This window comes from Astatotilapia calliptera, chromosome 3 (genome assembly GCF_900246225.1).
Source record: "Astatotilapia calliptera chromosome 3, fAstCal1.2, whole genome shotgun sequence".
NCBI lineage: Eukaryota > Metazoa > Chordata > Actinopteri > Cichliformes > Cichlidae > Astatotilapia > Astatotilapia calliptera.
In genome coordinates, this window is record NC_039304.1 from 17,228,145 (window position 1) to 17,487,836 (window position 259,692).

The 259,692-nt window shown below is 42.1% G+C and overlaps 4 protein-coding genes and 1 long non-coding RNA gene across 15 annotated transcripts; 1 reads left to right on the forward strand and 4 right to left on the reverse strand.

The window, feature by feature from the left end:
- Nucleotides 1–11,748: 11,748 nt before the first annotated feature.
- LOC113018754 (uncharacterized) lies at nt 11,749–15,820 on the reverse strand. 2 transcript variants are annotated; one of them, XM_026162102.1, is made up of 5 exons: nt 14,648–15,820; nt 14,410–14,545; nt 14,073–14,264; nt 13,705–13,977; nt 11,749–13,080 (listed from the first exon to the last, which is right to left on the reverse strand). In XM_026162102.1, the coding sequence occupies exons 1-5, from the start codon at nt 14,648–14,650 to the stop codon at nt 12,038–12,040; spliced, it is 1,647 nt and encodes a 548-aa protein (XP_026017887.1). In that variant the 5' UTR covers nt 14,651–15,820; the 3' UTR covers nt 11,749–12,037. The 2 variants fall into 2 exon arrangements, with proteins under 2 accessions (XP_026017887.1, XP_026017886.1); XM_026162101.1 differs by having other exon boundaries at nt 14,410–15,820.
- Nucleotides 15,821–19,979: 4,159 nt separating this feature from the next.
- On the forward strand, nt 19,980–52,957 carry rell1 (RELT like 1). The gene is made up of 8 exons (XM_026162136.1): nt 19,980–20,254; nt 30,692–30,889; nt 34,433–34,504; nt 39,680–39,734; nt 44,504–44,752; nt 46,835–46,967; nt 49,252–49,295; nt 49,374–52,957. Exons 1-7 carry the CDS (start codon nt 20,230–20,232, stop codon nt 49,285–49,287), a joined length of 768 nt encoding a protein of 255 aa, XP_026017921.1. The 5' UTR covers nt 19,980–20,229; the 3' UTR covers nt 49,288–49,295; nt 49,374–52,957.
- A 10,363-nt stretch (nt 52,958–63,320) lies between these two features.
- LOC113018778 (uncharacterized) lies at nt 63,321–93,067 on the reverse strand. Of its 3 annotated transcripts, XM_026162153.1 has the most exons (5): nt 92,765–93,067; nt 92,555–92,632; nt 92,360–92,438; nt 72,747–72,799; nt 63,321–65,242 (listed from the first exon to the last, which is right to left on the reverse strand). In XM_026162153.1, the coding sequence occupies exons 4-5, from the start codon at nt 72,776–72,778 to the stop codon at nt 64,525–64,527; spliced, it is 750 nt and encodes a 249-aa protein (XP_026017938.1). In that variant the 5' UTR covers nt 72,779–72,799; nt 92,360–92,438; nt 92,555–92,632; nt 92,765–93,067; the 3' UTR covers nt 63,321–64,524. The 3 variants fall into 3 exon arrangements, with proteins under 3 accessions (XP_026017938.1, XP_026017937.1, XP_026017936.1); XM_026162152.1 differs by lacking the exon at nt 92,360–92,438; XM_026162151.1 differs by lacking the exons at nt 92,360–92,438; nt 92,555–92,632.
- Nucleotides 93,068–98,371: 5,304 nt separating this feature from the next.
- nwd2 (NACHT and WD repeat domain containing 2) lies at nt 98,372–158,693 on the reverse strand. 8 transcript variants are annotated; one of them, XM_026162142.1, is made up of 9 exons: nt 158,528–158,693; nt 157,589–157,766; nt 156,075–156,246; nt 144,607–144,695; nt 132,764–132,880; nt 115,080–115,283; nt 113,114–113,264; nt 110,653–111,242; nt 98,372–105,997 (listed from the first exon to the last, which is right to left on the reverse strand). In XM_026162142.1, the coding sequence occupies exons 3-9, from the start codon at nt 156,223–156,225 to the stop codon at nt 102,101–102,103; spliced, it is 5,199 nt and encodes a 1,732-aa protein (XP_026017927.1). In that variant the 5' UTR covers nt 156,226–156,246; nt 157,589–157,766; nt 158,528–158,693; the 3' UTR covers nt 98,372–102,100. The 8 variants fall into 8 exon arrangements, with proteins under 8 accessions (XP_026017927.1, XP_026017928.1, XP_026017926.1 ...); XM_026162143.1 differs by lacking the exon at nt 157,589–157,766 and having other exon boundaries at nt 158,528–158,538; XM_026162141.1 differs by lacking the exon at nt 158,528–158,693 and having other exon boundaries at nt 157,589–158,063.
- An 8,268-nt stretch (nt 158,694–166,961) lies between these two features.
- LOC113018780 (uncharacterized) lies at nt 166,962–169,551 on the reverse strand. Its single transcript, XR_003271856.1, has 4 exons — nt 169,209–169,551; nt 167,459–167,549; nt 167,261–167,356; nt 166,962–167,141 (listed from the first exon to the last, which is right to left on the reverse strand). It is a non-coding gene; the product is annotated as an uncharacterized LOC113018780 (long non-coding RNA).
- Between the last annotated feature and the right edge of the window lie 90,141 nt (nt 169,552–259,692).

A 259,692-nucleotide genomic window follows, 5' to 3' on the forward strand; every position in this document is an offset into this window, starting at 1 on the left:
TCTTGGTGTATAGCTTCAATGTCTTGAAGCTTGCAGTGCATCTGTTGTTGTATTGCCTCCCGGTCTTCCTTCTCTTGGAACAATTGTGTATTTTTTTGTTCTGATTCCACAGTGTCATCTCTCTCTCTCCCTTTTTCCTTCCAACTGCTGTCAGATTCTACAACATGGTCTCTGCAGATGACCACACATGTGCAACACACACAAACATCCAATACACCATGATAGCCTTCGCCCAGTCTCCCTTGTATGCAATATTAGGTCCAATACCAAGCGCGTTTATTTTTCCTGCTATAACAGTTACTGTTTAATTTTATTTTATACAGTATTTTATTAATGTTGTAAAGTCTGTTATTCTATTTTATCTTATTCTATTATGTTTTTCTTAACTTTTACTGCTCTTTAACTTGTACTTTCTGCCATGAACAAGAAATTTTCCACGCGTGGAAGTAATAAAGATTTGTCTTTTCTTATCCACAGTATTCCTAAGTTCGCACCATTACCCCTGATTCATAGCAGAAGATGGCTTTTCACTTCCACTTGCGCTATTGTTGACAATTGCGGGGTTACACCTTCACTGTCGATAAAGGTTTCTCTCACTGCAGTTTCTTTTACTCAGCATCAATGGCAACACATGGTTGGTGGATACACAGAGATGTTTTAAAAGCAGTAAGGACAGTTCAGTAGTGTGGCGTTATTTTTGTGCCTCTATTCTGATTCCACAGTATTTCCGCAGTATTTACTATTCTAATTTGCCTCTTGGCCTTTTTGGACCCTCGGATAAGCAATTGCTCATGGACACATAGCAGGGGAACCTCTGAAAATGATTTTTATCTACAAGAGAATTTTGAAAAAGGAACACGCTCTATAATGTTGCAAAAATCAGAGCAGTTATCAACTCAGTTGGATCATGACATTAGTTTCATGCATGTTTTGCCCAGAGACTTACCTAAACTTCAGTCTATTCTGGCCTTGCATACTTATTTCATTTGCCCATTTAATGGAGGTTTCAGCTCGGGTTCAACATATCAAAGCATTGAACCCAAATCAAAGGCGAAACAGAGGTTGTTGATTGTCTTGCTTCTACTTTTGTCAGGAAATGTGCAACCAAATCCTGGCCCTGAACTGCAATATTCCCAGACTCCTTCTGATTTTAAAATAATGTCTGGTGTCAAATATATTCATCTTAATGTGCGCAGCCTACTACCGAAGATGGACATGGTCAAAATTTGGGTTAAATCTACAGATGCAGATGTTGTTATAATTTCTGAAACTTGGTTAACTAAATCTATTACTAATGAAGACATTAACATATATGGGTACAATGTATATCGCACTGATAGGCCAAAAAAAGGAGGCGGTGTAGCTATTTATGTCAAATCAAGATTTAATGCTTCGATTGTTCTGTCCCAATCGATATGCAAACAAATAGAGTTTTTGGCCTTGAATGTAGATATTGCTAATACTTTTTCGATAACCATTGCTGGGTGTTACAGGCCCCCATCTGCTTCAAAAGAGGCATTATCTTCATTAAAGCACCTTTTGGCTAAACTAAATTATACTGAACTACTAATGGCTGGAGACTTGAACTGGGACTGGCTAAATGCAACTTCTGGTGAATTTAAAGAATTCTGCGATTCAATTAATCTTACCCAGCTAGTCTATCTTCCTACCAGGCCAAATCTTAAATGCCCTGAAAAGTCTACATTAATTGATTTGGTTTTAACAAATGTACCTCATAAATTCTCTTCACTTGGTGTTTTCTGTAATGACCTAAGTGATCACTGTGTTGTTGCTATTTGCAGAAATGCTAAAATTCCAAAATGTAAGCCACGCATAGTGTGCAAAAGGAATCTTAAACAATTTAATGAACAGGCTTTTCATCATGATTTGTCATTAGTTAATTGGGAAAAAATCGGACTATTACCAGATGTAGAGCTAGCTTGGACATATTTTAAGGAAAGTTTTATGGGAATTGTTAATAAACATGCCCCCTTACGGAAAGTTAGAATTAAAGGTCGAGAAAATCCTTGGTTTTCGCAGACACTCGCAGATAGCATACACAAGCGTAATAGAGCATGGGACAAGGCGAGACAAACAGATACTTCCACTGATTGGTCTGTTTTCAAACAGCTTAGAAATAAATGTACTTCTCTTATTAAAAAGGCCAAATCTGAATACTTTTTGTCTGTCACCACTGAGAACCTCAATGATCCACAGAAATTTTGGAAAGTAATCAAGTCTTTTTCCGCCAATAAAATGACTCAAACCTTTCCTAAATCTGTTGTAAAAGATTCAGTCTCAATTAATGATAAAACTGAAATTTTGAATTGTTTTAATGAACACTTTCTATCAGTGGGTTCCTTGTTTGCTTCTGCAGAAACTTTTTTAACAAATACTTGCCCAGAACTCTCTATGTTTTCTGGAGACTGTTTTAACTTTGTACCTTTTAGTGTTTATGAAGTGCATAAAGCTTTAAAGGCTTTGGATCACAGAAAACCTCCTGGTCCAGACTTGATGGAACCTTATTTTTTGAAGTTGGCAGCTGATTTTATTGCAGAACCACTCTCAATTCTATTTAATTTTTCAATTAAAACCAAAGAAATTCCATCGGTTTGGAAATCAGCTTTCGTTTTGCCTTTATTGAAAGGAGGTGATCCATCGGTGTTGACTAATTATAGGCCAATATCAAATTTGTGTGTTTTATCCAAAATCCTGGAATCTCTAGTTTGTGACCAGTTGAAAGAGTTTTTGTACTCTAATGATATTGTCTCCAAATTTCAGTCAGGCTTCAGGAAAAAACACAGTACTAACACTGCCACTATGAAAGTGATAAATGATATTATTGTGGCACTTGATAAGAAATTGTACTGTGCGTCACTCTTTATTGACCTCTCAAAAGCTTTTGACACTGTTGATCATGCAGTCCTAAAAAACAGACTGCTCAGCCTTGGATTGTCAGAACATGCATTAGCGTGGTTCTCAAATTATCTGAAAAGTAGAACCCAGTGCATTAAACTTGAAGGTCTTTGTTCTAAATTTGTTGCTGTCCACAAGGGGGTGCCACAGGGCTCAGTTTTGGGTCCCCTTCTGTTCCTTTTATATATCAATGACTTGGGTCAAAATGTCTCAGACACAAATTTGCATTTTTATGCTGACGACACAGTTATTTACTGTTATGGATCATCTCTTGCTCAGGCCATTGAAACTTTACAGAAAGCCTTTGTTGCTTTCCAGCATTCACTTATTCAGCTAAAATTAGTTCTCAATGCTGACAAGACTAAGCTAATGTTGTTTTCCAAGTCAAAGAAGGTCCCGGAGCCTATTCCAGTGGTGTCCACCCTTGAAGGAAATGTCATAGAGATAGTTCATGAATATAAATACCTTGGTGTCTGGATAGATGACTCCTTCACCTTTAAACCACATATAGAGAGACTAGTAAAGAAACTGAGACTTAAACTTCGTTTTTTCTTCCGTAATAAACAGTGCTTTTCTTTTGCAGTAAAAAAACGTCTTGTCACTGCAACCTTTTTATCTGTGTTAGATTATGGTGACATTCTGTATATGAACGCTTCTTCTTCATGTCTTCTAATGTTGGACACGATGTATCATGCTTCCTTGAGGTTTATTACCAATTGTAAATACCTGACCCATCACTGTGATTTGTACTTAAGAGTAAAATGGCCTTCTTTGGCCATTAGAAGACAGGGGCATTGGTACACTTTTATTTACAAAGCTATGCTTGGATTGCTGCCTCCTTATATTTGTACTTTGGTCACAAGGACAAATAGTGGTTCTTACTCCTTGCGCTCAAATGATCAGCTGCTGTTGTCTGTTCCACTTGTCCGCACAGAGCTGGGTAAGAAAGCCTTTGTCCACTCTGCGCCTTTTTCGTGGAACATGTTACAGAAAGACTGGAAACTAACTGAATTGTTGTCTTTAAATGTTTTTAAAACTAAACTCAAAGGCCTACAGGCTGCCTCAATAATGTGTAATTGTTTTGTGTAATTTTAACTTTGTTTGTTCGTATGTATTTGTCTTGAAATGTGCTGCCTCTTGGCCAGGACTCGCTTGAAAAAGAGGTCTTTGATCTCAACGGGACATTCCTGGTTAAATAAAGGTTAAATAAAAATAAAAAAATTCTGAACGCACGTGAAAAAAAATGTGAGCCCACGTAAAAAAAAATTTCAGGTGTAAGTGTTGCATTTTAAGGAGAAATTTATTTTGAGCAAAGAAAAGCTAAATTTGAGTGAACAAAATTCATTGCTGCGTGCAAAAAATGTATTTCAGTGTTTGCTATTATCCATATACACCAAGCCTCTTCAAATGGTGGCCTGCGGCCCACATGCGGCCCAGAAGCAACCTCCGAGTGGCCCTGCCCATGGTCCTAGCAGAAACACAGAGAAAACAAAAATATATATGTAGAAAATACAGCATAGTGTGGACTATGAATGCAACACTCCTAGTAGCCTAGCAATATTCCACCCACAATGCACTGTGTTGTAAACATATCAAGCTATCATCGTAATGTATGATGCGACAACAGCATGTCGTTTTCAATCCACAAGCGTTAAATTGACAATGAAAACCGTCGGTTTAACCCTGCCTGGACTGACAAGTACTTATTCATTTTACCGCAAAATCCAAATGCCAAACCAATGTGTTTAATTTGCAGTGAGTGTGTTGTGGTACTTAAAGATTACAATTTACGAAGACACCACAATGACAAACACCAGACTTTCTGCAAAAACTTTCCAGAGGGATCTCAGAAGAGAGCTGCAAAAGTACGGAGTTTAATTGCATCTTACAACCAGAGCTGTACTACCATGGTGAGGTCATGTACAGCCCAAGAGAGAGCTGCAGCAGCTTCCCTTCGTGTTTGCTGGATCCTGGCAAAGAAGAAAAGACGTTACACAGATTCTGAAAGAGTGCATACTGGCCGTGGTGGATGAGGTGATAAACGACGAAAAAATTAAAGTGAGTGTGACATCTGCTATTGAAAACGTGCCCCTGTCAGACAGTTCAAATATTCGTAGGATTGAAGTTCTGGCTTCATATGTGTTTGAAATGCTGTTAGGCTACGTTCACACAGCAGGCGAAAGCGCATCAAATCCGATTTTTTTGACCCTATGCGACCCATATCCGATCATGGTATGACAGTGTGAACGGCACAAATCCGATATTTTCAAATCCCATCTGGGTCACTTTCGTATGTGGTACTGAATCCGACACATATCTGATGTTTTAGAAGGCGACTGCTGTTTGAACGGTCATGTCGCATTAAACCCATCTTTTACGTCACTGACACAAGACAGACGCCAATTATCAGCTCCAGGAGAAGCGCCGGAGAAGACATCGCGAACGCTTCCTGGCCATCCAGTGTAGATGTCAGTGAAACTGTTGGGAAGACAACGTTGGAGAAACGTGAACATTTTATTTGTACTGTATAATCTGCAGATTCTGACAGAAATCTGCAGCTATCCTTTGAAGCAACGCTCCTCTCTAAAACAGCAATAAGGATAATTATTAGGTTAATTACATTGTTATGTAAATAACAAAATAACTTAAAGCAAAAATTGGGAAACATGAAGTCCGAAGTCTTTATATTAAGGCCATCAGTCAAACAATACTGTTTGTTCTTGGTCTAAACAGAGCGCGTTGTGTGTGACGTCTTCTTTTGCGCATGTGGGCCGCTTTGAGGGTTCACACTAGAGCACGTTTGCTGTCGCATTTTATTTGTAGTGTGAACAAGCAGACAAAAAAAATCGGATTTGATCAAAAAATCGGAATTGAGCTTTAAGACCTGCAGTGTGAACGTAGCCTTAGATGACCTGGAGAAAACTGATGTAATGTCTATAGCAGTAGATGAGTCCACAGACAGAACTGATAATGCACAGTTGTGCATATATGTCCGTTTTTTTGATGGCAAATGCTTCCAAGAGGAACTGCTCGGCTTACTGCCACTAGAGGGACACACAACTGGCGAAATAATGTTTGAGAAGATTTCAGCTTTGGTCTGGATATTTGAAGCGTGTCTGTATGCTTGTGACGGATGGGGCTCCATCCATGGCAGGAAAAGTGAGTGGTTTGGCAGCGCGGTGGTTGGCTGTTGCACCTCAGATGAGAACCTTACACTGCATTGTTCATCAGACTGTGTTGTGCACGAAACTAAGTGCAGAGCTCAAAACGACAATGGACACCGTGATGGCTACAATTAATTTTATTCGCTCAGCATCAAGCCTCCAGCACCGCTTATTCCGCATGCTGCTCTCAGAAATGTCTGGTGAGCACCATGAGCTGCTACTGCACAATGATGTCAGGTGGCTGTCCAAAGGCAGGGCACTCGAGTGTTTCTGTGATCTCAAAGAGGCGATCACAGCTTTCCTCTGCAACAGCAGGCAAAAAAAAAGCAGAAACATACTTGAATCGCATAATGGACAACAGCTTCATGGCCAATGTCTGCTTTCTGACTGACATATTCAAACACATGAATGACCTCAGTGTGGGACTACGAAACAGAGGCAAAACTGTCACTGAACTTGTGGAACAGATGCGTGCATTCCAAGTCAAGTTGAACCTTTTCTAAACTGACTTGAGCGCAGGCCGGTTGCTGCATTTTCCAACACTCCGCAAATGCATCTCATCACCGACACAAATCACGGATGTGATGACTGATTTCATTGCGAGGTTGAAAGTAGGGCTGCCACGATTAGTCGACTAGTCACGATTACGTCGACGCCTAATTTAGTAGTCGACGCGTCGTTTAAATGCCGTAAAATCCTGAAAGGTGCAGGAATAACAGTACGATTCAAGAGTGTAATAACAGACTGAAACAGAAGATGGCCGAAATGCATCTACAAGGATACCGTTAAACGCCAAAGACGAAGAAGAAGCAGTCTCCGTTATCATGGCTACTCAGCAACAGAACTCGAAAGTCTGGGAGCATTTTGACAAAACAAAAGAAAAGAAGGTCCAGTGCAAAATCTGCAAAATGGAACTTGCCTTCCATGGCAGTACGACGGCGATGCACGAGCATCTAAAAAAGAAGCACGTCGTGGCATCCGACGACGAAGTGGTACAGTCATCTTGGTAAGCTAATTGGCTAGTTAGCTGCTAACATTATCGTAAACGACAAGCTAATTATTTGTGCTGTCAGCGTTAATCTCGTTAATATGATGTTAACGCCATAACCGCATTAACGCGACAAATCCGCGTTAGCGAGTCCCGTGCAGCCCTCGCACCGCGTTGTTGAGCTAACGGGGATTTGCCGCGTTAACATCGTATTGACGAGATTAACGCTGAGACGTTACAGGACTGCTAAAAAAATACGTTTGTCTTCAGTGGACGACTTTGTCACTAAGCCAACAACATGTACACCTCGACAAGCAGATGTCCTGACTGAATCAATCTTGAACATGTTGGTGACGGACATGAGACCCCTGTCTATGGTTGATGATCAAGGTTTCAAAGAGATGATCGAGCAGTTCAACCCAGATTAACATGCTAACTACCTACCAGGCCGATCCCACTTCACCAAATTGATGGAAAAGAAATATGATGCTACCTTTGAGAAGGTTGGTCTCTCTTTCTCTCCACTCTCTCACACCACAAACACAAAATAGCAATTTGTATTAGAATTTAATACATTTCATGATGAAATAATATTAAGAGCTTGCTGACTGAGCAACCAATAAATTAATCTTGGTTAAAGCATGTAATGGAAAGTTGTTGTTTTTTGTTTTTTACTGATATGTTGAATTTTTATTGTTTAACATACGTAACTGTATTTGATGTAAATGAATTATTCAATTGGTAAATTTAAATCTTGATGCATAAACTGACAAGCATTATTAATAATAAAAAAATATACTGTAATATATTTCACTAATGCTTACTATTGTTCCAAATCATCTCATATCTTTAGGTAAAGCAGACCCTTGGTGGTGTCAAAGGTTTCTTCACCCTGACTGCTGATATCTGGACCAGTCTTGCAACAGATTGGAAGATGAAGAGCTTCATCCTTGATACCATGCCTCTTGAGGAGAGGCATACTGGTGCCAATATAGTGACATGGATGGAAGAGGTGCTAACAAAGCTTGACATCTTGCCTGCCAAAATAAAAGCAGTAGTACATGACAGTGGTTCCAATATGGTGGCAGCAATGCGACTGGTTGAAGAAAAACATGGATGGGCCTCTATCCGCTGTGCTGGACACACACTCCAGCTCATAGTCGATACTGCTCTCAAAGAAACCACCATCAGCAGAGCACTAGGTGCTGCTAGGCAGCTAGTGGAGCACTTTAAGAGAAGCGAGCTGGCTAGTACAAGACTAAAAATGAAACGGGAGCAAATGAATGTGAAGAAAATACACTGATCCAAGATGTCAGTACAAGATGGAATAGTACATTCCACATGATAGAGAGACTCCTCGAACAGCGCTGGCCTCTCACTGCCACTCTTTCAGATCCCGAGGTAACACCAAGGGGGAAACACTACTTCGACTTGAAGCCAGAGCAGTGGGTGCTGCTTGAAGAACTGAAACAAGGTTTGGCACCTTTTGAGACTGCTACTGTTTACCTTAGTGGACAGCAGTACACAACTGTTTCAGGTCTTCCACAGGTGGTCAAAGGGCTGACACGGGCTGTACACCAAAGCCACCTGGAGACGAGCTCAGGAAAATCTTTCATTGCCAGTGCAGAAAAAGGCATAACACAGAGATGTGGGAATATATGCACTTTCTCAGCAGACAAAGAAAACCCTGTTATTCTCGCAGCTGGCTTGGACCCCAGATACAGAAAGTTGAAGTTTTTGGCTCCTGAAGATGTCATCAGAGTGCAGGGGACTGTTGAAGTGCTTGCTGTCAAAAAAGCAAACACATGAGCATCCAAAAATGCAGACAGTCAATGGTTCAGGTAGAATTGAAAAGACTGCTCTGGACAACCTCCTTGAGTCTGACACAGACAGTCAGGGTGACAATGAGGAAGAAGCATCTAAGGAGGACCAAGATGTCCAAGTTGTTAGAAGTGAAGTTCAGCTGTACTTTAAAGAAGCCACACTTTATAAAAAGGATGATCCTCTTAAATGGTGGAGCGAAAATGAGGGACGTTTCCCCACACTATCAAAGCTAGCTAAATCTTTTCTGTGCATTCCTGCAACCTCCACCCCATCGGAGCGGATCTTCTCCACAGCAGGGAACATCTACACTCAAAAGAGAGCAAGCCTTTCTGCAGAACATGTAGAAAAGCTAACTTTCCTGGCTATGAACAATAATCTCGTGTAGATTGCTATACTGACTATATAGTCCCAAAGTTCAATATAGTTGTGAGGACTGAGCACAAAATGCTATTTTGTTATATTTGTTTTCGGTTTGCTTCAAACTAGAAATTTCATTAAAAGTCTAATAAACTATTATCTTGTCTTTATTTTTAGTTTCACATACCTTAAACACTTATAGCTGTAAGCTAATGATAGGTCTAAAAGAGCAGACGCATGCTGGTGCAATAAGCTGTACGTTTTACATCCAATGGATGCACGATCTGATTAGTCGACTAATCGCAAAAATAATCGGTGACTAGTCGACTATCAAAATAATCGTTTGTGGCAGCCCTAGTTGAAAGAGAACTTTTCTGGTCGACTAGATGGACTTGCTTTACCCACAGAGGTGATGAGTTTTGCCAGAGACCCATTTAGTGTTTCAACAGAAGGCGACTCCATCAGAGCAAAGGAAGTGGTCCCTTCCACTGACGAGGGGAAGTTCATACTTGAAGTTGTTGACATGCAGTCATCCTTAGCCATGGCACAGGATCTTCGCACTAACGGGCCTGCAAAGTTTTGGACTGATGTCAATACACAGCAGTTCCCTAACGTTAAGAAAGTAGCAGTCGTCATTCTCAGTATGTTTGGGTCAACGTACACGCGTGAATCAAGCTTTTCACACATGAACTCAGCAGCTCTCGCTCACTGACTGACAACACGCTTCACCACTCCATTCAGATTGCACTGACACCTTATGAGCCAAAAATTACAGAATGTGGATGTTTTTTTCTGCATCAATGAAATTTGAAAAGTATGAGTGACTTTGCCAGTGTTTTTATTTCAGTGGTTTAGCTATGATTCAGGTGTGTTGACCCAAGGTCATATCTAAATCATGCAGGACACTGGCCCTTTGTCCAACACTGATATAAACAGACACTGTAGTACTTCTGTTAGTGTACATTTCCTCATTATGTTAAATCTCGAGGATTGACAGTGAGAAAGGTGGAATGCAGGGACAGCAAAGAACCTTGAACCCAAACGTCTAAGCCAGATAAACTTCAGACTTCACAGGGTAGAGCAACAGTACAACGTGAACTCCCAGACTGCAGTGACACAAACTCTCCCTAGCACATAATATCACCTTACACACACAAGACAGTGTGGGCAAAACACCAATGAAACCACTGCAGCAGTAAAGTTGATAAGCATTAAGCATTTTTTTCAGCCTCACCAAGCACACAGTTATGAACTAATCTGTAATCCATTCAGGGCGTTCTATCTTTCAAATTTCTGAAGAGCAACCATGGTAAAGAAAATGAAGTTAGAAATTGTCATCAGCTGAAAGAACAGGGCATGAACATTCCTCACATGGGTAGTGTTATCAGCATCCAGGAGCCATTGCGCTCTGCTAGTCCTGACGGGGTCATTGACTCAGATGAGCTGATAGAAATAAAATGTCCAGTGCCGACCCATCCTTCGCTCACTGAGCAGCTTAGCCAGAAGTGCAGCGATATCAAACTGGTAGATGGAGATCTGCAGCTGCAGAAAACTGGCAGCAGAGGCTATTACATGGAAGTGCAACGTACAGTGCTTTGTGTGCTAGTGAGCATGTTTCATTTACAGTGCAACATAATGAGGCATCTTTAAAGGAACAAGTAAAGCCCTTAAGAGGGTTTTACTTCTCATGTTTCTTATCGCAACTTGTAGAGGATTACGCAGCAGGTTTCAGTTAAATGAGAGATATTTCAAAATACTAGGCAAGCTTTAATGCACATTTGCTCATGTGACAACTATAAACGGGTTAAACACTAACATGATGGCAGAGTTTGGTCTGTCTTGTGAATGAAAGGAGACATTGGAAAGAAAAGCATCTGGATACCTTTAGGTGGCTTGAAGACGTTTCACCTCATCTGAGAAGCTTCTTCGGTTCTAGGGTCAAATGGTGAAGAGCCCCAGATTACAGCCTGTGGGACTGTCCACCTGAGAGGGACAACGGACCCCTTAATGATCCTCAACCTAATCACATGAGCCAAGGTATGAAAACGAGCGTGGGTCACAATCAGCCATGGTTTCGGGTGAACCCATTGTGAAACCGAGCCCCACCCTATCATTTGACTTATCGGGTCAAATGGCCCAGGATGTGAGTGGGCGCTAAGGCATCTGGGAAGGGATCTCAAAACTGGATTCTAGATGGCAGACAACCGTTGTCGTAAACCACCGCCTCTGTTCCACTGGTCGCTCCCCGTCAGTTTTAACTGCTCTTAAATTAACATAAGAAACATTTTTCACCACCAAATTCAGTTCAGTGATTGGGTCAATGGGTCGTTCAGTAGGTCGTAAAACTGGGTCTTTCATTTTGTCATTCAGTGGCAACAACAACTACATTTTAACACATGGTGGAATATAAATACCAAACTGACAACATTTACTGTTGAAAATAGTTCTGTATTTCTGTAATTTTCCAAGACAATAACAAAATGTCAAGAATGCACAACTAATTATTGTAGCTTTGAGAAAAACATTTGTTTCCACTTGAAGAGCACATTGTGGTTGAATAAAAAAAAAAAGCACTAATTGTTCAGTTGATTGCACTATATGTGCACTTTTTAAACACGTAACCTTTCTTCTACAAAAATATTTACATCGTGTAGAACAGAAGATAAAAACAGACCTGGAATCATTTACTCCCTCCAAATATGTACATCAAATTTCTACCTTAAAATAAAATTACATTGGGTAACGATCTTGATATCCCTGAGTTTACGCTCGTTTACAACATGCACAGTTATTCTGTATCACGGATGATATCCTCTCGTAAGTTGACTAGAGCAGCACATATCCTTAGAATCTTTCCTATTTTAGGAGCCATGCTTATGGGAACGATTTGTGAGAGTATTTTGTAGACTTTCAAACGTCTGATTGCTCGTTCAACGTGGATTCTTACATTTGCAATCCGACGCGTGTCTGTTACCTGTTCCTTAGTTAGTTGTCCACGTTTTTTTGTGAAAGAGGGTATTACTAATCCAACTTCTCTCTCAAAGAGCAAGTCTTTTAATGTTAAATCTCCACCTGTCATGACTTCATCACCAGGTTTAAGGTATGTTAACATTCCAGAGTCCATTGTGATAAATTTCTCACTACATTGACTGCCATATGCTGCAGACACAAACATGATTAGACCAGATGGTGCAACAGCAACCAAATATTTGACCGTGTTGCTTGAGTAGTAATGGCTGTACGATCGCCTTCTTGAGTCCAGATTTCTGGGTTTCTGCAAAAAGGTCTCACTGCAGTCTACAATGCACGTAGTATTTGGAAAGGTCTTCTTGAAGGCTGCAGGCATAGTTGCTTTAATAGTTTCTTTTGGCAGCCATGGAATTAATGGCCGGAAAACCTCCTCCAGTTTGTCCAACCAGTGTAAGATGATCTTGCTGGCCATGCTCTGTGATATACGAAACTGGCGGCTTAGGTCACCTATTACACGGTTACTCTTTAATTTCATCAGAGTCATGAGGACTTGATCTCGCACAGGCATTGTAAATTCATTGTCGTCACATCCTTCCAGTGTCGACACAAGAATGTTAAATGTTTCCAAGGCTATCCCAGTGTACAGCAAAGCGTCTGCATCATTTTGAAGAATGAAATATGCAACTTCATCACACTGAGTCATCTTATCCTGCACTTCTTTTCTGGTAGACCTGTTGCAGTATTGGTGATCTTGTTGTGAAGGATCCTCCCACTGTGTGTGGACTGAGTGCACATGTAGCTCAGGGGGTTGTTTGGAGATGCTGGCCTGGTCTAAGATGACTGAAGGTGCCACTGCGCAGTCTGAATAACACAAAAATACAATCAGATGTGCACTCAATAAAAAACCTGTAAGCAATAAGAGAAACTGTCGAGTCGCACGTATTATATTTTTGAGGGGAATTTCTCATTCTATAATCTCTCACACACGGAAAATCAGAAACATTTTGTTTACATTTATAAGTCCCTGAAAATGTGTCAGAATTTTAGTTTTCATTTTTAAATGAAAATAAAAAAAATCACAAACTTTGGTTTGCAAAGGTTGCATTTAAATTATTTTACTTGGTTTTCATACAGTTGCAGTTGCTTTAAATACATGATAAAATAACTGCCTCTAATAACTCATTAGCATGTTCTTTATAAACCCAAACCTGAGACTTTCACAGCCATTGGGGCTAATGTCTATGGGACAAATAAATGAAGACATAGTTCTGTCAGCATGCGGCTGGTCTTAATTACTAACCATGGGCCTAAACTTTCTTTAAAATTAAGAATTAGCTGCTAATAACCTGCTAACATCCAGCCTAACACACTTGTTACTATAACCAGCTAGTGCCGACTAACGCCATTCACCATAGCCTACTATTTAGGAGAATTAGAATTGCATGATTAAAATGTGAAACGTGGACACACCACATTTACACTCACCAGGTAAAGATTCTGTGTCTTTGTTTGTGTTGCTGGAAGCTGTCTGACTCTCAGTGGTCTGAGTGAGCTTTCTTCTTTTCTTAGGTGGGGGCCGATCATAGCCCAGACAATGCTGAGTTGCTGCTACTACCTCTGCCTCCACTTGTCCAACACAACTCTTGCCCACAGCCTCCATCACGTGGTGATTATGGTGTTGGTCTTCTATCGTGTCCATCTCTGGCAGCTCTTGTGCGCAGGCCTTACCCTCAGACTCTGCTGCTTCATTACCAAAGCCTGTGAGACACAATGAGTGCAAACATATGAGGTAAATGTTCACCAGAAGTCCAATGAAAAGTGCATGAATCGTCAAAAAGCTATATGCTGATTACCGGACAGTGAGAGAATTTTCTCTATCTTTGAAGTGGGGGGTTTGTATTTTCCTCCGACTGCTGCTCTTTGTTGTTTTCGTTGCATTCGCCGACGGTGCCGGTCCAAGCTTGAAGCAGGGATTTCAGAGTGCCCCATGCGTAGCGTTGGAACCCAGTCAGGATTAGTTTCATCCATTTCATAGGCTGGTTTGCCTGCAATAATGCCAAATAATTAGCAACTCTATAAATAGAACATCGTTCTGCGAAAATAGTCATTCGTTGTTCTAATTTGCTATGACCTCGGAGCGCATCGAAAATAAAACCATTAGGCTATAAAGAGTACTTATTTAGAACTTACCCGAATGAAAATGTCTGGAACACACCAGCAGATATCTGGGGATGGCAGAGAATTGGATATCCGCTCGTCCCACAGCTGCTATCCATGCTAGACGCCTTCTTTTGGTAACATCCGATACATGAGCTCCCTCATTTTGCTTCCAGGCGGGGAAAGAATGAAAAGAAAGCCCATTTTCAAGCTTATTTCCTTGTCGGTCATGCGATCGAACATTACAGAAGACCACACAGCAAGTACGAACCATGGCTGATGTTATTCGTGTGCTTTAGCTTCTCTCAATTGTTAGCACTTTGTTTGGCCTACACAAATGGCGCCTCAACCAAAACTCCTATCCACGCCCCCTCCCGCGACGTCACGCTCAAAGCCCTATAAAATGAAGGGAGCAAACATAGGGGCTGTCTCGTACGTACTTGGCGTACTTGCGTTCACGTGTACTCGTGATACGTCATCAGTCGGAGACCAAGTACTGTTCCAAGAACGCGAAAAATTCCCGGATGTGTTCTCGATTCTCTTCGGAGGGTGTTTGAGTCTAAGGCTTCCAGCCACGCTAGTTTCCGATCCTCCTTCCGAGGCATAGCGTGCAGTGGGTATGGCGCTGGGCACGGACAGGCCTTTCGAAGTTGTTGATGCTCTAAGCAAAATATTTCTAACGCGTTTTTCAGTTTTCTTGAATTACTAGGGCAGCCGATAACAGCACACCTTGAACACGATATCATCCTCGAATAGGTAAAGCCGCTAATTACAGCACAAAATAACCGAATGTGTTGTTAGCAACAAGTGAATGCTAGCTCTCGCTTTGAGTAACCGGAAGTATTAAAGTGAACGGCGGAAGTACTGAAATCTGTGGATTTAAGAAAGCCATTGCCAAAGTGAATAATGCGGAGGCCAATTAAAAATCTGACGGAGCCCACCAAAACTAAAGCTTTATTTATTCAAAACAAATGTAAATGTTCCCAAAGATACTTATTTCAAGCCACAGATTTGACTCACATGTCCTGAATGTGCAGAAAGTTTTGAACATAAGCAGAGACATCCCAGACATAACCCCAACTAGAAGTATCTCGCCTCCCTTACAGCTGGAAATGGAAAGGATGTCATAAAAAGCTCCTGGAGGTGTAACGTGTTGGTGGTCTAATACTTCTGTTTCAAATTGTGCACGTGTACGTATATCTAACATCTTCAGAGTTCATCTTACGCCATAATGTACCAGAAATGGAAGTCAGGTTACTAAAAATGACTTTTCTGCTGCTTTCACAAACCTACTGTATACCCAGACCCAGCCCCTTGGGAGGCACTGCAGTTCATTACTAATTAATTAAACGTGAATTGTAATTGGTTGTTTAAATTCAAGATACGGTCAAATAGTCAGTTTTCCAAGTGCTGCAACCAGCTGCTCTCTTACTGCATCACGTATTTGGAGTCAGTGCTTTAAATTTGCATGTAAATATGTGTCAGATATGTGCAACTGACAAAACACCATGTTATCACACAGAGCAAATCTGCATTGTGTTTTATTTCTTGTTAAGAAATGCTGATTGTATTTTTTTTAAATAAAAGAATCTGTAAATGAAGTAATAACCGCATCGGTTCTGTTTATTCTGCTGTTTAGTTTAAGTACCCTTTTCAGTGTTCATTCATTATGGGTAAAGTGCGCCATCTTGTGTACAGTCATGTGCAGTTCTATTTGAAAATGAACATTAAAAGGGATCGTTTATGCTCACTGGATCGGGGTTGGGCTTTTTTAGTGATCGGTTAAACAAAACTGAAGTGTCTGTGTGGACCAAAATTTTTAGGTAGATCATTGACTGATGTGTACAGTTGCGAGGTACCAAATTATGTTTATTGGAAAGGGGAACTTTCAACCCATTTGCATTTGTGCTCAGGGGAAGGGGGGGGGGGACTGTCTTTGGTGCTGTTTGTGTGTTTACATTTTTGGCACTGTACAATAGAACCTCCAAGAAAAAGGACATTTTCATCAATCTGTAAACATTTTGATCTCATAATGCCAAATTAGGTCAGTGTTTTCCCTTTCCTGTTTCCATTTTTGCTCACTTGTCTTTGGAGTGAATTATGTTCCAATTCCTCCCTGAAGGAATCTTCAGGAAGGAATATTGTTATTTAGTTTATTATTAATTGATTATTCATTTTACTATATCACACAAATAAACTTAATTTTAACTCATTCAAACCGCTCATCCTTAATATACATAAACCCTGCTCTCACATACATGTACACAAGCACTCCCACTGTCACGAGAACTTATATTTCACGTTTTTCACTTTAACTTCCTTGCAAAGATGGGGGTTTTTTGTAAATTGCTATGTTAGTCAATTATATATTTTTTGTTAAGATCAAATTCACTGGAATATAGACACAATATAGCACTTCATCACAACCTGGTAATGTGAAGCATTCATCACTCATTTGGTGTCCAGACATCAGAATGAATGAACTTACCGGTAGTTCAGTCTCTCCCCATGCTCTTTATCCAGGTTGCCTGCAGTGGTTTTTGAAATCCTGCAGATGTCGCTCTTGAGCGGCACACCAACACAGTGTCGACACAGCATGGGGAATGTGCCACAAACTCCACGAGGCGTCATCTACCCGTCACTAGCTGTTACTGTCATGTGGGGAACAACACAGAGATGAACAGAGTGCATTGACTCATTGTCACCGATACCCAATTTACATTCTGGACCAGTGTGTCCCAATCTTGTACAATAAGGCTAATTTGAGTTTTTGAACACAAAACAGGCTCTTGACCTGCAACTCAGAGGAACACATTCAAAGCACATGAGTTCATGTATGTGCTTGATGGATTTCTATACTCTTTCCACCACTGAAAGCCAGAAATGAACAGCAGAATTATGCACATTCGGTCAGATTTTCTGTACATTTATGATTTATTTTCAGGTGGTTTTCTACATGCATGTGCCTATAGAGACACTGTGGATGTATACGAGGATGAGTAATAAGCACTTAACTGCAGTTAATAAAAGTATAAGGAGTTTCTAACAAAAACAAAATGCCTGAAAAACTAAATCAAAAACTGATTAAACAGGTTGTGTTTGATAGTAGTAAAGAAAATTGGCTCTATCTGGATGAAATGACCTGGAGGAGGGTGACGGACCTAATGGTACAGTGGGATGTTGCGGAGCACCCTGGAGTCATGCACTGACCCAGGAGGCAAAACCAGGCCAGCCCACATATGTATCCACGAAGCAGCCCTGATGGTCACAAACTGCCCGCAGGATTATGGAGGGGAACAATTTCCTGTTCCTGTAGCACTGACCATCAGGGCCACTGGGAGGCTTGATGCAGACATGGCAGCCGTCAATTGCACCAGCAGCTTTCAAAAAGACTCTGTGTCTTGCCAGCCCTGCTAACCCATGAGACACGACATCTAGTTCTTCAGGTTTCCGAGGGAGGCGGATGACCCGATGACGAACAGCATACCACCCCCGTCTATGACCCTGTGGATGATGCAGTGAACTGTGTAATGAGCTATTGCTGGAGCTATGGAGCTATGGAAACAACTCTGTAGGACGCTCCACGTGTCAGTCAGAAAAGAAAAACAAGACCTCAATTGTGGCACCCCAACCATGTGTCCCATCCTGGTTAATCAGATTCAGCAACACTTTTAGAGACTCCCTGCTCAGGCGAAAATCAGGTCTAGTGTCCTCATTATTAAAAAATCTGTCCAGGACTGGGACACTCAGTTTAATCCTGCAGTACAGTGGTCCGGCCTGTTGAAGGAAAAAGTGGAAAATAACAGAAATTGTTTTATTCTTGTCATCATTATGAATGTTGCTGTTCTGGTTCTTTAAAAAAAGATTTTATGTGTAAATCATTATTTTGATTATTACAGTTGGGAACAGCAGGTGATGCAAATCTGAAGGCTAGACCGTCTCATGTACCTCTCACTTTTGGCATTCGTGTTATTGGCAGTCTTAGAAGGCCTATGAATTGGGACTCAGCTAATGTATGTCTGCAAATACTAACTAATCCTTCCTATCTGTTTCAATATGTACGCAATTATAAATGGTAAATGGCCTGTATTTGTATAGCACTTTTCTAGTCCCTAAGGACCCCAAAGCGCTTTACACAACCTGTCATCCACCCATTCACACACACACATTCACACACTGGTGATGGCAAGCTACATTGTAGCCACAGCCACCCTGGGGCGCACTGACAGAGGCGAGGCTGCCGGACACTGGCGCCACCGGGCCCTCTGACCACCACCAGTAGGCAACGGGTGAAGTGTCTCGCCCAAGGAGACTGAAGAGACGGAGACTGTCCAAGCCGGGGCTCGAACCGGCAACCTTCCGATTACAAGGCGAACTCCCAACTCTTGAGCCACGATCGCCCCAAATGTGCTTTACTTTTCCAACTGTTTTCAGAGGCTAACGTTAGCGTTTGTACTCAACAGTAAAAATAAGTCTACAACTTGGGCTCTTCCTCCACTGAAATCTAAAGGTGGAAGTAAAACATAAATTAAGAGATCGGGACTTTTATTAGAGTCTTAAACTATTCCTTTCTACCTGTACAGTTGTTGAAAGATTCTGTCAGTTTATGTAACAGCCTTCAGCTGTTTTAGCTAACTGGCACTCACAGCTAACTTCAAAAAATAAATCATGTTGAACCTAAAATTACCATCATAAAAATAAGTCATCAGAATATTCCACATTTATCTAGTAACCACAGGAGTTAGAAAAAGATAGCAACTTTTTCTACATGCATACATTTATTGGTGGAGTGTGTGTAAATGTTAATTAAAAGTGCTCTGGTATAGGTAGTTGATGGAGACTTATTATAGTAAGTGATAGTAAGTGTATGACTGATAATTGAACAGATAATAAGTATGTTTAAATAAAAATAAAAAGTAGTCACTTAGTAGTCACTCTCCAAAAAAATAAAACACACACACACACACAGTGTACTGAGCATTTTGCTTTATTGCAATCCTTTTTGGGTTGGAACACACTTCTGACTTTAGCTTTCTTCCGGCGTTCTGAAGGAAAAACCTCCCATCCTCTCCACTCCAGCTTCACTAAAAGCAGTAGAGAGCTTCTCAGTGCCATCACCACCACCTGTTCTCTCACCTGCCTGGCACCGCCTCTTAAACTCACGGACACCCCTCCTCTGCAGCTGAGCCAGGGGCCACACATCTGTCACATTTTGTGAAATGAAATTTTTTTTTTTTTTTACCTCAAACATGCATTGTGAACATTTTTTTTAACCTTTTTGTATTGTTTTTGTGACCCATCTTTTTTTTATTTGCAGCCAACAACACATTTAAACAGCATAAGTTGACCCAAAGTGCTTCAGCGACAGGCACATTTACATTTCAGGTTTTACAACAAACAAAAAAAACAACAACAAACCCAGTTTCAAAATACACGAAAAGCTGAAAGGTGCGTTTTGTTGTGTTAACTAATAATTGTGGGGAAAAATAAACTAGTGATTTTGTGGTCACTAAGTGTGTTTAAAGCTTGCAAACTGATGATGATTCATCTCATAAATCATGACACATCAGTAGTTATTGGTATCGGCATTTTAAAAAATGTGCAATCAGGCACGGCATCACTTAAGGCGGCAACGAACGCGGAAGTGTCGGTGAGTGAGTGCTCTCGCTCCAGCTCGACTCTCTGTCGGGGACACTACAGGGCGTATCCGCTCTCTGAGAATCAGGAAACACGTTGATATTCGCTGCAACTCTCCGCTTTATTTTGATCAGTGTAATCGCTCCGTAGTGCTGACCGTCAGCGGCTGCCTAGAACATCGACACCGACACCAGCCTGCTGGATATCAGCCCAGCGATGAGCAACACGACCGCTTCTGACGGTTGGTTTCTGAGCTTTCTATAACTTGTGTGGGGATGAAACCGTGTTTCACCGCTGCAGTTCATGGTATATGGTACAAATATTGCGAAAAGACCTCTGTAGTTTTCCATGTCGTGACATTGATGTCAGCCTTCCTGGAAAACGAACTTGTTAAGCCCGCGTGTAAAGTTTCAGGAGGATATTGCGCACCTACATCAGATGCGCTGCAGGGCAGAGGAAAAGTAAAAGTTAGTAGAGTCTCGTTAGAGGCTTTGGGAAAACTATTGCTTTTGAATAATCAGACACACCTTATTAAGCTTTATTTAGTTATAATGACTTACATGCTGTCCCATTGTCACAGAAAGACTGTTAAACTTTGGGTTTGAGCGATTGAAATATGTTTTTGCAGGTTTGTGGTATTTCGGCATCATTACGGCGCTTGCAAAGTTAACGTGTTATGTTAAGTTAACTCTTTGTACTACTTGACCTATTCTGCTTTTTAATATAATAGCTCTTTCAAGATGTAAGGGGGCGATCGTGGCTCAAGAGTTCGTCTTGTAATTGGAAGGTTGCCGGTTCGAGCCCCGGCTCCGACAGTCTCGGTCCTTGGGCAAGACACTTCACCCGCTGCCTACTGGTGGTGGTCAGAGGGCCCGGTGGCGCCAGTATCCGGCAGCCTCTGTCAGTGCGCCCCAGGGCGGCTGTGGCTACAATGTAGCTTGCCATCACCAGTGTGTGAATGGGTGGATGACTGTGTATAGTGTAAAGCTTTGGGGTCCTTAGGACCAAGTAAAGCGCTATACATTTACCATTTAAATGTACTCACTGTTTGTCCTGCTGCAGATTTTCCATCACAAAACTCAAAGCCGACTGAATAACCTGTAAGATTAAACTGAGTACTGATAAACTGAGTGTGCAGTTGAATATTTGCTCATCAGATAAGGACTCTTCGAGCTATGTTAATAACGGTTTCACAATGTCAGATCACGCTTTACTGCTTCCCGTGAGAAAATGTTTATTTATTTCTTCTTCTGGTATAAAACAGAAAAGCACGAGTTTTGTGGTTTACTGTAATAATCAGCAGATTAAGAAATATTAACCATAAATGTCAGCTGCTTCTCCAAAAGTGCATCAAGTTTAATTTTATGTCAGAATGTCTGTGCCTAAATGTGTGAAGGTTGCTTTAAAAGCTCAAAAGCAGAGCCAGGCTCACCCTGGATGTTTGAGGGCTGAGATCAACACTGAACTGCCATCAGTGCGACGCCGTCACATCTAAATAAACCGAAGCAATTATTGTTGGATTATTTTCTGTAAAAACAAAAGAGTATTCGGGGCAAATATAAATCATTGCTGCAAAAGGGATGGGTGCTTTCAGAGTTTCTAAGCAGCATATAAAGACATTACATTCGCTTAAATAATTTGCACGTAGTAAAATGTTTGTGCATGTTGGCAATATTTCCCCTCTGTGTTGTGATCAGTGTTGGAGTCATTACTACACAAAATGCTTTTTCTTTTTAAAAAAATAGCGCAGTACCTTACTTAATTTCTCCCAGGACAAAGTCTATAAATGTATTACTCCTTAGATTACTCTCATGTTTCGCCATAAAATAACCTGAAAAGCATTATGCACAATTACCACTAACATAAATCCCTATGCTAACGAGGACACACTCTTTCTCTTAGTACTTAGGTATGAGCACAAAGCCGACAACAAAAAGGAAAAATGAAAACGAGCACAGAGACTTCAAAGTGATCTCCATGGTGATTCTACCTTAGAAACATAGACGGGTAGAAATAGATGCCTGACTGCTCATCAGTTTGTTACCTGTTGAAGTTCATTTGTCTGGCTGCTGGGCAGCGGTCGGCTTTTACTCGACTTTTGCTCTGGGTTTTTGGCTAGCTTAGCATTAGCATGCTATCTGTGCAAGGTGCTTGCAAAGAGCTGATTTTGTATTAACAGCATAATGCAGCTGTTTCTGTCTTGGATGTTTGCACTATAAAATTACTCTGTCCTCCTTTTATGCAACAAAATATAAATGTCCATATGCACGCTGCAGACTGTGCCCCGATTTTCCTCGAATCAATAGGCAGGCAAACTTACAATTCCAAGGAACTGAGCTACTGGAATCAGAATCAGAAAGGGTTTTATTGCCAAATGTTGAGCAGGTTTACAACATTAGGAAATTGCTGTGGTGCTTAGTGTAAACATACTGTCATAAACGCTTAAATAGATATAAAAATAAGAATAAGAATTAAAAGTGCTAAGTAGATAGAAATTGGCTCTCTGTAAGAACTGGTTCTCAGTTCCCATCTCTACCCGTAATATTGGGCAACATAGGAAGACATCTCATTTGGTTAACCAAAGCTGTTTAGAAAAATTGGTAATAGTTCATTAAACAAAATAAAAAATAGATTGATAAATACCTTTCTACCTGTGGGAAATTTCAGTGAATATCAGTGCTTGGGTTTGTGCCCATGACTGAGATGAAAGTCCAGGTGGGAGCTTTGCAGCAAGCAGGAGTGCTTAGTTAGTAGGTTGCCCCTAGATCAATGTGCAGCTGCTTCTCTGAACTTTATCCGAATTTGTTAGCATATACCAATAATCTGTGCTTTTAAAATGGATCTCTGTTGTTATATGCTTGCTGACTTCACCCCTCTGAAGTTGCCTTACATAAGTGTGGCGCTGACCGCCTGATTGAAGCTTTGTTCGGGCTTGCAGTCACAGCCACAAGGAGGGTTCAGTTACAGTAGACAGTTTTTATTCTTTTTGTTCCACATTATTTATAGTTTTTGACGTTAGATGAAAACACACAAAACGGCACAAAACCCTGATACAAATCAGATGTGCAGTTCACTATCCTCCAACACTGTGTACAACCATGAAGCTCCTTATTTACAGTGTCAGAGACTAGATGTGAGTAGGAAGAAAACAGCTGATCTGTCTTACATAAACCTTTATGTATAATCTTTAAAATATTGACTGTTTGACTGCAACAGCTTCTGAGGCATTTCCTTAGACAGATAATGAGCTTGGGTTTTTGTTTTTGTCACTTTATGTCTTCACAATCTGATCTGTGCATTTCATTATGCTAACTCTGATAGTATTCTGTTTTTATATGAGGATCGATGGAGATGAATAACTTATAAGCCGTGATTATTGCGATGCCTGTTGAACGACAGAGTACTGTAGTGTCAGTCTCGCTCATTTAGTTCCAGCCGATGTCTTCATAACCTTTAAAAAGTGGGGACTATTTCCATCTTTCCATGAGAGGTCTGTGGCTTGAAGAAGGCCAAAGCTCATTCAATTAGACCCACTCATCCAGTCCCTTAATTTGGAGACAGGAAAACACTCGTATCACATGTGTTTGTTTATGTGTGAGTGTGCAGTAATCCTTTCCTAATTACCAGGCAGAATGTAAACTCACTCCAGTTTCAGCTGGACACTCAGGCAGTCACTGGTGTGTGAGTCTGAGAGTGGTTCCCAGTTTAGTCGAGCAAACTCCCCCAAAGCGATTCAAAGAAAAGAAAAGTTTGTCTCAAAAGCTAGAAGGAAAAAACGAAACTGGACTTTTTTTTTTTAGGTTTTTGAAGATGTTTCACCTCTCACCCAAGAGGTTTCTTTATTTCTTTTTTTTTTCTTCTTTAACTGAACTTGATTTAATTAATCATTTGTGTCCTCACATGAGCCAGGGGTTTGCAAACAAAAGCGTGGGTAATCACCACCAGAGGTTTGGAGTGAAACCATTGTGACACCTTGCTCCACATAGATTGCCTTCTTTACTCCTCTTTCACACCGTTGGTCTTCTCGGGCTAAAATGTGAACACTGGCAAACTCAAACGTGTGACCTTTACCCTTTAGGTGCAGGTGTACAGTGTTGAGTACACCTGAGAGTTGAGTGTTGTCCTGTCAAGGTGGCTCTTCTCGCTGTCAGCCACAGAGTTTAAACGACCTCTTAGTGATCTTTCAAATTAAAAGTGACTTATAAGTTGTACTACATACATAGCTGGTCTCTAGCCACGTACATCAGAGAAGATTACCCCCCCCCCCACACACACACACACACACAAATGTCACCACCTGGATTTAACTAAGCAAATACTTAAACCCTTCCACTGGTTTGGAGGTCTAAGTTTGGGTAATGTTATGTTGTTGTGTGCTTGAAAAATGTGGTCAGCTGACTGCCTGAATATACTGAATGACCAAGTTTTTCCGTCAGCCATATTATTGTGGTGTAATAGCCGGGATTCATCGGGCTTAAATTGTGAAAGAGTGGCTCAGGGACAATGAGGCAACCCTCCAGTGTATTTATCGTCTCTTCACATGTCAACGAAGAGCATCCTTCAATCCAGCTGGGTAAGCTTGAGCCAAGATGTTGGAAAGAGTGACTTTTGGTCAGCTAGAAGCTTCTTTTTTTTTTTTTTTTAAACACTTTGGTGTCAAGGAGTTAGGTGAGGAACAACAAATGCATTTTTTGTGTGTTAAACATTGGGAACTGGTTAAACTTTTTAAAAGTTCAGACTGAGCGGCTCAAATTGTTAACCGCGTCAGCAGCTCACCTTAAAGCTTGACTCTACCTGGCTGCTTTACATTGTTGAAGTTCATCAATACAAGTTGCTAAATTTCATTATCATCTGTCGCTGTCTGGTTGCCACATCGCAGCTCGTCACTTCCTGTGTGGACAGTCATGCATTTTCCTGAGTATGTGGAAATGAGAAGCCACAGTGAACAGAACTGCATCGCATTCAGTTGAAAACCTATTTCCCGTAACTTATCCGAGGGATACATAAAGTTCTGTCTCTTTAATTTCCTGAACAGTAGCAGTACTGTGCTCTTTCTTTATTTTGCTGGGAAAATGGGAAATAGTTTCCACATTTGTTAAAACTTGTACAAACATACATGGTAGGGCTGTGCGATATGACCAAAATCTCATATCCCGGTATAAGACATTTATCGTCCTGACAACGATATAAATCACAAAAATGTAATATTTTTCTGTAAATTCTGTGAATCTCGGGCAAAACAATATATATCAGATGACGATATAAAAATGTCTATCATTTCATTTTATGCTATCGTTTGTTTCGTGGTGTCGTAAAATACACCGTTTACAGCAATATTTTTTTTTCATCGTTTTGATGGTCACTGCAGTGGCTATATTAATTTCTTAAAGTTCTCTCTTTCTCTTATATTTAATATAACCACACTATGGACGAACAAGAGCCTGTTTTCACGTGTTGTCGTTAGCCACAACGACGGTAACACCATCGCATGGCTCCGCTGTCCACTTGTTTGTGACAGTCCCAAAACGTCGGCTGCATCCTCCGGAGGCCGCATTTGAAGGCCGATTACGTCACAGCCAGGCGATGAAGGCTGTCGATAAATGATAAATGTCTTATACCGGGATATGAGATTTTGGTGAAATTGTGTGTGTGTGTGTGTGTGTGTGTGTGTGTGTGCTATGTTGTCTCTTATGTGTAGACACAACACTGAGTCATCTGTTGAGTTAAGGTGACCTTTTAATACTTGAATGATTTACAGGTCAGTGTTAAGTGGTTTAATAAACAAGCGTTCCTCTTAAAATGATGGATGATGGACTGAAAATGCAGCCAATGTCCAAAGAAAAAGAGTAAGTAACCATGTTTATGGTCTCAGGCGATTATGTCCATGCATGTCAGTAACTCAGGACCGAAACCTAGTGAGGAATCATTACATATGGTGCATTTTTATTTACTCCAATAAACGTATGAGACTATTTAGGAAAACCAAATGAATCAATTTGAGTGCAATCTGTGGAATTTCCCCCATTGAAAGAGAGGATATTTAAAAGTTAATGTACAACGTTGTGCTCCTTACTCATTGTGTTTTCACGAAATCCTGTGGACTTCTGAATACAATGAATCATCAAACATAGACAAAGTGCAAAGAGGAAGCGATGTGGAGTAAACGTCATTGGACTGAAAGGGCACCGAATCCACAGGAATAAATAGCAACAGAAGGCTGATTATTGCATGTGGTCGCCTGCTGTAAATATTTCCCTGTAGCTGGCATCCAATAGTGTGAATATCCATAAATGGCATGAAAAGTGCTTTAATAATGTGCTTTTTCGCAATCTGATATTTATTGAGGTGTTTGAATTCTTGGTTGAGTCAATATATAAAGTAAATACTTGTTAAAAACCCAATCATGACATCAGAAATGGGAGATTTGGATAGAGTTTGATTGGTGCATGCTGATTGCATTGTGTTTGCAATCAGTACAGGAGAGTGAACAGGTGGAAGGAGCAGGGAAAATTAAGAGTGCAGCACACTGATGAGACACGAAAACAGCTGGAAAATTGAGGAAGAGGTGAGCATCAATAAAAGGCAAGACAAAAGTGACTCGGCAGGAGCTGCGATAGCAGGGTTGGTAAAGTTTAAAAATTAAACTAACACGTCAGCATAAAGTCTGGGATACTCTGAGTGCTTCATAGACACGGTTTTAATGTTTTTCTCAAGGTTTAGTCCCTGCTGCTTAACAACAAAGCTGAAGAACTCAAAAAGACATCATTAAATGTCTCTTTAGACTCTTTCTCTCCTAGGGAGCTTTCTTAACTAACTTCAATCATTTCTTCCTGTAATGATCCACGTGTCTCTTAGGCTGTTCAACAAAGTCTTGCTATTAATTAATGCTACAATATTACATACAATAGAGTTATCTCTATCAGCAGAGTGTGCTCCATAGACTTCCAAGGTGGCTGCAATTACAGCACTACTTTAAAGTCTGTCATGGATCCACCTGTTTTAGTGGATGTTCACAAGCCGAACAAGGGTCAGCGATCAGATGACATGCACGTTTCCACCCGTGTGATGGTGTTGCACACAAAGGGTCAGATTACTAACTGAATGTAGCTGAGTGCTTTAAATCTTGCAGCCGTCTCCGATTCCCTAGCTTACACTTTTTAATGCCCAGTTGCCAAGAAGTGACTCACAGAGTTTGACGTTAAAACGAAAAACTAAAATGAAACTAAAAATCAGCCCATGTGATTAGCAGGGCTCAAAGAATGCAGCGACAGCCAGCGTGCTGCTCTTTTGTACAAATGACCCCAATTTAATGGCCTGTTCTTGGTCTCTCGTTGCCCTCCACATCTGCACCATTAATCATGAAAATTGAATATGTTTTGGTCTGCACAGCCGGTTGGATAAAAGGAGAAACTTTTAGATATCAGCTTGGGTTCTTGGAAATGGTTATCACTGCTGATATTTTATCAGTAAATTATTAAAAAAAAAAAAAAAAGCTCACAAAACTGCAACTTGAGTCAAGAATGAAAACGACCTCTTCGTTCAACAGAAAATCCAAAAAGTCCAAATGTTTCTTAGAAGTTGTAGCTGGAAACTAATGTAACCGCCGCCCCGCTGTTGTTGCCGTTTAAATTCATTTTGTTAATCCCCTTCTGTGAAGTGCTCATGTCTCTAGCTTTAGTTTGTAGTTCTCTCTCTTTTATAGGAGCTCCACCACAGCACCAGCTGTGGTTACAGAAAAGATGTCTGGCTCCAATTCAGAAACTCCTCAGTGACCCCGTTCAAGCCATTTGCTAGTCTCCAGTCTTATTTTATTTTAAAACAGTCATCTAATTGGCCCGTGATTACTTCTGAGTCATTTTAGAGGCGCACAGGACCGTGCTGTTCCAACAGTGTGGTTGTCACTGTTATTGCAAGCTCATAGACATGCAACTTTTGGTAACAGGCTGGTCAGTCAGCAGACAATGATCAGTGTGTTCAGGTTTGGGCACCAGGGAACTGGGACAATGGAGGAGCACTAATGTGTTTATGCATCGGGTGCACATAAGCTAGTATTTAGATACATGTCTCCGCGCGTGGTGCTGTTCTATAGTTCGTGCAGATTAGCTGTCGTGCTGCCCTCTCTGTCTGCGTCTCTCTATCAGACCCACCCCGAGTCTCTTTGTGCTGTGCACACACAGACCTGAGCAGACAAAAGCTCTCTTGTTTGTAGAGCTGGAATGCGTCATGTGGTACCTCACCTTTGAACTTTGACCTGATCGAGATGTTTGGTTCAAAATGTAATATTTCATAGTATCATCTGATTTATTCACACTTACGCTTTTTTTGTTTGTGTTTTTACATTCAAACATTTACAGTTTTAGTCATTTTACAGTTTTACAAAAGTTGTGTTCTGAAAATATTGGCATCAGTAGCATTATTGACACTTCATATTTCCTCCATGGCTTAAAATGGGGAGTGGAGTAGTTAAGGTGGTGATATTACTTTACTGTAATAGGCCTAGGTTGCTGAGGTTGCCCGATGATGCAGTGAGCATTTCTTTTTCACTCTCTGTTGTATTATACACCAGTATTGCAGTTATTCATTACTCAACTGTGGCTCTGTCACGCATAGTGTGTCTTTTGTCCTGTTCTTCTCTGTGCTCGCTTCCCCCTCCCATCAACCCCAACCGGTTGTGGCAGATGGCTGTCCCTTCCTGAGCCTAGTTTTGCCGGAGGTTTCTTACTGCTTGCTCATAGGGGGTGATGTGACCGCCGGTGTTTCTATCTATTATTGTAGCGTCTTTACCTTTACGATATAATAAAAACCTTGAAGTGACTGCTGTTGTAAACTGGTGCTATATAAGCTGAGTTGAGTTGAATTGAAGGGACTTGTTTTGTACTTGCAACAGCAAATCTAATGGAAGTCAGGTTAAAAGTTAATTTGCTCATGGTGTGTTTTATTTATCATAATTAGCGGTGACACCATGGGTGCAGTGGGTGGCTGGTTTGATGAGCATCCCTGCTGTCACAGATTAGTGCAAGCAGTCCTCTGTTGACCGTGCAGCGTAAATACAATGAATTATGATTTTTAAGCAATTTTTTTCCCCATGAGCTTTCCCATATGGAAAAGATATATATAAATCTTATAAAGTTTGTATCTGTCTTGTGTGAAACTTGTATGAAAAGCATATAAGAGTGAAAACAGATATAAGATCCCTTGAAAAATTATATAATGAAACTCATTAAAACTCATGAAAGTGGCCACTTTCATGAGTAAATCATATAAGTTTTTACTATTTCTTTTCCATATGGGTTGGGTGAGCTTATAAGTTCATTCGGTGGAAGAGTCATCACTTGCTATCATGTGAATACTACAGTAAAAACTTACTTAGATCAGGTAAACATTAACACTGTTTACCTGCTTTAAGTACAGGCCTACCACCACTAAGGTAAATGTTACTGTTTGAGGAAATGTGGTATCTTTGTGTCTTTTAACAAAGTAATTAAGTAATGGATACACAACTAAATGACAGATAGGTGCCTGTTTTTCACAATCTACTTTAGAAATGTTTGTTTTTTACAATAAGTCCACAGTTTTGGGGAAAAAGGACTTTTTTTTTTTTTTTTGTGAAGAACAAAAACTTTCTGTTTTATAATTACTTGAAAATCTGGGCATCGAGCTACCAGCGCATCTTCTTAAATTTTGCACATGTATTTCTTACAATTTAAATGTAAGAAATACATGTGCAAGGCCTGCTGACAGGTTTCCTTGATTTACTGCAGCAATATTTCTTTGTCATGTAGAAAAACGGAGACATTCTGTTGAAAGTGCACTTCTTTTTTTTCTGATATGGAGACGTCTCAGGGTTTGAATGTGTAGTAAACTGGTTTGGCCCAGTTGAGATCAAAGTAGGCTGTGTGTTGCCCATGATGTAAAGTGAGTTTGACACCCCTGGATGACAGTGGCAAGACCTCCTGAATTTTTTTTTTATCTTCAAAATATATTTTTGTTGTTTTAATTGAAAGTACAGGATTTGGAGCCCAGGAGATGTTTATTGTACCCAATCCAATAATCTGGACTTTAGACCCCCGGGTAGGCAGGTAGGAGTGGGAGCAGAGGCAGATTGAGCTAAAATGGTGAGATGTTTGTGGTCCTTGCGTCTGCTTTCTGCTGTCGTCTGTCTGATGATGTAACCGCCCGCTACGCCCAGGTTGGGTTACATCTGTTATGTTTAACATGCATTAAAGTCACCTTAAATAAAACATGTGACTGACTGCTATCACAGTTTATGGGACCCTTGTAAAGCTGGTTTACAGGAGTGCCTGCTCTCCTCCCTCACTCAGAAATAAATCAATAAAAGGGGAAAAAAACCAGTCGAAGACAGAAACTAAAAACCTTGGAAAACATTCCCAGTGTTCTTCACAGCTTTTTTGTTTTTGAAGTTTGTGCCTGCTTCCTAAATGCGTGCTCAAAGTTGTAAATGCGTCAAGTTCATGTTGCAGCTGATAACATTTGAATCCCATCAGCTGCTCGGCTCACCCTTCATGTGTTCTCCTCACACCCTTTGTAGAGATCAGGTTGCAGTGAAAGGTGCTGTGAGGACAAGGGTTTTGTTTTTCTGCGCCGCCTTACAAAAATGTATTGAATTACTGCTTTTTTTTTTTTTCTTTTTTAATTTAAATTGTTTCTCATCCTCTAGCTGGTGACAGTGCTGGAACGAGCGGCGGGACCAATCCGTACTACATCGCCTTTGTGCTGGTGCCTATTCTCTTCCTTCTGGGCCTGCTCGGTGTGGTGATCTGTCATGTGCTGAAAAGGAAGGGCTACCGGTGCACCACAGACCATGATGACGAGGAGGAGTGTAAGGAAGAGGTCAAAGATCCCGAGCTGGGCGGAGGTAAGGTTTCAGAGATTCTGGGAGGTCATTGGAGGTTCTGAGAAATTTGACAGTATCGTTGGATTTATGTTTTTATTGAGTCTAAGGCTTAAATCATCCATCGCCTATATACAATACAAGCCAAAGATTATCCCACAGCCAGGCTCATATTAATCCAAGTGGACGTGTCGTTGTGTTGCTGATGTGTCTTCTCAGAAAAAAAGGGCCTTTTTTTCTTCTTTAAATAAGGCAAGCCAAGGTAACCCCAGTTCATTGTCAAAGATAGGACCGGTTAAATTAAAACAAGCCTTACAGATTCAATTTAGTTTTGACCCAGTTTTAACAGGAAGAAACCTCCAGCAAAACCAGTCTCAGCGAGGGCCTCGATCATTTGGCGGATGCGGGGAAAACGAGGGGGAAAAAGAGAAGACAAAAGAGAGCGCAGGGAGACGGGACAAAACCCAGACTGAGGGAGACAGAGGGCAAAAATGTAATGATATGTTGCAGCGATGCATAAACACGCGGGCAGTTTGAAGAGGTTGATGGAGGAGTACCGCTCGGTGTGTCACGTGAAGTCCCGCAGCGGACCGAGCCTGTCGCAGCATAACAAAGGGAGGCTTCTGATTCAGCCCTGACTGTCAGTTTTATCAAAGAAGAAAGTTTCAAGCCTAATCTTAAATGTAGAGATTGTGTCTGTCTCCCAAATTCAAAACTGGGACCTGGCTTCACAGTTTCAGTAGCAGAACATGACTATGATGCAGATCCAGGCGTACCCGGCCTCCTGCAGGCAGTGTCAGTGTTGTCGGTCCTTTAGCTTAGCCTCTGCACAACCGAGAAAACAATGAAATCAGTTCTCTTCACCCACTGTCTCTGTTTCCCCTTTCTTTTGTTTTAAACATTTGTCATCTTTTTGGACCCCGCTGACGCTCCATTTCCAGCGTGAGACTGTGATTCAGGTCTCATGACATGTTGAGCTGGCAGCGCGATTAGAGCTGAGAGGCTCAATTGTGTGCATTGTTTACCTCAAATCCCTTACTCATCCAACGTCCACATGATTCGAGGCACTGCGTAAATACGCATTGCTCGTCATAAATACTATCGTTAACTGTTTCATAATCTAAAGGATTTAAAGTATTTATGATCACGCCTGTCCACGTCTCAGTAAATCCACTGCGATGCTGTCGCACAGCAGATGGTTTTTTTTTTTTTTTTTTTTTTTTTTTTTTTGCACGAGTTTCCAAATTAGTCATCGGCCCATGTGATCTTTTAGATTTGCCTGTCATGTGGTAATAAGACGTCTAGAAGGCAGAAATCACCTTCGTTCTGGTGCTTTCAACCCTAGACTACATTCCTGAATCTAATTACCTTGTGTGTGTTACTTAACGTAGACGCAGGCGGTGGCGTGTGACGTGAATGGCATCTCAAAGCAATAGCATTTCAAGCTCTTCCTGTATAACAGACAAACAGACTGAACTTTACGTTATTCGGTGTTTATGCGTTCAGAAGATGAAATAGACAAACGTGAGCTTAGGAATGCTCTTTTGGAGGTTGGGGTGCATTTTTATTTGGAAGCAGGAAAGCAGAAACCAGGAAGACTTTTAGCATTCCCTTCATCCATTCATGTGGAGTTCAGTGAGGTGAAACGTAATTACTGTGGGATTTGTGTGCGCACTTCACTCAGTTTCCCTCCTTCTACATCTGCCGTGCCTGCTCGTCTGTCGTTCTAGTAATTCTTGAGCGCATATGTGAAATCTCTGCAATCACCCTGGCTCTGTCGCAGGCATGAGAAATGTTATGGAAAGAATAAGCTGTTTACGCTGCGCTGTCCAACTTCCTGCCATCACGCAATGCACCGCACGCCAGTGTTTTCCCTTACATATGATGTCCCCACCATTCCCATTAATCTTTCCAGTTAACTGTGTGAATTACAACTCAGTTTCTTATGTCAAGAGCTGGTATTGGAAAGTACAGGCGTGAAGCGGGTTTCGCTCATTGAGTAAGTGCAAGCTCCTGCTGCTGGCAGCACAATAGTCATGAGTCCATTAGGGTTTTTCCCGGCCATCTATTTGTTTGTGTGTGTTTGTTTCTTCAAAAAGCCCTACCCTATCGTACGTTAGAACAAAAACACAACACTGCTTTGTGTTGCGGCCTCGCTTGGTCAGTCAGTCAAGCGTTCCCTTTTTTTCCTCCTCAGTGTCAGGTTTCCTGCTCGCAGTCAGCCTCTGCATACCAGAGGATTCCAATTTACGTTTATCAGTAGCGAGGAAAAACTGAGGAAGCAATCAAAAGGAAACTCCAGGAAGTGCCTCACAGGGGTGTGTGCTGACCAGTGGATTTGTTCTGCATAGTTGAATGATTACTGCGACGAATTTGCAATATTATAGAAATCCGACAATTTCCTTTTGAGAAATGGCAGGAAGTAACGTCCGGGGACGGCGTGAGCGAGGGACAGTCATTGATTCTTCCTGGCAATAATCACTCAAAAGGAACATTTTAGCTCTGTGTGTGATCGATAAACATCTGCCACAGAAGCGTTATAGTTGTGCTAAAACATATTTCTGATGTCAACAATGGATCAAAGTGCGATACGGTATAAGGGCCACAAAAAATCCACTGTGAATTTTCCCCGTCCCTTTAGCTGTACGGAGGCTTTTAGCATCAGCTCGGCTTTACTTTGCTGTTTTGAATGCTCCTTTTCCTTTAAGGCCACCTTCCCCTTTAAGCAGACTTTCTTCTTCTTTTTTCTTCTTCTTCTTCTTCTTACAAACGTAAAGCTTTATTCCTGAGAAGTTATAGAAATCCACTAACTTCTCTCTGTGCCATCCTGTAAAGCCAAGAATAGAAGAACATGCATGAAGAGAGTATTTTTACTAAAGTCTGCGCTTCTAATTCTCTCTATGCATACTCTACACACAACATTGTAGTGTGTAATGTGTATAGTACAGTAAAGTAAAGGAGAAAGTGACTGGAATTAGTTCAGTGCAGCATGAGCAGGAGACTGCACTGACTGAACTGGTGCTGTGCTTTTACCAGCCTTGATTTGTATATTGCTGACCACTACTTACCCACGATTTAAATACCAGCTTTTATATGAAAATTTACTGAAGCGCCATCTATTTTTTTTATCCTCTGATCCAACTCAAGGATGCCGCCTGCCCCAGCTGTCACTACTCACTTACATGGACCAGTTTCTCTTTTCTGCTCGTCTCCATAATTTTCCTTAAAACTGCTTTGATCGTTTGCTCATACCGAGGCTGCTTGTGGCTAGCTCTGAGCTCTGGATAGCTTTAGCTTCAGCCACGTTGCCTTTGTTAAAATTCTGGGTGAGGGTGATTTAAGTGTCCGATTAAGATTAGGATTTTCACTTTGGAGATTTTTTCCGTTTTCACTGATGTAGAAAACTAAACAGTGGAAATCTGCAGGAGTTGTTTGCTCCTCAGTGCCTGGCATAGTTGTGTGAGGCTGACTTTCTTTCAACATGTATCATGTTTCTGTAGCGGGCGACCCTTCAGCTCAGTGCTTAATAATACTGATGTTTCTATTCGTGTGTGTTTGTTTTTCCAGAGCTCAATGACACCTTCAGTGACTACAATGACACGGTTGGACAGATTGTCCACTACATCATGAAAAATGAAGGTATGTATTCAAGGCGTTGTGTTTGTTTTTTACATAAGAGCACCTGTCATTTCTGGTTGAAGGTGTGAACCTGTGACTTCAGGGAAATGGCCCCTGTTTGTCCTCCTTCCCTGAAGCGATTACAGCTGGCATTATTGTTTGGTACATTGTCACACGCTACTCGGGAAGGAAGTCAGTTGTGGACTCTGAGCCGTGCGTGTTTTCTCAGACGAGTCTGGCTCAGAAATGAAGCTTTTAGTGGAAGTTCACATTCAGGACAACGGCAGAAGAATCTGAGACCATTTGTTATGACGTAGGGGTTTTCACGCTTTTGAGTACAAGTCACACGAGTGTTTCATCTGCGATTTCATCCCATTCCTTCCCTTTGCAGGAAGCTAAATTCATGATAAATCACTGCAAACGCTTTGTAGCGTGTTATCCTCTGTAATCCTTTGTTGAGCCGCGTTCAAACGCGGCAGCAGCAGAGACGAGGATCGATGGCAGCATTGTGCGAAACACAAACCAGCTTGATTTGTGGCATCGTAGGTCTTTACTGACAGTGTGGATTGTTTTCCACAGCACCAATAAACTTCCCATAACTGTGAAGCGATGTTGAATTTAAAGAAGGGTAACAGCTGTCTGTGACTTGACTCCTTAAGAGAGGATGCTTTCGTGTAATAGAAGACGCCCTGTTCCACTTGTTCACCCCCACCAAAGTCAAATATGCACATTTTTTTTTCCACTGGCCTGCAGAGCAGTTTATCCATCTTGATTATTTAGTTTTGAGTTGCTCCGGTTTTGTAAATACTGGCTGTAGATGTTTGCCTGCTTGTGAATAAAATGAAACTAAATTGCAGGAGCACTTTGCGTTGTTGTGCTCAAGAAAACAGCATCTCTTCAAGAAGTCACGACCCCATTACTCAGGAAAAAAGAAATGCACAAGGTAGCGATAGCATTATTTTCCTTTTTTTGGACTGAGCAGTGTTTCCATCCTGTCACAGCTTGAGCCTCGTTTCACAGGTAGATGGACGCTTTCTTGTGCACAGTGACATGACTGGTGAAAGACAGCAGTTCCTATATATTTAGTAACCAGGTCATGGCTTCTGCAAGGAGACATTGCTGCAAGAAAGGTGTCATTTAGTTCCATTATGTTAAAGAGAAGACAGCTGATGGCTCCAAAACTTGGCATCTCACACCGATCTATGGATGGCAACTAGCACCACAGGGCAAAGGAACAAAAATGTTTTGGGGTTGTTTGGGGTTTTTTTTCACGATATGGTCTTTTTAAAAAGTTGAAAAAATGCAGATGACTCAGTCTAAAGTTCAGTTTTAGGTCATTTTTAATCTGGAACTTTTCAAACGAAATATTTACTTCATAGGTTTTCTATTTTTTTTTCTCTCCTGCTACAAACAGACCGACTGAGACATTTATTTGCCGTTAGCTCTGATCAGCATTTTAAGAATTAGGTGTTTAACACAGAAGTGGCACTACCTCTTGCAGCGGAGGAGGACAAAAGGATTTATTCAAGTCTTTTTGCGGAGCCCAGTCTGAGTTCAGGATATATGTCTGTACAAACTAAGAGTCAAAACAGGCTTTTAAATGCTAAGGCAGAGAATTATACTGAGGCAGGAGAGGAAAGAGAAGAAAGAGACGGTTATACTTTGAAGATTATACAGTAAAAGTTAGCAGCGTTCTGCACCAGCTGTTAGGACGCCGTGTGTAGTCTAAGAGGCTGGAAAAGTAGCTGTTCACCCCGGTGTTTGGAGGGTTGAGGGCAGACAGAGGACTCGGTCTTTGACAGCGCTGCTCAAACTTTCCACCAACACTGTTACCTCACACCACTGTCCAAACGTACTGGTAGCAGGACACAGCGCTTAACACATTTATCAGAGCGCCACCATAACTGAGACAATTATTTACTTGAATTCTCGAACGCGAAAAATTAGTCTTACTGGTTTAATGTTGTGCTTAATTAATTACTGACAAGAATTTATTTTTTTTTTGTTTTTATTGTTAACTCGGTTTCCCTGGGTCTTTTCCCGAATTGTAGCTGTGCGTCTTATTTTAAAGAAATATTTACACGTTACCATAGCGACCAGAGAGCATTAAGGGGCAGAGAGGAGGATGTTACTCTCAATGTTGTTGGAGGACACTGTTAATAAAGTTACACAGTTACACAGTGAAATGACGTTTATTATTATATTTACAAAATACCACAGTTTTTGTCTTGGTCGTATCATTTTAATTTGCTGTATTTATCCGCGACACCTTAAAGGCCTGTGAAAATATTGTCTGACATTAAACCGGTCCATGGTGCAGAAAAGGTTGGGAACCGCTGCCGTATAGCACCCATCTATAAGAAGTTATATCATATAAGAGTTGAAAATGTGCCATGTCACTATTGATTCTTTAAGTGTAATTCAATATTGCACTTTGACCCAATCCTGTGATACACAAAGGCTGTATCGTCCCATGTTGGTGACTGGCCATCATTGTCCTGAGCTGTACGTTTGCTCTGAGCTGATTCACGGCTGTTTTATGAAGCAGTCATGCTCGTAGGATTCTGATTATCGTGACTCGCCTGTGTCAGTCTGCTGTGGAGTCAGCACGTCATTGTGCTCTCTATTTATAAATATCTGTTTTACTACACCTTCTCTCACCCTTCAACATTGCTCAACTGATGGAAACTTGGCCGATGGTTAAGATTTAAAAAAGAAATCTCTGTAGCTGTTTTTTTTCCCCCTCTCTCTCTAATGAAAACAGGAAGTTGTTGTGTCCACTCAACATTTTTGCAGCAACAGCCGTTTCAGTCTAAATAAAGAGAGGAGGAATTGAATGCTATAGCGTGCACCGCTCTGATGGCTGATCAGACAAAGGAAAACACTGCCCTCTACTGATCAAACAAAGGAAAAGTCACTACCATGTTTGCAACCAGTGGGAAGTACTTGAACATGTACAGTGTGGAAAAACTTTACTCATTTTTATTGGTATTGTTGGTCAGATATCATTTAAAAGTAAAGTTCTTCATTATTTGAAGTTAATTTTACTTTATATTTTCCACCTGGTTTTCCACGCCCAGTAGTGGGTCCCACTCCACAGTTTAAGAACCACTCAGCTATACTATTAAGACAAGTAAAGAAGAGAAGAAGATGTTTGAGAGTTTGAAAGCTAAAGAGTTGCTGAAATGTTTACTGCAGTTTGCTTCGGCAGTGTCACATACCTTACCTCACATTTAGGCACATAACTGCATGTTTTTAACCTCAAGATTATGTTCTAGGAATATTTCAGAAAGTCTTTCAGGGAAAGTTGCCTTTGAAGTTGAAATCTTCACAATGATCTTCAGGGAATGTTTTGTAAAGGGTTACAAAAAAAATAATTTCCTCAAAATTATCCTTTTTCATCCAAAAGTTTACTTTGTAAAAGACATAAAGGAACATTATCCGTTTCTAAAGTGATGACATAGTGACCCCTTTTTCCAGGTTAGTTTCACTTGGTTTCCAGAGTGGGTGTCATTATTTAGTTAGCAAAAATTAAGCTAAAATTCAGGAGCAGTACACAGTTCACTACTTCCACGAGTTTAGAGGTTAGCCAACTGCTGCTAGTCAAATACACATGATTAATTTACCATCAGCAAGTGTGAGCGCCTCTATAAAAGCAGAGGTATGGATAGTTTGCTGCTCTGGAGCACATCAGGTGTGTTTAACTATTTGTTAGCACAGTAGCAAGGAGGAAGGATGACGATTTTAAAGAAGCAACTGTTCCTGTCCATCCGTCTGAGAAGGGTTATGAGGGCATTTCCAAACAATTTGATATCCATCAAAGATTATTAACAAATGGAAAACATTCAGCTGTCAGTCATTCAGTCTGAGGTCAGACCCTCAGAGAAACAAAAACCCAGAAGCTGTATCTGTGACTCTACAGGCCTCAGTTGGCATGTTAAATGTTAAAGTTCATGACAACACAATTACAATTAGTTACAATAGAAAAACAGAACAGGTTGCCAGGGGAAACCCTCTTCTTTCTAAAAAGCACATGACAACAATGTTTAACTTTGTAAAGTTGCATCTTAAAAAACCACAAGACCTAGCTAGCGCTATGTTTGGAGGAAACCAAATCGACCATATCACCACAAACACCTCATACCAGCTGTGAAGCACGGTGGAGCAGGGGTGATGATTTGGGCTTGTTTTGCAGCCACAGGACCCGGACACCTGGCAGCCACTGAGTCGACCAAGAACTCCTCTGAATACCAAATTATTCTAATGCGAGGCCGTCTGTCTGACAGCTAAAGCTTGGCTCAAACTGGTCATGCACTATGATCGCACAGTAGCAAATCTACAACACAATGACTGAAAAAGAAAAGGAAGGACTGAAATTAAGAGAGCTGTGCATGAACCAACAATATGCCAACATTTTATTTTCTTTCTTCTGACCACTACTCATGTTAGGGCCTTCTTCTGGCAAAAACAAGTAGATAATGTTTTTGCACTAAAATTAACATCCGTTCACCGAGGCTTCCTTCATGACACGAGGAGGAAGTTTGAGGCAGACGTTTGTGAACGCTGATGTGAAATCTTAACATGAAACTCCTACGTCCACCTACATGAGTCATCTGTGTTTGTTTGTGTGTGTGCAGCTCATTTGTCACAAACTCTGCACAGATTTCTTTATCTGTGTACACAGCGGTGTGTTAGTGAAGTCAGTGAATGCATCGAGGCCTGGCCTTGGGGAAATGTGTCTCTGGGAGCAAATTATGTAAATCTACGCCTGAGCTACTTTGTCTGCAAGCAGAGGTCGGGCGCTGTTGATCGTGCGCACTGTGAGAATTTTTCAAACTTTACCTCCGAAGGCTGCATTCTCGACGGTTATGTGGAAGTTTGAAACTTTTCCGAGTAACACTCTGAAGCAACTTTGCTCCAGACAAAAGTTTTCACGGTCTGGCAGATTCCTCCCACCCAGCCGAGGTCTTCTGTGTACAGTTGTTATGTGTTCAGTGATTGCATGTGATGTGCCGTTTCGCTGTGTTAAAGAGTTAATCTGCTCGAGCCATCTTTCAATAAGCGCTCTGCTTTTGAAGTCACTGGAGCGTACTCCTCACTAATTCCCAACACGACTTTTATCTCCCTCCGTCTCTCTCCCTTTTTTTCCCCCGTCTTTATAAGCGTATAACTTTCTCTCTCTCTCTCCCTCTTTAGCAAACTCTGATGCCCTAAATGCCATGATTCATGAAAACAGCATTGATTCGGATGGGTAAGTGTGATCTCACGCTGTGAAGAACAAGTCCATCTGTTATTAAAAAGGCTTTCTGTCTTTGTTGGGCTCATCTTAAATTAATTGGGCAAAGACTCTGTGTACTAACTGGTTTGACCACCAGGTGGCACCATAAGCCTCCTTGAGACTCTGTGTCTGAGTGTGTCTGAACTGAGAGCATGCAGAGCAGGACAAGAAGAGTCAAGGCAATGAGGCCACAGTTTCCTCCTGATCCTATCCACATTGGCAGGGTCCGATTGGGGACACGTAGCTGGAGACCATTCCCAAAAAGCCACTGTGCGCCACTTCACTGTATTGTGGGATTATTAAAACATAGTAACTGGAGCTGCTGACATATTTCCTCATAAGATTCTTGGCTGTAAAATCAAGTAATTAAACAGAGTGAAAATATAAGAAATGCTGGAGGCTTAAGAACAGCAGAAGCTTTGGATGGTTAGTCAGTCGAGCCACTTATCACTTGTTAGAAGAATAATGTTCACTATAGACTTTGAACTTCTGGTCAAATATCGAACTATAGACATTTATAGATCAAATCCACAGTTAATTGTTGGTTAACAAAAACTTGGCCTTAGCAGATGGCTGCCTCGCTCTTAGCCTGGGTCTGCTGGAAGTTTCTTCCTCTTAAAGGTAAGTTCTTCTTCCCCACTGTCACCAAGTGCTTGGCCAAAAGGGATTGTTGGGATTTTCTCTCTGGTATCGAAGGGACTTGACTAAGCAATACAAAGCATCTTGATGTGTTTATTGATGTGAATTGACTTTATATAAATAAAATGGTATTGAACTAAATTAAATTAACTGACAAAATAAGTGAGAGTAACTTTTGAAGTTAGTGAACCTTAGAAGGTATTTAATATATATAGTGTCTAATCTGTTAAACTGAGTTATTAGCATATTGGCTGTATAACCTTTGTAATTTATACAGTTAAAAAAAAAAAGTGTAATATGTAGCATTATTAAAACAGTTTTATGACAACTAAACTGATCATCATAAATGTCTTTTCTATAAAAAGTAGTTTGAAAATAGAATAGAATAAATATTAGATTTTGTTGCACATGTACAATGATAGTAAAGGGCCATTCTAATCTGAAATGTGATGTTACCTTTGTTTGTGGTTCCCCTTGTGTGTAAATCAGGCTGCCAAGCAAACTCCAATCTGATTTAAACTTTTGTTTGGTATTAGCTTTAGCTTGATGTCGCAAACAAAGAAATCTAGTTCCCGTTTTAAAAACCTTTAAGTTGTTTTAGGGTCAGTTGAAAATGCAAAGAAACTTATATAACATAATGCTAACTAGCTTAAGTTAGCTTAAGTTGGCTAGCTAAAGTCCTTTGAGTCTTGCCACTTAGCAGTGCTATGAAATACCTGAAGTTCCTTATTTGGTGGTCATTTTGGACTATTTGAATTAACTTTACTTTTGAAGGTCACCACAGCATAAAAGCTATATCTAAAGAATCGGCAGTCAAAACTTGTTTAGCCATTTGATCTGAGCTGCCTCAAATAACATTCAAAATGTTTTTCCTAAGATGTTTTGACCAGTAAATGTGGAAAGAATACTGTTGTGTATTCATCAGTCACTTTTACAATGTAGATGGTGGTAAAAGATATATTTCTGCTACATACTTTTTTTTATTTTATCATAAGATTATCATTATTCATTGAATAGCAGGTCTCCATGTTAAACGTGTGTTGCGGCTAACAAAACACGAAGCTGTTGGTCTGCTAGAAATCACACTATATACAGTATGTGACAAGAATTATTACATTAAATCACTTCTAATAGCTGCTCTTGAGATTAAATGACATGTCTAGCATACCATGTGAAAACTGGGCAGCTATGAGCTAAAGCAGCTTTAGCTTGCTGCCTGTGGCCAGGATCACCCAGTAGTATAAAACCCGATGGCCTGAATGCATATGGAGTGTCTCCCACCACCCGTAAAAGAGCTATGACACGGTGGAGCGTGGAGGTGATGTAAAGACATTACTGGGGGTTCATAAGAGCTTATTGTGTAGCTTTAAGTGCAATAAAAGCTGCTGATAGCAGGGAAACAAGCCACGGCTAGAGCACCAGTAGCTCTCCTGCTGATAGCGTTGCAACTGGACTCCCCCAACCAGCAAACACAGGATGATGGGCTTTGGCCTAATACTCCTCTATAATCTAGCAGACGTATTTTGGTGAGGTCGCATGCAAGCCTGTAAATTAATGTCTTTACTCCTTGGAGCAATCATACCTCAAACAGAGAAAATCGGTGCAGGGGAAACACCGCTCACCGTCCCACCTCCGTCCATACAGAGCCATGAGCAGAGGAGTGCACATTAACAAGTGTAGTGGTGCTTTGCCTCTAATACAGGGGGAGAAGGAGTTGGGCAGATAGATGGATTAGAGGAGGAGATGCTTGTGACAGTAGGAGTCTAAGTAAATCGAGTTAGTGGAGTATGTTTCCCCCCTCTCTGTATCTCTCTCTCTCCTGCTGTCATCTTTCTCTCTCCGCTTCATATTGTGCTGGGCGGAAAGGAGATAAGAGAGGAAAGGTGTTTTCTTTTGTTGGGAGAAAACAGTGTGGATAAATGGTAGCCGTGTTGCATCTGCCAAGGATTAGGTACTGAGGTATTCTGCTGTGTCACACCGAGTGTCCTGTAACAAACATATAAATACATAAAAGGGGAAAAAAACTAGAAAACTGTGAATTCACACACAATCCCCAGCGTCACTTTCATGTGTCTCACTTCTTCAGTTCTCTCTCCAAATGTTTTCCTTCACATATTTCCACCCCTAGTTTGCCTTTCGCTTTTTCATTTTGTTCAGATGGCTCTCTGTGGTAGTTTCTCCTGCTGTTATGTCCCACATCTGTCTTTCTCTCTCGCGCGCTCTCAGCCAGGATGGGCAGCCTGCCAGTGGATCACTTAGAGATGGCAGAATAGGAGGGGAAGAAAGGATATCGGTGGGGGTAATTTATTGGATACTTGGGGAAGGAGAGAGGGAGGAAGCAGGAGAGAGGGATGGAGAAAAGGCTTCAAGGAGGAGAGTGACTGACTGTAGTGTCGCCAGAGCTCACTATCTGCCTCTCCAGCTTCAGTGCTTAACTTCCGTTCTCCTGCCATCAGTCCTCCACCACCTCTCTACCGTCCTTTAGTCCCTCTCATCATCTTTCCACAGCAGTTCCTGTTCTCGTCACTTTATCTCCAACATCACGTCTTTTGTTCTTCCGGTGGACCAAAATCACATTTTGTACCCTATTATTGGCCAATGACTCAATCTGCAGTGGCTGCATATGTTTATGAGCTGTCACATTTCTTGGAATAATTTTTAAAAGGCATTAAAGGCTTTCAATGTCCCAATAACCAGATTTGTTGAGGCTTAAAAGTACATAGTGCTCATTAAATTAAATTAAATTAAATTTTATTTATATAGTGCAGTATCAACATCAACAATAACAACTCTCGTCTAAAGACCCTTTTTTATCCATCTATTCTCTTCCGCTGTCCTTATCAGTGTCCTGGGGAGGGGCTGAAGCCTATCCCAGCTATCATAGCTACCAGAGCCATGAGCGCAGGTATCAGCACAAAGCAAAGACGACGATTGATTCTACTATAGAAACATGAAGAGGTAGAAGCTGAGGCTTTAAGCTTCATCACTGCCTTTGTTACCTGTTGAAGTTCAGGCTCTGGCTGCTGGGCTGGGGTCTGCATGTGCTCGGCTTTACCATCACTCTGGGTTCTTGGCTAGCTTAGTGTTAGCGTGCTGTCTGTGCAGAGGCTTGCAAAGAGCTGAAGCAGTGGAATGCAGCTGTTCCTGTCCTGGACACACACGAACTGAAATCAGCTGATTGTAGCAAGTACACATGTTTTTTTTCTTTTCTATTTGCCAGGCACGGATAATCTTTGTAATACAGGTCACAACGTAATTTTAACTGTAGCATGATTACTGAATTTAGTAAGATAACGCATTACAATACTGCATTACTCAAATATGTAACTTTGTTCCAGCACTGGTAAAGACTCCACAGTATTAGAAAAAAACCCTCAACAAAGATGGCCTCCTTTGAGCAGCACTTGGTGACAGTTGAAAGGAAAAACTACTTTTAAAAGCTCTAGCAGAACCAGGCTCAGGGAGGAGCAGCTATCTGAGGCGACGGGCTGGGTGTGAGGGGAGGGAGGACAAAAGTCACACTGTGGAAGAGAGCCAGAGATTAATAATAACTAATGATTAAATGCAAAGTGGTGTGTGAACACACGGGGAGTGAATGAAGAAGAAACTCTCAGAGGAGGAAGCTGGAGACAAACATCATGTGACGCGACACCCTTCGCGTCTGCGTTGCTTCTATTTGTGGGCTTATCTAATTGTTTACTTATGGTGTGTCTGAAACTTCACCTGCAGCCGCAGTAAACTGCTTCCATTTTTACTTTAAAGATAATCACTGAGGGTGATTGTTCTCAAAGAGCTTGTCAGTAATTGTTTTGAAGTATGAAATATTGATGTGTCATTTCTGCAGCGGCGGGCTGCGATAAGGGAAGCACTGCAGAATCCAGCGAGCTTAAATGCTCTGGGTAAAATGGGCCGAAGTCTTTAGCTCGTGTTGGGGTTTGTTCCTCTTACCTCACATTTTGGATGTTTACAGTTGTTGACCTATAAAAGATTTCTTAGTTCATTTCACAATAATATTGTGTAATTAATTCATGAAGGCTTTTAAAAAGTGGCAATCTGAAGAAAGAGCTGCGAGGATCACACATTTCTCCTCCTTTATCTTCAAGTCCTCCGCTCACCCCCACCTCCCCCGGCACTCCCACTCCTCCAATGACACCTGTATCGCCGGGGGCGCCCCCGGGAGCAGCCAAGCACACCTGTAACCACCTGCACACCATCGGGGGCCTGGGAGGCAACAAGAACATCTGTACCCGCTGCAACCAGAAGAAATGGCCGCTAATGAGGAAGCCGTCAGCCCGCAAAGCAGAGCTGCGGCACAGTAACTGTGTGGAGGTCACAGTCCTGGCTGTAGGCAGGTGGGCGTGTGTGTGTGTGTGTGTGTGTGTGTGTGTGTGTGTGTGTGTGTGTGTGTGTTTGAATCATAACTGAAGGACAAGCCTGGGTGTATTACTGCCTTTTGATGATTTTCCTGCCTTTAAAATGTTCTCAGAATCGCATCACGAGGTGGTTTAATTAGCAGAAGTAAATGAAAAATGACACACTGTTTGCCCCAGAGGGACACTAGGCTTGAGTGCACACAGACACACACGCGGCGCTAACAATCAAACATTAACTCTCGAAAATATTCACACTTCATTTAAAAGGCACAAGCATCTCATGCACTTTGATACCACACTGGGAGGTCAGAAACTTGTGGTCAGACTGCTCCACGTGCCACTGTTAACAGCACAGGTCCTCACAAAACCGAGACACGAACATTAATAAGCAGACTTCTGATATCTTATTCAGGATATCACCAGGACTGTCATGTTGACTAGTGAGTGTTCACTCAACTCTAAAGCATTAATCGATGACAGGAGCTATTCTTACAATTTAATAGACATCAAGCTGCTTGCAGAAAGCATGTGTATTTGGTCCCCTTGTAGAAAATCAGTATAAAACATGACCTAGCTTCAGGTTGGAAAAGCCAATCCCGAAGTACCTGCATTCTCTCTTAAAGCCACCAGATGGCGATAGCTGTGGTTCCAAAAAGAGTTCTGGTCCTGTAGAAGTGTGTAAGAAAATTAGTTTCTGATATCACATGCTTATTGGCTGATGAGTTGTGGCTGACAAGTCATTTTTAAGCGAGCGACCCGCCCCTCTCCATCACATTTGTTTTTTGCAAATAAAATGGTGTTAGCAAAAATGCTTTCTTAAACCAGCGGACAATGTTGCAACAAATGTGAGGGTACCATAGACAGATAAAACGGTGTAATCACAGTGATGTCACTGGTTAGTGTCTTATTTAAAAAAAAAAAAAAAAAGTAAAAGTATCAAGCATTTTCGCTGTTGCCTGCTTGTTGTTTAGAAACTGGACATGGCAAGGAGCTGCTCTGACTGAGCTGTGAGAAACCATAGACACTGCATGTTCATTGGCGAACAACTTTTGATTGAAAAATTGTTCGTCAATGAACATAATCCTATTTTCTGGCTCTGGTATTGACCTGAAACTGGCAACTGAGCGCATAATGTAATCAGAAAGAGAGCCGAGGGCTGTTGAGGCGGACAAGTCGCCCCCTACTGGTCACGAGGGCAAAGCATGCAGCTTTAAGGCACTTCTCCACCGGGTTCACCTATGTCCATCTTTTACAATGTCTGTGCAGGGAATTTGGACACCCTCATCATCAACCCAATGATCCTGCAGTGTGCAGGAATTTTTCTGGTTCTTCTTGTGTTTGTGTTCAATGTCCAGACTTTTAGTTTCAGTAATTATAAGAAGAATTCACCACAGTGAGAATTAAATCCTGGTAGTGTACTCCCATCATAAATCTAGTGCCGCTGTGTCCTAGATCCAGTTTAAAGTAAAGAGACCATTTCTCAATCCACCAGTGAGGCCGGGAAAGTGTGCAGCCTCTTCGCCGTCACGCAGCCTTCCTCAATGTCCCGCTGAGAGCTGATTGGGATGCGAAGAGGTTTCTTTTCATTTGCGCACTTAGATGAATGGCGCCGTATGCACAGGGGTCAGCATGACCTGGATACAAATATTCATTTGCTGATTTAATTAAAGCTTTAGAGTGGGCGGATGAGAGAGATGTCATGTTTAGGTGAGTAAGAAACCAAGAAAGAGAGTGTGTGTGTGTGTGTGTGTGTGTGTGTGTGTGTGGCTCTAAGAATGGCTTATGACCTGAGTTTCTGTCCTAGATCACTCAATAACAGACCATTTTCTGTTTTTAACTTGGTCATTTTTCCATGTAAATATAATATTTATGAAGTGCCACCTAAATTCTCTTTTATTTTTAGGTAAAAATATGATTCTTCATACACTCTACTGTATATATGTAGTCATTGTCATGTCAGCTGCTTAAGAACAGGGGTTTGAGCCAGCCCTGCGACCTGGACCAGCTCTCTCATTTGGATCGCAGGCTGCACAAACATTCAAACCCTTCTATCGTTCTCAGGTTCCGCGTGACAAAGTGTGAAAAACCAGCCAGGGAGCGGCGAACTCTGCTGATATTAGACTCTAATGGGAGCGTCCCCGCATCGCCCACAGCGGTGGAGCCGAACAGTCGACCAACATCCAAGTCCCCTCAGGTGTTTGTGTGTGTGATGAAAATGTTACCTGTTTCTGCTTTTGTCTTGCCTGCAGAAGAGCTCCGTTTCATATGTATCCATAAATATTTATGCGTGCACATATCTCACATTCCTCTTTATAATATGCACTATATTACTCAACCATCCACATCATTGCATTTAGTTGTTTCAGTCACTTCAATAACCAAAGGTTTATAAAATCACTGCTATGGTGTGGGGCTGATTTTCAGCAGTTGGTCTCAGCCCTTTAATGTTTCAGCATAGCGAGATATCTTGGACAATTTCACGCTCCCAACTTTGCGGGAACGGTTTGGGGATGACCCTTTCCTGTTCCAACATCACTGCACACCAGTGCACCAAAGAAAGGTTCATAAAGACATAAGAGAATTTGGTGTGGAAGACCTTGTCTGGCCTGCACAGAGTCCTGACCTCATCCTGATCCAACACCTTTGGGGTGAATTAGAGTAGAGACAGTGAGACAGGCCTTCTTATCCAACATCAGTGTCTGACCTCACAAATGTGCTTCTGGAAGAACAGTAAAAAATTCCCATAAACACTCCTAACCCTTGTGGGAAAGCTTTAGAAAATGCCTGAAGGTACTGAACTACACGCGACCTGTCATTTCGGCTCTAAACTTTGTGCTTTTAGGTAACAAGTCAGTAAAATGCCTGCAACACTTACAGTAGAAGTCTGCAAACACTCAGGTCCAGATGGAGACTTCTAGTGAATAAATATAAACACATGGCACTAGAGAAATATTACTTCTAGTATTTTCAATAAGAATAAATGAGATGGAGTAAAAGCTGCATTCATGGACAGTAGTTTTTAGTTTCTGTTCACTGATGCTGTTTATTGCAGTGGCTGTAAGAAAAAACGAATAAACGAGTCTTTAAAAAATTCATCATGCAGAGCTGGAGAAAAAAAGAAGACCAGCCTCCGGCCTGCTGTCTTCTGTTTACATCACAGGAAGTCTGGTTTATGAAATGCTGTGCTCCAGGTGATCGTGAGCAGCATCCACTCGTCTCTTTTCGATGTCTAATTTAGTGTTTACAGGAACAGGAAGCTGCGTCGTCCTGTTGCTGCCGTTAAACAACAGAAATTTCCTCGCAGATAACGTGTTTTCATATTCTTCAAACAAAAACAAACAGTGAACAACAAAAAAAGGTGCTTTCAGGCGCTTTGCAGCAAACTGCAAAGGTCTTTAGAGAAATCGGGTGGGTGGTGCTCCTGCTGTGAAATTAGCCATCAAGGTGAATCCTTGATCATCACATTTAATGTTCATTCACACATGTGAGCATTTCTTCTTGATGGATGCTAGCCGTAAACAGCTAATCGTCACACGACTCTGTTTTACATGGCTGTGTTTTTGTTTTTTTGCTCGTTTGCAAAACCAGTGAGAGTGAAAGATACCGCCGAGTGACATATGACATGGGTGGTAAATACTTTACAGAGTTACCTAGGCAACCAGAGACTGGAATGTCTGCTAGTGACCGAGGATCGGCTTCAAAGCGATGTGCCTAAACATGAACAGCAACCTGACGAGTTGTTCTCTACTCCAGTAGCATTGAGGTTGGCAGCAGACCATGAGAACTGGACGGGTAACAAAACAAATTTCCCACGTGTGGGACTAATAAAGGTTATCTTATCTTATCTTAACCAGCTCTGACGGGGGGCAGTTGGCTCAAGTTGCTGTTTAAAAAAGAAAGCTACGTATATGTTCTGTATATTTACAGCCATATACAGACAATGCACTCTCTGAGAAATGTTGCCAGAGACACAAAAGTGCAGAAATATCAATATCAGCTGCAGAGGCAACGCCAGAGATGAAAAGGAGAGAGGTTTTCTCCTTCTGCATTAGTGGATCGGTGAACTCGCCACACACTGAGTGCACAGTCCTCAACACTTTTTTGTTTTGAAGTCTTTGAGTACGATCATTCTTTAAAACTGGCTGCACATGCTGATGAACGAGACATGAGGGCTACTTCACAAAGCACTAAACTAGAAGGTGTCAAACATAAGGGCCCGGGGCCAGGATTGGCCCAGGAAAGACTCCATTCTGTCCCAGCGGACAGCTTTGGAAATGTGAAAGAGGGTATAAATTTGTAACATTTAACTGTATTTTCATAAATTCTACAGTTTTTCCTGCTGATAAAGGTCTTTGTGTTTGTTTCATTTTCTGTCAGCTTTCATGTTGACTTTTACCTTTCTTGGATGGATTTTATAATTTTTTATTATTTTATTTGTTCAATGTGTAAATTAGTCTGTGTATTTTTCTCTCTACCAGGAGCAGACAGACAGCGTGGACCAGGGGAAACGATAGAAAACCAGGTAAAGTGTGTTTGCATCGGCTGCACGCGTGTCTTAATTTTTCAGAGCTGTTTACATATTCTTTTATATTTCTTACAGCTATTAAAAAAGGAGAAGAGGAGCAACATCTGGACACTTTTTAAACCCAAATAAGAACTTTCAACATCAGTGCAGGAGGGACAGATGGATCCGGGAATCGTCCCCCTGTCCTGTCGCTCCACAGGGAGTGATGCGCTGCTGCTGCTGATGGTGGTGGTGATTTTACAAGTAGAGATGGCTCAGGTGTGTCTACTTGAAATGGTAGCTGGACAGCAGTGCCTCGCCCAGGAGTGTCAAAAAGTAAATGGAAAAAAAAAGCCGGGCAACTGCTTGATGTAACGATGGAGGCTCGACCAGCGCTGTCCCTCCCAAAAACTACAGCCGTACTCCTCAAAAAGCAACTGGTCCGTGATGCTTGTGCATTACAGTTTCACAAGGAGGTTTTAAACACGTATTACTTGGTTTATTTGTAGAACTAAATCCCAGGAACAGGTCTGTGAACCAGTTCAGGTCATCATTAACCAAACAGGAAGGAGTATATCGTGGCCAGACGCTAAACGGGAACATTAGCAGGCGTGACCAAAGCAAGGTTCTCACATCCTGTAATCATATGAACAGGATGACAAACTGTCCTCACAGTGCATGTCAACCTGATCGTCCCTTTTAATAAGAACTCCGGGTCAAAGAGCAAATCGGTTCAAATATTCAGACACGAGCCGCTCGCTGGATGTTTTCTGTTAGTCTGTTATTTCTGTTCTTTTTTTGTCCTGTGCAGCATCCTGCTAATACATTCAACTTGGAAGATATTAGCATACATTTGGAGTCTAGCCTGGTAATCACTCCTTTTAGCTCCGTTTTTGGTCTCCACCACCGTGACAGAGAATTAAAATGAAAAGGCAAAACCTAAAAGACAAACTGAAAGCAGCTGATACACATACTGCACTGGTCCCACTCTAGATTTGTTTTTTTGTGCTATAGTGTATCCTTAATAACAAAAATACAGTTTATATCAGTGTTGTGTTATATTAGCGTAGAGAACACGTATGAAACACATTCTGAGTTAAAACCTTTTGTAAACACATTAAAGTAAAAAGGGCGACGCTGTGATGTAGTGAGCCTCAGTATGAACTGTTGGTTTTTATGAGGCTGTTTGTTTTCTTATCGACTTCGTTCTGCCTTGACTTAATTTATCAAAGCCTTTTTTTTTTTTTTTTAATTTAGCCTGGATTTATTGTATTGTAGCGTGAGCTGCCTTTATTATATTCCATCCTGAGAGCAGATACTGCACAAATGGTTTAATCCATTGTGGATTATGTTATCAGCAGGCCCACCAGGATGTAAGCCTTATTTTCTCTTTCTAATGAGATGTGCCTTTCGTTTCTAAACGTGCTTGTGCTCGCACAGGTGTGTCGAGGCAAAGGTCAGATGGTAGGTGCTGTGATTCATTCTGTTTACTGTATCAAGAATCGTTTACTGTGTAGAGCAGAGTACTGAGTGAGTTACATCTTTAAGGAAATAGTCTTATTGTGAATGTAACCTCTTAAAGTGAGTACGTGAGGATGGCCTAGTGCCATGGGCTGATGCAAGATGAGGTGTGTACTCATTTTCACTCTTTATCCTATCACTTTTGTGGCCATGCTAACTTTGCTCTTAACCTCTAAGGAAGTGGGCAAAAAGCCTATAAACACAGTGGATCATGTTGCTTGTGGCCATAATTTCGGCAGGTTTGCTCTGTGGTCACCAAACCAAAGACGTCTCTGGAACATTGCACTAACGTAGATCAGCGTAAATATGATGTTATATCAGAGTTTCATGTGATGCTGTTATGTCATCAAATACAATATTTGAAAAATGTAAATGTAACGCTTTTCCATCGTGATTCTGTAATGGTGATCCTGGTCATGTACCAATCAGATGGTTGGCGGTTCTATCCTCGGCTCTACTGGTCTGGAGGTAAAAGTATCCTTGGACAGGATGCTGAACCCCGAGTTCCCCTTAAATAAGGTTAAAAGCACTTAAGCATAGAAAAAAGTGCTTACATGAAGGTTAAGCAGTGTCACAGGAAGTGCTCGCCACAACAGTTGGTCATGAGCAGCCGTTCCAGGCTCCTGTTGCTTAGGTAACCCTGTTGTATGTTTTTACTAACTTATCTAATGTAAGTCAGCCGTTTCCTGTGCTCTCATTGGTAGTCGCTTCTCTCGCTAATGTCCAGGCAGAGAAAAGTTTAACTCAGGACCCGCCAACTTTTCAATGTGTCTTTGACTTTCAGTCGTCTCTCATCTCCACGTCACTTTTAGTCACTTCCTGTGTGGACGCCCCTTAAAGAAAGATGTTATTAAGACGTTTTCCCCTGTGGTTAAAACTGTTGTATTGATTGGCTGATGTTTAGCACCTGATGTAGTCCTATAGCAACAATGTTCATATCAGAGATGTTTCAGTTAAAGTCTAGATTTTTTTCGTCTTTTCTAAATCGTATTGAAGATGATGCAGGTGTCAGTGACTTAGTATTTACAACAGTCTCAGCAGCATCTGCAGCTCATGTTGCAGGACAGCGTGACAGTAGAGGCTCAGAGACGAGCGATCGCTCCAGTTGAGTTGTGTGCAGACTGGAAGCAATTAGCAGCGACGTGACGACCAAAAACTGTAGAAAGTGAATGCTACTTGGGAACTTCAGGAGATTACACGCAAAAGATGCAGGTGAGCAACTGAAACAACTACCAATGAGAATAAAGAATACCTATGACTGACATACTTCCTGGTAGCAAAGACATTAGGGGGTTACCCGGGTAACCATATCCTGAAATTACTGCTTGTGACCAATGATCAGCTTCAAAGAGATGAGCCGGTTGCGTCCTTTGTGGACACAGTTTAAGCTTTTTGCTAGTTTCAGAATTTACTGCTGGATTGGCCCCTGAACTAACACCAACTTATTTTTTACTTCAAAAATATGCAGCTGCCCCAAAACTCCAGTATTGGTCTCACCCAAGTCAAAGGTTTCCCATCTAGTCAGCATCACTGACTGCACCCAAAGTTTAATCATACAACCCGGGGAGAAGCTGAACTACTGAAGGATGTGTTAAGTTATTCTTTTTACCCCATAAAGACATTTTATAAGCTCCCCTGTACCTTTAATGACAACGTCTGACACCTCAGTGTGCAACAATAAAGCTGTAGTTTGATGACATTTAGAATAGTTTCCAAGGGTCGCTGCAGAGGCAGAGAACACTCTCGCTATCTTCTGATGAAGATGAACTTCAAAGGTTATTCCTAGAAGATCTTAAACAGAAATACACAGTAAAGGTTGTAATTTTTTTACTTTTTCTACGATTACCACGTAACAGCTGATTCATGTGGTGGTTTAAGCACATTTTAAAGGGTAATTCCACCAGTTGTAGACATAAAAGTTTGTTTGCCTACTTGTTGTCAGTGTGACGTCATCATTCAGTTTTTAGACCGTGACTAAAACCAGAAAGCAAAAGTCCCTCCCCTGAGTGGAGAGCCATGCAGATGTGTCACCCATTTCATTTTTTATTTATTTATTTCTTTTAAACATGCATGCACTTTTTGTTCTTGATATTATGGGTCTGTCTTTTTTCCTCATTGTACAAAGACAAAAATAAAATCGACTAACACATTTTAAACCATGAAGTCGCCTCTTTTTGTGTTGTCCTGCACTGCATCGCCGCCGCATTGCAATGATTAAAGCCAGTGTCCGCTGACCTGCAGGCTGACGTCTCCCTCCCCTTCCCTCGTGCGACTGAACCATCCGTCTTCATATCCTATTCTGTCTCATTTCCTTCTTTGCTCACTGCCCCTCTCTCTCTCTTTTTCGGCGCCGTAATGAAAAGATGATTTGTCTTATTCATCTCAAGGAGGTAGTCTGTCGACCTCCGGCTCTCTATCATATTATTTCCACATAATGGAGATGAGATGGAGATGGAGGGGTGTCTTGAGCGCTAGACGGAGGATTAACAATGCTCGACTCCTTTTTTTTTTTTTTTTTTTTGTCTCCTCTTGACCTTCTGAGTCTTATCGGGTTAGGTCGTGCAAAAAAGACACAAAAGATGCCCGAGCTGGTGACCTTAAAAGAAAGGGCACAGGAGAGCTGAGGAAAAAGATACAAATCTGTTAATTCAGGTTATAACTTCACTCCGAACAACAGCCAGGATGTGATTAAACGAGGCTTCTGGGTGACACGTTGTTGCCGCTCGACAGCGCTGGATTGATGACTGACTTTCTGGCTGTTGACAGCGACCGGAGATGTTTACAGTGTGGTGGTGGGAAGGAACGAAACGGAACTACACTGGAGTCATGGCTCAAAGCTAACCCGCCCTTGATAAACGCAAAGCACAAAGATGCCTTCAGAGTGTTAAACCTGTCAGGAAGGTTGTGCATGACGGTGCAAAATGCGAGTAAGCTGCACAAGAGCACAAATATGGACTCCTGTTGCATGTGTGTTTACTTTTGCTATTAGAGTCGAGGTTCGGTCTCTGCGAGGTTTTCACACCAACAAAACAAACAAAAAAAGGAAATCTCCTAATTAGGTATTCAAATAAAGAGAGTAAAGGTAATAACGCTGCTCTGATATGTCTTTTCTGCATGACTTCATGAGCAGTAAATTTATCTCAGGCGCTGAATTATTCAGGCCTCCGGGCGACAGGGCTCCCATGCTGATGCCAGGCTAAGTGCCCTACATCTTATCTTTGTCTCTGGCTATCAGCCAAGAGGACGGAGCTCAGGGGGAGAAACTTCTTTTATTTCCTTTCCTTTTTAAAATTTTTTTGGGGGGAAACAGATGGGACTAAAGGGAGGAAGTCACGTCGATGTTTCACAGCGTTTGAACTGCGTCAGGGCTTTAACTTTAAAAAGGTGATTCGACTGTCTTCATAAGTGTGCAGATGGCAGAAATGACCCTTTGAAACTTCAGAGCTATTTAAATGCACAGAAAGTGGAAATAAACATGAATGCTCCAATATATCATTCCAGTATCTGTATCATCAAATATATCAGCGAGATGACAGCTGCTGATGTGAAGATCAAGTCTTCAAAATATAGTTGATTTATGTTGTTCATTGTTCACAGACAGGCTGGTCTGCTGGGTTTTCCCCACACAACCATCTCAAAGGTTTTTAAGAGAATACGAGAAAAAGAGAAAATATCCAGTGAGCAGCAGGTGTGTGTGGGTGAAAATGTCTTGATGTTAGAGTTTAGAGGAGAAAGGCTGATGGGAATGCAACAGTAACTCAAATAACCACTCATTACATCCATAGTATGCAGAAGAGCATCTTTGAATGGACTACAGCAGCAGAAGACCACACTTAGTGGCACTCCTGTCAGCTAAGAACAGGAAACCAAAGCTAGGGCGACCGTGGCTCAGGGGGTGGGAATCGCATCTGTAACCGGAAGGTCGCCGGTTCGATCCCTGGGCTCTCTGTCCTGGTCATTGTGTCCTTGGGCAAGACACTTCACCTACCGCCTACTGGTGTTGGCCAGAGGGGCCGATGGCGCGATATGGCAGCCTCGCTTCTGTTAGTCTGCCCCAGGGCAGCTGTGGCTACAACTGTAGCTGCCTCCACCAGTGTATGAATGTGAGAGTGAATGAATAGTGGCATTGTAAAGTGCTTTGGGTGCCTAGAAAAGCGCTATATAAATCCAATCCATTAGTATTACATTTAACACAGAATAACCAGAATTCGACAACAGAAGATTAGAAAAATGTTGTCTTAATTTCTGTTGTGACATTCAGATGGGAGGGTCAGAATCTGAAAGCATGGATCCATCCTGCTGTTTATGAACAGTTCGGGCTGCTGCTGGCGTGATGGTGTGGGGGATGTTTTCTTGGCACGCTTTGTGCCTCTTAGGACTAACTGAGCATCATTCAAACACCACAGCCTACCTGAGTATTGTTGATGACCACGCCCATCCCTTTATGACCACAGTGTACACATCGTCTGATGTCTCCTTCTAGCAGAAGACTAGTAGAGCCAATCCAGTAGAGCACCGTGGGGAACAAGTGGTGGAGCAGGAGGTTCATATCATGGATGTGAAGCAGGCAAATCTGCAGCTACTGTGTGATGCTGTCATGCCATCATGTCAACATGGTCCGAATTCTCAGAGGATTGTTTCCAGCACCTTGTTGAATCTGTATATCTGAATAACTAAGGAGGCCAAAGAGGGTCAAACATGGTAGTAGCAAGGTGTCGGTAAGAAAGTGTGCGGTGAGTGTAGAACAGCGGTCCCCAACCTTTTTTGCGCCACGGACCGGTTTATGCCCAACAATATTTTCACGGACCGGCCTTTAAGGTGTCGCGGATAAATACAACAAAATAAAACTAGTACCGGTACCATAAAAAAGAAGATTTATTCATAACACACATGAAACGACCCAGAAAAACTGAGTAAACCATAAAAATGATAACAAAATAACGCTAAAAACTGATAAAAACCCTGAAATCCATACATTTCACACTCAAACCTCAACTCTCGTGGCCCGGTACCAAACGACTCACTGGTCCGTGGCCCGGGGGTTGGGGACCGCTGGTGTAGAGGACAAAACAAAAAGCCAGATTGTTTTTAATTTCCAACAGTTTCTACAAGTAAAGCAGCTGCTTTTTTAAGAAATAAAAACCTAAAGCTGGAAAACCTTACATGGGATCTCTTTATGAAAACCTCCAGGTTGGTTTTCTAATGAAAGAGTTCATATTTAACTTTGGTGAAACATTAGTAGGTTTCCCAGGATGGGGGGGAGGTGGAGTATTTTTGGGCTGTTTTCTCAGACGTTTAAAAGGTTAAAGATTACATTCAGTGTTGACACTAATTTAGCAGGTTTATAGTTTGTTCACTGGGTTTCCAAGAGCGTGGGAGGATAAATCAACAGACTCACAGCTGGATGACCGACGAAATCCTACCTTAACAAAAGCGAGACCAAAAAAGAGAAAATCCCTCATTGTGCTGTTTAGTGCGGCTCCAGAAACACTCATTGTGCTTGTAGCTGCTGATAAGTAAAGCACATCTAACTTTTGTTTAAACTCTTATCTCAACTCATGTTCATACAAGCCTAAAGACGGAAAGAATAAAACCTTCAAACCGTGAAACAAACACGAACGATGCTTTTATTTTGTCCTGTGCATTTTCCTTTAAGCTAATACTAAAGACAATAGCAACAGTTTTTTCTCTTTACTGCGAGGTGGATATTTTCTCTTTAAGCATAAATTTTCCTCTGAGATGAGGAAGTGTGTTTGTGTGCTGCAATAAAGGCTGACATCATTAACGCCAACAGAGCCTTGAGAAAAACAAACACGCTAACTGAGCGCGCACACCTCAGGGACTCTACAGCCGACTGCCTAATGGACCTGATAAAAACAACGCAGAGGAATCCGACACGCCGGTGCTTTTTATTTGTCCGCACTCGCTGTGTGGATGTACAGCACAAATTAACTCGTTGCGAAGCTACTTTTGAGCCATTATCTTGAGTCGCTCTGATGACGGGGAAGAGACGGTGAACACTACAGAGATGCGAGCTTGGCTTACAGCGTGTAGAAGACTAGGTGGTAGAAAAGTGACGTTCATTCATAGAAATTAACAACAATTATTTATGGTTCTGGAGGAGAAGTTCAATAACAGGCTCCGCGAAAAAGACCTTTTTCTTTCTGCTCCTGCTAAATGGGAGAAAAGACCTTCATTGGGATGAATGTTTGACTAAAGGAAAACCATTAAATGCACCTACCTCTGCTTTACCGGCAGATGGGAAATGTTGTTCACAAAGTGTAAATGCACATGTGAGAAACAGGAGATATACCTGTAATAAAAAAATGTATGTCTTGGCCCTGAGAGGTCAAACACACCAGCAACTAGAAAAAACGCTGCAGAAGCACACAAATCACGACTGAAGGAATTAAGAAAAGACAACAGCAGGAAGCTAATAGTAAACTTGTTTTACTGTTATATACAGCAAGAACCATGTGACATGTTGTGTTTTCTAAGGTTTTTGTCCAACTTGGGTTATGTCTTTCTCGCTTTTGTGGCTTTTTTCTATTTGCTGACATTTAATTAAGTTGCAGTGCGTTTGACCTCCCAGGGTCGCTGTGCTGTTTTCTTGAAAATAATCTTTTTAACTGCTAATAACAAACCAGACAGTATTGGAAAGGATCCTGTGTAGTAACTATGTGGTTGACTTTGTGGACGTGGACGACTGGAGAGACATGAAGTCACTCCTGTTGTACTTCTCTGAAGTCCAATACGTGGGCTGCATGCATAGTTTGTGTTGTTGGTGTAATTTACCCACCTTGACCTTTTGAAGCTAAACACAAAGAGCAAAAGGTGGATCTGACTGAAACTGAGGACACTGCACAGTCGCTGGCTAACAACTTGAAAATGAACCTTCGTTAACAATGAGTGCATCCCAAAACGTTGATTCGGTTTCTCTGGACGTAGCATTTTCAGTCGGAGAAACGTTTTGTCAGTCAAACAAGTGATGAGCAGAATCAACCTTTTGGGATTTACTTACCTGGATGACTGAGCATGCATCAAGACAAATGAGTGTGCACACATTCAGCCTCCTTTTTTGACTCAAACAGGGCGCTTTGACAGCATTTTATTCAGTTTTGAAACTGCTGATTGAGTCAATGAGCAAGAGATCATTCACTGGCCATCCTTTGCATACAGTCTGTAGCCCAGATATCCAGACAACCGGCCGCAGCTGTCTCGATTAGGACTTCCTGTTCTTATGGGGCGCCGTTTGTAAAGTGAAACATGCTGAAATTAACGGCAACATTTTTCCACATTTAGCTCAAAACAAGTCATTTTTTACAACATTTAGTAAAATATTTGTAACTTTTCATATTTAAAACAGAATTTTAAATGTTAAATCTAAATGTTAAATATTCAATCTAAATGTTAAATGTTAAATCTAAATATTATATTTAAATCTAAATGTTAAATGTTAAATCTAAATGTTATATTTAAATCTAAATCTAAATGTTAAATCTAAATGTTAAATGTTAAATCTAAATGTTAAATCTAAATGTTAAATGTTAAATCTAAATGTTAAATATTCAATCTAAATGTTAAATGTTAAATCTAAATATTATATTTAAATCTAAATCTAAATGTTAAATCTAAATGTTAAATGTTAAATCTAAATGTTAAATCTAAATGTTAAATGTTAAATCTAAATGTTAAATATTCAATCTAAATGTTAAATGTTAAATCTAAATGTTAAATATTCAATCTAAATGTTAAATGTTAAATCTAAATATTATATTTAAATCTAAATCTAAATGTTAAATCTAAATATTATATTTAAATCTAAATCTAAATGTTAAATCTAAATGTTTAGGCTAACATGCAAATTTATTGCACGGATCAGCGGAAATACCAAAATAAAAGCTTTCCGAAAACCTCCGGTGCAAAAGTGTGCCGGTAGTGGTCAGACACGTTCGTTCTCACTCCCAAAGCGTAATAATTTTCGCTAGGTGACAAATTGTCAACATTTCATGCTTTCGGGTACCCAACACGTTCCTAAATTACGGCATCGGAAAAAGGAGAGCACATGAGAACCGTTTGGACTCAATCTACACATGTTCGTTCATTTTCTAAAAATCGATTTGGAAAACACTATTTTACGTCATTTAACTGCTAGTAAAGGTTAGGAATAAGGTTATAGTTAGGGATAAGGTTCGGTTTAGGGCTGGAACACATGGCTGAAACGTCTATTATGGCGGGACCGTCATTCCACTGGAATTCAGCCATAACCCGACCATGAGAAAGCACGTCCGGCGATTTAGCTGAAAACATCGGAAGATCCGTTTTGTCGGCCATCCAAAGGTTCAGCAGTAGTGCACTCTTAGTAGCTGCAGTCTTCACTTCACAATCGCTGCAGCACATGTCCAGCAAAATCGCTGGACATGCTCGTAGGCAAGAAGTGAAGCAGCACATGGCGGGGAGAAATGAGGAGGAGAACAGACACAATTTTGCACTGGAGGTTTTCGGGAAGCTTTTATTTTGGTATTTCCGTTGATCCGTACAATACATTTGCATATTAGCCTAAATATTTAGGTTTAACATTTAGATTTAACATTTAGATTTAGATTTAACATTTAGATTTAACATTTAACATTTAGATTTAAATATAATATTTAGATTTAATATTTAACATTTAGATTTAATATTTAACATTTGATGAAAAGTTACAAATATTTTACTAAATGTTGTAAAAAATTACTCGAAAAAATATGTTTTTGTAAGGTTTTGAGCTAAATGTGGAAAAATGTTGCCGTTAATTTCAGCATGTTTCACTTTACAAACGGCGCCCCATATGTTCTGCCCTCTGCTCGTAGCTGTGGATTCGCTTATTTAAAGCCTGTTAAAATGTGATAGGTCAGTAGCACTCGGACACAAACCGAAACTAGAAAGCTTCCTGAACCAAAGCTCAACAGATTGTACAGGAAATACATGCATACGCATACAAATGTTGCTTTATTTTTAGTTTTTAATTTCTGCAAGAGCAAAAAAATAAAGATTTAGAAATCTAGTAATTGCTAAAGACTGGAGAATTTTTTTTTTTTTTAAAGATGATTTTAGTAGTTTTGAGGTGGTCACTACATTTAAAAAAGTAAAAGCATGGATGTGGAATAAAACAAGCAGTGCGTTAGAAGTTAATTTGGTCCATCGCTGATCCAAAGGATGATATAAGTACATAATCCTGTTATTAAGGAGATGAGTCAGTCTTAGTGAGAAAACTCAGAATTATGCCCCTCATAAAGTGCTGTTTATGTTTGCTTGTTTTTATCCTGATTATCTTTTTTTACTTTTTGCTTATGTGTTAAAAGATTCGGATTTTCAACTGTAGGTGAACTTGGAAATTTTGGGATATTATGAAATTGAAAAAGGCTTCTACCCTCCTCTGCTCGTCGATGCCTCTTCTCAGCTGACAGCAGCTCACATGTTCCCTTTCTGCACAAACAATAACACGTAGCTTGTGCTGATGTTACGCTCGCCGATAAAAGTTGCTCACACCGACACGTCTCTTTTCAAACTTCGTGCTCTGCTGTTTGTGTGCAGGTAAAGCCTCAGCTGTTATTTATCTGCCTGTGCAGAGTGTATAATCTACCTTTCTGTGTATCCTTGAACCGAGTGAAAGGATCAAAGTGAGGCGGTGACGCACTAGGCGAGCTCGGCTCTGATGGAAAGATGAGTCACTGGTTTGATTAAGCAGATCCTGTTGTCATCACGCTGCACGGGAACATTTTTTGTCTTTAATGTCTTTGTCCGTAACGTTGAGAAGCAGGGTGTACGTTCAGAAGTTCATAAAGAAAACTGCTCTTTTTGATTTCTTAAAAACAACAACAACACAAAAAACAGCCCGCCAACGAGCTTTTGTGCTCATTTGTGCTTCGCTTGTGATTTCACCTGGTAGCTGAACAGCCGCCCACTGCAATGCACAAATGATGTTGTCCGTGGGGGGAAAAGTAAAAATAAAAACATAACAGGCTGTACTGTTCGCTCCCTCAGAGGCATTTTTGGATCAAAGCTTTGGCTAAACTGTGAATGCATTCGCACACAGGCCTCAGTGTGGATTGGAGTCTGGTAGTCTATCCCGCTGTGGTGCAGCACGCCGTATGTGACATGAAACCGCCTCTGGTCTTCTGTGGTTTTCCTGCAACGTCTCAAACTCAGCGGTGAGTGGGACGTGCTAAGGGATTTTAGTGAAAAGTCAGAGAGGGAGAGATACAGTCTGACAGACCCACGGGATCGTGGTGAGCGGGTAAAAAACTAGCAACATCACCTGCTCGAAACAGGCGTATCTTAATAAACCAATGAATTTAAAAGTTGAACATTTCATGTAAAACCAATGAACTAGCCAAAAATCCAAAGGTTTAAATAAAGAGCGCACTATAACACGAAGAGGAGCGCAGAGGGATGAAGATGGAAAGGCGGCGGCTGAGAGGAGGAGATAAATCACCAAAGAAAGAGCTATTTTGGGGGGCTCTGTTCCACCTCTTGTGCTCACAAAGACACCGAGAGCCTCTCAGTGTCGATCAGGATTATTGGCTGCTGTGGAAGTTCCTGAGGTGTGTACGTGAGCTAGTGTGGGGTTCAAGCAAACACCCACAGGTGTTCATTAGCCGAGGCCCCGAGGCCCTGGACGCTGCCCGCTGAGGCTCTAACTGCTGCGATGGCGAGGTTTAAACACCCGAGTCCCACGGTGATCACACTTATTATGAAGACGGGAGCGAAGCGGCATTCATAAACAAACGCTTAGATGTTGTGGTGAATGGCAACGCCGAAAAGCGGCTTTAAAAATGTGTTCGGTATGTCATCTGTTCGTCACTGGTATAGTTTATTGGATGTTTTAATTGTGTAACAGAATTGGTGCGGAGGAAAATCACGAGTAGTGACTGGAGCAGTATTTTTCCATGCCCTTAGGTTGGCAAAAATCTGCCTCCTTAGGGAAACGACCACTTTCCCTTTGGCAACCAAGCTGTTATCTGACACGTCTGCTGACATAAGAAGAGCTTCTGTGAGGATGATTTTATGTCTTATTTTGTGAGCGTTAGGTGATGGAGAATATTTTGAAAGATCTGAGCTGTTTGAACTGTCGGTCCCCAGCAGAGCAGTTTTTAACATCATAGTTAGAAACCTGCTGGGTTACTTACAGGAGCTGTGCTACTTGTGTTACTCCTGTACAATTACAGCCACTGGACTATTCATTTACAACTTTTGAATACTAGACCCTAAAAGTGAAATTACAGTTCCTTCCACTACAGTCAGGATCTGGAATTAAATAAAAATAATTTGTTTTTAGTGCTCCGAATCATCACGGGGACAAAAAGCTAGTGCTCATCACACATTTGCATATGTAAAAGTTAGATCACGCCTCAGTCACACTAGACTAAATATAGGACGGCAACTTCCTTGTGACTAGGACAGAAATGGTGGTGTGTTTAATTTCTTTTGCATACGACAACAACAACAAAAAGTTTCACAGGTCCAGTATGCATCAGTCCTCTTTGCAACTGCTTTTGACTGCTAGACCAGAACACCCATCGAGAGGTGGGAGGCAACCTGTGGGGTCCTGCCTGCAATCACATTGAAGATCTACAAATAACTGCAGAATAATTTATAAACAGCCAGATTACCAACATGCTGCAATCAATCTGAGGCAGTCGACACTGATGAGCACAACTTATATTCCTATATAAATGCACGGTTGACAAGTGCCTATGTCAGACTGACTCCGTTTTATTCCTGTTTTACTCATGGCCATTGATCAGTAGTTGTTGATCATCAATGGTTACGTTCCCCTGGCCGTAACATCAATGGTCATGAGATTTTGTTCCTTCAGTGGGCTGGTTTCAGTCATTATGCAAATGTACTGTTTATAAGATTGGGGGAAACCTGCAGTCAGCTGAGACTGAAGAAGTCACTTGGATGAGTGACGAAACGTTTCTCCCACTGAAAACGCTACGTCCAGATGAACAGAATCAACTTTTGGAGAACACAGCAGTCATTTTCAGACATTCATTCACTCAGTCCAAAAGTCTGCTTGCTGCTAATCTCAGTAGCGTTGGGCTCTTTCTCTGTCCAGAGATCTGCAGATGCAGGTCAAGGAGGGGCAGCCAACAGATGAGGCCTCCACAGGAAAGCAGAGGCTTACTTTGACATGTAGGAATCTACTGCACGCTGAGTGCAAGCGGGGCTTTAATTCAGGCACATTAAAGTAGCAGTTATTCGTTTGTATTCTTTAAAATTTAATGTCTGCAACAGGAAGTTGTGAAACTTTAAATACTGTGAATATCCATTTTACATTGTTGTTAACGTAGCGATTACAAGAAGTTCGAGTACTGAACTCGTTTAGTTTATAATTCTATAAACGTTCAATCAACACGCAGATCTCTCCAGGTCCAAAAACTCAGTGAGAGAAAGATAAAATCTTATGACTGTGTCCTCTTTCAGCTAGCTGTCAAGTGTAGCGTTAAATCCACAAGATACACAAATTAGACACAATTTTTCAAGTACTTTTATTTTAATTTACAATACAAACAAATCGAAATCATTTGGCAGCCAAACCATGACTGAAATGGGGGCAAATAGGGAAAATAAAATTAAAAGGCAAATGATCAGAACAGCTTATTTATTATTTGTGATTAATCAACATTACTTGAGTGCGGTTCCAAAACCAAAGTACTGATAAAGATAGCTATAAGACCTTCGAGAGCTGGATTTGGCTTACATTTGTATGAGATTCAGTGAATAGAGACAGAAGCGTGTACTTGGTTATGGAGCTATGGTGAACACTGAGCAGCCACGGGGGAGGCTGGCGTTAAAAAAAGCACTCTGTACTGCTGCCCAGCCTCAGTTAGGTCATCACCGAGCTGAGCTAACGTCACAGGCTGGACGAGAAGCCTTAAAGTGGAATAAAAATTAAAAGTAAAAAGCTAAGAGGGTGAAGCTATGACCCCTCTGAGGTTCACTCAGCAGCAGTTTGACCTTAGCTGATCTTACATTCACATTGACTAGAATAAATGGTCTTGTTTATGAAATGTTTTCACACAGTCATAACGTGCATAATAGCGACGATCAGCGAGTGAATAAGCCTCGATTAAAAGACAGCTCCTCATCCTTCATTTACGGAATATTCAGTAGATCAATTTTAGAAAGCAGTACGATTTTATAAATAACAGCAGAACAAAATATAAGGAACAAAACCATGATGATCTCTCCTTATCCACGTGCTCGGTTCCTGTACAGCCTATGGCAGGGACTGTGTTTGCAGAAGAAACACTAAGATCCAAACATGATAAAAGCAACATGTGGTGTATCGCTAACTGTGTGTGTGTGTGTGTGTGTGTGTGTGTGGACGAGCACATCCAGGCTTATTGGGACTGTGCGGAGTGTTGGGTGCACTGCAGGTCAAACTCAGCGTGCACTCTGACGTCTCTTTGGTTGTGGCTTCATGCAAAACTTGCAGCTTTGGAAATGTAGCCTCCTTCAAAAGGCACACATTATCTTCTGTCAGTATAACCACAGCTTAAAAAAAATTATCCAAGGGTTCAAAAATATATCTTTGTTGTAAACAGAGTTTCCATTCATTCCCGCGTTCTTAGATGTGAGCGTTATTCTCCAGAAGCGTGGCAACGTCTCATCGTGGTTTTGATGCTCTTTTGAGTCCTCAGAGTTTTTTTATGTGGTGGGTGAGCGCATTCGCCCTTCACTCATAGTCCTCTCCTGCCGTGGCGGCCTCCAGAGCAGCGAGAGCCTCTGCCACCATCGAGTCCGTGATGCTCTGCACCTCCTGCTCCTCGTCCTCGCTCTTCGACACCGAGATCCCGCTCTCCATCGTGGAGACGTCGGGAGTCTTTGTCAGCGTGAGCTCGTCCCTCGTGCCCCCTGAGGACAAGCTGGTGTTGCTGGTTTGGATGTCCACTGACAAGACGCTGCCCTCATCCCCCGTGTCACACGGGTACTCCGGGGTCCCTCCCACACCCTCGTCTATCTCGTCTGCTGAAAGCTCTGGGCTGCTGAGCCGGTGCTCGGAGCTGGTCCATCCGTTACTCGTCGCTTGGCTCCTCTGGATCTCGTAATTCTCTACGCTGGGGTACACGGGCACCTGGCTCAGACCTTTTTCCTGCGTCATCCATTGCTGCCCCACCCCTTGTGGCTGGATGATGTAGAGCCCTCCCTCTGTCGGTGGTATACTCCCCTGACGGTGCAGTCTTTGGTTGACATGGTTGTTGTCAACTTCTAGTTTTAGTGTGCTCTCATTGGACTTGCTGTAAGCCATGTTATGAAAGCCATGCTTCTGCTTGGCCTCACCATATAGGTCTCTGTTTGGGGCCCCGCCCGGGCGGCGATGGGGCTGGTAGAGCGAGCTGCCTGTGGAGTCGCTCTTCCTCATGTCCACTGGAGCTGAGGGGTCGTAGACGTAGCTGTGAGAGAGCAAGACCAGAAAAGTCACTGCTAGAGTTACAATGGTCATAGACTGCTCAAAAAAATATAACTACAACTTGATCACGAGGGTAAAGAACATGCTCAGGTAAAGTTCAGGGGTATCAGTCTTTATTGTTAGGAAGGAGAAACCACTTCACCTGTAAATCGCTTTTCAGAGGAAACAAGACAACCCCCAAAAGCGATCAGCACATCAATATGTATGACTGCAGGGAGGTTCGCTTTGTCTTAATGCTATGGAGGCTATACAGTCAGGCGCGGAGAGCTGGACATGACCGCAGAAGGGCATCAAACCCATCAGCAGGACCAGTGTCTGCTCCTTTGTGTAAACAGGAGCAGGAGGAGCACTGACAGAGCCTTTCTGACCAAACAGACTCCACGAGGGAGGCGTGAAGTCCCCTTTAATAGGATGTATGCTCAGATTAGCACGATACAGCTCAACTGCTTCCCCCAACCCAGTCATGCTGGGTTATGCTGCAGGCGGCATCACGTTCGCCACGGCATCTCCAGACTCTTTCACTTCTGTGCTTGGTGTGAACCTGCTGTCGTCTGTGGAGAGCGCAGCAACCACACCTACCTGTTCAAAGCCAATCAGTCAGTTGGAAGAAAGTTGGCTTAACAGGAGTGTTGAGGGAAGCAACATGGCCTGTTTTGGACATGTCAGGGAATTAATAACACAAAGCTAATAAATATGCTAATAATAATTTCACATTAAAAATCAATAATAATGTCTAATATTTTTTTATTTAATTATTAAGGTTAGGAGCACAGGTGAAAGGATGGAAGTACTGCCTAGTCAATCAACCATTTTGAAGCCTGACAGATGAAGGCTGATGGTAAACTTGAACCAGTGTAAACAGTACAGTATCTCGCTCTGACACGAAGTGCTGTAGAAGTATTAAATATAACTTTGTACTTAGGAACAGTACTTGCGTGTACTTTAGTGAGCTACACTTTGCCGCTGGGTTTTAAATTGCTAATGTGACAAAGTAAGTGTTTTAAAGAGGTCACTGTGGGCTACAGACACATGTGAGAGACATCTTTTGTAAACCTTCAACGACTAGATGTAGTGAAAACACACCCCACAGTATTTAAAATGCAAGCTCACATTCAGTGTCATTTTAACTTCTTATTTAAGCACAGATGACTTCTGACTGCTACAAACTGAAGATGAATTTCAAACTGCTAGAAGAGCGACTCCTCGGTTTTAGCCTGCGGATCACCATGGTGACAGACGAAAGGGCTTTCAGTCAGTCTGACGGGGCTCCTCGGGTCAGATGCGCCGACGGCCACATACTGTACACTGACAACGACAAGGGTACTTTATTGTGCGGCCGCTGCACATTTTCAAATGCAACGTGATGTCCGGGGCGTGCATGCTCTCGATGTTTACAGAGGCTGCCTAGAGCCTCAGCGGCGGTAAGTTCTGCACTGCTCATGTAAATGTCAGATATATTATGCAGAGCGTTGTAGGAAGGAAATGTGCACAGGCCTGACTGCACTCCTCTTTTGGGTTTAAAATGTTTAGTACTCCCTTTTACTTCCAGATGTTGGTTTATGAGAGGCGAACAGTGGAAGACACACAGATGTTTAGTCTTTCTGTTTGACTGTAAGCTTAAAAGCTAACCTTAGCATAAAAGAAGTGTTTCTTATACAATTAGCTTCCATTCAAATAACACATCAGGCTGAAAAGTAAAATAAAGAAATTGTTTTAGGAGAAATAATGTTGGCTTTCTAACGGTTAGCTCAGCCGGAGGATGCTACTTTAAGGTCTGTTTGTTCAGTACGAAGGTGAAGTCACAAGGCAATTATCCTAGCTTAGCTTAAAAAGCAAAACCTAAGTTAAATAGTCAATCCGGTTGTTCAGTCTGACGTCACTAGCCGTGTCTGGGCCTAAACTCCGCTGCAGGTCCATATATCAAACGATCACTATGGCATTACTGAGAGTTGAAAAACAGTCTAAAGTCTTTCATCTTTAATAAAATGATCAGCGTTCTGCTCTACCAGGTGTAACAATTGAGTTTAACATCCAGGCATCCATGAAAAACGGAATTTATGACATTTAACGGAGTTAGAAGTTAGCAGGAAGTTAGCTCGCTAGCTTCTATCTAAATACAATATAGCATGTCCTGACTGCGGGGTTTTGGAAACAAATTAAAACGTACAGCTCTGTTATCACTTCCAGCATAAATGAAGACAGCAAACTAAACAGCAGTGATGTTTGTAGGGTTACTGAAGTTGGGCTAGCTGGTATATAATGATGTGCTACGTGACCGCTAGCGACACAGCTATGTTAGCATAATATAAACAAGCTAACTTTTTTACCACTCGTTAAAAGTTAACGTGAGTGTTCTCGGTGGTCAGGAACAAATGTAATCGCATGGCAGGATGCTGTAAAAGGACCAAACTTCAGCCAGGAGAACAACTGAGATAATCCATCCACAATACCAGGTTAGTCATTCATATACTGCTGCATGGGCTGGGCTGTAGTTACATCCTAAGGTTTTAAAAACTGAGCTTAAATAAATGATTAGCGGTAATCCAAGGGAGGTCAACAGTGATCACTGACTGTTTTAGGAGCTTTTTGAGATTAAATAGAAGAAAATACAAAACATTAAACATGTTAACAACACAAAAGCCATATTAAACGCAGAAGTAGGATTCGTCACGTCATCAATTAACGACCCGATTACGCCAACTTCAGAGAGAAGAGTAAACAAATTCCTCACAAATCAACGCTGTCGCTTTAAATTAAGTATAAAGTAAATTAAATTTAACTATAATCAAATGGGGTTTTTTTTGCTAATGCTAGATTTTACAAGATGCTAACTGTTAGCTAACTTCTTATATGCAAGGAAATGTATTATTGTGAATTTTATTCCAAGTACATACAAATAAAGTCAAGTGTTTTAGAAAAAGGTGCTCAATTGGCTCTTTGGGGCGAGTGATACAGAGTTAAACAGTGGCATTGTGACAAATCAATTTAACAAACGTCTGTTTTCAATCAGAATAATAAAATGCCATGAAAAGTAACACCGACACATTACATCGCCCTCATGTGTCGCTGCCTCATTTGATGTTTTTGTTGAACATTTGCTCTCACCTACTTTGCTATCCCTGCTGTGAAATGACTTTCCCTGTGTATATCGCAGTGACACGTGTGGCCAGAGATTCGTTGATGTCGTCCCAATTCCTCAAAAGATGCTAGAGGTCAGCAAAGGTCTGAGACTAATTAAAGCTCATTTATGGCACAGTAAGTATCCCCTCGCGGACATAACGACAACCTGATACCTCCACTTTGAAGGATGTTCTTACAAGGACACGAGGCAAAGTAGTAAAAGCAGTACAAGTAAAAGACAGTACAAGTAAAAGACGGCTTGCTCTCACGCTCACGCCTCGACAGGTATTACAAGTGTTGGCGAGGGTGGGGGGTTTGCGGTGGGGATGGCATAACAGTCTGTCAGACATCGCCTGCTGCGAGCAGCTTGTGTTTTTCACGCCCATATTTTCTTCATTTCATGTGTTTTTTCCTCCACCCTGCCAGCCTCCATCTTTCACCTCTCCAGGAGCTCCTGTTCCAAAACAACCTCCTCCTCCTCGCGTCTCCTTCAGCGTCACCGTTGTGTAGCTGCAGCTCACTAATCTTCTACAGCTTCGCACTTGACTTCTCCTTCATTTCAGCATCTTCCCTCAAGCTTTTCTCACCTCCCGCCTGCTTCGTCTTAAGTTGTCATGTTCACTTGTCTCCGTTTTTTTTTTTTTTTTTAATCTAACCCTCCTTTGGCTTCACTCTTCACTGTTCAGTATTCAACATGAGCTCAAGAAGTCCTTAGAATTAAGAAGATAACTTTCAAACGTGCAGATCGATTAAATTGCAGCATTCTGTCTTCCCTCCCAGTACGCAGACACACAAACACAAAGCCACCTGCCTACGCGGTTACAGTCACACACACGTGCGCTCACCCACTGACTTAAGCACCTCTCTCTCACCCTGCATCATTTCCTTCTCCCCTCTCAGTGGAAAGCTGAGAAAATGAATGTTTTCCATTTCTTTTGCTCCTGGGCAGCACCGCTGCCAAGGTGAAATTTGAGGTGTACTTTCAGAAAAGTGAGAGATGCACAGGGCGTTTTACTACAGAAAAAAAATATAATTCATAAAGCTGGATAAAAAGACTTGCGGGGGACGACGACAGGACGCCTATCACCAGAGAGCAAAACTAAATAAATGACACACTGCTCAAACTTTCTGGTTTTGGTCTTTTGCTGGAGTGGACGGCCAAAAAAAAAGAAAAAAGAAAAAAAAGAGGCAACATATTCTTTGCATACATGTTGCTCAAGTTGATTCTTCAGAGCGCTCGCTTTAGAGCCGATGACGATCATTCACAGGCAGTTCAGTGATTAGACACGTGCACAAGCACAATACTACTTTCCCTCATGTGCTACAGAAATTAAAGCTGATTGCATCTGTTCTGAAATACAATGGTGCAGAGGTGCCTATAGATTTTATGCCAGTGAAACCATTAGAGCTGTGATGAACATCCTAATCTTTTCAATGTGAGGCACTTTGTCCTCTTAAGTCAGGGGTGTCAACCTCAAATACACAGTGGGCCAAAATTCAAAACTGGAACAAAGTCGCGGGCTAACATTAATATTTATTGAAATATATTTATTCCTCCAGATATGAGAATGAATCTTTTCTTATGGACTCAAACAAGTTTTGCTGAAAAACTGAATATGGAACAAGCAAAGCTTAATACTAAACAATATATATATTAGCTGTATAATACCAGTAGGCCAGCTCTAATAGTAATTTGTTATGGCTTTGCGGGCCAAATGTAATTAGGCTGCGGGCCAAATTTGGCCCGCGGGCCAGAGTTTGACACCTATGTCTTAAGTGGATGAGAACTTCCACCTTGCACTGTGAAGTTCAAAGGAAATACTCCAGCGAAGGGTTCGCAAAGCGTGCATGCCCAAGATACCCCGATCAAAGATTTCTCCATTCATGCCGACTCCATCCACCACAATAAGTCAGACTTGTTTGTGATTGTTCCTCTTAGATTTGATGAACCACTCCTACTGCTGATCCAGTAATCTAAAGGCCCAGCCATGCCAGCCCCCCTCCCCAATCCTGTTAATCCCAGAAATGTGACACTCCAGACAATTACAGAGGAATGCGTGCTTGTCACAAGCATTCACATATGTATCTTTTGACATGGGAAAGAAAAAAAAACCAAAAAAAAAAAACCAGCTGTGTAGTGGGATTATGACTCTGGTATGTGAATAGCTGTGTGCACATTCATTAATCTGCAATCAAGGCCTTGTTTCTCTGCCCTATTCTGTCTCCTCGATCGCCTCACAAAGCACAGTGATGTCGAGCCCTGACAACGATGTCGTGTAGGCTTTAATGACTAGGCAGCCCGGCAAAAAATAAATTAAAAAAAATACAGTAACATGGAGGTGAAGGCTATCGGCATATCGACTCACAGTTTGTACTAAGTATCCACATGGGGCTCGCAAAGCAAACGTATTATAAATAGGCCTCTCACTATCGGCATGAAACAGACAAGAAATCATTAAGTGGCCAAGAAGACATTAGAAGTGGCACTGACGAGTGACATTGGGAAATCAACAGTTAGAGGTTGTTATTGAGGAGCTGTTTAGAGGTATATGGAGACCCATTAGAGTGAGTAAAAAATTAATACTGTATTTTTGGACCATAAGGTGCAATAAGTGAAACAAAACAGTCAGATAAGTCAAACTTTACTCAACTCATTCTTCTTGCTTCCTCCACTTCCCTACCATTGATTCATTAATGTTGAATTCACTCACAGCTGCTCTATTCCCATGTTGTTGCAGTATATTAATGACTAACCTCGTATTGTGGATGGATTATCTCAGTTGTTCTCCTGACTGAAGTTTGGTCCATTTACAGCATCTTGCCATGCAATTGCATTTGTCTCCAACCATCAGGAAACCTCACATTAACTTTTGTCGAGTGGAAAGAAGTTAGCGTTCATCCTCCAGCTTCACTGTGTTTATGTTATGCTAACATAGCTGTGTCGCTAGCGATCACGTAGGACATCATTATATACCAGCTAGGCCAACTTCAGTAACCCTACAAACGTCACTGCTTAGTTTTCTGTCTTCATTTATGTTGGAAATGATAGCAGAGCTGTACATTTAAATTTTTTCAGAAATCTCTCAGTCAGAACATGCTATATCATGTTTAGGTGGAAGCTAGCGAGCTAACTTCCTGCTAACTTCTAACTCCGTTGAATTGAATAAATTCTGTTTTCATAGATGCCTGGATGTTAAACTTAATTGTTACACCTGGTAAAGCAGCAACACTGATCATTTTATTACAGATGAAATAATTTAGACCGTTTTAACTCTTTAACAGTGTTCGTTTGACTTTGGGACCTGAAGAGGATGGAGTTTTGGACCCAGATTACTCAGTGAGGCTCCTGACTACGGTAGCCGTAATGCTCTGACAATTTATCAAGCGGTGCAGCTTCGTAGCTTAGCAAGCTTACTAAAACAGTTTTTGACAGATTTTTGATTGCCGTGTATCAAGTAAAATTGGTTAAAGGTCAGTAAACACAACCAGAATTCATACATAAGGCACACCGGATTATTAGGCGCACTGTCGATTTTTGAGAAAATTAAAGGATTTTAAGTGTGCCTTATAGTGCGGAAAATACGGTATATCATATATGTGGGGGTTATTTTCTTAGCTGTTCTGCAAGAAAAGATCAGGCAATCCCCGTTCAGCTAGTGGTTACACCAAGACAGAGTGAGAAAAAAAGTGGGAGACAATTATCTGAGTGAGCATTTTATATAGCTATAAATACAGCTAAAAGTCACAGTGTGATTAACTTGTAAATAGTGATTTTTTTTTAAGTGATACTGCAGTTGTGAAACCTGACTTTATAACCCCTGATGAAAACCTTGAACATTTCCAAGAATCAACCCTTTTAATAAATGGAAACAATCAGCTTTAAGATAAAATGCACCCACTGGAAAACCCTGTGCCAACACCAAACTGTCTAAAATAACATTTTGGCCTATTCCAAAATCAAAACTCCTCTTTTTACTTTAGTCAAATCATCTTTTTGGGAAGAAAAACAAATTCCTACTTGTATGAAAGTCTTTTAGTTTTGTAGCGCATGACACTACTTATAAACCCTTAGCAAACTCAAAGTGACCCAACAGGTAAATATGGAAGTGGTGTGACATCTTTATATGGTTTTCTTGTAATTCTTTACACACACACCCTTCCTGGTAGAGCAACCCTTCCTCTTTCTCTTCCCTCCTCCCTCCTCCTTTTCTCCGTAACAAGAGTTCTTGAGGGAGTTCTTGATTACTGTGGGGTTTTACTGAGCATCAGTGTTGTGACAATATACAAAAAGGACGATGACTGCGTAAGACGGAGAAGTGGCGCACAAAGAAAAGAACAGAAACACAACAAGAGGAAACACTTCTCACCTTTTAATCATCCGGCAGCATTGGCACCCCATTTGGCTAGCTGTGTCGTGGAGCTGCAGAGAGACATGAACAAAGTTATCAAAGTTTAATCACACAGACACCCTTCAACTAAACTGAGCACGCAAACTCTCAGGTGTCAAAACATGCACATATTGTTTTCACCGCAAGGAAAGGTTGCAGTTTACTATACTGGACACACACACACACACACACACACTGCTGTGGATCGGACCGTTTACCACCTCTGACATACCGATGGGTTTAGGAACCAGAGCTTTTTCAGGGCTCTCCTGAAGATTTCACCCCGTGTTTTTGCTCTGCCCTTGCTTTTGGATGCTATTAGAACATCGGCATGAAAACTCTGTCTGCCTGAAGTGCCGATAGAGATGTTATTGCCATTCATCACTGTTGTGTGAGTGTGTTGTACCCATGTGCAGGATGAGAGTGACCTTTTCTCTCCTGGTGGTATGTTTCTTCAGGCTTTGGCATTTCATTGCCTGGATAAATAATTAATCACCGAGTCTTGAACGGGCTTGTCTGAACGCGAAGGAGAGAGGCAGAGATCGAGGGAGGTAGAGGACACTCTGTCTCTTTGGCGAGAAAAAGGAAAGGCTGCGTGGCCACCTGAGAAAACAACTTCTCTTCCTAACCTTACCTCTCTGACCTTGCTGCGCTTTATTTTTGGTTCTAGCTGACTCCTTCGATCAGAATAAGCTCCACGAGTGTAATGTGGTGACAGAAATTATAGGGTGACACTGGCGCAGAGACACATTGTCAACAAGGAATTAATTATAGGGGATAATGTCTTTGTCATTGCTGAAGAGAAAATTGTACACCATATCATGATGTTAGGGAGTAGCATAAAAACACTGCTGGACTTCATTTAAACGATCTGTCTGGTGTTATAAATAGCAGGCGACAGGCTGGAGACCTGTCCGGGGTCTCCCCCGCCTCCCTATGATAGCTGGGATAGACTCTAGCGCCATCCCGGGACCCTGAATTGGATAAGTGGAAGAGAATGGATGTATGTTCCTGTTCAGCTTGGAAAACAGTAATTTTTGTAAACACAGAAAAAAAAGATAAATAATTTAACATGTACAGTAGATGCAGTTCATATAATTGGACTTGGATGGAGGTAAACTTAAATGAGTTGGTGGGATTCAGCTAAATAAGTTGGAAGTAGGCCTCATTGAAGCAACCACTTGATCCACTTTTACTGCTGTGATGGCAGCAATTCAAGGTTCCTGTTCTCAGCATTACTATGCGATAACATAGTATAACATAACATGATTACTCATCAACTCCAGGGATATCATTATTCATTATGTATTCAACGCCAAAACATTCTGCTATTCTTAGAGGAAACATCCCTGAACGGGAAACCATAAAAAGATGTGGCATGAGGTCACCTGGCTAGGAGTTAGGCCCAGACTGGCAATTGTTTCTGACCTCAAAGTCTATCGTTCAACGGTTTGCAAAATAACTGCAATCTTAATAATGAACGCAGAGACACCGCCAACACTTTGCAATCAATCTGAGTCGGTCTGTGCCGATGAGCACAACTCATCTGCAACGTGCCTCTTTACAACAGGAGACTCGACTTAGCCGGTTGCCAACTGGTTGTGGTTTCAGATGCTGACGTCATTATGCTGTTCATTATAGATTCACAGATACCTTCGTGTAACTTTTACTTTCTCTATAAAGATTTTGCATCTTTGCTCAGGTAAATCTAAAGAGCGCGTGGGTTTTTGGGCTTTTAGTGATGGAGAAAAATGGGTGGTGCTGGATTTATAACCCAAGACAAAACCAGAGCATCGCTGTGAAATGAAATGCAGCACAGTAGTTTTAGTTTTACCTCAGTTATCTTGTTTTTATACATTAAAAGAAAGCTGAAAATAAAATCTGACTAATCACTCAGCACTAGTAGACGACCAACCTGGATACCTGGATAGGGGCGATCGTGGCTCAAGAGTTGGGAGTTCGCCTTGTAATCGGAAGGTTGCCGGTTCGAGCCCCGGCTTGGACAGTCTCGGTCGTTGTGTCCTTGGGCAAGACACTTCACCCGTTGCCTACTGGTGGTGGTCAGAGGGCCCGGTGGCGCCAGTGTCCGGCAGCCTCGCCTCTGTCAGTGCGCCCCAGGGTGGCTGTGGCTACAATGTAGCTTGCCATCACCAGTGTGTGAATGTGTGTGTGAATGGGTGGATGAATGGATATGTAAAGCGCTCTGGGGTCCTTAGGGACTAGTAAAGCGCTATATAAATACAGGCCATTTACCATTTACCATTCAACCTACAACAAGCATCACACTGGGATCAATTTATTGTTGTGCTGCGGTCATTTTATGATTTGTTCACCATTAGAAACCAGCATGGAACACATGAACGTGCCACCGCTCGGGCAATCTGTACCCATTACTCCTGAGTATTTTTAAGCTGCAGTAAGACCAGGCTTGTATGATGTAAAAGGTCTCAGGTGCTGTGGGACTCGATACATCTTTGTTCATAGTCCTGAAAGAAATGAGCCAAGACCTCAGGTGGACTCTGTTTGGAGTATTGCTTTGAAAAATGCTTGTGGGACCGGCAAATTTGCTTCTCGTGTTGGATCGATTGAAGAAAAGCAAACAAGGGTGTGTTGATTTATATAATGGTACAAGCCGCCAGACAAGCAAGGCTATCACTCCATCACGGCTGGGTCACTCCTTTTTTTCATTCCCCCACCCCGTTTTTTAAGCATGCAAGCCGGCATTTTTTGTGGAAAAGCAACAAAGCATGACTTAGCTCTCCCAAGACGTCTAATTATCCTCCTACAGGTCTGCTGCTGTGTGCAAAGACATATAAGGAATCCAGAGCCAGAGGTGGGTGTACGCACTGAGCACGCAGGAAAAAAAAACAACAAAAATCTCAGCATGCACACAGAATCAATCTCGGTAGCACGCTCTCGTCTCAGAGTGGCCTCTGTCCTCTTCTCTCACGATTTGAGGTGGGCTTGACTTTAACATGGCTGAAGCCATCTCCTCAGCAGCAATTCATCTACATTTTCATGGGGACCTCTGACACATTCGCAGCTACTTATGAGAAAGCCAAGGGGGTGCAAAACGCTGAGTGCAATTCATAGTGGCAGAGAGGCCCAGCGGTTTGACAGACTGCGCTTTAAATAGAGGACTCTGTTTCACACACTGTTGCTCTGGCGAGCACCCGCCCTGCCGAAGTGTCCCTTATCTTCTGGAAGGGAGTGAGAGAAGAGGTAATTTCCCAGCGGGTTTCAGGAACTATCGCATTAATGGAGAGCCAAAGTCACTAGGAGCCGACTTTTAGAATTACAAGTCACATTCAGGCAGGTCAATAATCATCTGACAAGCTCCTGCTCTCAACCCTCCGATCGCTCAGGCTGCTGGATGTGCAGCCTTCTCCCTCCTCCTGTTTTCTTGTTGTGCCGTGGCATTTCTTTCCTTGTGCATTATGTATATTCCACATCTCAGAGACTTGTGTCTGCTGATTTCTGCTCTGTATGCCCTCGAGGATGTTTTAATGTGCTGCAGTCTTGCAGGCTGCTGGGACTCTTTGGGGAGCATCCTCAAACTCGGGGCCTCCTCTGCCAAATACTGTATCTGTGCAATAAGTGGTCCTAAATCCTTTTGCATAATTGCATCTGTCTGAATTGTTAGAAATTCATTATGTCTATGAATAACTTTAGCACATTCTTGGCACCTCGTTTTAACTCCAGAGTAAAAACAACAAAAAAAAACACAACAATGTGGGAGCACATGGATTATAAAGTGCTGTGACAGTGGACTAATTAAGGTAATTACTAACTTCAATTTGACTCACTCCTCTGTGTTTTTCCTGTATTAAAAAAAAATAAAAGCCACATGTGGTAAAATGAAGATTTCAAACATATTTCAGTCAAAAGATTTTTTTTTTTTAACTGAACAAACAACAAGTGTTACCGTCCCATGGCTTTGCGCCGTTTCGCATTCTTGTTTGACATTACCGAGTCTCTGATTACTGTTTTACTTCACGGTTACTCTAATGATGAAGGTGTGGTTTAAACATTCACCTAGTACGTAAAAAAGAAAAAGAAAATGCCAGATCACATGTCTCGGGTTGTGTCAGGAGGGACCTGCTGTGGTGACCCCACAGTGACTAAAATGTAAAGTGTTTTATATTTTATATACATGTGGTATATATTTTTCTATTAGCTGTAAACAAGTTTGCAGTGATTTTGTTGTTCTATTGACACATGGCGATAAACAAGAACACTTACTTCTGTACAATATAACACATTTACACACAGGCTAAGTTTTTATATTTACTCTTTGCTTTTTCTCAGACAGTCAAACAACACTGAGCCAAATGCTCTGTTTGGAGACTGCTGATACTTGCTGAATGCTAAGATTTTTGTACAATTGCATAACTTAATTCTGCTTTTTTGATCTGCTGCTCAAAAGATAATAATTTCCATTAAGTGCAATATTAAATTCACCACAAAGACAAGACAGCACAAGATCTCAAAAATATTTAGCCCTGCAGTCGATCTCATGACTTTCCCTCTCATGTGTCAAATCATGGGAATTGGAAATGGTTAGGAAAACCTGAGAGCGTGATGCATGCCACACTATTTTTATGAGTATTATTTTCAGTCCAAATATTTTTAATACTCCTATAGTTTGGTTGGTAACCTAGAATCAAATATCCCACAATTACTCTGGTTTTGAGATGAGTTTTTATGAGAAGCCACACAAAACAAAAACATCCGAATCATTTAAAAAAAGCCCTCAAATTAAGGTTTACAGTAGGTTATGTAAACTACTGAGGAAAGATGTTGAAATAAAGATTCAAACAAACAGTAGAAATTCTGACTATTTCTGTTTATTCTCTCCAGAGGAAACTTACACCTGAGGGCCAGGTGCCTGTATATTTTGCTGTGTTTTGGTTTACATCCAGGGAGGACACACCGTCAGGCGGAATGACTAATGGCTGGCTGCCTGGGTCGGAAAAAGCTGTTTTGCATCAGAATGGAGTTGGGTTGCAAATTTGCAAGGCAAAAACTGGTTCTAGGTTGTGTCAGTGCTGACAATGTGATTGTAGTGTTACCTGCCTCGGGCTACTCCTTCTGCTGCTAGTCAGCACAAACGGCTCGCAGTCAGAGGGGAACTAGTCCTGCCGGCCAGAGATGACACAAATGCTTCTTAAAGTGGCAAAGGGCCGATGAGTAACTCAACGGTTACGTCACAGCTCCGATAACTAAGAGACATCAGCATTAAAGCCCAAGACAACTCCCAAAACCCCGGCTTACAGAAAACGACCAGACAAACACGATTAACAGGGCAGGCTCTTGTATGTTCAGGCTCCTCGGTGTCTAGTTGCCATGCTGTGTTTGCAGAGTAAATAGGCACTGATACGCAGGGAGAAGGGAACAAGTGCAGTGCACATCCGCGAGTTCCCATCACTATTATGTGTTATAAGATCAACCTTTGGTAAAGCAAATCGATTGTTTTTAACGTGGTGCACGTGACGGGCAGTCAGAGAGTCGTTTCGACTGTTTTTCTTTTTTATGCAAAGATTTTGTGTATGTGAAAGTTGTCACTCGAAAAAGGATCGCCCGTCTCTTCTTCTCAACGTTTAAGAAACTTTACGGCATCACTGAGGCCACGCTTTGGCTTCAGGGTCAGCCGGGGGCACTGGATTCATCTGGGAGGTGTGGGAACGACCAGCAACAAACACCAAGTCACTAAAGACAGGAACAGAGGTCAGACTGATGACCCAGCAACTCAAAGATACGCCCACACAAGCAACCGCTACCACAGTCACCTGTTCACACGCCGTGCAACATGTCTTGAAAAATGTTGAGCTAGAAATGAAAAGTAGTGTTTCATGTTAGATAATGATTCCCTCCCATAAACAACACAAAGGACTGATTTTACGATATAGTTCAGGAGAAGCTATAATTATGACCTGAGTCTTTTTGGTGTTTAAAAAAGGTTAAAGAGCCAATCACTAACCTGAGTTAAATTTAGCCGCTATCGAGCTCAACAGTTGCTGTTTTAGACTATTTAATGTTAGAATAAGCTGGCAAATGGCTGTGTGTGATGGTGTATATAAATATATCTGTGTGGTTATTTTCAGAAGAGATTCCTGAAGTGTCAATCTACTACATTTATTTTCCAACTGTAGTTTCTAGAAAATTCTTCAAATATTTTATTTTTGTCTTCAAATGAAATAAAACTGTGGTTAGCACTGTGACACCATAGCAAGAAGGTTCCTGGTTTGAATACCAGCATTGGCTGGGGCCTTCCTGTGTGTAATTTGCATGTTCTTTATGCCTTTGTGCCTCTGGGCTTAGTCTTGTAGTCCAAAGACATGCATGTTAGGCTAAAATGTTAAAATGTGACTGTGGTCAGCTGGCTCCAAAACCAAGTCAATCCCCAGACTCGCAGGTTAAAATGCAGCAGAAAACGTGTTTATAGCCTAGTAGAAAAGTTAGTTTTCCTCTGTATAGCTTATTACACCCTTTATTAATATTCATACAACTCATTTGTTTAAATTTAAATATTAAGGCTCATAACTGATTAGGGGGGTGGATGCTTTGGCTCAAAAATATGTGCAGCCACTGGTTGTTGTAGCTTTGAGTCATACAAGTATCTGAGATGGACCTCGAAATCTTGCTTTTTTGTTGTTTTGCACCAATTTCCATTAATTTATTTGAAGAATAATCTGACTTGGTGTGCACTAAGAGTCCTTATACTTTTTTTTTTTCTTTTTACAGTGAATGTTAGGTAATACTACTAAGCACGTGTCTTTGACTGTTGGCTTCAAATGAACCCCCGATACTCAAAATGCAAGAGCCGAAGTTTCCAAGCAAGAGTTCAAAAAGTAATAGGGAGGCTCTGTTCGTCTTTTCTATACATGTCCAAAACACACGCGCAGCATGAGAAGTACAAGTGATGGAGCTGAGGTACAAGCCCATCTGTAACGAGCCTTTAAACCCTCCACCAGGCTTTACTCATTTCAGAACATCCAAATGACCAATCACGTTCCCCTGGAGACTTTCCAAACTCATAATGAGACTGACGATTCAATCTGTGCATCAAATGACTATCATTCATTCAGATATTTGCCATTGTTGGCTGGCAATAATAGTCCTTTATCTGCTCTCTGTGCCACTCAACAGATTATATATTGCTCCTGTTTTTTATGATAGGGAAGATCGTCGAACAATTACTGAAGGGGAGAGATATTTCAGCTCAGGCAGCTTGGCTGGGCTCCAGGGCTGAACGATATATCGCATTTGCGATAATATCGCGACATGATCAAGTGCAATTTTCTAACCGCAAAGGCTGCGATTATACTGCGATTATAAGGCTGTCCAAATTACTACCATATCCCAGAATTCATAGCGCGGCCCAGCCAAACTCCAGTTTCCAGCAATGGCGGCCGCTACTAAGTTTTAAAATTACTCATACTAATCTTTCTGGGTCACAAAATAAACTTTTAACATATTTTCAGGCGAGAAAGTAGCTGTGTAAACATCAAATATCTGCTCGGTTTATCAAGATATCCCATATTTGCAAAAGTGCTTCGACGTTTTCAGAGGCGTCTGCTACCCACCAGCTCGACAGCTAGCCAGGAGCTCGAGGGTTACTGATGCGGCCGAGAACGGCACAACTCCCGGCACATCATTTTCAGATCACCGCGGAGTTTCGCTGCTCGGGTTAAACGTAATATATAAGTCACTTAGACAACCTAAAAATGTTATTGTTGGGCTTTTTTCAGTGTTTTGTTTGTTCGTGAGTAAATCGGTTTGGCTGAGATTAAAGGTATTAGATTAGATAAAATAAAACTTTATTAATCCCCCGGGTGGGTTCCTCCTTGGTTTTCACACAGCTGACTAAACATCAAACAGAAAACTTATTAAACAGAAGTATGAGACAGTCGAGAATTTACGCCAGTGTCTGGTTATATTTTAGATAGCAAGAAGCAGACGGCCGAGTTTATTAAACTCCACCGAGACAGCGGTGACGCTAATCAGAACTAGACCGTCCAATTTCACGCCTTTAAACTTTAAAGGCGTGTTTGTGTGTGTGTGTTTATACAATTGCTATTATGTTTGCACTTTATGTGTAATGTTACTGACTGCAGAGATCAGTAAGATGTGTGTATTTTTTATTTATTAGTTTTATTTATTTAATATTATTTTTTAATTGAATGACTGTCTAGTAGTTCACAGATGTCGAAAAACTGAGTGTGGTAAAGCCACTGATTTTTTTTATGTATATTTCTGCAATCTGCACATTGTACTGACTTTCATTTTAATGTTTACACCAGGGTTCCTTGTCAGCACTTTATGCTCAGATGTTTGTAAGCTAAAAATAAACTATTGTGTATGTTCAAATATACTGTTGTGATTGAAGAAGTTAAATGAAAATGTCAGTCATCAGTTCATGCATCACCTCATGTCATCATAACAGAGGTCTGTCTTCCAGGAAAGAACAGTTTAAAATTAATGTAATATAGTATTGGCCATACTATATGATGTATTGCTTGTCTTTGTTTAATAATACAGAAGACAAAGACCTTAAAAAATAATCGCATATCGCATCGCAATCGCAATATTGGGGCAAAAAATCGCAATTAGATTATTTTCCATAATCGTTCAGCCCTACTGGGCTCCCATTTTTCTCGCTTTCTGGGTTTTCTTCAGGGGAAATTGAAACATTTCATCTTGGAGAAACAGGTGCAATAAAGGTGAGATTGCTGTAGAGTGTCCTCTAAATGTGGAATGGATTGAAATCCAGGGGATACCTGAAGAACTGGCAGGCAGAGCCATTTGTGAAGGGTTGCTGGAGGTGGAAAAATCTAATCTGGAAAGATGAGGCTTGAAATAATTCTTCCTACAGAAAGAGTCGGGTTAAAGGTGATTTGACCTGTTCAGAGTTTTGTTTGGAAACGGAAGGTATCGTCTGTGGGTGGAGGAGTTATTTTTATAATAACACGAGATGAGTGGTTGATACAACAACTGAAAAGGTGACTTGTACTCTCTGTATATAGGGCAGCAATACAGCAGGTACCTTGATTCAGGGAAAAACAGCTAATACAATTTTAAACCAGTCAAGTCAGGAGTTAGAGATGAACTCTAAATGTCTGTTTTCATTTCAGCATTTATAAAAGAAGTAAATAATTACAACTCAAAAGTTTCAAGGGGCAGAAACACTAATATTACAAAGTTTACAAGCAGATGTTGATTTAACCTATCTGATAACTCATTGCTCACGAGTCGCACAGGCCTAGAGACCGGCTGGCGACCGTTAGGCAGCCATTGACACTGCTTTCCATCCAGTTGGTGAGCAGTTGCTGGTAGTCCTTAGCTGAAACTGGTTGCACAGACGTTCAGAGTGCTGCACTGAAAAACGCCTTGTGATCGCTTTGACAGCAGATTGCCTGCAGTTTGCATGGAAGATACCAACTTGTCTGCAAACCTTCACCAGCTGCTCATCGAGCAGTAGTGAAACCTGTAAGTGCAACACAAGCCAAAAACAGAGACAGTTTGCCTTCACGAAAAAAAACATTTGAAACATGTTTGTTTCAAGTGCGTTCATCATTTCCAGTTTGCATAACGGGGAAAACACATTGTAGTGACCAGAGTTTGCCAGCTGGTAGCCGATCCACCGCCAGTCGATCGCTAAGCCTACGTGATGGAGGCATAATAAGTATAACCAAATTCACAACATATCCTATAATGTTTTAATGAATACTGTAGAATTGGTATGTTGCTAAGATATACAGGAAGCTTACAGCAACTCAGTTACATTTCACCAGAACCTTTTTCTTTAACAAATGAGGAACATTTTTTAGAAACAGCTACCAGATCAAATCATTGTTTTCACGTCTTAGTTTTTATTTGAATTGCACCATGCTATACGAGAGGCTTAATAAAATTTTAATTGAATGCTATTTCCACGTTAAAATCATCAGATGTGTTTAATACTATAAGACACAAACTTTAAAAGACAGACAAAGGTGTCACTGTTGCTGAAACCCTACCTCAAAACACAAAAACCTCTTTGAGATATCCTTCCCCGAGTGTCATATATCTGATACCATCAGTTTATAACGTAGGGCTGAAATCCATCCACAAATCGTTTCTGTTTCAATGAGAGTTTAGTTGCTGCTCCAAATATTACACATACCAACACTATAGCCAAAAATACTGGTAGACAAGGGTTGGATACCAGAACAGGGAGCTGGAATAACAATAGGGGTTTGCTAATAGGCAAAGTAAACACCCTGTTTGCTTCTCTGCTGACAGTCTTTGAACAAAAATTCACAAAGGTACTGCCTGAGGTGCAGATATGAATATTTCTAAGGAAGGTTTCTAATGAACGCTCCAACAAAGAGGCCGAGTCTTTTACAGACAACATGCTTCTGTTGCTGTGTGAGTCCAGTCATCTGATAGATCTCTGAAAAGTCTGCCTTATGTAACCTGTTTGTCACATTATAAAGTCATAATATAATATAATAATAATAATCTTGACACTTGCTCCGGGCTAGTTGAGTGTTTCTGTGCATTTAGGCTCAGTGAGAAGGGCGATCGTGTTCATGCTGGTGACACTGGTAAGGTGTGGTGATGGGAAAAGTGGGCCAACTGGTCTGACATTCATCTCTCTGACTGTTATTTCAGTTTGTTTATTTTCTCTGTCTGCAGTGGATGTTGTCATTGTGCACATTTCCATCACTACGATCCACGTCATGTATGTTAAAATGTAGACGAGGGCTGCGTGTTTTTCACCTTTACTTTCACATGTGTAATAAAATGAAACGATTATTTTATTATCTAGCGTATATATCATTATCTCTCTATTTGTACTTCAAAAATGTTGGAAACATTCATCTAAACTCAGAAGTCAACTGTGATGCTTTAATTCAGGGATGTCATACATGGCAGCTTTTCCTATTGATTAGACCTCCTTCATGGCCAATTATACTACAAAGTAATTAAGTATAGATGAACAATAAAATGATAGAAAAAGTTCCAGTTTCTTCCCTAGAGAAATGTTGGTTCTTTTTACATTTTTCACCAAACTTTTACCAAATCTGTTTTTAGGTTCTCTGATAGCTCTCTTGGTTGAGCAGGTGACCCACGTGCTGAAAAGCTGCAGGGCAGCTGCATGTCATTCCCCTGTGCCCTGTCCTTGGTTTCCTGCCTAATAAAGGCTAGAAAAGCAATTTTATTGGATTTGACTGATGAGTTTTTATTTCTTGGATCACGAGGACCTTAAACACGGCTTGTACAGTTACAGCTCACACCCTGTTCATTGAGGCAGGCGTTTTAAAATAAAATGCTGATATGAAACAAGACAGCCGCCCAGGTGTGAGTTGGCCTAAGGGCCCGGGGCATGGGACAGATATTCTTAGGTTTTACTTTCAAATATCAACAAAGACATTTGAAAAGAAATCTTTTCACTTCTAAACAAATACAGGGCGACATTTGTTAGGTTTTCATCAGACAAATCGCAACGGCTCGTTTCACATCAGCCAATTAAACCTGAGTATACGCGTCTTGGTTCAGAGGTTGTTCAGCAGAGGAAGTAAACATTTTTCTCATATTTACACCAGAAGTCTACGTGTAAAATCCTCATTTATCATGGAAAAGTTAACCGACAGGTCACCTGGAACTCATGGGTGCTCTTTTTTGCTTCACTACAGAAGTGTTCAAGTTTCTCAGTCAGCTTATCGCTGGCAGATCGTGAGTAAGCAGTTAGACTGAGTTCACTGAATGCAGCAAATACAATTTCTGTTCAAAGTAGAAAAAGCCAGAGCTGAGAATTTCTGCTTGTTTTATATCTCCTTGAAAGCACAGTTGATTTCTATCAAGATTTCTTGATTAACCTATACAAGGATGCTGCATTCAAGAGCGTCTGTGGCCTTCGGCCTTGAGCTGATGTCATCAGATGGTGCCCAACTTTCCCTGGGTGTTTTGACCCTTTACTGTGACACCCTCCAGTTGGTGACTCAGCAGTGGTGGCCAAATCACTGCCAACCACCCCCGGGCTTCCAGCACTCCTCCTTCCATTTATACCAAACCAACAAGGGCTCTTTCTGCTGCTTCCCCAATCATGCACATAGTTGTATTTTGCTTATTCCATGAAACTCCGAGTGCAGTGAGCACCGCACTGTGGATGCAGACTGGGAAACCTGTACGGAAACAGCCACGGTTGCCACCTTTTGTCTGTACAAACCTGGAGGTCGTCTTGATATTTTAGGCTCTGCCTTTCATACGCTTCACAACCTTCAAAACCACAAGCTGCTTAGACAGCTCTGTCCAGACGACTACGTCAGGCTTGTCTGGATGATCATGTTCCATCTTACCAAGTTAATGATAAGCCAATAAAATTACAGCTCTCTCTGTTGATAGAAGTCAATGTAGCATCTTTCTCTCTCACCTATATGACAGTAATTATTCAAATAAGATGTTCTTTGTTTAATTACACTTTGGATCTCGTGTTTACGTGAAAACAACAATGATATATCGGTCACTGTTCCCTCAACTTACAGACAAGCCCTGAAACCCACCAAAAATGATACTGCCTGTGGACACTGAATGAATATCAGGGTATTCATATATTTGTGTATAGCTCTAAAGGAAATGTGTGACAGTTTTAATCACTACACACAGGCACAGATAAAGCAGCTCTGTGGACATGCTGATTCAGTGTGGACAGTGTGTCAAAACCAAAACACCAGCAGCCATTTGCTGCAACTGCTCTTCCCGAACACAAAAAGCAAGAGATCTCAGAGGGATCGAGACAGGAGGAGTGCGGTGCTGTCATAAGACTGGACTGCTCATGACAACTGTGACTGCAGTGTCACCCTCGCTTTGGCAGTTTGAGCAGGTGTGGGGCAGTGAGATAAAAATGGCCCTTTTATCACCTGAACTTTCAAGCTTCAGTCTGTGACACGAGATCATTTCCTTGCTGTAAAGCAGAATAATTCGTTAACTCAAATAGATGAATTTAAAATGTATACACAATATGGGTGCACCTGCTCGTTAACATAATCATCTTATCAGCAAATCACATGGCAGCAACTCAGTGCATTTAGACAGGCAGACATGGTTGAGACGACCTCATGAAATTCAACCTGAGCATCAAAAAGATGAAGAAAGGTTTGAGCTGATCCGAAGGCAACAATAACAAATAACCACTCGTTACATATTAAGACATGCAGAAGAGCATCTCTGAAGGAGGGGCAGCAGAAGACCACACCTGGTGCCACTCCTGTCAGCTAAGAATAGGAAACTTAGACTACAATTGACGTTCAAAGCATGAATCAAACCTGTCCTGTATCAGCAGTTCAGGCTGCTGCTGGTGTAATGATGTGGGGGATAGTTCGTTGGCACACTTTGGACCCCTTATCGCCAACTGAGCATAGCAGCTTTTACGACCACAGTGTACCCATCTTCTGATGGCTGCTTCCAGCAGGATAACGCTTCATGTCACAAAACTCAGATCATCTCAAACTGGTTTCTTCAACATGACGATGAGATCACGGTGCTCAAAAGGCTGTGACGGCTTAGAAATGATCTTTAAATAAAAAAAACAGTATCTACGATAAATAATGAACTAGTCATAATGGCACTAAAGCCGAAATAAGAACCACCTTGTAGATTTGGAGACGTAACCATCCTGTCAGATACCTGTATCACACACATTAGAGTTAAACTAAACTAAACTAAACTAAACCGGATCAACAACCGATTCCATTTTGCTGAGCTGCGAAGCTGCTGACTTTTATCACACACATATGCGTGCACGCCTTAAAACAAACATACTCCCAAAGCAATACTGAAAACAAAGCAATTATTGACTGGATTTCCTCGTAATCACCAGCGACTGTTGTCACCCTCTGCATTTCCCCGCTGAAAGGAAACTGTAGCCTTCGATAAGGTGGTCAATTTAGGCCTCTTATCTGCCCGGAGGCTTTTAAAATCAAGCTGAAATGTCAATACGCTATTTTAAAGTCGGTGTAGTGTCCCATGGCTTTATCCTGCTTTTCATAACTTGCTATACAACGAAGATGAGATAACCTTGCACACCTGATAATGCTTCCCACAGAACTTTTGAGCATTTCATCAGTATTTTCTGCAGCTCGCACAAAGACGGGACGAACTCTTCAATGTGTGGCACGAGACAGACAGAGTCTCTCCTTCAAAGTGACACTCTGGATTTTGTGTGTTTGACAAGTGAGCTCGGCTAGCTGACGCTGAGGTGGCTGATTTGAATGAGCCAGGTGTGATTAGGCGAGTGTATCCATGGTGAGTTGTCAGGGCAACCCATTTACGTGAAGTCATTCCTCATTAGCGGACAATCTCGGGCATTCTTTTCACGTTAAACTCCACGTACGGCCTGCTGTGTAAACAAGTGCGTGCACGATCACACAACGTGTTAGCGGCGTGTCATTGCAAAATATGAAAATATCTCCTCTAATTTTAGCTGCGAGTGCATGCGTGTGTGTTTGCGCATGTGTAATATGATGTGCTGTGTACAAACATCCTTTTTGTGATGGCCTTGGGCGGCAGTCTGATGAAAACAAGTCCTGTCTCCTCTCTAATACCCAGCAGCCCACACTGATCAATAGCTCTCCCTTCGCCTCGCTCTCTCACACTGCGCACAGACCTGCTGCTGTTTTTCCTCCCGTGGATCCTCCTGACCCAGGAGCCCTCCACAGCGCTTTAGCAAGTAAACAAGCCCACGAAGAGCCTGAGAAGAGTTCAGTTTTAAATAACGCACAGCCAGCCAGGCAGAACTGAATTTAAAGAAGTTCAGCTAATAAAAAAGTGGACCAAGGCCTGCAGCTAATATGAAGTGTTTTCATTTTCCCCACGGTGATGTCTTCAGATGTTATTCTTTTATCTCTAAACCACTACAAAACTCAGAGATTCAATTTACCATAAACTCAAGTTTTCACACTTTTTATTTGCTTGGTTAAATCACAATAATCATTTCCTGCTACCAAGACTGCTGCAGATTAATTTTTTTAATCTGTTTTCATTAACCGTCTCCCTGTCTCCTGATCTCTTTCTATGAATTTACAACAGAAATAAACCTCTCAACTTCAAGAGGGTTTTTACACCTATAGGCCATTTGCTTGAGTCCAAATCAGTTGATGAGTTTCAAGTGAACTAAAAGGCGTCACTGCAAACCACGTGAGAACATTCTGTCTGCTTACTGGCCAGATGTGTACGAGGTCAGAGCAGGAAGAGCTTATACTGGAAGAAGGTGCTGTGTTCTGGACTATTGAACAATATGGAAGATGTACTGCAGACATTCTCTGCTACATCCCAGAATGCAAAGCATACCTGGCTGCAGGAAGGTGTTAAGCCCAAACATGTGTACACCTAGTAGTTGGTTTCCGTCACATTCACCCATAAAGTAACCCTTCTGGGGTTCGTCTGGACCCAGACTGCAAAAACCTCCTCTCAGCTGTCACTCTCTACACCCGAGTGCGACTACAGTGTTTACATCTGCATAAACCAACTGCACCATGGTGCACAACAGGAACACTTGAAGTGCTCTTTTTCCTTTTGACTGATTTTTAAGTTGTTTTGTGTAGAAAAGTGAGAATTTCCTGGTGCCCAAGGTGACCCACTGTGGGTCAAACAAAACAAGTTAATGATTAAAAAGCAGGGACTGGCACATGTGGGATTTGTGGAGCTCCTGCTGCTGCTCCGTTCTGGACCTGTGCCGGTGTTTTTGCCCTCTCCGTTCCTCGCAATCCTTCCATTTGTGTTATCATCATTTGCTTTTCGCGTGCACGATATCTCATATACTTGTGAGCTCGTGCAGGCACCCCTTTTAACCACTGATACGGACTTGGACATATTTAAAGTGACCAAACTGTTGATTAATTATTCAGTATAATGAATCGTGGTCTTTGCAGCAGCCCGAAGTATCATCTTGAAATTAATAAATCAAAGCAAAACAGATGAAATGAATGTAAAATGCACACTGGTTCATGTTTTCTTGATGATTGTTGCCCTTGAACAGAAGTCAAACATTTGAATAAAAATAACCCTCTTCTATAAAGAAAATAAAGGCCAGATGCACATCCAGTGACAGGGCGTTCAAAGGAAAGTCAGATTTACACAATAAATGTTAATGATAAACCAAAAACAAACAGACCACAAAGTACACAAACACTGCACTGCCTGCTATGGAACAAAGTTTTGCTGTATAGCTACTCTGACAATAAAGTCTTATCTCCCAAAGGCCAGATTTACATCAATGGTTTATTCATCAGAGGGTCACTATCATTAAAGTAAAGGCTTCAGATCATCAGCTAGCAGGTAATAATAGATCAGCACGCTTTTATTCTGACTGTATGGTGGCAGAGCATGACAAACTGGTCTTACATAGTCCTGATACTCCCAAAATGTTCTTTCACTCAACCTCAATCTTTCCATCAGGCTGCAGATTAATAAATGCTATCTACCTGCTATCTTGCTAGCAAATACAGAGGCTAGCATCATGTGAACTTTAAGTGCTGCCAATGATCCTGATGACCCTTTTGATGGATTCTCTAAGGGCGTTTTCACACCTACAGTTAATTTACTGTGGTCCGAATCAGAAAAGAAAAAACTCCAAGTGAGCAAAAACACATCACTACAAACCTCGTGATTTCGGACAGTTAGTTAGCTCATTGGTCGGAAGTACAACAAAAGCAAAAACAGGAAGAAAGCAGTGTGGCCTGGTGGATAACGCAGAGAATTCTCATTAATTTTACAGCCAGTTGCAAACCCATAGTGACCGTGCATGTACATTTATGTACTCAGGACTTTTTTATTACCTCAGAAGTTAGCATGCTAGCTTCTATGCAAAGACGATATACCAAGTTCTCAGTGAGAGATTTCTAAAATCTGCTAATACTTTAGACTTGAATAAAAGACAGAAAACTGAACAGCAGCAACTTTGGAGGGTTTTTGAGGTTGGGCTAGGTGCCATTTAATTGTGTGGTACTTGGTGGCTAGCTACAGAGCTAGTTAGGATAATATAAACACATTAGCACAGGGGTAGGGAATGTTAGTCCTCGAGAGCTGGTGTCCTGCAGGTTTTAGATCTCACCCTGGGTCACCACACCTGACTCAAATGATTAGGTCATAACCAGGCTTCTGGAGAACTTCAAGAGATGTTGAGGAGCTAATTTAGCCATTTAAATCAGCTGTGTTGGATCAAGGACACATCTAAAAGCTGCAGGACACCGGCTCTCGAGGCCTGTAGTTCCTTACCCCTGCATTTAGCAGAATGAAGATGGAGGATGAACATTAAATTTGTTCCCCTCAGTAAAAGTCAATTTGAAGGTCCCTGACAGCCAGCCACAAATTAAATCACATGGCAGGAAAAAGACGCCAAAAACTGAGCCAACTTCAATCAAAAGAACGGTCGAGATGATCCATCCACAACATGAGGTTAGTCATCAATATGCTACTGCGTGGTCTGGATGACTCACTATGAAAAATTCCAGATCCTAAGCTTCGTATATCCACTCAAAATCTTGATTCACATCGCGAGCCGGGCTGTAGTTACATGGTGGGGTTTAAAACCATGACCTTAAAGATGTGCTGCGCATGAACAGGTAAAGTTGAAAAACAGAAAGGCAGAGGAAAAACCACAGATTATTTTTAGAGTCTTGTTTATATTAAATAAAACACGATAAAAGCCTCAAGTAACGCAGTAGGAGCCTGGACACAGAAGCACGGTTGACACCTCATCACTTAACAAGTAGGCGGTACCCTGCCACGTCCCAGAATGCAAAGGTGTTTAAATTATACTTGTACGCCTCAGTCCACAGCTTAGTGCAACTCCCGTGTTCACACCTGCACATATAAACCACACAGAGGGGGAAGAAAGAACCTGAATTCGATTTAAACGGACTGAACTTCAAAGGTGTGAAAACACCCAAAGAAAGTGAAAATTTTCACTGAACCTACACAGACTAAATTCCACTGTTGACTATAACATGACTAACACAATTCTAAGAAACCTAAATCAATGTTTTTTTAAAATGTACTGATTTCACAATCGGTGGATGTCGGATATGCAGGTCGTCTATGACTCAGCAGCCCTACATTCACTGCCTCGTACAGTACGCTGAAGGCTTCTCATGTTGGTTTAAGCCTTTTCCCCTTCTTATTCTGGTCATTTTAGTGCTGCACCTCTTTGTTCTGTTATCTTATTGGCCTTTTAGTGATTTCTCTGCTCGTACACTTCAACACGTCCACGTAAAAGAGACACATTACCTGTGCCAGCTATTTTCTACACTGTAATGTAAACACCAGCACTGAGTTGTTCTCATGTTTGTGTCCTGATCCTGCAGCACAAAGCAAACTAGACCTGGGGCGAATGGTATTTGCATGCACTTTAAATGTCTGGGTTTGTGTAATAAGCTGCCAGTGGGTGGAGTCAGCCACTAAAGGCAAGCAAATGGGCTAATACAAACCACTGAGTGTAAATCACCAGCCAAGGCGTGGTGACTCGATCCTGCCTTACTCCACTAGTCTCCACGCTAATTTTTAGGGACATAATTTTACTCAACAAAGAAAATACTTTGAAAAGTTAAATGAGCTTTTAGGGGTGGAGCTCACACACCTGAACATTTTGCACCTTGCTGCAATCAATGGCTTTCTTTATCAACAAATCTGTGGAATAATTTGGACAAAACTGCAAGTTGAAGGAATCTTGAAAGTGACTTAAGAGTCAACAACAACAAATCACCAAATGGTTCTGAGAAACATTTTTGGTTGTCTAGGGGGAAGAAAAATCCCTTGCTTTCCTTTATTTGTGACTTTCATGATGGTTTTATGGTCTCAGTTGTGAGGTTTGGTCATATTGAATCATTTATAGTCACTTTTAAAGTAAGAAAATGCTCATCGGAAAGCTACTTGTCAGTCACACGCCATTAACCAATGAGCGTGCAGTGCTGATGAGTTTCACATTCAGACCCGTCCAGTTGTCGCCAAGATGGCGACAAGATGGCGACAACTGGAGGCTTTCCAAGGAAACTTCCATAACCACTGGATGATGTCACAGCGGGCCCCATCCATCTTTTATACTCTCTATAATAATCTAAACGCCATCACTGACATATAACAGCTGTACACGAGGTCACAGACCCAGAAACAAAGTCTCCATTGACCCTGGGTTCACTGAGCCAGCGTGTTAGATGTGCAAACACAGCCCAAGGCCATGTACATGAGTGAGTGTGTGTGTGTGTGGGCACCACATCGACACCACTCCTCTTGCAACCTCCTCCTGCTCCTCTACCTGTCTGCTCCAACTCAACAAAGATCAACAACAACAGTTTTCAACACTTTCATTCAGTTCACCTGAACATGACCAAAGGGCTCAGGGTGTTATGGAAATTTTTAGCCTGTCTTACATCCACCGAAGCATGCTTTAAATTTGAATTACAAACACTGTAGTTAAACTTCTTACACCCACATGCCAGGAAAAGACAGAGAAGAATAATAACTATTTTTATTATTATAATTATTATAAAGGTTTTTCATAAATGGTAAGGGCTACATTGGGAAAATAGCTTATAAAAAAAATTATGACATACCTATATTTCCATTAGTTGTTTTAGCGCAGTAGGTTAAAGAGTCCTACGTGCAGCAGGTGCACTCACACCTCCACTGTCACTGTAAAAAATGCCTCAAATTGTAGCTATGCTAATCAAAATACTCTAAAACCATGTGTGTGTTTTAAACATTAAAGTTTGTTTTGCTGTGGCACAGCACGACTGTAACACACTTACATTTTATTTTATCTGTGCCTGTGTTCTGTCTGCTGTGGACACTTGCGCCATATGGCTGACATCACAGCACCGGTCCACCTGTTGACGGTGAACAACCGTCAAACAGCACTTTAATAACATCTCAGCAACACTTTTCAAATTCAGCTTTTTCAAACTCACTGTAAGCAGCAAACGAAGATTAGCAATAAAACTAACACTGTTTCAACCTACCTGTCTTGGTGAGCGAAGGTGTGGCACTTTGCCCCAGGTAATCAAAAATGCACGGATGTCATTTATCTAGCTTCTCTTCCGGTCCTTTTTTTTTTTTTAAAGTCACTGAGTTAAAGTTAAAAACTCAGGTAAGAAAATTAAGAGTCCGGACGACATGGTGAGCCACAGCTGCTTTCCTTAGTTTGGTTTGTTGTGTTGAGTCGCTGAAGAGTTTCCCCCTCGGTGACTCCTCAGTCCCATGTCTCCGGTGCGGGCAGGAGCGCGCTGATGGGGAGTTACTCCGGGAAACTAGTGGACCAAAGCGGAGCTACTTCCTGTTACACCCTTCACAGTAAAAGCTACAAAGCACCCTTCTTCTTTGCTAACTTGATTTTAATTTTATTTAACTTATTATAATAAAAAGACATAAAAGAGCTGCAACTATCTGCATATATAATGTTGAGTGATTGTATCCCACCTCATTAATTTACGTCCAGCTTCTTATAGCGTCTTTTTTTTAAAAAAAAAAAACCTTTTTATCAGCTTTATTTTTATAGTTAATTCGGCTTCTTATATTTTGAAGTTTTTACCTTAGAGAGGTGTATATTGTATTTTATTTTATTGAGGTGTTAAATCTTGTAAAACCTATTTTCTTATTGGTAATTTTAGAATATTTGTCATAATTGATGGATTACAAGAAAATGACATGAGATTTCCTAACATTTCGATTTAAAAAAAAGTATTGTTATATTTTTTTTAATATATCTATAAATTGGCATAGTGATTTCTTTCAGTGTCTTTTTTTAGCATTAATTTCCCTCCCTTGTTTTTGATTTAAATATCTATTTGCATGCCTGCCTTTGCATTTTTTACACACTCTGACGTCAGTTTTTAAACATGCCCATAAAAGCAGTATTTGACCCCTGAAACAGTGTATCAAGATCAAAACTTTTAAAATTAGAACACATAAATAAATTTTAGTAATGATATATACACTATATACATGTATAATGTTTTGTGGATTGCGAATCTGTTGCCAAATAACATATTTTCAAAATTGGAAATACATTTTCTTCTATTTTCCTTCTTCTTAATCCTCTCTTTCTTATCATTACAAGAATTATTTGCTTTAAGAGATCACAATCATGAACATATTGTAGTGATGAAGGCTATGCACTTCTGTTAAAAAGCACAGCATCACTGTAATTCAGATTAGTACCAGATAAAAGTCACCTCTAACAGGCATATTGATATCTGGCACAGTGGCTTAAGTTTGTATGAAGCTTTAATGAAGTGGGTCTAATCCGTGGGTGAAGGAATTAAAACTGAGTGGAATGAACGTCATTTACGTTTAATGTGACTTCCTGTCTTGACCACCTAACCCACGTCCAGCTTGACAAGCCACCACCTGACCACAGTTGATCATCTGACTTGGAAGTGATTAGAGTTGAGACTCCCTCTCCCCTTAAAGCAGCCTGGCATCCATCCAGAAAAGAAAGAAAAAGGAAGAAGTGCACTTCCTGGATGAGTTTGGCTTAAAAGTAACTCTCACATTACTTATTATTGTGCAAATGAATGAAATCTTAACTTTTTTTAGAGGAAATCTCAGGAAAATAACAACAAGAATGTATATGTGTGTTGGTCTGGATCCTTAAGCGACACTCTTATTAAATATTGATTTATTAGCAGGATGGACGAGCAACTTTTTACGGGACAAATTACTTTCCTAATAATGACATGCAACTAAAAAAAAAAGTTTGAGTGTATACAGATGCACAGAGTAAGTTCATCCTTGAAGGGATCAAAAAAAATTTTTTTTAAACTTCATTGGAGCTGTGTTACAAAAGACAGTAATGTAATAACAGGAAGAAAGTGTCTTTTGGGTGTTCTCCTTTAATTGTGGAACAAGGCTTAAGTGGCATCAGTCTAGTGTGTGTGTGTGTGTGTGTGTGTGTGTGTGTGTGTGTGTGTGTGTGTGTGTGTGTGTGTGTGTGTGTGTGTGTGCTTTTGGAAAAGAAAAACTTAAACTACAGTGGAGGCATTTTTCCACTCTGGCAGCTTTTGACAGGATGACATCTAACATTCCGGTAAAGAGACAAAACATGACAACAATGTTACGCATTGGATGCAAAGTAGTCCCCTCCTAGACATGTTCAAAGATACAGCCTGTGGTGCCGCATAAATACTTTCAGTCTGTTTTCACTCCACTGCTTCCTTCTTGTTTTCTATGTTTAACTTTCATTCTTGAGCAGAATGAAGGTTTCATGCAGACGAAGGATGGACGGACACTTTAAGTCGCTGAAAAAATACAAGTTTAAAGAATTTGGGGACATGAGTTCATTCATTATGTTGTATGGATCAGATGTATCTGCTAAATATGAAGCTGAACCGTAAAGAACTTCTTGTCATGTTTACACCTTTTTATTTCTTTACAAATTGATGCAGGCCGATTAATATCATTGCTGTGCTTATTCCGTGTTGTTTTTTTGTCACAGGGTTCTGGGAGATTCTCTTTGAGAAGGATCTACTCAATGGACACTTTGATTGATACCCTTGTTCAACTGCTTGTTAATGCAAATGTCTAATCAGGCAAACACGTAGCAATAAGTCAGTGCTTTTAGGCATCTACACATGGTCAAGATGACGTGCTGAAGTTTAAACCGAGCATCACAATGGGTGATTTAAGTTGCTTTATTAGTGCAAGTGTTCCAAAAACTGGTGATCTTCTGGCATTTTCCCACCCAACCATCTCTGTTTATAGAGAATGAGGGGCGGTTCTCTGGGAGAAAATACCTTGTTGATGTCAGAGGTCAGAGCAGAACGGCCAGACTGCTTTGAGCTGATAGGAATGAGACGGTCGAATAACCACTCCTATGCAGAAGAGCATCTGTGAATGCACAATATGTTGAACTCTGAAGCTGATTGGTTACAAAAAGCAGAAGACCACATGCTGCTTCTGTTAGCTAGGGAGAGAAAACTTGAAGCTACAGTTTGCACAGATTCAGCAAAATTGGACAACAGAAGTTTAGAAAAATGTCGCCTGGTCTGTTGAGTCTCAATTTCTGCTGCAACATCCGGGTAGAGTAAAGATTTGGCAACATGAAAGCATGAATCCATTCTGACTTGTATCAATGTTTCAGGCTGCTCGTGGTGTAAGGGTGTAGCCATGTTGTGATGGCTGCTGCTAAGTCAAAAAAGTCAAACTGGTTTCTTAAACAGGACAAAGAGTTCTCTGTACTTAAGTAACCTCCACAGTCACCAGATCCAACAGAGCATGTTTGTGCTGGGCTCGCTGTTTGCAGACGGGAAGACTGGCATTACAGATGATGCTATCATGTCAACGTGGACCAAAATCCCTGAACGTTTCCAGCATCTTGTTGAATCTATGCCACAAAGAATGAAGGTAGTCCAGAAGGAAAAAGGTTCTAACCGACTACTACCAAGGTGCACCTAAGACATGTATTTCTCTCAACTTTCAAATACTTTACGTAACATTTAAATGCCTATATTCTTACAGCAAGATTTTGTTTTAACCAAAAAAAATACTTATATTTCATTGCGTTTTGTTTCAACTCTATAGCAGCTAAGAAAATAGCTCATGCCACGCTTTTGAAACTGTTCCACCACCTTTAGTATCTGTGTAAAAAGCTACTAAATGTGGTCCGATGTTTTTCTCCCCTGCTGTTTCCAAGGTCAAGGATTCAGCTTTGGGCTTTCTAAAGGCAAACATTCATGGTTTCAGAAACCCCGACTTTGTGGTCTTGACCTTTTCTCCTGCCAAAACAACAACACTTATTAAAGCTTAGTCACTTCTGCAGTTTCAGAAAGCTTTGATCCCATGTCACACTGTTGAATATCCTCATTGTCGGGCGTGACGTGTCAGTCTGCAGAAACGTACATGGACTTTGACATGAACTGAGTCACGGCTAGACCAGTGTTTGCCTCCTAAATTTTGTCACTGATCCGATCGATATAAAGCAAGAAAACAGAAGAAAAATAAGAACAATTAGTAAATGAAGGTCGCTGTCCACCCCATATAATGTCTGACTTTCTCTTCTGTGATCACATCAACTCTCCCCTAAATGCTGCAGCGCACGGCAGACACTGTAATCTCTTTAACCTGTCACGAGCAAACAGCTCCTCGAACATCTCCCATTTCCAGCTGTTCACCTGGAATGGAAACAGAGGTGCAGACTCGGACAGGAGCGCCTTCCTCACACGTCTCTGCTCCCGGCGTGCTTCAGAGGAACTAGGTCAGGGCTTGTTGGTAGTTGTAACTGAGGTTTGGCGCTTCTGCAACGGGCTGATGAGAGGAGAGAATACGAGATAATGAGAGATGAGCGGTCGCGCTCCATTTATGGGATTCATCGTAACTCTCCTCGCAGATACAATATTTGCCCGCAACTGGCACAAGATTGATGTGATCTCCCTGTGCAAACACCCCGTATTTGGCGAAAAGCTTTTAGTTAGGCAAATACAAAGCGTCTTACAACCATATGATTCAGGGTTTTTTTTTCTCTTTTCTTTTTAAGAAGAGTTTGTTTAAATTTCAGGTGCCCGTGGGGTTAAAGTGTTTAGTTGTGGCTGGTTTATCTGGTGTGCCACAGTGTACTTGTAGGGAGGGGGAGAGAGGAAGATATGGGTGAGTCACAGGCTTTCCCATCACAGGAAATACAGGTCACACTTGAAAAAATACAAGGATGACAAAAAGGACGGCTCAATGCTGCTGACAGTGAAGTGGCTATTTATAGGGCTGGGTAAATAAAAGGTAATGACAAACTGTACCTATTGTAGGACAAACATGCATGCACGCGCACACATCGGTGCACCATGTGACCTGCAGAGACCTCCCATTGAACAAACAAAGTGGTGTAATTACAGGCCTGTGTGGCTCTGCAGGTGGAATGTGCTAGCGATAGTCAAGCCCTTGTTGTCCTAATGACTGGAAGCAGCCCCAACAGCCAACAGACATGAGCTCACCGTCATTACAATAGGAGGCGTGGCCAAGCCTGTGACTGCTGTGGACCTGATGTTGCTGTGGAGACAGGACACACACACACACACGGTCACACACACGGATCTGCTTAGAGTTAGACCACTGGGAAATTAAAATGGTAGCCCAAAGCAACAGGATTTTATTGGCTAATCACGGGTTGATCCTGGATGTGTTTACGGTGCAGGTTTGTGTGTCTCGGCGAGCGTGTGCAAGTGCAGGGCAGCGTACAGGTGCACCGCACACGCATCGCCTAATTACAATGACAACGTCAGCCGGCGTTGGAGAGATATTCGCCACGCTTGTCTGGCATTGGGCATCTTGTGCAGAAGAGCAATTACTGACCAATCAAATGATTTTACAGCTCGGTTCAGTGTGTGTGTGTGTTTAAGGCTGTCAGCTCTGTCAATGTTTTCTGGCTCTCCGGGGGGAAAAAAACAAACCTTCACGAATTTTCTGTTTCACAGCATGCTCTGCAACTTCATTTACACCTACCGGCACTTGAGCTGAGCAGAGAATCTCTCGACACACAAGAAGAACGCTTTCATTTCTAAAAGAAGACACTCGATGACAATGTGGTCCAGCAACCTCTAGTTGCAGAAAGCAAAAACGAAAGAAAAGGCCAGAGGCGGTGGCAGCGTGGAGGCAAAAAGTGAACCATTTTATTACATTAAAATTTTCATACAAACAATGCATACACACTAGGTTCATATTGCTTCAGACATAAGTTTCTTTTTCTCTTTGAATTTCCAGTTAAACAACTCTGTAACAAAATGTAAGTACAACATTTATGAAAATATAAATCTCTAAACAGGTAAGTCAGTCCTGACGATAAGAATACATAGAAACATTCATTACCAGTATGTCAACTATGAGTTGCAAACATGTAAGTTATTAAAAGTCATTCAAGTTACTTAACATACAATAATTTTTACTGGCTTCCATATGGACACATTCAAATATACTCTTAAACTGGCATTCCGATATATTTTATAAGAGGACTCTTTTTTTTTTTTTAAACTTCTTTAGCAAAGATAGCAAGTTTTTCTCTATCATAAACATAATCACAGTCGAACACTGAAACGATTTGGTAACAATATAATTACAGTACAAGCCTCAGAAACAACTGTCGACAAAAGTAAATCACAAACTATAATCGGGACTTTGGCAAATTACTTGAAAGAATATCTGTTTTTAAAGTCTTGAGTCGGAGGGAAATAAAGTGTTTTAAAGCTCGGTGCTGCTACTTAGTTTGAAATTATCCAAGGGCCTTTATCTTAACTCTTCAAAACTGGTAAACATAGAATAAGATGGAATAGCCCTTTAAAAAGTATATGTCAAAGTGAAAGTGTGTGTTTTTTGTTTCTGTCATGCCTCGGTAAAGTTTGGACTCGCCACAGCTCAACACTGCTTGAGACAAATTCAATTACAGTCATGCTTTGAAAAGAGAAAAAAGAAAAGCCACCCATGGCACCTGCAAGGTACGAGCTCAAAGATGTTCCAATATTCCTTCAGACTGTCAGCTGATCTCAACATGTCATAATGTTATCAGGGTCCGATTTATCGGGCAAGGGTCAAAAAGATCAGAGAGAGACACGAATGTTTAAAGATGGCCGTGCTTCCCACCTCTCCAAAGAGCTGCAGCAGAAGCTGGAAATACGCTACGTGGACGAAAGTACTGAGCCAGCAACACGCTACAGCTGCGGGAGCTGCTCAGCCATGCAAACCCATGCGACGAAGCTCCCAGCACACAGTTTTTGTGCCGACGTTAATGCCAGAGGAGGTTTGGAGCTCAATCAACAACCGTGCTTTTTATTGTTAGGTAGTCTGCCACTTCGTGCCTGTGCTGCTGGGGTTCCCAAACTCCTCATTCCCACCCACACTTACAACTGATGGTGGAATATCTAGGAAGTTTTACAGATTTTTTGAAACAGTGGAATCCTACTACAGCACCACGCTCAAATTCAGTGAGCTCTTCAAGACTCAATCTTTCATAAATGTTTGTAAAGACAGACTGCTGAAAATTAAGAGCTGCTGTCCAATACTTGCGTGTGCTCTCTTAGGATGATCCAGAGCTGTTGCTCAAATTGGCACTCAAGACTGAGCCATAAAGTTGTGCAAACTTAGTAAAAGCAAAGTCACTAAACTTTGTAACTGCTGTTGCAGGTGATCACTGAAAATGGGCATAATTTGATGGATCAGCTGATTCTCTTCTGTCCATCCTATGTGCAAAATTCAATAAGTGGCTCCATAGTGTGGTACTTTACCCTTTTTTTAACAAGCGAAAGACCCCTAGTTTGATCCTGGGAGGAGACAGAAATGCCTCAGCGGTTGCCAGTATAAAAATCTGCCAAATCAAATATGTGGAACTACACGCTGGGACCCCGTTTGAATAAAGGAGTGGCTGAAAGTAGCCTTCAGTTAGGGTGTGCAATTGCATCTGCAAGATTCTTTGCAACCCACTATTGGCCAACTCTGTCTAATGCCACTGGTGCTCAGTCTGCTTTGTTAAGGTGTTGCTGCTCCCCTCCCAGCTTTCAACATATGGACAGGTTGGAAGGTCCGAGGCACCTTGGACCACATAAAAGTTACTGCAGACAGGATACAAATCCCATTTTGGCTGAAGTGGCCTCGACAGGATTAAAGTAATGGGTCTCACCCCACTGACTTAGATAAGGAGTTGGTCTTGTTAGCACTTGTTTTAAGGGCCCGGAGGTGTTAGCAAGATGGCTGCTGAGTGGTGAGATTTTCTTCTAGAATGACTTTAATAGAGCTCAGAAACAATTTAGAAATCACCTTCTGAAAAGTTGTGAAAAAAAACACAGCATGAAAACTAAAGTTGGTGAATGTGTAAGAAAAATGTAACGGTGTCAACGTGGCACGCAATTTGAAATAAAAGCAGGAAGTCCAACTTAAAAATGTACATTTAAAATGTAACTTCTGCTTTACATCTGTGCTGAAATATCCACCACATGATACATTTTCCCTCCACATTCAGAATCTTCAGTGTCTTGTCCAAAGTTTTTACACAGGGTGACAAACAATGTCAAGTACCGACCCATATTTAATACCACTGATTACCAAAGCTGTTCCACTATGACGTCAGCTGCTAAAACGACAGCATCGACATTTGTAATGATACCAGGCACATATGAAGAGACTAGCATTTCAAGTGAGCCCGCTGTAGCCTGCAAGTGTCCGAATAGCTTGTGTCTTTCTGTAGATAAATCTTAAGACAAACCTAGATCACTTTCAACAATTTATACGTCTCATATGAATAAATCTAATAATTTCTCACAAAAACCACTTATAAAGTGCTTCCACCTACAGCCTACACTTCTAAATATATTCACACGGCCGAGCTGTTTCAGAGAAACATTGGGCTAATCACTCTTTTCTTTAATACTGAAACACTTGAACAAACGCCACTAAGCCTAAAGCAAATACACTGGTTAAGGCGTGAATGTGCATGGTGCTATGCTACTTTTATGCTCAATAGTGGTGTTTCCCTTAAAAAAACGAACAGCAGACAAACTGATGGAACTGCAGGCAAATTCACATCCAATTTACGTAAACTGTTCCAAGAAATTTCTACAACTATCGTTACAGAGAGCAATGCCTTCCATCTCCCGCGTTGTTGACCAGTACACTGATCGCTCACATCTGGCGTCAATGCAAGTATTATGCAACGGTGCGTAGACTGTGTGTACAAATTCCCTGCATTTTCATAAATCTTGTAATCTGCACATAAAGAACATTTTAAATTCCAGGCACTCACTTTGATTGCATTAAGCACAACATAACTTTTTTGTTTAGTTTTTTTAAGGACAAATTGCAGCAGCCAAAAAGAGACATGTACATATGTTCATAGTTCTTCCATTTTGTACAGTACAGCCTGATATTAATACAAACATGAATATACTCTTTTACGAACAACAGTATGGCTTAATGTGCACAATATAAATAAAGATATGGTAGGATGATAGTGGCTGAGATCACTGGAATGGCTTTGTAAATGTTTGAACGAGACTTCTGAATCATAACTTTGTTCTTCAAATGCAAAAGGACACATAATGGCAAACTAATACTTCACACGATTTACATGTGTTTTCTTTTGAAAAAACAGTATTTTCTAACAGTCTTAATGCGTAAAACAAAGTATGTCGTAAGTTGGAAGTAATTCATACATAACTTGAGTGCAGCGATAAAAACCGGTCGGCCCATTAACTACCCATAGGGCTGACATCTGCAGCTGAATCACGTGGCTGTAAACAAGAATCAACTGCGACCCCAGAGATTCTAAGCTTTGTCGCCTGTCTCCGCCCTCCCACCTTAGCTCCTCCCACTCCTCTGTTCTCCACCTGTCACTGCAGCAGTTCAGTCTTTTTCGTAGGTGTTGTCGACTCACCTTCTCCAGAGTCGGACACGTTGATGGGGCTGTCCCTGGAAAAGACCTCTGTTGACTCTCTCCAAATGCAGTCGGCAACAGTCTTAAAGGAATGATTGCTGCATTTGGGACGGACCTTCTGGGAGGCATTGTTGACAATCTGGCGGCTGTTGGAGGTGGCTATCTTTATCTTGAGGGCAGCATCCACACGATCCACTACTGTGTACGTGCCAATGCTGCCGTCCTCAAAGCCGATGATGATGTTTAGTGCTCGCTGGGAGAGAGACAGGAAGGTGGGGGTCTTGTAAAGCGAGCATGTGCCAATGCTCTTGCCATCGGCAAGGCGCATCACGATCAGGTTGGACACAACGCCCGCGTCGTCGTCTTCGTCACAGTTCCGGAAACATATGTATACAAGGTAACGCCCATCTCTTGATAACTTCTGACGCCAAATTATACCGGCGGCATGAACAAGCCTGAGCTTCCCACTGTGAAGGTCCAAGACATTAATATTCTCGTCACCTTTGGAGACAATCCCTAATTTTCCGTTGGGTGAGATTTGGAAGTCCTCTAGATTTTTGAGGAAATTGGCTGGCAACTGGACTCTCCTGCAAACGGACTCATCTGCAACGCTCCAGATGAAGACTGTCTCGGTGGACGTGATGAAGACTACACAGTCAGGGCAGTCGGGAATGAGTTTGAAGTTGACAATGGTAATGCCATCATCGCAGACAAACTTCTTTGATACGCTGCCTGACCACAGGCTGACAGCGAGAAGCTTGTTTTTTGACGTTCCCACAAGGAAAGTGTTCGCTGTGGTGATCAGTGCATTCTGGAGGGTAACTAAGATGTTGCAGACTTTGTGCCCCGTAGCAAGCCTCCACACTCTGGAGGCATTCTGCTCACAAAGGGACACCACAAACTGGTCATTGTGCGTAATTAACAATTGTGATATTCTCTGTCCATTGATACGGAAGATGTTTTCTCCTGTGTTGGTTTGCCAGACATACTGACTGGACTTGTCATCCGAGGTCACCATGAGATCCCCTGAGGAGGTTAGGACACAGTTCTCTACTATGCCCTCGTGCTTAAAGACTGTCTCAATGAAGCCAGTGCTAAAGTTCCACTTGTGGACAGCTTCTGAGCCGTCCATGGTAAACACATAGTCCTCTCTGCCAGACAGCTGCAAGGTCTGGATCTTCTTCCCTGTTTTGTCAATGTTGGACATGGCGGTGATGATATCAATGTCCCAAACAGACAGAACTCCACTGCTGGCAACCGAAAGGAGCAAGTTGTGGTGGATTGATTTGATGAGTTTCACGATAGCCCCTGAGATCTCAATCAGGCTAGCCATGCACTGTCCACTGTCTCTCCTCCAGACAAAGATAGAGGAGGTATTTTCCATGGAGGCCACAATGCTTTGGCCATTCTTGGAGAGTACAGCGGCAACAAAGCGTTCACTACGTTTGGCTTTAAACTTTTCTACCATCTTCCATACTTTTGTGTCCAGCACCTCTATACTTCGAGCCTTGCAAATGAGAATGGAACGTTGGTCTTCTGCTAACTCAATGCCCACTACTTCGGTCTCATCCCCTCTACAATCATAATCCTCCATCAGCTTCGGGTTAGTGACCTCTTTGGTGTTCCACACGGACAAACTGCCTTCATTGTCAATCATCACCATTTGGCTGAGAGTGTCGAGTACAAGAATGGACTTGACAAACCCTCCAGAAAACTCAGACGTCACAGTGGCCAACTTGTCACCATTTCCAAGATGAAAGATGGAGACCGTGTTGAGGTACTGGCCACAGAAGGCATACATTCCATCTGGCGAGCACTGGACACAAGTCACCTCATACCAGCAGTGGAACTGGTACAAAGGCCAACCATAGAGGAGGTCAATGACGTTCACATCTTTACTAGCCTCAAGCCATGCCAAAGCATGATGGGTAGATAAAGTAAAACCGTTAATGAAAGCAACGCCACCAGTGATGCCAGCATGCTTGGAGCCCTTGATTTCAACCTCAGATAAAAGGCAGGACTTGTGATTATCATAGATGAGCAGTGTGTTTTTAGTTGTGGCCACAACCAGATACTTCTCATCAGAGGTTAACCTGATTCCCAGCACAACAGATCTGGCTGTGTCGATCTGCCGTAGAAGTTGCCTGCTCTCTACATCCCAGGTGCTGACAGATCCATCTTCCAGTGCTACGAGGACTATGTTTGGGGCTAGAGTGGGCAGGATCTCCACAATCTGCATGTAGCTGGAGCAAAGAGGAAGCCTCTCTGGACTGTAAGTAACATCCATAGAGGAGTGGAGAGGCACAATAGAGCAGTACTTTGGGCCATCTTTGTCACACTCCAGAAGGAGGTGTCTGAGTTTAGGCAGGGAGGTGACAACTGGCAGAAGTCTTTGCTGCAGCTCTGCAGACAGCGACGCCGGATTCTTCAGCACTTTTACTTTGATGCTACGGAGAGTTGTGGCTAAAAACTTCAGCTCTTTCTCTTGGGTGTAACTGTAAGCTAGGTCAATGTCTGTTAGAGCCTTTTCAAACTGGCCAATCTTGATCATTGTGTAGAGCCAGCTGAAGTTCATTATGACACCAAACATGAGGTCATCTGTACGCCCACTCCTGGTAAGGTGGTACACCAGCTCTGTCATTTTTCTGTGGTTGACAAAGAAAATGTCAGGCTCCAAAAGGTTGCACTGGAACACCCAAGGTTGTTCAGGAGTCTGTCTGTCATAGGAGTACTTATCAGAAGATGTCTTTTCATGGGACTGCTGATGGTGAGGGTTTTTGTGATGAGAAATGTTCAAGGAAGTGAAATGGTTGTTATCATAGGTAAAGATCTTCTTTCTGCCCCCTGACCATGCCCCTAGAAAATACTCAGCTAAGAGGCTATGCATCTGATGCACGTCCTCCTCATTGCTAAGGTACAGCTTCTGGGCAATAAGGTGCAGGTGCCTGTTGGCCCAGACCATCAAAGTGACGTTCCGTACCTGACGTTCCACCAGATACCCCTCAAGCTCCTCTCTGAGCTTCGCAATCAAGTCATAGGCGATTCTCAATGGGTTTTTGAGGTAAGTTGCCACAATGACATCACCAAGAACTATGTTATCAAGGGACAGGATATCTTCCAGCTCAACTTCAGTTAGCCCAGCCTTTGCCATGGTGATATACCCTAGTGCTCTGAAGACAAATCGTTGGCCTAACTTGTTTTCCACAGAGTAGAACAACTGCTCTATGCTTTCGTGCACCGTCGAACAGAGCGACTTATCGTCCACATCTTTATGTGACCTCCAGTGAACTACTTCCCTGTAGATGAGGTTAACAAACATTGGCAAAGTACACTTGGCAAGTGCCTCATTGACATAGATCTGCTGGCCTGAGGTGACCTTTCTCTTCACCCCCAGCAGTTGCTGCTTTAATGTCTGACTGCAGACTTTGCGGTCTCTCTGGATTAATTCAACGTAATACCCCTCATCATGGATGAGGTGGCGAAGCTTCTGCAGGATGCCGTGTTTATTGGGCAATGTTGACACCACAATGCGGACCGTCCGAGGGAGGTGTATGGGGAGCCACCACAGCTTGCGAGCTTCATCAGCTTCAGAGAGCTGCTCCAGGGCGTCTAGGACAATGACCAAGGGCCTGTGGAATGACGGTTCCCCTAAGAGGTTGATCAGGAGTTCCTTCATCTCCTGAATCTTGTTAGGCAAAAAGTGAATCAGGCAGCGGTAGTTTAATGCAATCTGTTCACAGATGCTCTGGAGGAGGGTTCGTAGGTCTGTGGAGAGCTGGCTGGAGCCGATATAACGAACAATGACCACTGGGTCGCTTTCAGGGCCCATCTCGTTCTGCAGCCACGTGTAGGCCTGAAAAACAGCATTGAGAGATTATTACTATGGATAAATCCAACATGGAAACCATTTTTAATCATTTTCTAGTTACTGGACATGTGTAATGTGTAACACTCTGTTAAAATATTCTGTAAATGAGAACTACTCTAGTTTTGAAGCTATAGTGATCTTATAATTTCAGTCATGAATTCATTAAATGGCCCAGAAGAGATTTCATTTGACATTAAAAATGTTAACTGACATATTCAGGGCAACACGAAGACACTCCACATTTGACTTTCAGTGAGTTTGAGAGAGAGGGAGAGAAAAAGACAGACACACACAGACAGATTCGGTCTACTGCGTATTTAAAATGTTATGTTTTACATGTGTTTGCATCTCCATTCCTCATTCTGCGGGTAAGGAATGTGAGCAGACGCTGAATTTATAAAACTGTAAATATCAAAGACCAAACATATGTGTAGAAAAATCATTTAACATTTTTCCTCAAACAGTGTCTGGCACCTTTATTTAACTCAGCAGGCAGAAGATAACAGCCTTTATTCTCAGGCAGGTTTACATTAGAGCACGGCTTTTGTTTCTAAGACCTTCTGTTTGAATAGTATACTGTCAAATACAAAGTCTCAGTTTCCTGTGCTCAAAGATAAATATTTTTTAAAGTTACTGCATGACGCTAACTGTACTTCAGCACATTATAATGATAGACATCCTCACAACAGGCTGTCTTTGTGCACAATCGGTTTATTTTAGCAACGCTGCGTTCAAGGTGTCCAGGCTTTTATTACCAACATAGAAGTAAAAAAAAAAAAATGAATTTGAAGGACTTGAAATGCAATAAAACAGCAAACTCATAACACTGTAGAAAATGTTTAAAAGCTTTGCTTCTGCAAACCTGGAACACCAGGCTGGTGCTGGGTGTTTATATGGTAATGTAAAGAGCCTACAATAATACAGAGAAATTATAAATAATCACATAACTCCCTACGAGCAAGCACTTGTTGACAGGGAGAAGAAAAAACTCCCTTTTAACAGGAAGAAACTTCCAGCAGAACCAGGATCAAGGGGAGGTGACATTCTGCTGCAAATGGTATTAACTGTGCACGCTTCTCACTCACAGCTGTAATCACATGACTGACTTACATCAATGAAAGACGACAGTTAACAGTAACACAGAAGTTGTTCAGCAGAGCAAACAGTATGGCACACAAAATAAAGGATTTCTAACACTAGGAACTGCACATTTACAAACGTCAGTGAGCCAGGCAACACAGCAGTGTGTTAGCAGCTGTGAGGAGCTATGTTCACACAGATGCAGGATGAACAAAAGAGAGCAGCAGCACACACACACGCACATAGAGCACCTGGGCACCAGGTGAGACAATGACAATGTGTTTCTCAAGGCTAACAGGCGTTTTTCGTGATAGCAAAATAATCCGTTCTGTGAACTTATAAAAAAAAGAGTCCGTTTCTTATTGTTTTGGCTGTGTAGATTTTTCCAACTGCAAACCTATATAAAGGGCGACGTCATTGTTATAGTCTTCGTTGGTGTTTGTTTCACATGTTACGTTTCAGTAAGAGAATAACAACCCTGTCCCAAATGAAAACGTGTCAGCAAATTCCTGAAGGGAGCATTTCTGAAACTATCAAAAAAAAGAAAAAGAGGGAGTATCCAGGAGAGAAAATGAATCTATGTCATAACTTAATGTAACCAGAAACCTCTTTTAACCCATAACCTTCGACACTGCTCAGTCGTCCTGGCGTGCACTGACCCTGCGTGTAGTTACATGTCCCGGGAAGTGCATGTCAGGTTACGTGGAAGGTTACGGCGTAGGGTTAAAAGGGGTTTCCAGTTCCATGTCCAACTGGAATGAGTCTAAATCGGCTGTTACAGGTTTGAAACGTGACACTGATGACGAGGTGCCTTAAGCCTGCATTCTTCTTAATGGTCACCAGGGGGCGAGAGCTGAAGAAGAAAGACTGTAAAGAAGTCTATGGGAAAGCGGCTAATCCAATCTTTGATTATCCAGGATATGCTCATTGACTAACAAGGTGATTGATAAGTGATTAGCCAATGAGCACGCTGTTACACTGTCATATCCACGCCTGGCTTTTAAAATACCAATCAGACAGCGGGGAAAATGTTGATCTCGAGGCTTCAAAACAGGACTTCTGAAACCACTGAGCGTAGCTACATCCATCTTAATTACAACCAACTAATATAGCACATACATAAAATGCAACATAACCGCAACAGAAACACCACAGAACTATAAAACGCACATTTGTTTTGAAAGTGACTTGATTATAAATGTGCATAACTTTAATTAACCCGATCCTTAAGTACACTAAATGCCGACGATTATCACGAGCCGCAAACTCAGCAGCCTCTAAAGACTAATTTCTGCATAGCCAGTAATCTCTAACTGTGCCAAAGCAGCCATTCCACTCTTAGGAACCCATTACCTATTGCTGTGTATTACGCTATTAAAGTCTCCTTAACGGCTAGTTTAATTTATCATCCGATATATTTATCTTAATTCTGCATTTCTGTGTGGTTTGGGTGATGATATGAAAATCTGTTTTATTTCCTCGCACATCTGTTATCATCATAAAACACGACCGAGGCCTAAAGCTACTCTGAGAACTGAGGTATTTAAGCTCCAAATAAAAAATCCAGTCTTTGTCCTTTCATTCTTTTCAGCTACTTCCTTAAAGTGTGCAAAGAAAATCAGTATTACTAGAATAAAACAGTCCAAACTCTAACACCAGTGTAGGACATTTTGACTGGGACTGGCTAAATACTACATTACACATCAAAGACATAGTTAAATAGATATGCAGTGCACCTCATCTTCAGATGGAAATGAAGATTGTGTGCTGGCTGTCCGGGTCTTCTCCATCACAGATGCTTCACAGAGAAGCAGGGTAATAAAATATGCTATTTAGAGGAAATAGCTGACGGTTATTAAATAATCATTTGTAGCGTTTACATTTCCGTTAAATTGTTTCGTAATAAAAATGCTCTTCTCTCCACAAACACACCACAGTGTGGAGGAACACAGATCTATATTTTCCAGCAGACCCAGCTTTGCCTAAGCTTGGATTCAAATGAAACAAACCCAACAGGCCCAGTGTGAGTCGTGCACACCGGCCTCGAGTGGCTGCAAGCTTCTACACCTTATTAAGCTCCTTGAATCTAACAGCGTCCCTTTCTCATCAACCCCAGGCCCGCCGAACAGTTCAAATACATTTATTTTCTTACTAATTTGCTGAAAGTGCCTGGAGACTAATACACGGGTTAATGCTGAAGTTCAAACTGAGCATTGTTGTTGGTACCAGAGATGCTGGTGTGAGTATTCCATAAACTGCCGATCTGCTGGGATTTTTCCACTAACCGTCTCTAGAGTTTAGAGAGAAAGATCTCTGTGCGAAAACGCCTTGTTGACATCAAAGATCATCAGGGAAAGATCAGACTGCTTTAAGGTGATAGGAAGGCAACAATAAGTCAAATAACCACTTGTTGCAGCTAAGATATGCAGAAAAACACCTGCGAATCCCTGAAGCAGATGAGCTGTGGCAGCAGAAAACCACACTGAGTGCCTCTCCTATCAGCTAAGAACAGGAAACTGAGGATAACGTTTGAAAAAAGATTCACCAAAACAAAATAGAAGATTGTAAAAATGTTGCCTGATCTCATGAGTCTCGATTTCTGCCGCAGCTTTCAGATGTTGGGTCAGAATTTGGTGTAAACAACGTGAAAGCAGTTCAGGCTTGCTGTGGTGTGATTGTGTATGACCACAGTGAACCATCTTCTGATGGCAACACAATCATCTCAAACTGGTGTCCTGAACACGACAACGAGTTCACTGTACTCGGACGGCGTCCACAGTCACCAGATCGTAGAAAACAGATAAGCAGCCCATACCATAGATCGTTTTAATGTTGCTGTTTAAACTGCAGCGTCTTCTTACACCCTCCCACTCATCCTTTTACTTTGAAGTTTAAAACTTTTCCTGTCGTCTCCCGGAAATCTTTACCGCTGAACTTTAGGCTTTCATCATCATTTTGTTGCACCTTGTAACATTTTTATACCACCTCTATAGCTCCGCTTTTGGGCAAATACTTGAATGGTGCTTAAAATAAATGTGAGATTTATTACAAAGGTTGGACAGGAGGGGTGGATGTGTGGGTGTCTGCTGTGTGATCTTGGCTACAGTGTGATCTTAATGTAGCCGGGCGGCCAGATGGCACACAAAAGCCGGAGAGTGAACAGAGAGTGAGGTGCGTGTGCACAAAGAGAAGTCCACACACACACACATTGGCTTCCACTGAACAATAAATGTACCCATTGCAACTGTTTCAATAAGCAAACTTTCCAGAAGTTCCACACAGATGTAGGCAAACGTGTACACACGCAGTTGCATGGCTTCGTGGGAAATTAGAAGCATGTGCATGGTGATGGACTGCCTCTTGGCAGACACACAGATGGTCAAGCAAGCGTTTGATGAGAAGAGATGAACAGTCGCACGCTCCCTCATGCTCTGTTGTACAAAGATGGACACATGCTTGGATCAGACAGACGAGCGCGAACGCACAGCGAGAGCCAAAATGAGAGGAAAACTGAGACGTGGGTGGCACAAAAAGACGAAGTTACCGCCTGCATGCCTCACCTGTTTTGCCACCTCGGACAGCAGCAGCGTCTTTCCGGTGCAGGGTCCCCCGTACACCACTAGAGGGCTTGTCCTGCTCCCCTTAGATGGCATCAGATACTCCTGCACGTAATCCAGAGACTCGGTCTTGTACTCGTAGAGGGCCGCGTAGGACTTACACAGGGACAGGTGCTGCAGGATCTCGTCGTACAGCGGGTCAGACTCCGTGTCAAAGTTCTGCTGGACCGTGGCCTGGATGATGTCCACCATGTCCTCGTAGAACTGCTTGCACAGACCTTCTACATAGTGGCTTTCCACTTCTTGGGAGTAGCCTAACTTCATGTCGCAGTGGGTGACAGAAGAATAGACGCGGAGATTGGAGGCGGCCACGACCGTGGGGATGAACTCATCCCGCACCTTCAGGAGGCGTTCGTAGGCCTCCTGGTTGCGCATGACCCGATCGCTGCTGACCACGATGTCCATGTAGCGAGCCATCTCAGGGAGTTTGGCGAAGCGGTCAAAGTTGGAGATCTTGCGAATGTAGCAGACACATTTCCTGAGAAAGGCAGGCGTTTGTTTCCCAAGGGCAAAGTCTAATTCATCCTCCAAGGCTGAAAGAAGAAAAAAGACATTTTTTAATTGATCATATTCGAGTAGCACACAAAACCCACGAGCAACCTGCAAAGGTAAAAATTCATGACATGACACGAGCAGAACGGAACAGGTTTAAGGAGCTTTTAGCCTCCCATTATATTTCTCTTGAATCTTATTCACAAGAAGGTTTGTAAAAGTCTTACAATGCAGCTTTACTGAACTGTATCACAGGCTCGCCCACAAAGAGCCCACTGACTGAAACTCTGCTTTCAGCTGAGCTCACAGGGCAGTCTGCTAATGACGGAGGGGAAGAGACAAAGAGTGAAAGGAATGCTGGGAGTTCTGGGAGACGGCACAACTTCCTCCACAGACTCTTCAATTAATGTGCATAAAAACTAGAAGCGTCCTTGTTATCTAAAATGATAAAACTCTAAGCGACACTCCTTAATTAGCTCGTATTATTCCCGATTTCCACAATTTAAACGACTAAACTGTGCCTGGTTGATAAGACTGTCATTAAAGTGTCATTAGTAGTGTGTTGCTTGCACTGTGACAGCATCAGAAAAGAAAAGCAGATGGACCGCCTTTTATAGAGGTGACTTTTAATGCAGAGAGAGTCAGAAAATTAGATGCAACTTCAGCAAGTTGTAATGATTTTAATTTCTTATTTTATTCATTTTAAACATGCATCGGAAATATGGCTGCCCTGAGAGTTCATTTAGATTCATATTCTATTACTCTCATTGTATACTTGCAATGACACATTGTTCTGCAGTCACACTAGAAAAACACCATGGTTGGAGACTGCAGCTGCAACTTTGTGCACTTAACTCGCAATCCTTGCCTTTGAAATAACTGCTTCTGAGACGGGGACCAGGTCTGCACCAATTGCAGTCAGTTGCTGTCTTCGAAGCAACTTTGATGCATCAAAGTGGCAATAAATAAGAAACAATCAGAAGCCAGTCTCTAGTATTCAGTCGGTTTGTGATTGAACGCAGTCGCGTTATCAACTGTGTGAAATCTGCTTGTGATGAATGAAATGCAAAAATCTGTTGCCATCTACTTACAACCAGGGCAAGTGCCACCACATACATCTCCATTTAGACACACCCCTGCTGCTATGGGGCACAGACAACACAGAAAACAGACTCGCAACAATAATAATAATAATAAATAATAATAAAAAGTTGTGAAAGGCAACCATCAGCTTCTTTCTGATTAAAAAAAGAAGGGTTGTCTGACACTGCGACACGCTGCTTGGATAAATAACTCGGAAGAGAGGCGAATATGTGATCGATCAATCACTGTCGTCCGCTGAGGTGACTCTGATAGATCCTGATTGCATCTCATCTCTTGTTATCAATTTAGTTACAAGGTGACAGGCTCACTTATTAAATATACGGCCTTTGCCGTGTGATTTTCTGTTCCCCACAAAGGTTAATCTTGTTTTTATTCCAGCCAGTTGCAACCTTGGCATATAAGTGTTCTTTAATTGGGTATTTTATGTTGTGTGCATAAAACAACTTTTTAATTTATTTATTAGGAATAAACTCACCGTGTGTTTTATTTACTGTAGCAATCGAGGCTGCGACCAACAAACTTTTTTCATTATTGAACAATTGTAAGGAGAAATTAGCTGGCTTTTATTGTAACATCATTGTAACAACCCCAAGCCGACTTTTTAAAACTTGAAAACATCCAGCGAGGTATCACAGAAGAAACAAATCAATTTTTTAAAATCTAAAATTCCAATAATTTTCAAAAACCAAATGAAAAGCCAGAAACATAAAAGTGAGCAGCAGTCCAGCAGACAAAGACGTGTTCCTATTTGAAAAGAAGGTATCGAGAAAAGTATGACATGAAAAGAAAAAGCAGACGTGAAATTTACCAGAGCAAAGGAATTTCTTGGCCTGAGCGCTCTTCATGGTCCCTTTCTCTTGCAGCTGCAGCACCGCCGTTCGGAAGATCCTCTTGATCTCCTCTGACACGTTCCTCCAGGCCTTGTCGTTCTTGGTCTTGACTACGCTGCTTGACTCCATCTAAGCAGAAGAGGGGGCAGAGAGAGGACAGTCTGACTGCACAGCATGGACTCTTACCATGTACGGAGCGAGTGCTGTCACTCGCTTCTGTGCAAGAAGACGTGTGCGGCGACACAGGAAACATTCAAGTGTTTCATATGAAACAAGCTCATCATAAAGCTGACTTTAGCTCCTCTCCCTTTAGGTTCATTTTATTCTGATTGGTTGCCACATGCAAACAGAAGGTTTGAAGAAAAGGGGGTGGGGCTTCTTTGCTCATAAAGATGAACATATTAGAGCTATTCCTCTAACTGAGAGTCACTCAAAAACTGTCTACAAAGAAGCATGGATGTTCTGAAGAGATTACTTGGACTTATTATATATGCCTCACTAGTACATGATTAGACCCTGTTTTGCCTTCAGAACTGCTTTAATTCTTCATGGCACAGATTCAACGAGGTCCTGGAAACATTCCTCAGAGATTTCTGTCCATACTGACATGACAGGATCACGCAGCTCCCATTCCACAACATCCCAAAGATGCTCTACTGGACTGAGATCTGATCACTGTGGAGATCATCTGAGTACAGTGAACTCATTGTCATGCTCAAACAACCAGTGTGAGACATTCTGAGCTTTGTGACATGGTGTTATCAGAAGATGGGTTCACTTTGGTCATAAAGGGTTGGACATGGTCAGAAGTCAAAGGAGCTTGCAAAGAAAAGCGTCTGGACTTCTTTAAGTTGCTTGAAGACGTTTCACCTCTCATCCGAGAAGCTTCTTCAGTTCTAAGGTCAAATGGTGGGGAGTCCCCGATTTAAACCTAGTGGGAGTAACCCCCCACAGAGGGACAAAAGGACCCCCTGATGATCCTCTAATCGCCTGGGCCAAGGTGTGAAACTGGGTGTGGGTCCCAATCAGCCAGGGTTTCGGGTGAGCTCATTGTGAAACCTGGCCCCACCTTATCATGCGAATTCCTGAGATCAGATGGCCCAGGATGTGAGTGGGCGTTAAGGCGTCTGGGGAGGGAACTCAAAGGTTTATATCTGGGACTCTCCACCATTTGACCTTAGAACTGAAGAAGCTTCTCGGATGAGAGGTGAAACGTCTTCAAGCAACTTAAAGAAGTCCAGACGCTTTTCTTTGCAAGCTCCTTTGACTACGATGACCTGGATGACTGAGAACCTTCACAGACAGACATGGTCAGAAACAATACCTGGCTGTAGGCTGTGCTGTTTAAACGTTGCTCAGACTTTCAGATTTTTCCATCGCCATGTTCAAAGTACCTAAAATGATCTTTCTTCCTCATTCTGATGCTCAGGTTGAAGTTTTTGACCCTACAAATATCTGTGTTAAAAAATGTGCGACGAAGTGTACCTAAAAAAAATGGCCGGTGTGTTTATGTATGACATCGAGTAAGGAAACGCAAAACGACTGGTTCTCTTTAATGCTTAAATCTTGAATTTTCTCTGTGATTATTTTTATCATCAAAGTCTTTCACAGCACTTTTTTTTTTTACTTCAGCGAAGCTCAAGAGAACATCAAGATGGTGTACTTAAGAAAACTGAGGCGTACTACTTCTTGAAAGTTAAAGGCAGACCTTGGACGTTTTATTTAAAATAAATGTTGCTAACAGATTCTTTAAGTGGCTTTTCAGGCTGATTTGCAAGGATGTGAAACATTTAAAAAGACAAAGTTCACTCATCGACCTCAAAGAACAGCTGCTCTTCTTTTTCCTGCACGCTGAATTTAATTCATTCCACACAAAAATCAAGGACACGAACAGCGGGAGCCTCCTGTTAGTGTGACTGAGTGCGATTGAAGCTCTGGACTCACAGAGTTCTGGTAGTTCTTGAGCATTTGGGCTTTGGGTTTGAGGTAGTATGCGGGTGGCACCGAGTTTTCATCCCTGCAGTACCACTCTTCCAGGATGTGTGTGTCCAGCCCCGCCTCCACCGCTGCATCCAAGATCATCTCAAACTCCGCCGATTCCACCTCCCCCGGCACTCGGATGCTGCCGTACTTTTCTCCCACCAGACCCTGATGGAAAGAAAAAGGAGAAGGAGAGAAAGGAAGAGGGCGAGGTGAGAAGGAGAGGCGGGAAATGCGTCTCGTCGCGACAGTTTCGGGGGCTCTATTTTTTGGATCAGTGGCGCGGGGTGAATGGCGAAGTCAATGATGCGCACAGTGCGACTTATTTAAAGCAATTTCAGAGCCACGGGCGCACACGCGGTGCGGTGGGCACATCAAGCAGCCACTTTGTGACGGCAGGGATGTAACTGCCACCGCAATCCCCACTCCCGTGCGCACCGTGCTGAGCGATGACAGCTTTATGGAGGATGGAAATTGCTTTACGCGACAGTTACAGTAAGGAAATGATGCGCCTCTTTTCCCCACACAGAAATATTTATTCGGTGAGGGTTCAGAAATAATGCTCACCAAAAGTTAATCACTATCACACAAATATCACAACATACAGCGCTGTGAAAGAGAAACCTTTAGTTTACAGAAGGAGACACAAGCTTTCCACCAGTTATTTATTTTATTAGTTACTGTTTGTTTAACCCTTCATACATGAGCCAGAAACACTCAAGACATTAAAAAAAGCAGGTAAAGAACCATGAAAATGTCCTAATACTGTTTCACCTGTTCTGCTGACTTCTATACACTTATGTTCCCTAACTCAGGTCCGTGAGTCGTTTGGTACCGGGCCGCGAGAGTTGAGGTTCAGGTGTGAAATGTATAGTTTTCAGGTTTTTTTATCGTTTTTCAGCGTTATTTTGTTATCGTTTTTATCGTTTACTCGGTTTTCCTGGGTCTTCTCACGTGTGTTATGAATAAATTTTCTTTTTTTCGGTACCGGTACTGGTTTTATTTTGTTGTATTTATCTGAGACACCTTAAAGGCCGGTCCATGAAAATATTGTCGGGCATAAACCGGTCCGTGGCGCAAAAAGGTTGGAGACCGCTGCCCTAACAAGTCTGTCTCTTGTCCGGTCTTCCTCGCCTCACCCCCAACCAGTCGCAGCAGATGGGCCTGGTTCAGTCAGAGGTTTCTTCTGGTTAAAGGGGAGGTTTTCCTTCCCACTGTTGCCAAGCGTTTGCTCACAGGTGGCTGCCTGATTTTTGGGCTTTCTCTGTGTTATTGTAGGATCTTTAACTTATGTTTTGAGACCTCTGCTGTTGCAATTTGGCACTATTTTAATAAAACTTTTTTGAATTTATGAATGGATCCAAACGAGGTTAAAAAGGTAAATGGACTACTTCTTATTTAGTGCCTTCTTACTATACATGAGCACCCAAAGCGATTAATACATCATGCCTTATTAACAAGCATTTTTTTTTGCACAAGGAGCGATTTGGGCTTCGGTTTCTTGCCTATGGGTACTTTAGTATACAGACTAGAGCAAATCGTCAACCTTCTGATGAGTAGATGAGTTGCTTTACCTCCTGAGCATCGGTCAAGGCAGTGACTTTGAGTTGGCTACTCAACAATCAGAAGCCTTGTGTGTGTGTGTGTTCAGATGCTTGTTAATGCGCATATGAGCTAATTACATGGCAGCAACTTGATGTTTTCAGCTGCTATATTGATGCTATATGCTAACCTGTCAGGTTGACTGATGATTACACCATGAGGTGGATAAGCAGTATACGCTTTTACCCACAGAGCTCAGAAACTTTTTTTCGTGACAACTCAATCAAATTTTTGTCTTTTTACTCAAACAAAAAGACTTTTTTTTACTTGTTATGCCAACCAAGCACTAGCAACATGTTACTAATGAAGTGGCCGGCAGGTATGCATTATTTTCTCTTCATGCTGTATGCAGAGGTGCAGACAGGCAACCAGTGGGATTGATCTGTATTGCAGTGGGTGGGCAGTACACAATGAATACCGTTGCAGTATTTTTAATATTTCCTAAACCTATGCTAACACGATGACATGAGAAAAATACACTTCATATTATTTTGGTGCCTGGTAGCCAGTATTGTACGTGTCCACAGGCAGGTTTCTGCACGCAAGCATGAAAACGAAAGTGCTCCGACTCTCCTGCAGGCACAAACACAGACCTGTCTGCATCCTGCTTTCAAACTGAAACCAACCCGGTGGCTAACATGCAAACATTCTTATATATTATGGAAATATATACACCTGAATGTATGTCATTTGAAGAGGGAAATAAGGCATGAAGCTGCCATATTACACAGGACTATTTTTCAGGAGTTTGCAGAGGCATCTGATTTAGGCTTCAGCTTCATGCAAAAAAGCAGCTGCCAACTCGGCCCTTGTTGCTCGAAACTCAGTGTATAAGGCATGTTGAGGTAGATGTTTTTATTATAATACCTGTTCTGATTTTTCCTGAATCTTGCTTCTGACATGTGCTTTCAATACAGTAACAATTAAAATGACTTAAAAAGGGAACATTTTCAGAGGTTAGCGCTGTTGCCTTACAGCAGGGAATGGTCTGGGTTTAAATCCACCATCTGGCTGGACTGCGTTTGTGTGGTTTTACCACCTTAAGTATTCAGGTTTCCTTTCAGAATCCAAAGAGATGCAGTTAATGAGAACAAGTTATTCTAAATTCCCCGTATATCTGAATGGTTGTCTGTCTCTTTGTCTCTATCTTCTAGTCCTGTCACAGGCTGTACCCCATCTCCTGCTGTCTCCATGCAGCTGGAATAGGCTCCAACCCACCTGTAACCATGAGGGTGATCAAAGTCAAGCATATATACATATATAGATATTAGGGGTGCAACGATACACAAAATTCACGGTTCGGTTCGGTTCGATACTTTGGTGTCACGGTTCGATATTTTTTCGATACAAAAAAATGTTCATGCCTTTTTAATTTGTCATTTATTAAAATTATAAATATATATTTTAACTCAAAAGTACAGTTTTTAAATTTAACCCTAACCCTTGTGCGCGTTTTTTATTTTGACAGCGAATGCGCACCTGCGGACCACTTATGTGCAGCCCTGGTTATTTAGCTCATCATATTGCAGCCACAGAAATTCTTTTGTCCATGAAACCATAAAGCTGCACTTTCTTTTTGCCTTATAGTCTCATTTGTCATAACTTCTCCGTTTTGTGGTAAGCTTTTCTTTGGCTGTCACTTCTTCACCCTGACCTGTCTTATTTGGCTCAGCAGAACTAAAATATATATACTGCTACTTTTACACACGGACTCACATAAGCTCAGCGATTCTCTGCGCGATCAACCTCTCACATGTTTAAGCTTGCTGCGGGAGATTTCACTTGTCATGTTTGCATAGTAAGCTAACGATTAATAAGACGATGTCAGAGGAATTGGTGCACAAATTATCATCACTCACAGATCAGTGCTGTCATTGCAAAGTGAAAGCAAAAAAACAAGCGCAAATTCAAACGCGATTTCAATATGTCACATATTGACAGTGGCTCACCGATGCCAATGACATAATTACCCAGCTACATTTCTGAAAGAATGCAAAAGCATTGACATATATTTTTCCTACAATAGCCCGACGGGCAGGGAAGAGATAGATTTTGGTAGCCCGACTGGAAAGATCGCTAGCTCCGGGACGTCGGGCTAGCGATATTGCAAGCCCTGTATCTGATTGAGGAATCACTCATCTTTGGAAAAGAGAGTTTATTACAGAGAAATGTCTCTTTCCAAAATAAAAGCTATACTATCCGCTTCTTCTGGGCTATATTCTCAGCAGCATAAGGAGAATCACGTGCTAACAGCTGTCTAAATGACTCGGCTAAAGTTAGTAGCATGCTTGTTGTTTTTGTCTTTGCACTAGGATGATGTCGGCGTAAATGTGCAGTCATATTCGTTGTGTTCCCACTAGTGCTTTCAGGTTAATCTCGTTGAAATGACCTTAACGCCACAACACGGCAAATCTCCGTTAACGAGCTACCGCCGATCGCCCCGTGCATGGGGCTAGACGGCCAACACGTTAACGAGCTAACTGCGCTAACACACTAGTTCACACCAATGTAATTGAGCATTGCATGGCACATCCAACATACTGTTTTACTTTAGTCCATGACTCGCTTACCTTCAGGGTCATACGTCACATGAAAACCAAAATAATTCCAAACGCCAGATCTGAATGAGGGTGGGGGAGGTCCATCTTGCAAGGAGAGCTTAACTTCTGTCTCGCTAGCTTGCCCTGCGCTCTTCCTCCTGACTATGCTGTCTGTGTTGAGCGCTCAGTGGATCTGCGCTGGACAGTGCAGCCTAGGCGGAGTAGTCGAACACAGATTCACTGAGCGCTCAACACAGACAGCATCGTCAGAAGGAAAGTTGATAAAATAAATTACAAATGTTGTATTGTTCGATACATATGCGTACCGAACCGAAAGCACTGTATCAAACGGTTCAATATCAATACGAATATCGTTGCACCCCTAATAGATATATATATATTCAAATAAAGCAGAGTGCACCCTTAAACATAAGCGACAATCTCAAAAAACAGATTTGTTCTGCTGGTGCACAAAAACATTTGAATGACAAGTGGCTGTAAAATGCACAGACATGGTCCAAATTTTCTAATTCCCAGTAATAAGCAGTATTAGGGAAAATAAGCAGATTTGCTTTTCATATAGAGCAGACGGGGCTGTTTTGAAGGAAAGGAACTGAATGCACTAATTAAAGGGAAGTGGAAGTTAGGATTGTGAAATTGAATTTGTGTGCTATAAGTAAAGGTTATTATCATCACCATCATATGCCAAGCCAATACCCACAATCTCATCCACAATCTTCTAAGTCAGATGCAAGAACACTGCAAAGAGTGGACGAATAATTAGGCAGCATCGAATCAAATCACAGCCTCTTCATCCCGCTATTATCTCGAACTCCGCGTGGCATATCTGCCAAGAGTTCCAGTGAGCCGTCGAGCTTCCCGTCAGCTTTGGAGTGACAGCACATTCAATACCACTAGAAATCATCTGGGCCATTTTCTGGCGCCTTTCTCGCTGCTCTCTATCAGCCTCATCTGAGGACAATGAGAGCAAAAATAAATAAGATACTAGAAGACCTCCTTTGTAAAACCAGCTGATCTTTACTCCACGTGTCATGACACAAACCGTGCGAGCTACAAGCCAAATGACGGCGAGCTCCGATGAGCGGGAAAGCCACGGCGACAGTACGCCCCCCTCTTCAATGACGATTCAAAGCCGTTCCACGCTGGACTTCTTGTTCTCTTGGCAGTCGCAGTGGGAGAAGATGCAGAGAACGATCAGATGACGGCATGTGTCCGTAGGACGGCCTACCGTCGCCTGAGTGAGATTCATTTACATTCAACCAGTTTTGTGTCCATGTAGCGAGCGTTCGTTTGAACGTACAAGATGGTTGTGTCAGTTACTTCGGAGGAGGAGGTGTGCCGTGTTTGAGTGCAACAGCATATTAAAGATGGTGCTCTGGCAACAAAAAGCAAAGCTAAGGGCTTTTATGAAACAACAGGCTTAGCGCTACTGTGACTTTATTTCCAATAAAGCAAGAAGCCCATTAAAACAAGAATGCCAATGTGAGAGCAAAATAAGTGCCAGGCAAATTTAAAAGACAGACACAATACAAGCAAGAAATGTCAGGAGAAGGCTGGGATTCCCCCTGTGCGCGACTCCCCGCCTGCTCTTCCTGCCAAAATAAAGAGTTTCACAGAAAAGTAGGGCAGGCTGCTCGCTATCTTCAGTTGTGTCATGAGCTGGATCCAAGCCCAAAATGTTTCAAGTAACGAATGAACTGTTTGGCTCAGAGTGCTCCAAATAAGAGAGAATGAAGAAAACCATGTGGTTTCTTGTCTTTTTTAACATTTGCACTCCAAAAACAAAGACAAAAATATCGCATTTCCTTTTGTTACTTAAACCAACAAACAACCTGAAACCTCACTGAGATCAATGTGATAACACAGGTTTTGTGTTCTGTACAAGCAGCAACATCTGAGACTGAGCTACTGGGACAGCATGAAGATACATGTGAAGGAAGTAAGTGTGCAAACCTTCAGCCACCAAACTGGATCTGTGCTCTGGTGTTGGTGCCTTTTGGAAAGATTTTCACTGCACTTTGACCTCTTCGTTAGGAACACTGGGTTGGACCCAAGTTTGCGCCTTCAGAGCTGTTTTGATTCTTTATGGTTCAACGAGGTGTTCCAAACGTCCCAGATTCCAGGTTCATGTTGACATGTGTTTCTTATCCTGATCGAAGCAGCGATCGGAAAGGATGGACATGGTTAGCAACGGTATTTAGGTGTTTAAATGATGCTCTGCTGATACTAAGGGGCCCAAAGGGTGCCAATAAATCCCCCCAACACACACACCATTACACCACAACACCTGTTGTTTACACCAAATTCTGATCCTAAAATTTGAATGTCGCAACACAAATCAAGACTCATCAGATCAAACAATGTCCTGTGAGCCCACCAAAGCTGAGGCCTTAGCGTCCTGTTTTTTAGCTGACAGCAGTCGCACTCGGAGCGGTCTTCTGCTTTAAGGTTCAATGTTTGTCCAGAGACGCGCTTCTGCATTTAGGTTACTCTTTCTTTCCTGTCAGTATGAAGCATTCTGGTCACTTTCAGACCTTTTTCTTTAAACCATAGAGATGGTCGTGAGGGACAATTTCAGCAGATCAGGAGTTTATGAAATACTCAGACTAACAACCATGCCACATTCTGATGCTCAGTTTGAACTGCAGCAGGTCGTCTTGACCATGTCTACATGTCGAAATGCACTGAGATGTTATGTGATTGGTTCATTAGGTATTTATTCCAATGAGCAGTTGAACAGGTGTACCTAATAAGGTGCCTAAAGTTTTTCCTTTTTCTCAGGAGAAAGTGTCCAGTGGGCTTGTACAGAACTAAAACAACACTCAAACCAACTGATGATCACGTTTTCCTTTTTAAAGTGATCTTGTTGGGGTCCCTTGAAGATTTTATAAATGTAACTCTATGTGTCTGACTGACATAAGCTGTGAGAATCTGTGAGAATTTGTTTTTCTCGTGCAGTGAGTCTATTTGCTTTAATAACTGGACAATCTAATTAAATCTGGAGGTTAAATTTGTATTTCAGCATTTGTATTTTCAAACATATTTTAAAAACTGGATAGCACTGCCTATTCTTGTATATCAGATTGAGTTTAAAGTAGCCTGGCTCTATTGTAGCAGCAAGTACAACAGAGTAGAATACAGTGGATGTGCTCTAATGAACTATAATAATAATAATAATAATAATAATAATAATAATTGATCTTAGAATGAATGGCCATTGGTCTTTGTAGTTAAGCTAGCTGATGGCTTTCTTCAGAGCCAAAAGAAACACAGATGTTCTTCCACTCCTCCAAACTCTATATTGAACTCACCTCTTGCTACAGCACCATACACGCTGCTCAGGCACATGGAGAAAGCCACAGAGTTCAGCAGTTATCCACATTGGGGACACTCAGGTGGGCAGTGACCATTTTGATCCAGCCATTTTTTTACGTTATGTAAGATCAACCTATTTCAGAATCAATGTTTAGGTGCAGCTTAGATCTTCCAGGAACCTGTGAACACTGAAATGCCCTGCAGGTCAACTCATCTGCCTACCTCAGATGACCTTCTGTGACTCACGGCACTGCAGTGATGTGTCGGAGAGGATGGAGGCACTGGGCTGAGCTATAGTAATACTGAGTGTGTGTGTGCGTGCATGTGTGTGTGAGAGAGAGAGGTAGAGAGAGGAGAGAACAGTCACTCTCCAAGTTGCTGACAAAGTCTCTGTCAGCTTGCATCCCAGTGATGTAGGGCGAATGGAGTAGCTGTGTGCATGCACGTGTGTGTGTGTGTGTGTGTGTAGAGATGGGGATTAAGATAAAACCATCTGATGCTTCCTATCAAAATTACAAAATCAGGTGTTCAGATGCCTACACAGACACAGACACTCACACCAATCCACCCGTCTGTCACTTCTGTCACCTACTTAGCTTACTGAAGTCAAACTGTAAATGAAGAAACAAATAAATTGCAAATATTGTCCGGGTGGCTTTAACACCCGTGTCTTAGCCGGAGAGCAGATACGCAATGGTGGATTACTGCCTGGAAGCTGACAACTTCCTTCTTGTGTGTGTGAGTGTGTCACTCCATATGCTAGTCTTTTGAGAGAAGTTACTTCTTAATACACTTTAGGTTGTGCAGAAAACACATGAAGCCAAAGTGGCAATAGCAAAGCACACAGTGGCCAAATGGCAGTGCCAACTCTGCCTCCCTCCCGCTTTCTCTACTCTGTTTTTTTTATCCTTGAAGGGGGGGGGGGGGGGGGGGGGGGTGATGGTAAGGGGCTATATACTCTGACTAAGTGCACTTTATCTGATGAGCCAGCTGAGAGAGGCAGCAAAGATTTTGTGCACAGCTACAGTATGAATTAGCAAATCAATCACTCACACGGTCAATTAATCAATGAAACACACAGTCAACTGTTCGGGTATTTGCTGCATAAGCTTTTGCACAGCAGAGGGAAATATGGCTCTGAACAGAAGCAGATGATGAGAGAAAAAAACGTTTTTTTCTGACACTGAGAGCTGTGTTACATCTCACTATGTGCAAACTGGAGCCTATCAGCATGTAGTATGTGCCAATCGTCATGGTAATTTTGCAAGAAATTAGTTTTTCACCATCATTTTGACTTCACTAGAATAGAATGGTTAAAAAACTGTTCAAATCTGAACTGATTTGTGTATTCTTTATCCATGTCATACTGTTTCTTGGTGCAGTCACGTTCTCCTCTGATTCATCTACTGTCCATTTACTTCTTCTGACTGGCTGTCCTAAATAGATAGAATAAACCAGCCTTTAGAGCTTATACATGACGCCAATGCAGAAGTGCAAAAACAGCATATTTTCTAGGATCTACTTGAGACTGGCTCCAAAAGGACTCCTGTGTTACAGCATGAAAAAGCATGTTTGGGGCCTAAAATTAGTTTTGGCTTCCTGGAGTGGGGTGAAAAATTTTTTTTATAGCCCATCGATCCATTACTGAGTGACTGATAGGTCTTCTAACACAGGCAGCTGAGACTCATCCACGACTTGGATTGGACTTCTTCAATGTGATTATGCTGTTTGTTATATTTGGAGCACAATTAACGTATTATCTAACGAATGTTATGATGTTGCATCCACCCAACATGTTTGTGCTTTATATGGGGGAGTGAAATTCTTGGATTTTTATTAGTTGCTTAGCACTAATCTGATATGTATCTCTGTGCATTGCACATATGCAGTTTATAAATCCAGTTTGATAACCCAGCTAAACAGCACCAGCTGATTAGGGCACTCAACTCTCTCATCCATGTACGGTAACTTGTGGCTTTAAAAAAAGCATTACTGCTAAAAGCGAAACTTTTAAATGCAGATTTCAAAGTACATGTATGATACGCTAGTATATAATATGAAATATGGTAAGTGAATCCAAATGCATAAGTGCCTTGAACCTGCCTTTTTTTAAATTCACTTAATTCACACCCCTGCAGTACCTTTGCAGCCCACCAGGGGCCCGGGCCCACACTTTGGGTTTCACTGGTCTGGGGAAACGGCCTGCTGACTCTGTGAACACTTCCTGCAGAGTTTATGATCCATTTTGTGAATTTGGGTCATTCTGAGTGTCAGAAAGGAGGGTTGTCCAGGATTTGCTCATTGGCTAATGATTTGATTAACAAGTCATTAGCGAATGAGTGGGTGGGTTCAAATTCAGATGCACCCCCTCACTTGTTACAATTTTGATATGCCAAGAAGAAAAAACTAATCTCATCTAATGAGGCTTCAAAAATATGACTTCATTAATGGCCTGGTGACAGCCTATCCGGTCGTTAAGTCTGACGTCACTAGCCGTGTCTGGGCCTAAACTCCGCTGCAGGTCCATATGATCACTATGGCATTACTGAGAGTTGAAAAACTGTCTAAAGTCTTTCATCTTTAATAAAATGATCAGCGTTCTGCTCTACCAGGTGTAACAATTGAGTTTAACATCCAGGCATCCATGAAAATGGAATTTATGACATTTAACTGAGTTAGAAGTTAGCAGGAAGTTAGCTCGCTAGCTTCTATCTAAATACAATATAGCATGTCCTGACTGCGGGGTTTTGGAAACAAATTAAAACGTACAGCTCTGTTATCACTTCCAACATAAATGAAGACAGAAAACTAAACAGCAGTGATGTTTGTAGGGTTACTGAAGTTTGGCTAGCTGGTATATAATGATGTGCTACGTGACCGCTAGCGACACAGCTATGTTAGCATAATATAAACAAGCTAACTTTTTTCCACTCGATAAAAGTTAACGTGAGTGTTGTCGGTGGTCAGGAACAAATGTAATTGCATGGCAGGATGCTGTAAAAGGACCAAACTTCAGCCAGGAGAACAACTGAGATAATCCATCCATAATATGAGGTTAGTCATTCATATACTGCTGCATGGGCTGGGCTGTAATTACATCCTAAGGTTTTAAAAACTGAGCTTAAATAAATGATTAGTGGTAATAAAAGCAGAGGGAGGTCAACAGTGATCACTGACTGTTTTAGGAGCTTTTTGAGATTAAATAGAAGAAAATACATAACATTAAACATGTTAACAACACAAAAGCCATATTAAATGCAGACTACTTTAGGCCCGGAAGTAGGATTCGTCACGTCATCACTTAACGACCGGATAGTATGAGCAACAGGAGGGCGGAGCTTCTTTGCAACCTGTGTGTCTCTGTGTATTTAGGGTATTTACTTCCTTTGACATCAAACAGGCAACGAGTGAAGAAAACTGCCTCAAACTCAGCATCTAAAGCTGTCTGAAGGCTGAGCTTTGCACATGGGAGGTCTTCTTTAAATGAACACTGGAACAATATTTCAGTCCCACATGTTTTCCTGCTGCTTTAAGAAGCCCCTAAAATATATCCTAATTACTCCTGCATGAGTAATGTATTGTATAAAAAAAACTGCAGCACCCATTTGAAATTCATGAGCCTTTCTGTGGCATGATTTTTTTTTAAGATTTGCAGCTGAGTGGGAACAAATGCGTTCAGGAGAGTAAGAAAATATATCCAGATGGACTAAAATAACAGTAGATGATCTGGATTTTGAGTTGAAGGTTAAGATAAAGAAATAAAAGGTCAAGAAATGTTCCCACCACTTGAAAAGCATTTGATTTTCTGAAGCTGTGAGGAGCAGCTTATCAGTGCAGTCAAGAGCTGGGTAGGTTTAATACCAGTATGCATCCTGACCCTCAGTACAAACACTCTGTGGCCAAAACTTGCTTAGAATAAGCGCGTCGGATGGATTTGCATAAACACTTCACACTGTCCAAGAAGCTACGCTTGAATCGGAGCAATCTTTCCACAAGCATGAAGACATAATTTCCAGTATCATTGAAGAAAAGAGGTCTGGGATATCGTATTAGCGCTTACATCATGTTAACTGAATGGAGGAGAAGCAGTGGGAAACAAACACGAGCTACAGTATCCTCAACTATCCTCTTACATCCAGTAAAGCTGGGGAAGCAGAGCCGGAACAGTTTGCTGATACGTTTCCTTGAGGCGATCGTCAAGTTTTAGTTTAGTTTAGTTTTTTTGTAACGGGGGGAAATCTGAGACCACTGGAGAGCGAAGGACAAGAAAAGAAAAAGGAAAAGGAAAAGGAAAAAAAAAAGTCATGGCTCATTGTCATGCTTAATCTCCGGGTCAGTGACACCATCACCATGCCAACCCCTACCATCGCCATGGAGACCAGCTTTATTGCATCGACAGGTTAGAGAAAAGCCCCTCGTAGCCAGGTGTGTGTGTGTCTGTTTCACAGCCCCGCACTGGCACCTGTCTTGTGTTGAGTTGTGCATTTTGAGTGACGCTCGCTGCATGTGGCTGTTACTCATAAAGAAAGACTGACACATCTAATAACAAAGCTGGTTATATAACAGTCGAGCCTGTCTTATGAAGTGAGGCGACTCCAAATCTAGATGGTCGCACATTCTCGCCGTGCCTCTGGTGTTTGTCTCGCTAACACTTGCAGCGCTGTGAAAAACGTATTTGTCACACTGACATGTTTCAGATCATCAAACACATTGTAAATACAAAATGCAGTTTTTAAAATCATGTCTTCATTTTTTAAAAGAAAAAGAGATCCAAGCGTACCTGGCCATGTGTGGAAGTAACTGCCCGCCCTTGTTAAATCATGAATTAACTGTGATTAGCTGCATTTTTTTGACACACACAGGCCTGATTACAGCAAACCTGCTGAATCACCTCAACAAAGCCTGTGTGATGACGTGAAGCAGGCTGAAAGATCCCAAAAAGCAACATCACGCCACGATCTAAAGAAGCAGCTGAGAAACAAAGTCACTGACATCTATCAGTCTGTGTTATAAACAGGTGATGCTTGTGTGTGACAGGTGATGCAGCTTTGCTGACGTTACTTAAAGCTGATGGTGGGAGGGGCTAAGATGATAGAAAGGCAGGAAATGAGGAGGCATGTCATCCTAATTAAAAACAGCCTGCATGTGTGTGCTGCAGCTGGGACACCTGCACCTCATCATCTCATCAGTGAAAGCTGTGATGCCAGACCGAAGCTCTCAGCCCACCTTCATTTTGCTTCTTAAATGGAAATCAAACTACTGTTATGAAAGAGAAGAATTCCTGCAGAAGGAAAGCTCACACTGCCGTAGTAGTTTCTCTTTGTTTTCTTTATTTGCTTTGCAAATTATTTTATATAAGCAACATCATTGTTAGTTTGCTGAATTTTGATGTGTTTTGTTTTGTGTGAGTGTTCTCCAGTTCTTTACTTTTCTTATAGTAGGACAAGATTTTTTTTTTTATTAACAAATGTATTTATTTTCCAATTTTATTTTGCTGATTTACTGTCACTGAGACTTCTATTCAATTCAAACAGTTGCCTCAAGGTACTTTTATTTCAACATTATGCACTCCACACTGTATATAAATGCCACTTGTTTTGCACATATTCAACTCTGTATATTTTATATATTTTATTATTATTATTATTATTATTATTATTATTATTATATATATATATATTTTTTTTTTACTATTTAATTTGTAAAAATGTGTATACACACACACACACACACACACACACACACACACACACACACACACACATAGGAAAATATTTAGTATACACATCCAGAAATGCATACACTATTATATATTGTACATATATTTATTAGTTTCAGGTTGGCCATTCTTGTATTTTGCTCGTTTGTGTTGTTGTGTTTGCACATCTCTGTTGCTTGTGGGGCTCGCACACAAGAATTTCACTCGCATGTGCTGTGCCAGTGTGCCTGCACATGTGATGTGACAATAAAAGTGATTTGATTTGATTTGATTTATAATATAAAATAAAGACCCTACAATAATACAGAGAAAACCTCAACAATGAGACGACCTTCTTTGAGCAAGCGCTTTGGTACGGAGCCCCACAAGGGACATGGGAGAAAAAAAAATGAACATGAACTTTTGCAAGATAGTTTTAAGATTACTCTTTCTTACTCTAAGTAGCTGCCGCCATTGTTGGAAACTGGAATTGGCTGGGCCACGCTATGAATTATGGGATAGGTTGGAGAACAAAGGATACACCCAACCCATCCATCAAATTCGGGGTTAATGACGGACGCATTTGGAGTGGCATTCGAATTGGAACAGCCTTTGTCGCCCGGCTGTGACGTAATCGACCTTCAAATGCAACCTGCGAAGGAGCAGCCTATTTTGCGAGATCTCGCAAAAGTAGCTCAGGAACTCGCAAAACTTTAGCGAGATCTCACAGAAGTTCATCTTTATTTTTTTTCTCTCCAATGTCCCTTGCGGGGCTCCGTACTTTGGCGATAGTGGGATCCTTTTAACAGGAAGAAACCTCCAGCAGAGCCAGGCTCAGGGAGGTTGGTTGGGGTTGTTCTATTTGGTTAACAATTAACTTGTAACCCGCACGTCCAACCATTTCTGTATTACTGTAGGGTCTTCACCTTACAATGTAAAATACCTTGAGCCAATTATTCTTGTGTTTCACTACAGCACTAAAATTGAACTAAGCTGAAACTTGACTGCAGAACTCTGTAAGGTTGTGGCTTGATCTGCTGAAAACTTCACATATTGCCCAACCATGATCTATAACTTATATCATGCTCTTATTGGATGCTAGCAACAGAAACGTGTTAAACTTATGTAGCTCGAGAGAGGAACGGCTCGAGGCATCTGCACAGGAAACAATTCACTCATCCCTTTATTGCTGATGGTTCCCAGCTCTGATCGCCTTTACTGTGTTTACCAAGGTGTTACATGTCAATCAAAGGTCTCATCTGTAATCACTTCAACTTTGCCAAGAAGGTGAGAGGATTGTCTGATTATCGAATGCACACGAGCTTGCAGGTAACTTTAGAGAAGAGAGAAGTAAGAGAACAAACGTGGATCTTTACCTTATAGTATAAAGCACCTTGAGGCAACCGTTGCTGTGATTTGAATGTGAACATGTGGCCATCTCAGTAGCACAATATTGCAGTAGTTTAGTTAGTGCATGCAATGGTGTCGTGGTTACTGCATTCACTGGGCACAGATCAGTCAGGAATGGCTTTAAAGCTGCCAAACAAACCATGCAGCGCTACCCGCTGTGGCGACCCCTTGTGGCAAGAGAGAAAATGAACGTTTTTGTTTCAGTTATTAGAAGCGAGATATGTTAGACAAGGTGTTAAAGCTGTGAGTTAGAATCTGAGTACAGCACAGCATGGAAGCATATGTAGAGAGCCATGTACGTACCAAACAAAGTGTAAAAGGTTTCCTGTTGTTTCACAGATCCTCTGTAGCAGCAAGAAACACACCTACACTACACGTCAATCCTTTCCCTCTGTTCCCTCTGTAGTGTCTGCATACAGGAAAAAAAGTAGCTTTTCATAGTTTATTCCTTCATCTCTTTCCTTTCTTCTGGCCATCCCTCCTCTCTGGTCGATGCACTGGGCTCTGTGACAGTCATTGTGGGCTGCATACCCGGCAGACCTGTCTGTCTTTGAAGTCTCCTCTTACTGCCACGTGTTTGTGTATGTGTGTTAGCTGGGGTGACACTTGGACAGCCCCTGAGAAGGTCTGAAGATAACTGTGTCTGGAAACCACGAGAGACTGCAGCTGAGTTTGCAAGGATGTAAAATACAAAAACAAATAAGATAAATAAACGTAAAGGATGCAAAATGAGAAAACTGAATCCTCACACAGCCTCACATCCTTAAAACCTACGACCTACCTTGTTGTTGAAACAACAAGACCTTAAATTCTGTTGACATGCTCCCCATCCTCACATATATATCTAGGTCTACCGCCCTGTAAAAATAAACGGGACTCCAGAGACAGCTCAGACAACCCAGAACTGTCATAAATGAGGATCCAAGTCCCAGATCAAAGGGCCCGCCGCCGCCACTTTGAGCTCCCCAGTCCTGGAAACGGGGCCGCCATCCCGCCCGAACGGCCTGCGTGGCGACGACAGGGAGCTGCGCTGCAGGGAGCGCAGCAGCTGGCTTTGACAAGTCTGAATGGGACTTAATCCTGTGGAGGTGTTGCGGACTCCTCGGCATAAATACATTCACCACGGGGAGCGCAGGACTAGAATATTCTATTAAAGATTTAAGCAGCCAGATGGGGGAGGATGTGTGCATGCTTGTGTACGGGTGTGTGGAACAGTCTCGATCACCCAAAGTTAGAAAACACCCGAGGTGATTCTCAGTCTCCCTCAGGTCACTGTGCTCTGTTTGCAACGTCCTGTGAGGGTGTTTGTTTGTACGCTGGAAAGTAGGATAGAAGAAGAAAGGTGGATTGGAGACAGAACAAAGGGGTGTGTGTGTGTGTGTGTGTGTGTGTGTGTGTGTGTGTACCTGTGTCTACTTTCCCTGAGTGTGCAGTGTGGTGTTGCTCGGAGGTCAGTTGGGGTTAAATTGGTGAAATTGCAGCAGGGACAGAGAGCGGAGAGGCGACAGGAATGAATGAAATCAGTGCGGCGTGTTCAACACTACGACAAACACCGGGCAGCGGCACAAAGAGGAGGTTGTGCCACTTCCTTTTAAATCGCATGTGATCATTTTAGGCCAGTTTAGCCTGCTTGGGCTGACGCTATATCACAGAAACATTGGGAAATGCTGCGACAGAGTGCCGGGAGAAAAGATGTCGCAAGAAGTGCACTTCCATAGAAATCTTTGAGCTTGCAAACTGTTGCATATCCACTCAAAACGCTTACAATGGTTATAGCACTCATGCTTCAAGGCTGATGTGCACTTAGTGGACTTTTGAGGAACTGCAACCCTTAACTGCAAAGGCTTCATTTTACAGCTCCAAACAAAAGCTTGACTCTGGTTTCTCACTTACTTACTCAGCTGGGCTGAGGTCGGTTTACGTTCAAGAAAACTGATGAGTTAGGAGTCTCGATGCCATATTAAGAACTATTAAATATACTGTATCCGTCCAGCGAATGAAATTTCCCCATGCGGCATTAGGTGTCTTGTTTTAATCAGCTGGAGGAAGTGCTCGAAATAAGTAGCCTCACTCCACTGGATACGAGGTACGATGAATCTGAGATGTAGTGAAATGTGTTTGTGACAGACGGCGATGACAACAGCTGAATTAGAATAGCAGTAGGCAGCAGTGCGTGGACGATAGGAGAAGAAGGAAATACAAAAGTCATTCCGAGGATGGGGATTATTCCCTCTAGAGACCAGCGCTCCTGCTACACCCATAATGCATTATGTCTCCCTGTGATCTCTCACCTCAATTTCAACCTCTAGAAATGGATCTGTTCCATTTGAATAATTCACCATCAATTTCTCTTCCTGTCGTTTTCCTCGGTGCAGTCCTGTCTCCATCCTTTCCTCCTTGGGCCTGGTTTTTTTTTCCTTTTTATGTGCCCTAAAATTATCTAAAAAAAGATCACTGAACTGTCAAGCGTAAAGATGTATCACACCATTCTCTCTCCTTCCAGAGGTCTTCACATCTTTAAGCGCATCTTTAAGTTTGCATTGAGCTTCCAGCGCTAATACAATCGCCATTTGTAGGAAATACTGTCATATCATTCATGCTGACAGGCGACAGAGCATTTTTGTTACTTTGGTGAGGTAGTTTTATTTTTGTTACTGTTCGAATGCTATTCTCTGAAAGGAGGATGGCCCCTTTAACAACTGTACACGCTGAAAAACAGAAAAAAGGCGGCCCATGTATTGTCGTATTGTCCGCTGTCAAACAGAATAAACACACATTGATTGCACACACACTCCACACAAAAGCTGCACAAAAGGATTTCGAAGGTTCGTCAAAGTCTTTGTTTCAGCACAAAGACAGGTCTAAAAGTAAAATGCGATTTCACTCAAAGGAACGTGAGCCCAAAAACAGCCCAGTTTTAATCCCACATCAGAGGCAAGTAACGAAACGAATAACAGTCGCAGAAGGAAACGCTTTCTTTACAGAATTTTTTGTACTTATTGTGTAAACACAAAGTCAACAGATCATTAAAAAGGATAACCTACGCAGTGCACGATACTCACGACAAAGCACGGTCCAGCCGAGGTCTTCAGACATTCCTCCAGGAGTTTCATTCTGAGTCGCTGCAGCTCTGGACTGTCCCACTCCTCTGGATCGACCCCCCAGTACAGGTCCACCACCTGAACACGCAAACAAGCAATTCTCAGTTTTAATAAGAACAAAGACAAATTAGAGACATGCAGAATCATTATTGTTCTGGAAATTGTGCCTTGCAGCAGCTTAATACTTTATAATTCATTACCAGTTTAGGCAAAATATATTATTATTCCCATCTGCACTCATTTAAATTCGGTGCTACTTTTGGAGCTACAGTTACTGTAGCATGGCTCATGACTCAATAGCTTGTAGAACCACCTTCAGCAGCAATGATTTTATCAGTGTGTCACATGGTTGTGGAGGATTTTTAGCCCACTTTACAGCGCTGCTGCCTCAGTTCATTGAAGTTGCATTTCAGTCACGCTGAGGTCTGGACTTTGACAGCAGTTTGATTCTTTTCTTTTTCAGCCATTCTGTTGCAGATTTGCTGTTGTGCTTGGGCTCGTTGTCCTGTTGCATGACCCAGTTTCAGCTCTAGCTGTGGGACAGATGACCTCACATTTGACTCTAGAAAACACTGGTGTACAGAGGAGTATATGGTCAATTCAATGACTGCATAGTACCGAGTTCCTGTGGCTGCAGAACAAGCCCACTCCTCCACCACTGTGCTGACAGTTGGTATACCATGTTTATTCTGTAATGCTGTTCCTGGCTTTCGACAAATATGGCGCCGTGCATTACGGCCAAACGTCCTCACTTTAGTCTCGTCCGTTCTAAAGGACGTCGTTTCAGACGTCTTGTTGCTTGTTTAGATGCAAATGTGCAAACCTAAAATGTGCTGCCAAGTTCTTCTTGGGGTGTTTTCACACCTGCAGAGTTTAGTCAGTTTGAATCAAAGTCAGGTTTGATTTCCCTTTGTGAACACAGTAATTACACCTGGGTGTGGACCAAAACAATCACACAAAGACTCTGTAGAGGGGGTGGTAGTGGCCCGGTACCGAGCTCTAGAGCAGTCTGTTTATGGTGTGAATTTGATTTGAGCCAACTACCAGGTGTATGCTGAAAATTTAAGCTAAACACCTACCGTACACAGGTATGCTTCACTTTCTGGGATGCACCAGAGTACTATAGATGTGCAGAGTATACAAATCGTCAGTACGGGCCAGCAACTAACCATAAAATTAATGTAAATTCTCCCTGTATTCTGTCACCCACAAACAAAAGAAACTAAACCAAAGCTACAACTTTACAAACGCATCAACATCACGAATTCGACCAATGTAAACCAACTACAGGTGTAAAGACCATCCGACTGCCAAAATGTATGCTTTAATAAAGGTGCTCACAATTACTGATGATCAGTTAAGTGTATTTCTTAATTCCTATGGAAGCAGTAAGGGTGTAGTTTTTATAGAAAACCTTTCAGAAGAGAGCAGGACACAACAGCAACACTTATGATGCCACATCAAACAGAGTGGGTTGCAAAGCAGCTTGCAGTGGTAAACGAGCCATCAGCTGAGGCGGGCTGGCATTAAGCTCAGTCATCATTATCTAACATCCTATAGCTTACTTAAACTAATCTCATAATCAGTCTCCATAAGAAAAGAATAAATAATTCACTGAAGCGTTCTCCTTTTCTTTTAAAAAAATAAAACTATGGATTTCGTGCTGTAGCTGGAGAATATTTGCAGATCCCAGAAAACTCTGTTTGGCAATAATTTAAAAACTTACAGAATGGCCAGTTTCTGTGGACACACTGAAGCATAATAAGCTTAGCCGTATAAAACAGAGGAAATCATTTAACCAAAGTAGTAATGTATTCACGGAAAATTAAGGAAAACTGATGCCAAGTTTTGTCATTTCACAAAAGGGACCACGTATAATTAAACAAAGCAAAACGTCTCAAAAGGGGATCAGCGGGCTTAAAGTCTGCAAATCAGTTGAAGCAAAGCCAGTACTTTCTTTAAACACACACATACACACACCTGCTTGCTGTCAATGAAACCCACTACACCAGTCACACACACACTCATCCTCCCTCAACACATTTGTCACAAGTTTTGGCAGTTGAGACAAATCCAACTATAAACACGCCGCAGGGAGGATTTCTCAGTAGATGAGGGAAGGCTGAGGGAACGCCTGTAAAGATGTGAGTGTGTGTCTCCACCACGATGCTGCTGGTTCAGGGCTCACCAACTACCATCTTCCTGAAATCAGCCCGCTGGATTGGGCCTGACTTGTGAAGGCTCAAGAATAATGGATGGATGGATGGCTACACATGATGGCCTTTTACTACTTGGAGCTCACGTTTCAGCAGCCTTATTGTATGAGCATCATCCCATGATTCATCCCTCTTCTGCTGCTCGTAACTAGCTGTTTTTCCAGACTGACTGCATGCTTGCTGAGCGTAAGAGGCAAAAAGGAGGTTTTTCAGAGGGTTGAGATGAAGCCAAAGTGATACAGCATCGCTGCTGTCTTCCTTCATGCTCTGCTGCTCACCACACTTGCTAGTTCAAATGAGTTTAGCCTGGCACAATGACTGACACATCCGCAGCTTGGCAGAGAACAGCAGTGACTGGCAGGCCTATATAACTGGACAGCAAAGAAATTGAGAGTGTGGGACAGTCTGGGAGATATTCGCTTCTCCCATTATTGGTAAGAGCAGCAGGAGGGCTGGAACTACGCCTCAGCTCATCTGCTTGATTGTTGTGCACCTGTGAGCAGCTGTATTACTGTGAAAGGCGACAGCTGTCAACAGCATATTTATTTCTTCCACAGCCTCAGGCAGGCAAATATTATCATTGGAAAACAAGCCAGTTGCTCTAACCACTCAAGTTTAAGATGCTATAACCAGAGAATATCTTCTTTTTTTGTTTTAGCTAGATGGTAAATAAACAGACTGTACATGAAAGACGGAAACTGCTTCCCATGTTGAAGCTAGTAGCCTTGAATATGCTTTCTATGTAATGGCCAGCAGGGGGCACATCTTCTGGTTAAAAAGAGAAACGTTTGCAAAGAAGTCTATAAACTCCAATGCTCTATTTTGTAAGTGATGGTCTTATTTAAATTAACAGACATAATAAAGGGGGTTTAAAAGTTAGCTAGTTTCCCCCTATGATTGTGCAGTGTTTGTTTAATTTGTAAGAGCTGCAAGAGTAACATCCCAGGGAAACCGAGTTAACGATAAAAACCCTGAAAACCATAAATTTCACACCCGAGCTTCAACTCTCGCAGCCCGGTACCAAACGACTCCGGGGTTTTGGGACCACCGGTATAAAACAAGGATGTAGATTCTGGGTTGGAAATCTGAAGCCAACAAGGAAGTACCTTAAACCTGCATTATATCAGAGACCACCAGACTGCGATTGAGACCCAACCCTCTTCATCACAATACAATTCCTTAAAAAACGCTAACCACGAATGTCCAAGTCCATCTTTTAAAAACAGTTTATGACAAAAAGACAAATTAATTTGGCACCGCTTGCATAAACATAAATAACTGTGGCTTTCGTTAGAGAAAGACCCTTTACCTTTTCCTCAACTACCAGAAGACTATAAGTTGAAAAAAGAAAAAAAACTGGAAAAAAAAACCCCTATCCCACTCGTTAGTGGGAACACATGATTAGCATCCGTCGAGTTGGCCTGTAGTGTAAAACTCATCATTTGGCATCATCAGTCACTGCGTATCAGCGCCACTAATCTACTTCCCATGGCCGTGTGCGGGGGACGGCAATCGTCCGCGTGTTGACAAAGACCGGAGGGAAGAGGAATGAAGTGAGATGAGCGCCCCTGATTACGATAGGTTCCTACTGGGCTTCAGCAGGTGATTGGGGAGGATGCACTGTAATTAAAAGCTAAATGACGACATTAGTCATATCTGTTCACTGCGTGCATGTGCGTGGGGGAGGATATACTGATTAAATTTGCCCCGTCACCTGCCGCGCTTCACCGGAGTACAGAGGGATGGGGAGAAACAACAAAAACAGTCAGGGGGAATGTCGATCCAAAACAGGCAAGGACACGTAAATGAAGTTAAGAGGGAAAGCAGTTGGCTGGGGGAATAGTTACGAAGGCTTATTGGGTTAGATGAAGAAAGCTTCCAGTGGGACTGGATTTGGCTGGAACCGTTTCACAGTTTTCTTGTGTCTTTTCGCCCTCCTTCTCGCTTTTTCTTTTATGCCAACTTTGTCTTTGCCGTTCCTCTCTCTGATAGCTTTCCCTCTCCCCACGCTTTCCCTAAACTAGAGTGGTGGGGGTGCCGTTGCTTACGTAAGAGATGGAGCAGCTTCTGCTAAGCAGCTTTCTAATGCCCTTGGAAGGCGTTTGCCCGTGGCGGGTCAAGAGCAGGAGAAGCCTTTTTTTTTTCCTGTTTTTTAATGTATTGAATGTCGGACTATTAGACTTTGGGATTATGCAGGAAAAGCAGGAAAAAAAGGGCCTGTAATCAAAAAACCCCACCAACAGAAGCACTCTCAGGCTAAAAAAAAAACAAGGGTAAAAATAGATACAGTTCTAACATGAATATATGTTAAGCTCTGTGCTGCAGGCAGTTTTATTAAGAATATGTAGTAAATCTCTAAGAATGTTTGATGAATACCGGCCCATTTTGGAAAGCTCAGGTTTAGCACCCAATGCATACCCAAATATACATTTCTTGCAGTGATTTAAACACAAAGTGGCCACCTAAGGGGCGATGGGGTTAAGCAGAGATTTTGACTTTTATGTTAGCTCTCTTAATGCCGTGGTTACTTTCTTATTTTAGCAATGATAAGAGGTTAAACTCTCGACTCTAAAGGCTAAAGCTGTCAATAATGAAGGCAGAGAGAAGATGACTTTGAGGAAAACCTGTCAAGCACTGACACACCGGGGTAATTTGGGCACAGTGTTTCAGATGTTGCAGCTCAGCCACCGAGAGCTGTCAAAAGTGTGAGGTAATAAGATCAGCAGCAGAAGAGGGAGTGGGCTTTTAGCAAAAATGGCTGGGGAAGATGTATATTTTATGGCAGAGGGTTCTGCACGGTGCACTCCGAGGATGCCAGTTTCCTCAAACAAAATCACATTTCTTCTTATTAAGAGGCTGTCGAACTCTGCGCTGGGACCAGCGTTCCTAATGCGAGATGAGGTTTGTTTGCTTAATGGCGTCCACAACAGATGGAAGTGCTTGAGAGCTAAATGAGAGCGGGCGCAGCTTGGGAAGCTCCTCTAACCAATAAGCAAAACCCAAAAGAAGGCCTGTTGACCAACGTGGGTGTACTGTGGAGTCGTAAACAAAGGATCCATTTATGCCAGCTGGCCTGCGCGCGCTGCTGTGAATGAGAATAAGTCTGCTTCTTGTAAGCTAAATACCTCCGTGCCTGAAGGTGGGGGGAGAGGAGAAGCAACGGATGTGACAGGATGAAACGCAGGAGGAACAGGAGCTGGGTTGCAAAGCTGCTTGCAGAGGTGCAGCAATTGTGGGCCAGCCGAATGCACCGATGTGCCTCAGTTTCTAAAACTTGTCTGAAAGTGTGCAGTTGCCTCTTCTGGGAGGTTCAAACTTGAACCACAAAGCAAAATATCTGAAATTAAATTATTATTCCTGCAGCTAATCTCGCCTTTGGGATTCCTCAGTCTTTATCCTTTTGATTGTGGAGTCAGGATACCTGGCTTGGGAACTAGTATGCTATGAGTGAGGACAAAGAATATGCTTCTTTTTTAGACGTCCCATGGCCCAATCAATGTGGAAATGTCTGCAGACGGCAAAGAAACAGTTATGCAAAACATAAGCAGTTTGAGATGAATTAAAGTGTTTCAGAGACTGTATATCCCGGGGCATACAAGCTGTTTTGCATTTTAACCACTCATAAACCTGACAGCACAGACTCGGCAAGTGTAAACACACCGCTTGCGCTTGTGGGAACCAGTTGCTCTGAGTCTATTCATTTCTCTAATCGAGGAAACATTGCCCAAAGAACATCATCTGGCTAACATCGCTCTTTTAATTTATTTATTTTTTGCGCCTCTTAGTTAGGCTGGCCACCGGCTATAAGAAGGTTGAGGTGAGCTCAAACCTCCCGACGGTTAAGAGTGCAGGAGATTAAGCGTAGGTGTTGCTGGATGGCATTTGGAAAGCAAATGTGAGCAGCTTATATTTAGTGATTCGTGTAAATATGCAACGTCTTAATCATCATCACGCAAATATTAGAATAAGGTCTGTGCTTTTGTGATTACAGCCCACCCTCACTTATTTTTCTGTCCATCAAATTTCCCACAAACGCTCTCCTCTGAAGCATCTGACAGCAGCGAACATACAACCGTCGTGGCGGAGGTAGGGGTCCTGTGTTTGTGGAGTGAATAGTTCTCTATGTGACTGGAGCTGTGTTTTATATTTGATTCTGATTATCTTTGTTGGTTGTCGTATCGGTCCTGTGGGGGCTGTTTGTTGGTATGCTGACATGTTTCCGTTAGAGATGAAAGAGATGTGAACGGAGATGGCGGCCTGCTGCCCACGTGTGAAGGCACAAAATCTGGAAATATTGGCATCCAGGTAAACAGACGGAGAGTGATAAATAAACCAGAAGTCCTGCTATACTTATAGGCTTTTTGAAATGCTTTTTATTACCAGAGTTTCGGTGGGAAGACACGGAAGGAACGTGATTAAATGTCTTCCGGGAAATCGCTTCTGTCCAATTTTACCTGCGTTTTCCCGCAAACTCGTGCACGGAAACGGATTAAAAAAAAACTTTTAAGCGTGTGACATATTTCGAGAGCACTACATCTTTTCCGAAGAAGCCAAATTGACAGCCCCACCCCTCGTTTTAGCATAATAGAATGCATGAATAGGCTTTTTAATCATCGCGGAACGTCGTCTCACCCCTCATCTCGTCTCTCGTCGTGCCGCTTGTGTTGGGAGATGTAAAAGCCGTCAGAGTGACAGCCGCTGAGCAGATTTGCGCAGCTGTGGCCAGAAAACTTTTATTGGAATTGCACTGGGTGAGTGTGTGTGTGTGTGTGTGTGTGTGTGTGTGTGTGTGTGTGTGTGTGTGTGTGTGTGTGTGTGAGAGACGGCCAGTAAGTTTGGCAACCACATTATTAACAGAACCGCTTCCACTGGCCTCGAGATTCAGTTTGACTTCAGTCTGTGGGAGGAAGCGATTGTATTGTTACATGATTTATGAGACTAACAAATGCAAGATGGGTTGGAAGTAAGCGGGCTGGGTATTTTAGAGCAGCACGAGATGAGAAATTGACAATAAAAACTGGACTAAGGACCAAATCTATAGGCTAATCAATGTGGTAGGAGGAACCGGTCGATAACGGCGAGGAGGACTCTCGCTTATGACCCCCGACAATAACACTGTGGTGTTTTTCCTTTTTCTTAAAAGGCCTTTGTGGAGATTTTGTGAGCCTCTAACATCAGATCCCCACTGAACCAATCCGAACTAAAGCAGAACACCGTAACCTTATGGAGGCAGGCTTGGACTGCTCAGCATTAATTTTGATTTAGGCGTGTCTAATAAGCTGAAAAGCCATCAATGCTGGTTTGATCACCAGAAAAGCTTATTATTGTCAAGTGCTGCAAATGACCCGTCTTTTAAAATCAACTCTCTTAATATGTTAGAGTACTAAGTATATAGAAGTATATTTGTTAGCAGCAGACAACATATAAGCATGAGCAGCTTCACAAAAACTCACAAAAATATAAAACAAGGGACATTAGAACTCTATTAAGATGCAAGTTACCAATATATTTATTATCCATCTATTTTGCTGGTGGACAGTATAAAGGATGGGTGTAGCACTGTGATGTCATCCATTGGTTTGGGAGTGAAAAGTGTCCTCATATGGATGAAAGGGTGGAAAAGTAATTTATCAGCTAGTTTGGTTAAAAAGCTGCATTTATAAACTGCATGAATGTAAAGCTAAGGCTAGGTCCACACGAACACAGGTGTTTTTGTATAAACAGAGATTTTCCGTTTTAGCTTTTTTTTTTTTAATTAAAAAATGTGCACTTTTGAAAAAATATCTCCGTCCACATGTAAAGGCTAAAAATGAAATGTTGGCCAATCAGAAGTCTAGAAGCCTGGGATGGAAAGAGTAAACAGGGTTTTGTACCCTCACAAAACCTTAAGTAGTTCTGGAAAGTGTTTGTTTTTCTGGAAAGACAGATAATTTTGTGTTACTTTTCAAGTGCCTTCATGATTTCAAATGTTATTAACTGAAGACAGTATTTTAGTTTGGAATGAACAAAATGCACACAGCATACATAAATTGAATTTTCAAAAAAAGTCAATTTTGTTAGAAACCGACGTCGGGATTTGGGTTGTGAGAGCTTCTGTGTTGAATGTTGAAGCCACGTCCGAAGTTCACTCTGACGCCTCTGTCTTTCTAAATGGAGGGACAGTGACGCGTAAGTGTGTAAAAACTGCTGATTAACCGCCATTGCAGAAATTTAACCCCTGTAAACAATAACATCGCGTGTAGCATGACATAAAAAAAACGGCGTGAGTAATTCTCCGTTTTCCTCGTCCATACCTAAACGCAAAAAGTTTTCGAAAATCTCCACCCTGCAAGGAGTCTTTAAAAATCTCCGTGACCCAAAACGCCGTTTACGTGTGGACGGAGCCAGCCTCAAGTGGCCATTAAAGGAACTGCAGTTTTTGCTACTTCTTTGTTCTTTGCGTGCAAGCACAAGTCGTGCTCTGTTGTCACTCCGGCAGGTCATGCATCTCTCAATTTTTGTAACCTTGCTTGTTTGCTACTGTAGCTATTTTTTAAAATAGACAAGCTTGAGGCAAGACTGTGAACGAGTCCACCTGTACAGGCATTTATACGATGCCCATATGGCACCGAACTCCTGGTGGAAGATCTGCAACGGTGATGGGAAAGATTTGAAAACGGACCATGATGTCACATTGGTGCAAAAGCAACAAATGTGTTGAGCATAAATGGACCACAACCCTGGCAATTTATGTAAAAAAAGTGATCACACACACATACACATGGGAGATGAAAGAGAGAGAGAGAGCAGGAAACATTGGGAATAAAAATGGTTAAAAAGGGATCATGGCACCTCATCCCCCCGCTGCTGTTGAGCGTTGACTGAATGAGGACGCGGCCCTCGGCCCCTGGGCTGGATTTTCGTGCCCTATCCGCCCCCGCATCTCCTCAAATCCATCCTCCATCAGGTTCTGGATAGAAACTGAGTCAACTGCTGAGGGACCTGGGAGAATTGGGTTTCGCCAACCTGGCATAGTACATGTGTGTCAGTGTGTGCCAGCGGAGAAACGAGGCGCGTGTGAAAGGGGAGGCGGGATTATGCATAAATTACAAATCAAAGCAAAAGAAAAGAGAAATGGAAAAAATGTCTTCGTCCTACAAAATCCTGTGTGTGGAAATCATGTATGGTTTTCACACGTGAAAGACGTCCTCGCCACAACATCGTATCAACTAGGAAAAATCATGATCAGGCTCCAGTTTTATCCAAGGTGTTCTCACATGGTGTGGGTGAAGTTGAGGTGTGGGGGGTTTGGTTGAGGAGGAGGATGAGCAGCGTAAGTGAGTCATAGTATTAACTCCCAGGCCTTCTGCTTAATCACTTCGGCTCATGCTGCATCACAGCGAGCTGAATCACCAGACAGACACGTGGCCACGGGTACCGGAGCCAAAACGTCTCTGCAACACTTTGCTTCTTTTATCTTGTAATTCTCCGTCACGTCCAGTCATCTCAGAGATGCTTGTAATACTGGAAACTTGTGTAATTCATGTAAGGTTACTCAGCTCGCCGTAGGGTTAATTATACTGTATATTCAATGTAGGTTTTTCTCCCAATACTGTGCTGTGTACTTTGCTACAACAGTGTAATGAATTTGTCTGCGGTTGAGCACATATAATACAGAATTTGGGAGAAAAAGTGCTCCGATGAATTCAATAATCACAGAAGACTGTGAGCTAAATAACAGCTGATGTTTAAAACATACAAATTTCCTAAAGGCAAGGAGTCTTCATTCCATGTTTGGAAGAGGCTTGCTTCTAAATTAGCAGTCACGTATCGCAGCTGTGAGCCGTGTCTATGGTTCACTACAAACTGTGACATGGTCAAATGCCGTCTTTGCAAATAAATCAAATCAAGTTAAACAAATGTAGTGTAAATCAAGTAAATGCTGTAGTGCCATTTTTAGAGCATTTCAACTTGCTGTACATCACTACAACCTTTATATCTCAAATTGTATTAATGTGTATATAATAAGTCCATTGTAAATAAACAACTTAAAAAGACAATAAACCATAAAAATAATAAAAATCGGGGTTTTTTTTTTTAGTTGACATGCATCCAACAGTTTTAGCTAACAAGCTAATATGCAACTAGAATGTTTTGCTAACAATTAAATGTTTTTTATCAATACTTGTAGCTAACATTTTTAATTACTGGCCATTTTAATAAATAGTTCCCAATGTTGTATTCATACTGTTAGCTAGTTGTTTTACCTGTCAGAATATTTAGCTAAAGTTTTCACTTTATCTATACTGTAAGACAAAAATACAAACAAACCTTATCAACAGCTTACATGCTACTAGCTAACAATTTTGAACATTAATCCCGCTTTAAGCTTGCTATTTCAGCTACTTCAATCATGTATGCGTTCCTCTTTACACCATATTACTTTCTTTTAGTTAAAATTCATGTGCAAACTTGTTCAGGGCCCCTGAATTCTTTATGTACTGTGGTCCATTCTGCTGCTCCCTTATTTCCCAAGGGTTCGCCACAGTGGATGGATCCACATATTTGATTTGGCACAGATTTCACACCAGATGCCCTCCCTGACGCATCCATCCCATTTATCCAGGCTCGGGACCGGCACCAGGAGTACACCAGCTTGCAAACCCCTGAGGCTGGGATTGTGCCTTCTCTTTCCCATGCAAGGCGAATGTTTTAACCGTTACACCATGGAGCCACTGAATTCTTAATGTACTATGGGTTTTTAATCGTAGGCCACATTTAATATCCATTTCTCTGGGGTGGTCATTTTAAGTTTTATGATTAGAAATGATAAAATTTAAAACAAATGATAATTCATTATGGAGCCACATGGTAGTTTGCTTCCATAACCCCACTGACAATGAGAACATTAAAAGAGGATCTGGAAGTACCACAGTCACTGAAATATGAACGATACCCAAGTGTCTGAGCAACTCTTATGCATACAGGGGGAGATAACCTGAACACATATGTACCAAGATTTTCAGATGGTTTGTGCTTGGAGCTGTTTTGATCCAAACATTCCTGGCGTGAAATGAGAATTAGCTACCGAAACCTCGTTGATTACCGTTCTCTAAAACAATTCATGGGTCATAAGCCCCCTCATCGGAAACAAATCTCCATAAATCCTTCCAGGAACAATCTGAGGCAGCCCACCTGGATTTGTTAAGCAAACAAAACTCTGATAGGGATCTTTCTGTGAACACTGATGCTAATTTGCAATGCAAATGATCTCGATCAGTGGACACCGCAGGGAGAATGCAGCCGTCCTCTGACAACAACAAAGGGAAAGCCCTTGCATCATGCTGCCTTATCCATAGCTAGATTTGTGCCAGCCTTCACCGATGGAAACCTTATCTCTGCTGGCCTTCTGTCCGCTTAAAGGGACGGGCGCCTCTGCTAGCAGCTCCGGGGTTCCCTCCGGGCACCTTATAGCTGTGTAAGCTATGATGTAAATATGAAAGCACTAATGCTCTGGAAGTCACAAGAATCTGCAGCTGTTAGAAGGTGAAACGTAAAAAGAATAAATCAACGTTAGAAAGAAAGAGAAAGGAGAAAGCAGCCATTTACCTGGAATTCAATTCCATAATTCTCCCTGCAGAAGTCTCGTAGTTTGGGATAGACGTGCTCCTTCAGCGCGTTCCTCTCCGCCTCTGTGTCTAAAAATAGAAAAATGGATAAAATATTAAGAGGTGCACATTAAACCGTTTTTACTCGCAATCTAATGAGCTCCACGCCTGTGAAACGCCAGTGAAAATAATAATTTATTGTTGGGGATTTTTCCAGAAAACCATCACTTATTTCTCAAATGCATCCAAAAAAATTAGCCATTAATAATTACTATAATCTGCTTAATAACAATTCATATTTCTGCAAATCTGCCTCCACGCTGCCACAGTTTAGAATAGGGATACGTATTTAACGTTAATTGAATCTGGCTGTTACTTTTCTTATTCAACAAGTCGTCCTGCGAGCTGAGGGTCATGTATGTTTTTAAATTCCCTCTTTTATTCATCCAGAAGTTCAGAATCCCTAACAAGGAACAATTTTGCAATCACGTTATCTGCTTCTGTTTGATGCCAACCAAGGGTCACCAAGGTCACAAGTTTTGCGACTGTCCTTTACACAGCTGACAAAATGCTTTCACAGACGTAAGGATTCAGCAGCTTTCAAAGTACTCAAAAATCTATATATTAGGTGTCGCTTTAGCAATTTAGCATCTGAGTCTGAAAATTGAAGCTAATCCATTTAAGATCCTTAAACCCGACACGTAACATATTACGCTATGTGACAAATTTTCGGGATGTTACGCTTTCAGCCATCCAAACGTTGGGAAAAAGGAGGAAACATGAGAACCGTTTGGACTCAATCTGCACGTGTACATGTATTTTACTTTAATTGCTTTGGAAAACACTACCTAACACCTTTCAGGTCATGGTTAGGGTTAGGGCTGGAATACACGGCACGCGTATCATAGGGACGCGGTTACCTTTCGCCTTCCCATGGGACGCCTCGGGACGTGACAAATTGTCGGCATGTTACGCGTCGGGAATGAGAACGCTCTGCTAAATCGCCGCTTTTTCCTACGGCCAGCAGGGGACGACTGCTCTGCTTACACAAACAAGTCAGTCAATATAAGTCTGACAAAAAAGAGTTTTCATTTGATGTTTGAGCTGAGTAAACATTTTCCTTCATATTTTGAAGTCTTTACTCAAACATGATGTTCATGCTATGTTCACATTTAGAGGAAACAGTAAGTTTTCTCGGGGGCGTGGTCACCTAGTCAACAACAAGCAGCTAATGTACACGGGTTCATCGTATCCTTAAAATCAGCCAGATTCCCTCCTGAGCTTATGTCCATCTTTTATATACAGTCTATGCAACACGCATATGCAGGGCTTAACAAATTTATTAGACCAGCTGTCATAATCTCTCATAAACTAAGAAAAAAACCAAACGTCTTTAAATTGATAAGAAGAATTGTTCTTTAGCATTAAAGACATCATTTAATTTACAGAGCTTGTGCATACTGCTGGATTAATCATTACAGAAACAAAAGATGATTTCAGTTATTTCCAGTACTGTTAATTTCAGGCAGCTGTGGTATAAACCTCACACTGGGACTGATAGTTTCACCTGTCAGCTCAAATTCAGCCAGTGTGTCAATGTGTATGTAACTCTCAAATGTGTACCTCACCTTTCTTTTGTTTTTACACCTATAAAAACATGATTAGCTAGAAGAGCCGGCAGTGTTCACACTCTTGAAGAATGTGGGATTATCCAGAATTACACAGGCAGTGATCATATTGGACAGTCAGTGTCACAGAGCGAGTGCCCAACGGCTTGTTTTTGTGTCCCACTTTCTTTCCTCCTCTCCCCTCTTTTTCACTATCTACCAAATGGTTACTGTAATTCATTTGGACAGTCCCGGCCTCTTTCTCCCTCTCTTTATCTGAAGGGTGTGGACGGATAGTTAAAAACAGAATATGCCCAACAGAGAGGCCCTGTGTGACCGAGTAGCCGGCTCGAACACGCGCGCACATGTGGGCACGCGCGCACACATGGCGGGTAAACAGCCCTTCAGCTGCTAACTGTGTCATATGCAGCACGAGTAGAGGAGCCCACAAATTTAGTCTGACGTATCTATCTCTCATCTATCTTTAGTAAGGCTTCGGGCCGTGACCGTACATGTATCTGCCCACAGCTAACCCAGCAAAATGTCAGCTCGAAAAACCGAACGGCTGTAATCGTATGCAAATTAAATAAATGGCAGTTGCTGCATCAAAGGAGCGCTCATCTCATTCCATCAGCGATACGTTTGACAACAATAAACGTGTAATAGTTTACACTGACACGGATTGGGGGGGGTCACAGCAGAGGGAAAACAGCAGAATTTGAGGATTTTGGCCTGTCGTGTGCTCGGGACGACGCAGAAGTCCAATCCAAATCTGCATCTCGCTCGACCTGACAGACTAAACTGTGTTGTTGTTTGTTTTTGTGCTGATAACAGTGAGATGCCTTCCTCTCCCCCTCCTCCTCTCTTTCTTTCTTTTTATTTATTTTTTTTGTGGGATGATGATGAGTTATGGCAGCCTGATGTATGTGTGTGTCTGCGCTCCCACGTGCAAAGGGACAAAGACTAGATCCTTCACTCGCCCGCGTTCTCGCTCCGTGTGTGCTTGTGTGTGTCCCTCCCTACAATTTTCCAATCTGCTCATTTCAATAGCACCGACCAATCTATCTTTCCTTTCACATATGTCCTGTCAACTTGCTTTATTTTCCTTTCTAGCTTCCCTTTCTCCCCTCTCCTCCTCCCTCTCCCTTGTCCTTTTGGGTAACGAATGGGCAGTCAGTTGAACAGAGAAAAGCAGCCAAATGTCCCCGACGCTTTCCCTGCTCTTTTTTTATCATTTGTTTCATCCTGACTTATTTTAAGCATTTAAAAAAAAAAAAAGAAAATAACAGGAATATCCATCAGAAGTCCAAAATGATGGCGTCAGATTGCTTGTTTTGTCCAAACAACCGTCAAACGCCCAACTGGCTTGATTGAAAAATGATACAAAAGCCACACTTTGGAAAGCTGCAACGCTCGGTATTAAAATCTCCACATTTCCCTCTATAGTTGGTTATGCTTGACATTGCTTCTGCTGGTCACTCATTCCCCCAGATGGCGATCACTCTACAGCTGCCCTCTCTGAGTCTCATCAACAAGGCTCTGACAAAGCAATCACTCTGCTCTCATCAAGCTTCACTCCAGAGGCACTCGGTATACACAACTGCTTTGGGGATCTTTGATTAAAAGAGAGAGAGCGTTGTCCACAAGACGGGTGTCTCAGCAAACAGTAGAGTGGCGGGACAGAGCGGTCATCCTCACTGTGTGTGTCTGTGTGTGCGTTTCTGGTGTGATTTAAGGGTTTAAGGGCCAGGTTTAATCTGTCGCTCAGATTTCTGCCGGATACCACAGAGGTCAGTGGAATTTAATATATTCAGGAGAAACTCAGACTCACTGCTGCTCTGGAGGATCTACAATGCATCAGTGCTTCCATTCACCTCCACTGTACTGGAGCAGAGAAAGAAAGTCTGACAGACACAGTCCAGACAATTACGGTCCTTTTTTGTCATCTTTGGTTCTGCAGGCTGACCTAATACGCTCATTTCCAGCTCCATTTGTATATATTTTTAAACTACACTAGAGTAGTTTTTAAAAAGTAGTGATATTAAGTATCCTTTGTTTGGAGATGCTGCCAGGTGAAAGCCTCTTCTCTCTAAAGAGAGCATGGCAGCATGGCTTAGCTTTGCAAAGTTGCATCTCAACAAAGCTCAAGACTTGTGGAACAATGTCCTTTAGACAGATGAGACCACAGTGGAAATGTTTAACCCTAATGCACAGGGCTATGTTTGGTGAAAACAAGGTACAGCATATCAGCACAAAGACCTCGTACCAACTGTGAAGCACGGTGGTGGAGGGGTCATGATTTGCGCTTGTTTTACCTCCATGGGCTTTGAGTCGACCATGAATTTGTCTGATTACCAAAGTACTCCAGAGTCTTCTGCCATCTTTGCAGCAGGTAAAGTTTGTCCAAAACTGGGTCATACAGCAGGACAATGACCCAAAGCACAGTTGCAAGCTGCTGCTATGCTCCAATCAAAGTCCTCAAGACGACTGAAATGCTTAACCACATACTTCAATGGTCTGAAGAACACAGTAAAGAAGAGTGAGCTAGAATTCCCCTGTAATGGTGAAAGAGGCTGATTAAAGTCATACAGAACTCTTAATTCAAACTATTGCCGCTAAAGCACAAGACTTGTGGAACAACGGGCGATCGTGGCTCAAGAGTTGGCAGTTCGTCTTGTAATCGGAAGGTTGCCGGTTTGAGCCCCAGCTCCAACAGTCTCGGTCGTTGTGTCCTTGGGTAAGACACTTCACCCGTTGCCTACTGGTGGCGGTCAGAGGGCCCGTTGGCGCCAGTGTCCGGCAGCCTCGCCTCTGTCAGTGCGCCCCAGGACAGCTGTGGCTACAATGTAGCTTGCCATCACCAGTGTGTGAATGTGTGAGTGAATGGGTGGATGACTGGATGTAGTGTAAAGCGCTTTGGGGTCCATAGGGACTAAGTAAAGCGCTGTACAAATACAGGCCATTTAGGGGGTTTTACAAGTAACCGAATCTTATAATGTAAATAAATAATGACATGGCACGAAACAGAACGGTGACCTAACCAGGGCGTACCCAGCACCCCCGTGACCCTGAGGGGTTAAGCGGAAGAAGATGGATGGATCTGTTAAGGATCACGTGTTTTTATTATTATCTTCTAATATGTAAAACCTTAGAATTTTATGGGGTTTACATTTTCACAAAGCAATTCAAAAACGCCCTCTCGGTCATATGCATACATGAACAAGATGGGGATTCATAACAATCATGCACATCTGCACATATCTTCACTTTAATTCTTCTTTAACAAAATAAAGTCTGCGTAGAATATCATCATACCGCATTAAGGTCACTGATTGGGCTGATCAGTATCTGTTCTCTGATGACATCATGAGTTTCTGAAAAGTCAATTTATGACGTTTTTAGTTGGACAGTTTAGTTCGACTGTATGTTGTGAATAATGACCAAAAGTTGGAGTCAGATAAAAACTGAAGAACAGATGTTTTCTAGGATGATACTGTGGATTGTCTATTTGGACGTAATGAAACGAACACAGACGAGAGACACAACAAACTGCGGTTTAGGGTTTACACTTAGACTTCGACTGGATGGTGATGCACTGGGCTAAAACATGAAAGCATTTCCTTCTCAGGCTGTTCACTGTACCACACAAGCGTCAACTGTGGAAAAGTAAACGCATAGCCAGTGAGCAAATCAATACCGAGTGACCTGGAAGATACTGAAGGCAAATTGTGGCTGTGTAAATCGGCCATCCATAAAGGCCAGATGTTCCTGCATTTCCTGAGCACAAGGAGACCGAATCGGGATGTAGGAAAACCCGCCAGAGGTTACCGCGGCCCCTCCACTCGCGCTTGATGACGCGCATCCAGGGAAAACAGCAAAGTACAGTAATGGATGGTACCTCGGTATTGCATGTAACCGTGACTAGAGGACTCCCCACGGTCTCTCTGCCAGCAACTTAATTTGCATTTGATTTAACATCCACAACAGTAACCGCACGCACAACCGGTCTACCAAACATGAAAATGTTCATTTTGTAACATCTGTGCTTGCAGCTGTTCACTCAAAAGCCACTCGTGTGGGGCAGTTAGGGCTTGACATGTTCGCATTCGTGCCTTAAATGCACAACCTTTTACAGCTATGTTGCGGCGAGCCGCAACGAGCGGAGAATTTCAACATCTCACAGGCTCTCCTCCCTGTAGAAGATGGCAGTAACCATGGACACGGCATGCTACCTTGTAATTCATGGAAGTTTCAGACTAATATCTTGCCTCCTCACTGAGACTCACTCAGCTCTCTGGTTAACCCCTTAAGCCCCAGGGCTGAAAAATACCCAGAAATTCAGCCCCAAAGACTGAAAAGCTGTCGAAATTACCAACACTGGGCTCAGATCAGCCGGCCCAGAGTTCCATTCGCATGTGAATTACAGCGCAAATAAACACCTTTTATACCAATGAGTCACAAATTTCTAATGTTAGTGCACCTGTTTCAGTCTCATCTGAAAAATTACCAAAAAATTTTAGACAACAAAAATGAAGCACAACAAATGCTCCAAACATTTTAGTCACAGTAATTTCAAGTGGAAACCCTCTGTGACCCTCTAAAAATAGAGCCAGGTTGCATTATTATGCATTTTATCCATGGCGGACGGGGTAAGGTTTCCTGAGTTATCGTGGCGCTCCACATGTTAGTAGGTGGAGATGACTTCCTGGATGTTTTTTCTTGTTTCGTAACATCAGCAGATGTGGAGGATGTCGACGCTCCTTTTATATAATGTGCAATCAGACGCCTATTGGGCTCGTATTACATTTGCTTTGGATTTTTAAAGTACTGTTTATTCAGACTCATTTATTCTGGCTTACAGTGTTTACATCTACTTTATACCAACATTTTCTAATCTTAGCATTCATTTGAATCCTGAAAGTATCCGTTTTAGGCGACTTGCATGCAGTATGACCTTTGTGAAGACAACTGCAGTATATTTACTGAGTGCTTGAAGGAACTATAGAGGAAGACCAACAGCTAGGTTTGCTATTCTATGCAGAGTGTAAGCTTTGTATGTGCAGCTGGACCATGACCTCATGGACTGACGATGGTCACAGGATCGCCAGCAGCTTCCCAATCAAGGTGATGTTTTTCTATCAGTTCCATTAAAGCTATATTAAAATAATTATAAGAGTCATATTAAAAGCAATCTACCTCGTGTCAGTATCTCTGCATAAAACTCCAAATAAAACCAGAGAAATCAGAGAAAGAGTGTCTCCATCTCTTCATTTGACTTTCAGTTAGAACTTAATGTAACCGTGTGCGTGCAGAGACACTGGTTTATCTCCTCTCATCAACTGTTTTTCTACCAGGTGTTTGTATTTGTTGGTGAAAGACTCGGCTGTGTCTGAGGAGAGAGGGGTCAAGCATCTCTGTGTTGAGTCATCTTAAGCTGCAGGCTCCACTCCTGGTGACCGAACAGGTCAGCAGAACTATAGGCTTACAGAAAAAAACAAGTATAAAGGAGCAAAAAGGCAAATATTATGTCTATATGATATCCCGCCATTGATCATTACTAATTTTGGCACGCTAAATTGTTCAACCGTGTCTGTGAATGAGGCTCATCATCATGGAACAAATTAAACTCCCAGGTGTGCGCCTCCTCTTGCTCCTGCTGTGTGGAGAGTCTGCTTTATGGAGGGTGCGCAGTGCCAATTAAACCCTCCCCGGACCTGCCCCAGTGTGTCAGTTATTGGCAGTCTAACACGGGATGATAGGACAACGTAACTACGGAAACGATCCAGTTCAGAGTCATGGTGGTTGGGCCGTGGGAGGGGGTTACACCCTGGACAGGTCGCCAATCTGTTACAGGACTAACAGAGAGACAGACGCTCATATTCACACCTGCTGTACATTTAGACTCACCAATTAAAATAACCCATAAACGATTTATTACTGTAAATGAACTTAAGGTAAAGTAGATGCTAAATAAGTGTTAGAGCTGCAGGCTTTTCTCCACGTTTCCATTTCTGCTTTGTAGTTTATGTATGTGACTCCAGCCCCCTTTGCATGCATGGATGCTACTGTGACAGCTATCCTGAGGATGAACGCTGGCTGCAGGTGATTAATCATTTCAGGATTGTCTGTCATGTTGCTGAACTTTAACACTGCTGTCAGCCACATAAACCTGGAAACCAAGCACACTATATAGACAAAAGGTACTGTGTTACCTACACTTTACACCAAAGGGAGGTCATGGAAACCTGCGCCATGCTCCGCTGACATCCCGAAATATGTACAAAAGCGGCCGTGATACAGCTTCAACTCCTGGATCGAACCATGAAATTCTCCCTGCTGCTGCCTTCTCCTGATTACTGGATGAACCCAGAATCTCAGTTTTTTCCTTTGCTTGCTTAGAAACATCAGGACCTGCTCATCATCACTTGATGTCGACTCTGTTTTTGGCCCCTGCATGTTTTTTCAGGAGGAATTTTTTTGCAAAATCATAAAATTCGAAATTGAAAAATGTAGAATTTTTTTTCACAATGTATTTGATGCCTTGAATTCAAATGTTACAGAACTGAGTCTTTACACACGGCAGCATGGAACTGTCCAAAGTCTGATCAGCCACCTCATTCAAGTCGCAGCAGTATTTAAGGTTGACTGTGAGGTTGATGAGGTAGTGGGACGTGATCCATCCTGATTTTGCGAGTCGAGTCGGACTTCAATCAAAAAAAAAAAAAAAAAAGTGTAACAAAGCACCAACATTTACGGTTTTCAACTGTATTCACAAATACAAATTACTGTAAAAGATGTTCCCGTCTTTTAAAGTGTCTTTTTTCCTTTCCTCCTTTTACTTTGATCAGTTTGGAAAGTTGCCTTTCTCTACTTAGTCCATCAGTAACTTTAAATAACTGGAAGTCAATCTGACTCAGAAACCATTAGCAAATTTAAAATGTCTCTCAAGACGCACAAAAAAACATTTACTGGGGCGTGCTAGTTTCAATATGAGATTGAAAAGCGCCCCGTCTCTGTCTCTGAAGTGCAGTTTATGTGCGCATTCACACACAAAGACAACGATTGGCTTATTTAATATAAACCGATTACAAGTCGCATCTGTTTTCCAGGAATTATGGGAGCACGTTGCTTCCTTTCATCGCTGTCACTCCTGACAAAATATTTTACAGTGCGTTCCATGAAATGGCTCCAACACCCAGGGAGTTAGACGGGTATGACAGGGCAGCTGCAGAATTTGTCAGAACAACGTTCCCGGAGGGAGGTTGCCGAACTGCTCCGCAGCACTCTGGAAAATTCAGAGAAGAGGTCACTGAAAGCTGCTGCCAAACTAGTCGGTGTGAGCTTCCTTTCTACCCTCAGGAGGAAAGCAGACGCCACAAGAGGGTAAAAACCGCCTCGGCGGCACGTGTCATAAACTCGCCGCATAATGGGGTTGGGCTCGTCCCGAAACTCCGGCACTTGCCGGGCCCAGGAGGAGCAGTTCACTGAACAAAAGCCACGCTCTCCGCCTGCCATCTCCCTGCAGCTCCTGCCTGCCGATCCCTCCCTCCCACTCTCTCTCTTTTGTTTTCTTTCACCAGACACAATCCCAAAAAATTAGGAGAGAATTAGGGATGAATTTTTTTAAAGGAAATCTGCGCTCAGAAGCCACAAAACAAGCTGAAAAGAAAGTTAAATAGAGCCAGCTGGAACACTGGGAATAATTGCAAGGTGAAATGTAATATAATTAGTGGTCTCTGTGGTGACATGCTGTAGCCTTGATGGAGGGATTTCTTTGCTGTACACTGTGGCAAGGACGCGAATGCCTCTATAGAGTCTGTATCGCCGCACTGGCGAGTAAACTTTCTGCAGTGATCTTGTGCTCTTTTTTTAAATTACTGCTCAAATTGAGTGTCGTGCCCCTTTTTAGGCGATGTAAACAAACACAGCAGAGGTCCGCGAGGGCGAACGCACCGGAGACCGTGCTCTGCGGTCATCTGTGGCTTTCTGATTAAGGTGCATCAGGGTCATTGTATTCAGCAGAGCCTACACCGTAACACACGTTGCAAGCGTGTGTGTCTGTGTATATATATAAGTCAAAGCAGAGATCTCCGGATCATCAGGCGCAATAAAACCAAGCAGTTACACTTTTACGACAGCGAGGTGATCACTTCCAACAGCGCTGTTCCCCTTTCTAGTGTCTGACGTTACAAATAGTAAATCTATTGGGTTATATGCAGCATATATTTCGCCAACTGTTACCAAGGGAAAGATTGAGTGAGTCCACCTGACCATCAACTCCTGCATGTGGAAGCAGAGCTCATCTTCCCATATCTGAATGCAGCTCAGACAAAGGGCTGCAAACTTGACCTTTGTCTGAGTTTCCAGCCTCAATCCCGACTTGCTTTTTCACTACATGATGAGTTGTGGAAAAATGACGTAAAAGTGTGATGTCGATGTGCAATAATGCACAACAGCTGTCTGAATGCACGTACAGTTGTGTGAAGTGCAGTAAATAAATGCATGGATAGCCCCCTCTAGTGAACATGCAGAAAGAAGCTCTGCAGTCAGGCTGTGGGCTGACCTGGGTGACATCCACTAATAACAGCCTTTCTTTTATGCTTTCCTTGCATGCAGCGCCTGCAGACATAAACAAGAAAGTTTAAAAGTATGGGAAAGTACCTGAGAACAGTGCGAGCGTGTTATGTAAGTGATAATGTGGCTAATTGCCTGACCTCTGACCAAAGAAACCAAAAGAAACGCACAGAACTGCTGTTTTATTTGACCGAGGTGAGGCTGAGGGAGAATCGGCTGTGCCTCTGCACCTCTACGGCTTCATTAGTAGAAGCTGGATACCAGGCATCTCAAAACAGCAGCTCATAATTAGCTGTCTTCGTGCCTCGGGCTGAGATGCGGGTCTTTCCATTAGTGCGATCGGTGTGAAAAGAACTCCTCGGAACGTCCCCCTCGTCCTTATTTTCAATCCACGTGTAGACTGGAGCGTTAAATTCGTGCTGAGGCGGTACGGTTTAAACATCTGACTCAGCTACAGGTGGCTAAACAATGCCAGACTTTTCAGCGGTGAGAGGCCATTACAGTGCAATAATCCAGGGTCAGCTCATTCAGGTTTTTCTGGGGTCCAGAGCAATTTTGCTCAGTGAGGGAAGGCAAATGACAGTGACGTATCGACAAAGGCAAACTCTCTTTTTAAATCCTTGGCGTGCCCTGCTTCTCTCCTCCTCCTCCACTCTCCCTCCATCCCTTTCTCTCGTAGCCTACTCTACTTCCCTTGCCTTGTTTACTCCAGTTTTGCAGAGCCTATTTTTACCCCCTTACCCAAAGGGCATATTCAAATACAGAGCTGCAACTGGGTGTCTCCCTCACGACCCGACTGTCTTGCACTCTGCTAGGTTGAAAGCAGTCTGCTCTATATTGCATCAGTGACATACACAATTTCACTTGAGTCAAAGTTGTCACATGGTCTAATGTAACCTCATCTGAGACGTCGCCAGCCGCTAAAGTAAGCCGGTCTTTAAATGTCGCAGCTTGTGGCTCAATCTGAGAGTCCTGACCCGTCTTTCCAAAGGAGACCTGAATCAATAGTGGATCACAGGACCCCGAGCTTCAAAGCGGCGGAGCTGCACGAGCCTCTTGCTGCACTTTTGAGACGCTGTCTTGAAATGAGCGTGGCTGATTTCACCCAGAAATTCTTTTTAAGCCAGAGTACGGCTCCAGACATGAAGAATATGGTGAAATACTCGAGAGCATTGTGTCACTGTGAGGGTGCACGGGCTTCAAAAGAGGGAGAGGTAGAGGAGGAGGAGGAAGGAGTGGTGGGTAGGAAGGCAGAGAGGGGGGGGGGGTGTCACGCTGACACTCTTACCGTCGGGGTTGGCACAGATGAAGACCCGGACGCTGCGGCCGGTGGGGACGTGGTGCGGCGGCAGGGCGTTGATGTTGCCGCTGATGGCCGCCCTGCGCAGCGCAGACTCCCGCGGGCAGGGCTGCCTGCTCCCCACTCCCGACGGCCACATAGGAGGCGACTTCCAGCGTGGCTGTACACACGCACAGAAAGGAGGGAGGGAGGAGGGCATGTTAGCACGGCCAGGGACCCACAGGCAGGCACATGGAAAACACATGCATGTTTGCGCGCAGATTCACCTGATCCATCCACACACACGCACGCATGCAGGGAGCGTTAATTATGGCAAAGGCATGGAGCTGTGTCTAATAGCTGTTTGCTATTATTTTATTATTATAATTTGCTACTAAGTTTGACCACCTTTACAGGCACTGGTATGGCATGAACCCTAATTAGTCTTAAGGTGGTTAAGCTTACTTAAAATACTCTAAAATCTATTTATAAAACATGATCTAGTAGTCTACCTTGTCATAGTCATAACGTCCATGCTTCACACACACCAATCAAGTTAGGATGGATCTGTCAAATCTTCTCCAAACACAGGTATGAGACTGAATATGTTTGTTATTGCATTCGTGTAGTAGGGGTATAATAATAGGATATTACGCACAGACTACTACCGTCATGGTGCATGCGTAATTTGTATACATGTCCTTGGACGCATTCATGAATTTTCATGCCACTGTGGGACAAACAGACAAACAAGAACGAGACGATACAAAACTCGTATGGACGAACAAGGCAAGCATCAGTCGTGTTCCCACCCCAGAGACGATGCTTGTGAAAGGCGAATAACCGCTAACAATGGTTATTCCGCCGGGAGCAGATGTGAAGTCGCCGGTTTTCCGGAGTTGGTCTATCCTGAAATCTTTGTTTCAAAGACGGAAAACCTCAAAAAGAAAAAAATAGACAACAAAAAGGCGGGAGGGGGAAAAAAGTTGGGTAGTCCACTACTGATCACTACATCAAATCCTCTTAAGAATCAGACAACTACAACCACTTAGGGGCACCGCATCCACAGAGAGTACTTGACTACTAGTGATGCTGGAGACAGGCACAACAACAGGATACTTCTTGTTGCTCACATTCATTCGCTTCATTTCGTGGCTTCCGAAAATATCCAAGCGTCGAGGGCGGTAAAGGCAAGATAAAAACGCCCATCAGAGTTGCCGTGACTGAGAGACGACGTGGGGAGACGGTAAAACGGACGCCGTGTGCCGGAGTGCTCCCTTTGGCATCCTGCTGTCTCTGCGAGCCGACCGAGCTCTGAGAGGCACAGGGAGCGCGAAGCCGGACAAAATAAGAGCGCGGCTACCGGTGGATATTTTCAAAATAAAGCTACAGCTTTTGATCATGTCGCTTTTCAAGGGTCTACCAAGAAGTTTAGACTTCGTTAAACCTAGGGATATAATTATTTCCCATATCGTATGTTTGTTAAGCAAAGAAATATGCACAGCCTTCAGCTCAGTACTCACCTAACCTTCGTTCAGTGAAGTTGCGCTTTTATGTTGAAAGTGACAACTTCAATTCCGGTAGTGCCCCAGCTTTTAACGTCTGACTTGACGGCGGTGACAGACGAGAGAAGCTCTGCTGGATGCTCTTTTTCCACTGTCTCCCTCCACTCCAGTGGACGGACTGGTGCTCCCTCAGTCTCTATTAAGATTGCAGTGGACCGCGAAGTCAGCAGTGTGCTGCCGTAAATGACGTTACAACTCTTTAAAACAGTCACGACGCAAATAAAGTAACGAGCAGCGACGTTACATTTACCCAGAAGCCCTTAGTGGTAGTCTTTTATTTATTTATTTTAACCCAGTAGACGTCAAGTAAAGTTTAAGTGCCTATTTAAATTAATTCTATTGTAACATCTCGTCATTGTATTTTGATTTTTTTTCCACCATATCTTATAACTTAGCCCAACTTTATGGCCTTAAATGAACCTTTTAATTAAATGCTATATTACTTTTTTTTTTTTTTTTTTTGGAGTAACAGGTACCTGAAAGCCCCCTTTTCCCAAACATGGGGCAGGCAGCAGCCAGAGGAGAAGGAGAAAGAGGAGGAGTGGTTTGAATTAATTGCTTTATCGATAAATGTACCTCTGCTCTGCAGCCTCTGGTTATTCGTGCTGGAAGTTTAAGTGCATTGGATTTGTACTAAACGGAATTGATTACTGTGCTGTTCTTGTGAGGTGGGTGGATTGGGGGGGGGGGGGGAGACGCTGAACCATATATTTTTCTCTCCCTTCTCAGTCTCGGTGTTGAAGCATTTCTCTGAACCTATATGATGAACAGTATGTCTGTTGCTCTGAGCTGCACAAATGCTTTTGAATTATGGACCCACACAAGAAGAAAAAAGGTCTGCGGATGTATAATATCCATGGCTACATTTTTATATAGGAGTTTAAGCATATTACTAACCTTTAAGATGTCTACATGGATCCATATCATAAGTAATGGAAACAAAGAAAAGATTAAATCTTTTAGCAGCCAGTTATACAGACAAATTCACAATGAGATTAAAAAACAAAACAGCTCCTTTACCTTATGCTTGGCTGATTCCTAAGCCTAGGCAGAGCAAGTTACAATGAATGCAAACACCAAATTAAATACATTATCCTCATACATTAAATAATCAGCTTCTATGTGACTTACTTACAGCTGCAGGTCTCGAGGATGATTCAGGCTCTGACGGCTCGTGCCGACCCATTTAAGGCAGCCTGCAGGGCATCCAGCTCACACCAGAACAAAACAGACTCCGGAAAAGCACAAGTGGAGCACCGGAGACCGGAGCCTTGTTCCCAACAGCGGTGTGACCTTTCTTTACTTGGTTGTTCCGCTTCCTCTTATCAGTCAGTTAATCATGAGCACCACAGTCTTTCCAAAAGACTTCACACAGCTGGTTGGGCGAAATGTGATGTGGCAGGCCAAAAAAAGGGTTTCTGCACATGCACAGAAGTTAAGCGCCACTTGGAAGCAGCTCTAAGAGTGAAAAACAACAGCATAATGTGCGGTATGTTCCAGGGCTGCTGTCCAGCTCTGTCTCCTTAAATCATTTAGTATCGCTCCCTGGTTTGGTGCCCCTGAGAGTGAGCAAACACCTTTGGGTGTGTTTGAGCATGTTAGTGCATTCATGCGCAGACACAGTAACAGTAAGTCGCTGGGTTTGTAGCCAAGTGCTTCTCCTCGTGTTCCCGCTCCTCAAACCTTGGACCACTCTGAGCGAATGTGAGTCACCGTTGTGACGAGATGCGATGTGTCACCTGGGAGACACACGCAGGTGAACAAGACAGACACTAGCTGTTCACTTGGCGCAGGTCCACACGCACACCAGCTTTTAAAATGGCTGGTGATGGATGGTTGTTTCTTTAAAAACAGCTGGAAAGAAGCAAGGGGAGTGGGAGTCAGGGAGGCAGTTGGGAATGTCTATTTCTGTATGCTACCCACTGGCACCACTACATTAACTCCTTAATTGAAATCCTCACTCTGGGTTTATTTTCTTTTTTAGGTAGCTGACTCAGAGATCAAGGGTGTAAGTGAACAAGAGGAAATTGTAACTTCGTATATTCATGTATAGATTAAGAAGAGCAAATTGCCTCTCAAAATCCAATACTCCCTGTGAACACTGCAAATAAAATCTTAAAGGAAAAAAATAGAATAAATGTACAAATGACCAATTCATCTCCATTTCTTTTTAAAAAGGAAAAATAAATAAAACACCAAGGTCTCAAAACACTAGAAAGTTATGCTGGCTTCACATGCTGGACCACAGCCACAGAAGGTAAGTGATGCTTGGTGACTTGACGCGACTACGACCACTGGCCATGTGAAATTGGCAGGACCCAAATATGCTTTTCTCAACTTCCAGGCGAGTGTTTAAAGTGACTACGAATCAGAGCACAGGTTAGCATTGACTAACATATGACCTTGCTGTCCATACTTTAGAGTGTTACCTAGGTAACCGGAGCTTGGAATGTCCACAAGTTACCAGCGGCCAACTTCAAAGTGAAAACAAGGAGTTGCTGCAACCTACCACCTGAGCTAATCTGTGGCATTTTGTCCACATAGGTCGACACTGTTTATATTCTGCAGCTTTCTGTTATACTTGTACTGGAAATGGTACCGAACCGGGCTTAATGCCATTATAATTTACCAACACTTGTTCAACAACAAAAAGGATCAAAGGATTATCCTCAAGTGTCTGTACGAAATCTTGTGGCAATTTATCCATAGTTGCTGAATTATGTCAGTGTGCTGAGTGGCATGCTTTTCCTTTCAGATAAACAGAATATACAGTAGCCAATAGGGGAACTCGCTACAATGAATATGTCTCTTCACATAATCAAAAAGGCAGAAGACTAAATTGACATGAAATGCTGTGAAAACTGTTCCTGTGATTTTCCCTTGACAAGTCCTTGAATCCCCCAGTCTGCTTCTGGGAAAGCATTCTCATGTTACCATGCACTGTGACCCCACCTCATTTCGTTGCTTAGTGTTCATTTCCATAAAGTGTTGAATGAATTTGTATGAGCAGAGATATTGCCTGTGTGATCGCAGTTCACTTTAAACTAACGCTTTCATGAAAGCCTCCCTTCTGCCACCCCTTGCAGAATTTGCATAGAAAGAAAGCTAATTTCTGTCATTTTATTTACATGTTCAGGTGTTTCTGTAGTGTATAAATAATGGGGTAATTTTCTGACTTCCTCACTTCGATTTCAAGCTTGTCGAAGGAACAGATGCGGCTTAACAATTTATTTATGCAAAGCAGATTAACTTTGGCACCTTCCGAATCACTGGGTTTATTCATGAGTGAAAAAATCTCCACAATCGATAAACAAGAGCTTCTATTCCAGCTTTGATTGTGATGCATTAAATGATTTGGCCTCTCTGAGCATTAGATTTTTTTTCTGTGGGAGGATCTGTCCACCAGCCTTTATATTCAGACATGCAATGGGTCTTTTCACGTGATAAAAATGAGGCAGATTCGCAGGATGTAGCTGAATGAAAATGCAACAGTGCTGGCTTAGAGCGGCTCAGTCATAATCCCGCTTTTAGCCAAGACGGGATCCCAATCACAGCTCGACAGCAACGTCCCTCACTGTTCTACTATTTAACCTGAAAAACACTGCGGTGACAGGCAACCCCCAGCCCCCCAACCCTCATCAATATATGGGATCAGTAAATCGCTGGGAGTTTTAAAAAGTTGACCTTTTTCAGTTGCAACTAGTTCAAATACCAAGAAAAACACTGATCTCTATCATGGTACTGAATAAAAGACGTCTGCAATAATCCAGAAAGATAGCACATAAAGATAAAGCAGGGAGTTTGCTCCAGGGCTTTGCATCAGACTGGCTTTCTTAGATGTAGTTAACATTTCTTATACAATATATTTTAACTCAAACCATGTAGTTTTTTCCCCCTAAACCTAAGCAAGGTGTAACTGAAAACTACAAATAACATTAGAGAAAAGATGCTTTCTGCCCTATAGCCTTTCTGGTGCTAGCATTAGCTAACGACATGGTGAGCATTTAAGCTGTTTAACAAATTATATATACTATAAGCACTTTATTATTTTAAATGACAAATGTATCACTAATAGATGCATTATCTTGAGTAATTGCTCGACTTCATTTTTTAGAAATCTCAGAAAAAATATAAGTATATAAACAGTCTGTGTATATATGAGAAGTTTTAAAGCTAGCAGATTTAAAAGTATGACAGAAAGGTGCTTTGACCTTAGGGTCAGTGTGGTAACAAGGTTGCAATTATGTGGCTAATGTGCTAATACTTGGATAGTTTATAGATATGTTTTGCTTTTGCTAGTTTAGCATGCTAATGCTCGCTAATTATCGGTGGTGCATAGGGATTTAAAAAGTTTAATGCCCCGTCACAGTGTTATCTCTGCTGTCAAGAGCATGTCAAATGCTAAAGGTGGAAGTCACTTTCTGATTTTATTGCTGTTCATACTATAGATTAGATATTTCGAAATTCAGGGCTAAAAAGCTTAGAGGGAGAAAAGATGTATCTCTGGTGGGGATAAAAACACTATAGCAGAGGTGGGACAAGTAATCCACAGAGGGTGGGATCCCCACCAAGTACTCTATTACTGAAGATGCTAAAACCCCGGCAACTCAGTTATCTCAGTTTATTCTGCAAAGATTAGCAGCCAGATTTTTTTGGAGCCAAACTAGTGAATCTTGAAGACTTGTAGCCAAATTCAAACAGACTTTTGCACAACATGTACATATCTCCTCCTACTCCTCCTGATAACTTCCCTTGGAGTGTGAATCCTCCACCACAATAAGCATCAGCCAAGGCACTGTAGTTATATTTGGTCACTGGGAGGGTGAGCTGCAATTTGGCTATGTTTGCAAAACCTCAATGCCAAACTACAGTTATTCATCCGTATTTATAGCCATATCAACTGAGCCACCTTTCATCGCTCACCAATTAGCAGGTGTTTGTGCTCCTGCTTTGACCTTTGGTATCATTTGGACCTATTTTTGTTTTTTTTAAATTTCTTTTAAGTGGGTGTGACTGAAGGTGTAATGACTGAAATGGAGTCTTAAACACACAAACACACCGTACACGACACATAGATGCATATGCTTGCTTCCGTTGCATAATGCTCATGCTCACAGGAATACAGTGCTTGCAGATATGGACACATAGATTCACAAATGTGTGTATATCCGTGCACAGACGTGCATAAGCAGGAATACCCACACAGAGGAAAGGTTCAGCAGCCATGTTTAGCTGCGGAGCCTTTAGATGGAAATTAACACTTTAGAATTAGATGAAGACAGATCAACATGGAAATTAGCTTCCTCCTGTTTTGCAGCGAAAGCTTGGCTATGATTTGATTGCTTTAAAATATTCCTCTTTACTCAGTCTGCTGTTCATGAGCTCACCAGTATTACAATTGCACAGCACTGGATATGACTGCAAGTGCATAAATACGCATATACAGAGTGAGATTTATTGGTTGGAGAACATTTTATTCTGGTCTCTTAATGGGTGCACTTAAATGTGCAAACTTAAATCCACTAATAAACATATTCTTGTTCATAAAAAGATCGGATGCGTAATGTTATTATTTCAAATTGTAATTCATTGGAAAATCCTAGTTTATATTTGCTTGTGGCTTTACACTATATCATCTAAGGTTAGTGAAAGATACACCTCACCTTTGTGAGCTGATTAGGCTTCTTTTCACAGGAGGAAGAGCAGAGGTCTAAATGATCAAGATGCGCCGTTGTCAGGAGGTCCGAACTTCTTGTGAAGTGTACTGACATGCCTCTAAACTGGGATTAGTTGGAACAGAGCCTCTGTTTATGTCAGAGTATCTCCTGTGAAAAGACCAGTGATCACTGCCTGCTGCAGTCATTCAGACCCAATTATGTGCATGATATTGACGCTGCTCTGCTCCAAGTTTTGCAACTTTTTAGTCTCATATTTCTATGTGCGTGATACTACATCTGCACTCGTCGCCTGAATCACAAAGAAATTTCATATTTGCCTGGAATTTTTAACTAATTAACTGTTTCCTGTGTGTCCTTGTGCACTTTACTGGAAAACAAATGATTTGCCAGCAAGTCTATAGCTTCAAATAGATGCAGCAAATTATGCAATCAATCTTGTGTTCAGCACATGCTGAGACGGCTCTGGCACTGGAAGCTGCACTCGGTCCTGCTGCGGAGATGCCAAAACAAGTCATTGGCATTCACAATCTTGTATTTTTCTAAGATACAACATTTTTGTGCATTGCAGTGATTTGCTCGCTTTGAATGGAGGTTTTATTGACGCAGAATCAACAACAGTAGAGCAGACTGGCCCCAGAACCTGTGCTGGTTGAGTGAGTATGGGTCGTGCGATGGTTTCCTCTTTAGATCAGACCTCATGGAGATGTTTTTTTATTTTCTTTGCTTCCTGAAATTACTGAATAGAGGAGTTTGGAGTGAAACCTGTGAGGAGGTGGCAAAAACAAAGTGTGTGAGGGAACCACTGGGCAATCTAGCTTGAGTAATGTTAAATGAAGTTGCTGTTTCTCTCTCCACAATTTAAACTGTCAGGCTGCCAAGCGCAGGGACGGCTGTAATGGCTACATATCGGCTAATGCGGAAAGAACACAGCCCTCTGCTCTGTCTGTCATTAAGCCGCTTTCTTTAACTAACAGCGGGTGGGGGGCAAATAAAAGACCATAAAAAAAACCCTTGAAACTGCAAATGGGAGATCAATCCACTAAACAGATGATTCTCAGGTTTCCCGTCATGCACAACAGAAACAATACTTGCATGTTGCATGTTTGCATTATTTATGTGCAAAGCAGGAGCAGAAACACAGCTGCTTTAACATGTCAGATCCAATAAGGGATCAGACTTGCATGCATTTGCTTTAGGAGATGCAGTCAAGCAGGAGGTATGCATTGTGTGCAAAAATGGCGGCAGCATCGAGAAACATGAAAGGATGTTCCACCAACAATAAATAAATTAGACCAATAAGAAGAAGCACATGTGGGTGAAATTAACAGGGAGACAGTGACAGATAAAAAGTGACAGATCAAACAGCGATCCATAATACAGAGAGATCCTTACAGCTTTTGTTGTGATCGGCGAGCGAACACATTGTGCCACATGCCTCATGATTTCAAAGAAATAAGCTTATGGAAGCAGATTCCCTGACGCTCCCGTCGTCCTGCTGATAGAAAACAAAAAGAGTAAACAGCCTGTCAAACTTGAGAAGAGGAAACAATAGCTGGAGTAATAACAGCGACTCTTCCGCGCTTTGTTCGGCATGCTTGGTGAAGGCGTGACAGCAGCATGGACGTAACCTATTGTCACATTAATCTAAGGATGATGGGTAGCCTGCGACCTCTGCTTCCTTGTCACATGGGATTAATATGATGTCACGACAGGAAATATGAACCTCCATCCGGTGGTAATTAGTTGTGTCAGCTGCTTCCTGAAGAACTACTTCAGAAAGAAAAGTGTTGGGACTGTTGCAGATTTGTCAGGTGCGCATCCATGATGCAAGTCTCCTGTTCCACCACATCCGAAAGGTGCTTTACTGAATTGACTGGTTGTGTTCAAGAAACCAGTGTGAGATGATTTGAGGTTTCCTAGTTATTCTTCAGGAATCAGCTGATACAAGGCAGGATGGATCCTTGCTTTCAAGTTTACACCAAATTCTGACGTTACCATCCTCATATCACACGGCACTCGAGACTCATCAGACCAGACAACATCTTTGCAATCTTCTAGTGTCCGATTTTGGTCAGCCTGTTTGAATTGTAGCCTCAGTAGACGTATCTAGTGTGGTCTTCTGCTGCTCCAAGGTTAGACCTGCTGTATGTTCAGGCTGCAACAAGTGGTGATTCAAGTTATCGTTGCCTTTCAGCTCAAAGCAGTTTGACCGTTGTCCTCTGGCCTTTGCTTCAGCAGCTTGTCTCGACCATATCTAATTGCCTAAATGCATTGAGTTGCTGCCATGTGATTGGCTGATTTGGTATTTGTGTTAATGAACAGTTGAACCTAATAATGTGGCTGATTATTGAATATGGTGGCATTTCTGTATACCCAATAAAACCTACAAATTTAACATTAATGCTCCAGCAGTATATCCTCATGGATATCTAGCTGCTGAAATGCTGATATCCACCTGATAGTTCATAGGTCATATATTTCCAATTTAAACATGTTTATTTTTTCTATGTGAAGAGAGGTGTCGTGTATCTGGAAATGAAACCGATGCGTGCGTAAAGCCAAAGCAATTAGATGAAAGATGCTAAAATGTCTCATAACTCTCTTTTCTACTTAACAAAGTCAACAGTGTTTGTTTCCTTGATATTATTGATATTTACCAGTGCAGCTGATCATGTGGGAAAACCTGGAGCATCTTTCAGTGGTGCCTGGTGGCTGATTCATTCAGACTGACATCATGCGTAGTGCACTGTGGTGCAATTAAGGTTAAAGATGTACAGTTTCTCTCTTACATCAGTGCGTTAAATTGGTAGAAATAAAATGCTACTGTTTTCTTAGAAGTCAGAGTAAGTTGTTTAAATTGTGACATCTGTGGGTGTATTTCTGCTACGATGAGTCTCCACCGTATGCGTGTCTTGGTGCCGACAGAGAGAGGATAACCCTCCCCCGCTTGAACCTATTCTGTGTATGCGCTTTGAAACTGTGTGTGCGCACAGGTGAACGTTCCACCGAAAAACAAGAAAAATAAAGACAAATTTGAGTCTATTGTTTGAAATCCCTCATCGTTTCTCATCTAGCAGCGAAACCGTTTCGTCTTTCAAGTCAAAGCAGTGTTTACAGCTGCAGCGTGGTTTTCTTTGAGTTTAAATAATAATGGTGTTAAAGACAGCCTCTGTGAAACCTGTTACATGCACATACATTTAAAATTTCTATTATTACACCTGAGTGTTTAAGCAGAAAAGTTCATTATGGTTGACAGAGATGCTGCTGTGTGAACGAGATCATGAGAGGGCTGCAAGAGGCGATCGGCTCATATGAATTCATCTCATGGTCGTCCCCCACCCTGGTTCAATAAATGAGCTCACATGTGCGATGGTGCTCTCTGTCTCATATGATTTTATCCCTATTCATGTCGCAGCTTTGCTGTCCGCTGGGTGGAAGAGCCCGACAAAACCTGCAGGGATTCAATTGAGTGTCAGAGGTCGCGGTAACGGAAATAACAATGTGCATCGATTCCAGCTGCAGACAATCAACGAGCTTCACACCACTTCCCTGCAAATTAAACAAAACATTTGAATTGCTGCCATTTACTTCTAATCGTTCTCTGATAATGTAATAAAATAGTAATAAGACAAATCTAATTTAAATTTGTCACATTTAATTCAATTCAGTACAGCCATATTTTGCATCTATATCAAAATATTCTCGAGGTGGTTTGCATTGTAAGATAAAGACACCACGATATTAGGGGGAAAACATCAGCAATCAGATGATCTACTTTAATAAGCAACGTCTTGGCAGTTGGGGGCGGGGTGTAAAAACTCCCTTTTAATCAGCTGTGGATGACAAAAAAGAGCACTGGTTAAGTAAGGTTTGGTTTGGGTAAAAACACAACAGTATCCTGGTTTTAAAACACTTCATGAAATAAAAATGAGAACAGGCCAGCTTTTATTACCTGCATTCTTTGCAATGCCCACCAGGGCGCGACTCCTCTGGCTGCTAAACCAAGCTGGATTTTATTGTTGATGGTCAATGGTAATATCATTGTCCCCTATGGGAATTTGCAGCATGTCCACCCAGCAAACAACACATAGTTTGTTCAGCACTTTAACACGTAACATGCTAACTGAGTTCTGTAGAGTCTGAGATGTACCTCATGATTTTCTCTGTGCACTGCAGTGTCAGACCTTGGGGTAAATTTGCTGGGATGTTCACTACACACTTGAATGCTCCAGACCTGCAAACTAACAGAACTGCTTTAACACAGGTGCTCACGCCCGCTGATAATCAAGTGAATACTGTAAGGTATACTGTTGATTACTTGTGTACAATAGTTTGGCCCATTACCCATCGTGGATTTTGTTCTTTTTTTGAAGTCAAAGTAACCTTACAATCCCAGATGAAATTTCAGACAAGTTTCATGGTATGTGCTTGCATGTTTCAAACATCCTTTTACTTTTTTCATGCATAAAAATACTTTTCTACTAAGGCGAGGCTCTGTACGTATGACATATGCAGCAGATTTCTCTGCGAGCACGTGGAGCTTCAAACTCAGGTGTGTGCATTCAGGTAGACAAAGCCTTCCGTGTGTCTGGTAATCACTCACTTTATCCAGTGAGGGGAAAAACAGTAAGCAGAGAATTCCGATGACCGGCAGGGATACGCTGATTAAAAAATGAATACGAGTAAGTAAATGGGCTTTGATGTCGCTGCTCTTCAAAGATAGTCTTGCCTCTAGGGTGCGCGACCCTCCACTGTAACTCAGCTCTGCTCAAAAATGACAGGAAGTCTTCGCCATATTTTCTTTCCTGTTTTCTTCTTCTGTTCTTTTTACCAACATAAATCTTTGAAACATTTTTTTCTTCTTCTCAGTGTGTGTGTGTGTGTATGTACAGCAGCTTGAGTGGGACTGAAAGAAATGCATGTGAAAAATGTCGGAGAGGATTGGGATCTGATCCCCTGCCCTCCCCAGCTGATCCTGGCTGGTTCTGTACCATTCTGTAATGATTACAACCTTCTCCCTGGTTAAACTCGAAACCTTAGCAATAGAAGAGCTTAAAGTGCAAATTTAGTCTGAACCTTCTTGCAGTGTAACAAAGTTTGAGTCATTTTTATTCAGTTTTCTTGTTGTTGTTGCGTGTAGATGCAGTTTGCGTTGGGATCTGGGTGATTTCGAACAAATCGCTCAGCCATTTCCCCTCAGTGAACGTTAAAGTGACTCACAAATGGCAGATCTCTTGATTAATAATCCAACTGCCTGTCGTGTTGCAGATGATGTGTGAGCGGTGCAGAATAATGCATGCCATCCTGTGATTGTAAATGATCAAAAGCTCCTTCTTTTTTTTCCTGATGGGTGCAGTGCAGTGACAAGTTTCCTTCCTGAAACTCTAAAAATTCCCTACAGTGGAGGCGTGAGGGCTTTGATATTCCGCTCTTCAAGAACTGCTGAATAATGGACGTATGCTTTCACGGAGCTCATGGGCCGATATTTTCACACGCAGTTTCACTTTTGTGGCTCTGGGGCTTCTTTGTTTTCCAGTGGTGTCATCTGAATGACAGGTAAGGAAGACTTTGCATCTTCTAAAATATTTAAGTGCACTTTAACATGGAATATTTTAAAACCTGACACACTCTTTAAAGAAGTTGTGTAGCAAAGGCAGCACATCCTGCAAGAAGTGGCCTGACTGGCTCTAGATCTGGGAGCAAAGTTTTCACAGAGGTTCCAGCTTGGGAATTCCCTCTTTAATAATCTGCTAACACAGCTGACATATCAGTTAAAAAGCCTCTAATTAAAGTCCCTATATCAGGATCCACTCATTCATTGCTGTCAAAGAGCACTACTCAGATGAGACGTCTTTTTTCAAGTGAGACTTTGCCTCTGCAAGTCTATTAACAGGACTCACCTGTCTTTTGTAGCTTGGGCCTCGAAATAGTGCAGCTCCACTGCTGCACGGCGTAGATGTAAACATCTTTCTGGCTGTCAGAGTGGGCTAATTGTTAGGGAGAAACAGATGGTGCACCAAAGCTCCGACAAAAAGGAGAAAATTGTTAAACCTGAGAAAAATGCTTTATTTTTCTGTTTGAGCTGCCATTAAAGTGGAAGGAAAACAGCGAGCAAGCCTAGTGAAGCGGCTTCAGTCGGAGAGATGTTTGAAAGGGCCGTTTGGCTCATCGGGAGGCATTTTTGGAGTGAAATAGATTGAGTGCGAGATGAAATAAAGGCATCACTGCAAAAAAGGAAGAAGATAGGGAAGTAGGGTGGGAGGCGGGGCAGATTGGTGTGGGAGGCAGCGCCACGAATGCCTGTTTCTGCCTTTGCGCTTCCTTCATTCATGTCGGGACCACTGAGGCAGAATGCTAAGCTAATGAGCTCCCGCAGGAGAGCGCCAGTTTGGCACACTGACAGACTACCCTGTATCCCGGCTTAGCTTTAGCTTAGCTCGGCAAACATCACAGCTGCACAGGCCCTCAGACCCTCCTCAGTTCTGAGTTACACATAAAGATGCCTCTGTTTCATATATACACATATATATGCTTGCATGTTTATTCCTATCTCTGGTAGCAGTTGCCCAAAAGAAAAACACAGGTACATCTCTCACAAATTTAATTGTTTTTCTAATCTAATTTTGCTTTTCTGCTCGGTCGTCTGCCAAAGTATTAATCACGCTTAGCACACCTGGCTGTGTGCGCTCAGACAGACGCAGGCAAACATGCTCCCAGTCACACACTGAGCTGTGCCAAAGACCAGAATTAATTGTAATTTGCTTCCAAAGACCAGCGACAACCACGTGGAAGCATATTCATCTGAGAGCGCCGGCTGCTTGAAGAAAATTCTTCAACCTGTAGCAAACCCTTATTGCTTTAAACCACCTCGGTCATTTTCTGCTAACAGGTGATCAGGTTTTGTTATTGGCTGACTTACTGCATCTATATTATCAACTGAATGCTGTCCAGGAGCTAATGCCCATCAGGGTGCACTTGTCCTTTACTTTTATTTACTTTTGGTTTCCTGAGAGATTTTGTACCCAGCGGCTGTGAAGCTGAGTCCGATGGGGAACAAATCTTAATGCTGATGGTGTCATTTTTCTGTGTGCACTACTCCATGATTGTTAGTTATTCCCACGGCTCTGGTGCCGGCCTGCCTTTCTCTGTGTCTCTAGCTGTTCCTTTAATAGACAGTAAAAATAATGATTTTAACTACATGTAATGTAAGCCACTGATTTGTGGCCTTCCCCTGCTGATCCTGGCTTGTTCTGTTCATCGGATTTTCTCCGCTGTCGTTAGCAAACGACGGGTCAGTCACAAGTTGCGAGCCGATAAGGAGATCCTGGCAAATCCTGCTGTAAAATGGACTTCATGTTTTATTCAAGGTGGCCTGAAATGCACGTCTGACAAAAGTGCTTACTGAGTTCAGGTCTGAGGGTTGTTTTCCAATAGTTCCACTGGCACTTTGCACCCACCAGGTATCGCCCCCTGATGGCCATTAAAAAGAATGCAGCTTTACGAAGTTACTGTCACGTCATTATTTTTCAGACGTGAAAGCTACGTAGATTTTTTTCCCACTGTTGATGTCCCCCCTGTTGATTCTCATTCACAGTATCTGAATGAGTGCATTAAAAATGATAGGTTATGTTTTATGTATCGCACCATGCCGCAATCAGCTGCAGCTGGCCACGACATAGCAAATGCAACTCTGGGACAGACATTTTTGGGCCCTGACTGCCACGTTGTACTCATCTCACATTCTTTCTGTCTGTCTCGCTCTCTCTTAGTGCAGTGCAGCATATAACCTCAGCATATAGCAATGATCAGCATTATCAACATCATCCTTCCAGTTTTTGATGTCAGCACCCTGGACAACACCTGCAGCCAGAGGTTGGGAAATAGAAACATTTATCTAAGCTTTTGCTACGAGCACGATCTTTTTCATTTAGACTACCAAAAGCCCCAAAAATGATTCGGCTTTGCTCAAGTAACATAAACACAGCTGTAGAGAGACGCCCATTAAGCACAGGTCACCACAGACCGACTGGATGGGTCACCGTATAACAAGTACATTCATAAACATTTGTGCATTTGTATATACCACATGCACATATAAATTGCAGTATGAGTGCATATTTTCAACATCTATGGCTACGTTCACACTGCAGGCGAAAGCGCATCAAATCCGATTTTTTTGACCCTATGCGTCCATATCCGATCATGGTATGACAGTGTGAACGGCACAAATCCGATATTTTCGAATCCGATCTGGGTCACTTTCATATGTGGTACTGAATCCGATTCATATCTGATGTTTTAGAAAGCGACTGCTGTTTGAACGGTCATGTCGCATTAAATCCATCTTTTACGTCACTGACACAAGACAGACGCCAATTATCAGCGCCGGAGAAGACATCGCGAACGCTTCCTGGCCATCCAGTGTAGATGTCAGTGAAACTGTTGGGAAGACAACGTTGGAGAAACGTGAACATTTTATTTGTACTGTATAATCTGCAGATTCTGACAGAAATCTGCAGCTATCCTTTGAAGCACTGCTCCTCTCTAAAACAGCAATAAGGATAATTATTAGGTTATCTGCATTATTATGTAAATAACAAAATAACTTAAAGCAAAAATTGGGAAACGTGAAGTCCGAAGTCTTTATATTAAGGCCATCAGTCAAAGAATATTGTTTGCTCTGGGTCTAAACAGAGCGTGTTGTGTGTGACGTCTTCTTTTGCGCATGCGGGCCGCTTTGAGCGTTCACACTAGAGCACGTTTGCTGTCGCATTTTATTTGTAGTGTGAACAAGCAGACAAAAAAATTGGATTTGATCAAAAAATCGGAATTTAGCTTTAAGACCTGCAGTGTGAACGTAGCCTAATAATCAGGGTTTTTTTTTTTTTTTTTTTTTTTACAGAAAAACAAACTAAACTACTCATCCTTCATCTTTTGAGCTTTTCCTTCAGAAAAGTCATCGACATGTCGACTTTGCTGCAGCACTGCTCAAATGCAAAGGGACTTGAAACATTTTAACATACTTAATTTACTTTCAATTAAATGTAGTGCAAATATGCTGTGATAATTTGATAATTGTGTTGACTGGGCCCCTTGTCCTAGATTAACAGTCATGCATCTTTTTTATTTTATTTTAAGTTTATTTCGCAACCTAACAAACTTGTTTAAATAAATTCTAGTTTAAAATATAATAAAATTGATTATTATCTCAAATAATAAATGCGTGGACGGTCATATTTTTGCTTTTGGATGTCATGGAAATCCTGGATTTTACACATTCACATTCCCAGATTGACCTCTGCTCAGTCACGCTGCTAACTCGTGTTGTTTTAGCCAGTAACTCAGATAAGGTAATATTTTTTACTCAATGTTTTGTTATAAATCAGGACTTTGTAGTTTAATCTGTAGGGAGATAATTGAGAGAGAGGAGTATGCCCTTGCCTTTGGTTTGGGTGATACACCGCTGCTCTGATTAGACAGCAGAGAAGACCATGGAGGAGCGTCTGGAGACACAAGGCTGACGTATGGAGGAGAAGCACGCTGGATCTCAGGGCTGCTCTCAAACGTAGCAAATGAAGATGGATTCCACGGGGATGTGGCTGCGTATATGTGTGTGTGCCTGAAAGTGTGTGTGTGTGCGTGTCCAGAAGAGAGTGAGATGAAAGTGAAATCTACTTATAAAGCTGTCAACATGATAGAGTGTGTTTATGCATTTGTATAAGCAGAGAAGGCATACACTATAAAGATGTTTACAGAGAATTTGTGGATACTCAACATTAATTTTGAATTTTTATTTGCTCTGTGTGCGTGTAGGTGCGTGTGTTTGCACAAAGTGCATTTGTGTAAATCTCAAGGTCTGAGGCGGAGCGCCGAGCTTGCGTCTGCCAGCGTCGTGCAGCAGTTTGAGGAGTCGTCGTTGTTTTGCCGGAGAGTCATTTGGATTGAATTGATAAGAAGGCCACTAGCTGCCGCTTCAGCAGGTTGCCATGCCGACGTGTCTTCCACGGAGAAAGAAATGGTGCCTCAGGTAGCTCTCCTAAGAGAAGCCGTCGTGTGCATGTGTATGGGCTCAAAATGTGGTCATAAATATTTTGTACTTGTAAATCAGGATTTGTGTGTGTGTAAAAAAGATTTGTGTGTGGACTTAGCCAAAAAAACCCTGCAAGTTACAAGTACGAATTTTGACCCTATTTTTCTTCCTTTCATCTGATTGGTCAATGTCCCGTCAATCACAAATGTAACAATCCAATCAGAGAACAGATGGGTTTGGCTGTCGGAGGGGCGCTTTTTTTCAACTGCAGGTCTTTGAAGGGAAAAAAATGCCCTTTTACATGCCAACCCAGCGTTTTCCTTCATCACCACGAAGGAAAACAGTCTGTGGTCGTCCGAGTTTGGTGATTTTTGTGTCACAGGTCTACGTGTTTAATATAGAGATGGACCGATCCGATATTACGTATCGGTATCGGTCCGATACTGTCCTAAATTACTGGATCGGATATCGGAGAAAAATAAAAAATGTAATCCGATCCATTAAATATCACGAAAGCACCTCACAAAACTTGCAACACGCCGTAACTCGCCTCAGAACGTCGGAGCAGTATGCATCACGTGATAGAGCAGCTGTGGCATGCGGGACCTGTCGGTGGTCTGGATAGCATTTGGAGCTTCGCTAGCAACCTGGCACTTCATCTCCGACAAAGTTATCCCCGAGAGAAGTAAAGCAAGTGTGTAAGTCCATCTCTGAATGTTTGTAAAGCATTCCCACGTTAAGCTTAACGAGCGACTGCCTCTCGCTCTCCGGCTGCTACTTCAATCGTGAAACTGCTAATGATCAGCTGATCGGCTTTTCTGTCGTGAGTCTCTCTTGTTTGTTTTTGGTCCACTTTGCGCCAGAAAGAGCAAACCAGCGGCTGAACAACAGCAGCACGTTTAAGCTTGATAAGCTGTTGTTACAATTTATTTAATATTAATTTCTACACCAGGATCTTTTTCTATGTAGCTGACGGCTGGTAACTGTGCAGGGGCGGATCTAGCAAAGTTTAGCCAGGGGGGCCGATAGGGCATTAACTGGGAAAAGGGGCACAAAGACATACTTTTCTTTCTTATTCTCATTTAAAATGTCTAGCTTTTAATAAATAATTATCTGACACCCAAAGTTTTAATTTGATGTAAAATGAATAGAAGTCAATTACTGTATATAGTGACTATTAAGTCTAATATATATACCCTAGTAAGCTATAGTACATTTTCCTTTGGGAAGGTACCATCTGTGCAGTCTGCAATTTTGTTGAAGAAAGATGTTGAATCTATTTAATATTTCTTGAAAAATAATTGATTTCTGTGCATTTTTTTTCACACTGCATCAAATTAAGGTTGATTACGTTGATTAAGCATCATGAGGTGGAGCGTGAGGGGTGGTTCCCTATTTTTTATTTATTTATTTTTGTTGTTGCTGGGAGTTGGAACCCTATTAGTTAGGTTGCTTAATATTTACGCTAAGTACTCTTTAAAATACCAGAATAGGGAGGATGGTGTAGGTTTAAGTTTATTAGATTGATCAGTATTGCTGAACTATGAAATATTTTTTTTGTATACAGGTATAACAGAATAGCTTTAGTGTAGTTGTTGTTTTAAACTTGAGTATGAACTTGCAGACTTGCAAAATGCAGCAAGATATTTAAAAAAAACAGTTTTGTTGATTAAAAAACATTATATCGGATTCATATCGGTATCGGCAGATATCCAAATTTATGATATCGGTATCGGTATCGGACATAAAAAAGTGGTATCGTGCCATCTCTAGTTTAATACAGGGACTTCCACAGCCTTTTCAACAGCGCTGCGGACCGCGGGGTGGGGGCGGGCAGTGTTTTGGAAATGACAGTCTTCATTACAAAGCTTTCTTCGTTATGAATTAGCATAGATGTTTTTATTGAACATTTGAAGAACTAGCAAAAAAACCAGAAACTCTTGTAGTTCACATAAAGTCAGAGATAGAAAAGACAAGGAGCAGGTGCATCTAGTACAGGTAGAGCTGCTGCAAAAACCCACAGAGCCCAGCAGCCAGCGCAACAAATTCTGGATCCTTTGCTTTTAGTTAGCAGTTAGCATTAGCAGCACATCCTGCGTCCCATGTGAAAGGACTTTTATGCTGCGCACTGTGACTCACAGCAATGGTCCCGGGTCAGCCCTGACTTTGTATTAAACTAATCCTAAAATAATAATGGCATTTCTAACCACTGATATACCACAACTTTACCCTTTCAACAGCTACTGAATGTTAGGGGACCTAGCTGCTATCGGATATTTATATAGAGATCCTCCAGCTTCAAACTGTATTACCCTTCAAGGACCTGCAGTTGAAAAAAAGCGCCCCTCCGACAGCCAAACCCATCTGTTCTCTGATTGGATTGTTACATTTGTGATTGACATGACATTGACCAATCAGATGAAAGGAAGAAAAATAGGGTCAAAATTCGTACTTGTAACTTGCAGGGTTTTTTTTTGGCTAAGTCCACACACAAATCTTTTTTACGCACACAAATCCTGATTTACAAGTACAAATCCTGATTTACAAGTACAAAATATTTATGACCAGAGAGTTTCATGTGCTGCTCCGTGTGCGTCGGATCCCTGAAATGTTTGCGATCGATTTTAAACCAATGCTCTCGTCTGTTTATTTCATTGACATCACAAGTGACATAAAAATAAACTCCCCGGCACCCCGTGTGTGCTTTTACACATTTCTGCGTGCAACAGCATGCACGCATCTACACCCGATCACCTTTTAAGGTGTTTTGGAACATCTGGACCTGCCACTCAAACCATCTCCTAAGCGCAGGTAACATCTGCACATGCCACTTGCCATCCCATTGGCCCAAAGCACATCTGTCTGTAGTAATGCGCCGTATGATTGGCAGGAGGTGTGAGGGGAGGGAGGTCAGGAGTTGCATTTAAACAAAAAAAGATGGCTGTAGTAGAATTTTAAAGGTCAGATGCGCTTTGTGACTGGAATGTAGGAAATGTAGAAATGTAGGAAAGTTGCATGGGAGGAAATGAATAACCAACAAGTTGTAGCCCTTGAGCAATGCAAAGGCCGTCGCTTTTACATGGAAGCTTTAGGCTGCTGGTGAGTGCAGGGTGGAAATAATGAGGAACATTGTATTCAGTCATAACCTTGGAGGAGAGCGGCTGGATAAAAGCATTTGGTTTTTTTTTTCTTTTTTTTTGCATTTGAAAGCCACGGATACAGATATGAGGAACCAGAAGGTCAAACTACATGGTATCCTTGCTGCTTCATACTGAGAATGAAAACACCTCTAACCGTGGGGGTCAGAGTGCTGCTGCATCAAGCTTTTCTTTGTAATTAAAAAGGTTTTCAACATTAGTCAATCATGGTGTTGGAATGAAGTGTTTTTATTTAATTGAGCTACTTTTGCATCTTTTTGGTCCTTCACCCTTTTCCCCGTCTGTCCTCTGCTCTGCTGTCTGTCCCTCTCTGACTGTATATATTAATCTACATGAGCGTTTAAATCCATCATGTCATTTTCACCCGCAGTCCCTCGCAGGTTTATGGCAGAGACATACTGAACATACAGTATATACAAAAAAACACATAAAACGTATAAAAGTTAGACATTTATTTGCATGTCACTGAGTGAAATAAGTATTGGAAACCAAAGCAAAACATGAGTTAGCACTGAATGAAGAAACCCCTGTTGGTCAGCACAGTGGTCGGATGTTTTTGTGGTGGTGGAGAGGTTTGAATGGGAGGAACAGGTGTGCTTTTTACACGTAACAATCTGAGATCAGGAGTATTTGTAACTGACTGATTGTAATGGCCCAGCCTGTGGCAGCCAGAGTTCTCTCTGGGTTGTAGAGAATCAAATATTTACTTCACTTAATGATGTTCAAAACAGTTTAGAACTTTTATGTGAAGTTTTTCTAGATTTTTGGTTAATAATTTGTCTCTCTCAAATAAAATCGCACTACCATAAAAATTAGAGACTGTTCACTTTGTAAGTGACCAAACTTACAAATTCAGCAGGGGATCAAATAATTATTTCCCCCACTGGAGTCAGCAGCTCACAGATGCATGTTGGCCTGGCCATGTGGGCCTTTTAAAATCCAGCAATAAAATCTTCAAATTGATTCTAAAACTAACAGGAAGCCAGCGAAAGGCTGCAAGGACTGATGTTAAAAGCCTCGTGGTGGCATTTTGAGTTAATTGTAGCCTGTGTGTGTTACGATGACTGATGACTGTACGGTGTACAGGCTACAATAGTCAAGTATGGAAAGAATGAAAGCACAAGTGACCTTTTCTAAGTGAGAATGAGGCAGGAATGAGTGGATTTTAGATCGCTGTCTAAGCTGAATGAAAAAGTCCTTCGTAGCTTTAGACTGCATAAGCTTTTGAAACCCAACCTAAAGCAAAGATCAATATTGTTGTTACTGCTGGGTGAGAAGTGTGTAACAACAGTTATTTCAGGTTTACAGTCAGATATTCAGTTCCTAACTCCAGTAGATGAGACCTGATGTGTGAGACAAACATGGCAGGTTGACTAAGTCTAGGCTTGAATTGTGTTTTTATATTTATTCTCTACTACTTCCTCTCTCACCTTTAAACCATCCTGTTTGAGGATGCAGCTGAAGGAACAAAACTTTAGCTGTTCTAATTTAATATAACAATTATAATTCATCAGATTCCCGCGTGTCTTAATGATAGATGAGAAGTTTGTTCATTTGTCCAGCTGGCATGTTTCCCTTCTTGCTTGTGTGGCTTCAAATAGGTGTTTTCCACTCTTACTGACCAAAACACTTCAGCATGCACATTCTGTATATACATATACTCACACACACAGTGCAGATTTATCCACAGCAGGGGTTATTTTCATCTACTCTTACATGTTTTTAAACCTCTTTACTAGTATTAAAGAAACCGCGCTGCTGTTGGGACATTTATCCAGTCAAAGGAGCTTGGAAAGTTCCCTTGAAGACGTTTTACCTGTAATCCGAGAAGCTTCTTCAGTTCTAAGAGCAATTGTTGGCAAGTCCCAGATTTTAAGCCCTATGGGAGTGTCCCCTCAAGAGGGTCATGGACCCCCTATTGATCCTCTACCTAATCACGCGAGCCAAGGTGTGAAAATTGGTGTGGGTCACAATCAGCCAAGGTTTCGGGTGAGCTCAGCTAGCCTCACTCTATCATGTGATTGACCAGCCAGAGAGGCTAGGTGCCAGGCCACGCCAGGCTCTACCACCAGCTAACGAGGCTAGCTGCCAGGTCACGCCGGGTATCAACACTAGCCAGCAAGGCTAGCTGCCAGACCATGCCGAGCTCCACCAACAGCCAGAGAGACTAGCTGCCAGACCACGCCGGCTTCGTGTGTGTCCATTTAGCTCACTCTGATGCCATTTAACCTGACTACTAATGTTAGGGTAACTGAATCCAGACAAGATAGTGTTAAAGTTACTTCATAGTGCAGGTCCCAAATTTGAACACAAGTAATTTAAACCAAAGCGTCAAAACTTTGGACACCTGTGCATCACCTTGCATGCACGTTTGTCAGATTAATATAATACACTGGAACACGTTTTGTGAGCAGACGAGCAGACACTAACAAGTCAGATACAGATGGAGTTTTCAACCACTCTTTGAACTAACATGGCTAACTTCTTTAACTCATTCACTCAACGTAAGTTTTTCAATTGACGTCTATAGACGTCAATTACGTTTTTCAATGGGAGGGGCTAGAATACAACCTCGGGCAGCTTGTCAGTGAACATCAGACTGCTTGAAATGTATTTTTCACAAAAAGCTCGTTTTCTCCCTTTTTTTGGTCAAAACAGGCATTTTTGGTGGAACCCACCTCTCTTCTACAGCTGATTACTAAAGAATGGAAAATGGTAGAAACAAGCTTCTTTTTTTGGATGGAAGAAGAGAGTCTGTTCTTCATTTTGGTAGGTTCAGCGTTTATATGATCATAACACACAGTTTTCTGTGGCTCTTCAAAAATGAGTAAAAATGCTCAAAAACCCTGGCAGTGAATGAGTTAATTAATTACCCAGCATCTGCTCAGGCTTCTTGTTCTTAAGACTGTTCCTCACTGTTTTTTGTTTTTTTTAAACAACCTCAAATCCACGTTCATCATTAAAAACTACATATGCTGTGTGAAAACAGAGCGGCTAAGGAGGAGCAACTGATAGAGACGGCAATTATTCCTGATTTCATAATTCAACATCATCATATTTCAGGATGGCTTTTGTCTGCGTTTGAATCCTTTCACCAGCACATGTGTGTGCACATGAACACACACGCACACGTCTTTCTGTCTCCATGGTCCCTCCTTCCTAATTTTGTCTTTCATGCTCTAGCAACTTCTGGAGCGCCCTCAAATTAATCAGTGTTTTAACTGACGCTCGTTAAATATTCAAATTTGATAGCAAGTTTCCTAACACATCTTCAGCTGGCCACTTTCTTCTTGGCTACGAGCGGTGCAGCTGCATCTCACTATACATTTGGTAATGCAGTTTAACACACACACACACACACACACACACACACACACACACACACACACACACACACACGCACACGCACACACAGCTATTTATCACGCATCACAGTGTGTGTTATTAGATTAACGGTGAACCTTAAAAGATTTTCATGAGGTCAACTCAGATGCTGTCACACATTTCAGTTATTTTTTCAAAATACAGTCACGGTAAAAAGAAAGTATTCACTCTGTCGATGCAGATTTTATATAAGAAGACGTGAAAATTTAACTTAAAATTTTAAAATCAGATGAGCTACAACACTGTGTCATTATTTATTTAACAAAACATCAGCCAAAAATGCAGAAGCAGTTTGTCAAATTATACGCCCCGTGATTCAGCTTGTTGAGCTATCTTAAGCAGCAATAACTTGAAGTCATCATTTTCTGTGTGATTTTATCAGTATCTCACCTTATTGTGGGGAAAGTTTGGCCCACTGTCTGTTTATTCACAGCTCTCTTAAGGTCCTACTGGTAACCCTGGTAACTCTGCTCTGTGTGCCAAGTGTCAAGTCATAATATTCACTGCTATCACAGGTTTGGCATTAACTGATCGGTTTGATTTCAATATCAGTAGGTCAGCCACAGAGCAGTGCTTTGATGAGAGGACTCTAGTTTTGCTTTTGCACAGCAGATCTACATTTACATTTACACACAAGCGCTAAGTGATGGCTTCACGCTATTCCAGTAATTGACAGCTCGGTGGTGCAGACAGTGGTATGAGCAGCTACTGTCACACTCTCTGTGCCTCAGATGGAGAGACAGTGAGTTGGATGAAGTTTTGACAGTCACTGGAAGCCCTTTCAAATCCCTCAGAGAGAGTTGCTGTGTGGGTACCTGTGCTGTAGCTGAGCAGCTCTCCCAGGAGGGGCTGTGTTTGTGTGTCTGTGCATAATCTCGGCCATCCTGTTTACTGCTCGTCAGCCCTAAATGTCTTTTTAACTCTGAATACACTGTTGGCAGGCCCATGGGGTTCATTTACTGTAACTCATGTGCTGTCAGTTTTCCATCAGTGCTAATCAGGCATGCTAATTCTGATGCTAACAGTACAGTATGTGTGCAAACAGATTCAAACAATCTGTGTTAACCTTTATTAACACTTGGGACAGCAGCTCATATGTAATGTAGACCAATCTGGTGGTTCTTCCTTGAATCAGGGCATGCATACATACACAGAATGATGCTATATAAAGCCCAGGACCACCCGTGTGTCTTTTTTTTAATCCAATTCCTTTTACATTAAGTGTTTTCTAGTTGTAAAAACAGTAAAAAGACAGACAGCTTGATCGAGATAGTGACACTGAGACAACTCAGTTGCAAAACTAGTGAAAACACAGTTAAAAAAAGATGAGGATGGAAAAAATGTGAGTGGTCTCCACCTGTTTGGGAGGTTGCCCCTCTAGTGCAGTTGCTGAAATTGATTAACCCCCTAATTTAACTCTAATTAAAAAATGTTTTTTGTCTGTTTCACCTCAGTTTGCTTGTCTTTGTCAACCACGTTGCCATTTTCTTTCATGTGTTTTCTCTTTCAGCTACAAAGATGGACAGAAATGCTACCCTCTTGTGTTGACTTTTTTGTTTTGAAGAGCAATCTCACATATTGCACCTTTATTTTTCCTTTTTTCTACTTTGCTCTTGTCTTGTGAGACATCGAGTGAGATATTTATCTTTAGAGTCCAGAAGATCCATGTTTGATCCCTGTAGATGTCAACTCATGCCACTGTACAACATGTTGAGCTTAAACAGCATCGGCTTCATTTTGGCTGCATTTACCGTCAGGGACACAGAGTATTAGCAGGTGCACATCAGCCCAAACAGAAATGCTATTTTTCAACAATGCTCCATGTGACACACGTGCTACAGAAGAACACAAACCTAACACATCCCGGATGAAAGATAGCATCTCCTGCACGAATGAGGAGGTATGCCTCTTCACCGATCACAGGCTCAGCTGCACAGAAACCTCCAGAAATGGCAGAGACGCTGAGTTGTTGTTTTAGAAGTTTCTATGGACGTCATTCTCCGCATTCAGTCGTTTGACAGTGTTGTGGGGGAGACCGCCTGTCAAATAAACCATGACCGCTGCAGCCTGTCACGAGCCCTCCCCCCTTTTCCTGTTAAATGTTGTGCCATGTTGAAAACCCTGTCACTCTGACACTAATACACACACACACAGTGGAGTGAAAGTGCAGGCTCTGCTAACAGCAGTCTGCCTCTTCTGATTGATGGGACAAACAGAAAATTGCGGTGGTTACAGACCATGATTACGTCATGATGTCTGAGCGATAATAAAAAGCCTGGAATAAAATCTAACATTTTAAAGATGTATTTGCACTTATAAATTTGGTGCTACATAAATAAAATTGAATGAAATTGGATTATAAATAGAAACTGTAGCTAATAAACTAAAATTAGAAAGCAATCTGTGTCGTGCTGTCAGACTGATACATTTGCTTCGTGGTTAGAAATCCACTTTGTGGGAAAAAATAGGACAAAAATAAAAACAGCCTCTTCCTTGAGACTCACATGAGCTCATGGCTGCTGCTAAATGAAGATCTGTAAGCTCCTAAAAATAGCCTTCTAAGTGTGTGTGTGTGTGTGTGTGTGTGTGTGTGTGTGTGTGTGTGTGTGTGTGTGTGTGTGTGTGTGTGTGTGTGTGTGTGTGCAGTGGGGTTTCCGGTATCTGATAAAAGGCAGTACATGTAGCTCAGGACCTGGAAAGTAGGTCTGTGGAGTGAGCAAACACTAGTGCACATGACAGTGTTTGTGCAAACTGTACAAGATAGTACTCATTTGTTTAGAACAGGGAAATTAATTAATACAAATCTTACACATTAATGAATATAAATATAAAATAAATGCATTTAGGAACCAATCAGTATTAATCTTAATGTGACATCTTTGTTATAATTTCATTGAATATTCTTGTAATGGAATTATAATCAGTTTTATTGGCCAGGTGTGTGCATGAGCATTTCTCTTTGCTCTCAATGTAAACAGAATAGACGATGAAAACATGTAACATTTACCTGTGTGCAGTGGTGCAGAGTGAAAAGATGTTCCCATAAATTATGGAATAAATGAGAGATTGATAAGCGGTTACTACACTGATCGGTCATGATATTATGACCGCTGACAGGTAAAGTGAATAACACTGATTATCATTGCTGGAGCATGTGAATATTTTGTTTTAGAAGCAGGAAAAAGGGGGATGCATAAGGGTTTGAGCCAGTTTGAAGAGGACCAATTTGTGATGGCTAGACGACTGGGTCAGTTCACGTCCAAAACTGCGGCTCTTTTGGGGTGTTCCTGGTTTGCAGTGGTCAGTATCTATCAAAAATGGTCCAAGGAAGGAAGGAAGGAACTGTGGTGGAGCAGTGAACCCACATGGCTGAAAGTGTCAACAATGGACACATGAGTATCAGAAATGGACCATGGAGCAATGGAAGGAAGTGTCCTGGTCTGATGAGTCACGTTTTCCTCATGGATTGCTGCCTGTAGCTGCATCACTTACCTGAGGAACACCTGGCACCACGATGCATTATAGTAGGGAGGCAAACAGACAGTGGGAAATTGCTGGGAAACCTTGGGTCCCGTCATACATATGAACATTACTTTGACCCCACCTAAGCACTAGGGGTGCAACGATACACAAAATTCACAGTTCGGTTCGATACTTTGGTGTCACGGTTCGATATTTTTTCGATACAAAAAATGTTCATGCCTTTTTAATTTATCATTTATTAAAATTATAAATGTATATTTTAACTCAAAAGTACAGTTTTTAAATTTAATGTTGCTGAAACAAAAAAATAAAAAAAATAAATCTGATGGAGGAATCACTCATCTTTGGAAAAGAGAGTTTATTACAGAGAAATGGCTCTTTCCAAAATAAAAGCTATACTATACGCTTCTTCTGGGCTATATTCTCAGCAGCATATTAAACATATCAGGTCCCCATAAGGAGAATCATGTGCTAACAGCTGTCTAAATGACTCGGTAAAGTTTGTAGCATGCGTGCTTGTTGTTTTTGTCTGCTTCCACTTGTCTTTGCACTAGGATGATGTCGGCGTAAATGTGCAGTCATATTCATTGTGTTCACACTAGTGCTGTCAGCGTTAATCTCGTTAAAATGACAACGCCACAACACGGCAAATTTCCGTTAACAAGTTACCGCGAATCGCCCCGTGCGTGGGGCTGGACGGCATCAACACGTTAACAAGCTGACTGCGCTAATGCACTAGTTCCCACAAATTGAGCATTGCGTGGCACATCTGACATACTGTTTTACTTTTGTCCATGACGTGCTTAGCTTCAGGGTCATACTTCACATGAAAACCAAGATAGTTCCAAACGCCAGATCTGAATGAGGGTGGGAGAGGTTCAATTTCAGGTAGCGTTGAGGCAGTTGCCATGTTGCAACGAGCTTAACTTCTGTCTTGCTAGCTTGTGATGCACTCAGTGGATCTGCACTCGACAGTGCAGCCTAGGCGGAGTAGTTGAACGCAGATTCACTGAGCGCTCAACACAGACAGCATCGTCAGAAGAAATGTTGATAAAATAAATTAAAAATGTTGTATTGTTCGATACATATGTGTACCGAACCGAAAGCACTGTATCGAACGGTTCAATATCAATACGAGTATCGTTGCACCCCTACTAAGCACCGTTGCAGACCATGTACATCCTTTCATGGAAACAGTTCTTCCTGATGACAGTGGCCTCTTTCAGCAGGATAATGGTCCCTGCCACAAAACAGGAATGGTGGAAGAGCGCAACAATGAGTATGAGGTGTTGACTTGCCCCACCTCACAGGCTTGATGGAACTGTTGCTAACAGCTTGGTGACAGATACCACAGACCACACACCTTCAGGGATCCCGTGGAGTCCATGCCTTGATGGGTCAGGGCTGCAAAAGGGGGACCAACACAATATCAGGCAGGTGGTCATGATGTTGACTGGGGTAAATACAGGGAGTGCAGAATTATTAGGCAAGTTGTATTTTTGAGGAATAATTTTATTATTGAACAACAACCATGTTCTCAATGAACCCAAAAAACTCATTAATATCAAAGCTGAATGTTTTTGGAAGTAGTTTTTAGTTTGTTTTTAGTTGTAGTTATTTTAGGGGGATATCTGTGTGTGCAGGTGACTATTACTGTGCATAATTATTAGGCAACTTAACAAAAAACAAATAAATACCCATTTCAATTATTTATTTTTGCCAGTGAAACCAATATAACATCTCCACATTCACAAATATACATTTCTGACATTCAAAAACAAAACAAAAACAAATCAGCGACCAATATAGCCACCTTTCTTTGCAAGGACACTCAAAAGCCTGCAATCCATGGATTCTGTCAGTGTTGTGATCTGTTCACCATCAACATTGCGTGCAGCAGCAACCACAGCCTCCCAGACACTGTTCAGAGAGGTGTACTGTTTTCCCTCCTTGTAAATCTCACATTTGATGATGGACCACAGGTTCTCAATGGGGTTCAGATCAGGTGAACAAGGAGGCCATGTCATTAGTTTTTCTTCTTTTATACCCTTTTTTGCCAGCCACGCTGTGGAGTACTTGGACGCGTGTGATGGAGCATTGTCCTGCATGAAAATCATGTTTTTCTTGAAGGATGCAGACTTCTTCCTGTACCACTGCTTGAAGAAGGTGTCTTCCAGAAACTGGCAGTAGGACTGGGAGTTGAGCTTGACTCCATCCTCAACCCGAAAAGGCCCCACAAGCTCATGTTTGATGATACCAGCACAAACCAGTACTCCACCTCCACCTTGCTGGCGTCTGAGTCGGACTGGAGCTCTCTGCCCTTTACCAATCCAGCCACGGGCCCATCCATCTGGCCCATCAAGACTCACTCTCATTTCATCAGTCCATAAAACCTTAGAAAAACCAGTCTTGAGATATTTCTTGGCCCAGTCTTGACGTTTCAGCTTGTGTGTCTTGTTCAGTGGTGGTCGTCTTTCAGCCTTTCTTACCTTGGCCATGTCTCTGAGTATTGCACACCTTGTGCTTTTGGGCACTCCAGTGATGTTGCAGCTCTGAAATATGGCCAAACTGGTGGCAAGTGGCATCTTGGCAGCTGCACGCTTGACTTTTCTCAGTTCATGGGCAGTTATTTTGCGCCTTGGTTTTTCCACACGCTTCTTGCGACCCTGTTGACTATTTTGAATGAAACGCTTGATTGTTCGATGATCACGCTTCAGAAGCTTTGCAATTTTGAGACTGCTGCATCCCTCTGCAAGATATCTCACTATTTTTGACTTTTCTGAGCCTGTCAAGTTCTTCTTTTGACCCATTTTGCCAAAGGAAAGGACGTTGCCTAATAATTATGCACACCTGATATAGGGTGTTGATGTCATTAGACCACACCCCTTCTCATTACAGAGATGCACATCACCTAATATGCTTAATTTCACCATGTTTAACTCCGGACCCAACCTGGCCAAAGGAGATCCTGAGAGAGAACAAAGGACGCGACCCTAAGCGACGGCCTCGAGGTAAAAGAGCCGGCATCAGGAACAGGCTACGGGCTCGCGCACACCGCGCACCCATGCCCAGTATCCTGCTAGCCAATGTTCAATCCATCGAGAACAAGCTTGATGACCTCAGAGCCAGAATCAAGTTCCAGAGAGACATTCGGGACTGCAACCTCCTCTGCTTCACCGAGACTTGGCTGAACCCAGCGATACCAGACCACGCCGTGCAGCCGACGGGGTTCTTTTCGGTTTACCGCATGGACAGGACAATGGAGTCGGGGAAGAAAAGAGGTGGTGGAGTGTGTTTGATGGTGAACAACAGATGGTGCGACAGCACAAACATCTCCCCACTCACACGCTCTTGCTCGCCCAATCTGGAGCTTTTGATCGTTAAGTGTCGCCCTTTCTATCTCCCTCGGGAATTCACTGCGGTCATTGCCTGCACTGTTTACATTCCGCCTCACGCGGACTCGGACACTGCCTTATGTGAGCTACATGAGGCTCTCACACATCAACAAACACTTCACCGAGATGCCGCACTCATTGTTATGGGAGATTTTAACAGAGTGAATCTCAAACGGACATTTCACAACCTTCACCAGCACATCAACTGCCCCACCCGGGGCACGAGGACATTAGACCACTGCTACACCCCGTTCAAGAACTGTTACAAGGCTCAACCCCTGCCGGCATTTGGAAAATCGGACCATTCCGCCATCTTCCTCATACCTGCTTACAAACAAAGGCTAAAGCAGCAACCACCAATCAGGAGGGAGGTCGCTCGCTGGACGGACCAATCGGTGGCCGCGCTGCAGGACGCACTGGATGACGCAGACTGGGACATGTTTCGGCGCAGCTCTGATGACATCAACATGTTTACGGAAGCGGTTGTGGGATTTATCGGGAAACTAGCGGACGACACAGCAGAAAGAACTATCATCCGAACGTTTCCCAACCAGAAGCCGTGGGTGGATAAAAACATCCGCGACGCTCTGAGATCACGCACCGCTGCCTACAATGAAGGGCTTGTCTCCGGTAATATGGACCTATACAAGGCTGCGTCCTACAACGTGCGCAGCGCGGTCCGAAAGGCAAAGCGGAGCTACGGGGAAAAACTAGAGTCACAGCTACGACAGTGAGCCTGTGGAAAGGACTGCGGACTATAACGGACTATAAACGACCAGCTTCTTCAATGATGAATGCCGATGCTTCACTGGCTGATGAGCTGAACACGTTTTATGCTCGCTTCGACGCCGCAGCAATTAAAACAACAAACGGCTGCGCGCGCTCGGAGTGCACCAGTGAAGAAAATGCATTCGTCATCACAGAGCATGCCGTGAGGAACACCTTCAGGAGGGTGAACACCAGGAAGGCAGCAGGACCAGATGCAATCCCTGGCCGGGTCCTTAGAGCTTGCGCTGATCAACTAGCACCGGTGTTCACGGAGATCTTCAACCTCTCCCTGGCCCAAGCTGTGGTTCCCACGTGCTTCAAACAGTCCATTATTGTCCCTGTTCCAAAGAAACAACAGCCCGCTTGCCACAATGACTACCGTCCAGTAGCACTGACTTCAATTGTGATGAAGTGTTTTGAAAGACTGATGAGAGATCACATCACTTCTTCACTTCCTGCCACCATCGACTCACTTCAGTTTGCTTACCGGACTAATCGTTCCACAGACGATGCCATATCTCACCTGCTCCACACATCCCTGAGTCACCTGGACACTGGCAGAGGGAATTATGTTAGGATGCTGTTCGTGGACTACAGTTCAGCATTCAACACAATAATTCCCTCTAAGCTTTTCACCAAGTTGACGGATCTAGGACTCAGCTCATCACTGTGTCAGTGGATCCTCAACTTCCTCACAGACAGACCCCAATCAGTGAGGGTGGGAAAACAAGTCTCCCCCTCCATCTCACTCAGCACTGGAGTGCCTCAGGGCTGTGTTTTAAGCCCCCTGCTGTACTCACTGTACACTTATGACTGTGTAGCCACATCCGACACCACCTCCATTGTCAAGTTTGCTGACGACACTGCTGTTGTGGGCCTGATCTCCGACAACATCGAGACGGCCTACCTGGAGGAGATTAGGAACCTGGAGACCTGGTGCCAGGAGAATAACCTCCTCCTAAACGTCAGCAAGACTAAGGAGCTGATCGTGGACTTCACTACAAAGCAGGCGAGGAATTACAAACCCCTCATCATCAGTGGCACGCCAGTGGAGAGAGTGGACAGTTTCCGATACCTGGGTGTCCACATCACTCAGGACCTGTCATGGTCCTGTCACATCAACACCCTGGTTAAGAAAGCCCGTCAGCGTCTCTTCTTCCTCAGAAGACTTAGAGACTTCCATCTGCCACTGAAGGTGCTCAAGAACTTCTACTCCTGCACCATCGAGAGCGTCCTGACATCAAACATCTGCACCTGGTTTGGGAACAGCACCAAGCAGGACAGACGAGATCTGCAAAGGGTGGTGCGCTCGGCAGAACGCATCATTCAATCAGAGCTCCCTGACCTGCTGTCCATCTACACCAAGCGGTGCAAGTCCAAAGCTAGGAAGATTATGATGGACCTCTCCCATCCCAACAATGGACTCTTCTCACTGTTGAGGTCTGGGAAGCGCTTCCGCTCCCTTAAGGCCAAAACAGAGAGAATGAAGAGGAGCTTCTTCCCCCAGGCTATTCGGGGCCTGAACCAGGTGTAGGACTGGACTCTCCCACACACGTCACTATAAGACTGGACTCTCACACACGTCACCACACGCACCACCACACATTTCCTATAATCCTATAATTCCTATAATTCCTATAATTTATAATCCTTATCTTTATAATCTCTTCTGCTCACATTCTTTACTGTAAATTCCTAAGTTAATTTGTAAATTTTTGTAGTAAATTGTAAATATTGTAGAACTTTTCTTCTGTCATTTAATGGTCGGGCATTGTACAGCTACAAGCATTTCACCCCCATGTCATACTGTGTATGGTTGTGTGTGTGTGACAAATAAAATTTGAATTTGAATTTGAATTTAATTGGTAGTAGGCTTTCGAGCCTGTACAACTTGGAGTAAGACAACATGCATGAAGAGGATGATGTGGACAAAATACTCATTTGCCCAATAATTCTGCACTCCCTGTACTCCTGTATTCTGCACATACTACATGTAAGAGTATTCAGGGTTCTCTGGTTCACAGCAGGCATAGTTGATGTTTTAGTAGAGACAGTATGCGAATGATCTAAGTGTTCATCAGTGTGACGACCATAGGATTATGGTCATGGTTGCTATGGGCTACAGAAATATTAAAAGTGAAAATATTTTTAGTTTTCAGTCAGGTTGTACTGTCACAATGTTTGCAACTAAATGTCACTGGAGCTCTGGAGATTATGCCTTTCTTTTTTTTTTAAGCAATCTAATCCACTGTTGAGACATTTTCACTCTTCCGGCGTTGACTCATGTGGAGTTATCGTCTGGAGATTATGAATATCTTCTATTTCAGTCCGGGTCGCAGTGGAGGTCTGTGAATGCTGTCCCTAGAGTGATGCTGTAAGTATGGCTAATAAAAACACAGCACACCATTATTTATATGTGACAAGATTCACGGTCCCCCTGAACAGTAATCCTGAGTCCAGCAGTGCTGCAATTATGGCCTTTCAGGTTCATAAATTCTGACCTTTAATTGTTGTTTCCCCACTGGACTGATTCCTAATCCCCAAACAAGTCAAAATGAAACCCACTGCTTTTTATGTTTTTGTAACACCAACACTAGATTGAAGTCAGCTAACAGGTCTTGTCTTGTAGCACCTTGGTTCCTGGGGGAACGTTGTTTCGCCTCACTGTGTATTTTTAAACTGTATATGGTTTAAGTGACAATAAAGTTGAACTTGAACTTGAGGTTAGATCCAGTTTTATAAAACTAATTGTGAAAAAAGAAGTAGATGCAGTTTTGCTTTAAATTGTCACCAGCTCTGCAATCAGCCATCCAAAAGTCATCCAGTCCTGTGGTGGAGTTATATTCAAGGGCTCTGGGAGAATCAATGACAACAGACTTTGCATGAGAAGTGCACACGAGTACGCACACAGTCACATATGACCACTGTGTGTCTCATGGATAATATCTGGATGCATGCCCTTTATTTCCCAGAGGTATTTTTCTGCAATTTGTCTTCCTGACCGGCACACCCGAACCAATTAAATCTTTTCCCCCGTGGCCTTTCAGAGAAGAGTGCCCTGACAATAAATATGCCCTTGTCATCTCTGGGGTAAAACCATCAGATGGTGTGGAAACGGCAGGTTCAGGGTGACCGTGTAGCGTCTTGGGATTGTGTGTAAAATAAAAATAAAAGAGAGGTGTTAAAACTGTGTGCGTACCTTTGTTTATTTCAGTTATTGGATTCCTGTCTTTTGGTAGTACCCCGTTTTTTATTTTGGGGGCAAAAAACGGAAACATAACGAAACAAGAGAAATGAAAAGACATGCACATAACATAAAGAATGTTTTCTTTCCCCCTTTTTTATTGATCTTGAGGATTATTAAGCACATTTTTGCCACTGTCAGGGGACTGTGCAGTGTTAACCCGCTGCACCACAGCACTGTCTTCTAATGATCGCCAAGCCTACTACAAATAGCACCAGGCTGTCCTGATATTGATTGGTATTGATGTTTACTTGGAATGGATTGCACCTATTGTGCATGAGAGTCGGAGAAAGACACTGGTCGGTGTGCGCTGTCGGTGTCTTTTTCCCTGAAAAGCAAAACTGTGAATTGTTGCATTTCAAAGACTCTGTGGCTAAAAGAAAAGACGTTTGTGCTGAAATAATGATTTATGTGGTGTGTTAACCAGAGTGTCAAAGCCTCTCGTGCTTTACACAAGCTTGTAAGACACAGGAGGACAAGGACAGATCAGGCAGGTTAAATGTCAAAGAATCAAAACCACAAGTGCTCCAGTAGATCTCAACTTCTCATAGTTAGCCCGGCGATACTGTTCATTTACAACAATAGCTGCCTCAAAGTACTTTATATTGTAAGGTAAAGATCCTACAATATTAGTGAGCATTCAAGTGCTTTTTTCTATACCTTAACACGGACACAATATTAAACAAGCAAAAAAAGGAAAACAACAATCAGATGACCCCCTGTGAGGAAGCGCTTGGCAACAGTGGGAAGGAAAAACTCCCTTTTAACAGGAAGAAGCCTGCAGCAGAACCAGGACAAAATACACACTGTGAAAGACAAAGGCAGAGATTAGTCATTAATAAAGATTAAATGCAATAGTGGTATATCACAATAAGGAAAGCGAAAGGAGGTAAGTGGAAAAGTTTAAAGCCTAATCTTGAAAGCAGACAGGGTGTCTGTTTCCTGAAAACAAACCGGGAGGTGAAGGCTCTGCCTCCCATTCTACTTTTAGAAACTCGAAGAATCACAAGTAAGCCAGCAGTCTGAGAGCAAAGAGGTCTTTTGGGGTATATGGTACAATACTACTGTACATCTCAGTGTAGACGAGTGATGAATGCACAGACCGTTTTATTGCAGAGAGTGGATGGTGAAAACTTGTGGACCAGTAAAACTGCCATGCACCCAGTGAAACACAAAAGCCACACTCACAGAGAGAGGAAAGATGGATAACAAGTAGAAAAGATAGATCAACACAGGAGGCAACGATGCCAAGAGCCTGCAAGTGCCTCTGCAGCACATTGTGACAGAACGGCAGTTTTTGACGCCCCGGAGTGAGATCGCATTGGAGCTGCAGCTCCAGAAGTAGTCAGCAAAAGTGTGCGAGTCAGTTTAGTTCTTCTTACAACCTGATATCTTCTTCATTACTAATTTTATAATATCTGTGAAGAATCAGGTGACACTGATAATATGATTTCCCCATCTGCTCTAATGGAAGCAAACCTGTACCGCGATGGCTATTACACCGTACAAACCAAGCTGAAAATTACTGGGAGGCAATCATGTCCGACATGGTGCCGAACGACACGCGTGACAATAAAAAGCCTAATAATGCACAGGATCTCAATGACCATCACATAATTACATCACGTTACACGCTGCATGTTACAGAGTCGTAACGTTGATTTCGTTCTCGCTTCGTCCAGCCAAACGGGGAAGAAGGAAACTGCGAGACTTTTCACACCAGACAGCGATATTCTCAGTCTCATCTAAAATTTAGCCCGAGCTGCGTTAGGGCTTTCACCTCTAATGTTTCCCGCTGCCGTTGGACGGAGTCATTTTGAAAGTCTTGAGGCTGACAGCTGTGGCCTTTGCAGGGCAGGAAAATCAACCACCAGCACTCACAGTTTCTCTAAAGTGTGCCCGTTTTAGATTGTTTTCTTCTTTATCAGTGCTGGATTTATTTATTTATTTATTTTTTATCACAGTAATTTTTCTTTGTTTGATTTCAGCTCTACACAGGACAGAGTCGACCTTTTTTTTTAATTAGTAAATTTAGATCTTTAGTCACAAATAATAAGAAAACACCCCCAAACACCCCAGTATGTTACATTTATTTATGACAAGCAAACATGGATAAAATACAGTATATGTGCAAAACAAGTATAAATACAAATATACTAGGTACATCTGTTGAACTGGTCAGTAATGTAAATATCTAATTAGCCAATCACATGGCAGCAAGCTGATGAAAATCAAGCTGAATATTTGAGTGCAGTCCATTTGAGTATGAACTGAAAAAGAGGAAATATCCAGTCTGGGAGGAAATGCCTTGTTGAGGAAACAGCCAGACTGCTTCAAGTTTACAATCGTTCTTTACTACAAAGGTATTTTCCTGGCACCCCTTGGATCCATTCATCCATCTCATGCTAATCTCTGAATGCACTATATCAAAAGCCTTTAAACAGATGCAGCAGCAGAAGACCACACTGGATGACATTCCTGTCAGTTAAGAACAGGAAACTGAGGATACAGCTCATAATTACATCTAGTATCTAGTCTAATGAGTCTCGATCTCTGCTCCAGCGTTCAGGTGGTAGGGTCAGAATTTGATGTAGACAAAATGAAAGCTTGATCTCCCCTCACCTCCAACCCTTTGTGCCACATGGCTGCCCGTCCCTGTGCTGGTGTTGCTGGAGATTTCTTCCTGTTAAAAGAGGATTTTTCCTTCCCGCTGTCGCCAAAGAGCTTGCTCAGTTTGGGGGTTTTCTCTGAATTATTGTAGGGTTATGTTAAAGCCCCTTGAGGAAACTGTTAGTGTGATCTTTCACTATATAAATGTAGGATAAAGCACAGATCAAACTGCCTTGTATAAACAGTTCAGGCTGGTGGTGTAATGGTGTGCGGGACATTTTCTTGGCACACTTTTGGCTTCTTAGTACAAACTGAGCATCATTTAAACACCACAGTCTAAATGAGTGTTGTTGCTGACCATGTCTTTCCCTTTCTAACCGCAGTGTACCCACCTTGTGATGGCTTGGTTTCTTGAACATGACAATAATCCACCAAACAGGTCGGTGGATGATGCAGTGAACATGGGGCTGCATTACATCCTGCAACACCTTGACCGCCCGGGAACTTATGCCAGGGTCCTGTTTGTGGACTTTAGTTCGGCTTTTAACACCATTGTGCCTGAACATCTCTCCTCCAAACTCTCCCAGCTCAGCGTGTCACCAGCTACCTGTCAGTGGATCACCAGCTTCCTGACAGACAGAAAGCAACAAGTGAGGCTGGGGGAGATCACCTCTGAAACCCGGTCCCTCAGTATTGGTGCCCCTCAAGGATGTGTCCTCTCACCACTACTGTTCTCCCTCTACACTAACGACTGCACCTCCAAGAACTCGGCTGTCAAACTCCTAAAGTTTGCAGATGACACCACTGTCATTGGCCTCATTCAAGATGGTGATGAGTCTGCATACCGGCAGGAAGTTGAGCGGCTGGTACTCTGGTGCAGTCAGCACAATCTGGAGCTGAACACTCTTAAGACTGTAGAGATGACAGTGGACTTCAGGAGACATCCCTCAACTCTGCTCCCCCTCACCATATCAGACAGCCCTGTGTCAACTGTGAAGACCTTCAAGTTCCTGGGTACAACCATCTCCCAGGACCTGAAGTGGGAGACCAACATCAACTCCATCCTCAAAAAGACCCAGCAGAGGATGTACTTCCTGAGACAACTGGGGAAGTACAGTCTTCCACAGGAGCTGCTGATCCAGTTCTACACTGCGGTCATTGAGTCTGTCCTGTGCTCCTCCATCACAGTCTGGTATGGAGCAGCCACTAAACAGGACAGGAGCAGACTGCAGCGGACTGTACGGGCAGCAGAAAGGATCATCGGCACGCCCCTGCCCTCCATCCAGGATCTGTACCTCTCAAGAACCAGGAAATGGGCAGGGAAAATCATCACAGACCCCTCACACCCTGCACACAGACTTTTTGATCTGCTGCCCTCTGGCAGACAGTACAGAAGCCTGCAGTTTAAGTTTAGATTCGTTATTTATAGTTGGTTTACATAGCTTTGTGTATGTATGTGTAATGTGTATATATAGACACTTGTGTGTGTGAGATTTACATTGCTGTGCTTGAGAGCCACCATCTACCGGAACCAAATTCCCTGTATGTGTCTGCACATATACTTGGCCAATAAACACGATTCTGATTCTGATTCTGATTCTGATAAGTTCACTAGCCTCCACAGTCACCTGATCTCAGACCGATAGAGCGCCTTTGGGATGTGGTGGAACAGCAAATTTACACCACTGTGTGATTTAAAGCATTTACTGTGTAATCCTGTCATGTCAACATGGACCAACATCTCTGAGGAATGTTTCCAGCACCTTGTTGAATCTGTGCCATTAAGACTTAAAGCAGCTCTGAAGGCAAAAAAAGGGGTCCAACCCAGTAATAGCAGGGTGTACCTAACAAAATGGCAGCTCATAACAACCCCGCAATCATGCTGATGTTGCTCCCACCCCACCCAAACTCTACTGCACAACCCTCCATCCACCACCTTCTTTTAACTCACCTTGTTTTTAGACACTTTAAACAAACAACGCTCTCTGGTTGGTTTTCAACCTTTACAGAGTGATACTAGATGTTTTACCTCTTAATGCTAATGCTAAGTTAAGCATCTCCTGGCTGTAGCTACGAATAAAGAGAGATATTAAGCTTCTCATCATCATATTTCCCAGAATGCTAACTAATCCTAAGAAAGTGACACGGATCCTAACAGGCTTAGGCATGATTAATATGGCAGAGATTCCTAATAGTGCCATTAAAGCACAAGAGTGTTTCTGTTTGTTTTATTTTTAATGGTACACAACATTTAGTCCAATCACACAATATCACTACATGGGCATAGAGCATAATGGATACTGCATACTGCAAGGATTAAAGATTGACAGTGTGAGATAGAGGCACACTGCTACACCACAATGAAAGGTGGATGTGCCAAAACTGCATGTGCGTGCGTGTATCTGGTTCCAGCTCAATTTAAGTCGAGGGACTCCCCTAGGTAATCAACAGTTTATAAAAATCTCCTCCTGTCCCCTCTGGACCCTCACCTATACACTAATTCCAATACAGAGATGGATCCCTGTTCTCCCAAAATGAACCTTTCTGGACACAATGGCATGAAGGCACAATAAACACACAACTCCTTCACGCATAGACTCACACACACACACATATCTCTGCGCTCTGACACTCTGTCAGCAGCGGGCAAGTGTCCAGCTGTGAGGCTCCCTGCAAATTGCCAGTGATTACAGCGGTTTTGCAAAAATTCAGTGGAGGGAAAAGCGGGAGAGGAGGGAAAAGAAAAGGGGCAGACGGGTGAAAAAAAGGAAGGCAATCAATAAATTCTGAGCAGCTTTGACTTTCTAATCCATTTCTCTTCATCCGTCTGTGGTTTGTGTTTTGATGAGGCAGGGCTCTGTTGTGCATGGGCAGAATCAAAGGTGTTTGTTGATGGATGAAATTTCTGAGCTGTCTTTTCATGTCTTTGGGGCCTGTGAATATTCTAGATGGGAGAGAATATAGGAGAATCCGATCGATAATCATTTAAACCTCAGATTTTATTTCTCACAGAAGAATGGCTTGTCAAGGTTGTGTGCTGCGGTTACACGGGGAAATGTTATGTCGATTAGCATAAAAATGGTGAACGTAATGGTTATACTTTCACTTTTCCTGACAAGAAATTTTGATTGTAACCTGCCGAATGGTGGACAGATGGTGCTTTTCATTAGCTTTGCTAGCTTGTTTACTTCCCCTATACAAGGAGCAGCATCTGGAGCTAAAAAATGGAGCCAATACAGAAGTTGTGAAAACTGCAGTTCCTCTAGCTGCCACTTGAGGCAGGCTCAGGAGGGAGTCGATCCCTGTGGTCAATTTCATGTTAAAATCTCAAACTTTACAGCATTAACACTAAAACTGACCTGTCCTGTAGCAATGAAGTCATTTTAATAAGATGAGATTGTTAGGATGAACTGAACATACTAATAAACAGAATCAATAAAGTTATTTGTTGGACTCTGAGGGCCCATCACGGATTCCCATCGGTGACAGGTATTAGACAGAACCCCCTGGAGTCTAGAGGGTGGTGGTGATGCAGATGAAGGCTTAGCTGGAACTATGAGTAACATGAGCGAGGCGGAGATGGGAAGAGGAGTCTGCATGGGAGAATGACAGGTAAGCAGTCAGAGCTGAAGAACCTGGAATCGAGGCTGATTGGTCGGAAGATTGCGGGCAGACAGATGATTGGACCACACCAGTGATGTCAGCAATGAGCTTGATAGTGTTGGAAAGTTGAAGATATAGACTAGCCACCAAACACCCGGGAGTAGATAGATGTGTGATTACATATGTTGCTTACTGAACTTATGTATAAGCTTCATTTCGGGGATCAATAAAGTATACATCATCATTATTATTATTATTATTATTATCCTAAGTTTTTATCTTTTATCAATTTTTTCCTTATAAGTAAAATTTGACCAAATTAGTATTTTAGATTAAGGTTTTGAGGTTTATTAGCGTTACAAATGACTTTATTTCTTTAAACATCATAAAGTGAAATGATATATTCGACGTTGCTAAAAAACAAACACTATACGTCTGTAATTTGTCATTTAAATACCGTAAAATAAGTTAAAAATTTAAAAAGTTGAAAAAGTTAAAAATGAATTTTAGATGGTGCCATTTAAAAGAGTTACAAGAGTTGGCTCTGCTTTATGTTATTGCAACCTTCACATCAAATTTTTGTAAATAATTGCGTCACCAAGCAACCCGACCTGCCCGGGTTTTTGTTTTACATGAATTTCCATTGGGTCAAAACAATGTCCTGGACGGTTACAGGTGTAAGTGCAGCGGATTTTCATTTTTTTTTATGCCAAACACCCCAGAGTTTAATATTTGATGAAGATGGTAAGTTAGTGGCAGGCAGGATGTGGGCCCAAATGGAGATACCCAAGTCCAAATTAATAGGAGGATGGAAGGTGCAAGGAAGTCCAAATACTAGGACTCTTAGGGGAAAACCTAGAAACAAGAGGGATAACATGACAAAAGACAAAAGGAGACACATCGGGTAATGAGGGGAGGACTAACAGGTGGGAAGACAGCTAATCTGGTAAACAAGACAAATGATGTAAAACCCAACACATGTCAGAGAAAAAAAAATCCCCAAAATTAAACAAGACACAAGTGATAGGGAACAAAAGGACAAACACTAAGACAAGACTCAGGGAACAGTAAGGGACCTATCAAACTCGTCATCTGAATCTAAACTGGGAACTACAGGCACAGATAACAAGAAACTCACGAGCATGTGGAATAATAACGAGGTAATATCGAAGTTTTTTTGTGCAGGCCATGCACCTCTGTGTGATTAGCTTCATAATTTTAAATGCTGGCTTACTCCAGCAACCACTCTCCAACCAGCCAGAGAACAATAGGTGGTCTTCAGGGAGATGGTAACTGGTCTCTAAGCCCATGTGACTGGGGCCTTAGTTACCAGTGGAGCCTAGCTGTGTCCCATTTTCCAATCTCAAGGCTTTTACACACGGAGCCCATTGCAAAAATATTGAAAAGGATTGTGAACTTGTCATGTAACGTATATACACATCGAAAGCATTACGATTTTGCAAATGATTCATCCTCAAAAATGCACTTCGATAAAACGGAGTCGACTTCAAGTGATGATGAGCTGGTCCTGATGTTTCAAAGAAGAAAAGGAAGAAAAAGGATTCATCCATTTCTCAGGAGAAGGTAGCAACAGGGAGAATTTAATGGTTTGATCCAGGAGTTGAAGCTGTAAAACGGCTGCTTTCGTACAGATTTCAGGTGAACTCTTGCTGGTAGAGTTGGGACTGTATCTGAAGAGGCTGAGAAATCATTCCAGAGAGCCAACTGATCACCATCTAGCTGGGTCTCCACTACCTTCATGCCATTGTGTATGCAACAGAGGTGCACGTCTTGAGTTAAAAGCACAATTGTTGCCAAATGCAGTGATCTGATTGGTCAGATGTGTTTATTCTGATCTGAAAAAAGGAAGCTTCATCCTGAAGCTACTTAAGAAGAAGGCTGAGTCCAAAAATATTTTTAATTCACAAAATAATCACACGAATTTTACACCTCTGATGTGTAAAGACCTTTAGTAGTTTACACAGTCGCTAAACAAGTTAAAGATCTTTACGAGAGACCAAACCTGTGCAGCTGCCCGCTCTGACGGCTCCTCGTGAAGAAGGAACCAGGCGAAAATTGGTCATACTGAGCTAATCAGCAACCGGCTCCAGCTGTACAGTTCCTGGGAGTAAAGTCATAATGGTGTTAATCTGCATCGATTAACAAAAAAACCCTCTTTTCACTAAAAAGTCTAAATACAAAAAGAAATACGAGGCTTCATAAAAGTTTTCTGTGGGAAACGACGAGGCTGAGCAGGCAAAGGTGGAAGATGTGGGGATATAAAAGTTTTTAATCAAAGTCAGATCCCATTTTCATTTCAATTTACACCTTTCCGAGGCAAGTGGAGCACAGCGGACGCCTGAAGGAACCTCCTCTCTCCTTATTCCTCTTGTCTCTTGATCTCACATAACTCCACTCCTTCAGTCACTCATAAAAGAGCCTCATAGAAACGCAGAATCAGAGAATACAAAAAACGCTTTGAATATAGGAAGACTCCTACAGCTCACCTCCACATGCTCTCACATCCATTTGGCAACTCACAGCTGGCCTTTTTGCGGCACGTTGCCATTTACGCTAAAGCGGGAGAAAAGACAGTTAAAACAAAACTCAAAGGCCATCAATTTACTTTTTTTCTTTTTCTGCTACAGTAGGTCCTTATTTATGCCACAGTCTGCATTTCTCTTGTATTTATGCCCGCTTTCCCTCCGTCTCTTCGTCCTTGTCACATTCCTTATCTGTCATTTCTAATCTCCCGCTCACTGCCCACACCCACCCCGCTGTGCACACGAATCGCATGATTTAACCAGTTTCTCCTGAGCCGTACTGTCCTCTGCCTCCCCACCTCTCTGTCCTCGCTTTATTTCTGTTTTGCGCCAGAAGCGAAGTTAGACTCGGTGGTTAAAAGCTCCAGCTCTGTCAGACCTTTTGCTTCTTTCTTTTCCCTGTATGCGTGTGCTCCCCGGAGCCCAGACCTGAGGCAGGGTGGGGCTGAGCTGTCTGTATCTGGGTATTGATCTCACACAGACACACACACATGAAAAACACATACTATGAGCAATGCTTTGCTGATGGGAGGCTGGCTGACCCGAGATCAGATCAGACACTGATTCAGCCTCCTTCGGAGATGAACACACCTTTGATTTTCTGCGTGTGTCTCTGATTGTGTGTGCGTTTGTTTGCTGTGATGTACGCATGGGTCAGAGGAATCGAGGCGGATAATGATGGCTGCTGGCTTCGTGTCACAAAAAAAAGTGAGCTCAAACACGCAGGGCGCCAGTCGTGGACGAATATCAATCCACCGACTATAGCAGCCTATAGTAACAGCGGACATAGCAGGCAAGTCTAGACGCGCCACATGGTCAATAAATTGCCTCGTGCAGTCTCTGTTTATTGAAAGTGTTTCAAGCGGGTGTAAAGCTTAATAACAGTTTTTCCATTCAAGGTGACATTTGGTAATTTATGATTTGGTTCAATAGCGCTCTCACATCTGCGTGGCGCGCAGCTGGAGCCCAGTTTAACGTGAACACCCGGCCATGCTCTGTCAAAGCAAAAAAGAAAAATACACCTTTCTCTGCAAAGCTCTCTAATTATTGTGTTGTTCCCCATTTAATTTGTACACAAACAGAAATGCGAGAGCGGTCTCATGAAAATTAATCTTCATTTTCTACCCTTGGTCCCCATTTTCTCGGCATTAGCCGTTTAATGATTTATTTTGTGTAAATTAGCTCTGTGTAACAGCATTCATTGTAGGCGAAAGCCAGTGCAGTTTCTGTGCTGGAATCAAATTACCTACATATTAAGGAGCGGTTCACAGTAAATCGTGTAGTGTGTAATTCACGGCTCTTTTTTTTTTGGTCTGTAATTCGCTCTTAATGGCATCAAGCTGAGAACACGCTGCAGCTGAGGGGACGTGGCACTTCATATGATGTAAGCCGGGCAATGATAAGCCCCAAAAACATTTAACATTGATCATCCGACCTAAAATAAAAGTGTACATGTAAAGACTCGCCGGCTGCCGCCCGCAAGGCAGAGGTCAGAACTCTGCCTGCCGCTATCCTAGGCCCAAGTGTGCGTCAGGTATCTCGCTCGATACTTCTCTTCCCGTCTCCCAGCTGTGAATCTCCAGCACGCTGCAGAATATTCCTTGATCCCCGTTGCCTCTCTGCAGCCCACTTGCCAGGGCCTCCAAGCCTGTTGCTGCTGCCAGTTGAGCTCCGCTCGAGAACGTCCTCCCACCTCTCTGTCGCCGCCGCTGCGGTCTCTGTCCTGCCAGGCCCCCTTATTGGCCTCTGTGACCTCCCAGGTGTGTGCAATTAGTGATCAGGAGGGGGTGGAGTCTCTCCGGGATAAGTTAATATATAGAGATCGACAGACCACGTGACTTTCGTGCATTGCATTGTGGGTACGAGTGGCAGCAAAATCAAAACACTGCATCAAGCACTAGCATTTCCAGGACCGGTAATCATTAATTCTGCGGTTTTAATCCCTACTTGCATTTTATTTGCAAAATGTATGTATATGTACAAATCGACGGAAAACACGGCAGGTCCGTACAAAGACAGACATGACGAAAAGGCAAAAAAAAAAAAAGGTACGAGGAAAAAAAATCAAAGGAGTGAAAGGGTCAGACCCACACGAGCATATAGGGTGGAGTAAGGACGTTAGCGCGCTGCCCAACTTTCATCATGGACATATTTATTATTATATGGTCCTAAGTGTTAGTGCATACACTCACAAAATGTTTAGTAACTTCAGATCCCTGCAACAAGCCCAGGTCCAGTTTACGTTGGTGTATCTATTTTCTGATTTGGACTATTTCATTTTACAGCTGTCGTTAAAATTGTTTCTTTATCTCCAACACAATCTATTTGTCGTTTCAGGTTGTAGTATTACACAACATTTTCAGATCCAATAGAAATAAAATAAGTGTTTCATAATTCATTCAATTTATTGTTTTTATTCATAACTGGCATTGTTTCATTTTATTATAGAATCTTACAAGAAAGAGGCAAAATTGTATTTCATTATGTTTTAGTAGCTGCTTTGGTGAAAAACAAATCAACACTGACAACCCCCCCCCCCCCCCCCCCCAAAAAAAAAAAAAAAAAAAAACATTGCAAAACAACATACTGGAAAACAGTTATTCATCACTTGATTGCTTCAATACAACACTTGAGCACATATACGCAGGACTTTTCGTGGCTGTTTTGATATCGCTCTCTCTCTTAACTGATCAAATCTCGCTGTGGTAGCAGCTTTGAACTCGGTATGACCCAGGTTGATAGAGGGTGCCCAGTGTGGATCGCATTCCAGCATTTTGTAGGCTGGTTTTCCTACAAAACACAACAAACATTAGCCCGCAAAGCCACAGTGAACAAAGCAGCATAGCGCAACGAATTCAGTTCAAATCAATATAAGATTTATTTGATAAATTACATTTTAACTACAACAAAAGACTTACCTTTGTGGAAATGCTTGGAGCAGACTAACAGCTGGAGTGTTCTGGAACGTTATATTTGGTATTCGAATAGCTGCAATCCAGGCCATCCGTCGCCTCTTCGTGAGTTCGGAAACATGACTTGAACAATTTTTCTTCCATGAAGGAATCCGATAAAAACCGATCTCTTTACCCATCGGCTTCCCATGGCTGTCATGCGATCGGCTGTGGTAGTTAATAATACAACAGCTTCTTGCCATTCTTTGTGTCTCTGTTTATCTCTGTGCAACTGTTGTCCTGTAATAGCCCGTGCGCGCTAGTACCACTTGCCACTTGTACATACAATCCTTTGCAGTTTTACCCCAGAAATGACGTCACATTTTCAATTGCTATACAATAAAACATGCAGTAAAACCATAAGAATAAAACACTGTACATTATTAAAAGATGAAACTAATAAAACACAGCAACACATGCAAATAAAAACTTGTCCACCCCGAGACATAAACACTCATTGGCCTTTCAGGTACAAAAAGTTTGTGACGTGGCCACTCCCGGCCATTGAAGGCAGGATAGATCCATACTTTCATGGAAGAATATCACAGGAGAAATCAGACCACCAGGTCACGTTTCTCCAATCTTTTATTCTCCAGTGTCGTTGAGCTTGTGCAAAACTGTAGCCTCAGTTTCCTGTTGTTAGCTGACAGAAACAGAACAGAATAGAACAGCCCTTTACTGACATTGTACATTTACAAAGGAATTATGGAAAGCATTGGCACTCAGTGTGGTTTGCTGCTGTTGTAGGTTCTGCTTCAAGGTTCAATGTACATTCAGAGATGCTCTTCTACATATGTTGGTTGTAAGCGCAGACTGCTGCACGTTGGTACTGTAGAAGGTCGTTATCTAAATCCTGCCCAGTTTTATTCTAATGTTTGCCTCTTATGAGGATCAGAATTTATAAAATGGGGTTGTTGGGGTTGCAGGAGGTAGAGCGGGGTCGTCTGCTATCTGGCAGGTTTTTGATCCGTGACTTCTCTGGTCTGTATGCCATAGTACCCTTGGGTAAGATACTGAACCCTGAGTTTGTTTATCGGAGTGTGAATGTTAGATGGAAAGCATTTTGTGACATGTATGCTTAGGTAGAGTAGAAAAGAATAGAAAAAAAAAACACCATATAAAAACCAGAACCACTAAAGTGGACGCCATGTTATAATCAGTGAAGCTTGCAACTAGTGATTGAAGCCATTAGCTAATCAGGAAGTACATAGAAAAAGGGGGCCAAGGAATGTTAAATGTGACTACTTTTCAAATTGGAGGATTTTGTTCCCTGCTGGTCATGGAAAAGAATTCCGGTTTTAGGTACTTCTTCCTCCATTTCATTTTTCCCATCTTGAAGTCACGGCCATGTCTGTAGAGGCATCTTGCAGATGATGTTAGCTAGCGTTAGCTGATAACTTAGCAGCCTCTTGTAAAAATATTATCTCTTCTAACTCCAATAAATGAAAAATAAAACAAACAAACAAAACACTGATGAGCAGAAACTAAAGCCTTTAAATCTAAAGTTCACAGATTGGTGGGTGACATAATGGCTACATCCAGTTGTCCAACGTCCAACTCGTCAGCTAGGTAGCAGAGTCGAACATCGTGCTATTGCTATGCTAATGGTAGGATGAGGAAATGAACGTTACTAGTTGATTCTGGCCACACTGTAAAAGCATCCGTCTGATTTCTGGTGATAGAACTTAAAACACAAGTCATAATCTAAACTTTTTGGTGCCATATATTTTTCATATGTGGTTGGGAACCTTGGCTGTGTTTGGGCTGCAATTTTGCAACACTGTGCTAACATTAGCGTCTTATGGAAGACCAGTGAGGATTGTAGCCACAAGTTTTGTTTCCCTGTGAGCACAAAATAATTATCTTGATCTCAACATAAGCCTTGAAAAAATAACATTTGTTTGATTATAAAAAAAATTATATGTATATATATTTGTGCTAAATATGTACTCTCTAGTTCATCATGTTGACATCATGAAATAAGCTGAGTGTTTGTCCATGATTATAAAGTAATCTCTCTGGGATTTCAAGAAGACAAGCTTTTTATGCCCATGTTGTGAGCATTTCCCCACTCCTTGCAGGATTTCTTTCTTCCATCTGAAGACAGTTTTATCATCTAATTATGTTCTCTTCACCATCTGCGAATGCTAATCTGCACTGGTTGCTTTGGGTCTTCCCTGCTTCTTTTCCTTCCCTTCTTGGCCTGTCTTAACCTCGGACCATGCTCTCCGCCACACATTTTCCCGCTCCACTTGCAAAGCCATCATAAACAACCCTCAACTGCTAATTATGCGCTGACAACAGTGCGCTATAAAGCAGCGGCTGGCTAATGAATTCCAGCAGATTCAGAACGTGTGTGTGAGTTTGGAGGAGAGAGTAGGGTGGTATGAATGGAAATAGCACTCTTGTTTTTGCTTAAGTCTCCAAGAATTTTTTGTATTTTCATTCATTGTGCTGCCCCCCATATGGAGAATGGCAGGAGGACTGAACGATCATTGCACACACTGTGTGCAGGCATTAGTGTCTGCAAATATGAGAATGAGCAAACGGCATGGATACAGCAGTCAATGAAATAGAGATTCTTACCCAGAGAGTCCATTTTAAAAGGTGATCATTTAACATCAATGTCCATTTACCCAGACTACAGAAATGTTTCACACCTGTATAAAACTAGCAGCTCAGGTTGTGAAGCTGTACAGTACAGTGCTGCACTATCAAACCCGCTGATGATGCTATGATGTGATCAAATGTAGATAAAAGTGCTGTGTTGCGATTTGGTGAGACCTGCAGTGATGTATGGTTTGGAAACAGTGGCTCTGACAGAAAGACAGCAGGCAGAGCTGGAGATGCTCAGATTTTCATTGACAGTGACCAAAAAGACATGAGTACATCAGAGGGATGGCTCAGGCAGAGCGGTTTGGAGAATAAGTTAGAGAGACAAGGCTGGAATGGTTTGGACATGTGAAGATGAGAGAAAGAGGACATATTGGACAAAGGATGTTGAAGATGGAGCTGCCAAGGAGGAGGAGGAGAGGAAGATCTCAGAGGAGGTTTGTCAGTGTAGTGAAGGAGGACATGAGGGGAAGGAGAGTTGGTGTGACAGAGAAGGATGGTGGAGATGAAGGTAGATGAGCCACTGTAGCAGACCATAAAGGGGTAGTCAAAAGAAGAAGAAGAAGAGAGAAGTCTGACATAAGCTGGCGTCTCTCTTTAGAGGATGGTACAGAAGAAGAAGAAGAAGAACAGAGGACATAAATATAACACCAACATTAATTTAGGAAATTACAGGCGAGCTTAAAGTCTAAATATTCTCCCTGTTAGTGCTTTTATTAACCTAATTACTTCGAGTGAATGATTGTGGGGGATGCAGTGATCTGTGGTCTAAAAATAGCTCGGGACAGGGCACCACTCTTTCCAGTGCCCTTGATTAGCATCTTAGCGTAGCATGGGAACATGCTCACAGTCGCTAATCAGCTTTAAACACATTTGTCATTAGCTGTGCACATCTGTAGCCCTAAACAGAAGTATTGAACACACAGAAGTGTTTACTGGATGATGACAGTGGAAGAAACCTTAAGATCACCTTCCTCTTATTATTAATCATCCTAAAACTAATAATAATGCTGGTCCACTGCTCCTCCAGAGCAAAACATCCCCAACCTCATCCAGAATCACCCTGAGGGGCGTGAAGGGATGAAAAGTCATTCGATCAGCCCGTATAAGCAGCATTCATGATCTGGGGACAGTGAGTGATTGCACAGAAAATAATGACGATGCACTTAGAGTTATGCCAATTTTCTTTAAGTTAATTTAGTGAGAATAGTAAGAAACTCCTTCACATGCCTCCTCAGCGTTTTTGGCTCCATCTAATCCACTGTGGTGACATCCGTGATGCTTTCCAGCAGACCACCGCTTTGGCCTGATGCGTATTGTATCGTGCAAAAAGAGGGTGGATGGGTATTGTGTGTCTATGCTAATGGCAGGGAGGCCATAAAAATAGCAGCTAAAGTGCAAAGCCTGTCTCGTACAATGATTTATTCGCATTAGATTCAACTGCATATGCAGGAGCCATATGGGCGCTCGCTCCGTGTTTACGCCAGGGCGCTTTTACACAGCTACTGTATTAATGTGTTTTCCCCAGGCAGCACGGGAGCGCTTTAGGACGGTATTCATCAAAAGTGCACTGGAGCCCCGTTGTGAGTCAAACTGCCCGTTGTTGTGTTTTGGCAGCTGAATGATTTTCACAAAGGGCACTCTTTCCTTTCAATTGTCTGGACGTGTCCACGACAATCGAATTGCTTCCAGGTTGCACATCTTTTTTTTCCCCTCTCCCTGTGAACGAGCTACAGTCCGCTGACATTTCAGCAAATGTCAGTGATTAGATGTAGCGATGTTTTGTCAGTGCAACACCAATATTTTTAAAGCGCTGCCTTTTCAAATACCGCTGATTTACATCTTAAAAGCTGAGAACAGTCCTTAAGAAGTGCAACTGTTTAAACCCTGAAGCTTTGCCTTTGCTCTCTTTGTCTCCGTCTCCCTTTTCTACTTTTTTTTTGTCTGTGTGTTTTGGATTTTACTTCGAAACTGTCTCCCTCTTGCGCTGTTAGTCTTTTGTCTTCATTAACTGATCCTTCTTTCTTTAATTTGCTCAACTTTTTCCCCCCTCAACTCTCTGACCAACCATTGCCTCCATCTCTCTCCCTCTCGTTCTCTCGCTTTTCTTTCCTCCCTGTCTCTCCAGCTCCTGACATGAGTGAAGAGGCCCGCTGAGATAAAACACAATGTCAGAGCATGCCTCAGCTCTCTTCGCTGAGTGGGAAAATTGACTGGGATTGTCTGTGGCAGTCCCCACTCGCAGCAGTCTGTGGCCCGTGATCCTTAAAGTGCTGCGCTAATTAGTTTTCTCTGTCCCTGCCTTCGTCCTAACACACACACATATATTCCCTCTCTGCACACACACACACACACACACACACACACACACACACACACACACACACACACACACACACACACACACACACACACACCAAAATAATCTTTTCTTTTGTGCTGCGTTGATTCTTTGCCTATCTATTATGTAACATTGTACGGAAAGCACAGACTTATCTGCTCAGGGGTTTTTGTTGTGTGACGCACGAGCGGCACATGAACGTAGCGGTAGGGGAAGAGGCTAGCACGGCTGAACGGCTAAAGTCAAGATTCGGTGGATACAGTATTCCTTAAATGACTCTTTAGAAGAGGCAAACATTAAATTAGCAGCAAAGCAACAAAAATCTCACAAAAAATATGTTGTGATGTATTTTGACCAGTCGCCTGCAGCTGAGTTAGCTAACCCCAATCTGTTTAGTTTTGCTTTTGGTCCCAGATACCAGAGACAGTCCTACAGGCTGGTTGTGAGGTTAAAAGAATGACTGATTGCTGATTGGTTGTCAAGGGTTGCTGGGTGTTTCGTTGTGAAATTGCTTGCATATGCTACACCAAACACTTACTTGGGATTGCTATGGTTGCTAGCAGATTGTCACGGTTGACCACACACGGACATTGCTACAAATACTTCATCCTGCACATTTCAAAAGGTGCAAAATTTACTTTGAATATTTTTGTTGGATTTTTCACTATTGCTTTTGTGTTTGCAGACAAATTACGGCAATCTACAAGAAACCAAAGCAATTGCAAGGAGGTTTTCAATGCAGCACAGTATGCCTCTTTGCAACCAATTTCACTACCAGCAACTTCAGGAACTATTCACCCAGCTGTCAGGGAATGAGGCCTTAATGGCTCACTGCTGAGTGAAACCTCTGTTGCTGAGTGACAGGTTTAAAGGTTTCTTGTTCCCATCTTCACCTGGTCTCCATCAGTGTTACCAGTTTGGTCAAATGGGTATGTTTTTAATTTAAAGGAACACTGTTAACACTGTTAACACTGCTAACACGGCTTTGTCTGCAAAAAGCATGGTTATAATGAAATTCACAGTTTAAAATATCCAAAAAAGCAAGACAAAAAAAAAACCATCAGCAAAATGAGTCTGGGCTCTGAAGCGGCTCCCTAAATGAATAGCATTGTTAATGTGCTTGCATTGTGAGCTTTTAGTTGGAAGCAGCTTTGTTAGCAAATAGGCGACGCAGAGCTTCACTGAAATCATCAGCTGTTATGGAAACGGAAATGTGCTGTTTCAGGGCCTCCATCAGCTTTTCAGTGACAGCTTCAGCCTCACTTTTGACACTCTGAGCGAGCTGCCACTCACAGGCTGCAAAGCAAACATTGGAGGCAGAAACGCAGTTTGCTGCTGCAGCTGTTGGCACGGTCAGAACTGACTCAGTGGGGTGTAGCGACCTATGAGACACCTGTGGAAACCATCTCAGCTGCCCAACAGTACTCTAAATCCATGCTGGCAGGGATAGATGAAGATTGCAGTTTGCATTGTTTAGCCTGTATCTACCTTTCAGCACTGATGGTGCCTTTCCACATGGAAAAGCTGACAGTTATAGGCACTGCTGCCAACTGAGATGCATGAACTGAGGTTTTAATGGCAATCAGGCTCAAACTCAAAATCCAGCCAATATTTAAACGTCAACTTCTTGAAAAAAAATTTCCAGCAGCCAGGAGCTTAAAAGTGATATTTATTATAAAACTCTTTGGGCCCTTTGACACCAAGCATCAGGTAACCCTCAAGTGTTGGCACTGAAAAGGTGCTTAGATTCTCAAAGGGAAACAGTGGCAAAGCAGATGTTATCAGGACAGAAGTGTTGTTCTCACTGTATGGCTTCAACTCACCAGAGCAGATCTGATCACTGAGGAGGAGGCAAAGATGCAAAGAGCACCGAATAAGCTTGAGAGACATAATCACACTATTTGCAAACAGCAGTAAACACAAGCAACTAATGAATATTACATCGATAACACACTGTGCCAAAACAGGTACTGTATGCTTGAGAAATTACCGGTATAACATTGATACAAAGCAATCTAGCATAGCCTTGTTAGAGCTGATTCACTTGCATTGAAATTCAAGTGTTTGGGATCGATATAAGAATAATGTCTGGAGCTTATTATGGGGCTATAGTAGTTCTTACATTCCATGCAGGGTACAAACCCTGTTTTCCAAGGAAAGAAGAACTCTCCAGATACACGTAAGGTGATTTTTTCCTCCCAAAGTTTAACTTGAATGTGTTGTTGATTGATCCTACTGTTGAACTTTCGTGGATGAAAGTGCTGAGAGAGAATCCACGAAGATAGCACCAGTTATACCCAGTTGTGAGTCGGGAGGTTATATAATATTTAACTGCTCCCTAAAACCCTCCAGATCAGCGGTCCCCAATCCCTGGGCGACGGACCGGTACCGATCCATGAGTCGTTTGGTACCGGGCCGGGAGAGTTGAGGTTCGGGTGTGAAATTTATTGTTTTTAGGGTTTTTATTGTTAACTTGGTTTCCCTGGGTTGTTTCCCGTTTTTTACTTGTGTGTCTTATTTTGAAAGAAATATTTACACGTTACCATAGCGACCAGAGAGCATTATGGGGCAGAGAGGAGGATGTTACTCTCAATGTTGTTGGAGGACACTGCTAATAAAGTTACACAGTTACACAGTGAAATCGCATTTATTATTATATTTACAAAATACCACAGTTTTTGTCTTGGTTGTATCATTTTATTTTGTTGCATTTATCCGCGACACCTTAAAGGCCGGTCCGTGAAAATATTGTCTGACATTAAACCCATCTGTGGCGTAAAAAAAGTTTGGGACCGCTGCTCCAGATCCATCGTATGTTAGTCAGTGGTATCATTTGCACCTGTTGGAGGTCATTTCAGGTGTTTACTTCAAATCTGACAGCAGTTTAAGTCATTACCTGCCCGATTGGCTTCATTATACAGTCACCTGTCATCACCACAAGTTAGCAGGCATCTCAACACCTTGGGGAATTTATTTAGAGTAATCATCTATTTAATGCTGCACGTGTCATGATTGGCTGCACTTTGTGGGTAGAGGCAGTTTAAGTGATAAACAATCGCCTTCTTTGAAAGGATGAAATTCCCATATTTGATTTTAAAGCATTCTTAACTCCTCACTGTTGGCTAATGGTAAATATTTACATGGTAACTTTATTTTACAATCCTTCAGCCAGGAAGACCACGGAGAGCTGGCATACATTTAGGAATTAAAGACAGGCATTTCATACTTTGTATATCATGCTGAAAGCCACTCCTCAGCGCACCAGTTTGAGAAGTAAAAACATTTAAAAAAAACAAACTTGGTTATTAATAAGAAGCAAATACAGTCCGGAGTGAGGTAACAGAATGGGCCATACTGCAATTAGCCACTGTTAACTTCTGTACACATGCTGCTCTGTCCTTTGAAAGCATTTTCCTCCTGTAATCACATCCAAACCTCTAAAGAGCAGGCTGACACATTTTCCTGACACCCCCTCTTTGCTGCACACACACACATGCACACACACTTGCTGCTTCGCCGAAGCACTCTGCGTGAACAGGCAGATTGCTGCGAGAACTAATGAATTGTGCTGTCAGGGAAGTAACAGATTTATTTACATCTAGAAATGGATATCTCTTCCTCCCAATCCCGGAGAGCTGGGCCGGTAGAGCTTTACGCCATAGGGGTCCTAATGGATCAGGGAAAAGTAATGAGAGAAAAAAATGGAGAAGTATCCAGGAAACAGCATGGGGCCCGGATAGCGTGCTGTTACACTGCAACGCTGAAAATTTGAGTGGAAATAAAGTAGCCGGAAGGTGGGGAGAAATAAGTTGAAGGGTATTAGTTGGAAAATCCACTTTAAGAAGTGTCATGCTGCAGACACACAAGTTTAGGCGCACACTCGAGTGTCTCGGAGGAAGGTGGAAAGCACACATGTATCTGATCTATTCTATTTAATGGTACAGAAGAAACCTGCAGACACACACACACACACACACACAGCAGATTATAGAAGACTTCAAAAACAGGGAAAAGAAAGTGAGACAGCAAGGATGCAAACACACTGTTCCACAGAAACGCCACATCTCATGTAACACGCAAGCCAAGACAGAAAACGGGTAAAACTGAAGCACCAGTCGGAGCAGGGATAATCTGTTTCCTGCTCTCTCTCTCTGGAAATCGCAATTCATCTTTTGATCTCCTTCTTAAAATCCCCATCTCACTCCCGTCTTCTGTCTCATGGTGTTTAGCTGTTTGTGTGCAGTGTATGGTGTGTATTTTATGTTATTTATCTGTCTGGTCTTGCTGTTGTAGCAGTGTGGAACCCTGCTGTACCTGTTCAGCTCACTGCCGGATTTGACAGCGTATGCAATTTTCACTTTAAAAAAAAGAAAAAAAAAAGAAGCCTGTTTGTTTTGCTTTTAATCTGCGGAAGGTGCAGCTCGCTGCTAATCAGGGTGCAGCGTAGTCTGGTGTAAAATTAAACCCTTACAACACAGTGAGGAGTGTGTTTGAGAGAGCGGGAAACGATGAGCCTCTGGCAGTGTGCGAGCGTGTTCTTGGATGTTATCAGTCATGTCGGCTGCCGGCCACAGATGAGGTCATTAAGCCCTTTAGCAAGGCAGATTTCTTCCCTCCTGTCCGATGCTGTTATTAAATCTCCTTGGATGCTTGCATGCTGTGGTCAGATGTGCTTGCGCAAGCATGTGACTCTGGGTGTGCTGTTTGTGTGTGAACTGTGTTAAAGTGTGCTCATTCACTCGTGCATGCGTGTTTGTGTCAGCGTGATTGTGTGTCTGGGGAATCCCTCTCTTTGCATTCTGGCTGTATGTGTGTGTGCGTGTGTGATGCAAGGACTTTGTCTAGTTACATTTTGGTGAAGCGGCCCGGGGATTCAGAGCAGCCAATCCTGTCGTGCCGTGGCGCTTTGTGCCTGTGTGTGCGAGCGTGTGTGGGTGTTGCGTTTGTGTAAACCAGCATGGAGTCTTGCATTGTTTGCAAATGCCATAAAACACTTAGTAGGCATCCATAGAGAAAACAAATTAGCATAGATTATTTACTGCTAGCTGTGGAGTTTGCATTCATAATTTGTTGTATTTGCAGCAATTTATTGGATTTGTCTGAAAAGCTGTGTGAGGGATCATTCTGAGTGCCGCTCTGTGTGCGTCTGTGCGTGCTGTAATGTCACTATGGACGGGTAAATATAACAGCGATCATTTCACCTTCAACATTTGATTTGTATACTTGATGAAATTGTGCATTCATGCAGAGGTGAAATGACATCGCAAAAAAACGGTGTGCTATTAAAAGTTGTTATTCTGTTTGCTGTTTGTTGAACGGGTCAAATTTCCAGAGAGAAAATTCCACAGCGGAAAATCCAAAATACTAAGATGTGCCAGTGGGGTTTGCCCACGATACAGGATAGCTAACGTTTGCAATTCCAGCTGAAAAAAATGAGTAGAAGAAGGTGTTACATGTTATTTTTAGTTAAAAACAAATACTGTAGCAACATGAATAAGGTAGAAATTCAATAATACAAAAAATTTGGCTATAGGGTTTTTTTTTATGTGACGTCATGTGCACGTTTCTTGAGAGTTGTGCGTTTTGTTGGACGTGATACAACCACCGGTTACGATAGAAATAGTGCATGTGTTGGCGAGTGGTTGCTAGTGTTAAATGTTGCTAGGTGAAATAAACGTGTTTATTTTTTTCCATAAAGCTAGCTTTTGAACATGGGAGTCTCTGGCTCAACTTTGAGAAACAGCCTAAAGTGACCATTTAGGTCACTGTTTTACGCACTTGTGTGTTTTAGTGCCAATTGAGTTGGTCTTCCAGCCAAGATGGGAAGTCTGAATTTCCATCTTCCCATTTTAAATGGAACACACTGATGCACACTTGTGGTAGTTTCTATGAGTTCAGTTGATTTTATTGGCTTAAAAAGAGAGCTTTCTTTTTCTTTTTGCTTGTCAGAAACTAACTTTTGAATAAAGTGTACTGGTTACTCAGCTCAAAGAATTAGCTTTAGCATGCTATTGTTAATATTAGCTTTTAGCGCTTCCGTTGGAATAATTTGCTACTGTGAGAACTCCTCGTGTTATTAAGCATTTAGTGCTTCCAGTGTTGTTTTGAATAAAGTGTACTGGTTACTCAGCTCAAAGAACTAGCTTTAGCATGCTATTGTTAATATTAGCTTTTAGCGCTTCCGTTGGAATAATTTGCTACTGTGAGAACTCCTCGTGTTATTAAGCATTTAGTGCTTCCAGTGTTGTTTTGAATAAAGTGTACTGGTTACTCAGCTCAAAGAACTAGCTTTAGCATGCTATTGTTAATATTAGCTTTTAGCGCTTCCGTTGGAATAATTTGCTACTGTGAGAACTCCTCGTGTTATTAAGCATTTAGTACTTCCAGTGTTGTTTTGAATAAAGTGTACTGGTTACTCAGCTCAAAGAACTAGCTTTAGCATGCTACTGTTAATATTAGCTTTTAGCGCTTCCGTTGGAATTATTTGCTACTGTGAGAACTCCTCGTGTTATTAAGCATTTAGTGTTGTGAAGATGGATTCATTTCACTTGTATCAGGCGAAACAAAAAAGTAAAAGGTGAATCATTGAGACAATCAGCAGCCTATTCACACCCTCCCAGTCCTGACAAGCGGTCCAATCAGGAACAATAAGGGAAAACTTCAGTGTAGGTGTACCAGCTGTGCAGAGGCTTTAAATAAGAGGCATTATGTAAGCCAAGAACTATTTAGAGTTGGGCTGGATTTTCTTTTCTAGCTACAGCATGAACTTGTTATTTATTGTGCCGCAGTTTTTCCACTCCGAAGAGCTGTAAACAATACTTTAATAAGGCTTCATACAATGTCACAAACAGTGTCTCATTACAGCTTGCTGTTGGGAGAAGGAAACCAAAAAAAATGCTGGCGAGATTGAACAAACTTGGGTGGAAAGTATCACCACGAAATAAAGTGTTTTCCCCCCCCTTTGGATTTGTTTGACGAAAATCATTTTAAAGCGAGCATCTTTTCATCCTCATTAAATGGATATATCTAAATTAAATGCTGCTTGTTGTTATTACAAGATTTTGCAAGTTTAAGCAGCTGCTAATGCTGCATACTTCATTTTTAAAGAGCATGTATAAAGCTGGCATGTGTGTCCATTACAGTTCCAGCAATCGTTTGTACTTCGTTTCGAGGTACAGCTGCTGACTCTTTGTCCGTGTATAAGAAAGCTGCGTTTACGTTTGATGGCATTGTGAAGACACTTAGGCATGACTAACTTGCAGTAGGGGATGGGAGAATTAAAGATGAATTACCTCCTCAATAAGCACTAAGTGCTGTATCTACCAGAGCTGTCAGGATTAAATGAATGAATTCCAATGACTAGGCAGCAACGTAGGCAAGGGAGGGAAGGAAATGAAAGGAGGGGGGAGAAAAATGGAAGACCTGCTGATAAGAGAATAAGAATGAGATGAGGGGAGAGTGTCTAGAAAGTGACAGCAAACAGCATAAAATTCATCCTAAAAGCAAATGCTCTTTCGCTACATGTAAATATATCACCTCGTCTCCTTTCTCTGCGCTCTCATGTTCCTAGCTTTCATCTTTTTGCACCTTTCACGCTCCGGCCCTCCTCCCTTCCCTCGGCTCATTGCTTCCATCAGCGCGTCGCTTTGCTCTCATTTGCTCTCTACAACTTGTTTAGGAGAGTAGCAGTGCGTGTGTGAGTGTGTATTTGCTAAAATAATGTACGGTGGGGATATGACATTTCGCTGGGTTCCATTCTCCCTGATTTTTTCAGGCTCTCTTAGTCCAAATGCTCCATTTATTTGAGCGAGGCGCAAGAATAGCCAGACATCAAAGAGTCTATAATAACTGGGGGTATAAAAGAAAGGCAGAAAGAGAGGGAACGTGGAGACGAGGAAAGAGATTTGTGTGTTCAAGTTGACAGGAAGGAAGGAAGAATGGGATTTTTAGGATGCAACCCAGAAATCATAATGAATTCCAATCCACAATTTTACAAGATGACTGCAAAAGATATATATGTATGTGAACGAACGGGCGCAGTTTGTAGAGATGGATTTGTTTGACTGCATCATGTGTCGCATCCTGTAACTGGAAAAATATTTAGTGAAGATTAACATTTCATTGCAGTGTGGCAGTGTCCTGACAGAGGCACACGAGGAAAAAACACCAACTCCAAATGAGACCGTAATCCTTTGACACGCGGAGCCGGGGAGAGAGAAATGCATTAATGCTCGGAGAAGAGGAAAAGAAGGGGCGACAAAACTGTGGCTGGTGCCGGCGCGGCTCATTAACTGTGTGGCCTGTGTGTGTGTTTGTGCATTGGCGAGATTTCTCCTGGACCACACACCGTAATTGGATTTACCGTAACGCGTGGAACCACATGTGTGCTCATGTTTAAAGCAAAATATGTGCACACATTCAAATGCATGCGCGGTGGATGTTTTCTCACGTACAAATAAAGCATCTGAAATGCCTGACTAATGAGGTGTTTGTATTTCAGATGTGTGTGCGTGTGGAATCGGACTGGTCATTGTAGAAATTCATTGCATTTTAGCTCTTTGTTGCTCTCCTACTTAGACTTGCTTTACATGCAAAGCGTTCCTCAGGCTTGCTCGCTGTTTGGCATTAATCTGCCCCGTTGTTGTCAGCTGTTTACCAGCAGATGCTGACAATGGTGCGGGTTCAGCACCAAGGCCAGCTACTACCAGAAGGAGGTGAAAGACAGAGCGGGGGGGGGGATGCAATAGGCAACAGCTCAATAGTATTTCAACATCAGAGTGAGTCAAAGTCAAAAAGCAAAGACGTTAACGTGTCACTCACAATGAAAAGTGAGTGCCGGGATTCTCTGATGGCGTTTTCACACAAAACGGGCTTAGTATGTGTGTGATTCACAAAATGCTGAAGGACTGCAGATCAAAAGAAGTATTGAGGACTGTGGATTAGAGATGTGCAGGACTTGACGGTGAAATATTGCTGGACTTGTAAGATGACACCATAAATACTATTTGGTTAAACTAAATGCTAACATTACATTGATCTACAAGACCATTTAAAACTCTTTGCGCTAACATTTCATGAAGCCATCTGCCGTTGGCTGACATGTGGATGTTTAGTACAGGGACTTACAGGACTCAGTGCAGGACTGTGAAAACTTAAGTAAACACCATGATGTTGTTGAACCACCTTTAGCAGCAATATCTTAAAGTAATTGTTTTCTATATTACTTTGTCAGTATCTCATATTATGGTGGAGGAATTTTCCCCCACTCTTCTTTATAACGCTGCTTCAGTTCATTGAGGTTCGCAGATATCCATTTGTACACATCTCTCTTAAGGCTCCACTTCAATCAGGTTGAGGTCCAGGCCCTGACTGAAACCTTGCAACACCTTTATTTGAGAGATTTCCTGCTGTGCTTGAGATCATGGTCCTGTTGCATGACATCATTTTGGGCCAAGCTTAACTCTGGAATATTTCCATACAAAGAGGAGTTCATGGGAAGTGACTACAAGGTTCCGAAGTCCTGTGGCTGCAAAAGAAGCCCAAGTCATCACCCCTCCACCACCGTGCTTCAGTTGGTATGAAGTTTTTGTTTTTCTCCAAACGTGGTGCTGTGCATCATGGCCAAACATCTAATTTTAGTCTCGTCTTTCCAAAGGTCCTTTTGTTTTTTCTTCTGAATACACTATCATGAACTTTTACCATTTAACGTGCTAACTGCAGCCTGTAGAGTCTGAGATGTAGCTCTTGGGTTTTTGCAGTTTTTCTCAGGATAGCACGGTCGGATTTTGGGGTGAATTTGCTGGAACATTCCAGTCCTGAGTAGATCAGACCATTTACACACACCTAAATGCTCTAGATTAGCAAACTGCCAAAACCTCCCTTTTTCACATGACTGTAGGTAAGCTGGATGGATGGGTAAGGCTGTATAAAGTGTAATCTACAGGACAAAACTGATGCTATAGAGCTACATTTGTAGCACAGACTCGGGCGTCTTAGGCTGGGTTCATAGCATATGACATTTGAGTTGGATAAGACACACACAGAGTGAGGTTAGCTGCTTATATGAAGACTACAGCGTCGCCCCGGCCTGCACATTAATCATTTACGATTTGAGTTATATCATCAAGAAGGAAGTGACAGGATCGAATCCTTGTCTGTGTAATGAATGTACACAAACACTGTTCCTGACTGGCAGATCAGATCCTCTGAATCACACCAAGAGGGCTTGTTTACTGATCTCCAGGCTCTTATTGGCCAGTGTCACAAACATTTTGTGAATGTTGCTGCATCATAGAAAGTCTTGAAGTGCCTCAAATATTATATCAGTTGCCATCAACAGTGATACACCGATGATCAAGCACACTAGCTTACCTTCTGTGTTAAAGACTCTCTGCTCTTGAAGAGTTTTTCCGTGAAAGACTCAGTGACACAGTACGGAGTAGGAATTCTGGGATTTGATAATTGCCTCTAATGACCCACACCTGTGTACCTCGGCACAGCTGCTCCTAATCAGCAGTTGTCTTAACAGAGTGCAGAAAAAGGAGAAGGACGGACAAAGGTGAGCATCTGCTCAACCTCGCAAACTTATTCCTCTGCAGGATTATCCCTGGAGGACATACGAAGACCGCCAAGGTGACTACACTGGCAGCACAACTCCAGTTTTGGTTTCTGTACTCTCTTGCTCTGGTGCACTCAACTTCCAAGGCCTTTGTTTGCATGCTGACAGTAAAGCCCCAAAGGGTTACCGTTTATCCCCATACATGCTTTATCCTCCAGGGTTTGCCTACTCTGCCATGAGATACAAAATATTGATTGCAATCCCCAGTTTTGAATAGAGAAAAAACACAGATTAATGACCCTCCCTCCTGCAGTTTGTCTCCAGACCATAACAAAAGTCAGCCAATGTTAATAGAACTGAAAATTCAAAACTCCGACTCACAGTTCACACGTGAGGGATAAACTTTTTTGCAAACACTCCAGAAATTGCCCATGAATCTTACAATCTCAATTGTGGCATTTGATCTCAGTCTCAGTAAGCACTTTTTCCCGTAGCATTGCCGATCCATCACGTTGTCATGGATAAAGGCCTCATTGTGCAGATTCAGTGATAACAGGGAGCAGGTTTGATAATATCGAATGATATTTTCTGCACATATCTGACACCGTGTCCCGATTCTGTACTGCAGTACAAAGTGTATCTAAACTTCCTGGAATAGGCTCATGACTACACATAGCTGGAAGTCTTGATTACCACTATTTTTTTCCATTTAGAGTCATTTCTTTTCATTTTCTGCTTTATGTGAACACCTGGAAGAAATCACTTTCCTCTAAAACCAAACAAATCATTGGATTAAATTAACAGTGTGTGCCTAACAAGATAAATGGAGACAATGATGCATGCTGCCTCTTTTTATAGCTAAACTGAATCACAAACGGCTCGTTTTGAAATACATATTCAAACTTTAATGTGACTCAAAGAGCAACTTTTGCTCATTGAACCAGACCAGAATATAGAGTGCAGACTCCAAGGTTTTGGACAGTGATAGATTTTCTATTGATTGGCTTTGTCCTAGAGAACAATTGAATATAAGATTCAACACCGACAGTGGTTAAAGTGCTGAATTTCAGCTTTCTACATGTTCTTGCAGTAATTTAGGAGAATATTGTTCAGGTCCAGTGTAGGAATATCTATGGACGAGTCTAACTATAGACCCACGGCATGGCAATGAAGTTTGGACTGCTCTGAAAAGATATATATGGAACTTTTAAAAGAGCATTCGCCCCTTTTAAAATATTTTAACATAAGTACAAGCACACTTAAGCAAGTAGAACAGCCAGAGATCCAGACAGTGAGTCAAAGGCGGATCTACAGAGGGGCAAAGGGAGGCAACTGCCCCTACTGCTGCAGAGCCTTGCATCCCCAACTTTTATGTCCTTAAAATACTTGTAAAAACGAATCGTCTAAACCTACCAACCTAAAAACTGTCTTTGTTTTCTTAGAAGAGATAATGATACAATAAATAGTTATATTATATTATACATATAGGGGATGCCACCCTGCCTAGACCTTTTGCCCTTCCTTTGCCCCCCCATGTAACGTTCAAAAGGTTATATACGGGTTATATTTCTGTATAAAAGAAAGGTCTTGACACACCAAAGTCACTTTGGAGATGATAGATGAGCGGTCACAACCTGGTAGCCATCTTTAGAGCCACCAGGCAACAAGATCCTAATATTATGGCCATGCCGCAGTCTCCAACTGCTGTTTTCCCTGGTGAGACTGTAGTATAGTCAAATAATAATTGTAGTAAAATTTATTATAGAGACAAATTTAATCTTTCCTCCGAGGTAAAGGTTGCACAAGTGTTACCCTGACCAGCGAGAAGCAGTTATGAGCTGCTTGCATATATTGTTCTTCATCAGCTGCACCGCTTGCAGTTTTATTAAAGATTTTGACTGGCGCAGCCAAAAACACGTCATTTCCAATTCTGTTTAGCTGTCAGACTTTTCGGGACCGTTGAAGAGGCTCTTGTCAAGATTATTTCCAATCATGGCGAGGCATTTATTATCGGTGACCCCTTATCTGTCCCTCCCTGTCAGATAATGACAGTGCTAGAGAAAACAACGGGTTGACCTTCATCTAAACCCTCCACTGGGGAGAGTCTGACAGCCGTTATGTACGCATATGCGGCTCTTCACGGTTGTACCGCTTGTGATGGACGTTGGTTGTAATGCGAGGGAAATCACAGTGTTTAAAGCAAACATGGTGTTTTCCTTTCGGCTTTGTTACCTTTCTTTTATTCCCCGTCTCTTGTCAGCACCTGTTTTTGTTTTTGTTTTTTTTGGGGGGGGGGGGGGGGGGATGTTTTTCTGGTGACAGTTCTCAGAGTCACGCTTTAGATTAACTGCATTTATTCATTAACAAACCCAATATTTTAAGCTGCCCGGATTCCCATTATTTTTCTCCAGGAGACTGAACTCTGTCATGCATTAATTTAATTCCCTCATGTATGAAATAATATCCTGCCTAAGTCGGCCAAGCCATTAAGGCTAGTTTTGCTGCAGCCTGATAAGTGGACGTATGAGGAACAATGATTAAACGATCTCAGCAGCCTTCCTCCCACTCTCTCATTAGGGGCTTCCCCTCGTCCTTTCCAGCACAATCACGCCAAGGACCTTTTTCACTACAGCCTTAGATTGGGATTTTCTATTGATTGTCTTGAAGAATGAAAGGACACAGCTGTCTAAGAGCAGCTCGTCATTTAAGAATCAGCAGTATTGACGGCTACAAGGTTTGTAAGAGTGTCCTGATATTTAAAACCCGCTTTTATTCCCAGGCTTCCCTTTCAAATGAAAAGCTGAGGTTATATTTCTGCAACAAAACAAAATCAACAATGCTTTGAAATATTGACTATCACTGTGGCAGCCCCTTTTACTCATTTATACACACATGTATAAATGAGAAGTGTGACCTTCAGAGAGATAAATGAACAAACACCTGCAGCTCTGATTCTTATTACAGACTGTGCAATGACTTAAAAAGTAGACAGAGCTGTTACTGCTAAGACTGCCAGTGTTTTGGAGTGTTACTTTGTACCTTTTGTGATCCTGAATAGACCACACATCTCGCAGATTCCCCTGATGAAAGAGAATAAAGTGCTACAGAAGTTTCTGAGACGCTGGGACTGCTTTCTGAATGACTAAATACTCTGTGTGCAGCTTTTAGTGACTGAAACTCCAGTTATTTGTTTAAAGCATAAACACTGTGTGTGCATTGCTCCATGACTAATACAATTACAGCCTCACTGCTGTTTTCCATTTCTATCTTTTCTTTGTATTTTGCAATGAATTGACAGTGAGGAGACATGAGGAGAGATGGGGAGTTGGGCTGATTAGAAGATGCACCAAAGATTTGAACCATGAACCTCTGCAGATATGTGCCTTGACTCCGATGCTACAAGGATGCTATGCATAGTATAGACAGTATACCTTTTTAAACTTTACAAAAAGGTATGTTTTATGGTTTTATTAGATGTTGCTCATGTGTCACCTTTACAAAAGATGTTTGTAGTGCCAAGTCAGAAAAACAAAACCAATGTGCCTTAAATCTGCATTCTATCCCACGGCCACCAGATGGCGATAGCTGTGGTTGCGAAAAGACTTCCAGTTCTATTGATGTCTATGAAGAAGCAGCTTTCTTGACTTTTGTAAACACTTTCCAGAAGAGTTCCTGGGTTCAGTCATTTCTTTCATGTTCTGTTTCATAAAAGATTAGACCTATGTTTTTTATCTTGTCATTCTTTTATTTTCTTTTGCCAATGGTAATGGCAGCAGTGCTCATCACAAAGCTTCCAAAGGGACTTCAGAAATCAGCACGTGACATCTCAGTAGCTACATCCATCTTTTACACTATCTATGCTTTACTAAATGGGGCAAATTCGCATGTCAGGGCAATCCCCAATGACCAGCTGATAGGCGTGGTTAGTTTTACAGGTGATTTACAAAAGTTGCCATGTTTTCTAAACACAGGTGCAGTCAGGTGATTTCAATATCAAGCGAAAAACCTCAGCGTTGAATATCAGAGCAAATCAGTTTGTGCATTTGAGTTACTCATGACAAAAGAACTCCCAGAGATACATATGAGAAAGAATCAGTTGTAAGAATCTCTGAATTCCCACCTTGTATGTGCAATCTTGTTACTGCATTCGCTTTGAGAATACCGGCAGTATTTCTTTAAGGTTATCAATGGTGCTATCACTTTCATTTAGTTGTTCAGACTTGATTAGATATAGGCATTCAGAGCATTGAGACAGGGTTAGGAAAATACTGGGTTTGGAGTTGGGAGGGATCCACCTCACTGTTGCCTTTCGATTATATGATAGGCTGGGTTTTTGTTTGCTCATTTATCTGCTCCAGAAGCAAGCAAACGAGAATGATATTAGCATTTTAACTTCTTTCTTGATCTGTTTAAGCTCATTTAACCAATAAATGCTCAGTGAAAATTTGGTTTGTGTCTACATCATTTTCTAATCCTCCTCACTTCAGTGGAACATGAGAAAAAGTGAAAATGTGAAGGTGAATTCATAAGGAGGAAACGAGAGCTTCAGTGCTCAGAGACCTTGAGTGCACAGCCACTAGGCTGCTTAATAATGGCATTTTTCACCAATTCCCTTGAACATGTCTGTGTTGCAATGTCTTCTTACCCTCACTAAACACATACCGGTCTCTCACTGATGGAATATGGTTTTCCAGAAAGCGCTACATGTCCTGAAGCCCCTCTGCCTCCCTGCAGATCAGTTATTAACCTTTACCACAATTAAAACGATCAATCTTAGACGACCAGAGGCAACGCAAACCCCAGGATGGGACACCATGTGAGCAGGCACTTTGGAAACCCCATTGATCCCCCCGCCTCCCCTTCTCTCTCTTGTTTTTTTAAGGGCCGTTTATTCCACCGACTCTGAGAATGATTTACATTATCTCCTCAATTAGCAAATGAGAATGAAATCTGCTGCATTTTCTTCCTCACCCATCTTGTCCCAGCCTTCCTCCCATGGGTTATCGTCCCTGTAGGGCTAGGCCGGTGTTTGCCCCTCCTCGCTTTGGGTTTTATTCATTTTGTTTTTAATTACTTTCGATTAGATTCTTGCCTATTATTGTTGTTTATATTCTGAGGATCAGCACCGTGGATTTTCCCTCGCTGAGATGCTCGTACATCACTGTCAAACCGGCAGCCATTTTATCTCTGGCTTCTGAGTGGAAAATAAATAATGAGTTGAGGCCTTTCCTGTCCGAGTGGGAGAAATTCACCCATCAATAACGCTTCTTCCATCGTCAGGTAATGAACTTCCTGTAGAGAGGAAATTTTTCACAGAATTTAAAACAAAAATAGCTGCAATCTTTTCAGATATCATGTTGAGCTTTAAAATACTTGTAAAAATGGCATTTATATAATTTTACAGGACTTTTTTGGGGTTGTTGAGGTAAAATTCAACCTTTTAAATCTCTCGCAGCAATCGACAAACCTTCACCTCATCAGTTTTGTTTTCTTTCTCGTTCTCTTTCAGCAGAATACAAATACACAGACCCAGAGGTGTGAGAACCGAGGCTGGACCGACTCACAAACTGAGCTACTAATAATTACTCTGATGTGACATTTGCTATTTTAGCTTTAAGCTTGGCCCTCGACCTGCAAAAGTCATACCCTTGTCTCGGCTAATTTAGTCTGAGGGCGGGTACCTGGATGCAAGTCATTTACCTTTTTCTTTTTTAGTGCTCATGTTACGATGGCCCTCTCATGCATGACTGCATATCGCCATCAAAGTGATTTGAGTGGACGGCTGAAAGAGTGTAAGAGGGAGAGAGAGCAGGTGCGAGGAAGCGGTGGGAGGACATGAGAGATATCAGCGTGAGGTTTGTGACACAGAGCATTACCTCGACCGGCATCAATCTCTGAACATTTCTTTCTTGGAAAAAAAATCTAAGTTCAAGACCCTTTTTCTTAAAGATCAGGTCTGTCTTTAAAAGACAATCTTCTCAAAACGTGAACCAAATGGTAGAAAAATCCATTTATCACTGCTTCCTCAGTCTGATAATCAATACAACTTTCATACTTGTCATTGCTCATTCTGCTGTCGCGCTCTTATATGTTGTCAAATGATGGCCAAGTGGTTCACAAAGATTGTGACGACCTCCTTTAGGAACACTGAACTAATTGTATGTCTTCATCAGACTCTCGCATTGTTATGGAGGAATTTCTGCCCGCTCTTCTATGGGGCCCATTGAGGTTTGTGGCCATTTTTTATGCACAGCTCTCTACCTGCAACACTTTTTGCTTGGGAGGATTGTCTTGTTGCATGACCCAGTTTCAGCCAAGCTTTAGCTATCAGACAGAAGGCCTCACTTCTGACTCTTGAATACTTTGATATACAGAGGAGTTCATGGTCAAGCAATGACTGCAAGGTGTCCATGGCCTGTGGCTGCAAAACAGTCATCACCCATCTACCACTGTGCTTCACAGCTGATCTGATGTGTTTGTGCTGATGTGCTGTTTGTATTCCTTCAAAAGCAGCGCTGCACATGACAATCAAACATCCCCACTTTGGTCTCATCTGTCCAAATGACATGAGCAACATTTCAGACTCTAAACCTCAGTGTGTTAAAAGTTACAGAACAATTATAAACAGACTGAAGTGTATGAGCATGGCATTGTTTTGAAAACTTGCATCTTTACAAACCAAAAGACTAATGGAAAAATAAGTTTTACTTGAGCGTTGCCTTCAACTTCAGGTGAAGTTGCTAGAAGATCCACTCCTGGGTAGATCATACCATTGTGTTAACACACACCCGAATGTTCCAGATCAGCAAAGTGACAAAACTTCGGCTTTTATAGAGGTGCTCACACTTGTTAACGATCAGTTATTCAAGTGCATTTGATTAGCAGCACCTGGCTGCTACTTACCTTTGTAAGTCCAATGGAAGCAGTAAGAGTCCTGTGAAAAACACTTATTTTCAGATGACTCTACATACACGTAAATCCACATTGTTGTTATCAAGATTATTTCCCTCGATGTATCATTATCAATTTATGAATCAAATACCAACTTCATGCTCAAATGCAACTAACCTGTGAACTTTTACCCTTGAATAATTCAACAGTTACAGGCATGTCTTTGTCAAATGTGACTCCCATGGCTCTCCGCTTGGCCTGATTGGTTGAGGAATGTCAGGAATAATGCATCTATGGTGAGCTTAGACATTTCCGAGTTGTCAAAAAGGATAACTGGACCTGCTCACTAATGAGCTGCTGGGCCCAGCCAGCAATATCTTTCCCCTCCGCTGGCTGATTGGATGTCTTCACTCGTCTGCAGCCTGGGCTCTTATTATGTTCAGGTATTTATAATAATAGCCCGGCAACCACAAAGAGATGTCAAGCTTGGGCCCTAGAGAACATTGGATAGCTTATTAGCGCTATGAGCATCAGCCAGGCAGAATTCAACAAGAAATCGAAGGCAGCAACGTCGGATGAGAATTACAAAGCACGTGACTGTCTGTCAACCACGTCTTCTCTTTGCATGAGCCGAGTTCGGCTTCATCGCTTGCTGTTAGATCTGCCAGCCGAGAATTGACTTTTAAGCATTCATGCAGGTAAGTATTGGCTTTTGTGTTTAGGTTTGAAAGAGGGTCAGAACTGATTATGCTAATTTTATATTCCATTGCAGATCTGTATTGTGACTGTCTTTCCCTTTGAAAAAACCTGCAAGAGCTCAGTGTCTTGGAAACAACACTATTGATCTGCCGGTTACATTTTCATTTGCTTTAAGCATTTGTTGTGTTGTATGATTTCAGTTTCCAGCGCTTATTCAGAGCGAAAAACACAAGGACTGAAGCAATCATGGCATAAAATTACAAGGAAATGGCAGCATGGTTCTGGGGCTGGAAACACCACTTTCTTGATTGATTTGCCATTTTGGTTCAGATGGAGGTATCTATGGGTTGATTGCTTTGAAATATTGTGCAGACATTTTTGGTTCCCAGAGGATGAATCATTGTGAATTTGCATTAGACAAAGGTTGATCTGTAGCTGAACAAGTCACTAGAAAGGAGAAATGGACACATTTGTGCTTTCATATGACTGGCTTCTATGTTTTGTTTTTTTTACTTGTTTATTCAAATAATACAAATATGCAAAAATGAATGTGCACTAATGTGATTCTGATAAAGGCAAAATAACCTTGTATACATCATCTGGTCTCTCTTTTGTCTTCTCTTTCCCATCACCAGGGGTTTCTTCTGCTTGCTCATAAGAGGCCATCAGATTGTTAGGTTTACTCTGTGTTATTGCAGGGTCTATACCTTATAATAAAAAGAGCCTTGAGACTGTTGTTATGGTTTGGCACCATAATGGTCTCTAAATTTATGGCTCAGAGAAATCCAGCATGCTACAATGCTGCCGCTGTTCAACAAGCTTTTAATAATGGAAATACAGACACTCCTAAAGGACAAACAGAACCAAAAAGAGACGGGAGCCTTGGCTAAAGCAAACAAAAGAGGAAGAAGACCGTGAACCAACCACCCAATGGGCTGGATTCAGGCTTCTCCACTATTCTCTTTCTTCTCCTAGTCCTGGAAAATCAGACCAATAGAAACTAAAATCAAAAATAGCAGTGCTATGAAAACAACACTGATAAAAACATTAAAGCAATATGAGTTTAATTTGTATCATATTTTCCAGATGTGGCATTGTTTTGCAATTTATTGCTTTAAATTTATCGTGCAATTTAAAAACTGCAGTTTTTCAGGGGGTGGGAAATGACACCAATGATGTTGAGGTCGCAAAACACTCACAAAAACTCATGTATCAAATATGATAGGGTTACAGGTATCTTGTGTGCTGAAATATAACATTATGGAGGGTTAAAGCAAGCCTCAAAATGTGACGAAGTGAGGCCTTGAATGTACCGTGGAATACTATAAGTAAAAAGACAGCTTCATTAATAAAATATGTGTACTTTAATGTCTGTTGAAAACAACAACACCAGAGATGCATCACTTCAGAATTAGTATAGTGAAGCACTCCAGCCAATCTCAATGCCCAAGACCCGCACGGACAGAGATTGACAATCTTATAATGTTCTCAAGGTACAGTGACTACGTTTTTAAAGATTATTAAATAGAAAAAAAGGAATGTTGTACTTAAAAAGATCCACTGATGGTGTGTAATTATATCTTCCAACAAACTGATGTGTTCTCGTAAACTTAGAATTAATCCATTAAAATACATAGGAGTGGGCACAGTTTGTGGAAGTCCCACCATTTCAATACAGTGGCCAAAATGGACGTTGGCCTTCTTCGATGGGGTTTTATAGATGTGGTTACAGACCCACCACATACATATAAAATCTTTACTTTCAATTTAAAAATCACAAATAACTCTTTAAACCGATTTATGGCTATTTTCATCATCTTTTTCTCATTATGTCTTTCCTCCTCTGCACCAGTGCTATACAAAAACATGCATAAACATGTCTATTATTCCTGATATGGTTGTAACTACTTATTGTCAGCAGATTAGACATGCGACCCTCCTATCTCTGGACAACGATCTGGCTAAACAACATCAATTGCTGTTTATCAGTCAACATCATACCAGCTAATGTCAGGCTGAAGTATCCTAAAAATCTCACTTTTCCTCTGACAAATAGTTTGAATGTATCCTCATATCATACAAGAGCTTATTCACTAAGTGTCCAACATTGTTAGACTCAGACTTTCCTTTCAGATAAACTGTCACTAATGCTGGCTAACAGCAGCTAACCGCGGCTAACGGCTGCTAACAGTGGCTAACAGCTGCTAACAGCGGCTAACAGCAACAAAAACAGAGCGCTTACCAACAGGAACGTTCAGGATATCCTCAAGAACTCACCTCAGTATGACTGATAATGAACAGAAGTGAGCTCCACTGACTCATCGACTCATCACAAAGTTTTACAGCCTCCTCCAAAGCAAATACATGGTGGGCACATGCAGTATTGGCAGCTGAGGTAAACAGCAGACTGACAGCCTACACTCACTACAAATGAAGAGCGGTCACCGTAGCTCCGATTATGCATTTGAATTAGGAGAGGTAAGAAAACAGAACTCATTTGACTGCAGTCTGCACTCTACTGACATCTAATGGTGAGATTTCACTCACTGTACCTTTTAAACAAACTCAGGCATTTTAATATCTAAAAACAATTGCAATCACCAATAAACAAGTCCTTGTAAAACATAATAAAAATAGCATAATACACATATCTTTACAAAAACAAATCTCATCTCACAGTATTAGATGTTATCAGATCAACCATTTCTTCCCTAGGACCAGTTACCAGGCAACCAGTGGATATGTTGTGTCCCAAATAGATCGTACACACTAATTCTAAGGAGGTTTTCAGTAGTTAGTGTGGTCACACTGGAAACAAAAGACAAGAAAGTGTACTCCCAACGGCGTGTAATGACTACAACATTGTGTGTGTGTGTGTGTGTGTGTGTGTGTGTGTGTGTGTGTGTGTGTGTGTGTGTGTGTGTCCTTTCGCGCTGTTAAATGGATAATATTCTTCATTAATGCATAGCACAAGAGAACAGAGGAGCTGCTCTCAGCCAGAAAACAAATCATACTAATTGTTGATGTCGGTGGAAACAGTTCCAGGAAAACCAAAATAAATAAATGAACAAAAAAAATAAAATAAAAGCATTTTTGATCAAACATTTTGTTGTCTTTGCTTGCATTAATTGGCGCTTTGCAAAGTTCCAGTATTGCATTATTCATCAGCACAGAGTAATACGAAGATGAGTTTATATTACCGCATGGAATAACTATGAAGTATTGAATTGTGGAATAATAGAAGGAGCTTAATCATTTTTATTCCTTTTAAGCGTGCACGCACAGAGTAGTGTAAGCATATTTCTCCACCTCACTTGGTCTCCGCCACCGCTGTCATCGTTCATGTCTGCTGTGCTCCAAGCTGCTGCTGAGTAGATATGTGTTGGTGACTCATGGATGCTGTCACGCATTGTCCTTTTTGTCCCCTCCTCTCTCCCCCAACATGTCTGGCAGGAATGAGCAGGACTATTCAACTCTGTAGATGTCACCAAGCGAATGACACACACACACACGGAAATCCAGCAGGGTGGTAGACTCCTCGGTCCTGATAGTGGCATATATTTATATAAATCACCTATATTTAATTTCATTTTTCTATATACTCAGATTTCAGCTTGTATTTGCTGAGCATAATGGAAAAACGAGAACTGGAATATGGGAAATTGCCAGGGCAATGAATTCCTAATATGAATGATGATTAAAAACGCATTGAGCTCAGTCCAATCACCAGTCTGCTGCTTTCTAATAACATGATATTATAAGACTATCATGAAGTTCTCATCTGCTTTGTTCACAGTTATTATCTCCGTTGAGAGTGCGAGAAGTAGCATCATGTTTGTGGCGGGAATATCCTAATTGTGTTTCAACAAGATTGATTTGATCTGCCCTTTAGTTCGTGACACAACATTTAAATGGAGCATTTAATCTCCCGTCTTTGTGCCCTCTCATTTGAGCGTTTCGGCGCGCACACACACAGAGGTGCACACATGGTTGTGCTCGCGTATGCACAAACCAGCCACACCAAGCTAAGAGAGAGGCAGCTGGAACTTGTTAATTGCGGGCGCTAAATTCAAACGCTGTCGTTATCTTGGTTGGCAGAGGCATAAATATTAATATATCATAAAGAGCCACAAAAAGCTCGCCCAGCCTCATTTGGATCCATATATATGCAGCTGTTAGTGTCTACTGGCGAGAAAGAGACCATCGGTTATTGAAGAAAGGGGTAGGGGGAGTTAGAGAAGGCTGTCATAGAAGGAGCCTTGGCAAAGATGGCAGGAAATGACTTGCTCTCGAAACGGAGCCACTGAAGGGAAGCGAGCAGTGAAGGAGGAGGATGCTGGGAAATGGGAGCTAACAGTGTCATCCAGGGGCTCAAAAAACACAAAATCTAAATCGTGATTCAAACTGAAGTGGAGGCCTGCTGAAAAGAGAACGTGCAAAAACATCTGCTTTGCAAAAGTTTCCACTTGATCGATGCACGTGCACTTCTGCCTTGCTTTACTTCCTCTGTAGAGATTCATATGGCTTCACACATAAACACACAGACACACACTTGACCCGTCCTTGGCACTCAGCTGTCCCGGGCGCACCAGACGGCAGAAGTGCTGTTGCACTGCACTGCTGTGCTTGCTGTTCCTCTATCTGCCCGGCCTGGTGCCCGCCTGCGACTGCTGAGCAGAGCGGAGATGGCAGGTGTTGAAAGAGTTCCACCTGAAGGCATTTTATCACTCCCGAACGCTGCCGCTCCCCAGCTGCTCGCCACGCTGCTTAATCAACGCAGACGCCACAAAGTTAAGAGAAAGATAGGCGCTTTGGGTAAAAACAATAGCTCTCGTCTGGATGCGTGCGAGAGGAAAAAGGGGAGGAGGGGTGCGAGGGAGTAAGGGGGGGTATTTGATGAAGGACAACACTGGTCCCGTCTCCAAATAAACACAAACATAATTAGCCATCAGCAGGCTCATTAGTCTTACCGGACAATACAAACATGTTGGGAAAACCAGCACAAAACCAGGTGACTGGGGCAAAGCATGAACGGTTATATTCGCTCCTAGAAAACGCTCAGGTTTTGAAAACACAACTGTAAGGTAACAGTGACTAATTAGCCTAGCTGCAGTCACTTTATGAGCTAATTGGTGGCGGGTGAGTGGGAGGACTGGATTACTTTCGCTGGCGTATGTCAGAGCGAAGCCCATTTCTTTGACATGTGAATAGGCTGTGGGAAATGGAGACAAATTATTCCAGCATTATTGATTGACTGACCAAATGAGATGGAAAAGCAGACAGAATGAAAAAGTGAGTGGGAGTTTGTAAAAAATAGGCAAGAGTGGAGGAGGTGGTACAGAGGAACGGGTGGAAGGTCAGAGAGTGTATCTAAAGGGCTATAAAAGTTCAGTTTTTAACTTAAAGTATTTGAACCATAAAGAAAAAGTTGGACTTGGTTTCATAATTCTAAAAACAAAACTGTGATTTGCTTGACTTAAATGAATAATAAAAACATGAAAACAACAAACTGTGATGACTGGAGTTAATTTATATGACGTTTGATTAAAAATACTTCATTGGCTTCCATAATTCAGATTAAATCAGAACATCAATAAATATTCATTTGTATCAGGGCAAATTAAGTTTTACAGTACTGCGCAAAAGTCTTCAGTAACCCTGCATCTCTTTTTAATATTTTTCCTTAGGATAAAGGGAACCAAGAGCAGCAATTTGTTGAAACGTGCAACCATGCAACAAGGTAAAAGCTCAGTTTGTACAGTTCTAACCAGCTTAAAAGTCAATATTTGGTATGACCAACTTTATTCTTTTTTTTTTTAATCTTTTTTTGTCGCCTGTCCCGTTTGCTTCTTTTGCCATCAGAATAATTGTCTAAAGGCCAACAAAGATGCCCAATGGATTTACTTTACCAAATGGACCGTCCTGGCCTTGCCGTATTGGTCCATTTGATTGACTTTTGTTTTTATTGTTTATTTTATTTTATTTTCACTTGCTAAACACGGGATAGACATGACGGGGGCAAAGAAAGAGAGGTAGGGAAAGAAAAACAGTGGGGAAGAGGAACAGTGCTAAGGGGCACAAAACAAAAACAAAAACAAACAAACAAAAAATACATACATATATGTGTGTGTGTGTATGTATATATATATATATATATATATATATATATATATCAATCACCTGGATCACCTATTGAGAAAGAAAAAAGAGAAAACAAGCAAAAAAAGAGAGCAATATAATAAACAGCATCATCGCGATAATCTATGTGTATATAAACAGTAAATACTAAATATTGGATACTATTGTGCAGCACGTAGAAGCACCAGAAGTGAGCCGGTGCGTACCTGAGCGCCCAGCCCCGGACACCAAGAACCACCAATGCACCGATGTCTGAGGGCGTCTGCCACTGGCAGGGGGAGTGGTGGGGGAGATAGGCCTCCATACCTTGGAGGGCCTGAGATGTCCCCAGAGAGGTGGCGTCTGATACCCGACCTGACATATAGACACAGACATACAGGCACACACAGATGCTCACATATGCAATTACTCAACACTCACCCATCGTGGAGACAGACATAAGTAGACACTTTACACACACAATCACACTCCCCAAGCGTACTCTAAGCCCCGGGTCTAGGTACCCTTGCCCCTGGAGGGGGAAACTGCACCGGGCAAGCAGACTGCCCCGACTCCGCAGCAGCAGGGAGGCCCCACACTCCAGACCCCAATCGGACGGCCAACTCCTCCTCCCAGCCCCTCCGCCCCAATGGGTAACAGAGAACAGGGGTGTGTGAAGACTCCAAACCTCCCTCCGCCCGCTCATATGTAGTGTTGATGCATGTGTGTTCTAAGGTGCATTTAAAACCCAGGTAATGCTGCTAGCCAGAATTATCATCCGATTCTAGCTAGCATCATTTCTTAAATATGGTGCTAATTCTGGCTAGCTAAAAACAATGTTTAAAAGGAAATGAGCCATCTCGTGATGGCTTTGACTAAAACTCTGAACAAAACAGAATGGAACCCATCAGATAGACAAAGCTGAAAAATGAAGCCATCTCAGAAATGCTTTACATTTATTCACTTTAATGATGAGCTAGGAGCAAAAAAGACTTTTTTGAGGTCACAGAGAAAGATTTCCCCACAGATGTCTTTATAGCAAAACACTTTCAAAATGAGTTTATGAGCTCAATTGCTAATTTCAGGTCATGCTAAATACAACAAGAAGCTAATATCTGTTGGTTTTGTTCCTACAAGCCAGTCTTTAAGCTCCTTGATTCTGTTGGGTGATGCCAAACTTTCATGTTTCACACCACCATCCCAGAAACAAACTTAACAAGCTTAGCATCTAGGTGATGATGAAGGTAGACCATGTAACTGCTTTTACGTAGATATTCCCTGCTTGATCCAAAGACAACACCGAGACAAGGTAGAGGTGGATGAGTGGGCCAACAAACCTTCTCGCTTCGACATCTGCAAGTCTCTACTCTGGTGTTACTTCATCATCTATTGGCCGACTACATCTGGTTCAAAATGCTGCGGCAAGGCTTCTGACTGGCAAGCGGGAGCGAGAGCACATATCCTCTATACTTGCCTCGCTACACTGGCTGCCAGTAAGTTTTCGAATTGATTTTAAGGTCTTGACGCTTGTTTTTAAAACACTGCGTGGACTAGCTCCTATATATCTTTCTGATCTTTTAAATTGGTATACCCTGGCAAGATCTTTGAGGTCTGCAGACCAAATGCTTCTAGTTGTCCCTAGGTCTAGATTAAAACACAGAGGAGAAACTGTGCAATAAACTGCCTTTACATATCAGGACCTCTCCAACACTGGGTACTTTTAAAACTCGTTTAAAGACCCATTTTTACTCTTTGGCTTTTAATTCTCTATGAGTCTGTCATTATTTTATTCTTATTATTTTCTTATCTTTTATTTTACTTTCCTCTTAAATAATATCTGATTATTTTATTGTACAGTACTTTGGTCAACAGTTGTTGTTTTTAAAAGTGCTATATAAATAAAATTGATTGATTGATTTCCTCTAACCATGACTGTGTGTTACAGCCACGAAATAATCGAAACCACATCCGTGAGCTGATTTTCTGCCTTAACGTGTACAAACGTATACGTGTTGTAGCATTGGTGTACTGTATTATGCACTCTGTATTTGAATTTTCATTGTGCGCATCAGCATTTCTGATCAGGATCACACAAGATAACGCAGACTTTTCTTCATCCCTCATCCTTCTGATCTGCATGTGTAGGTACAGTAAATGCAGCATGTACTCACATATGAATTAAAGAACCCTGTTACTGCATGCAGAGTTGTTGTTTTTTTACTTTGAGGAACCTTTTAATGTGTTTTGCGCATTACTCTAATTGATTTCTTTGGCACACGGAGCCGTCTTGCTCTTCACAGCAAGACTTCTTTATCTTTTTCCCCTGCTTCTCTTTTCTCTTCACCGTGGTGATTTATTTGTCCCTGGGTTAGAGGCGTCACTGCCTTCAGAGTCGTATACACTCACAATCAGTCACAGTGAGGTCTAAGGCTCCCAGCTGTCTGCTGGGTTTTCTCTTAAGAAAGACCTTGTGAGGTTGTGTGACTGTATGTGTATATGTGTAAACAACAGAAGCAGATAGTTTGAATATAAGATACAGATAATGCGCGTGAACATTAACGCACACACGCTGGAGCCTCAGTGTGACTTGCTTTATTACTGAAGCTGTTTTTCTCTCCTTCCCTGTGCGGGCAGCTTGTTATGACTAATGCGTTTATTGCATCGCTTCGCTGCCAGGGTACCTACATCACACAATCCAAATGCATGCTGGGACACGGACCCAAGTTGCATGCGTGACAGCTAATTCCAAATGCTGGCACAACACGCATAAATTTAACATTAAAAAAAAAACATTTTGCAAAGCGTCCACATGGCACTTGTCTGTTAATTAGGTTTCTGTGTGTGTGCGTGCATGTGTGTGTGTTTTAACCCATTTCCCCAGCCATCAACTCAAAAGGAATGAGCAATGAAAGAGGTGGCGAGGGATTCTCTAACTGACAGGCTGTCTAATTCGCTCTGTCTTCATGTATAAGCACACCGCCGTCATCAGCGACGTACGCAGTGAATATGCAAAAACTAATTGCTCTAGACAGAATAGTGCTGGAATTCTGCTATAATAGCTTTAGAAAGCCTAATGAGTGTGGCCCTGTCATTGCTGGGCTCCTCTTTCTTTGTTCCCCTTTTCTTATTCTCAGAGTAGCATTCAGGGAAAATGACACACACACACACACACACACACACACACACACACACAGACGCACACATACACACAAATCCGTGCACGTAGATAAATGGGATCCAATAATCTAGGGTCCATTCTGTCGAGAGGTGTTTTGAAGCGCAAGAGACAGAGAAAATAGCTAATTTAAATTGCCAGTTGTGATTGGATGCTATTGTGTGGGCTAGGTTGGCTAATGGGTGGCAGTGAAAAGGAAAGGCAGGAGGAAGGAAAAGAGTACGGGAGCAAAGCGGAGAGAGGCAGGGGAAAAACAGAAAAGCCTTGATGTGCAGAGCTTATTAGGGCAGTGCTGCTGAATTGGACTTGATCACTGGGGATTCTTTGGCAAATCCAATACATTAGAAGACGCCGGTGCTGAAATACTGCAATTGTGTTTTTTGCCCACAAATACACACTCATACATTTTAAATCACAGAGGATCTTCTCATGAGGATATTCTGTGCATACAGTTCTCTTACACATTAAACAGATATAATCGCTTCATGTTTGCTCAGTTAGAAGATTGCACGGCTTTCCCCTGAACTTATCACGTGTGCGGTACTTAGAGGAAATGCTGTCGAGGGATCCAACTGGGCTCTAAATTAGTCCTGCAGAGCTCCATTCTCCAGCTCAGCTTGCTGAACAGAGACAGTGTATATGTACAACTTTCATATGTCACACCAACTGTCATCACATGAAATTGTCTTTCCTCTTTCTGGTTTGTTCTGGGACAACCTCTATTTTTCAGACCTTGCTTGAATTAACAGTAATGTTTTATGATGTGCTGTTAAAAAGAAACCTTTTACTATTAATTTTCAGTCCAGTTCTCGTAGCTTTTATTTTGAGGATTTTCTTTTTCTTAAACCACCTAACACTGACCTATGAATCATACAGGCATAAAAAAGCTATACTTAAGGGACGACAACAGGGTTAGCTTAGCAAAGAACCAATTTTACAAAGAAGGTTATTAGCAGTCTGATGCAAAACCATATTATTTGCTCTCATCTATTTAATTGAATCTACAAAATATGCCAATGATAACACAGTTTGACAGGCAGGAACCATTCATCACCCCATGATGAATGGTTTGAGGATACATTTTAGCCAGTGGTATTGGGGATCCTGTCAAAAATAAGAATTATGAACACAGAAAAGAGATGTGAAAATTTCATCAGTTTTTCCAACTCATAAACACAATTATTCCAACTATCATATTTAAGCTGATTTTAGTCCTAAAGGGTAGGAAAATAGTGAAATTTTTAAAGATTGAAAAAACACCTTTAACAAAAATACCAACTGTCAAAGCTGCTGTCATCTCTGAGACATGCACAAGTTTTCCTTTGGTACCAATCTGATCCACTGTTCACTGGTGCTGTGGGACACTGCAAGATTTTATTAGCAATCTGATAACAACTAAGTACAGGGACAGTATTGCTGATACCAATACAGATTCTGTTATTTTCTACTGATTAATGCAGCTTATGTAGGAGAGAGCAGTGTGTCATGAGTTATGAGATAAATCACCATCAATTTGCCAAAAAATCAAAACACATTTTAATGATTACTAAGTCAAAGGGATTTTTACTTTCCACGATAATAATCTACACAACAAAGCAGACTTTTCAGCTTTTTATAGATTTTGAAACTCTTTTTAAAAAAAGATTTAACACAATTTAGTGGGCTACATACCGAAGTTAGAGGTTAGAAACAAAGTATCGAGCCTATCACGGTAGTATCGACTCAAGCTGGGTAGATTGATTGATAGTTGGATCAATCTACCCAGCTCTGCTGTTCACTGCAAAGCTAAATGGCAGAAAGTTCTTGTTTGGACAAAGTGACAAAGCACAGAAAACCAAGGGGAGAAGGCTTTTAATGGCATACATCAAAAGGCTTCAAACCAAAAGGCTGTAATTTGTGTACCATGTGGACCATTAGGTTTAAGAGAAGAACATCTTGAGACAAAGTGCACCAGCTCACCAAATTAATCTGATAAGATACCCTATATAACAGAAGTACCGGGCCACCTACAAATGATATTGACAAGAGCTTCTTGGACAGGGAAACCCATGAGATGAAGTGCCACCTCAACAGGACAAGACTCAGCAGTCCAGCTGCATCTAAAGGACAAAAGTCACTCTTTGGAGGATGCCAATGTTCACATTTTGGACAGAGAGGACAGATGGTTTGAAAGAGGCCATCTATGTCCACTGTGAACACCCATCTTTGAACAGAGGCGGTGGTTTATGACACCAACTGTCTGCCATCTGTAATCCAGTTTTGAGATCCCTTCCCAGACACCTTAACGCCCACTTACATCTTGGGCCAGTTGACCTCAGTAAATCACATGATGGGGTGGGGCTAGGTTTCACAGTGGGTTCACCTGAAAAACCTTGGCTGATTGTGACCCACACCAATAGGGGAATCAATAGGGGGTCCATAACCCTGATTGGGGACACTCACATAGGGCTTAAAATCTGGGACTCTCCACCAGTCGCTCTTACAACTGAAGAAGCTTCTCGGATGAGGGTTGCTAACATGTAGAATATCTAGCAAGGAAGAATTCAATGGGCTCTTTACAGCCCAATCTTTCCCAAATGTTTCTAAAAACCAGTCTGCATACCTAGGTGCTTGATTTTAAACACCTGTGGCCATGGAAGTGATTGGAACACCTGAATGTAATGATTTAGATGGGCGATTGAATACTTATTGCCATCTACTGTACCTGTGGGAATGGGACTAAGAAAGACCTGAATTCAAAGATTAAGAGGTGTGCCCGAAACCTTTGTCCATATAGAGAGTTTATGTCTGGAACCTCTACTTCAGCAATCGAATTAAAGCAAAAACAGCCTTCACAAATATCACAAAGTAGACACGTGCTAGCTGATGGAGAGGTTTTCACACCCTTTAGCGGCAGCACTTTGATGACTGTAATGAATCAATCAGCAGTTCGCTGCCGGTGAGGCTTCAAAGACAAATATAAACAGCTGCTGCAAAAATGATGGCCACCGGGAAGGCAACGTGTTGGCGAGCAGGACAAGAGGAGAAGATCTCCTGTTCTTTCTTATTCTCTCCCATTTGCTTGTACTCCCTTTTATGTGTCCAACACAGCATCCTTTAATCATTTTGATTTCGAACACTGGCCTTTAATGGCTCCCAGAGGTTTGTTACATCAGCGATCTTGACAAACTTCTCCTCACTGGGATGGTGACTGATACAGTTTTAATAGGAAATCCGTAGCCCATATCTCACATGTGGCGATGGAAAAATGATGAAAAGCTGCATCAGGGGAAACAATTAAGAGGATGAGAGAAACAAGCGTCTAATAGACAGAACAGGATGTGCGATGAGTAAGCTTAGCTAGTGGTTTTACGAGGTTTAGGCTCAATTGCTCTGAGGTGTGATTATAGGACTTTAAGCTGGAAGCTGTCTCATCTATTGTTCAACTCTCTGTCACTAGTCCACGTTTAGTAACTAATAAAGCAATTGTTTGATAAATCCCATCAAATCCTAACCAGAAAGTGTCTCCACATCTGAGAAAATCACAGCGGCTGCTGTCACACCTCCCTTGGAGTTGCTTACCGTCAGCGGAGCAGCTAAATGACACTTTTAGCTCACATCAATTAAAGTAAAGCTTTAAAAAATTTGAGCTCAAACTGATATCGACACCGCTTTATCACGGAAATAGTTTCTCTTCACTTGGTAATCCAGCTGTGAAATATAATAAATCACCTAATAACTGCCGAAATGGTTATTACGGAGCATACAAACTCTAACAAAAGGATTCCTTGATTGAAAACACACACGAGTTACAAGAAAAATCAAGCGCTTTGTATGAGGTGCCTCTAAAAGTCATCCGGCACACTGCAGGGTGCCGCCTTTGACACGTGCCAGTCTGACTTGTTTACACTTGTTAATTGCTTAAAAGCTCTTCTTCGCGACGCAGTGCAGCCATGATGGCATCAGCACACTGTGATTACATGGTCCTTGTTTGTGCTGCTGGAGAAAACACACAGTTCAGAGAGGGAACAAGGCAGTGCGAGGTAGCTAATTATGTCTGTTTGTGAATTCAAACCCCCCCCCGTAGTGATCCAAAGGCATGCATGGAACAGACATACATGTACTGTTGGGACATCCATACTTTTATGTTAGGGCAAAAAACAGGTGGAAAATGGCTCTGATGAGCGATAATGTTGTTTTCTATATGTTTTACCGCAATTATATTATTAATTCATAGTATTTTCCTGGATAATGAAAGGAATTATTTAGAGTATTGATCTGATTAAAAAATCTAATGAACACAACAATATATTTTGGGATGAATCCATCACCTTGTGCTGGCCTGGCTTTTTAATATGCCTGTTTGCTCACATTCTCTGGGGGAAATACTTCTACTGTGAGCCTTGAGGCCCGACTGTCATCACAAATAGAGTCTGAAAAGGCCCCGTGGGCTTAGCTAAGTGTAATTTTCCCCAGATGATGCTCACACAGTGAAAAATGTCATTCACAATCCATTGGGGTAAGGTAATAATGTTTCATTGTTTCATTTTTTTTTTTGATAATGGTATAAATGTAGCAGTGCTTGTTTTTCCTCTTTGTCTCTTCAGCCTGCTGCACTCTTCCAGCATCATCAAAATGGTGTTAAATAGGCATTTACTGCACGAAGCTGGATAATCGTGTGGGGATGCTACAATGAAGGTCAATTCAGACAGTTATGTTCTCACTGTTATTGAATGTCTGACAAGCTCAGTTTCAATTCGACTAATTCTGAAATGAATTGCTGCCCAGCAGTTTTCTTAATTACTTCTTGGAGGGTTTTCCAGCCAACTTAATGTTCTGCAATCATGCAACACGCAGCACATTGTCGTGGCTAATAGCACAATGCCTCATTGACTGTTTGTTAATCTGCTCATATGAGAATACACTGGCCAAGCAATTTGTTGAATAAAGTCAGAGATTAAGCTCCGCAAATGTATGTGAGGTTCTGACTGGGCTTTTGCATCCTCTGTGGTTATTATTGTCTTGTATTCATGCTAGTGGCTAAAAGTGAAATTAACTAAACAATGTGAGACAAAATGTTGTGTTGATGCGTTTTTTCATTACTTATTTACAGCTGGTACAGCTGAGCTTTTGTCAGTTTAACATTTCTTAATAAAATAAACTCACCTTTAGAGTATTATATAAATATATATGCACTGGACACTTCATTAGGTACACATGCTAGTGCTAGGATGGAGTGCATTTTTGCCTTTTGTGTCGCAGATTCAACAAGGTGCTGGAAACATTCATTGCACAGCTGCTGCAGATTTGTCAGCTGCACATCCTCCCGTTCCTCTACATCCCAAAGGAGCACTTTCGGATTAAGATCTGGTGACTGTGGAGGTCATTTGAGTAAAGTGAACTCATTGTCATGTTCAAGACGTTTGATTTGAGCTTTGTGACATGAAGTGTGAGCCGGCTGGAAGTAGCTATCAGAAGATTAAAGGATGCACATGGTCAGTAACAATACTCAGGTAGGATGTGGTTTTTATGAGTTGGTACTAAGAGGTCCAATGTTACAGGTCAATCTACATTTTTACTCTAACCTATGGGTGGTGACTGAAGGAATGACTATACAGGCCGGCTAAGCTCTCATGGGGTGAGAATGTCAGTCATTTGGACGGGGCTCAGAGTAGAGCCCCTATTCCTCCATATCAAAAGGAGCCAGCTGAGTTGATTAGGACATCTGACTAGGACTGAGGATGCCTACTGAGCAATGTTCCCTCTAATTTTTCATGTGTCTGAGTGAACACACAAACTCCCTGAGCGGTCCCTTGGACCACTGTGAGCAACAGCAGACGTGTGCACTGTGGTCACGCCAGCATCGAATCCATCTAAGTTACATGGTTTATTAAAATAATCAAATTACAGCATTTACATTTATGTTAAACTACTTTTAATTAACTGCTTTAGCCCACTTACAATGAGAATTTTAAAAAAAATCTTGTGTAGTATGTTAACACTATTGGAAGTAAAAATAACTTAAAGTCCAATTTTGAAAACACAACTCTGTGGTCTGGGAGAGAGTCCTGTAACTCTCTGTCTGCAAAATACAGCATGTAATGACCAATGTTGGGCAATTAATTATATAGTTACTTCTTCAAAAAAGTAACTGAGTTTTGCAAACAACAAAGTTTTTTTTGCAGCTGTTTAACCTAAAAATGCAGCCAAGGCATTTTTTTTTTTAAGATTTTAAGATTTCAAACTATTTACAGAACAATCAGCTGTTCTGCATCAAATTTGATGCCACACAAATTATTTGTGTCACTCCACTGGAATATTTCTAACATTTTGAGTTATTTTCCAGTGTTAGAAAATCAGCACTGCTCAGTGTTAGCCATTGTTAATCTTCAAAACTGACTAGGTTACTTTTAAACATATAACACTGTCAAAAGTGTTAATTTAACACTCAACAGTGTTGTATTTAACACTCAGAGGTGTGGACCCATATAGACACTCTCTAGTGTTAATTTAACACTGGAGATTTTGCTGTGCATCATTGGCTGGACTATGGATAAAGTGGCATCGTTCTAATCCCATACGGGAGCAGCCAGTCACTGACTAACACTGCAAAACAGAATTGTTAAAGTTTTAATTTTAATTTCAATTCAGGTTAGATTTTTTTGTGTGTGTGTGCGCAACGCAGATTTTCTGTGTGCAGAGACCATGCCAGCAGTGCGCAATTGTGCACGCGCGCAGCTTAGAGGGAACATTGCCCCTGAGTGAGGAGTTCTGGGCATGTCCTACTGAGGGGAGGCCCAGGAGTGAACCCAGGACTGAACTGAACCTTAATGAGCTGGAGGAGGTGGGCGAGGAGAGGGAGACCGGGGCTTCTCTGCTTATATGTATTGTATATCAATTATAGGTGTACAGACTGCACTGTAAGTGTAAAGCAAACCCACTTTCGCAGCATTTAAACATCATTTATTTTATGGGGACAGGCTCTGTATGGAAGGACATAAAGTCTGTGCCTCATCATCAAAATTATTGTAGCGCCTTAGGGTGTCATTAAAAATCCTAAATGATGTGCTAATCTGAGGGGCGCCGCCTGTGTAGCTGAGGATTGTCCACATTGAGATGCAAAGCTGGAATGGAAAGCGCCTGTTTGGCTCTCTGGTTGATGCTGGAAGTTTCCTGTTTGACACAGGATTAATAACAACAATATGGAGATTTATTAGCTCGCGTAAGCTCACGGTCTCCCTTGCTCTCCCTGTGTCTCTCGTCCTCCCTTTTTAGTCGTTTTAACATTCGACTAATTCTTGTGCAGTGTTCAGACTGAAGATAGGAAGAATGCTGTGGAGTGCACGGTGTAACCTTTTTGAAGTCATTATTTGCCTCAAGGTCCTTTGATGTTGTGGTGTCGAGCAAAAGCGGCCTCTTTTTGACCCGCACAGACAAAAAAACAGACACCTGTCAAACTTGTGAAACAAGCGTCTCTCTGGCAGTGAATGAAATCTCATTGAGATGCATCCTTGTGGACTAATGAAACAATACTTTGAGAGGCAGTGGTGGCTTCCTCAAAGCTTTTAAGAGCTTGGCCACCATCTTTTCTGTTTTGTCTGTGCAGAACTTAATCGAATTTTGCTAAGAAAACAATAGATGAAAGCATGTCTGAGGCATTTCCTATCTGTGTGTGCATAGCTGGGCTTCTCTTTTCTTCATCTGTGTGCATGTGTGTGCATGTGTGTATCCGTATCAATCTATCCAATCTCCTAGCCGACCAGCCTCTTGAGAAGTGCTGTGGTAGCTCAATTAATAAAGCAGCCAGCAAATTACCGTGTTTTCCTCTTTCCTTCTGGCTTCCATTATTTTCTTCTGCTTTCATTCACACTGTTTTGCACAACAGCTAACAAGTGTAGTTAAATTAAATAAAATCACTGTTCTTTTCACACTGAGACACACACACATCTTCGCAGATATGAGCAGACACAAAGGCACAGAGCATACAGAGTACCGAATCACCTTTTGGCCTCAGCCATCCACACCACTGTACTCTGTGTCTGCTCAGACTCAATGGCCTGTGAAGGTGAAAGCCCGAGGAGCCAATTAGAGCACACAAAACACCCAAGCCTCCTTTTCTTTCTTCTCCATATATCGAGCTTCCGCACTCAGCAGCTCCCGAGTCCCGAAAGACATTCAGAACCTCTTAAATGTTACATTTTGTTGAATTTTTGAAATTTGTTACCATTACTTTTTTTCCCCCATCTGACCAACTGTCTTTTGTTCTTGGGCTGCTTATTGGCCACAGCTAGCTCGACAACCTTTTGACCCAAGAACAGAGTGGCGTCACTAGTGGCTAATCGATTCTAGCACAATTTTCTGGTGCGATTAGACTCACGAGTCCCTGGGAGGGCTCTGATGGAAGTATAGACCCTGATCTTCTGTACAAAGCTCATTTCCTAGAGCAAGTGACCCAAATGTCATGAAGCTAATGCAGAAGCCTTTTTTAAAGTGTCCACACAGGAAGCTGTTTGCTTGTTGCACATTACTTTGCAACTGATGGTTAGCCCCTAGCAGACATTTTAGGTTTCAGGTGCTTAGGTAACCTCAAGTAGTCAAGTAAGGATTATATTTCCTGTCTCCATGAGTCCGCTAGAGCCGACTACAGTTTGCTAGGATCCCCATCATATGAATTTTGTCGTCAGACAGTAAGCAAGAGGGTCCATGTGGATGTCTGCACGCCTGCCTGTTTTTGTGACCTCACGGACTTATCCACAGAGAATTTACATTAAAATGCACCAACTACACTTGCTCCCCAGACGGTGACCTGCAAGTAGACTTGAAGTCCACCATCACTTATATTGCTCACCGTGAAGTTGAAAAAAGTTTATTTCTGGCCCGGCCCACTTGACTGCTAGTGTTTTCTTCCCCCTGTCATCGCTTGAAGTTGCTGAATGTCATTGGCTGTCTATGGTTTCTGGTCACCACATCACTTCCTGCTGAGATAAAGCCTTAAGGCTGTTGAAGACATTTCTATACCTTTACTGCTTGAACCTGCTTGGGATGTTGTCATTCGGCTGAATAGCTCTCTCGCAGATGCCACCAGTAGGTGCCCTTCTATATCTACTCATGCTTAAAGAGTGAATTGTTTTGTTTTCTCAGTGGTTATGTAAAAACTCACAGGAAGTCTTCATCCCAGTCGCCAAGCAAAGTTTTACAATTACTTCATGTTTTTTTTTTTAACCTAAACCCTAACAAGTAGTTTTGGTGCTAAGACTGAAGCCATGTGGCTACACACCAACATTAACGCTTGTTTTCTCACTCCTTTAGTTTGTGTTTTGTCTCTCTTCTATTTCTCACCAACCCATAACTAGTTTAATAGATTGCTGCTTCTCCTTGAGCCCGGTTCTGCTGGGGGTTTCTTCCTCTATAAAGAGTTTTCTTCTTTCCCACTTTTGTCATAGGGTTGATCATAAGCGATTATCATATTAATGGTCTTCTCCCTCATGTCATGTAGCTCGACAATCTGGCAGCATCAAGGACATGATCACTATCGACATCAACCATTCGATGGATTGATAACATGGTGTTCATTGTCCCCTCAATCGATTGAGATTCTAGTTCTGGTAACAGGATACACCTTGTGTTATACTACAGCACACCAGTGCTGAAATTATAAAATGCATATTCCTGACATTATAAAGCATGTCAGCAATATGCAAACAATGATATTGACATTTTGAGAAATACTGAGAGGGGGGGCGGGTCAGTATCACTGTTATGCCTAAAGTCACACATGTGTACAGACCAAATGGCGACCATCTGGTAATCTGGTCAAACAGTTTATTTTCCAACTGGCTGCGAGTGGTTGTTGGAAGTTTCATGCAGTTGTTCTGAAACTGAGTTACAAAAGCTTAGAGACCTGTCACTGACCACCCGGCAACCACAGGTTTTATTCTGCAGCAGGTTCGTGAGTGATTTAAGGATGCTCTTTGATCATTAGCAGGTGTTTTCCAGTTGTTTGCTGTTTTACTTGTAGTGTGCATGGACGAAAAAGATATTTCTGCAAACTACTCACCAATTTAAGCAGTAAAACTGAGAAAAGTACAGCATAAATCAGAGACTCGGACAATTTGCTTTGAAAGTAAAAATGTCAAATTTTTTCAAGTTTCACTTAAACTCAGAGAAAAACGTTTGAGTGTTTGCATATCAGTCAGAGTCTTCCAAGCAACAATGGAACCATGCAATCTGTTAGCAACCAAAGCAATTGCAGGGAGGCACCCATTACACCCGGAAAAAGTCTACAACCTCCAGAAACCACTACCAAGCAGTTGGAGAATGCACATCTTTCCCTTGCTGGAGGGTAGCTAACCAGTCTCTAGTCCCTTTTGATTGAGCCCTAAGTTGATTAGTTTAACATAAAGGAAGGGAAAGTGTTAGCTTGGCTGTGTACAGCTCCTCTCAGGATCTGATATTAACCTTGTTTGTTAAAATAAAAATAAAAAACCTAGATATCTACAAGATATCTTGTTCACATAAGTGATTTACCTACTTTCTCCCCTTGATATAGATGATAAAGGGATGTCATCTATATCATCTATATCAAGGGGGTAAAGTAAAACTTTAAGAGAAAGAGGACTAAAGTTTCCTTTAAACTGCTGGTTGTTATGACGACCTGAAACACTGTCTTTGTAAATGCTTCATTTGCATTCAAATTATTACCTGTAGGAATCTTTTTATTTACTGTCGGGTACAAGAATATATTTCATCTAATAAGAAGCAGCAGCTCTTTGCAGCTTTGTAAATTCTTCAGTTTTGACCTGTTTTGTCTCAGCAGTCCTGAGGGTAGCAGAATACACAAACAAGGGAATTAAATATTCACTTAGGCCAACATGTAAATAATTCCCTTTTGTCCTTGGATTATTCTGTTTGTCTCTATAATGAGTGCACGGTTTGCACCTACTCAAAATGTAACTGCAGAAATCTGACAGCCCTGCGTCCTTCATAGTCCCAGTGAACATAACAGACGCATGAAAACAAGCCAAAAGGTCATGCTAGTGCAAGAATTTTGAGTGATGCTCAACACAGCTATGAATTTCTCATTTATTTATTTTGCCAAGTGAAAATTTCTCCCTTTTTTTTAGTAAAACAACCTTGCCCTGCATTTTCAGTGATTATCCTTTAGGTTGGTGTTTACTCTCCTCTCACTTCACTTTGCAGTTTAAGCATATAAACCACTACTCTGGACACATTTTAATGTAGGGGAGTTAAAATTAATTGCACTACAAGCTAATTTTTACATTTTTCCATAGTCTTCTTGCTCCAACTCTTTGATCATCAAGTGCTATTTAGGCTTTTTTGTTTGGATTCTTCTTGTATCCTTGTAATGTTCGCCAAAAAAACAAAAATGTAATGGAAACAGAGGTTTGAAGCTGGTGGTAGCAAGAGCGGAAACACAATTTGACAGGGGTGTGATGGTGATGAGGGGTCCGTTTTCTTCCGGTCATTGCACTCCTCGCTCTGGGTCGGCCTATCTCTTACGTGCACAGTCTAATGCCGGATCACATGAGCCAACAGGCGGCTGCAAGCTGTGCGTCTGTGCATGTGGGTCTGAAGTTCAGCTGTAGAGCGCACGATTTTTCAGCTGACTTGATTCAGCTCATGGCTGCTCTCATAGTCGGATAAAACAAACGCTGGCCCCTCTCTCACCCTGGCAATCAGCACAGGCGTAAATGAGGGAACCACCCGGGATCCTCATGAGATATCAGGTCAATCAAGCTTGGTGTAGGCGAGCCGTGCGTGGGCCTCTGGGCTAAACGCTGCAGTAGGGAGCTCAATAATCAGCAGTTGGCCTTAGGGGCAGCTTACTAAATGAAAGAGGATATTGGGGAGATTGTTTAGCGCTATCATTGTTCATCATCATTCCTTGGTTGGCCATAACAATACATTGCTTGGTTATTGTAGCCTCCCTGAAGAAGAGTAGCAGCTGCCATTGATGAAGATGTATGAGCTGATTGTAGAGGCAGGAGTGTTCAGGAGGTTCAGTAGGTAATGGAAGTAAATGAGAAGGAGAGGAATAAGGAGCAAAGAGGTCAGTGAGTGGATACTAGAGATGGCACGATACCACTTTTTTATGTCCGATACCAATACCGATATCATATATTTGGATATCTGCCGATACCGATATGAATCCGATATAGTGTTTTTTAATCAACAAAACTGTTTTTTAAATATCTTGCTGCATTTTGTATAAGTTCATACTCAAGTTTAAAACAACAACTACACTAAAGCTATTCTGTTATACCTGTATGCAAAAAAAAATATTTCATAGTTCAGCAATACTGATCAATCTAATAAACTTAAACCTACACCATCCTCCCTATTCTGGTATTTTAAAGAGTACTTAGCATAAATATTAAGCAACCTAACTAATAGGGTTCCAACTCCCAGCAACAACAAAAATAAATAAATAAAAAATAGGGAACCACCCCTCACGCTCCACCTCATGATGCTTAATCGACGTAATCAACCTTAATTTGATGCAGTGTGAAAAAAAATGCACAGAAATCAATTATTTTTCAAGAAATATTAAATAGATTCAACATCTTTCTTCAACAAAATTGCAGACTGCACAGATGGTACCTTCCCAAAGGAAAAAGTACTATAGCTTACTAGGGTATATATATTAGACTTAATAGTTACTATATACAGTAATGGACTTCTATTCATTTTACATCAAATTAAAACTTTGGGTGTCAGATAATTATTTATTAAAAGCTAGACATTTTAAATGAGAATAAGAAAGAAAAGTATGTCTTTGTGCCCCTTTTCCCTGTTCATGCCCTATCGGCCCCCCTGGCTAAACTTTGCTAGATCCGCCCCTGCACAGTTACCAGCCGTCAGCTACGTAGAAAAAGATCCTGGTGTAGAAAGTAATATTAAATAAATTCTAACAAGAGCTTAGCAAGCTTAAACGTGCTGCTGTTGTTCAGCCGCTGGTTTCCTCTTTCTGGTGCAAAGTGGGCCAAAAACAAACAAGAGAGACGGACTCGCGACAGAAAAGCCGATCAGCTGATGGTTAAGCAGTTTCATGATTGAAGTAGCAGCAAGAAGAGGCAGTCGCTTGTTAAGCTTAACGCAGGAATGCTTTACAAACATTCAGAGATGGACTTACACACTTGCTTTACTTCTCTCGGGATAACTTTGTCGGAGATGAAATGCCGGGTTGCTAGCGAAGCTCCAAATGCTATCCAGACCACCTACAGGTCCTGCATGCCACAGCCGCTCTATCACGTGATGCATACTGCTCCGACGTGCTAACGTTCTGAGGTGAGTTACGGGGTGTTGCAAGTTTTGTGAGGTGCTTTCGTGATATTTAATGGATCGGATTACATTTTTTATTTTTCTCCGATATCCGATCCAGTAATTTAGGTCAGTATCGGACCGATACCGATAGGTAATATCGGATCGGTCCATCTCTAGTGGATACATGGATATTTCAGATTCTTTTCCTCCACTGCTGTGCAAAAGTCTTTGGCTACACCTTTTTTTTTAGCTTCTGTTGGAAAAAAGGGAAACTGCTGCAGTGTTTTACTGAAACATGCAAACATTAAAACAGCATTTGTACAATTAAGTATTTGGTTTGACCACCTTTAGTCTTCAGCACAGGCTGAACTCTCTGAGACAGCGGTCTTGTCATTTCTTTAAGTAGTCTTTTTGTTATGATCCCACACTGTTTCAATAATGCTGAGTCTGGACTCTGGGAAGGCCAATCCATGATGCAGAAAATTATTGTCATGCTGAAAAAATGAAGCTGTTGTCAGTCAGATGGTTTTGCACGGTGAATCAAAAACTGATGGTGCTTTTTTGTGTTCATAATTCCATCAGTTTTAAAAAGATCCTCAACACCGCTGCAGCTTTAAACCATGACAGAGTCTCTGCCGTGTTTACTGATGGGTGTTTCCCTTTTCCTTCCTTAAGAATGACTTCTTGGCAGCCACCTTTACACGGGGACCATTTCTGATGGGGTTTCAATGAACAGTACCAGTAACAGTAGATCAACTTAAGGGCCAGATGCATCTCTCAGGTCCTCTGTCAGGTCTTTGCTGGATTGTCTGCTGTTTCTTTCGTAAGGACATGGATTTCAGATATGTCTCATCCACTGTAGTTTTTTTGGGTCTGCCACTTTTTCTTTAGTCCTCTTCTCAGATCTTCCGAGGACACTGCACATCGTGCTGAGGTATTCCAAGCTTTCAGCTAATAGCTCTTTGGGAATCACCTTGTTGATGCAAACTTTCTGTCAAAATGTGTTATTTGGGGGATTTTTTTGCAGATTTAACTAAAGAAACTGGAACGACTGATGTGTTTTGTAACAGGCTGCAGTAAAAAAAAGTGCCTGGAGATACAATTTAAAATGAAAGTTGTCTAATATGTGTAGACACAATGAATTAGGTTTCTTTTTTTAATGAGTGATTCATAGGTCAGGGTTAATTGGAAAGCGTGATCTGAAGTAAACAGAAAAATAAAGAAAAACGTTCAGAGGAGCCAGTGTCCAAAGAAAAACCATGAAAGACTTTGAGAAATCCTTCAGAACGATTGCTCAAGACCATTTTTGTATTGTTAGTGTGGCCAGTGTGAGGTTTTGTTTTTGGTGAGGCAGCAGAATAACTGCGATACACGCACAGAGTACAAACAGACTGATGAAGTAGCGGAAGAAAATGGGCCGGTTCTGCCTGGACACCCTTGAGGCAGCAGAATAGAGGATGAGGATTAAGCTGAACTCTATCTTTAACAGCACCGCCCACCCTCTCTTTAGCGAGCTAATGCAGCTACAAAGCACCACAGCCACTGCCTCGTTCCTCAAAAGATGCAGTCTTGTGGCATTACACTACACACAGGCTTTAGTTTCATCAGTGCCAGTTCAGCAAGCTGTCACAGTCAAGAGGTAAAAAAATCAGAATAAGAGCGGACAAAGATTTTCTAATATGAACTGCTCTGTTAAACAGCAACGGGTGAGCAGAGAAAGATATGACAGACAGAGCGAGATGGTAGGTAATAAAGGTCACAATCCGGATCCAGACTCATTGTTATTCAAGTACATGATGGGAATGAAATGCACCACAGTTAACAAAACGGCAGTTATTCCTTAAAGCAGTCCCATTTTTCCACAGCAGCTGGTCCCAGCTGGCACTGCTGCAGAGATAACTTTAGTTTATCTTTAATTTAGGCATTTTTAAGATGTGTCATTGTTACACTGCATTTTGAAAATGGTTAATAAGTCTGCTTAAAATAACTCCGCTACTGAAGATGTGGAAAGATCACAGGGAATATTACACAAATAACTATCGGTTTTTACTTTGATGTGACAGCATTTGTCTGCTTTTAGCACTTTGTTTTGGTTTTAGTGTGCTGATACACATCTACCAATCATCAGTCTCATCAGCAGGCACCCATTCTCAGGAAAAAAAATTATTTCTGATAACAGTATAAAGATATGAATATCTTTTCCTGGTGGATCACAAATACATCTCCAAATAAACTCCAGGGGTTTGACAAGTTGCCAAGTGGCTGCAGGCAGTCACTAGGTGAAACTGCTTGATGCACCAAAAACCTGGTGATTGCTTTGGTCACTAGCAGAATGCATGAAAATCTTGTCACTCACCAAGTACTCAGTGAGCAAAAAGGAAACTTGAGAAAACAAACGGGAAACAGAGGCCATTCACCTTCAAATTAAAAGTTTATGCCTTACCAATGCAGTCAACACCTTTCCATAGGGTAAAGCTTTTAATTTGAAGGTATTTGCTGACAGGTCAGCATCTTCCATGCAAACTACAGGCAACTGTGGCAATCTGTAACAACTAATACAATCACAAAGACTTCACTGCGACAGCCAACAACCTCAGCAACCATTTGCCAACCAGTTGGGGAATACTCATATTGCCCTAGCGACTGATGGTTGCCAGGAAGTCTAGGCCTGTGTGATTGTGAGGCTTGAGTCCACTCTCAGTGGTTCGAGCATCTTTGGAAACATTATAAAATCCTGAGTTTAAACTTCACAGGAGACTGTGTGATCATTTAACCCTGTAACGCCTGCTGTGTTGTATTTGATACATGAGTGTTGTCATATTTTATATCAGGCTTCAGACTCATTACTAGAATTTTGGATTACTTAATCTGTGTTATTTTAAGTGTATTATAGCTTTTAGAGTTTGCAGCTTGTGCGGCTCCTCCTCCATCTCTTTTCCTTCAGGAGGATTCAGAGTCGTCATTGCTGTAGGGATACAGCTTGGCTAGTTTCTCCTCCCTTCAGCGTTAGTGCTAAGCTAGATTAAGCATGACTCGAACTCTTCATCGGCTTTTCCTAATCTCGCTCGTGGAGAGAAACTTTTTCCGGAGCTACTCTTTAATAATGTGATGTGAACTTGTGGAGCGTTGCGGCTGGCATCACGACGCACATGTGTTCACAGCGAATCACGCGGAACCTTTAGGATGACACATCTGTTTGTAACGATGTGAGGCCGAAAGGAGAGTGACATCGTGACAGAGTGGCAGAAAAGCTCCTCGCAGTCGGTGATGTCACCATGTCCCCAAGTGATGTCACGTGCGAGGGCGCACGGTCATCCTTTGCTGCTCTTGAAATAGCCCGCCGTCTTCCTTATCTCTTCTTACCCCCACTCCTCATCTCTCACCCCTCCTTCCTTACTCACCGTCTCCTGTCATTCCCTCCTCCACGGGTTTGTCCCCTTCGCCTTCTCTCCGCCACATTTTCTCCACTCACTGGACAATACAGCGGCAGCTTATCTCCGCATCCCTCTTTCTCCTCCCTGCCTCACTCTCTCTCCCTCCTTCCCAAGTCTTGTAGCAGGCGATGGGGAGGTGGGCGGAGGGGAAATGGAACGTGGGAGGATGGAGGGGGGATTCGACGCCCAAGCTCTTTGCTAGATTAATTTGCAGGGGCACTGGGCTGCACTGCGCTGCTTACTGTACGCAGTGAAAGTCACTCAGGGATTAACGGCAGGAAGGAAAGCAGCAGCCCCCACCCACTTGCTGCCTCGGCAGAAAAAGTAACCCCCACCCCCAAAACCTACCCTCCATCTCTCTTTCCTCTCACACTCAAAACCACTTTCTGTATCTCTCATACCTCTCTCTCCCAGCCCTCTTTCTTTCCTTCCTTCTCTCTCTCCATCCCATCAACCCCCTCGCTAGTTAATTACTGTAATGGGCTGGCTGCCCTTGGGGGGGGTGGCTGCAGGGCAGGGGGTGGGGGAGTGGCACCGGAGGAGATGCTGTGTGGTTCAGCTCCGTCATGCTTCTCGCCTCCAGCAAACACAGCCCACGCTGTAAAAAGACACACAGATATGCTAGAAACACACACACACGCAGCCCATTCATAAAGTTACATACTATATGTAGAAACGTGGCTCACATATATGAGACACATTGCTCCTGTAGCATATATACAATTTATATAATCTGGCACACACACACACACAATCACAGCAAGTACAGCAGAGGAGCAACTAGTGTTGGTGGCTTCAGTTAAATGTCACTAGACATCTTTGAGGCACTCGCTGACATGAATAATAAGGAGAGGCAGTTAGAGTCGATGGCAGGATTGAGATGAGTTCTCAGATAGACGCATCAATACAACCATGATTGTGGGCTTCTTGTGTAGGAACTTATTGGCACAGTTTAGGGATCAGTCAGCTGAAACACTTTGGAAGAAGCTGACAGCTGTTTGAGAAACAGTGCAACAGCACACACACACATATACAGAAGCACTCGTTAGCCATCTATTTGTCTCTCATATCCACTAAATGCCTCTCAAATACTCCAGATCACGCTGAAATACTGTATACACACATGCTTTCACACATGCGCGATTACAAATGCAGCGCGCGTGTCCCGTTCAGTGCACACAAGCAAACATCCGGCACTGTAGGCACGCTCTCACAGGATCGTTACCACTGCCAATTACAGATGAGGGAGCATATGTCTGCGCTTACAGGAGACACTAAACAGACATGACTTTTCTCAATCAAGCCGGTTAACTTGATCATCCGTCTGGCTGACTTCTGGAAGAAATCCTTTTAACCCTTTATGTCTAGACTATTTCAGGCTTCAAAGCTGTAAGATTCAATCCAGAGATACAGTATTTCTCATTCACCTGCCAGCAGCTGCGCATTACTAAAAGACATGAGGGAAATGTTAGCAGACTCCCCCTTTTTTTTTTGGAGCCGGTCCATTAACAGCTAAGAGAGACTTGGACAGGAGGAGAGTATATAACTGAGAGATTCTGGGGGTTATTGAGTACAACGAGCTATAATGGGGACACTTCTAAAGGGTGTTGGGTCCATTTTCTAGGGGAAAATCTGGGCTCTTAACTTGTTCACAACTATTAGCGATTAGAGAGACAGTGTGTGCTATTTCAAACTTCTTGGATGTGTCCTGTTTTTCTTTGCTAGAAATATAAAGCAGTGATGTCAGTGTGTTGTCATTAAATACTGTCTTTCTGTCAGATATAGAGCTGTGTACAAATAGAAGTAAGACATGCAAATAGGTTTTATGGTGCAACTGCAGCAGCTCCTGACCTGATGTATTCGGGCAGAGACTCCGGCCCTTTCGTTTTCCAGTGGGCCACTCTGGATGAAAGACTCAAGGATCTCAGGGTATGTTCTGGTGCGAGCTCAGAGATGTAACTGGGAGCATTAAAAGTAGTCAGCAAAATCTAAAAATCTATTCTAAAAGCTACTGCGAGCCACGTAAAGTTGCCAAAACAGAAGTGGCAGTGCTCCAGTTAAAAGACTCGAAGCGGCAGTAGATTTCTTTGGCTATAGTATGTGAAAAGGCTGTTGTACTAATCTATGTGTTTATCTTTTTCTCTCTGTTTATTTCCATGTCTTCTCCTTATACAATCATTTGTGCTCACACCTTCGGCCAATTATCCGAACATGCACATCTCTGAGCTGTGGGCGGAAAGCTAAACAAGCACAGGGAAAGCAGCAGACCGTAAGGTGGCAGTGCTAGCCATAACACAACAATGCTAACCTGGCTTTTTTGTGAACACTTTTGAAAATGAAATATTAGAAGAAGCTCATTAATTGCACTTTTTTTTTCATTAACTTTTTTTTTTTACTCATTTATGTGGAGTTGAAGCCAAAATGTGTTTATGGGTAATCATCCTGTGTGGCAGAGGAACACAGTGTGGGCTAACGGTGGCAGATCAAAGGGATGTTTTTGAGTAAAAATAAATCTATTTAATTATCCCAAATCCCAAAGTGCTGCTGTGCTGAGGAAACAGTCTTAACATCAAACTATTTCTGCTGTATTGTTGTGGAGTCAGTATTGTTGAATCAGATTATTTTTATTTATATTTACAGTGGGGCAAAAAAGTATTTAGTCAGCCACCGATTGTGCAAGTTCCCCCACTTAAAATGATGACAGAGGTCAGTAATTTGCACCAGAGGTACACTTCAACTGTGAGAGACAGAATGTGAAAAAAAATCCATGAATTCACATGGTAGGATTTGTAAAGAATTTATTCGTAAATCAGGGTGGAAAATAAGTATTTGGTCACCCCAAACAAGGAAAATCTCTGGCTCTCACAGACCTGTAACGTCTTCTGTAAGAAGCTTTTCTGTCCCCCACTCGTTACCTGTATGAATGGCACCTGTTTTGAACTCATCATCTGTATAAAAGACACCTGTCCACAGCCTCAAACAGTCAGACTCCAAACTCCACCATGGCCAAGACCAAAGAGCTTTCGAAGGACACCAGGAAAAGTATTGTAGACCTGCACCAGACTGGGAAGAGGGAATCTACAATAGGCAAGCAGCTTGGTGTGAAAAAATCAACTGTGGGAGCAATCATCAGAAAATGGAAGACATACAAGACCACTGATAATCTCCCTCGATCTGGGGCTCCACGCAAGATCTCATCCCGTGGGGTCAAAATGATCATGAGAACGGTGAGCAAAGATCCCAGAACCACACGGGGGGACCTGGTGAATGACCTGCAGAGAGCTGGGACCAAAGTAACAAAGGTCACCATCAGTAACACACTACAACGGCAGGGAATCAAATCCCGCAGTGCCAGACGTGTTCTGCTGCTGAAGCCAGTGCATGTCCAGGCCCGTCTGAAGTTTGCCAGAGAGCACATGGATGATACAGCAGAGGATTGGGAGAATGTCATGTGGTCAGATGAAACCAAAGTAGAACTTTTTGGTATAAACTCAACTCGTCGTGTTTGGAGGAAGAAGAATACTGAGTTGCATCCCAAGAACACCATACCTACTGTGAAGCATGGGGGTGGAAACATCATGCTATGGGGCTGTTTTTTCTGCCAAGGGGACAGGACGACTGATCCGTGTTAAGGACAGAATGAATGGGGCCATGTATCGTGAGATTTTGAGCCAAAACCTCCTTCCATCAGTGAGAACTTTGAAGATGAAACGAGGCTGGGTCTTCCAACATGACAATGATCCAAAACACACCGCCCGGGCAACAAAGGAGTGGCTCCGTAAGAAGCATTTGAAAGTCCTGGAGTGGCCTAGCCAGTCTCCAGACCTCAACCCCATAGAAAATCTGTGGCGGGAGTTGAAAGTCCGTGTTGCTCGGCGACAGCCCCAAAACATCACTGCTCTCGAGAAGATCTGCATGGAGGAATGGGCCAAAATACCAGCTACTGTGTGTGCAAACCTGGTAAAGACCTATAGTAAACGTTTGACCTCTGTTATTGCCAAACAAAGGTTATGTTACAAAGTATTGAGTTGTATTTTTGTTATTGACCAAATACTTATTTTCCACCCTGATTTACGAATAAATTCTTTACAAATCCTACCATGTGGATTCATGGATTTTTTTTTTTTCACATTCTGTCTCTCACAGTTGAAGTGTACCTCTGGTGCAAATTACTGACCTCTGTCATCATTTTAGGTGGGGGAACTTGCACAATCGGTGGCTGACTAAATACTTTTTTGCCCCACTGTATGTATTTTTTCAGTAAAGGTAATGAATGCCTCACCCTGTCCTGGTGACACACCTATGGAGGTATGGAGATATATAGAAGAGAGGGCAGTGGGTGTTTTAACCAGATTGTTTGGCACAATGTTGCAGAGTGAGAGGACGCCAGAGGAGTGGAGAAGAAGAGTACTGGTACTGATTTTTAATAACAAGGGTGATGTGTTGAGCTATGGGAAAGAGTTGTTGTTGTTGATCTAGAGAAAACATGAGAAAGTCCCATGAGAGGAACTATGGTGCTGCAGGAAGTCAGGAGTGGCAGAGACGTATTTGAGGGTGGTGGAGAGGAAAGCAAGACAGTGGTGAGGTAGGAGTGGCACATGGGTTCGAGGTGGGGGTGGGATTGCATCAGGGATCGGCTTTGAGCCCCTTCTTGTTTGTGATGGTGATGGACAGGCTGACAGGAAGGAGACTGAGGGCTATGAGGTTTGAAGATGACACTGTGATCTGTAATGAGAGGAGGGAGCAGGTGGAAGAGAGCATGGAGAGGTGGAGGTATGCTCTGAAGAGAAGGGAACGAATGAAAGTCAGAATTAGAGGGTGACAGGTGTAACAGTGAAGCTGAAAAGAGCAGAGGTAGTGAAGGCGAATGAGCTTAAATACCTGGGTCACCATTCGACTCAATGGACAGTGCACAAGAGAGGTGAAGAAGAGAGTGCAGGCAGGGTGGAGTGGATGGAGACGAGTGTCAGGGACAGAAGGACAGCAGCAAGAGTGGAAGGAAAGGTTTACAAGGTGGTGAGTGAGACCTACTGTACTGTATTGTTTGGAGATGGCTGCAGGAGCTGAAGGAGGGCTGGGATAGGGTTAGGCAGGAGGACAAGAGGAAGACCTCAGAGGAGGTTCATGTATGGGTTGAAAGAGGACACGCAGAGGGTTGGGGTGTTGGAGGAGGAAAGATCACATCGTGTGACCCATGGTAAACACATAAAAAGACCAAAGGCACTGAAGATAATGACAGTAAAGTAGCTTGGACCTTAATAAACCAGCGTGCTTTACTTGGGGTGGTTGTAGCTCAGGTGACAGAGCAGGTCAGCCACTACTCAGAAGGTCGGTGGTTCGATCCCAGGCTGCCTCCTGGCTGCATGCCAGATATCCTTGGGCAAGATACTAACCCCGTGTTTGCCTACTGGTGGTGGTCAGATGGCCCGGTGGCGCCAGTGTCCGGCAGCCTCGCCTCTGTCAGTGCGACCCAGGGCAGCTGTGACTACAATGTAGCTTGCCATCACCTGTGTGTGAATGTGTGTGTGAATGGGTGAATGACTGAATGTAGTGTGAAGCGCTTTGGGGTCCTTAGGGTATACAAATGCAGGCCATTTACCATTTACTTCCTTTCATCACCCAAGGCTAGATTTGAGCCTTCACAGATTTCTGTTTCCATCTGCCTACGGCTATTCATGCATTTTTCACCAATTTAAAAGCGTCTCTCAACTTGCAACTCTTAAGAGAAGAGGAATGACAAGGAATTTAGGATTTGATATGCATAAAAAAAACCCCAAAACAGTTAAAAGGGATGGAAAATATGTCCTGGATAATCAGACAGGAGGCGGGAAAGACCTCACGGCACACTGCTCTGGTGCCACTGATCATTAAGATGATTATGATGTGAATATTTACTGTTGTTCTCCTGCTACTATTACTATGCCTGCTGCGTGATAGCCTGCAGCTATTAACTTCTCGACTGTGCCATTTAGGCTCACAAACACACACACTGCATCAAAATTTCTTCACACAAACAAGCTGACTTGCATGCATGAGCGCACACAGAGTAATGGAGTATGTCAATAACTTACCCCCTTACATGGTGTAGCCCATTACTAATGCCACAGCCCCTGCAGTTAGGCATAATTTTCATTTCTGCATTCATCCTGCATCACTTGGCTTCAGGGCATTTTCTCAGAGAAAGATTAGTAAATTACCAAGCAATTACTGCTGTAAATCTGTTTAATTTGTTGGAACATAAAGAACTGACCCCTGTTTATCCTGGTCTCTCCTATCACAAAAAAGTTACAGTTTTTAAGCTCCATCCTGTTGTGTCTGCTAGCCTACACAACCAAAGTGAAACGTGGAAGGTTAAAGGTAGTCCTGTTGGGCTTGGCCGTGGTTCAGCTGAAGCCAATCACTGCTGCGATTACTAACTGAGCCCAAGCGCTGAACTCAGACACTTCCTCAAACTCGGGTGCCTTTTATAGCAACATCAAAATAATAAGTCATGTTCACCCCCATGTACCGCTGCACATAAAACGTCCCCAAATGGGCCTCAAAGTAAATAGGATCATTAACTCTTCAGCACAGTCTCCTCGACGAAGCGTGCCTGTGTGAGTGCGTGGTCAGGGAGAAGGGCAGTGGAGTGGCACCACGGGTTGCAACAGAGACAAATTGAAATGTACTTAACAAATGTTAAAAGCAATGTGAGTGCAGGCCACATGGTGCTGGTTATACTAGACACCTGTTGCAAGCTGTTTAGTATGAGTAACACGTGAGCCTTCAAATGTACTTTAGAGTTAATGACACTTGGTAGAGATGCAGTGGGTGCTAATTTAAGGCTTTAAAAAAATGGGTGATTTAAATATGTCACACATCTAACGCTGGTGTTAAGCTAGCTGGAAACCAGAAGGTTCCAACCACCTGAATATAACGGCAAAAATTGAGTCTCATCACACCAGGCAACGCTTTTGCCGATCTTCTACAGGTTATTGTCTCCTATTGGCATGAGTGGCATCCAGGGTGATCTTCTGCTCCTGTAGCGCATCTGCTTGAAGGCTGGATGTGTTGTGCATTCAGAGATGCTCTTTTGCTGTTGTAACAAATGGTTATTTTTGAGGTATTGTTGCTTTCCTATCAGCTCAAAGCAGTCTGGGCCATTCTGCTCTGACCTTTCTCATCAACAAGACATTTTCTCAGAGAGAACTGCCGCTCACTGGGATGTTTTCTGTTTTTTGGACAATCTCTGTAAACTCTAGAGATGGTGGTGTGGGAGAACCCCAGCAGTTCAGTTTGAACTTCAAGCAGGTCATCTTGACCATGTCTACATCTCAGATGGCCACATCTGGTTGGAAAGACTTGAGTTAAAGAGTAGTATGTGAGGAATGCTTAAGAGTTTATTATTTTTAGTGGTTTGGGGTATAAGACCCAAAGTTACTGTGTCCTTTTGAACAACAAAGAGAAAGACGTTTTTGTGTGTTTTGAGGAAAGCCCGCAAGGTTTCACGGAGAGTGTGGAAAGTTGAAAATCAAATCCTACACACCTGACCTTGAAGCAACACAGACTGCATCACAAACGTATAGGCGCAGGAGACACAACAAGTACAAAGCAGCAAAGTCAGTCGACTCCGTGCGTCCACTAATCGCACTCGCTGCGAATATTTCCAGGCTTGTTTCATCTCTCTCTGCAACTGCTGTGCCGAGCGCTGGCCAAGGTGTAAAGATCAGAGGCCAGGGAGAGGCCAGCCAACCAGACAGACTGTTGGCTTTCCGCGGAGAGACTAACAAGATGCTCATGTAATGTAAATGGCTACATGAAACCAGTGCCCGGGGCAGAGTGAATCCAAGACTTTAAATGCACTGCCGCATGGTGCTAAAATATTATTAGCTGCACAACACTCCACTCTGAGTCTCAAAGAGCCCAGTAACCAAAAGGCTCAGGTGGACATAAGCATTGCTTATTGCATTCAAAGACTCTGGTCCCTTCCACTGAGCAATGACTGCGGCCTTCATAACCATGGTCAAACAGGTGTTTGTTGATCAGAAAGTATTGCAGTGCGACCAGGAATCCGCGTTATTGCCTCCGGTCATCTGAGGGAAAAAAAACCCATGAATCATTGTCTGCTGGAGAAGTGTGGGCGAT

Coding starts and splice junctions, on each gene's coding strand:
- LOC113018754 (XM_026162101.1), bottom strand. CDS start 14,650: ATGGTTCGTACTTGCTGTGTGGTCTTCTGTAATGTTCGATCGCATGAC. Junction 13,978..14,072: donor GAAAATTCTCTCACTGTCCG/GTAATCAGCATA, acceptor TGTGTCTCACAG/GCTTTGGTAATGAAGCAGCA. Junction 13,081..13,704: donor AGACACAGAATCTTTACCTG/GTGAGTGTAAAT, acceptor TGTGTTATTCAG/ACTGCGCAGTGGCACCTTCA.
- LOC113018778 (XM_026162151.1), bottom strand. CDS start 72,778: ATGGGGTGCCAATGCTGCCGGATGATTAAAAG. Junction 65,243..72,746: donor TGCTGCCGGATGATTAAAAG/GTGAGAAGTGTT, acceptor GCTCTCTCACAG/CTACGTCTACGACCCCTCAG.
- rell1 (XM_026162136.1), top strand. CDS start 20,230: ATGAGCAACACGACCGCTTCTGACG. Junction 30,890..34,432: donor AGATCCCGAGCTGGGCGGAG/GTAAGGTTTCAG, acceptor TTGTTTTTCCAG/AGCTCAATGACACCTTCAGT. Junction 44,753..46,834: donor ACAGTCCTGGCTGTAGGCAG/GTGGGCGTGTGT, acceptor TATCGTTCTCAG/GTTCCGCGTGACAAAGTGTG.
- nwd2 (XM_026162138.1), bottom strand. Junction 132,881..144,606: donor ATTATGGAATTGAATTCCAG/GTAAATGGCTGC, acceptor TTGCGTGTTCAG/GTGGTGGACCTGTACTGGGG. Junction 113,265..115,079: donor TCAAGAACTACCAGAACTCT/GTGAGTCCAGAG, acceptor TCTTCTGCTTAG/ATGGAGTCAAGCAGCGTAGT.